Genomic DNA, 288,358 nt, shown 5'->3' with positions numbered 1-288,358 from the left:
GCCCCACTGATAGAATAAAGCAGATACTGATTTTATTTTGTAGGAGTTTCATTGTGCTGCTTTACCTAAAATTGGGGGGGGGGGGGCATTTTTTTTTGGCGGCTGGAGAAAAATTTCTAGTTACGCCACTTGCATGTTTGATTGGCTTTCAGCTCAAAGCCGCCCAGTGTGTATGCCTTGGCGATGTGTGGTGAGCGCTCATCGCCAGGAAAGCCATTCATCTGCTGGTATGAACAGCTTTGAGGATGGCTTTGTATAGCACTGCGCTATGCAAAGCCATCCGCCCCTCGATGTCAGCACCGGGTAGGGGGAAAGCCGCATAGTGAGTATGCACTGAGTGCCTTTCCCCCCAGCGATCATCTCTGTCCATACACGCTGGACCTGGCAAATCTATCTACCGTTGGTTGTTCACCATTATTGGCCTAGAATTCATGAAATGCCCTAATCTGCAAAAACTACCCAGAAGCACACTTTTTATTATGTCGCTAGTGTTGGTTATTTTTTAGGGCAATGGTGTTTTTTTTTATTAATTTTTATTAGTTTATAAAATTAAAATTACATATTACATATGCATTTGTATTTTACATGTTTTCCATACATATATATCACATCTTATATTACAAAATATTTGTTTACAATGTACACAGTTTGAAGTGTATATCCCATATCTGAATTTTATCTATTTTTATATATTACAATAAACCAAGTCATAGTAATAAGTCACTGATGTCTTGGTTTATAGATTCCTATATTAATCCTTCAACAAAACATACATTAGATCTCTCTGAGTCCGTCCCTCTCCTCCCCCCCCCCCCCCCTCTTGATCTTAAAGGTATGATATATTTTCTAAAATGGTGTAGTTCCTATAGCAAGTTGTCTTTCGTTATACCATGTGTTTTTTTCTACAATTTTGCGTATTTGATCTTTAGTTGTCATTTGTAGTGTTTTTATATATGATAGCCATATAGCGAAGAATTTACTAGATCTAGTTTCCACCTCTAAAATACACTCTGCCCAATCCATCTGATAGAGGAACTGGAGTCTAGATGTCATTAGGGTTATAGATTTTGGATCGCCATGTATCCATTGGGATAAAATCGCCTTCTTAGCCACTGCTTCTATTCGGCTAATAGTTGTTTTACATTTTGTGTTACATTTTTATTCTGGGGTGTGTAGTAATTCCAGAGTGCCCAATGTTTTGATACGGCAAATGGAATCCCTATTTCAGTGTTTATGTATTTCTGGACTTCCCCCCAAAATGTTTGTATTACCGAACATTCCCACATGCAATGTATAATATCTGCATCCTCAGCATTACATTTAAAACATCTTGAGTTATCTGATGCCCCAGTTAGATATCTCAGTTTAGGTGTGTAATATGCTTGATGGAGTATTTTGTCTTGCATTTCCGTATATGATGAGGATACTAATTGTTTTTTTAGTTTATTATTCCATTGGATAATCGTTTGTACATTTATGTTTTCAGATGTGTCTTGCCATTTGGCAAAACCTGTCTTAACTTTTTTAAGATCTATTTTTCTCCTAGTTAAATCATATATTAATGATGTGGAGTATGCACAATCTTGTTTAGTTCGTATCACTCTGTCCAATGGAAATTTGTTTTCTCTACCGTCCAATGGGATACTGGGCTTCACTACTATGGGGATTGAGACCTCCGCAGGAGAGACAGGCACATAAAAGAACTTTCGGTGTGGGTGCACTGGCTCCTCCCCTCAATCTCCCTCCACTAGTCAGTTTTGAAAAATGTGCCTCAGGAGAGGCAGTGCTTCTGGATGCTCCAGAGTTTTTCTACATTTATTTTCAAAGTTTGTTATTTTGGGGCGCTGTGGTGACCACACAGCTGTCCTGCTTCGTGGGTGTCAGGGGAAGGGTCAGTCCCCGACCTCTTCAGGTGCAGAGCTGACCCTGCTACAGGACAATTCGGTCCTGTGTGGGGCTTGTCACCGCACAGCATTGCGCTGTGGCAAGCAAGTCCCCTAGCCGCCGCACACCCCTGACAGGTCTGAAGACTTCAGTGGTGAGTACAGGCTGGGGGTCCCACAAGGGGACCCCGCAGCCATTTCTGGTGCGGCAAGACGACGGCTAGTAATGGCGGCTCTCCAGCAGGGACCGCGTGAACCCCGCGTCTGGTAACTGGCATAGGGGTGCTGCCGCTGGACCACCAGGGACACCCCTCAGGTTATAGGTATATAATATTGCACCTTTATTATATATTACACCTTTATTATATGTCAGTATAAATATATGGAAGCGCCAGCTCCGTGTACAGGGGGGCGGGGCTTCACTCAGAGCGGGACCAAGCTCTGCTGGGCGCGCGCTGTCACTTCCTGCTTCTTCACACGCTGCCAGACTCCATTAAAGAGGGCTCCTCACTGGCGTGGTGGATCCAGGTCCTTGCAGCACGGCAGAGACAGCAGGTTTTATAGCGATTTAGCACTGCTGCGCTATCTGGCTTATTTAGACACTGTGTTGTTTATGTCACTGTGTTTAGCGTTACCAGCTCACCCAGATCTGTGAGTTCAGGTTAAGGGTGCACTTGGTTCCCCAATTGCTCTGTTTTTCCCCCACTGATTAGTTACAGAACACACATAAAACAAGCACATAGTCTGTTTTAACATCCAGCGGTGTGGTGTGTGCACGTGTGTGACTGCGTGGGGGTTGAGTTGTACTGCTGTACACTGTAGTACTGTCTCATCATGGTGAAAAAGTTCACTTGTATGGTGTGTAGCACCAAGTTTGTGCCCAAATCACAGTCCCAAGTCACTTGTGAGGCTTGTATGTCACCACAGCCCAGTAGTGCTGACACTCAGATCAGTGGGGTGCCCCCACAGCTTGTGGGGCCATCTCAGGCTGACGAGCAGGAGCCTGTTTGGGCCTCCAACATAAAGACTTTGTTGGATTCTGTGGCTTCACAGCTTTCCACTAACACTCAGCAAACGCAGAGGGTTCAGAGGGAATTGTCCAGGTTAGCTGCCAGGGTGGATATTCTTCATACCCTTAATGTACCTCCTCCTCCCGCACAGCCTCAAAAAAGGCAGGCTACTGCGATGGCCCCTGATTCAGATGATGAGGACATACTGGAGGAGGGTGAGGAGCAGGTTCTGCAGGAACCAGTCCCTGAGGCAGCAGTGCATGGTCCTGAACCGCTTATCAGGGCCATCAGGGATGTTTTAGATCTCCTGGTGAAGGCATCCGCAGAAGGAGATCCTTTCTTCATGACTCAGAGGAAACAGCCAGTGTACTTCCCTGAGCAGGCGGAGTTAGAAACTGTTTTCAGGGCTGCATGGCAAAACCCTGATAAGAGGTTTACTCTTTCAAAGCGGTTCACAAATGCTTATCCTTTTGAACCTTTGGGCAGGAAGAAGTGGGAGGAGCCACCGGTAGTGGACTCCTCTGTCTCCCGCCTTTCTAAAAAGGTGTTGCTACCAGTCCCAGGTGTATCCACCCTTAAGGACGGGGCGGACAGGAGGCTGGAAGCTACCCTCAAGTCCATATATACGGCTAGTGGGGCATCCCAGCGCCCAGTTTTAGCCAGCTGCTGGATGGCTAAGGCCATTCATACCTGGTCAACCCAGATTCAGGAAAGGTTGTTGGGTGACATGACTGTGGCCCAGATAGGCGACAGCCTGCGTCACATTCAGGATACCGCTAAGATCCTGTGCGAGGCGCAAAAGGAATTGGGCGCAATAAACGCGCGCAATTCAGCCATGGCGGTTTCAGCCAGACGGGCCTTGTGGCTACGTCAGTGGTCTGCAGATGTAGATTCAAAGAAGAGTGTGGAGGGTATTCCCTTTACAGGAGAATGTCTTTTTGGGAGTGAATTAGACGGTTGGATTTCCAAGGCCACGGCAGGAAAATCTACCTTCCTTCCATCAGCTCCCACGGTTGCAAAGCGTACCTTCACAGGTACTTCCCAGCAGTCCTTTCGTGGGAACAGGTTTCGCCCCAAAGCTAGGGGCGCCTCCAATGCCAGCAGGGGCACGAGAGGCAAGTTTAGGAAGCCTAACACCTCCAACACCCAGGACCGTCCAAATGCCGCGGCTTCCTCTAAGCCTGCAGCATGACGGGGTTTTCCCGCCACGAGACTCTCTTGCGGTGGGAGCGCGATTGTTGCATTTCAACCATGTGTGGGACGCCTCGGGTCTGGATTCCTGGGCCAGGGGTCTCATTTCTCTAGGTTACAGGCTGGAATTCGACAAACCCCCTCCCAGAAGATACTTCAGGTCGGCCCTTCCAGCATCCCAGGAGGATCAGGTTCTCCTTCAGGGGGCCATTACCAGGCTGCTTTTGTCTCAGGTAATTGTACCGGTGCCAGACACGTAGCAGGGCCAGGGATATTATTCCAACTTATTCCTGGTACCGAAGCCGGACGGCTCAGTAAGACCCATCCTGAATCTAAAGTCACTGAACCCCTTCCTGCGTGTGTTCAAGTTCAGGATGGAGTCCTTGCGCTCTGTGATCGCCAGTCTAGAGAGAGGGGAGTTCTTGGCCTCTATAGACGTCAAGGACGCCTATCTACACATCCCTATCTGGCCCCCACACCAAATATATCTCAGGTTTGCCTTGGGGAACGACCATTACCAAGTCCGGGCGTTGCCTTTCGGCCTGTCAACAGCCCCGCGGGTTTTCACAAAGGTAATGGCGGAAATGATGTCACTACTCGGGCCTCGAAGGGTGAATGTGGTGCCATACCTGGACGACCTGCTAATAAAGGCAGGGTCGGCAGAGGCGTTAAGCAGTGCTCTCAATCTGTCCATACAGGTACTAAGAGACCACGGGTGGATCCTGAACATGCCCAAATCATCGCTGGTTCCGACCCAGAGGATGGTTTTCTTGGGCATGATCCTGGATACATCGGAACAAAAAGTCTTTCTGCCGATGGAAAAGGTCACTGCAATACAACAACTGGTCAGGGAGGTCCTACAGTCCCCTCTGGTACAGATCCATCTTTGCCTCCGGCTTCTAGGCAAGATGGTGGCTTCATTCGAAGCAATACAATTTGGCCGCTTCCATTCCAGGGTCTTTCAATTGGATATTCTGACATAATGGTCCGGCTCCCCCCTGCAGATGCGCAGAGGGATTGGCCTTGCAACAAGAACCAGGATCTCGCTACAGTGGTGGCTAGATTCATCCAATCTGTTGGCAGGCAGGCAGACGGTTCCAGATCCAGGACTGGATTCTGGTAACCACGGACGCCAGCCTAAGGGGCTGGGGAGCTGTCACACAGGGAGTCCGCCTCTAGGGTCGATGGTCTCCACTGGAGTCAGGCCTTCATATCAACAAGCTGGAGTTGAGGGCGGTCTACTATGCCCTGTTGCAGGCAGCTCCATTGTTACAGGGCAAGGCGATCCAGGTCCAGTCGGACAATGCCACCATTGTGGCCTATATAAACCGGCAGGGTGGTACCAAGAGCATGCCTTGCATGAGAGAAGCGTCAAAGATTCTGTCCTGGGCGGAACAGAATGTCCAGGCCCTGTCTGCCATTTTTATCCGGGGGGTCGACAATTGGGAGGCGGACTTCCTGAGTCGTCACGATCTTCACCCGGGAGAGTGGGGCCTTCACTCTCAAGTGTTCGATGCCATAGTGGATCTGTGGGGGCTCCCTCAGATCGACCTGATGGCTTCACGACTGAACCACAAGGTAGCGATGTACTGTGCACGGACCAGAGACCCAGGGGGGCGATAGCGGTGGACGCTCTCACCTGGACCTAGGATTTCCAATTGGTGTACCTGTTCCCACCTCTCCCATTGTTGGCTCGGGTGCTAAAGCGGCTCCGGCATCAGGGGACGGAGGCAATACTGGTGGCACCAGATTGGCCAAGAAGGGCCTGGTACGGGGACATTCAGGCCATGCTAGTGGAAGACCCGTGGCGCCTGCCCCTAAGAAAAGACCTGCTCCTCCAGGGCCCGTTCGTCTTTCAGGACTTACAGCGGCTACGTTTAACGGCCTGGAGGTTGAGCGTCAGATCTTAGTCCACAAGGGTCTCCATCCCTCTGTCGTCACTACAATGATCAAAGCCAGGAAGCCGGTGACAGCTTCTCATTATCATGTAATATGGCGAAGATATATTGCCTGGTGCGAGAAGAATGACTTGCCTCCGGCCAGTTTTCGTTTAAACAACCTGCTACGCTTCCTTCAGGCTGGTTTGGATAAGGGACTCAGATTGGGTTCCTTAAAGGTCCAAATCTCCGCGCTGTCTGTGTTTTTCCAGAGAAAGATTGCGGCCTTGCCGGAAGTGCAAACCTTCTTACAGGGGGTTCTGAGGATCCAGCCCCCCTTTGTGCCTCCCACTGCACCATGGGATTTGGAGGTGGTTCTTTCTTTCTTAAAATCAGCCCGGTTTGTTCCACTGGAGGAGTCTGAGCTACGACACCTCACTTGGAAGACAGTTGTTCTGCTGGCTCTAGCTTCGGCCAGGAGGGCGTCCGAGCTAGGGGCCTTATCATGTCGCAGCCCTTACCTTGTGTTCCACAACGATAGGGCGGAGCTCAGGACTAGACCACAATTCCTTCCAAAGGTGGTGTCAGGTTTTCACCTAAACCAACCTATCGTGGTCCCTTCTAGCGCGGCACACCCGGATATACCAGATTCTTTGGATGTGGTCCTCACCCTTAAGGGGTATGTCAAGCGCACAGCTAGGATCCGGAAAACGGACAGCCTTTTTGTGCTTTATGATGCGCAGAAGAAGGGTTTACCTGCTTCAACGCGTACCATTGCCAGGTGGATAAGATGTACTATCCAACAGGCTTATGCATCAGCTGGTTTATCGCTTCCCTTTTCAGTAAAGGCTCATTCAACCAGGTCTGTAGGTACCTCTTGGGCAGCGGCTCGAGGGGTGTCGGCAATGCAGCTCTGCAGGGCCGCAACTTGGTCAGGGCAACACACATTTGTGAAGTTCTACAAGTTTGACACCCTGGCCAGGGAGGATTCCCAGTTCGGGAATGCGGTTCTACAGCAGACTCCGCACGTTCCCACCCGTTCTGGTAGCTTTGGGACCTCCCCATAGTAGTGAAGCCCAGTATCCCATTGGACGGTAGAGAAAATAGGATTTTGGGTACCTACCGGTAAATCCTTTTCTCGTAGTCCATATGGGATACTGGGAGCCCGCCTCGGTGCGGCTTTTCTGCTGTCAGATCCTACTTCATTGTTAGGCTTACTGCCTTGTTCTCTTGTTAGGCTTATTGCCTTGTTCTCTATAGGATGGATATGTCTATAGTCTTTTTTCTAGTTACAGGTGTCCTCTGACGTTGTTAGGACTCACCTTTTATATGTTTTTGTTCGTTTGGGTGTGCTGGATGAATCTCACCACAATACATTATCACATACTCCTCACATGCTCTCCTTCGGCACAGTTTTTGCATTAACTGACTAGTGGAGGGAGATTGAGGGGAGGAGCCAGTGCACCCACACTGAAAGTTCTATTATGTGCCTGTCTCTCCTGCGGAGGTCTCAATCCCCATAGTAGTGAAGCCCAGTATCCCATATGGACTACGAGAAAAGGATTTACCGGTAGGTACCCAAAATCCTATTATCCATTACCCTTAGTTGAGGTAATATGTCTTGTATATAGCTTCGTGTTTGAAAATAAACGAAATATGGAAAATCCATATCTGGATATTTTTTTTTCAACTGGTCCAAGGTTAAAATATGTAAACCATTTTTGTCCATAAACTGATATACACAACATAAACCTTGTCGATGCCAACTATAAATAGTGGCATTATTTTCTCCAGCCGGAAATTGTGGATTATCTAGTAGTGATCTATACCCGGAAATTTGTATGGGTAGTCCCCTTCGCTTTCTCAAGGTTTGCCATGCCAAGCATGTGGTATATAGCAGTGGATTGTTTTTTATTTCCACATTTAACCCCTTCCCGACATTTGACGTACATTTACGTCATGGTCGGGAAGCACTTCCCGACACATGGCGTAAATGTACGTCATGGATTTAAACTGTCACCGCGTCTATAGACGCGGTGACAGTTTCAACATGTCTGCTGTCCCTGACAGCAGACATGTCCGTGCATGCCCAGGGGGGGCTGCGATGCCGCCCCCCCGTCGGCGATCGCTGTGATTGGCTGTTCAGTGTGAACAGCCAATTACAGCGTTTTCCTGTGTCACCGGCGAATAACGTTCGCCGGTGACACGGGATCGGAGGTGATTGGTGCTGTAAAGTACAGCACCAATCACCGCGGGGTGTAAGGGTGACACTGGTGTCACCCCACCTCACCCCGCCCGCCCCCAAAGGCCGTGATTGGTTCGTCGGACCGACGGACCAATCACAGCCAAGGAGGGGGATTTAAACTAACGGTGACTGCACTGCAGACGCCATTCCGGTCTGGAATAGCGTGCAGTGCGGTCACCGTACCCCCCTGCCGCCATACTGACCAGAACCTTGCTCCATACTTGCTCCATACTTACCTGATCGCTGCTTCATCACTGCTTCCTGGATCCTGTTGCTACTTGTGCCTTCCTGTGAAATTGTGCTGCTGCAGTGTACTAGCTAGATAGATAGAGAGATAGAGAGATAGAGAGATAGATAGAGAGATAGAGAGATAGAGAGAGATAGAGAGAGAGATAGTGTCAGAGAGTGCTGATCGCTGCTTCATCACTGCTTCCTGGATCCTGTTGCTACTTGTGCCTTCCTGTGAAATTGTGCTGCTGCAGTGTACTAGCTAGATAGAGAGATAGATAGAGAGATAGAGAGATAGAGAGAGATAGAGAGAGATAGAGAGAGAGATAGTGTCAGAGAGTGCTATATTTTGTGCTGCTGCAGTGTGATATAGTTATAGATAGAGAGAGAGAGATAGAGAGAGAGAGATAGATAGAGAGGCCTAGTGACAGAGTGCTATATTTTGTGCTGCTGCAGTGTGATAGTTATAGAGAGATAGAGAGAGAGAGATAGAGAGAGATAGTGACAGATTGTGCTATATATTTTTTATATAACTGACTGCTGCCCCCTCCTTTTGTGCTGATCAGTATAAATTAACTGATCAGCAACTTTTTGGGGGCGCAGTTTTTTTTTTATATATAGATATACCTGTCAGTGCTGCTGCTGCAGTGTCATAGAGTGATAGATAGTGAGAGATAGAGAGATAGAGAGAGATAGTGACAGAGAGTGATAGAGAGTGCTAAATTTTGTGTCTGCTGCCCCCGCCTTTTGTGCTGATCACTATATCTGAGGTGATCAGCAACTTTTTTGGGGGTACAGAGGTTTTTTTTTTTTTATATATACCTGTCAGTTGCACCAAAGGTTGTGCACCTGCTGCACCTCACTGGTAATCAGTGTCGCATCACTGATCACCTTTTTTTTTTGTGTGTGTGCTGTGGGGTCTTTTTTTAATTTTTTTTTTACACACACTGTGATTTTGTGGGTGTCCTGTGGCCGCTGTGCGCTGATCAGTGACGTACATCACTGATCATCTTTTTCGGCACAGGGTTGATCTATTTTTTTTTTTTTTTTATCAAATTCCTGTTGCCTTTGAGCGCTGTTCAGTGACAGACGTTACTGACCAACATCTGTGCTCAATTTTTGGCGCAGGACCTTTTTTTTTTTTGTTTTTTTAACCCCTTCAATTTTTTATTTTTAACCCCTTCATTATTTTTTTTTTTTTATTGGTATAAAGTATTTTTTTTTTCTGCACCACATACACACTACACACTACATACCCCCCGGATTGAAATAAAGTTTGTACCCCCCCCCCCCTACACTATACACGTGTTGAAACATTTCACTACCAGTAACACAAAAATAAAAATGGCATCCCAAATGTCCTCCCAAATGTCCTCCCAGTCATCCAGGAGAATGTATTCAGTGGAGGAGGCATATGCCATGCTTGCTTCTGACTCTGACACAGCCAGTGATGCAAGCGGGGAATTTGAAGGATTCGCCTTAAGCTCCTCTTCCTCCTCTGCTGATGAGGGACCCCCTCAAAGACGCCCCCGTAGAGCAGCTGAGACCCCCCCCCCAATAATTGATCTCGTATGGACCCCACCACCAGACAATTTTGAGCCCCAGGTTCCTGAGTTTTTGGCCATGCCAGGAATCCAATTTGATTCCACAGGTCTCAGAGAAATTGACTTTTTCAAATTATTTTTCTCTGATGATTTTATAAATTTAATGGTGGACCAAACTAATTTATATGCCCAGCAGTTTATTGCTCAAAACCCCACGTCATCATTTGCTAGGTGGACCCCTGTAGATGCAGTAGAGATGATGACGTTTTGGGGTCTGGTGTTTCATATGGGCATAGTAAAAAAGCCAGAAATTAGGCAATATTGGAGTACAGATGTTCTGTACAGTACTCCATTTTACCGTATGGCCATGACCCGGACTCGATTTGAGACAATTCTTAAATTTATACATTACACCGATAATGCACAGTGCCCACCCAGAGATGATCCCACCTTTGACCGGCTATTCAAAGTCAGGCCGGTCATTGATCATTTCAGTGCCAAATTTGAAGAGGTGTACATCCCTGAAAAATTTATTTGTATCGACGAGTCCCTTATACATTTTAAAGGAAGGGTTAAATTCCGCCAGTACCTTCCCAGTAAGAGGGCAAGGTATGGCATAAAAATGTATAAACTGTGTGAAAGCACCTCAGGGTACACCCACAGGTTTAGGGTTTATGAAGGGAAGGATTCAAGAATTGAACCGCCAGAATGCCCCCCCTCCCTCGTAGGTGTTAGTGGGAAAATTGTCTGGGATTTAGTGCACCCCTTCCTGGATAAAGGTTATCACCTCTATGTGGATAACTTTTACACCAGCATCCCCCTGTTTAAGGCCCTTGGTTCAAGAGGTACAGCAGCTTGCGGTACTGTGCGCAAGAACCAAAGAGGCCTCCCAAAAACGCACATTGCCCAAGTAATGAGAAGGGGTGAAAGCAGGGGAATATGCAACGAAAATATGTTGTTGGTCAAATATAAGGACAAGAGGGATGTCCTTATACTGACAACAATTCACGGAGACAGTACCACCTCCGTCCCTGCACGAGGTACCAGTACCCACACCTCAAAACCTAATTGTATCCTGGATTACAATAGGTACATGGGCGGAGTGGATCTTTCAGATCAGGTACTGAAGCCGTACAGTGCCCTGCGGAAAACAAAAATCTGGTACAAGAAGGTGGCCGTGTATATCATCCAGATGGCACTGTATAACGCTTACGTGCTATTCCGTTCTACCGGCCAGAGGGGGACATTTATGCACTTTCAAGAGGAAGTCATAAAGGGCCTAATATTTGGGAACCAGCAGGCAGAGGGCCCCAGTACTTCTAGTACTGGCCCCCGTATTGTACCAGGGCAGCATTTTCCTGATGAAATCCCCTCCACTGGAAAAAAGGGCAGGACACAAAAAAGGTGCAAAGTTTGCTATAAAAAGGGAATAAGAAAGCAAACTATTTTCCAGTGTGACACTTGCCCCGACAAACCCGGCCTATGTATAAAGGAGTGTTTTAAATTATACCACACATCTATGGAATATTAGGTTCATAATTTCACCGTGCTTCGGGGGTCTTGCTAATGCCACATAGCACCCACCATTCATTCCACCAGAATCTGAGCCGCAAAATCCAAAAATCACTCCTTCCCTTCTGAGTCCTGCCATGCACCCAACTGGTATTTTTTGGTCACATGTGAGGCATTGCCGTACTCGGGAGAAATTGGGGCACAGATTTTGGGGTGCTTTGTCTCCTTCATTCCTTGTGAAAATGAAAAATTTTGAGCCAGAACTGCATTTTTGTGTAAAAAAATGTAATTTTTCATGTTCACTGCCCACTTGTATCAAAATTGGTGAAACCCCTGGGGGTTTGAAATGTACACTATACCCCTAGATGAATTCCCTGAGGGGTGTAGTTTGCAAAATGGGGTCACTTGTGGGGAGGTTCCACTGTATTGGTGCTTTGGGGGTCTTGCTAATGCGACATAGCACCCACCATCATTCCACCAGAATTTGTGCTGCAAAATCCAAATATCACTCCTTCCCTTCTGAGTCCTGCCACTTTTTGGTCACACATGAGGCATTGCCGTACTCGGGAGAAATTGGGGCACAGATTTTGGGGTGCTTTGTCTCCTTCATTCCTTCTGAAAATGAAAAATTTTGAGCCAGAACTGCATTTTTGTGTAAAAAAATGTAATTTTTCATTTTCACTGCCCACTTGTATCAAAATTGGTGAAACCCCTGGGGGTTTGAAATGTACACTATACCCCTAGATGAATTCCCTGAGGGGTGTACTTTGCAAAATGGGGTGACTTGTGGGGGGGTTCCACTGTATTGGTGCAACATAGCACCCACCATTCATTCCACCAGAATCTGTGCTGCAAAATCCCAAAATCACTCCTTCCCTTCTGAGTCCTGCCATGCACCCAACTGGTATTTTTTGGTCACATGTGAGGCATTGCCGTACTCGGGAGAAATTGGGGCACAGATTTTGGGGTGCTTTTTCTCCTTCATACCTTCTGAAAATGAAAAATTTTGAGCCAGAACTGCATTTTTGTGTAAAAAATGTAATTTTTCTTTTTCACTGCCCACTTGTATCAAAATTGGTGAAACCCCTGGGGGTTTTAAATGTACACTATACCCCTAGATGAATTCCCTGAGGGGTGTAGTTTGCAAAATGGGGTCACTTGTGGGGGGGTTCTACTGTATTGGTGCTTGGGGGGTCTTGCTAATGCGACATAGCACCCACCAAAATTCCACCAGAATCTGAGCTGCAAAATCCAAAAATCACTCCTTCCCTTTTGAGTCCTGCCATGCACCCAACTGGTATTTTTTGGTCACATGTGAGGCATTGCCGTACTCGGGAGAAATTGGGGCACAGATTTTGGGGTGCTTTTTCTCCTTCATACCTTCTGAAAATGAAAAATTTCGAGCCAGAACTGCATTTTTGTGTAAAAAATGTAATTTTTCATGTTCACTGCCCACTTGTATCAAAATTGGTGAAACCCCTGGGGGTTTGAAATGTACACTATACCCCTAGATGAATTCCCTGAGGGGTGTAGTTTGCAAAATGGGGTCACTTGTGGGGGGGTTCCACTGTATTGGTGCTTGGGGGGTCTTGCTAATGCAACATAGCACCCACCAAAATTCCACCAGAATCTGAGCTGCAAAATCCAAAAATCACTCCTTCCCTTCTGAGTCCTGCCATGCACCCAACTGGTATTTTTTGGTCACATGTGAGGCATTGCCGTACTCGGGAGAAATTGGGGCACAGATTTTGGGGTGCTTTGTCTCCTTCATACCTTCTGAAAATGAAAAATTTTGAGCCAGAACTGCATTTTTGTGTAAAAAAATGTAATTTTTCATTTTCACTGCCCACTTGTATCAAAATTGGTGAAACCCCTGGGGGTTTGAAATGTACACTATACCCCTAGATGAATTCCCTGAGGGGTGTACTTTGCAAAATGGGGTGACTTGTGGGGGGGTTCCACTGTATTGGTGCAACATAACACCCACCATTCATTCCACCAAAATCTGTGCTGCAAAATCCAAAAATCACTCCTTCCGTTCTGAGTCCTGCCATGCACCCAACTGGTATTTTTTGGTCACATGTGAGGCATTGCCGTACTCGGGAGAAATTGGGGCACAGATTTTGGGGTGCTTTTTCTCCTTCATACCTTCTGAAAATGAAAAATTTTGAGCCAGAACTGCATTTTTGTGTAAAAAAATGTAATTTTTCATTTTCACTGCCCACTTGTATCAAAATTGGTGAAACCCCTGGGGGTTTGAAATGTACACTATACCCCTAGATGAATTCCCTGAGGGGTGTAGTTTTCAAAATGGGGTGACTTGTGGGGGGGTTCCACTGTATTGGTGCTTGGGGGGTCTTGCTAATGCGACATAGCACCCACCAAAATTCCACCAGAATCTGAGCTGCAAAATCCAAAAATCACTCCTTCCGTTCTGAGTCCTGCCATGCACCCAACTGGTATTTTTTGGTCACATGTGAGGCATTGCCGTACTCGGGAGAAATTGGGGCACAGATTTTGGGGTGCTTTTTCTCCTTCATACCTTCTGAAAATGAAAAATTTCGAGCCAGAACTGCATTTTTGTGTAAAAAATGTAATTTTTCATTTTCACTGCCCACTTGTATCAAAATTGGTGAAACCCCTGGGGGTTTGAAATGTACACTATACCCCTAGATGAATTCCCTGAGGGGTGTAGTTTTCAAAATGGGGTGACTTGTGGGGGGGTTCCACTGTATTGGTGCTTGGGGGGTCTTGCTAATGCGACATAGCACCCACCAAAATTCCACCAGAATCTGAGCCGCAAAATCCAAAAATCACTCCTTCCGTTCTGAGTCCTGCCATGCACCCAACTGGTATTTTTTGGTCACATGTGAGGCATTTCCGTACTCGGGAGAAATTGGGGCACATATTTTGGGGTGCTTTTTCTCCTTCATACCTTCTGAAAATGAAAAATTTTGAGCCAGAACTGCATTTTTGTGTAAAAAAATGTAATTTTTCATTTTCACTGCCCACTTGTATCAAAATTGGTGAAACCCCTGGGGGTTTGAAATGTACACTATACCCCTAGATGAATTCCCTGAGGGGTGTACTTTGCAAAATGGGGTGACTTGTGGGGGGGTTCCACTGTATTGGTGCAACATAGCACCCACCATTCATTCCACCAGAATCTGTGCTGCAAAATCCCAAAATCACTCCTTCCCTTCTGAGTCCTGCCATGCACCCAACTGGTATTTTTTGGTCACATGTGAGGCATTGCCGTACTCGGGAGAAATTGGGGCACAGATTTTGGGGTGCTTTTTCTCCTTCATACCTTCTAAAAATGAAAAATTTTGAGCCAGAACTGCATTTTTGTGTAAAAAAATGTAATTTTTCATTTTCACTGCCCACTTGTATCAAAATTGGTGAAACCCCTGGGGGTTTGAAATGTACACTATACCCCTAGATGAATTCCCTGAGGGGTGTAGTTTGCAAAATGGGGTGACTTGTGGGGGGGTTCCACTGTATTGGTGCTTGGGGGGTCTTGCTAATGCGACATAGCACCCACCAAAATTCCACCAGAATCTGAGCTGCAAAATCCAAAAATCACTCCTTCCCTTCTGAGTCCTGCCATGCACCCAACTGGTATTTTTTGGTCACATGTGAGGCATTGCCGTACTCGGGAGAAATTGGGGCACAGATTTTGGGGTGCTTTGTCTCCTTCATACCTTCTGAAAATGACAAATTTGGAGCCAGAACTGCATTTTTGTGTAAAAAAAATAATTTTTCATTTTCACTGCCCAGTTGTACCACAATTGGTGAAACCCCTGGGGGTTTGAAATGTACACTATACCCCTAGATGAATTCCCTGAGGGGTGTAGTTTGCAAAATGGGGTCACTTGTGGGGGGGTTCCTAACTTTTAGCATCTTATGGTGCCTTGAAACCTACATGGTGCCTAAAAAATAATCTCATAAAAAGGAGGCTCCAAAATCAAGTAGGTGCTCCTTCTATTATGAAGCCTGTGGTTTGGTCACCGTGCACACTAGGGCCACATATAGGATATTTATGAAAACAAAAGAATTGGGGGAATCAATTTTTAGTCACATTTCTCTAGTAAAATGTACTGTGTTCCTTATAAAAATGTATTAAAATTGCAAATCTGCAAAAAAAAAGAAATTTTGAAATTTCACCTACACTTTGTTTTAATTCCTGTGAAACACCTAAAGGGTTAACAAACTTCCAAAATGCTGTTTTGAATACTGTGAGGGGTGCAGTTTTTGAAATGGCATCATTTATGGGGGTGTCTCACATACAAGTCCCTCAAAGTCACATCAGAACTGAACTGGTCCCTAAAAAAATCAGTGTTTGAAATTTTCTTGAAAATTTGAGAATTTGCTATTCATATTGTAAGCCTCCTAGTGTCCCAAAAAATTAAAATGAAGTTGAAATAATGATGTCAACATAAAGTAGACATATGGTCTATGTTAGTTATTCACTATTTTGAGTGGTAAGATTATTTGTCTCACAAGCAGAAAATTTAACATTTTGCAAATCGCTAAATTTTCCATTTTTTCACGATATTTTGGTATTTTTCACAAAAAAACACAGACTGTATCGACCCAAATTTACCACTAATTTGAAGTACAATGTGTCACGAAAAAACAATCTCAAAACCACTGGGATAAGTAAAAGCAAAAAAAAGTTATCCCCACTTAAGTGAGACATGTCAGATTTGAAAAAAAGGGCTCTGTCAGGAACGCAAAAACTGGCTCTGTCAGGAAGGGGTTAAAAAGTTGAGTGGAGTGTGTAAAATAGCACTTAAATCAGTTTGTGGTATCATGGATTGTTCTAAGTTTAGATTTACATAATTATTTATGCCTCTTACCCAATCAAGTGCGTATCTATAGTTAGCTGCCATTGCATAATCTTCTACAGATGGCAGATTCACCCCTCCTAATGTTATTGGTTGTTGTAATTCGAATAATGAAATTCTCGGTCGTTTATTTGCCCATATACATTTTGTTAATGCTTGATTTATAGTATGTATGTCGCGTTTAGCAACCAGGAAAGGCATCATCTGTAATATGTATAAGAGGCGTGGGAATGATACCTTTTTATATAAATGGCATCTTCCATAGTATGAAAGGGGTAAATATTGCCACTTCGTAAAGTCTTTTAACATTTGATTAATGCCGAGTAATATTATAATTATACATATCTGTTATTTTTTGTGGGATACGTAGACCTAAATAGCGCAGGCAATCTTTCGCCCAAATAAAAGGGAATCTCTGCTCCCATTGATTCATAGCGTCTGGGCCTATTGCTAATGCTTCCGACTTATGGTGGTTAATTAAAAAAACAGATATCAGATGAAATATTTGGAGGATATTCATTAGTCTAGAAATACAAAGTTTTGGTTCTTTGATGTACAATAACAAATCATCGGCAAATGCTGATACTTTGATGTTGTGAGCCCCTATCTTTATTCCTTCCCAAGATGTTTCCAATTCACATGTACGAATTAATGAATCTAGTGCAATATTAAAGAGTAATGGTGACAAAGGGCACCCTTGTCGTGTACCTCTGTGCAATTGGAACCTAGGGGAGTTAAGACCATTTATCGTTAGATACGCCATTGGTCGGTTATACAACATACGAAATATTTCTATGAATTGGGATCCAAATTGTTGTATTTGCAATGTTCGTTGAATATGGGTCCACAATTGGTTGCGGGAAGATGGTGGCTCTGAGCTTTGGCGAAGAGGACCCACCGATCCCTATTTTCCCCTCTTGGGCTTTTTGGCTGAGAGGAGTCAGAGGAGTAATGGGCCCTTTCTCCTTTGGGAGAGGATCCATACATACGTACGTCCCCTATGCACAATTTAGGTCACTGCACTGGGTGTTTGGAGCACTACATCGGGGTTAAATAAAAAAAAGGTACTTATGTATTATCTGGACTCCCATGTTAAATGCACCCCATTTTTTCATACCCCTACTATCCAACTACGCATGGAGTTGATTTTATATAGTGTGGCGAGCGCAGCGAGCCACCGTGCCCGAAGCGTGTTAAACGCAGCGAGCCCCGCGAGGGGACGCGGTCTCATAAGAAAAACGGGAGTCCAGATATTACATAAGTACCAAAAAAAGGGATTTTTGTAAGAACTTACCGTTCGAATCCCTTTCTCTGATATGGTCCTGGTGACACAGCTCAACACTGGGATGTAGGAGGGTCCGAAGGAGCCAGGCACCTATCCTAAAGCTTTAGAGGGTAGGCTCCTCCCCTACTGCATCCCGGACTCTTCAGTTCAATCTTTCAAAGCCACTGGAATACATTAACTCAGTACAAACGCCTGCACATATTATATGCACATTTTATAACAGCAACTGTTAACTTTTACCATTTTAACATGAACATCATGAAACTTCTGGCATACTTACTGAGCGTAAGGGAGGGATCGCTGTGTCACCAGGACCATATCAGAGAAAGGGATTTGAACGGTAAGTTCTTACAAAAATCCCTTTTTCTCTTTCAATGGTCCTGGTGACACAGCTCAACACTGGGACGTTCCAGAGCCGGTCCTTTGGGTGGGTACGCTCAGGTCTGCAGCTCTCAGCACTGCTCGCCCGAATGATGCGTCCTCCGACGCGAACTCATGGAATCTATAGAATTTGGCAAATGTGTGAACAGATGACCAAGTGGCAGCTCTGCAAACCTGCTCAGCTGCGGCCCCATGTCGAACCGCCCAAGAGGTGGCAACTGACCTGGTGGTATGCGCATTAATTCTGGCCGGTACAGGCCTACCCACTTTGGTGTATGCAAAGGCTATCACAGATCGCAACCACCTAGCAATAGTCTGCTTAGATGCAGGCCAACCAATTTTGTGTACGTCATACAGTACCAATAATGTGTCAGTCTTTATGACACTCTTCACTCTGTCCACATATATGCGTAAAGCACGCACAACATCCAAAGTCTTCAACTTGTCCCTTTTCTTAGAACCCTCTGGGGGTTGAAACACAGGTAGAACTATCTCCTGATTTAAATGGAAGGCAGAGACTACCTTCGGTAAAAACTGAGGCACTGTTCTCAGAACAGCCCTGTCATCATGAAAAATTAAGAAGGGAGATTTGCATGACAAGGCTCCCAACTCTGACACTCTTTTAGCAGATGCTACTGCCAACAAAAACACTAGCTTCCACGTGAGAAACTTAAAGTCAGCCGACCTTAAAGGTTCAAATGGTGCCTTCTGAAGGCAATCCAAAACCAGTGACAGATCCCAAGGCGCTACTGGTTGCTTGTAAGGGGGTTTCAATCTGTGGGGGGGTTCCACTGTATTGGTGCTTTGGGGGTCTTGCTAATGCGACATAGCACCCACCATCATTCCACCAGAATTTGTGCTGCAAAATCCAAATATCACTCCTTCCCTTCTGAGTCCTGCCACTTTTTGGTCACACATGAGGCATTGCCGTACTCGGGAGAAATTGGGGCACAGATTTTGGGGTGCTTTGTCTCCTTCATTCCTTCTGAAAATGAAAAATTTTGAGCCAGAACTGCATTTTTGTGTAAAAAAATGTAATTTTTCATTTTCACTGCCCACTTGTATCAAAATTGGTGAAACCCCTGGGGGTTTGAAATGTACACTATACCCCTAGATGAATTCCCTGAGGGGTGTACTTTGCAAAATGGGGTGACTTGTGGGGGGGTTCCACTGTATTGGTGCAACATAGCACCCACCATTCATTCCACCAGAATCTGTGCTGCAAAATCCCAAAATCACTCCTTCCCTTCTGAGTCCTGCCATGCACCCAACTGGTATTTTTTGGTCACATGTGAGGCATTGCCGTACTCGGGAGAAATTGGGGCACAGATTTTGGGGTGCTTTTTCTCCTTCATACCTTCTGAAAATGAAAAATTTTGAGCCAGAACTGCATTTTTGTGTAAAAAATGTAATTTTTCTTTTTCACTGCCCACTTGTATCAAAATTGGTGAAACCCCTGGGGGTTTGAAATGTACACTATACCCCTAGATGAATTCCCTGAGGGGTGTAGTTTGCAAAATGGGGTCACTTGTGGGGGGGTTCTACTGTATTGGTGCTTGGGGGGTCTTGCTAATGCGACATAGCACCCACCAAAATTCCACCAGAATCTGAGCTGCAAAATCCAAAAATCACTCCTTCCCTTTTGAGTCCTGCCATGCACCCAACTGGTATTTTTTGGTCACATGTGAGGCATTGCCGTACTCGGGAGAAATTGGGGCACAGATTTTGGGGTGCTTTTTCTCCTTCATACCTTCTGAAAATGAAAAATTTCGAGCCAGAACTGCATTTTTGTGTAAAAAATGTAATTTTTCATGTTCACTGCCCACTTGTATCAAAATTGGTGAAACCCCTGGGGGTTTGAAATGTACACTATACCCCTAGATGAATTCCCTGAGGGGTGTAGTTTGCAAAATGGGGTCACTTGTGGGGGGGTTCCACTGTATTGGTGCTTGGGGGGTCTTGCTAATGCAACATAGCACCCACCAAAATTCCACCAGAATCTGAGCTGCAAAATCCAAAAATCACTCCTTCCCTTCTGAGTCCTGCCATGCACCCAACTGGTATTTTTTGGTCACATGTGAGGCATTGCCGTACTCGGGAGAAATTGGGGCACAGATTTTGGGGTGCTTTGTCTCCTTCATACCTTCTGAAAATGAAAAATTTTGAGCCAGAACTGCATTTTTGTGTAAAAAAATGTAATTTTTCATTTTCACTGCCCACTTGTATCAAAATTGGTGAAACCCCTGGGGGTTTGAAATGTACACTATACCCCTAGATGAATTCCCTGAGGGGTGTACTTTGCAAAATGGGGTGACTTGTGGGGGGGTTCCACTGTATTGGTGCAACATAACACCCACCATTCATTCCACCAAAATCTGTGCTGCAAAATCCAAAAATCACTCCTTCCGTTCTGAGTCCTGCCATGCACCCAACTGGTATTTTTTGGTCACATGTGAGGCATTGCCGTACTCGGGAGAAATTGGGGCACAGATTTTGGGGTGCTTTTTCTCCTTCATACCTTCTGAAAATGAAAAATTTTGAGCCAGAACTGCATTTTTGTGTAAAAAAATGTAATTTTTCATTTTCACTGCCCACTTGTATCAAAATTGGTGAAACCCCTGGGGGTTTGAAATGTACACTATACCCCTAGATGAATTCCCTGAGGGGTGTAGTTTTCAAAATGGGGTGACTTGTGGGGGGGTTCCACTGTATTGGTGCTTGGGGGGTCTTGCTAATGCGACATAGCACCCACCAAAATTCCACCAGAATCTGAGCTGCAAAATCCAAAAATCACTCCTTCCGTTCTGAGTCCTGCCATGCACCCAACTGGTATTTTTTGGTCACATGTGAGGCATTGCCGTACTCGGGAGAAATTGGGGCACAGATTTTGGGGTGCTTTTTCTCCTTCATACCTTCTGAAAATGAAAAATTTCGAGCCAGAACTGCATTTTTGTGTAAAAAATGTAATTTTTCATTTTCACTGCCCACTTGTATCAAAATTGGTGAAACCCCTGGGGGTTTGAAATGTACACTATACCCCTAGATGAATTCCCTGAGGGGTGTAGTTTTCAAAATGGGGTGACTTGTGGGGGGGTTCCACTGTATTGGTGCTTGGGGGGTCTTGCTAATGCGACATAGCACCCACCAAAATTCCACCAGAATCTGAGCCGCAAAATCCAAAAATCACTCCTTCCGTTCTGAGTCCTGCCATGCACCCAACTGGTATTTTTTGGTCACATGTGAGGCATTTCCGTACTCGGGAGAAATTGGGGCACATATTTTGGGGTGCTTTTTCTCCTTCATACCTTCTGAAAATGAAAAATTTTGAGCCAGAACTGCATTTTTGTGTAAAAAAATGTAATTTTTCATTTTCACTGCCCACTTGTATCAAAATTGGTGAAACCCCTGGGGGTTTGAAATGTACACTATACCCCTAGATGAATTCCCTGAGGGGTGTACTTTGCAAAATGGGGTGACTTGTGGGGGGGTTCCACTGTATTGGTGCAACATAGCACCCACCATTCATTCCACCAGAATCTGTGCTGCAAAATCCCCAAATCACTCCTTCCCTTCTGAGTCCTGCCATGCACCCAACTGGTATTTTTTGGTCACATGTGAGGCATTGCCGTACTCGGGAGAAATTGGGGCACAGATTTTGGGGTGCTTTTTCTCCTTCATACCTTCTGAAAATGAAAAATTTTGAGCCAGAACTGCATTTTTGTGTAAAAAAATGTAATTTTTCATTTTCACTGCCCACTTGTATCAAAATTGGTGAAACCCCTGGGGGTTTGAAATGTACACTATACCCCTAGATGAATTCCCTGAGGGGTGTAGTTTGCAAAATGGGGTGACTTGTGGGGGGGTTCCACTGTATTGGTGCTTGGGGGGTCTTGCTAATGCGACATAGCACCCACCAAAATTCCACCAGAATCTGAGCTGCAAAATCCAAAAATCACTCCTTCCCTTCTGAGTCCTGCCATGCACCCAACTGGTATTTTTTGGTCACATGTGAGGCATTGCCGTACTCGGGAGAAATTGGGGCACAGATTTTGGGGTGCTTTGTCTCCTTCATACCTTCTGAAAATGACAAATTTGGAGCCAGAACTGCATTTTTGTGTAAAAAAAATAATTTTTCATTTTCACTGCCCAGTTGTACCACAATTGGTGAAACCCCTGGGGGTTTGAAATGTACACTATACCCCTAGATGAATTCCCTGAGGGGTGTAGTTTGCAAAATGGGGTCACTTGTGGGGGGGTTCCTAACTTTTAGCATCTTATGGTGCCTTGAAACCTACATGGTGCCTAAAAAATAATCTCATAAAAAGGAGGCTCCAAAATCAAGTAGGTGCTCCTTCTATTATGAAGCCTGTGGTTTGGTCACCGTGCACACTAGGGCCACATATAGGATATTTATGAAAACAAAAGAATTGGGGGAATCAATTTTTAGTCACATTTCTCTAGTAAAATGTACTGTGTTCCTTATAAAAATGTATTAAAATTGCAAATCTGCAAAAAAAAAGAAATTTTGAAATTTCACCTACACTTTGTTTTAATTCCTGTGAAACACCTAAGGGGTTAACAAACTTCCAAAATGCTGTTTTGAATACTGTGAGGGGTGCAGTTTTTGAAATGGCATCATTTATGGGGGTGTCTCACATACAAGTCCCTCAAAGTCACATCAGAACTGAACTGGTCCCTAAAAAAATCAGTGTTTGAAATTTTCTTGAAAATTTGAGAATTTGCTATTCATATTGTAAGCCTCCTAGTGTCCCAAAAAATTAAAATGAAGTTGAAATAATGATGTCAACATAAAGTAGACATATGGTCTATGTTAGTTATTCACTATTTTGAGTGGTAAGATTATTTGTCTCACAAGCAGAAAATTTAACATTTTGCAAATCGCTAAATTTTCCATTTTTTCACGATATTTTGGTATTTTTCACAAAAAAACACAGACTGTATCGACCCAAATTTACCACTAATTTGAAGTACAATGTGTCACGAAAAAACAATCTCAAAACCACTGGGATAAGTAAAAGCAAAAAAAAGTTATCCCCACTTAAGTGAGACATGTCAGATTTGAAAAAAAAGGGCTCTGTCAGGAACGCAAAAACTGGCTCTGTCAGGAAGGGGTTAAAAAGTTGAGTGGAGTGTGTAAAATAGCACTTAAATCAGTTTGTAGTATCATGGATTGTTCTAAGTTTAGATTTACATAATTATTTATGCCTCTTACCCAATCAAGTGCGTATCTATAGTTAGCTGCCATTGCATAATCTTCTACAGATGGCAGATTCACCCCTCCTAATGTTATTGGTTGTTGTAATTCGAATAATGAAATTCTCGGTCGTTTATTTGCCCATATACATTTTGTTAATGCTTGATTTATAGTATGTATGTCGCGTTTAGCAACCAGGAAAGGCATCATCTGTAATATGTATAAGAGGCGTGGGAATGATACCTTTTTATATAAATGGCATCTTCCATAGTATGAAAGGGGTAAATATTGCCACTTCGTAAAGTCTTTTAACATTTGATTAATGCCGAGTAATATTATAATTATACATATCTGTTATTTTTTGTGGGATACGTAGACCTAAATAGCGCAGGCAATCTTTCGCCCAAATAAAAGGGAATCTCTGCTCCCATTGATTCATAGCGTCTGGGCCTATTGCTAATGCTTCCGACTTATGGTGGTTAATTAAAAAAACAGATATCAGATGAAATATTTGGAGGATATTCATTAGTCTAGAAATACAAAGTTTTGGTTCTTTGATGTACAATAACAAATCATCGGCAAATGCCGATACTTTGATGTTGTGAGCCCCTATCTTTATTCCTTCCCAAGATGTTTCCAATTCACATGTACGAATTAATGAATCTAGTGCAATATTAAAGAGTAATGGTGACAAAGGGCACCCTTGTCGTGTACCTCTGTGCAATTGGAACCTAGGGGAGTTAAGACCATTTATCGTTAGATACGCCATTGGTCGGTTATACAACATACGAAATATTTCTATGAATTGGGATCCAAATTGTTGTATTTGCAATGTTCGTTGAATATGGGTCCACGATTGGTTGCGGGAAGATGGTGGCTCTGAGCTTTGGCGAAGAGGACCCACCGATCCCTATTTTCCCCTCTTGGGCTTTTTGGCTGAGAGGAGTCAGAGGAGTAATGGGCCCTTTCTCCTTTGGGAGAGGATCCATACATACGTACGTCCCCTATGCACAATTTAGGTCACTGCACTGGGTGTTTGGAGCACTACATCGGGGTTAAATAAAAAAAAGGTACTTATGTATTATCTGGACTCCCATGTTAAATGCACCCCATTTTTTCATACCCCTACTATCCAACTACGCATGGAGTTGATTTTATATAGTGTGGCGAGCGCAGCGAGCCACCGTGCCCGAAGCGTGTTAAACGCAGCGAGCCCCGCGAGGGGACGCGGTCTCATAAGAAAAACGGGAGTCCAGATATTACATAAGTACCAAAAAAAGGGATTTTTGTAAGAACTTACCGTTCGAATCCCTTTCTCTGATATGGTCCTGGTGACACAGCTCAACACTGGGATGTAGGAGGGTCCGAAGGAGCCAGGCACCTATCCTAAAGCTTTAGAGGGTAGGCTCCTCCCCTACTGCATCCCGGACTCTTCAGTTCAATCTTTCAAAGCCACTGGAATACATTAACTCAGTACAAACGCCTGCACATATTATATGCACATTTTATAACAGCAACTGTTAACTTTTACCATTTTAACATGAACATCATGAAACTTCTGGCATACTTACTGAGCGTAAGGGAGGGATCGCTGTGTCACCAGGACCATATCAGAGAAAGGGATTTGAACGGTAAGTTCTTACAAAAATCCCTTTTTCTCTTTCAATGGTCCTGGTGACACAGCTCAACACTGGGACGTTCCAGAGCCGGTCCTTTGGGTGGGTACGCTCAGGTCTGCAGCTCTCAGCACTGCTCGCCCGAATGATGCGTCCTCCGACGCGAACTCATGGAATCTATAGAATTTGGCAAATGTGTGAACAGATGACCAAGTGGCAGCTCTGCAAACCTGCTCAGCTGCGGCCCCATGTCGAACCGCCCAAGAGGTGGCAACTGACCTGGTGGTATGCGCATTAATTCTGGCCGGTACAGGCCTACCCACTTTGGTGTATGCAAAGGCTATCACAGATCGCAACCACCTAGCAATAGTCTGCTTAGATGCAGGCCAACCAATTTTGTGTACGTCATACAGTACCAATAATGTGTCAGTCTTTATGACACTCTTCACTCTGTCCACATATATGCGTAAAGCACGCACAACATCCAAAGTCTTCAACTTGTCCCTTTTCTTAGAACCCTCTGGGGGTTGAAACACAGGTAGAACTATCTCCTGATTTAAATGGAAGGCAGAGACTACCTTCGGTAAAAACTGAGGCACTGTTCTCAGAACAGCCCTGTCATCATGAAAAATTAAGAAGGGAGATTTGCATGACAAGGCTCCCAACTCTGACACTCTTTTAGCAGATGCTACTGCTAACAAAAACACTAGCTTCCACGTGAGAAACTTAAAGTCAGCCGACCTTAAAGGTTCAAATGGTGCCTTCTGAAGGCAATCCAAAACCAGTGACAGATCCCAAGGCGCTACTGGTTGCTTGTAAGGGGGTTTCAATCTGGATACCCCTTGTAAAAAGGTTTGAATCTCCGGCAAAATAGCTATCCTTTTTTGGAAATAGATGGACAAGGCCGAAATCTGCACCTTCAATGATTGAAGGCTTAGGCCCGATGAAAACCCATCCTGTAAGAATTCTAACATTCTTGATAGCTTGAAGTGAGATGTGTGAGCCTTTCGTCTCTCACACCATCTGATGTACGTCTTCCAGACTCTATAATAATTTGCCGAGGATACAGCTTTCCTGGCTTTTATCATAGTCTGTACTACTGCCTCAGAAAATCCTTTTCTTTTCAAAATGGCGGCTTCAATAGCCAGGCCGTCAAAATCAATCGATCGAAATCCAGGTGATTGAATGGTCCTTGTCTTAGCAGATCTGATCTCGGAGGCAGACGCCATGAGTCCACAGACAACCTCTGAAGTCTCGAGTACCAGGACCTCCTTGGCCAATCTGGGGCCACAAGGATCACCGGAACCTTCTGTTCCTGTATTCTTTTCAAAAGTCTCGCTAACATTGGTACTGGAGGGAATGCATAAAGAAGATCTCCCTGCCATTGAGTAGTCATGGCATCCACTGCCTCCGCTAGTGGATCCCTCGTTCTGGAATAGAACCTGGGCACTTGATGATTGAACCTGGATGCCATCAGGTCCACATCCGGAGTTCCCCACTTCCAAGTGATCTGTTGAAACACCTGAGGATGTAGGCTCCATTCCCCTTCCTTGAGCTCCTCCCTGCTCAGGAAGTCTGCTTCTATATTCTCTACTCCTGGAATGAATATAGCCGATACAGCTGGAACATTCTGTTCCGCCCATAGGAAGATTCTGGACACCTCCCACATGGCCAATTTGCTGCGCGTACCTCCCTGGTGATTCAGATACGCCACAGCTGTGGCATTGTCTGTCTGAATCCTCAAAGGGAGGTTCCGTAACCTGTCTCCCGCCAAGGAAATCACTTTCCAGACAGCTCTCAACTCCAAGATGTTTATTGGCAATACAGACTCCTCTGGCGTCCACAGCCCCTGCAGCCTGAGATCCCGGACTACTGCCCCCAGCCCCTTAGGCTGGTGTCGGTAGTTACTACCAACCAGTCCCAGGTCTGTAATGACCGGCCCCACTGAAGGGAATCCACTTCTGTCCACCATTTCAAGGAGTCTAGAGTGTCCGAAGACAGCACTATCATCTCCGACTTCATTGTCAGAGTGTTCCCTGACCATGCTGACCAAATGTTCCATTGGAACACCCGAGAATGGAACCTGGCATAATGAAGCGTCTCGAATGACGCCACCATTTTTCCTAGTAGCTTGAGACACCTCCACACTGAGATGCTCGGAGCCCTGAGGATCTCCTGGACTAAGGTGACCAGGTCCCTGGCCTTTACCTCCGGGAGAAATACCCGGTGGAGATGGGTATCTAGAATGACCCCCAAGAATTGGAGCCTCTGTGATGGTACCAACTGAGATTTTTGCAAATTTAAAATCCAGCCGTGAACTTGTAAAAAACTGATGGCCTCTGCCAAGTGACCCTGAAGCATGGCTGCTGACTCTGCTTTGAACAGGAGATCGTCCAAATAGGGTATTACTGTGATTCCCCTGAGCCTCAACACCGCCGCCATCACTGACATTATTTTGGTGAATACCCTTGGTGCGGTTGCCAGCCCAAAGGGTAACGCCCGGAATTGTAAATGCAGGTCTCCTATAGCAAACCTCAACAGGGTCTGATGTTCCGGGTGAATGGGGACGTGCAGATATGCGTCCTGGACATCCATGGACGCCAAAAATTCTCCCTGGTCCAGACTCAGGAGTACTGACCTTAAAGACTCCATTTTGAAATGGTCTACCCATAGATGGACATTTAAGGCTTTCAAGTTTAGTATTGGTCTGAAAGACCCGTCTGGTTTGGGCACCAGGAACAGCGTGGAGTAAAAGCCTTTCTTCCACTCTGCCCTGGGAACCGGAATAACCACCCCTTTTTCCAAAAGGGAATGAGCCGCTCTCATAAGAGCTGTGCGAAGGAGCGCCTGTTTCGGCAAGGAAGTGGGGATGAACCTCTTCGGAGGCAACCCTCTGAAAGGGATTTTGTAACCCTGGGTTATAACATCTAAAACCCAGGCATCCTGGCTAGAGAAGCCCATGCGTCCCTGAAGTGTGTGAGACGCCCCCCCACCTTTATCACTGTCGGGCCCATCCCCTGACAGTCATGCGGAGGGTTTGTCTTCTCCTTTGGAGGCAGGCTTCTTATGGAAGGAGCCAAACTTGGACCTTTGAGTTTTGCCCCTAGAGGACTGAAACTTTCCCCTGAAAGACTGTCCTCGAAAGGACGCACCACCTCTAGGGGAGGGCCGAAAGGACGGCCTAAAAGCAGCGAATCTGGATGTCTGCTTTGCTGAGGGAGCCGGCAGAAATGTACTCTTGCCGCCCGTGGCTTGTTTTATAATCTCCTCTAGTTCAGAACCAAAAAGTAACTTTCCCTTGAAAGCTAACATTTCTAGGGCCTTCTTGGACTCATTGTCCGCTTCCCAGGCCTTAAGCCAGAGCACTCTCCTGGCATTAATAGAGACTGTGGACACTCTGGTAGCCATTTTAAGAGCTTCCTCCTCTGCTTCCACCGCATATTCTGCAGCGGCCTTAATCTTTTCTGCTATAAGCAAAGCACCAGGGTCAGCCTGCAGCATGGTGCATAATTCACCAGCCCACTCTATCATGGCCTTAGAGACCCAGGCTGAAGCAATAAGGGGACGTAGGGTAAACCCCACCCCTTCAAAAATAGCCTTGAGGTTTCCCTCCAGCTTTTTATCCACAGAATCTTTAAAAGCTGCACCGCCCTGTACAGGCAATACCGTAGCTTTGGATAAACGTGCCACTGAAGCATCCACCACAGGCACCTTTTCCCAGAGCTCAGCATGAGACTCTGGCATGGGGTACAGACTAAGGAATCTCTTAGGCATCTGAAGCCTCTTATCCGGGGTTTTCCAAGCCCCTTCCAATAATTCCTGCAACCCCTCATCTGAAGGAAAAGTAACAGCCTCCTTCCGCTGTCGCTTAAAAACACCCTTAACAGGAGTCTTATCCTCCACAGACAGTTTTAAAGCCTGTTTCACAGCTACAATAAGATCCTCTATACCAGCCGCAGAGGTCTCTTCAAAATCATCACCCTGATCCCAGGGGATGTCAGTATACGCCCCCTCCTCCTCATCTACCACAGTAGGCATAGCATAAGACCTTTTAGGGGTCCCTGCAACATCATCCATTTTGTCCAGTATTTCACTGAACCTGTTGATCCCCTTAGCAGTATCCTGCATCACCTGAATAAGCGCAGGATCTGCCTGGGTAAGAGGCAAGGAGCCAGAAGACTGCTGAGATGATGGCATAGGTCTCTGTGATTCTACCAACACATCACTCTGCCTGTCCAGAAGCTGCACCAAAGCGTTTACTGACCTGCCTAGGGCACTGGCCCACGCAGGTTCACTCTGCTCTGCCCTATGGGGTTCACTGCCCATGGGTCTCACATCAGCGCAAGTAATACATAAGCCCCCCTTGGCCATCTGCTCAGGGACAAACTTTTGTGTGCAAACATTGCACGCGCTCAGTGCACTAAGGGCTCCCTCCCCCAAAACCACAGCCTGATGCTCAGACATGATGCAAGTGACAAATATCGATATACACAGTGCCAACAATGTACAAGCGTTTATACAGAGTCAATGCACCCAATCACTTATCTGTCTGTTGGTTTCAACTGCGGGAAAGCGATGCCCAGGAAATCCAAGTCACTCTGCCAGGATCAGTAAGCCAGCTCAGCTCCGCTGCAAGCATTCTGAAAGGCGCCAAAGTCAGAGTGAAGGAAGAGACCAAAAGTCCCTGCTGCTGCGGGGTCCGTGACTTTTGGCGCCAACCACCCCCAGCCAGCCGCTCCTTAGGTAGGATTTCCTAGTTCCAGTGTCTCCCCCTCGACTGGGGACCACTTGGAACATGCCTGTCACAACGCTGCTGTCCTCTCATATAGGAGCTCAGCGTGTAAGCTCCGCATAAAATGGCCGCCGCCATCACGGAGCGCCTGTCCCCCATGATCCCCACATAAACGTGGAGCCGGTTTCAGGATACTCCGGAGCCCAGGCAGCCTCTTAATAGAGGCTGAAAGCGCTGCACAGGGAGGCCCAGACAGCGTCTCCCCTGTGCACAGTGAACTGACAGGACGCGATTCTGTCAGCTCCTGCTGCGCTAGCAGTGTGAGGATTCACTATGAGAATCCTCACACTGTGCCTACCTAGCTAGGGTGAAAGTTAATAAAACAATAAAAATTCCCTAACTACTCTATTTCTTCGGCTGCTCCCGCAGCCCTTTAGAATAGCACCCACTCCAGTGGGCACCTAACACGAACTGAAGAGTCCGGGATGCAGTAGGGGAGGAGCCTACCCTCTAAAGCTTTAGGATAGGTGCCTGGCTCCTTCGGACCCTCCTACATCCCAGTGTTGAGCTGTGTCACCAGGACCATTGAAAGAGAAAAAATTATTGCTTGTTCACTCTCATTGCATAAACCTCACCCAGCAGAGAAATATCTGTTGTATTAATCCGATGGATCAATCAGAAGTTGGGGGCTGGGATCTCTGTCTCAGCACCAAATGGAATCAAATTGATGTTTACTGTATCATCAGTTCTCCACTCTCAATGACAAATCCATCTACCATTGGTTGTTAACTATCAACAGCAGGCCAATCCCCATATACCTCACAAATCCCACCTCCTTATCCCTATATACCTCACACATCCCACCTCCTTATCCCTGTATACTCCTCATATACTTCACATGTCCCACCTCCTTATCCCTGTATACCTCCATATACCTCACACATCCCGCCTCCTTATCCCTGTATACTCAATTATATACTTCACACATCCCGCCTCCTTATCCCTGTATGCCCCCATATACCTCACACATCCCGCCTCCTTATCCCTGTATACTCCCCATATACCTCGCGCATCCTGCCTCCTTATCCCTGTATACCCCCATATACCTCACACATCCCGCCTCCTTATTCCTGTATACTTCCCATATACCTCACACATCCTGCCTCATTATCCCTGTATACCCCCCATATACCTTACACATCCCACATCATATCCATGTATACTCCCCATATACCTCACACATCCCACCTCCTTATCCCTGTATACTTCCCATATACCTCACACCTCCCGCTTCATTATCCCTGTATACCCCCCATATACCTTACACATCCCACCTCTTATCCATGTATACTCCCCATATACCTCACACATCCCGCCTCCTTATCCCTGTATACCCCATATACTTCACACATTCCGCCTCCTATGTTCCACAGCAGTTTTTGCTTCTCTTCTACTCCGCGATTGTTGAGTCTGTCCTGTGCTCCTCAATACTAGTCTGGTATAGATCTGCCAGCGAGAGCATTAAATGCAGCCTTCGAAATGTGGTGAGGTCAGGAGGAAAGATCATTGCGGCTGACATTTTACCCCTGTCCAGGACAAAGACGTGGGTCATGAAGATAGTAAAGAACTACATCCTGGCCATCAGGCAGGCAGTATACTGTAGGGCCATACCTGTCAGGTCTATCGGAGGCCTCAAAAGTTACTTCCCCCATGCTGTCCACCTGATGAACAAATGACTGACCGGCCAAACTAACCTTATCCCTGTATACTCCCCATATACCTTGCGCATCCCGCCTCCTTATCCTCTATACCCCCATATACCTCACACATCCAACCTCCTTATCCCAGTATACCCCCCCATATACCTCAAAAATCCAGCTTCCTTATCCCTGTATACCCCCACATCCCACCTCCTTATCCTTGTATACCCCCCTATACCTCACACATCCCACCTCCTCATCCCCCCATATACCTCACACATCCCACCTCCTTATCTCTGTATACCCCCATATACCTCACACATTCTGCCTCCTTATTCATGTATACCACCCATATACCTCACACATCCTGCCTCCTTATCCTTGTAAACCCTCATATACCACACAAATCCCGCCACCTTATCCATGTATACTCCCCCATAGGGATGCAGTTATTATCTCAGCGGTCAAAATCCCGACGCCAGCATCCCGGCACTTTGTCCCTCTATGGGTGTCCACAACACCCATAAAGGCAGAATAAATTAGTGTGCCGAGCATAGCGAGGCACCAGGCCCACTGCATGGCGAGCGCAGCAAGCCCTCAAGGGGGGGGGGGGGGGAACCGATCCACGCCCCCCCTTGTCCCGACCACCAGGATTTCAAACCAATACCTCCCCATATACCTCACACATCCCACCTCCTTATTCCTGTATATTCCCATATACCTCACACATCCCACCTCCTTTTCCCCCTGTATACTCCCCATAGACCTCACACATCCCGCCTCCTTATCCCTGTATGCCCCCATAGACCTCACACATCCTGCCTTCTTATCCCTGTATGCCACCATATACCTCACACATCCTGCCTCCTTTTTCCCCTGTATACTCCCCATAGACCTCACACATCCCTCCTCTTTTTCCCTGTATACTCCCCATAGACCTCACACATCCTGCCTCCTTATCCCTGAATGTCCCCATATACCTTACACATCCCGCCTCCTTATCCATGTATACGTCCCATATACCTCACACATCCCGCCTCCTTATCCCTGTATACTCCCCATAGACCTCACATATCCCGCCTCATTATCCATGTATACTTCCCATATACCTCACACATCCCGCCTGCTTATCCCTGAATGCCCCCCCATATACCTCTCACCTCCTGCCTCATTATCCCTGTATACTCCCCATATACCTCACACCTCCTGCCTCATTATCCCTGTATACCCCATATACCTCACACATTCTGCCTCCTATGTTCCACAGCAGTTTTTGCTTCTCTTCTACTCCGCGTTTGTTGAGTCTGTCCTGTGCTCCTCAATACTAGTCTGGTATAGATCTGCCAGCGAGAGCATTAATGCAGCCTTCAAAAGGTGGTGAGGTCAGGAGGAAAGATCATTGCGGCTGACATTTTACCCCTGTCCAGGACAAAGACGTGGGTCGTGAAGGTAGTAAAGAACTACATCCTGGCCATCAGGCAGGCAATATACTGTAGGGCCATACCTGTCAGGTCTATCGGAGGCCTCAAAAGTTACTTCCCCCATGCTGTCCACCTGATGAACAAATGACTGACCGACCAAATTAACCCCACTGCAAAGCACTGTGGGGATTATTCTGATTCACTCGGAAAGGCACAATCACTCTCTAATGGACAAAACCATATGCACTGCAGGTGGGGCTGATGTAACGTGCAGAGAGAGTGAGATTTGTGTGTTTTATTGTTTCTGTGCAGGGTAAATACTGTCTGCTTTATTTTTTACACTGCAATATAAATATACGTTTGAAGTACAAACCCCAACAAAATGGTTTTGTCCATCTGAGAGTGATTATGCCTTTGCAAGTGAACCAGAATAACTCCCTGTGTCCCATGTGATATCTAGTGTACATCTGGATATATCCCCTTTCCTATTACCTACCAGGCTAGTATGGCCATCGATGAGTCTTAATCGTCTATGGTTTATAGCCGATGTAGAATAATTTGGCCATCGATGGGGAAGAATCATCTGCTGGTAGTGTCTCATTATCACACGTTTGCATGTGACATAGGTTTGTATGTTCTCTCCTGTTTGTGTCTGTACTTGGGCATGGACAACGCAGAGCAGATAAAGAACCTATAGGGCCGTTTCCTACGCTCTGATGATGCTGCATGTAGAACAGAGACATGCTAGCAACCCCCAGCACGAGGCGGGACTATCCAATAGACATATAAAATGGGAGCAATCCCTACTTGACTGTCATAAGGATGGGGCAGCAGAAAGGTAGACCTCTGGAAGAATATCTAAAAATACCAAGGTTACGCTACAGTCCTGATGGTGTTCTCAGAGAATCCTGACTAAACCGAGCTTTCAGCCATCGAGAAGTATCGTCCTGCCCCGGCCGATTGCTGGACAGTTGAGCTGCTGACAGGTTGCAGTGACTATCTCCACACTAGAATCAGGTATCCTTTATTGTAGTCCAGTGGGGACTATCAATATCGATATTTATATGACCAAAGAACAATAAGTGAAAAGTGCAGGTTACATACTTTTTCCGTAACTTGCGTACCCTTTATTCCTAGCTACGTGCGAACGTAGCGCAGCGTAGCTTTACTGTGTATTGTACACGCTTGAATCAATGCAGTAATAGGAGATCCCTTCGCAGTACTTAGTCTCTAATCTGCGAATACACTTTAAGGACAAGGTCCGTAATACACCTTATCGCTAGATGCGAATAATAGACGAGACCACGATATAACAAGTGAGGAGGTAGATTCTCCAAAAGTAGTATATTTAGTCCCTAGCGGACAAAAGGGGATTACAGAAAGAAGAAAATACAGGATAACAAGTGATACAATTTCCTTAACAATACTAATACAATTCAAACACTACTAGGGGAAAGAAAACCGGCACAGAATACAATCAGCCAACAATACAATAAAAGAAAGCACAGGGAATGCAACCGTTTACCGTCTCAAATATGCGCAGCGCAGTCCGGTCGGAGCTCTCTATATTCAGATTGAACTATAGCCCGGTCAATGGTGAGGGATAGGAGCAGTGCCGAAGTGGCCGAGGCAGCCCAGGGTTAGCTATCTTATAGGGTCAAAGGCCATTCCTATTGGTCAGGGTTCGAATGTCCAGTCCTCCGTGATTGGGGCAAAGTATTACACCTGGTTTGGATTGGTGCAGGGGGAGTGAACTTTGGTGTCCTTTGTGTGTTGGCATCGTCGTCGGGGGTCGTAAACAGCAACAAGAACCGGTTATATCTAGATTCCTTTGTCTCACACAGTTTAGCAGAAATAGTCCTTGAAATATGGATTTTGTCCGTAATTATCGGACCATAACAACCCTGTTTCAGCCATAACTTTACCCAATTTGTTCTTAATAGTACCATTCATTCTCTCAACTTTGGCGCTCGCTTGGAGTCGATATGGAGTATGAAGTTTACTATTAATTCCCAGGAGTTTACACATGATTTGGAAGACTTCTCCTGTGAAATGAGTGCCTCTGTCACTCTCGATGACCTTTGGGATACCATATCTACAGACAAACTCTTGACATATTTTCTTAGCTGTAAAAGTAGCTGTCAGGCGCCGCTGCAGGGTCCGGGCAGCTCCGAGCGCATCGCCATAGCAGGCAGCGCCGGAGCCGCGGGACGGAGCGGGCGCCGCCATCTTCATTGAAGAAAGCGTCGGGCGTTGCCTAGCAACGTCCCGAGCTTCCTCCTGCTTGCGGCCGGCGTCGGGAGGTTGCTAGGCGACCACCCGAACATCCGGCTAAGTGCGGCGTCAGCGTCCCTGACGTCAGCGCAACCCTGGGCGGCACCTTTTGAATAAATAGCCGGCGTCTGCTGGGAACAGACGCCGGTTATAGCTTTGGTTTGCCCCGCAGCCTTGGTGTTCCTGGTTCCAGCAGCTTTATTACAGTGCCCCGTGCCGTGATCCTCGCTGTTGTTCGGATAAGTCTGTGCATTAATTATATTGTTGTATTCCATCCTGTCAGCATTGTTGCTAGTACCTTTTATTGTTATATTCCATCTTGTCAGCATTGTTGCTAGTACCTTTTATTGTTATATTCCATCTATTGGGCATTGTTGCCGTTATTTCCACTGTATACAGTTATTCCACCTTTACGTATTGTTACGTCTAGTATACCCCTTGGATCTGTCTTGTTTCTTGCGGGGTTACCCCGTGGGTATCCGGGGCCTCCTTGCCTTCCGTGGGTTTAGGTAGTTGTACCCTTGCTCTCTATTAGCCTTGGCGGCCGTGTTGTCCCCACGTAAGACCAGGTGGCATCGAGGTGGGAGCCTGACTAACGGGCTCTCACGAACGCGGCTATTATTGGTGAAGCCTAGCTCTCCGCACACGTCCGCCAATCCTGGTTCGAGGCAACGGAGGTAGGGGTGGCAAGAGAGTTCCCGGATCCTAACATTATAACCGGCCAAAAGAAAAGATACACACCATAGCATCATACCATATAGTGGTTGTGTGTTTCCCTGATCAAACATGGACCCTAATGCGGGGGTTCCGGTCCAGGTTTTTGCCGACCAGATACACCATCTCACACAGCAGTTGCAAGACCTCACCATTAGGGTGGAGTCTCAGGAGGAGGTTCGTAGAGCAGCTCCAGCCATGCCTATGCCGGTTAAAGAACCTAAGATGAATCTCCCCGATCGGTTCTCTGGTGACCGGCATCAGTTTTTTAATTTTAAAGAGAGCTGTAAACTCTACTTTCGTCTACGACCTCTCTCCTCTGGGTCCGAGTTACAGAGAGTAGGATTGGTGATATCACTACTCCAGGGGGATCCACAGACGTGGGCCTTTGGTCTGAAGGCAGACAGTCCGGCCCTTCGTTCTGTGGACGCCTTCTTCCAGGCTATGGGGATCCTATATGATGACCCAGACAAGGCAGCTGCAGCCGAGGCTCATCTCAGGTCCCTTAGACAGGGTCGCAGAGTGGCAGAGGCATATTGCTCCGAATTCAGGCGATATGCCAATGATTCGGGGTGGAATGATCCAGCCTTACGCTCCCAATTTAGAATTGGGCTGTCCGATCAAATTAAAGATTCTTTGGTCCAATATCCTACTCCAACTTCCTTGGACGACCTCATGCAGCTGGTCATCAGGGTTGATCGCCGGCTCCGTGAGAGACGTTCCGAACGAGGGGCAGGGTTTGCGCCATTGCCCAGTGTCCCCGAGGATTCTTCAGTCGATCTTGGGGAGCCTATGCAGTTAGGTGTGACTCGTCTATCCCCACAGGAGAGAGCGAGACGCCGATCCCAGGGGCTCTGTCTGTACTGCGGAGTCCGGGGACACTTGGTGAATTCCTGTCCTGAGCGCCCGGGAAATGCCAAGGCCTGAGGATGCAGGGAGACATCTTGTCAGGCCTATCTCTTATTTCTCCCAATAATGCTCTTCTAATTCCCATATGTATTTCATCGGGGGTACATAGGTGGGAGGGACAGGCGTTCATTGATAGCGGGGCGGCAGGTAATTTCATTGACTCACAAATAGCTCAGGAGCAGGGGATTTCACTCATTCCTGTGTCCCCAGAGATTTCTGTTTACGGCCTAGATGGTAACCGTCTGCCCTGGGGTGTTATTACCCATCGTACCGTCCCTTTACTGGTTCAAGTTGGGGTTACCCATTCCGAACTGTTGTCTTTTTTTGTTTTTCGTAGTCCTGTTACACCCATAGTGTTGGGGTTACCCTGGCTTAAATTACATAACCCACGGTTTGATTGGTTGTCAGGGGAACTTTTAAGTTGGGGGGAACACTGTACCTCGAATTGTCTGGCTCTTCCAGTCCGTATGGTGACTCCTTCTATTGCAGGGTTACCTGAACCATACATTTCTTTTTACGATGTATTTTCCAAGAAAGAGGCGGATGTATTGCCTCCCCATCGACCTTATGATTGCGCCATAAAACTCATATCTGATGCCAAATTACCCAAGGGGCGATTATACTCCTTGTCTCTTCCCGAGGAAAAGGCGATGGAGGAGTACATTGTTGAGAATTTAAAAAAAGGGTTCATCAGGCCCTCTAAGTCGCCCGTCGGGGCGGGGTTCTTTTTCGTAGGGAAAAAGGACGGTTCCCTCCGCCCTTGCATTGATTTCAGACAACTCAATGCCATCACTGTTAAAAATTCATATCCTCTTCCTCTGATCTCGGTCCTCTTCGATCAGCTACGTAAGGCATCTATTTTTTCTAAAATTGATTTGAGGGGGGCGTACAATTTAATCCGCATAAAAGCGGGTGATGAATGGAAAACAGCGTTTAATACGCACACCGGACATTATGAGTATCTGGTAATGCCGTTTGGTCTCGCTAATGCACCTTCTGTGTTCCAGGATTTTATTAATGACGTGCTTAGGGAATTTTTGGGAGTCTTTGTCGTAGTGTACCTGGATGATATCCTAATTTTCTCGTCATCTCTGGAACAACACCGCTCGCATGTGTGCGCAGTTCTCCAAAAACTGAGGGAGAACAACTTATATGCCAAGCTTGAGAAGTGTGAATTTGAGGTGGAGAGTATTTCTTTTCTGGGATATATTATTTCTCCTCAGGGGTTCCGAATGGATCCAGCAAAGCTTCAGGCTATCAAGGATTGGGTTCAACCATCAAGCCTCAAATCCACTCAAAGGTTTTTGGGGTTTGCCAACTATTATAGGAGATTTATTCCATTCTTCTCTGATATTGTGGCTCCCATAGTTGCGTTAACTAAGAAAGGCGCCAATCCTTCGGTCTGGCCTGATACCGCCGTTGATGCGTTTAAAAGGTTGAAGGCAGCTTTTACCTCTGCTGGGGTCTTGCGGCATCCTAATCCTGAGTTGCCCTTTATCGTGGAGGTGGATGCCTCAGAGATAGGGATTGGAGCAGTCCTGTCACAGGTGGATAGGCTGGACGGTTTTTTACATCCTTGTGCTTTTTTCTCCCGAAAGTTTTCCACAGCCGAAGGTAATTATGATGTCGGTAATCGGGAACTTCTCGCTATAAAAACAGCCTTGGAGGAGTGGCGGCATTGGCTGGAGGGGGCTAGGTTCCAAGTTACTATTTTTACTGACCATAAGAATCTTGCCTATCTTCAATCAGCTAAAAGAGTTAATGCCAGGCAGGCAAGGTGGACGTTATTCTTTGCTCGATTCAATTTCATTATCACATACAGACCCGGATCTAAGAATGTCCTTGCTGATGCTCTTTCAAGGAGTTTTTCTGCTGTTCAAGACTCTCACTTACAGTTGGAACCTATTCTTCCTGCCTCTTGTATCATTGCTGGCGTTGCTCACAGTATTCTTGATCAAGTCATTGGGGCACAAGCCTCCGCTCCCAAAGCCGTCCCAGAGGGTAGACTTTTTGTTCCGGTTGAGCTCCGGAGAAAATTTTTTTCAGAGTTTCACCACTGTAAGTCGGCGGGTCATCCCGGTATTGAGAAAACTTTATCTTTACTGTCAAGGTCGGTCTGGTGGGCCACCATGAAGAGTGATGTCAAAGAATGGGTGTCGGCTTGTGACGTCTGTGCTAGAAACAAATCTCCTCGTTGTCCTCCTATAGGGCAGTTAATTCCTTTGTCGATACCCAGGAGGCCATGGTCTCATATCTCCATGGACTTCATAACCGATCTACCGCAATCTTCAGGTTTTGATTCTATCTGGGTAGTGGTAGATAGGTTTAGTAAAATGGCACATTTTGTCCCCTTGAAAGGGTTACCTTCCGCAGAGAGGTTAGCCTCCTTGTTTGTGTGTCACATTTTTCGCCTGCACGGCCTTCCTGCAGATATTGTTTCGGATAGGGGTGTTCAATTTGTGGCCAAGTTTTGGAGGTCTGTCTGCTCCGCATTGCAGATTAAGCTCAGTCCATCTTCTGCTTATCACCCGCAATCTAATGGACAGACGGAACGTGTTAACCAGACACTTGAGCAGTTCCTGCGGTGTTATGTATCTAAATCCCAACAGGATTGGGTGGAGAACCTACCATTTGCAGAGTTCGCCTATAATAATGGCTGGCATTCCGCCACCAAGATGTCTCCTTTCTTCTGTAACTATGGTTTTCATCCTCGGGCAAATTCCTTTTTTCCTGTTCCCGCCAGAACAGGTAATCCCAGGTGGGTGACCAGTAGGAGGGGCACCTGGGCTATGGTCCGTAGGGCTCTCCTCTCTGCGACCACGGCCGCAAGGCGCTTCTCCGACCGTCACAGGAGACCTTGTTCCTTTAAAGTCGGAGACTGGGTGTGGTTATCCACCAGGAATATCAATATCCATCAGGCATCTAAGAAGTTGGGCCCTCGTTTCATTGGTCCGTACAAGATCGTTAGGAGGATCAATCCGGTGGCCTTCCGTCTCCAGATTCCACGTTCCCTGAAGGTCAATCCATCATTCCATGCCTCATTACTTAAACCTGCCCGCCGGCCGTGTGCTCACAGACCAGCACCAGTCATTCGTCAGGACCGCAGGGAGTTTGTAGTGGAGAGTGTTCTAGACTCTAAGATTTCCCGAGGTCGTTTGTTCTTTCTTGTTCACTGGAGAGGGTACGGTCCGGAGGAAAGATCCTGGGTTGTGGATAAGGATATTCATGCCCCGTCCTTGAAAAAGTTATTTTTTAGTCAAAACCCATTTAAGCCGGGAGCTGGAGGTCGGTTGACCTCTCCTCAAGGGGGGGGGTACTGTCAGGCGCCGCTGCAGGGTCCGGGCAGCTCTGAGCGCATCGCCATAGCAGGCAGCGTCGGAGCCGCGGGACGGAGCGGGCGCCGCCATCTTCATTGAAGAAAGCGTCGGGCGTTGCCTAGCAACGTCCCGAGCTTCCTCCTGCTTGCGGCCGGCGTCGGGAGGTTGCTAGGCGACCACCCGAACATCCGGCTAAGTGCGGCGTCAGCGTCCCTGACGTCAGCGCAACCCTGGGCGGCACCTTTTGAATAAATAGCCGGCGTCTGCTGGGAACAGACGCCGGTTATAGCTTTGGTTTGCCCCGCAGCCTTGGTGTTCCTGGTTCCAGCAGCTTTATTACAGTGCCCCGTGCCGTGATCCTCGCTGTTGTTCGGATAAGTCTGTGCATTAATTATATTGTTGTATTCCATCCTGTCAGCATTGTTGCTAGTACCTTTTATTGTTATATTCCATCTTGTCAGCATTGTTGCTAGTACCTTTTATTGTTATATTCCATCTATTGGGCATTGTTGCCGTTATTTCAGTTATTCCACCTTTACGTATTGTTACGTCTAGTATACCCCTTGGATCTGTCTTGTTTCTTGCGGGGTTACCCCGTGGGTATCCGGGGCCTCCTTGCCTTCCGTGGGTTTAGGTAGTTGTACCCTTGCTCTCTATTAGCATTGGCGGCCGTGTTGTCCCCACGTAAGACCAGGTGGCATCGAGGTGGGAGCCTGACTAACGGGCTCTCACGAACGCGGCTATTATTGGTGAAGCCTAGCTCTCCGCACACGTCCGCCAATCCTGGTTCGAGGCAACGGAGGTAGGGGTGGCAAGAGAGTTCCCGGATCCTAACAGTAGCAGTGTTGGAGGCAGCGGGGAAAGCCTCCAACCAGCTGGAAAACATGTCAACACATACTTCAAATTTCTACAGAGTGGTAACTGTATGAAGTCGATTTGTATTACCTGGAAAGGGCCTTCTGTAGGAGGGATGTGGGATGGCTCTGTTGGGATGGCTTTTCCAATGTTCTTCCTCAAACAGGTGAGGCATGACATTGCCACTCTACCTGCTTGAGAAGCGAACCCTGGTGCACACCAGTAGGCCTTTACCAGCTTGCACATACCTTCCTTCCCAAGATGTGTCAACCCATGGGCCGCCTCGGCTAGACTAGGAAGGTATGCCCTGGGGGCCACTGGTTTCCCGTGTCCATCTCTCCAAAGTCCGGTGGACTCTTGGCCACATCCCTTCGACTTCCATACTGCTCTCTCCTGTGGGGAACACAAATTCTGCATGTCTATCAGTTTTGATGTGGATACCATGTTAAGTATACAGAGGTTTGTAGGAGGGGTAGAAATATTTACAAGGCATGCGGCCCTTTTCGCTGCCTCATCAGCGCGGCTGTTACCAAGGGACACCGGGTCCTTCTCTGATGTGTGAGCTTTGCACTTAATAACAGCCACTCTGTCTGGAAGCTGGATAGCTCCCAGAAGTTTTCTGATATATGTCGCATGCGCCACTGGTGTGCCAGCCACCGTCATGAAATTTCTGAGGCGCCATAGGGCCCCAAAATCATGCACTACTCCGAAAGCATATCTGGAGTCGGTATATATGTTAACTGATTTTCCTTTGGCCAGTTCACATGCTCTGGTCAGTGCCACCAGTTCCGCTACTTGTGCTGAGTGAGGTGGTCCTAGGCGTTCAGCTTCCACAATACCTTCTCCATCTACTACCGTGTAGCCTGTGCACAGCTCTCCCGTCTCCGTTTGTCTATGACAGCTACCATCAGTGAATAAGGTTATGTCTACCTCACTTAATGAGCTGTCGCTTATGTCAGGACGTGCTGTAAAGGTCTGATTCAGGTAGGTCATGCAATCATGTTTGTCCTCACCTTCACTAAACTCTGCCTTACCATTTTCAGCAACATTCCCATCAACCCCCACCCTTTGTGCCTTGGAGGGCACATGAGGTAGGAATGTGGCTGGGTTCAGTGTGTTGCATCTTTTTATGGTAATATTTACTGGGGCCATCAGCGCCAGTTCCCACTTGGTGAACCGTGCTGAGGACACATGTCGTGTTTGGGCAGAGTTTAGGAGGGCAGAGACAGCATGGGGAGTATGAACAGTTAAATTGTGTCCTAACACCACATCCTCACTCTTGCTTACTAGTTGACTATTGCAGCTACGCTTCGTAAGCAAGTTGGGAGTGAGCGTGCTACTGTGTCCAATTGGCCACTGTAGTACGCGACTGGTCGGTTGGCATCACCATGTTTTTGGACAAGTACTCCTGCCGCACACCCAGCTGATTCTGTTCCGTACAGTTCAAAGGGTTTCCCGTAATCTGGCATTCCCAGTGCTGGGGCCTTTGTTAGGCTCACCTTTAGTTCCTCGAAAGCCAGCTCAGATTCCTCAGTATGAGAGACCCGGTCTGGCTTAGTTGAGGAAACCATTTCTTGTAGTGGTAATGCCAGAACAGAGAATCCTGGGATCCAATTGCGACAGTATCCACACATGCCTAGGAATGTACGGATCTGGTGTTGGGTCTGCGGCAGTATCATGTTTTGAATCGCTTGGATTCGGTCGTCAGTGAGGTGTCTCAGCCCTTGGGTAAGACAGTGGCCCAGATACTTAACCCTGGTCTGACATAATTGTAATTTATCCTTTGATACTTTATGTCCTGTCTCTGAGAGATGCATCAGCAGCTGTCGGGTGTCATCTACTGATGACTCCAGTGACTCAGAACACAACAATAAGTCATCAACATATTGTATTAGTAGCGAACCATTCAAAGGTTGAAAGGATTGTAAACAATCATGTAAGGCCTGGGAGAAGATGCTAGGGCAGTCTATGAATCCCTGAGGGAGTCGGGTCCAGGTATACTGTACTCCTCTGTATGTAAAGGCGAACAGGTACTGGCTGTCAGGATGTAAAGGGACAGAGAAGAAAGCAGAACAAAAATCAATGACTGTAAAATGAGTACAGTGAGGTGGAATTTGCATCAGGATGACAGCTGGGTTTGGCACTATGGGGAATTGGCTCTCAACTATTTTGTTTACCCCTCTTAGATCCTGCACTAGTCTGTAGCCCTTCCCTCCACTTTTCTTTACAGGAAAGATGGGACTATTGGCCGTGCTGGAGGTTCGAACTAGGATTTCTTGCTGGAGCAAGCGTTGGATAACAGGGTACACACCTAGCTCGACTTCTGGTTTTAATGGGTATTGCGGTATTTTTGGGGCTATCCTGCCTTATTTTAAACAAATCTTTACTGGAGCTACGTTTGCCATCAACCCAGCATCCTGTCCATTTTTAGTCCAAAGGGAACTTGGTATTTGTGCTGTAATTTCAGCTACCCTAGATGGATTTGAATCTACAACGGTTGAATACAACATTAGCCTCTGAGGAGTGTCCAGAGGAGTGTACTTCCTGTGCAAGATTTCTAGGAGTGTCCAGAAATACCCCATCAGGGGTGCAATAGATGACACATCCCATCTTACATAGTAAGTCTCTACCCAGGAGGTTAGTCGGAGCCGCTGCAGCCAACAGGAAAGAATGTTTGGTATGCAGAGGCCCGATTGTAACGTCTGCTGGTTTCGTCAGTGGGTAATGTTGTACTTTTCCTGTTACCCCAATTGCTGCTACTGATTGATCAGTGAAACCCAAATGAAGGGGAGTGTTGAGAACAGATCTGGCCGCCCCTGTATCAACCAAAAAGGTTTGTCTTACCCCAGCTATATCAACCTTTACCTGAGGTTCTTCTCTAAGGTGTTGTGTCAATCTAACTGGCTGTAGGATACAGGTATGACCTGTTTCCTATTGTCGCACCTGTGTTGCCCTTAGCACTGAGTCAGCCATCAGATGGGGAGGAGGCATGTTGCGTGACCTGTCTGTCTCCTCCCATTGTCTAGGGGTTGGGTATCTCCGCGTCTCACCCTGGTGAGATTCCCATTCTCGCCTATGTGTTCTGTTTCTCCTGGGGTTTCCTGACCTGCATTGATCTGCAAAATGTCCCTCTCTGTTGCAGTTGTAGCATACCATGGGTTTTCTCCCTGTGTCTCTGGTGTTTGGTTGGTATGCAGTTTTATTTGGGACATTTGCAAAAGCTTGGATGCTAACCGCCATTTATTTTTCAGTTTGCATCTCTCTGTTTCTCAGTATGTTTTTGTCATGGGTGTAGAGAGGATGTAGGTCACAAATGCGACCTAGGAGTGCGCCTGGGAGGAGTTGTTGAGCCTGAGCAGCAGTCTCCAAATTGGGGTGTCAAACCCAAGCAATGAACAAGAAAAAAAGGGAAGGGGTGGAGACCGCGCTAAATCCAAAACATGCAACAGGTATATGTGATGATATGTAAAAATTTATTAGTACACATTAAAATATTATTTAAAAGGTTAAGGATGGCATATCCTAAAAAAACATAAGATACCACAAGCGTGATGTATAGGAGGTATAGTCACCCACAATATATTGCACAGTCCCGAGTCCGTTCCTAGGATGCCTTTGTACTTTTCCCGATTTGTGAGCCTTTGGGAGAATGTTTATCTCCAATCCAGGGAGCTCCTTGCTGTTGTATAGGTGCTCTACCTGGAGTATGTGGAAAGCCAGGGAGCGTCCGTTGTTTTTTGAAGTGCTCTACCTGGAATGCGGTCGCTGAAGGCCAGGGAGCATCAGATGTTTGAAGGTGCGCTACCTGGAGCCAGGGAGCGTCAGATGTTTTGAAGGTGCTCTACCTGGTATATGATGGTAAAGTCCTGAGGAAGGCTTGTGGGAAGAATATTTGAAAAGGCTGGTCCGGTCACCGGGATAATTGGTGGTTGTGGATTCAATAGTGGGTGTCTTGAGCCCCTCTCACCGACGCGTTTCGCTAAAGGAAGCTTTATCAAGGTGATGCTGCTGGTATCATGAGATGGTGTTTTTATACCTTCTCTAATGAAGGCAATAATTGCCACCTGTTGCATGGTTAATTGATAAGGGTTACTCTCATGTGAAAATATGGTTCAAATGATATTTATAATGAATAGGAGACAAAACTATTACACAGAGTGACCTGAAAATTACAAAACGAGCGTTTTAAAAGGTAGAAAATACAGTTTCTTTATTCATACATAATAGACCCGTTTCCGGATATCCGGATATGTCACTTCCGGGTCTGAATGAGCCGCATATGCGTTCCACGGCAGTAGTACAGGGATGGTGGTATTACATTAATGATTTGTGTAGCGAGGACCCGTTTCCGGATATCCGGATGTTTAGCTACTAAGTCAGGTGGGACGCTTATGCGTTATATCGATATTCTATGTTTAGACTAGGCGCTTGGATAAATGCGCCCTTAACCAATATGGCGGAAGCTGTGCTTCCGGATTCTGCAGATACGAGGTGTGTTTATTCCCAGCTTCCTGCCCAAATAGGTGCACGGAGTTGCTGGTTTATATTTCCTCCTCATTTCGAGACAACAATAGGGAGATTCTTTAGTTCCCTTCTGATGGGTATATGGCTTATTGCTCGAAGAGCGCATGTGCAGCTCATATATACATAAATTCATAGTTTTTAATGCATATATCACAGTATATTTATAGTTGTATTCAGGAGTATAGGTTGAACATATGGTTCTGAGATTATTGTTCAAAGCACAAATGGAGAGAGATATGTAGACATATATGATGACAATAGTAATGGCAATATTAAAATCAATAAAAATAACGTATGTTGGGAAAATATACATATATGAAATTTCTTCTATTAAGTGTACCATCAAATATTCAATATAGTCACAAATAATTTTTTCAACATTTGAAAATAATTTTTGGTACACAGAAAAAAATATATATATCTGTGTATATATACCCCAGTTCATGTTTCTAAACAAAAAATCAAAAACACAAAAAAACATAAGACAGAAGATGAAGGATAAAAAACATGGAGCCCTGGGATGAGGGGGCTGGTTTTCTGGTCATATTGAGATATGGGGGGGGGAGGGGGGGGGGGGAGGAGGGAGAAAAAAGTGGGGAACAGGTGATGGTACATTCCCATGAATATATAGATGTATAGATATATAGGACTGGGTGTGTATTGATGTACAGGATGTTTATATGACAGTATTGAGCTCCACAGCTTCATTCAATCCTCCAGGATATATGGAGTCCATCCTGTACATCCAATACACCTCCTGTCTGCACAAGGTCTTATATCGGTCTCCCCCTCGTGGGGTCCTCTTGACATGTTCCAGGCCTACCAATCGGAGGCTCTTTGGGTCTCCCCCGTGGTATTCATGGAAATGCCGGGACACACTATGTGTGAGAACATGCTTCATGATGTTACGTCTATGCTCTAGGAACCTAACCTTAACCTTTCTGGTAGTGCGTCCTATATAGTGGAGTTTGCACTCACAACTTAACATGTAGATAACGTAACTAGTATTACAGTTTATGAAACTGCCAATTTTCGCACTAGTGCCCTCTTTATCCCTTACATCATGACAATTTCTTTGTTCAATGTATTCGCAGGTGGTGCACCTCGATGTGCCACACCTAAAGAAGCCCTTTGGTTGGTTTCCTAGCCACATATTTGTGCCTTCTGTGTCTATTGTTGATGCGATCGGTTTAAGAAAGCTTGGGGCCAGAGAGCTTTTTATGGATTTATTCTTTTTGAATACAAATAGCGGTTTTGGAGGGATTACATCTACCAGTAAACGGTCCTGCTTTAATATTTTGTAATTTCTTCCTATTATTTTTCTAATTTCGTCCGAGTGGCTATTGTAAGTGGATATATAGGTTATTTGTTGGTTCTTTTCTACTGATTTTTTTGGTTTAGTTTGGAGGAGTGTTGCTCTATCCAGAGTCAACACTTCGTCAAGAGCTTTTTTCGTTAATTTTTCGGGGTATCCCCTTAGTGTAAAGGAGGTTACCATTTCTTTTGCTTGTTTTTGGAACGTTTCTTTAATAGTACAGTTGCGGTATATCCGCATCAGTTGGCCCTTAGGGATTCCCTTCTTCCAAGGAGGATAATGGGCGCTATTAAAATGAAGATAGGCATTCGTGCCCACTTCTTTGGTGAAGTTAGAGGTGATTATATTAGAACCCTGAGTTTCGACAGTCACGTCCAGGAAGGTAGTCCGCTTCCTGTCCAAGTGGTGTGTGAACTGTAAATTATAGGGGTTGGAATTTATGTGCTCAGGACACGTTTTATCTACAGGTGATGGGGACGGCCATGGGGACCAGGTTTGCCCCGAGCTACGCAAACCTTTATATGGGGGAGGTAGAGCATAGATACATCTGGGATAGCGAGTTCGGGGCGAACCTGGTCTTCTATGGCCGTTATATAGACGACCTTTTTATTATTTGGGATGGGGACCACACCTCGGCACTTTCTTTTGTTGAGCACAAAAATTCCAACCCCTATAATTTACAGTTCACACACCACTTGGACAGGAAGCGGACTACCTTCCTGGACGTGACTGTCGAAACTCAGGGTTCTAATATAATCACCTCTAACTTCACCAAAGAAGTGGGCACGAATGCCTATCTTCATTTTAATAGCGCCCATTATCCTCCTTGGAAGAAGGGAATCCCTAAGGGCCAACTGATGCGGATATACCGCAACTGTACTATTAAAGAAACGTTCCAAAAACAAGCAAAAGAAATGGTAACCTCCTTTACACTAAGGGGATACCCCGAAAAATTAACGAAAAAAGCTCTTGACGAAGTGTTGACTCTGGATAGAGCAACACTCCTCCAAACTAAACCAAAAAAATCAGTAGAAAAGAACCAACAAATAACCTATATATCCACTTACAATAGCCACTCGGACGAAATTAGAAAAATAATAGGAAGAAATTACAAAATATTAAAGCAGGACCGTTTACTGGTAGATGTAATCCCTCCAAAACCGCTATTTGTATTCAAAAAGAATAAATCCATAAAAAGCTCTCTGGCCCCAAGCTTTCTTAAACCGATCGCATCAACAATAGACACAGAAGGCACAAATATGTGGCTAGGAAACCAACCAAAGGGCTTCTTTAGGTGTGGCACATCGAGGTGCACCACCTGCGAATACATTGAACAAAGAAATTGTCATGATGTAAGGGATAAAGAGGGCACTAGTGCGAAAATTGGCAGTTTCATAAACTGTAATACTAGTTACGTTATCTACATGTTAAGTTGTGAGTGCAAACTCCACTATATAGGACGCACTACCAGAAAGGTTAAGGTTAGGTTCCTAGAGCATAGACGTAACATCATGAAGCATGTTCTCACACATAGTGTGTCCCGGCATTTCCATGAATACCACGGGGGAGACCCAAAGAGCCTCCGATTGGTAGGCCTGGAACATGTCAAGAGGACCCCACGAGGGGGAGACCGATATAAGACCTTGTGCAGACAGGAGGTGTATTGGATGTACAGGATGGACTCCATATATCCTGGAGGATTGAATGAAGCTGTGGAGCTCAATACTGTCATATAAACATCCTGTACATCAATACACACCCAGTCCTATATATCTATACATCTATATATTCATGGGAATGTACCATCACCTGTTCCCCACTTTTTTCTCCCTCCTCCCCCCCCCATATCTCAATATGACCAGAAAACCAGCCCCCTCATCCCAGGGCTCCATGTTTTTTATCCTTCATCTTCTGTCTTATGTTTTTTTGTGTTTTTGATTTTTTGTTTAGAAACATGAACTGGGGTATATATACACAGATATATATATTTTTTTCTGTGTACCAAAAATTATTTTCAAATGTTGAAAAAATTATTTGTGACTATATTGAATATTTGATGGTACACTTAATAGAAGAAATTTCATATATGTATATTTTCCCAACATACGTTATTTTTATTGATTTTAATATTGCCATTACTATTGTCATCATATATGTCTACATATCTCTCTCCATTTGTGCTTTGAACAATAATCTCAGAACCATATGTTCAACCTATACTCCTGAATACAACTATAAATATACTGTGATATATGCATTAAAAACTATGAATTTATGTATATATGAGCTGCACATGCGCTCTTCGAGCAATAAGCCATATACCCATCAGAAGGGAACTAAAGAATCTCCCTATTGTTGTCTCGAAATGAGGAGGAAATATAAACCAGCAACTCCGTGCACCTATTTGGGCAGGAAGCTGGGAATAAACACACCTCGTATCTGCAGAATCCGGAAGCACAGCTTCCGCCATATTGGTTAAGGGCGCATTTATCCAAGCGCCTAGTCTAAACATAGAATATCGATATAACGCATAAGCGTCCCACCTGACTTAGTAGCTAAACATCCGGATATCCGGAAACGGGTCCTCGCTACACAAATCATTAATGTAATACCACCATCCCTGTACTACTGCCGTGGAACGCATATGCGGCTCATTCAGACCCGGAAGTGACATATCCGGATATCCGGAAACGGGTCTATTATGTATGAATAAAGAAACTGTATTTTCTACCTTTTAAAACGCTCGTTTTGTAATTTTCAGGTCACTCTGTGTAATAGTTTTGTCTCCTATTCATTATAAATATCATTTGAACCATATTTTCACATGAGAGTAACCCTTATCAATTAACCATGCAACAGGTGGCAATTATTGCCTTCATTAGAGAAGGTATAAAAACACCATCTCATGATACCAGCAGCATCACCTTGATAAAGCTTCCTTTAGCGAAACGCGTCGGTGAGAGGGGCTCAAGACACCCACTATTGAATCCACAACCACCAATTATCCCGGTGACCGGACCAGCCTTTTCAAATATTCTTCCCACAAGCCTTCCTCAGGACTTCACCATCATATACCAGGTAGAGCACCTTCAAAACATCTGACGCTCCCTGGCTCCAGGTAGCGCACCTTCAAACATCTGATGCTCCCTGGCCTTCAGCGACCGCATTCCAGGTAGAGCACTTCAAAAAACAACGGACGCTCCCTGGCTTTCCACATACTCCAGGTAGAGCACCTATACAACAGCAAGGAGCTCCCTGGATTGGAGATAAACATTCTCCCAAAGGCTCACAAATCGGGAAAAGTACAAAGGCATCCTAGGAACGGACTCGGGACTGTGCAATATATTGTGGGTGACTATACCTCCTATACATCACGCTTGTGGTATCTTATGTTTTTTTAGGATATGCCATCCTTAACCTTTTAAATAATATTTTAATGTGTACTAATACATTTTTACATATCATCACATATACCTGTTGCATGTTTTGGATTTAGCGCGGTCTCCACCCCTTCCCTTTTTTTCATGTTTTTGTCATGGTCGACAGCAGATTCCCGTAGGGCATCTACTGTCATTCCTCGCCAATTCGGGAAAGATGTCTGAACCCTGTCCTCAATTTCTCTCTCAGCCCCTCCACTAGCACAGAGACAACCATCTCCCTCAGGTGTGGGTTATCCTTAGGATCGGCGACACCAGTGTGTTTGGATACCGTCATCAAACCCCGGTTGAAATATTCGCTAGCTGATTCACCATCCTTTTGTTTGATGGTGAATATCTTGCTATATTCCACTGCCGCAGGAAAATATACTCCCAATTGCAAGTTGATTAGGCGTATATTTTCTTGGTTGATCTCATCATTTATTTCCTTGTCTCCTCTCAACCCGCTATCCTGAATGAATTTCAAGATATCGATGTGAGTAGGGAGGCAGGCCCTCAACATGATTTTCCAATCCTTGTTGGTGGGTTCTTCAGAGTTTCCCAGATCCCTTACAAATTTCTGGCACGATGCCAGATCTTTCCTAGGATCAGGGAAATCTGAAATGATGGACCGCAGTTCTAGTCGTGTCCATGGATTTAACATGGTTATCTTCCTGGTAGGTATCACACCCTCTCTGTCTGCCTTACCATAGGGAACCTCCAGTGTACCTACTGGGTATGTTTGCACCACATCCGCATTACTGGGTCCTGGTATGGGGTAGCCTGTGTCTGTGCTGTGTGGTGCTTTCTTACCTGGGTCCACAACTACGCTGTTGGCATCAGCCGTCTCCTCTTCCTGTGCTGGAGCCCCAGCAGCAGGTTTTGCTGGTTCAGCCTTTCCTTCAAGCATGTTAATTGCATGGGTGACGGCCGATGTCAACAGTAGATCGTTTTCCTCTCTGGTTTCCTTGTAAGGGGATAAAACAGGGTACAGGTTAGTAACGGTTACATCTTTACTCATGTTCTGTTTAGCAGTCATTAACCCCTCCGGCACATATGGAGGGGGGGGGGAGCGGCTGCATTCCTGCGGCTGATTGTATCTGTTATTGCTAGTCATCCAGTTCCCCTTTGTTCCTGCCCTTCCTTCTGCCACAAATTAAGAATTTCAATGTGCTTCACTCTCTTCTTACGTGAGGAAAGTAAACATACAGATGTGGCCAGGTACATCGTGGTTTACAACGTGCTTTTGAGGGCTCTGAGTCGCGAGATGTAGATTGCGTTATGTCCCACACCATGTAATACATAGTTTAACCACTGGGTGACAAATGTTCCACGTTAAGACTACGGTGCTGTATACAATGATGTTGGAGTTGACATTGATCTGTAAGAAGCTGGCCAATCAACATTCTTCACTTTATAAAACAAAAAAAAACTGTCTTCTACAAAATTAAATGTCAGGCTGCCACGCAACTTCCCACTACAGATTTTGTCCAACTTCCCACTTCAGATTTTGTCCTTACTTTAGGGAAAAAGTACTTACAGTACTTTAGAGAAAGAGTACTTGGATTAAATTAAAGCAGATCTGTTTGGTTATACATTTTGTTGGTACAGATTGCTATATGGAATTCATGCTAACCTCTACTAATGCTGGAAACTTTCACATAGTATATTATTTACATTACAGTAGGAGCAAGTTTCATCTTTGCTCCTTTGTCCATGGCTAGCCATGGCTATTCTATTGTTCTCAGCTGCAATACAATACGTATTGCAGCTGAGAACAATAGAATAGCCATGGCTAGCCATGGCCAAAGGAACAAAGATGAAACTTGCTCCTACTGTATGTACCATGTATATTATTTACATTATGCTGTACTGCACCATGAAAACAGCGCAATCTACTGGGCATGTCTCATACTTGACCGTACAGTATATTGTACACCAATGGAGCAACTGAAATCACAGGTTTCTGTGGCCTAGCGGTTAAAGACACAGTTACTGTATCCTGTTAGCAGCAATACTGGTTCGATCCACAGTGGGGTACAATTTTTTTTTTTTTTTAATGTACTATTTTTTTTTTTAATCAATAAAGTAATTTGGTGCTTTGCAAATTCCTTTTGCACAAAAAAATTAACAATGGCAGGCTGCAATGTACATGATACAGTTATTGTCGTTACATACTGTATTGTAAGTTACAAAGAACTTTTTCATTTTCGCAAGAGTAAATTTTCCACTTCAGGTAAAAATCCTTAATTTAGGGAAAAAGTACTTACTTTACAGAAAAAGTTCTTGGATTAAATTCGCAGGAGGAGATATGATCAGTTATACATGTCATTGGTACAGATTGCTACTGTATAAATATGGAATCCATGCTAACCTTTACTAATGCTGGAAACTTTCACATGGTATATTATTTACGGAGGTGTCTATCATTATGCTGTACTGCGCCATGAAAACAGCGCAATCTACTGGGCATGTCTCATACTTGACCGTACAGTATATTGTACACCAATGGAGCAACTGAAATCACAGGTTTCTGTGGCCTAGCAGTTAAAGACACAGTTACTGTATACTGTTAGCAGCAATACTGGTTCGATCCACAGTGGGGTACAATTTTTTTTTATTTATTTAATCAATAAAGTAATTTGGTGCTTTGCAAATTCCTTTTGCACAAAAAAAATAGGATTTTAATACCTACCGGTAAATCCTTTTCTCGAAGTTCTTATGGGATACAGGGAAGTCGTTCTTAACGATGGGGAAAAGAGCTTATCCGAAGGAGACAGGCACATTTAAAACTTTACACTGGGTGTACTGGCTCCTCCCCTCTGTTCCCCTCCCTCTAGTCAGTTAAGGGAACTGTGCCGAAGGAGAAGAACAATATGAGAGGAATATGTGTAATATTTACCGTGGTGAGATTCATCCAGCACACCCAACATACATTCAACGTACATAGACCACATTAGCGACCACAGAACCTGGGAAGTCTAAGGGCCTAAGAACATGTCAAACATGACAACTTTTTATAACTGTGTTCCAACTGGAACCATGTATAAGAATTATCACCTCAGTGACATCCACACTCGTGAACCTTTAAGGTACACTATGTAAAAGTAAGTTACCTTGGTAACCTACACACTTATGTCCGCAAGGAACAAAAAGGGTAACAGAAGGACCCAGTATTGGTCCACATCTCACAAGTGAGTAAGGCAAAACCTCCGCACAGAGGCGGGCGCCCTGTATCCCATAAGAACTTCGAGAAAAGGATTTACCGGTAGGTATTAAAATCCTATTTTCTCTATCATTCTTATGGGATACAGGGAAGTCGTTCTTAACGATGGGGATATACCAAAGATATCAGAACGGGCGTGAATTGTGCGGAACCTATTGCCGCAGCACCGCTTGCCCAAACTGAGTACCTTCTGTGGCCAGAGCGCCAAATTTGTAAAACTTGACAAAGGTGTGTTGGCCTGACCATGTGGCAGCTCTACACAATTGTAAGGCCGATACTCCTCGGGCAGCCGCCCAGGAAGTCCCCACTGAACGAGTTGAGTGGGCTTTCACCCCAGCAGGCATAGGAAGCTTTGCTACCACATAAGCCTGTTTAATGGCTTATCCTCTGGGCATCGTAGAGGACAAAAAGTCCATCAGTCTTGAGAATCCTTGCTGTTCTCCTGATGTAGACACGGAGAATCCTTACCACATCCAAAGATGTTGGCACCTCAGAATGAGGCCCACTAGCAGGAACCACAATTGGCTGGTTCACATGGAACGCAGACACCACTTTGGGCAGAAAACGCGGGTTAGTGCGTAATTCTGCCCTGTCTTCATAGAATATCAAATATGGGCTCTTGCAAGTTAATGCCCCTAGCTCCGAGACCCTCCTAGCCGAAGCTAGGGCTAGTAAGACCACCGTCTTCCATGTCAGATATTTCAGATCAATTTCCTCCAATGGCTCAAACCATGAGGATTTTAGGAACGTCAGAACGACATCCAAGTCCCATGGTGGAGTAGGGGCCACAAAAGGAGGCTGTATATGCAATACTCCTTGCAGAAATGTCTGCACTTCAGGTATATTAGCCAGCTTCTTTTGGAAAAAGACAGATAGTGCAGATACCTGCACCTTCAAGGAGCCTAAACGTAGGCCCAGGTCCAGACCTGCTTGAAGAAATCTAAGAAACCTTTCCAGTTTAAACTACGAAGGAGTAAACTTTTCCTGTTTACACCAACCCACATATCTTTTCCAGATATGGTGGTAATGTGTAGCCGTTACCGGTTTTCTTGCACTTGTCATAGTTCTGATGACCGAAGTGTGAAATCCCTTCTGTGTCAGGATCTGCCGCTCAACTTCCAGGCCGTCAAACAAAGCTGTTCCAAGGCCTGGAAGACGCACGTTCCTTGCATGAGCAGGTCTCTTTGCAGGGGTAGGCGCCACGAGTCCCTTTGTAGACTTAGAAGCTCTGGGTACCACGCTCTTCGTGGCCAGTTCGGAGCCACCAGAATCACCTCGGCTCCGTCTCTTCTTATCTTCCTTAGCACCCGAGCCACTAGGGGAATCGGTGGGAAGACATACACCAGGCTGTTGAACGTCCACGGTATGGAGAGGGCGTCCACTCCTTCTGCCTGAGGGTCTCTTGCCCTGGAGAAGTACCTGGATACTTTCCAATTGTTTCTTGATGCCATCAAGTCTACCAGTGGGGTCCCCCACCGAGCCACCAGAGAGTTGAATACCTGGTGGTGTAGACTCCATTACCCGGGATGGAGCTCGTGGCGACTGAGGAGGTCTCCTTCCCAGTTGTCCACCCCGGGTATGAATATGGCCGAGAGAGCCTGACAGTGACTCTCTGCCCAGGACAGGATCTTCGTTGCTTCCCTCATACAGGGGTTGCTTTTGGTCCCGCCCTGACTGTTCAGGAATGCCACAGTAGTGGCATTGTCTGATTGGACACGGACTGCCTGTCCGCTGAGGAGAGGCCGCCTTCAGAAGTGCGTAATACACAGCACGTAACTCCAGGTTGTTGATATGGAGGCGTGTCTCCCATAGGGACCATTTGCCCTGAAAGGACTGACCCATGGTCACTGCACCCCATCCAATGAGGCTCGCATCCGTGGTGACTAAGACCCAATCCTGGATGCCAATCTGACGCCCTGCTAGTAGGTTGGGCGTGTGGAGCCACCACTGTAGTGACAGTCTGGTCCGAGATGACAACACAATCCGCCGATGCATCTGGCGGTGTGAACCGGACCACTTGCTCAGGAGGTCGAGCTGGAAAATCCTGCTGTGAAACCTCCCGAATTGGAGAGCCTCGAAAGAGGCTACCATCTTTCCTAACAGGGCAATGCACTGGTGCACCGTCACCTGGGGGGGTTTCAACAAGTCTGTGACCAGCTGTTGAATGTCTACCACCTTGTCCTGTGGCAGGGACACTCTCTTGAGAACCGTGTCCAGCACCATCCCCATCCCCAGGAACTGGAGTCTCTGTGAAGGGATCAGAGAGGACTTTGTCAAGTTCAGGAGCCAACCATGACCCGACAGGGTCTGTATGGTAACCTGTAAGGCTGCCTGCAATTCCTCTGGCGACCGCGCCTTTATCAGCAGGTCGTCCAAGTATGGTATCACACAGATACCCTTTTTCCTTAAAACCACCATCATCTCCGCCATCACCTTGGTGAATATGCGCGGGGCTGAGGACAGGCCGAACGGCAGTGCGCGGAACTGATAGTGATCGTTCAATAGCGCAAACCTCAGGTATTTCTGATGAGGGGCCCATATTGGGATGTGAAGGTAGGCGTCCTTCACGTCCAAGGACGCCAAGAACTCCCCTTCCTCCAGTGCCGCTATCACGGCCCGCAAGGACTCCATCTTGAATTTGGTTACCTTCAAGAAGGGATTCAGGGATTTTAAATTCAGAATAGGGCGTACTGACCGGTCCGGTTTTGGGACGACAAATAAATTCGAGTAATAACCCTGCCCCCTCTCTAGGGGAGGGACCGGGGTTATCACCCTGGCCTGTACCAGCTTTTGGATTGCTTGCTGCAACACCACTTGGTCCTCTGGGGACGCTGGAAGGCCTGATTTGAAGAACCTCTGGGGTGGCTGTACTGCAAACTCCAGCTTGTAGCCGTGCGTAATAAGAGCCTGCACCCAATTATTGAGGCACGAGGCTTCCCAAACATGGCCGAAGAACGCCAGTCTGGCTCCCACCTCTGCCGGAGCTAATGGTGGAGCCCCACCGTCATGCTGCGGGATTACCTGCAGCTGCCCCGGATGGCCGCTCTGAGGTGGCCGAAGCAGCAGGCTTCCTGAATTTACCCCGGGAGCCTCTGGCAGCATTTGAACCACCCCTGGCTTTAGGGTGGAATTTACTTGACCGAAAGGACTGCTGGGAGTGAGATTGAAAAGGACGCTTTGGCGCCTGTGGGGTTGATGGCAGGAAAGTGGACTTCCCTGCCGTGGCTTTAGAGATTAACTCATCTAAATCACTCCCAAACAACCTGCCGCCTGTGAAGGGGAGGTTTTCTACACTCCGTTTGGAGTCCGCGTCAGCTACCCACTGTCGCAGCAAGAGGGATCTGCGCCCTTGCGCATCCCGCCTCCTTATCCTGTATACCCCCATATACCTCACACATCCTGACTCCTTATCCCTGTATGATCCCCATATACATCACACATCCCACCTCCTTATCCCAGTATACCCCCCCCATATACTTTAAAAAATCCAGCTTCCTTATCCCTGTATACCCCCATATACCCACACATCCCACCTCCTTATCCTTGTATACCCCCCTATACCTCACACATCCCACCTCCTCATCCCCCCATATACCTCACACATCCCACCTCCTTATCTCTGTATACCCCCATATACCTCACACATTCTGCCTCCTTATTCATGTATACCACCCATATACCTCACACATCCTGCCTCCTTATCCTTGTAAACCCTCATATACCACACAAATCCCGCCACCTTATCCATGTATACTCCCCCATAGGGATGCAGTTAGTATCTCAGTGGTCAAAATCCCGACGCCAGCATCCCGGCACTTTGTCCCTCTATGGGTGTCCACAACACCCATAAAGGCAGAATAAATTAGTGTGCCGAGCGTAGCGAGGCACCAGGCCCACTGCATGGCGAGCGCAGCAAGCCCTCAAGGGGGGGGGGAACCGATCCACGCCCCCCCCCCTTGTCCCGACCGCCAGGATTTCAAACCAATACCTCCCCATATACCTCACACATCCCACCTCCTTATTCCTGTATATTCCCATATACCTCACACATCCTGCCTCCTTATCCCTTTATGCCCCCATACACCTCACACATCCTGCCTTCTTATCCCTGTATGCCCCCATATACCTCACACATCCTGCCTCCTTTTTCCCCTGTATACTCCCCATAGACCTCACACATCCCACCTCCTTTTCCCTGTATACTCCCCATAGACCTCACACATCCCACCTCCTTATCCCTTTATGCCCCCATACACCTCACACATCCTGCCTTCTTATCCCTGTATGCCCCCATATACCTCACACATCCTGCCTCCTTTTTCCCTTGTATACTCCCCATAGACCTCACACATCCCTCCTCTTTTTCCCTGTATACTCCCCATAGACCTCACACATCCTGCCTCCTTATCCCTGAATGTCCCCATATACCTTACACATCCCGTCTCCTTATCCATGTATACGTCCCATATACCTCACACATCCCGCCTCCTTATCCCTGTATACTCCCCATAGACCTCACATATTCCGCCTCATTATCCATGTATACTTCCCATATACCTCACACATCCCGCCTGCTTATCCCTGAATGCCCCCCCATATACCTCTCACCTCCTGCCTCATTATCCCTGTATACTCCCCATATACCTCACACCTCCTGCCTCATTATCCCTGTATACCCCATATACCTCACACATTCTGCCTCCTAATGTTCCACAGCAGTTTTTGCTTCTCTTCTACTCCGCGTTTGTTGAGTCTGTCCTGTGCTCCTCAATACTAGTCTGGTATAGATCTGCCAGCGAGAGCATTAATGCAGCCTTCAAAAGGTGGTGAGGTCAGGAGGAAAGATCATTGCGGCTGACATTTTACCCCTGTCCAGGACAAAGACGTGGGTCGTGAAGGTAGTAAAGAACTACAACCTGGCCATCAGGCAGGCAATATACTGTAGGGCCATACCTGTCAGGTCTATCGGAGGCCTCAAAAGTTACTTCCCCCATGCTGTCCACCTGATGAACAAATGACTGACCGGCCAAATTAACCCCACTGCAAAGCACTGTGGGGATTATTCTGATTCACTCGGAAAGGCACAATCACTCTCTAATGGACAAAACCATATGCACTGCAGGTGGGGCTGATGTAACGTGCAGAGAGAGTGAGATTTGTGTGTTTTATTGTTTCTGTGCAGGGTAAATACTGTCTGCTTTATTTTTTACACTGCAATATAAATATACGTTTGAAGTACAAACCCCAACAAAATGGTTTTGTCCATCTGAGAGTGATTATGCCTTTGTAAGTGAACCAGAATAACTCCCTGTGTCCCATGTGATATCTAGTGTACATCTGGATATATCCCCTTTCCTATTACCTACCAGGCTAGTATGGCCATCGATGAGTCTTAATCGTCTATGGTTTATAGCCGATGTAGAATAATTTGGCCATCGATGGGGAAGAATCATCTGCTGGTAGTGTCTCATTATCACACGTTTGCATGTGACATAGGTTTGTATGTTCTCTCCTGTTTGTGTCTGTACTTGGGCATGGACAACGCAGAGCAGATAAAGAACCTATAGGGCCGTTTCCTACGCTCTGATGATGCTGCATGTAGAACAGAGACATGCTAGCAACCCCCAGCACGAGGCGGGACTATCCAATAGACATATAAAATGGGAGCAATCCCTACTTGACTGTCATAAGGATGGGGCAGCAGAAAGGTAGACCTCTGGAAGAATATCTAAAAATACCAAGGTTACGCTACAGTCCTGATGGTGTTCTCAGAGAATCCTGACTAAACCGAGCTTTCAGCCATCGAGAAGTATCGTCCTGCCCCAGCCGATTGCTGGACAGTTGAGCTGCTGACAGGTTGCAGTGACTATCTCCACACTAGAATCAGGTATCCTTTATTGTAGTCCAGTGGGGACTATCAATATCGATATTTATATGACCAAAGAACAATAAGTGAAAAGTGCAGGTTACATACTTTTTCCGTAACTTGCGTACCCTTTATTCCTAGCTACGTGCGAACGTAGCGCAGCGTAGCTTTACTGTGTATTGTACACGCTTGAATCAATGCAGTAATAGGAGATCCCTTCGCAGTACTTAGTCTCTAATCTGCGAATACACTTTAAGGACAAGGTCCGTAATACACCTTATCGCTAGATGCGAATAATAGACGAGACCACGATATAACAAGTGAGGAGGTAGATTCTCCAAAAGTAGTATATTTAGTCCCTAGCGGACAAAAGGGGATTACAGAAAGAAGAAAATACAGGATAACAAGTGATACAATTTCCTTAACAATACTAATACAATTCAAACACTACTAGGGGAAAGAAAACCGGCACAGAATACAATCAGCCAACAATACAATAAAAGAAAGCACAGGGAATGCAACCGTTTACCGTCTCAAATATGCGCAGCGCAGTCCGGTCGGAGCTCTCTATATTCAGATTGAACTATAGCCCGGTCAATGGTGAGGGATAGGAGCAGTGCCGAAGTGGCCGAGGCAGCCCAGGGTTAGCTATCTTATAGGGTCAAAGGCCATTCCTATTGGTCAGGGTTCGAATGTCCAGTCCTCCGTGATTGGGGCAAAGTATTACACCTGGTTTGGATTGGTGCAGGGGGAGTGAACTTTGGTGTCCTTTGTGTGTTGGCATCGTCGTCGGGGGTCGTAAACAGCAACAAGAACCGGTTATATCTAGATTCCTTTGTCTCACACAGTTTAGCAGAAATAGTCCTTGAAATATGGATTTTGTCCGTAATTATCGGACCATAACAACCCTGTTTCAGCCATAACTTTACCCAATTTGTTCTTAATAGTACCATTCATTCTCTCAACTTTGGCGCTCGCTTGGAGTCGATATGGAGTATGAAGTTTACTATTAATTCCCAGGAGTTTACACATGATTTGGAAGACTTCTCCTGTGAAATGAGTGCCTCTGTCACTCTCGATGACCTTTGGGATACCATATCTACAGACAAACTCTTGACATATTTTCTTAGCTGTAAAAGTAGCTGTCAGGCGCCGCTGCAGGGTCCGGGCAGCTCCGAGCGCATCGCCATAGCAGGCAGCGCCGGAGCCGCGGGACGGAGCGGGCGCCGCCATCTTCATTGAAGAAAGCGTCGGGCGTTGCCTAGCAACGTCCCGAGCTTCCTCCTGCTTGCGGCCGGCGTCGGGAGGTTGCTAGGCGACCACCCGAACATCCGGCTAAGTGCGGCGTCAGCGTCCCTGACGTCAGCGCAACCCTGGGCGGCACCTTTTGAATAAATAGCCGGCGTCTGCTGGGAACAGACGCCGGTTATAGCTTTGGTTTGCCCCGCAGCCTTGGTGTTCCTGGTTCCAGCAGCTTTATTACAGTGCCCCGTGCCGTGATCCTCGCTGTTGTTCGGATAAGTCTGTGCATTAATTATATTGTTGTATTCCATCCTGTCAGCATTGTTGCTAGTACCTTTTATTGTTATATTCCATCTTGTCAGCATTGTTGCTAGTACCTTTTATTGTTATATTCCATCTATTGGGCATTGTTGCCGTTATTTCCACTGTATACAGTTATTCCACCTTTACGTATTGTTACGTCTAGTATACCCCTTGGATCTGTCTTGTTTCTTGCGGGGTTACCCCGTGGGTATCCGGGGCCTCCTTGTCTTCCGTGGGTTTAGGTAGTTGTACCCTTGCTCTCTATTAGCCTTGGCGGCCGTGTTGTCCCCACGTAAGACCAGGTGGCATCGAGGTGGGAGCCTGACTAACGGGCTCTCACGAACGCGGCTATTATTGGTGAAGCCTAGCTCTCCGCACACGTCCGCCAATCCATGTTCGAGGCAACGGAGGTAGGGGTGGCAAGAGAGTTCCCGGATCCTAACATTATAACCGGCCAAAAGAAAAGATACACACCATAGCATCATACCATATAGTGGTTGTGTGTTTCCCTGATCAAACATGGACCCTAATGCGGGGGTTCCGGTCCAGGTTTTTGCCGACCAGATACACCATCTCACACAGCAGTTGCAAGACCTCACCATTAGGGTGGAGTCTCAGGAGGAGGTTCGTAGAGCAGCTCCAGCCATGCCTATGCCGGTTAAAGAACCTAAGATGAATCTCCCCGATCGGTTCTCTGGTGACCGGCATCAGTTTTTTAATTTTAAAGAGAGCTGTAAACTCTACTTTCGTCTACGACCTCTCTCCTCTGGGTCCGAGTTACAGAGAGTAGGATTGGTGATATCACTACTCCAGGGGGATCCACAGACGTGGGCCTTTGGTCTGAAGGCAGACAGTCCGGCCCTTCGTTCTGTGGACGCCTTCTTCCAGGCTATGGGGATCCTATATGATGACCCAGACAAGGCAGCTGCAGCCGAGGCTCATCTCAGGTCCCTTAGACAGGGTCGCAGAGTGGCAGAGGCATATTGCTCCGAATTCAGGCGATATGCCAATGATTCGGGGTGGAATGATCCAGCCTTACGCTCCCAATTTAGAATTGGGCTGTCCGATCAAATTAAAGATTCTTTGGTCCAATATCCTACTCCAACTTCCTTGGACGACCTCATGCAGCTGGTCATCAGGGTTGATCGCCGGCTCCGTGAGAGACGTTCCGAACGAGGGGCAGGGTTTGCGCCATTGCCCAGTGTCCCCGAGGATTCTTCAGTCGATCTTGGGGAGCCTATGCAGTTAGGTGTGACCCGTCTATCCCCACAGGAGAGAGCGAGACGCCGATCCCAGGGGCTCTGTCTGTACTGCGGAGTCCGGGGACACTTGGTGAATTCCTGTCCTGAGCGCCCGGGAAATGCCAAGGCCTGAGGATGCAGGGAGACATCTTGTCAGGCCTATCTTATTTCTCCCAATAATGCTCTTCTAATTCCCATATGTATTTCATCGGGGGTACATAGGTGGGAGGGACAGGCGTTCATTGATAGCGGGGCGGCAGTTAATTTCATTGACTCACAAATAGCTCAGGAGCAGGGGATTTCACTCATTCCTGTGTCCCCAGAAATTTCTGTTTACGGCCTAGATGGTAACCGTCTGCCCTGGGGTGTTATTACCCATCGTACCGTCCCTTTACTGGTTCAAGTTGGGGTTACCCATTCCGAACTGTTGTCTTTTTTTGTTTTTCGTAGTCCTGTTACACCCATAGTGTTGGGGTTACCCTGGCTTAAATTACATAACCCACGGTTTGATTGGTTGTCAGGGGAACTTTTAAGTTGGGGGGAACACTGTACCTCGAATTGTCTGGCTCTTCCAGTCCGTATGGTGACTCCTTCTATTGCAGGGTTACCTGAACCATACATTTCTTTTTACGATGTATTTTCCAAGAAAGAGGCGGATGTATTGCCTCCCCATCGACCTTATGATTGCGCCATAAAACTCATATCTGATGCCAAATTACCCAAGGGGCGATTATACTCCTTGTCTCTTCCCGAGGAAAAAGGCGATGGAGGAGTACATTGTTGAGAATTTAAAAAAAGGGTTCATCAGGCCCTCTAAGTCGCCCGTCGGGGCGGGGTTCTTTTTCGTAGGGAAAAAGGACGGTTCCCTCCGCCCTTGCATTGATTTCAGACAACTCAATGCCATCACTGTTAAAAATTCATATCCTCTTCCTCTGATCTCGGTCCTCTTCGATCAGCTACGTAAGGCATCTATTTTTTCTAAAATTGATTTGAGGGGGGCGTACAATTTAATCCGCATAAAAGCGGGTGATGAATGGAAAACAGCGTTTAATACGCACACCGGACATTATGAGTATCTGGTAATGCCGTTTGGTCTCGCTAATGCACCTGCTGTGTTCCAGGATTTTATTAATGACGTGCTTAGGGAATTTTTGGGAGTCTTTGTCGTAGTGTACCTGGATGATATCCTAATTTTCTCGTCATCTCTGGAACAACACCGCTCGCATGTGTGCTCAGTTCTCCAAAAACTGAGGGAGAACAACTTATATGCCAAGCTTGAGAAGTGTGAATTTGAGGTGGAGAGTATTTCTTTTCTGGGATATATTATTTCTCCTCAGGGGTTCCGAATGGATCCAGCAAAGCTTCAGGCTATCAAGGATTGGGTTCAACCATCAAGCCTCAAATCCACTCAAAGGTTTTTGGGGTTTGCCAACTATTATAGGAGATTTATTCCATTCTTCTCTGATATTGTGGCTCCCATAGTTGCGTTAACTAAGAAAGGCGCCAATCCTTCGGTCTGGCCTGATACCGCCGTTGATGCGTTTAAAAGGTTGAAGGCAGCTTTTACCTCTGCTGGGGTCTTGCGGCATCCTAATCCTGAGTTGCCCTTTATCGTGGAGGTGGATGCCTCAGAGATAGGGATTGGAGCAGTCCTGTCACAGGTGGATAGGCTGGACGTTTTTTTACATCCTTGTGCTTTTTTCTCCCGAAAGTTTTCCACAGCCGAAGGTAATTATGATGTCGGTAATCGGGAACTTCTCGCTATAAAAACAGCCTTGGAGGAGTGGCGGCATTGGCTGGAGGGGGCTAGGTTCCAAGTTACTATTTTTACTGACCATAAGAATCTTGCCTATCTTCAATCAGCTAAAAGAGTTAATGCCAGGCAGGCAAGGTGGACGTTATTCTTTGCTCGATTCAATTTCATTATCACATACAGACCCGGATCTAAGAATGTCCTTGCTGATGCTCTTTCAAGGAGTTTTTCTGCTGTTCAAGACTCTCACTTACAGTTGGAACCTATTCTTCCTGCCTCTTGTATCGTTGCTGGCGTTGCTCACAGTATTCTTGATCAAGTCATTGGGGCACAAGCCTCCGCTCCCAAAGCCGTCCCAGAGGGTAGACTTTTTGTTCCGGTTGAGCTCCGGAGAAAATTTTTTTCAGAGTTTCACCACTAAGTCGGCGGGTCATCCCGGTATTGAGAAAACTTTATCTTTACTGTCAAGGTCGGTCTGGTGGGCCACCATGAAGAGTGATGTCAAAGAATGGGTGTCGGCTTGTGACGTCTGTGCTAGAAACAAATCTCCTCGTTGTCCTCCTATAGGGCAGTTAATTCCTTTGTCGATACCCAGGAGGCCATGGTCTCATATCTCCATGGACTTCATAACCGATCTACCGCAATCTTCAGGTTTTGATTCTATCTGGGTAGTGGTAGATAGGTTTAGTAAAATGGCACATTTTGTCCCCTTGAAAGGGTTACCTTCCGCAGAGAGGTTAGCCTCCTTGTTTGTGTGTCACATTTTTCGCCTGCACGGCCTTCCTGCAGATATTGTTTCGGATAGGGGTGTTCAATTTGTGGCCAAGTTTTGGAGGTCTGTCTGCTCCGCATTGCAGATTAAGCTCAGTCCATCTTCTGCTTATCACCCGCAATCTAATGGACAGACGGAACGTGTTAACCAGACACTTGAGCAGTTCCTGCGGTGTTATGTATCTAAATCCCAACAGGATTGGGTGGAGAACCTACCATTTGCAGAGTTCGCCTATAATAATGGCTGGCATTCCGCCACCAAGATGTCTCCTTTCTTCTGTAACTATGGTTTTCATCCTCGGGCAAATTCCTTTTTTCCTGTTCCCGCCAGAACAGGTAATCCCAGGTGGGTGACCAGTAGGAGGGGCACCTGGGCTATGGTCCGTAGGGCTCTCCTCTCTGCGACCACGGCCGCAAGGCGCTTCTCCGACCGTCACAGGAGACCTTGTTCCTTTAAAGTCGGAGACTGGGTGTGGTTATCCACCAGGAATATCAATATCCATCAGGCATCTAAGAAGTTGGGCCCTCGTTTCATTGGTCCGTACAAGATCGTTAGGAGGATCAATCCGGTGGCCTTCCGTCTCCAGATTCCACGTTCCCTGAAGGTCAATCCCACATTCCATGCCTCATTACTTAAACCTGCCCGCCGGCCGTGTGCTCACAGACCAGCACCAGTCATTCGTCAGGACCGCAGGGAGTTTGTAGTGGAGAGTGTTCTAGACTCTAAGATTTCCCGAGGTCGTTTGTTCTTTCTTGTTCACTGGAGAGGGTACGGTCCGGAGGAAAGATCCTGGGTTGTGGATAAGGATCTTCATGCCCCGTCCTTGAAAAAGTTATTTTTTAGTCAAAACCCATTTAAGCCGGGAGCTGGAGGTCGGTTGACCTCTCCTCAAGGGGGGGGGGTACTGTCAGGCGCCGCTGCAGGGTCCGGGCAGCTCTGAGCGCATCGCCATAGCAGGCAGCGCCGGAGCCGCGGGACGGAGCGGGCGCCGCCATCTTCATTGAAGAAAGCGTCGGGCGTTGCCTAGCAACGTCCCGAGCTTCCTCCTGCTTGCGGCCGGCGTCGGGAGGTTGCTAGGCGACCACCCGAACATCCGGCTAAGTGCGGCGTCAGCGTCCCTGACGTCAGCGCAACCCTGGGCGGCACCTTTTGAATAAATAGCCGGCGTCTGCTGGGAACAGACGCCGGTTATAGCTTTGGTTTGCCCCGCAGCCTTGGTGTTCCTGGTTCCAGCAGCTTTATTACAGTGCCCCGTGCCGTGATCCTCGCTGTTGTTCGGATAAGTCTGTGCATTAATTATATTGTTGTATTCCATCCTGTCAGCATTGTTGCTAGTACCTTTTATTGTTATATTCCATCTTGTCAGCATTGTTGCTAGTACCTTTTATTGTTATATTCCATCTATTGGGCATTGTTGCCGTTATTTCCACTGTATACAGTTATTCCACCTTTACGTATTGTTACGTCTAGTATACCCCTTGGATCTGTCTTGTTTCTTGCGGGGTTACCCCGTGGGTATCCGGGGCCTCCTTGCCTTCCGTGGGTTTAGGTAGTTGTACCCTTGCTCTCTATTAGCCTTGGCGGCCGTGTTGTCCCCACGTAAGACCAGGTGGCATCGAGGTGGGAGCCTGACTAACGGGCTCTCACGAACGCGGCTATTATTGGTGAAGCCTAGCTCTCCGCACACGTCCGCCAATCCTGGTTCGAGGCAACGGAGGTAGGGGTGGCAAGAGAGTTCCCGGATCCTAACAGTAGCAGTGTTGGAGGCAGCGGGGAAAGCCTCCAACCAGCTGGAAAACATGTCAACACATACTAACACATACTTCAAATTTCTACAGAGTGGTAACTGTATGAAGTCGATTTGTATTACCTGGAAAGGGCCTTCTGTAGGAGGGATGTGGGATGGCTCTGTTGGGATGGCTTTTCCAATGTTCTTCCTCAAACAGGTGAGGCATGACATTGCCACTCTACCTGCTTGAGAAGCGAACCCTGGTGCACACCAGTAGGCCTTTACCAGCTTGCACATACCTTCCTTCCCAAGATGTGTCAACCCATGGGCCGCCTCGGCTAGACTAGGAAGGTATGCCCTGGGGGCCACTGGTTTCCCGTGTCCATCTCTCCAAAGTCCGGTGGACTCTTGGCCACATCCCTTCGACTTCCATACTGCTCTCTCCTGTGGGGAACACAAATTCTGCATGTCTATCAGTTTTGATGTGGATACCATGTTAAGTATACAGAGGTTTGTAGGAGGGGTAGAAATATTTACAAGGCATGCGGCCCTTTTCGCTGCCTCATCAGCGCGGCTGTTACCAAGGGACACCGGGTCCTTCTCTGATGTGTGAGCTTTGCACTTAATAACAGCCACTCTGTCTGGAAGCTGGATAGCTCCCAGAAGTTTTCTGATATATGTCGCATGCGCCACTGGTGTGCCAGCCACCGTCATGAAATTTCTGAGGCGCCATAGGGCCCCAAAATCATGCACTACTCCGAAAGCATATCTGGAGTCGGTATATATGTTAACTGATTTTCCTTTGGCCAGTTCACATGCTCTGGTCAGTGCCACCAGTTCCGCTACTTGTGCTGAGTGAGGTGGTCCTAGGCGTTCAGCTTCCACAATACCTTCTCCATCTACTACCGTGTAGCCTGTGCACAGCTCTCCCGTCTCCGTTTGTCTATGACAGCTACCATCAGTGAATAAGGTTATGTCTACCTCACTTAATAAGCTGTCGCTTATGTCAGGACGTGCTGTAAAGGTCTGATTCAGGTAGGTCATGCAATCATGTTTGTCCTCACCTTCACTAAACTCTGCCTTACCATTTTCAGCAACATTCCCATCAACCCCCACCCTTTGTGCCTTGGAGGGCACATGAGGTAGGAATGTGGCTGGGTTCAGTGTGTTGCATCTTTTTATGGTAATATTTACTGGGGCCATCAGCGCCAGTTCCCACTTGGTGAACCGTGCTGAGGACACATGTCGTGTTTGGGCAGAGTTTAGGAGGGCAGAGACAGCATGGGGAGTATGAACAGTTAAATTGTGTCCTAACACCACATCCTCACTCTTGCTTACTAGTTGACTATTGCAGCTACGCTTCGTAAGCAAGTTGGGAGTGAGCGTGCTACTGTGTCCAATTGGCCACTGTAGTACGCGACTGGTCGGTTGGCATCACCATGTTTTTGGACAAGTACTCCTGCCGCACACCCAGCTGATTCTGTTCCGTACAGTTCAAAGGGTTTCCCGTAATCTGGCATTCCCAGTGCTGGGGCCTTTGTTAGGCTCACCTTTAGTTCCTCGAAAGCCAGCTCAGATTCCTCAGTATGAGAGACCCGGTCTGGCTTAGTTGAGGAAACCATTTCTTGTAGTGGTAATGCCAGAACAGAGAATCCTGGGATCCAATTGCGACAGTATCCACACATGCCTAGGAATGTACGGATCTGGTGTTGGGTCTGCGGCAGTATCATGTTTTGAATCGCTTGGATTCGGTCGTCAGTGAGGTGTCTCAGCCCTTGGGTAAGACAGTGGCCCAGATACTTAACCCTGGTCTGACATAATTGTAATTTATCCTTTGATACTTTATGTCCTGTCTCTGAGAGATGCATCAGCAGCTGTCGGGTGTCATCTACTGATGACTCCAGTGACTCAGAACACAACAATAAGTCATCAACATATTGTATTAGTAGCGAACCATTCAAAGGTTGAAAGGATTGTAAACAATCATGTAAGGCCTGGGAGAAGATGCTAGGGCAGTCTATGAATCCCTTAGGGAGTCGGGTCCAGGTATACTGTACTCCTCTGTATGTAAAGGCGAACAGGTACTGGCTGTCAGGATGTAAAGGGACAGAGAAGAAAGCAGAACAAAAATCAATGACTGTAAAATGAGTACAGTGAGGTGGAATTTGCATCAGGATGACAGCTGGGTTTGGCACTATGGGGAATTGGCTCTCAACTATTTTGTTTACCCCTCTTAGATCCTGCACTAGTCTGTAGCCCTTCCCTCCACTTTTCTTTACAGGAAAGATGGGACTATTGGCCGTGCTGGAGGTTCGAACTAGGATTTCTTGCTGGAGCAAGCGTTGGATAACAGGGTACACACCTAGCTCGACTTCTGGTTTTAATGGGTATTGCGGTATTTTTGGGGCTATCCTGCCTTATTTTAAACAAATCCTGTCCATTTTTAGTCCAAAGGGAACTTGGTATTTGTGCTGTAATTTCAGCTACCCTAGATGGATTGGAATCTACAACGGTTGAATACAACATTAGCCTCTGAGGAGTGTCCAGAGGAGTGTACTTCCTGTGCAAGATTTCTAGGAGTGTCCAGAAATACCCCATCAGGGGTGCAATAGATGACACATCCCATCTTACATAGTAAGTCTCTACCCAGGAGGTTAGTCGGAGCCGCTGCAGCCAACAGGAAAGAATGTTTGGTATGCAGAGGCCCGATTGTAACGTCTGCTGGTTTCGTCAGTGGGTAATGTTGTACTTTTCCTGTTACCCCAATTGCTGCTACTGATTGATCAGTGAAATCCAAATGAAGGGGAGTGTTGAGAACAGATCTGGCCGCCCCTGTATCAACCAAAAAGGTTTGTCTTACCCCAGCTATATCAACCTTTACCTGAGGTTCTTCTCTAAGGTGTTGTGTCAATCTAACTGGCTGTAGGATACAGGTATGACCTGTTTCCTATTGTCGCACCTGTGTTGCCCTTAGCACTGAGTCAGCCATCAGATGGGGAGGAGGCATGTTGCGTGACCTGTCTGTCTCCTCCCATTGTCTAGGGGTTGGGTATCTCCGCGTCTCACCCTGGTGAGATTCCCATTCTCGCCTATGTGTTCTGTTTCTCCTGGGGTTTCCTGACCTGCATTGATCTGCAAAATGTCCCTCTCTGTTGCAGTTGTAGCATACCATGGGTTTTCTCCCTGTGTCTCTGGTGTTTGGTTGGTATGCAGTTTTATTTGGGACATTTGCAAAAGCTTGGATGCTAACCGCCATTTATTTTTCAGTTTGCATCTCTCTGTTTCTCAGTATGTTTTTGTCATGGTCGACAGCAGATTCCCGTAGGGCATCTACTGTCATTCCTCGCCAATTCGGGAAAGATGTCTGAACCCTGTCCTCAATTTCTCTCTCAGCCCCTCCACTAGCACAGAGACAACCATCTCCCTCAGGTGTGGGTTATCCTTAGGATCGGCGACACCAGTGTGTTTGGATACCGTCATCAAACCCCGGTTGAAATATTCGCTAGCTGATTCACCATCCTTTTGTTTGATGGTGAATATCTTGCTATATTCCACTGCCGCAGGAAAATATACTCCCAATTGCAAGTTGATTAGGCGTATATTTTCTTGGTTGATCTCATCATTTATTTCCTTGTCTCCTCTCAACCCGCTATCCTGAATGAATTTCAAGATATCGATGTGAGTAGGGAGGCAGGCCCTCAACATGATTTTCCAATCCTTGTTGGTGGGTTCTTCAGAGTTTCCCAGATCCCTTACAAATTTCTGGCACGATGCCAGATCTTTCCTAGGATCAGGGAAATCTGAAATGATGGACCGCAGTTCTAGTCGTGTCCATGGATTTAACATGGTTATCTTCCTGGTAGGTATCACACCCTCTCTGTCTGCCTTACCATAGGGAACCTCCAGTGTACCTACTGGGTATGTTTGCACCACATCCGCATTACTGGGTCCTGGTATGGGGTAGCCTGTGTCTGTGCTGTGTGGTGCTTTCTTACCTGGGTCCACAACTACGCTGTTGGCATCAGCCGTCTCCTCTTCCTGTGCTGGAGCCCCAGCAGCAGGTTTTGCTGGTTCAGCCTTTCCTTCAAGCATGTTAATTGCATGGGTGACGGCCGATGTCAACAGTAGATCGTTTTCCTCTCTGGTTTCCTTGTAAGGGGATAAAACAGGGTACAGGTTAGTAACGGTTACATCTTTACTCATGTTCTGTTTAGCAGTCATTAACCCCTCCGGCACATATGGAGGGGGGGGGGGAGCGGCTGCGGTTGCATTCCTGCGGCTGATTGTATCTGTTATTGCTAGTCATCCAGTTCCCCTTTGTTCCTGCCCTTCCTTCTGCCACAAATTAAGAATTTCAATGTGCTTCACTCTCTTCTTACGTGAGGAAAGTAAACATACAGATGTGGCCAGGTACATCGTGGTTTACAACGTGCTTTTGAGGGCTCTGAGTCGCGAGATGTAGATTGCGTTATGTCCCACACCATGTAATACATAGTTTAACCACTGGGTGACAAATGTTCCACGTTAAGACTACGGTGCTGTATACAATGATGTTGGAGTTGACATTGATCTGTAAGAAGCTGGCCAATCAACATTCTTCACTTTATAAAACAAAAAAAAACTGTCTTCTACAAAATTAAATGTCAGGCTGCCACGCAACTTCCCACTACAGATTTTGTCCAACTTCCCACTTCAGATTTTGTCCTTACTTTAGGGAAAAAGTACTTACAGTACTTTAGAGAAAGAGTACTTGGATTAAATTAAAGCAGATCTGTTTGGTTATACATTTTGTTGGTACAGATTGCTATATGGAATTCATGCTAACCTCTACTAATGCTGGAAACTTTCACATAGTATATTATTTACATTACAGTAGGAGCAAGTTTCATCTTTGCTCCTTTGTCCATGGCTAGCCATGGCTATTCTATTGTTCTCAGCTGCAATACAATACGTATTGCAGCTGAGAACAATAGAATAGCCATGGCTAGCCATGGCCAAAGGAACAAAGATGAAACTTGCTCCTACTGTATGTACCATGTATATTATTTACATTATGCTGTACTGCACCATGAAAACAGCGCAATCTACTGGGCATGTCTCATACTTGACCGTACAGTATATTGTACACCAATGGAGCAACTGAAATCACAGGTTTCTGTGGCCTAGCGGTTAAAGACACAGTTACTGTATCCTGTTAGCAGCAATACTGGTTCGATCCACAGTGGGGTACAATTTTTTTTTTTTTTTAATGTACTATTTTTTTTTTTAATCAATAAAGTAATTTGGTGCTTTGCAAATTCCTTTTGCACAAAAAAATTAACAATGGCAGGCTGCAATGTACATGATACAGTTATTGTCGTTACATACTGTATTGTAAGTTACAAAGAACTTTTTCATTTTCGCAAGAGTAAATTTTCCACTTCAGGTAAAAATCCTTAATTTAGGGAAAAAGTACTTACTTTACAGAAAAAGTTCTTGGATTAAATTCGCAGGAGGAGATATGATCAGTTATACATGTCATTGGTACAGATTGCTACTGTATAAATATGGAATCCATGCTAACCTTTACTAATGCTGGAAACTTTCACATGGTATATTATTTACGGAGGTGTCTATCATTATGCTGTACTGCGCCATGAAAACAGTGCAATCTACTGGGCATGTCTCATACTTGACCGTACAGTATATTGTACACCAATGGAGCAACTGAAATCACAGGTTTCTGTGGCCTAGCAGTTAAAGACACAGTTACTGTATACTGTTAGCAGCAATACTGGTTCGATCCACAGTGGGGTACAATTTTTTTTTATTTATTTAATCAATAAAGTAATTTGGTGCTTTGCAAATTCCTTTTGCACAAAAAAAATAGGATTTTAATACCTACCGGTAAATCCTTTTCTCGAAGTTCTTATGGGATACAGGGAAGTCGTTCTTAACGATGGGGAAAAGAGCTTATCCGAAGGAGACAGGCACATTTAAAACTTTACACTGGGTGTACTGGCTCCTCCCCTCTGTTCCCCTCCCTCTAGTCAGTTAAGGGAACTGTGCCGAAGGAGAAGAACAATATGAGAGGAATATGTGTAATATTTACCGTGGTGAGATTCATCCAGCACACCCAACATACATTCAACGTACATAGACCACATTAGCGACCACAGAACCTGGGAAGTCTAAGGGCCTAAGAACATGTCAAACATGACAACTTTTTATAACTGTGTTCCAACTGGAACCATGTATAAGAATTATCACCTCAGTGACATCCACACTCGTGAACCTTTAAGGTACACTATGTAAAAGTAAGTTACCTTGGTAACCTACACACTTATGTCCGCAAGGAACAAAAAGGGTAACAGAAGGACCCAGTATTGGTCCACATCTCACAAGTGAGTAAGGCAAAACCTCCGCACAGAGGCGGGCGCCCTGTATCCCATAAGAACTTCGAGAAAAGGATTTACCGGTAGGTATTAAAATCCTATTTTCTCTATCATTCTTATGGGATACAGGGAAGTCGTTCTTAACGATGGGGATATACCAAAGATATCAGAACGGGCGTGAATTGTGCGGAACCTATTGCCGCAGCACCGCTTGCCCAAACTGAGTACCTTCTGTGGCCAGAGCGTCAAATTTGTAAAACTTGACAAAGGTGTGTTGGCCTGACCATGTGGCAGCTCTACACAATTGTAAGGCCGATACTCCTCGGGCAGCCGCCCAGGAAGTCCCCACTGAACGAGTTGAGTGGGCTTTCACCCCAGCAGGCATAGGAAGCTTTGCTACCACATAAGCCTGTTTAATGGCTTATCCTCTGGGCATCGTAGAGGACAAAAAGTCCATCAGTCTTGAGAATCCTTGCTGTTCTCCTGATGTAGACACGGAGAATCCTTACCACATCCAAAGATGTTGGCACCTCAGAATGAGGCCCACTAGCAGGAACCACAATTGGCTGGTTCACATGGAACGCAGACACCACTTTGGGCAGAAAACGCGGGTTAGTGCGTAATTCTGCCCTGTCTTCATAGAATATCAAATATGGGCTCTTGCAAGTTAATGCCCCTAGCTCCGAGACCCTCCTAGCCGAAGCTAGGGCTAGTAAGACCACCGTCTTCCATGTCAGATATTTCAGATCAATTTCCTCCAATGGCTCAAACCATGAGGATTTTAGGAACGTCAGAACGACATCCAAGTCCCATGGTGGAGTAAGGGCCACAAAAGGAGGCTGTATATGCAATACTCCTTGCAGAAATGTCTGCACTTCAGGTATATTAGCCAGCTTCTTTTGGAAAAAGACAGATAGTGCAGATACCTGCACCTTCAAGGAGCCTAAACGTAGGCCCAGGTCCAGACCTGCTTGAAGAAATCTAAGAAACCTTTCCAGTTTAAACTACGAAGGAGTAAACTTTTCCTGTTTACACCAACCCACATATCTTTTCCAGATATGGTGGTAATGTGTAGCCGTTACCGGTTTTCTTGCACTTGTCATAGTTCTGATGACCGAAGTGTGAAATCCCTTCTGTGTCAGGATCTGCCGCTCAACTTCCAGGCCGTCAAACGAAGCTGTTCCAAGGCCTGGAAGACGCACGTTCCTTGCATGAGCAGGTCTCTTTGCAGGGGTAGGCGCCACGAGTCCCTTTGTAGACTTAGAAGCTCTGGGTACCACGCTCTTCGTGGCCAGTTCGGAGCCACCAGAATCACCTCGGCTCCGTCTCTTCTTATCTTCCTTAGCACCCGAGCCACTAGGGGAATCGGTGGGAAGACATACACCAGGCTGTTGAACGTCCACGGTACGGAGAGGGCGTCCACTCCTTCTGCCTGAGGGTCTCTTGCCCTGGAGAAGTACCTGGATACTTTCCAATTGTTTCTTGATGCCATCAAGTCTACCAGTGGGGTCCCCCACCGAGCCACCAGAGAGTTGAATACCTGGTGGTGTAGACTCCATTACCCGGGATGGAGCTCGTGGTGACTGAGGAGGTCTCCTTCCCAGTTGTCCACCCCGGGTATGAATATGGCCGAGAGAGCCTGACAGTGACTCTCTGCCCAGGACAGGATCTTCGTTGCTTCCCTCATACAGGGGTTGCTTTTGGTCCCGCCCTGACTGTTCAGGAATGCCACAGTAGTGGCATTGTCTGATTGGACACGGACTGCCTGTCCGCTGAGGAGAGGCCGCCTTCAGAAGTGCGTAATACACAGCACGTAACTCCAGGTTGTTGATATGGAGGCGTGTCTCCCATAGGGACCATTTGCCCTGAAAGGACTGACCCATGGTCACTGCACCCCATCCAATGAGGCTCGCATCCGTGGTGACTAAGACCCAATCCTGGATGCCAATCTGACGCCCTGCTAGTAGGTTGGGCGTGTGGAGCCACCACTGTAGTGACAGTCTGGTCCGAGATGACAACACAATCCGCCGATGCATCTGGCGGTGTGAACCGGACCACTTGCTCAGGAGGTCGAGCTGGAAAATCCTGCTGTGAAACCTCCCGAATTGGAGAGCCTCGAAAGAGGCTACCATCTTTCCTAACAGGGCAATGCACTGGTGCACCGTCACCTGGGGGGGTTTCAACAAGTCTGTGACCAGCTGTTGAATGTCTACCACCTTGTCCTGTGGCAGGGACACTCTCTTGAGAACCGTGTCCAGCACCATCCCCATCCCCAGGAACTGGAGTCTCTGTGAAGGGATCAGAGAGGACTTTGTCAAGTTCAGGAGCCAACCATGACCCGACAGGGTCTGTATGGTAACCTGTAAGGCTGCCTGCAATTCCTCTGGCGACCGCGCCTTTATCAGCAGGTCGTCCAAGTATGGTATCACACAGATACCCTTTTTCCTTAAAACCACCATCATCTCCGCCATCACCTTGGTGAATATGCGCGGGGCTGAGGACAGGCCGAACGGCAGTGCGCGGAACTGATAGTGATCGTTCAATAGCGCAAACCTCAGGTATTTCTGATGAGGGGCCCATATTGGGATGTGAAGGTAGGCTTCCTTCACGTCCAAGGACGCCAAGAACTCCCCTTCCTCCAGTGCCGCTATCACGGCCCGCAAGGACTCCATCTTGAATTTGGTTACCTTCAAGAAGGGATTCAGGGATTTTAAATTCAGAATAGGGCGTACTGACCGGTCCGGTTTTGGGACGACAAATAAATTCGAGTAATAACCCTGCCCCCTCTCTAGGGGAGGGACCGGGGTTATCACCCTGGCCTGTACCAGCTTTTGGATTGCTTGCTGCAACACCACTTGGTCCTCTGGGGACGCTGGAAGGCCTGATTTGAAGAACCTCTGGGGTGGCTGTACTGCAAACTCCAGCTTGTAGCCGTGCGTAATAAGAGCCTGCACCCAATTATTGAGGCACGAGGCTTCCCAAACATGGCCGAAGAACGCCAGTCTGGCTCCCACCTCTGCCGGAGCTAATGGTGGAGCCCCACCGTCATGCTGCAGGATTACCTGCAGCTGCCCCGGATGGCCGCTCTGAGGTGGCCGAAGCAGCAGGCTTCCTGAATTTACCCCGGGAGCCTCTGGCAGCATTTGAACCACCCCTGGCTTTAGGGTGGAATTTACTTGACCGAAAGGACTGCTGGGAGTGAGATTGAAAAGGACGCTTTGGCGCCTGTGGGGTTGATGGCAGGAAAGTGGACTTCCCTGCCGTGGCTTTAGAGATTAACTCATCTAAATCACTCCCAAACAACCTGCCGCCTGTGAAGGGGAGGTTTTCTACACTCCGTTTGGAGTCCGCGTCAGCTACCCACTGTCGCAGCAAGAGGGATCTGCGCCCTTGCGCATCCCGCCTCCTTATCCTGTATACCCCCATATACCTCACACATCCTGACTCCTTATCCCTGTATGATCCCCATATACATCACACATCCCACCTCCTTATCCCAGTATACCCCCCCATATACTTTAAAAAATCCAGCTTCCTTATCCCTGTATACCCCCATATACCCACACATCCCACCTCCTTATCCTTGTATACCCCCCTATACCTCACACATCCCACCTCCTCATCCCCCCATATACCTCACACATCCCACCTCCTTATCTCTGTATACCCCCATATACCTCACACATTCTGCCTCCTTATTCATGTATACCACCCATATACCTCACACATCCTGCCTCCTTATCCTTGTAAACCCTCATATACCACACAAATCCCGCCACCTTATCCATGTATACTCCCCCATAGGGATGCAGTTAGTATCTCAGTGGTCAAAATCCCGACGCCAGCATCCCGGCACTTTGTCCCTCTATGGGTGTCCACAACACCCATAAAGGCAGAATAAATTAGTGTGCCGAGCGTAGCGAGGCACCAGGCCCACTGCATGGCGAGCGCAGCAAGCCCTCAAGGGGGGGGGGAACCGATCCACGCCCCCCCCCCTTGTCCCGACCGCCAGGATTTCAAACCAATACCTCCCCATATACCTCACACATCCCACCTCCTTATTCCTGTATATTCCCATATACCTCACACATCCTGCCTCCTTATCCCTTTATGCCCCCATACACCTCACACATCCTGCCTTCTTATCCCTGTATGCCCCCATATACCTCACACATCCTGCCTCCTTTTTCCCCTGTATACTCCCCATAGACCTCACACATCCCACCTCCTTTTCCCTGTATACTCCCCATAGACCTCACACATCCCGCCTCCTTATCCCTTTATGCCCCCATACACCTCACACATCCTGCCTTCTTATCCCTGTATGCCCCCATATACCTCACACATCCTGCCTCCTTTTTCCCCCTGTATACTCCCCATAGACCTCACACATCCCTCCTCTTTTTCCCTGTATACTCCCCATAGACCTCACACATCCTGCCTCCTTATCCCTGAATGTCCCCATATACCTTACACATCCCGTCTCCTTATCCATGTATACGTCCCATATACCTCACATATTCCGCCTCATTATCCATGTATACTTTCCATATACCTCACACATCCCGCCTGCTTATCCCTGAATGCCCCCCCATATACCTCTCACCTCCTGCCTCATTATCCCTGTATACTCCCCATATACCTCACACCTCCTGCCTCATTATCCCTGTATACCCCATATACCTCACACATTCTGCCTCCTATGTTCCACAGCAGTTTTTGCTTCTCTTCTACTCCGCGTTTGTTGAGTCTGTCCTGTGCTCCTCAATACTAGTCTGGTATAGATCTGCCAGCGAGAGCATTAATGCAGCCTTCAAAAGGTGGTGAGGTCAGGAGGAAAGATCATTGCGGCTGACATTTTACCCCTGTCCAGGACAAAGACGTGGGTCGTGAAGGTAGTAAAGAACTACAACCTGGCCATCAGGCAGGCAATATACTGTAGGGCCATACCTGTCAGGTCTATCGGAGGCCTCAAAAGTTACTTCCCCCATGCTGTCCACCTGATGAACAAATGACTGACCGGCCAAATTAACCCCACTGCAAAGCACTGTGGGGATTATTCTGATTCACTCGGAAAGGCACAATCACTCTCTAATGGACAAAACCATATGCACTGCAGGTGGGGCTGATGTAACGTGCAGAGAGAGTGAGATTTGTGTGTTTTATTGTTTCTGTGCAGGGTAAATACTGTCTGCTTTATTTTTTACACTGCAATATAAATATACGTTTGAAGTACAAACCCCAACAAAATGGTTTTGTCCATCTGAGAGTGATTATGCCTTTGTAAGTGAACCAGAATAACTCCCTGTGTCCCATGTGATATCTAGTGTACATCTAGATATATCCCCTTTCCTATTACCTACCAGGCTAGTATGGCCATCGATGAGTCTTAATCGTCTATGGTTTATAGCCGATGTAGAATAATTTGGCCATCGATGGGGAAGAATCATCTGCTGGTAGTGTCTCATTATCACACGTTTGCATGTGACATAGGTTTGTATGTTCTCTCCTGTTTGTGTCTGTACTTGGGCATGGACAACGCAGAGCAGATAAAGAACCTATAGGGCCGTTTCCTACGCTCTGATGATGCTGCATGTAGAACAGAGACATGCTAGCAACCCCCAGCACGAGGCGGGACTATCCAATAGACATATAAAATGGGAGCAATCCCTACTTGACTGTCATAAGGATGGGGCAGCAGAAAGGTAGACCTCTGGAAGAATATCTAAAAATACCAAGGTTACGCTACAGTCCTGATGGTGTTCTCAGAGAATCCTGACTAAACCGAGCTTTCAGCCATCGAGAAGTATCGTCCTGCCCCGGCCGATTGCTGGACAGTTGAGCTGCTGACAGGTTGCAGTGACTATCTCCACACTAGAATCAGGTATCCTTTATGGTAGTCCAGTGGGGACTATCAATATCGATATTTATATGACCAAAGAACAATAAGTGAAAAGCGCAGGTTACGTACTTTTTCCGTAACTTGCGTACCCTTTATTCCTAGCTACGTGCGAACAAAGCGCAGCGTAGCGTACCTTTACCGTGTATTGTACACGCTTGAATCAATGCAGTAATAGGAGATCCCTTCGCAGTACTTAGTCTCTAATCTGCGAATACACTTTAAGGACAAGGTCCGTAATACACCTTATAGCTAGATGCGAATAATAGACGAGACCACGATATAACAAGTGAGGAGGTAGATTCTCCAAAAGTAGTATATTTAGTCCCTAGCGGACAAAAGGGGATTACAGAAAGAAGAAAATACAGGATAACAAGTGATACAATTTCCTTAACAATACTAATACAATTCAAACACTACTAGGGGAAAGAAAACCGGCACAGAATACAATCAGCATACAATACAATAAAAGAAAGCACAGGGAATGCGACCGTTTACCGTCTCAAAAATGCGCAGCGCAGTCCGGTCGGAGCTCGCTATATTCAGATTGAACTATAGCCCGGTCAATGGTGAGGGATAGGAGCAGTGCCGAAGTGGCCGAGGCAGCCCAGGGTTAGCTATCTTATAGGGTCAGAAGGGTGAGGTCAAAGGCCATTCCTATTGGTCAGGGTTCGAATGTCCAGTCCTCCGTGATTGGGGCAAAGTATTACACCTGGTTTGGATTGGTGCAGGGGGAGTGAACTTTGGTGTCCTTTGTGTGTTGGCATCGTCGTCGGGGGTCGTAAACAGCAACAAGAACCGGTTATATCTAGATTCCTTTGTCTCACACAGTTTAGCAGAAATAGTCCTTGAAATATGGATTTTGTCCGTAATTATTGAACCATGTGAGTTGCGAAAACTTCGCAACGACCGGAGTACTGCGCATAAGAAACGGAACGTAACGGTACCAAACATTATACAGACAGAAGTGTGTAATGCTGATTAAACTATGTGTAGTGCTCTAAACCTTTAATTAACTATATTTTATTTGGTGTAAGTATGGTATTATGAATTTATGTGTAATAGTATGGCTGCACTTCTGGTCCACTTTGTCACACAGACTCGGGTATGTATACTTTATTTGCGCAACTCTGTGAACCAAAATGGCGGCCATACTATCCTAAAATGTGTGCAACTCTACTTTAACAGGACACAAGTCATCCCATAAAGCTCAACCACACTCATCTCCAATCATTGCAGATTTATGATGGACAAAGCAGACACAGAGGAAATGTTCGGATTTTAGTGTTTTATTGAGTTTTCTGAATTTTTCCATTACGGTCATGGAGGATTTGTAATGATGGTTTAAATGCAACTAGAAGCATCCACCACCGCAATAGACAAGTATCCCTAAATATAACATATATGATTACAGAGTTACTGCGCACACAGACATGATCCATTAATTGTCAGGTAGTGGGGGAGCGCACACACCTAGATTTATTATGTATAGATTGGGGGAACACTCAGATGAGGAGAGATGGGGAAGGGGAGAGACATCAAGATGAGGGGGTGGAGGAGACAGGACACGGCGGTAAATTAGGGATTTTTTTTATCTACACGGATGAACCCCTCTGTTCTTGTGTAGCTCCTCTCATGCTGAAGCCACGGTTAGCACTGCTTACCACAACGCATGCCAGCAGTCCTCTCTCGCTGTGAAACCTGATAAATGCTGTATAACACTACTATCCAGCATGCAGGTGATCCACAAAGATCCCTTCTCTAGACCACCTCTGTAAGGCAAGTCCCCCTTCCGTATTATACATGTCAGACCACCATAGTAACACTTTATAACACAATCCTTGAGTGTATGTCTCTTATCCACACAACTTATACCATCATCAGGTCCACAGTATCTCTATTGCTGGTATTTGGCAGCTAGTAGGAGTTCTAATCATCTCTCTGCTCCACAGACCTTCAGATTAATGCAGAAGAAGTCACACATGTGTCCTGCTACAGCCACCATATACTAGCTCAGGTACCACCAAACGTCTATAGAGGAGAATGGCTGTACCATCCCTTACTCTGTACAGTCACCCCTGTGTCCTGCTACAGCCTCCAGCTCCGATATCACCACACGTCTGTAGAGGAGAATGGCCCTACCAACCCTTACCCTCTACAGTCAACCATGTGTCCTGCTACAGCCTCCAGCTCCGATACCACCACACGTCTATAGAGGAGAATGGCTGTACAAACCCTTTCTCTGTACAGCAACCCTTGTGTACTGCTACAGCCCCGATATCACCACATGTCTGTAGAGGAGAATGGCCCTACCAACCCTTACCCTCTACAGTCACCCCTGTGTCCTAATACAGCCTCCAGCTTAGATACCACCACATGTCTATAGAGGAGAATGGTTGTACCACCCCTTACTCTGTACAGACACCCCTGTGTCCTGCTACAGCCTCCAGCTCAGATACCACCACACGTCTATAGAGAATGGCCGTACCACCCCTTACTCTGTACAGACACCCCTGTGTCCTGCTACAGCCTCCAGCACAGATACCACCACACGTCTATAGAGGAGAATGGCTGTACCATCCCATTACTCTGTACAGTCATCCCTGTGTCCTGCTTCAGCCTCCAGCTCAAGTATCACCACACATCTATAGAGGAGAATGGCTGTACCATCCAGTTACGCTGTACAGTCACCCTTGTGTCCTAATACAGCCTCCAGCTCTCATACCACCACACTTTAGAGGAGAATGGCTATTTCATCCTGTTACTTTGTGCAGTCATCCCTGTGTCCTGCTACAACCTCCAGCTCCGATACCACCACACGTCTATAGAGGAGACCACCCCTTACTCTGTACAGTCACCCCGGATCCTGTTGGCCTCACATTAAGTTATAGTGGGCAGCAGGTGAGCACACACCTGATGCTAGATGAATACGGTCACTCTGGTTTTTGTTCCCCCAGAAATGCCAGACGCTGTTTAGAGGGGTTGGATGCAGGAAGAAAACCAGTAAAGAAGAGATGGGTAATGGATGGGGAAGAGGAGGGTAGAGTAGGGAGTACGGTGCTGGACCCCAGGCATTCAGCAAGACACTTCCATAGTGTGGTTGATCTGCCCGATGCCCTCGCTGCTTTCTGACTGAGTACAAGGCCGAGGTCGGCTTCCATCCACAGAACTAGCGCTGGTGAGAGATGCTGTGCGGGAACGGGCCAGCCGAGTCATACTAGCGGAGGGCACTGAGGGCACACAGAAGGGTGATATGTCATATACAGAGCACAGAGTCAGCGGCTGCACATAGAACACTCAGTCCAGCAGCATTCTCATAGTGATACAGGAATTCTCCAACGTGGACTATGTTGGTACATCAGATATGGGGGTACTAAGAGGGGGGAGGGGCAAGAGGCCAGCATGTGGGGTACTAAGGAGGGTAACAGGCCAGCATGTGGGGTACTAATGGGGGTAACGGGCCATCATGTGGGGTACTAATGGGGGTAACGGGCCAGCATGAAGGGTACTAAGGAGGGTAACAGGCCAGCATATGGTGAACTAATGGGGGTAACAGGCCAGCATGTGGGGTACTAAGGAGGGTAACCGGCCAGCATGTGGGGTACTAAGGAGGCTAACAGGCCAGAATGTGGTGTACTAATGGGGGTAACATGCCAGCATGTGGGGCACTAATGGGGGTAAGAGGCCAGCATGTGGAGCACTAATGGGGGTAAGAGGCCAGCATGTGGAGCACTAATGGGGGTAAGAGGCCAGCATGTGGAGCACTAATGGGGGTAAGAGGCCAGCATGTGGGGCACTAATGGGGGTAAGAGGCCAGCATGTGGGGCACTAATGGGGGTAAGAGGCCAGCATGTGAGGTACTAATGGGGGTAACGGGCCATCATGTGGGGTACTAATGGGGGTAACAGGCCAGCATGAAGGGTACTAAGGAGGGTAACAGGCCAGCATGTGGGGTACTAAAGGGGTAACAGGCAAGCATGTGGGGTACTAAGGAGGGTAACAGGCCAGCATGTGGGGTACTAAGGTGGGTAACAGGCCAGCATGTGGGGTACTAAGGTGGGTAACAGGCCAGCAAGTGGGGTACTAAGGAGGCTAACGGGCCAGCATGTGGTGTACTAATAGGGGTAACAGGCCAGCATGAGGGGTACTAAGGAAGGGTAACAGGCCAGCATATGGTGAACTAATGGGGGTAACAGGCCAGCATGTGGGGTACTAAGGAGGGTAAACCGACCAGCATGTGGGGTACTAAGGAGGCTAACAGGCCAGAATGTGGTGTACTAATGGGGGTAACATGCCAGCATGTGGGGCACTAATGGGGGTAAGAGGCCAGCATGTGGAGCACTAATGGGGGTAAGAGGCCAGCATGTGGAGCACTAATGGGGGTAAGAGGCCAGCATGTGGAGCACTAATGGGGGTAAGAGGCCAGCATGTGGGGCACTAATGGGGGTAAGAGGCCAGCATGTGGGGCACTAATGGGGGTAAGAGGCCAGCATGTGAGGTACTAATGGGGGTAACGGGCCATCATGTGGGGTACTAATGGGGGTAACAGGCCAGCATGTGGGGTACTAAAGGGGTAACAGGCAAGCATGTGGGGTACTAAGGAGGGTAACAGGCCAGCATGTGGGGTACTAAGGTGGGTAACAGGCCAGCATGTGGGGTACTAAGGTGGGTAACAGGCCAGCAAGTGGGGTACTAAGGAGGCTAACGGGCCAGCATGTTGGGTACTAATGAGGTTAACAGGCCAGCATGTTAGGGTATTAATGGGGGTAAAAGGCCAGCATGTTAGGGTACTATTGGGGGTAACAGGCCAGCTAATGGGGGTAACAGGACAGTAGGTGGGGTACTAATGGGGGTAATAGGCCAGCATGTGGGGTACTAATGGGGGTAACATGCCAGCATATGGGGCAGTAATGGGGGTAAAGGCCAGTATGTGGGGTAGTAATGGGGGTAACAGGCCAGCATGTCGGGTACTAATAGGGGTAACAGGCCAGCATGTTGGGAACTTGGAGGGTAGATGAAGCTCTGTGGACACAGAGAAGGTGTAGACCCCCCAGAATGAATGGTTTGGACTAGTAAGAGACCACCTCTTCTGTATCTGCCTTTTGAGAGCACTACGCCCTAGAGCGGAGAAGGGCCCATTGTCTGGATGTGACTGGGAGCATTGAGTTCCTGCGGGCAGAGGACTGGCAGCCCAAGGTAATATACAACAGGCAGGAGAGCATGCAACCACCAGACAGCACACAGAGGAGCCGGGGGAGGTGTGTGGGGGATACCTGCGCTGGCACTCTGTCTCCGATCCTTCAGGGAAGCAACTGGTGAAGAAATTGGAGGAGAGAGAAGGGAACACACAAAGGAGGGGACGGGGGGGACACACATGAATATCCGGTACAGGGTTGAGAGGAGAGGGATCAGGGAGAGACAGGAGACAAATGTAACATTGAGACAACAGATATACAGTAAGAATACAAAGAGATGATGATGTAGGACAATGGCTGGCAGCAGACACGGGACAGGGACACATGGATGTGCCACTTACAGGAGGCCGGGGGGCGTCTATTCTACTATACACACCACCTCACACACCGACACAACACAGTGACATCACACACTCCACATATACCAACTCACACAATGACACAACACAGTGACATCACACACTCCCCACATACCAACTCACACACTGACAACACAGTGACATCACACACTCCACACATAACTCACACAGCAAAAAGTGACATCACAGGCCCCAGACAGTCACCGCTCTTCAGGCACACACACCCCGTTGTTGTGTCTAGATTCACTTTTTTTTTTTTAAAGGATGTGATATCGGATGAGGGTGGAAGTTGTTAGATGCCCTCACAGCGTTATTTTATTTTATCTGTAATTTACATAGGTCGGTGTAGGTTATATTCTTTTATATCAGATATATATTCTCCCTCCAGGTATACATGAACCCAGTGCATGGTGGCAAAAGTAAACAAACAGAAGTGGTTCTAGCCACAACCCATGACCCAAGCACAGCCACCGCCCTGCAGGCACGTGCCCCAGGCACAGCCACCGCCCTGTAGGCACATGCCCCAGGCACAGCCAGCACCATGCAGGCACACGCCCCAGGCAAAGCCACCGCCCTGCAGGTACACGCCCCAGGCAAAGCCGCATATACCTTACACAGCGAGCGGACACCCTCATACAATGTTTATAGTATATGTGCACTTACTGTATCCCATTCCTTGGAGGAAATATTTGAAGGCTTCTGTCAATTTCCCTGGCTGTGACAGAGAAACATATACATGTAATACTGACATCATATCAATCACAGATGGCTCATATTAATGACAGACATATATAATGGTGCAATCTATTGCAGCGTGGGGAGTCTGGTCAGTATATTACACGCATGTTAGGTACAGACACGTATGGGTCACAGGGTAGGGGACCTAGTCGGCATAAGATGGCACAGATTGGGCAATCTCCTGCAGGGTCTGTTTAGTCCCACTGTAAAGGAACATTTACCTGGGTCACCTGGGGAAGTCCACCAGAGTCCGCCATCTGCAAGAGAGCAAGGGCAGCATTAATGTATGGACTGGGGTGATACTGGCGGTAGATGTAACATGGCCCTATGAATCCCGACCCCACGCTTCACCCAGTTCAGCTCATAAATGTCTACTATTAGTAGAGCTATGGAGGAGAGGTAGGGTATGCTGGGAGATCTGGGTATGGGGACGGAGGAGAGGTAGGGGATTCTGGGAGACTCAGGTATGGGGACGGAGTGGAGGTAGGGTATGGAGATGGAGAAGTATGGTATGCTGGGAAACCCGGGTATGGGGATGGAGGAGAGATAAGGGATGCTGGGAGACCCGGATATGGGGATGGAGGAGAGGTAGGGGATGCTGGGAGACCCAGTATGGGGATGGAGGAGAGGTAGGGGATGCTGGGAGACCCAGGTATGGGGATGTAGAAGTAGGGTATGCTGGGAGACCCGGGTATGGGGACGGAGGAGAGGTAGGGTATGCTGGGAGACCCGGGTATGGGGACGGAGGAGAGGTAGGGAATGCTGGGAGACCCAGGTATGGGGATGGAGGAGAGGTAGGGGATGCTGGGAGACCCAGGTATGGGGATGGAGGAGAGGTAGGGGATGCTGGGAGACCCAGGTATGGGGACGGAGGAGAGGTAAGGGATTCTGGGAGATCCGGGGATGGGGGAGAGGTAGGGTATGCTGGGAGACCCGGGTATGGAGATGGAGAAGTATGGTATGCTGGGAGACCCGGGTATGGGGATGGAGGACAGTTAGGGAATGCTGGGAGACCCTGGTATGGGGATGGAGAAGAGGTAGGGTATGCTGAGAGACCCAGGTATGGAGATGGAGAAGTATGGTATGCTGGGAGACACGGGTATGGGGACGGAGAAGTAGGGAATGCTGGAAGAGCTGGGTATGGGGATGGAGGAGAGATAGGGGACGCTGGGACACCCGGGTAGGGGGACTAGAGGAGGTAGGGTATGCTGGGAGTCTGTGTAGGCAGACTGGGTAAGTAGAGGGGTACGGTATGCTTGGAGACCCCGGTATAGAGGTGGAGGAGATGTTGGGTACGCTGGAAGACCTGGGTATGGAGATGGAGGAGAGTTAGGGGATTCTGGGAGACCCGGGTATGGGGACGGAGGAGAGGTAGGGGATTCTGGGAGACCCGGGTATGGGGACGGAGGAGAGGTAGGGTATGCTGGGAGACCTGGGTATGGGGACAGAGGAGAGGTAGGGGATTCTGGGAGACCCGGGTATGGGGACGGAGGAGAGGTAGGGTATGCTGGGAGATCCGGTATGGGGATGGAGGAGAGGTAAGGGATGCTGGGAGACCCAGGTATGGGGATGTAGGAGAAGTAGGGTATGCTGGGAGACCCGGGTAGGGGGACGGAGGGGAGGTAGGGTATGCTGTGAGTCTGTGTAGGCGGACTGGGTAAGTATAGGGGTACGGTATGCTTGGAGACCCCGGTATAGGGGTGGAGATGTTGGGTATGCTGGAAGACCTGGTTATGGAGATGGAGGAGAGTTAGGGGATTCTGGGAGACCCGGGTATGGGGACAGAGGACAGGTAGGGGATTCTGGGAGACCCGGGTATGGGGACGGAGGAGAGGTAGGGTATGCTGGGAGACCTGGGTATGGGGACGGAGGAGAGGTAGGGGATTCTGGGAGACCCGGGTATGGGGACGGAGGAGAGGTATGGTATTCTGGGAGATGGAGGAGAGGTAGGGGATGCTGGGAGACCCGGGTATGGAGGAGAGGTAGGGGATGCTGGGAGACCCGGGTAGGGGGACGAAGGAGAGGTAGGGGATGCTGGGAGACCCAGGTATTGGGACGGAGGAGATGTTGGGTATGTTGGGAGACCTTGCTAGGCGGACTGGGTAAGTGGAGATATTGGGTATGCTGGGAGACCTGGCTATGTGGATGGAGAAGTATAGTATGCTGGGAGACCCAGGTATGGGGATGGAGGAGATATTGGGTATGCTGGGAGACCCGGGTATGGTAACGGAGGAGAGGTAGGGGATGCTGAGAGACCCAGGTATGGAGGAGAGGTAGGGAATGCTGGAAGACCAGGGTAGGGGGACAGAGGAGAGTTAGGGGATGCTGGAAGACCTGGGTATGAAGATGGAGAAGTATGGTATGCTGGGAGACCCAGGTACGGGGATGGAGGAGATAGTGGGTATGCTGAGAGACCTGGGTATGGGGATGGAGGAGAGGTAGGGGATGCAGAGAAACCCGGGTATGGGGATGGAGGAGAGGTAGGGGATGCTGGGAGACCTGGGTATGGAGATGGAGGAGATGTATGGTATTCTGGGAGACCCGGGTATGGTAACGGAGGAGAGGTAGGGGATGCTGAGAGACCTGGGTATGAAGGAGATGTAAGGGATGCTGGGAGACCCGGTTATGGAGGTGAGGTAGTGGGTGCTGGGAGATCCGGGTAGGGGGACAAAGGAGAGGTAGAGGATGGTGGGAGACCCAGGTATGGGGACTGAGGAGAGGTAGGAGATGCTGGGAGACCCGGGTATGGGAATGGAGGAGGTGTTGGGTATGCTGGGAGACCTGGACCTGGCTATGGAGATGGAGAAGTATGGTATGTGGGGAGACCCGGGTGTCACGGATGGAGTCGTGTGAGTTACAGGGACCACATATAAATCAGTAGAAGTGGGGGTAAATTTAGCAGGTTTAATGAATGACTTTTTCATAAATGGAGAACAATGGAAAGCACTCAAATACTTCTTTGAAGTTTACGGGAGAACAAAATATGAGGCAAAAGTTCTTGCGTAGTAAATAATATGAAGCAATTGTTGCACGCCGCTGTCCGGGCTGCGATGCACCCGGACGGACGGCGGATGTTGTTCCCAATGACGCGGCCGGGGACATTGCCCGGCAGCGTCTCAAGCCTCCCTTTGAAGCGGAGCGTCGGGACGTTGCTAGGCAACGTCCTCGAGCTTCCGCCCGGCGGCAGATGACGCGCGCGCCTGACGTTAGTCAGGCGTCGCGAAATTCAAAATAAATAGCCGGCGTCTGCTGGGCACAGACGCCGGTTATAGCTTATGCTTACCCTAGCCATTGCTTTCCAGTCCCCGTGGCTTCCAGCCCACAAGTCCTGTGTCCAGCTCCTGGTGTCTTCAGTGTCTGCTTCTCCCAGCCTTCCCTGGTGTGTCCTGTCAGCTACCCGCTTCTACCAGAAGACCTGCTTCAGTCTGAGCCTGCGTTTGGCCCACTGTCTCCATCTTCTCGTGGGTCACGTAAGTGCTCCAGTGGAGCCTCGGTCTATCTTTCTTCCTCCAGTGGCCCGCCGTGGCCGTACCCCTCCATGGGTTCAGTTTTGTCTCTTTCCATACACCTCCCGTGGCCGTACCCCTCCGTGGGTTCAGTATTCTCCTTCCTATTACTTCTTGTAGCCCGCCGTGGCCGTGTCCTTCTGTGGGTTTATTCTTTGCTCTCTTTCTTGTACCCTTCTTGCCTTTCTTAGCATCTTTTCAGGTAGGAAGTATTCCCTGTTTGCCATCCTGGTTTTAAGGGGTCGCCGTTCCTGGTCGTAGCCTGCTGGGGACTCCTCTTCCTATTTCATTATGTCTGCGACTTGGTCGCATCCCGGTTTGGCCTGGTGCCGGCAGTCAGGGGTCTACTCCCAGCTAGGCCCTGTAGTTAGCAGTCCTCTTGGGTACCCTGTGGCGATCGTTTACCCCTTGTCCATACATAAGACCTGGCTGCATCGGGGTCGGAGCGGGCCTAACTCGCTCCTTTGGACGCGGTGGCCACAGGTGAAGCCTAGCTCTGCAGGGGTTTAACATCTGCCTCAGGGACTCAATAGAGTTAGAGTAGCTTCCGCTGTGGCCGTCCTAACCGGCGGTCCTGGCAACATAACAGCAATAAGTTCTTGCGTAGAAATAATATGAAGCAATAAGTTCTTGCGTAATAAATTCAGGGAGTTGATGACGGAATATGGAGAAGACAGTGACTGTGGAGGAGACCAATGGGAATGCTTGGTTGAACGGAGAAGAATGGAGTATGGAATGGACCTGGTATGAATCGGTCTGAGTGGACCAGCAAGAGAGGATAGGGTTGGACTGGAACGGCGGCCAGAGGTGCCAGGCTTCGGCCACGGAACAGTCAGGAGGTCTTCCAAAGGTGTAGCAAACACAGGAGACTCTTTGTTCTGACAAAGGTTAGCCTAGGCAGCCTCCCTTAAGTACCCAGGGAGTGGCTGCGATTGGCTGGAATGTCAGGGAATCAGGAAAACCTCCCAACCTGGCCAATAGCAGTTTGACCATACTTTTGCCCTCAACAAAGATGGTGGCGCTGGAATCCCGACACCGCGTGAGTATGCTCCGGCTCAGCACAGTGCTCGTGGCTCTCCCCGCTGCCGGACACCGTACTGGACCCCCGCTGCCTGCTGCCATCCCCAGGGGAACCTCTGCACACAGGACAGCCGCAGACAGGCACGGTCGAGTGAGTAGACCACCCGCTGTGTCCCATGGTGGCGTCCTGTGACAGTACCCTCCCCTTTTCGGGTGACCCTCGGGCACAGACACGCTTTTTGAGGATTTCTGCGGAGAAACTGCTTGATGAGACGGGGAGCGTGAAGATCAGTCGCTTCTAGTCATGAATTTTTCTCAGGACCATATCCAGACCACTCCACCAAAAACTGCAGATGAAAATTGCAATGATGACAGTCCAGGATCCTCTTCACTTCGAATTCAGCATCCTTTTCTGCTTTAACCACAGGAGGTTTAGGTACTTCTTTCTGAAAAGAGTTCAATCTCAATGGCTTATGGAGTGAAAAGAATTCGCAATCTTCATGGAAGCAGGAATAGACCCGGGTATGGTAACGGAGGTGAGGTAGGGGATGCTGGGAGACCTAAGTACGGGGATGGAGGAGAGGTAGGGGATGCTGGGAGACCCGGGTATGGAGGAGAGGTAAGGGATGCTGGGAGACCCGGGTATGGAGGAGAGGTAGGGTGTGCTGGGAGACCCAGGTAGGGGGACGAAGGAGAGGTAGGGGATGCTGGGAGACCCAGGTATGGGGACGGAGGAAAGGTAGGGGATGCTGGGAGACCCGGGGATGGAGGAGATGTTGGGTATGCTGGGAGACCTGGGTAGGCGGACTGGGTAAGTGGAGATGTTGGGAATGCTGGGAGACCAGGCTATGGGGATGGAGGAGATGTTGGGAGACCCGGGTATGGAGGAGAGGTAGGGGGTGCTGGGAGACCTGGGTATCGAGAGGGAGGAGAAGTATGGTATGCTGGGAGAACCGGGTATGGTAACGGAGGAGAGGTAGGGGATGCTGGGAGACCTAAGTACGGGGATGGAGGAGAGGTAGGGGATGCTGGGAGACCCGGGTATGGAGGAGAGGTAGGGGGTGCTGGGAGACCTGGGTATCGAGAGGGAGGAGAAGTATGGTATGCTGGGAGACCCGGGTATGGTAACGGAGGAGAGGTAGGGGATGCTGGGAGACCTAAGTACGGGGATGGAGGAGAGGTAGGGGATGCTGGGAGACCCGGGTATGGAGGAGAGGTAAGGGATGCTGGGAGACCCGGGTATGGAGGAGAGGTAGGGTGTGCTGGGAGACCCAGGTAGGGGGACGAAGGAGAGGTAGGGGATGCTGGGAGACCCAGGTATGGGGACGGAGGAAAGGTAGGGGATGCTGGGAGACCCGGGGATGGAGGAGATGTTGGGTATGCTGGGAGACATGGGTAGGCGGACTGGGTAAGTGGAGATGTTGGGAATGCTGGGAGACCAGGCTATGGGGATGGAGGAGATGTTGGGAGACCCGGGTATGGAGGAGAGGTAGGGGGTGCTAGGAGACCCGGGTAGGGGGACGAAGGAGAGGTAGGGTATGCTGGGAGACCCAGGTATGGGGACGGAGGAAAGGTAGGGGATGCTGGGAGACCCGGGGATGGAGGAGATGTTGGGTATGCTGGGAGACCTGGGTAGGCGGACTGGGTAAGTGGAGATGTTGGGAATGCTGGGAGACCAGGCTATGGGGATGGAGGAGATGTTGGGAGACCCGGGTATGGAGGAGAGGTAGGGGGTGCTAGGAGACCCGGGTAGGGGGACGAAGGAGAGGTAAGTGGAGAGCGCAGATGAACAAGGTGAGATACCTTCAAGAATGTTGTGTTCGTTGGATCAAGTTTGGAGTTACATTCCACCTGTTGGTTATATCAGCATATAAGTGACAGTATTCAGGCAACATACGTGTTACAACAACTTGTCACCCCGCTATACCACTCACCCTGCTATACTGCTCACCCTGGGGTTATTTGAGTTCACTCCTTCTGACAAATTCCTTCTTAAGGTGCCCACACACTAGAACGATTTTTGGGCCGATTGGCCGATTTCCGATAAATCGGCCAATATATCGTCCGATGTTTACCGATAATCGGGCGAAAATCGGACGATTTTGGTCCGATGCGCGCTCCCGTGGATCTTTAGCTGAATCTTCTGATCTTACGTGCTGCACAAAAGATCAGAAGATTTAACAAAAGATCCATAGGAACGCACACAGGATCTTAAGAAAAATCTTTGGTAAAGATGTGCGCTTGCCTGAAATCTTTTTTCCAGGACGGAAAAAAGATTTGAAGGCTAATTTATGCGCACATCTTACGATCGCAGATCTTTCTAGTGTGTGGGCACCTTTACAGTGTAGAAATAAAACAGTCAGTATTTTCCCTGCACAGAAACAAAATAACTCACCCAAATCTAATTCTCTCCACATTTTACATCGGCCATCGCTGCAGTGCACATGGTTTTGTCCATCTAAGAAGGAATTTGTCAGAAGGAGTGAACCAAAATACCCCCCTGTCACCCAGCTATACTGCTCACCCTGTCACCCAGTTATACCGCTCACCCTGTCACCCCGCTATACCGCTCACCCTGTTATACCGCTAACCCTGGCACCCAGTTATACCTCTCACCTTGTCACCCCGCTAAACTGCTCACCCTGTCACGCAGCTATACCGCTCACCCTGTCACACTCCTATACCGCTCACCCTGCTATACTGCTCACCCTGTCAATCCACTGTACCGCTCATCCTGTCACACTGCTATACCGCGCACCCCGCTATTGCTCTCACTCCGTTATTCCCCTCACCTTGTCATCCCGCTATACCGCTGACCCTGTCACCCCGCTATACCACTCACCCTGTCACCCAGTTATACCGCTCACCCTATCATCCCGCTAAACTGCTCACCCTGACACGCAGCTATACCGCTCACCCTGTCACCCCTCTATACCGCTCACCCAGTCACACTGCTATACCGCTCATCCTGTCAATCCGCTGTACCGCTCATCCTGTCAATCCGCTGTACCGCTCATCCTGTCACACTGCTATACCGCTCACCCTGTCACACCGCTCATCCTGTCACACTACTATACCGCTCACCCTGTCACCCAGTTATACCGCTCACCCTGTCACCCCGATATACCGCTCACCCTGTCACCTCAATATACCGCTCAATGTGGCCTGTAATTTAGCATATTTCCTGCAGAATGCTCTATGTATGGAGACCCCAAGCAATTCCCAGGATTACTGATGTGGAATCGCTCACTGACAAAGGGGCCTCAGCGCACTGTAGATGGCTGCAATCTTCCCTGGCCCAGTCAGTACAGGCCAGCACGCACATACACCCGCTGGTGGGACAGGACGGATAGATAGATATAGAGAGAGAGATAGACAGAGAGAGACAGAGATAGACATAGAGAGAAAGAGAGAGACAGAGAGATAGGTAGACAGAGAGATATAACAAGAGTTATGATAGACCTTCCTTTGGTTAACTCTCTTTCTTCAAGGTTCATGTGACCCACAGGGTGACATCGGGGTGGTAGGCGGAGCCAGAGAACCATGGCACCAATCAGCAAAGCTTTGAGACATCCCAGGATGCACGGCTCCTCTCCCCTATAACCCGCCTCCATGCTCAGCTCCTCCGGTTTGTTAACCAGCCAATAGCAGGAAGAAGACAGGTGATGAACATACTAGCACACTCATATATAGACAGAGTGAGGAAAGTAGTGACCAAGGTAATTTAAATAACATCTTGTATATCACAAGGAATACCTCAGGCTTATAAGGGTGGGTGCCCTGTGAGTCCCATGAACCTCAAAGAAAGAGAGTTAACTGAAGGCAAGTCTACCATAATTAATTTTCTTCTTCGGGTTTCATGGTCCCCACATAGTAACATCGGGGATGTCCAATAGCAATACTTAAGGGAGAGTACCCGCCTGAGGTGTCAGAAGGACCTGACGACCAAAGATAGCATCCTGGGAGGCGAACGTGTCAAATGCATAGACCCTAATGAATATATGAACAGATGACCACGGTGCAGCCTTGCACAGTTGTTCAGTGGACGTCCCTCGGCGTGCCGCCCATAAGGGACCTACTGACATGGTAGAGTGTGCATAAATAGATGGTGGTAATGGGAGATCAGCATGCTGGTAAACCTGCTGAGTGACCAATCGTATCCAGCGAGCCACAGTTTGTTTGTTCATTGGCCAGCCCCTTTTGTGGAAACCATAGAGCACAAATAATGCCTTCTGAATAGAAGCTGTACGGTCAACGTATGTAGTTAGAGCCGTAGCTACATCCAAAGGACGGAAATAATACCGTAAGGCGCTAAGTGTACACAAAGAAACCAATTTGATAAAAAAATGTATAGAAATTTATTCAAAACAGCATCATAGTTAATAAATGTATGCATTAAAAAGCATATAAACACACACAAAAAAAAATAATTTAAGCAGATACTACTAAAATAAAAAATAAATGAAAAATAAAAAAGAATAAATAAAGAACCTGAACATATTAGATAGTATTGTCCGGGAGTGGCTATGAGTCAATGGGGCTCAAGTTCTAATATATTGTTTCCAGATGAACATGTATTATTGGTCGTCCTCCCAATATATTAAGCATAATGTTGTTTTGTATAAGATGAGATGATTACTCACACATACACAGTCTTAATACTGGTAGTAGCAGGAGCCAGGGATACAAGTCCCAATGTCCTCTGCTCCTGGCTATTGCCAATGGCGAGGGTGGCCGGTTGTCAGACCACTAGCTTAGTGTGCCGTTAATCGCACAAGTGGCACAGCTCCAAATTCCAAATGCCGCCCCACACTCGTCCGGCGAGGGTCCGTCAGCACGACCTGCCCGGACATCAAGTAATGTCAGCTCAACACTGGAGAGACGGCTGCGACTGTGAATACTGTGTGCACTATATAGCTGAGCCAGGAATCAGAGGATGTCAGCCAGGTTGGTGAAAAGGCGGCTGCGGCTGTAAACACCATATGCACAAGAACCTGTTGTTGGTGAACATGATGTTGTCAATAATATCCCACCAAAGTGCCAGGTGTAGTGTGGATGCTCAAAAGACGAGTTTCGCCGCGCTCAGGGCGGCTTTATCAATTTGATTTCAGGACGCTCAGCCGGAGACAGATGAAGGCAGGGACAACAATTTCCTGGTTCATTCATGCTGCTGAAGAACAGCTAGTATTGTCTACAGGTGTTCGGACAGAACCTCCGGTGATTTGGCCAACAAACTTGTTTAGCGCCTTTAAGTTTAGAATGGGCCTGTAACACACCTAGAAACAGGGTAGAATAAAATCTGATCCCTCTTTGATGTTGTGGGACCGGTACAATCACTTGAGATTGTAACATGGAGTATAGTATTTCCCTTAGCTTTTCCGCTTTGTGCGGGTTGTATGGGAGGCCTGTGCAAAAAAACTTTTGTGGGGGGGGGGGGGATGCCTTTTGAATGATACAGAGTATCCCCGAGACACAACTTCTCTCACCCAAGCGTCCGCTGTGGTGGTGAGCCACTGCTGTGGAAGTCGGCAGAGGCCGGCCTCCCACTTTGGGGTCCCCCTGAGGGAGACCCTCCCCATCATGCTATAGGTTTGTCAGGCTTAGCTGGGGGCTGTCTAGTGGCCCAGGCCTGTTTGGGCTTAGGCTTGGCCAGCTTAGATGCACTGGAGGTGCGTGGGAAGCTTTGGCCCCTGGCCTTGCATTGGGGACGAAAGGAGTGAAAAGGAGCAACCTTAGGTCGATGCAGGAGAGCTGTTGGGAGACACGCGGTCTTGGCAGCTGCCAGAGAAGTTACAATTTTGTTAAGCTCCTACCCACACAATATGTCCCCTTTTAAAGGGTAACATTTCTAGGGCCTTCTTAGACTCTAAATCAGCCTCCCAGGGTCATAACCACAAGATACTGTACAACAGACCAGTACAGAAAGAATTGTCAGAGGCCTTTGTGGCCAATACACCAGCGTCGGACAAAGCCTCCATAATATACAATGCCGCCTGTCTGAAATGAGAGATACATAGTCTGGCATCCACTGATGGCAGCTCATCCTCCAGCACTTGCAGCCATGGCAGAATAGCTTTTGCAGCCAGGGCGGACTAAAGATGTCAAGGCTAATTTACGCACACATCTTAAGATCGCAGATCTTTGTAGTGTGTGGGCACCTTAAAAGAAATAAAGAGGACAGCAATATATATAATAGAGCTGACAGGAAAGAAAGTAGAAATAACAGACTAGCACATCAGTCACATACAATGCAGTACAATGCTGTAGTACAATGCTGGTGCAAATCCACCCCATTCATCTACTGTGCCTCTATGGAAGCCAGTAGGATGTGAGTGTCTGTAAAAGCGGGGAGAGTGAAAGCAGCTTAAGGGCGGTAAACCTGCGGGAGATTGGCGCCCAAAGCTGGGGGATGTACTGCAGGCTGGCACCGCCCTTCCTAAGCTGGACTTCCCCCCCAACGGCACAAGTGATATGTAAAATGGGTGAATACACCCAGCCTCCACTCCACCGCAAGCAGCAGTGCTCACGCCAGCCGCTGCGAGCCGTCTCCCTGACCCACAGCGCAACAGCAATTTATGCGGTCTCACAGAGAGCCTTACCTGCCCCTGTAATGCCGACCATGCTGTCCATGTATATTGGTGTTCGGCGGTGCTACAAACTGGGAGCACCTCTGCCACAAGTACTCCGCTTGACCCAGGTCATGGGGGAGCTTCAGTACCAGCAGGAGTGATGGGGCTGCTGCGTTGTAGTCGCTAGGACTGACAGTGCCCTTCTAGCTTTTGTCGCTAGTGAAAAAAGGAGATTTATATCTTACCTGTAAAATCTTTCTTCAAGGACGTCAGGTGCCACAGGCTAATGCTGGGTAGTTGGAGTGGGAGGAAGCTTCCATCACCTAAGAGGTTGAACTTCTTCTACCTCCCAGGCAGACCAGGCTCCTCCCCCATCTACCCCGCCTCCAGGATAGGCAGGTCAGATTTTTTTACCAAGAAAAGGCAGGAAACAAGATAGAAAGAAGAGAAGCACCATACAGAAACACATTCTGAACACGTTAGTTTGCACAACAACGGAACTATGGGGTAGATGTATGAAGCAGTGATAAGGCAGGAGAAGTGATAAAGTGTCTTGTCCTTTATCAGCCAATCAGCTCCTGACTGTTAAGTAACAGGCTGGGTTTGATAAAAGGACAGTTAAAAGCGGATTGGCCGGTGATAAAAGTACCAGGCCCTTTATCACTTCTCCTCCCTTATCACTGCTTCATACATCTACCCCAAAAACAGTAAGGTTAACTAAAACTTACCCTCACAGGAACCGGGAGAAAGGCGCCCAAGTACGCCTGCCTGATTACAGAGCGAATCCAGCAGGCAATCGTCTACTCAGTAGCAGGTCAACCTCTCTGAAAACCGTAGAGCACAAAGAGAGAGTCAAATTTCCGGAAGGACTTAGTGCGGCACACCTAGATGCATAAGACACATACAACATCCAATGAAGACGGGTCATGAAAAGCATCTGGCCCCGAAAGGCTGGGACCACAATCCCCTGGTTAACATGAAACCTAGCCACCACTTTAGGGAGGTGAGAAGGAAGAGTCCGAAGGACCGCCCGATCTGATTGGAAGATCAAAAACGGTGACCTACAAGACAGAGCTGACAGAGCAGACACTCACTTGGCCGAACCAAATGCCAACACAAAAATGGTTTTCCAGGTGAGCCAACAAAAGTCCACTGACCGCAAAGGCTCAAACGGCGGGTCCTGAAGGGCAGAAATGACCAGGTAAAGGTGCCACACCCTGCAGGAATGTGCAAACATACACAACAGAACTAACTTCCTATGGAAAAAGACAGAGAAAGGTGCCACACCCTGCAGGAATGTGCAAACATACACAACAGCACTAATCCAGTCTCCAGACCTTTATGCAAGAAGGACAGAATCCTGGCAAATCGATAAATCCTGGGATTGAATTGTCCAGCACGACACCAGGAAATGTAAGTCCGCCAGATGCGATGGTAAGCACCCGCTGAAGGTTTGTGTGCCCTGAGCATGGTCGAAATTACTCTGGAGTTTAATCCTCTGCCTCTCAACAGGAGGTCTCAACAGCCACCCAGTCAAGGCCAAATGCACGCCCCAAATTCAGGTGGAGACATGGGCCTAAGAGAGCAGGTCTGGATGTAGAGGGAGACGGATCAGAGGGGCCACCGACAGGGCCTGCAGATCCAAGAACCAGATCCGTCTGAGCCAACTGGGAGCCACCAGGATCATCGTGCCGCCGCCCGCCTTCAACTTTCGGATCACCCTCAGTAGGAGCTTAATTGGAGGGAAGGCAAACATCAGGGCAAATGGCTATGGGGCTGACAGGGCGTCCACCATGCAAGCCCCCGGGTCATGATCCCTAGACCCGTATAGGGGAACCTTGTTGTTGAGGCGCAACGCCATCAAGTCCACCTCAGGTCTGCCCGAGTGTTGTACCAGCACTCTGGAATACCTCCGGATGAAGGGCCCATTTGCTGGTGTCCAGAGTCTGACAGCTCAGGAAGTCCGCTTCCCAATTGAGTAGCCCCGGGATAAAGATCACTGAGAAAGCAGGGATCTTCTTGAAAGATGCGGGAGATCTTTGCTATGGCAGCCCGACTGTGAGTGCGAGCGCATTGTCCGACTGGACCTGCACTGGGCGACCTTGTTGCTAGGGTTCTGCTAGGCAAAGGGCCTGGAAGACTGCCCCAGCTCGAGATATTGATGGGAAGCTGGGTTTCCTGTGAGGCCCTGGAAGTATCGCTGGCAAGTCACTGACTCCCATCCGTGGAGGCTGGCATCTGTGGTGAGGAGAGTCCACTGTGGGATCCAAAATGGTCTCCCTGCTGTGAGGTTCTGGTCCAGAAACCACCAGGAGAGAGAGAGACTTGCTTCTGGGGACAATGTTATCAGCTGTGACTGGATTTTGGTGTAGAATCCCAACCATTTGGTGAGGATCTCTCGTTGTAGCGGACGGGAGTGGAACTGTGCATATTCCACCATGTCGAAGGTCGATAACATCGAACCGAAGACCCTCATGCAGGCATGAATCGAAGCCCATCTAAGTGAAGACCTCATCTGTGGGACTGCAGTGTCTGGTGACATTCTTCCAGCAGGGATATCCTCTGACAAACCATATTCAACTGGGCTGCCAGATGGATCATAGTCTGTGTGAGAACCATGGATGATTTGGGACAATTGATAATCCAGCCGTAACTTTGACAGATTGTCACCACTATGGGGTGAGAAACTCTGCAGACTGAGCCAGAATAAACAGGTCATCCAGATAGCGGAGGATTCGGACGCCTTGGTTGCGAAGCCTACTGCCCATCACTGCCATGACCTTCATAATTACGCGAGCAGCGGTAGAAAGTCCTAAAGACAGAGCCTGAAACTAAAAGTAACGGTCCTGCTGTGCAAACCGCAGGAACCGCTGATGTTCCGGTCTGAAAGGGATATGCAGATATGCATCCTGGATGCCATGTAGTCTCTGGGCTCTACGGTCAAGACTATGGATCGCAAGATCTTCATCTGGAACTTCAGATTGTAGGAGCTTCTGGATGGACTGCTCCAGAGCTGTGGATTTTCCTAAGTCCTTTGGAGAATTTGTGGAAAAAAAGGAGTTTGGTGGACGATGCCGAAAGGTTAGGGAGTAGCTTCGGGAGACGACATCCTGAACCAATGTGTCGTGGATGTCAACCAGACGTCTGAAAACTCCAACAGGTGGCCTCCCAACTTGGGATTTGTCCTCTGGCTTAGGGTTAGAGCGCCTTGGTGGACCTGGCAACTTGGGGTTGCTTTCTAGAAAAGGAATGTTCCCTACCTCTGCCCTGGAAGCGAAAGTACTGGAAGGTAACACGGGGACGTTGTGCTGGAGCAGAAGGTAGGAAAGCTGCATTGGAAGCTGCTACATAGCCACTATTTTATCAAGTTCGGACCCAACAGAAGAGAATACTCTAAGGCAGTGTTTTTCAACTAGTGTGCCTTGAGCTGATCTCAAGTGTGCCCCCACATCTAGAGATGCCCAAACCCATTTACAGTCACCACCAGTTCAAATGTTATTTACTGATCTCTTCTTTTCATGTAAAGGGTCAATGTATTTTATTTTTGTTATTTGTGGGGATCAGTGTGATTGTTTTTAATGTGGGGGCCAATAGGTTTGTTTTTTTCCTGTGGTGGCCAATGTGTTTTGCCCTGTGGGGATCTTAGGGTGTGCCTTGGCAATTTTAAAGTCCTATTTAGTGTGCCGCGAGGTAAAAAGGTTGAAAATCACTGCTCTAAGGTAATCGCCTCTAAGGCTTTCTTGGAGTCAGGAGCCACGACTGCTGAAGCCGACACTCGAGAGATTAGGGTGGCCACATAAATAGCTGCCTTGCCTAAATAGAGGGTAGCTTGATGTACCCTCTCAAGAGTAGGTAGAAGGTTCTCTGCTGGCATACCCACTGTATGTCAGCCACGAGAGAAGTAGCCCATTCCACCATGGCCTTTGCCACCCAGGCTGATGCCAGGGTAGGTCTATCTAAGGCCCCTGCAGTAGTGTAGACACGCTTGAGGACATTTTCCAACTTCCAATTGGTAGGGTCCTTGAGAGATGCAGTTGGGATGGGCAGCATAGAAGATCTCACTTGCTTAGCCACATGCGCGTCTACCTTAGGAGTTGTTTCCCACTGGACCCTATCCTCCTGAGGAAGGGGGTAAAAGGAGATGAACCTAGGTAGGGTAAACTTCCTATTGGGTTCCTCCCAGGCCTCCGAGAGGATATTCTCTAAGTTTTAGGAAACAAAGCAAGAGTCTGCATTTGAAGGTAGGGCCAGTGGATTTAGGCAGTAAAGCCTGGTCCTCTAGACTAAGGGTCTATTTGACCGCTGTAACTAATGCCTCCACATCAATGCGTGATGAGGCGTCCTCTTTGACAGAGGTGACCTCCACATCAGAGAATACGGATATAGCCTTTTCATCCTCCCAATCTGAGTGAATGAGATAGGGGCTGAGAGGAATAGCTTTCCCTGACTGGATCCCTGCGCTTATCAGGAGTTTTGCAAGCTTTGAACAGAGGTGGATAATGCATTTACCCATGGTGATGGAATTGATGTATGTTACTGCGCTAGCGATGTTTTTTTAGCAGCCTCAATATAATTGCAAGGTTAATTTTGGGAAGTTAAGGCGCTTGTGAAATAAATATATTAACAATGTGCTTGCCTGTGAAAAGAAGATTGGGTTAAAAATCTTTTTGCTTAAAATGCACATTGTTACACTTATATAAATATTCTGTTAATATATTTCTTTCCCAAGCGCCTTAACTTCCCAAAACTCAGCCATGGTGGTTCCAACGCCAGGGGGGAAGGGGGCGGTGTTATCGCTGGGATGCTCAGACGCAGAAAGCCCCACCTTACCTCCACTGTTTCCTGGGTCCAGCACGTGGCTGTAGTCTTTAGAGTGCCCCGGGGCGGCTGCGGTCACACACCGATGCGTGGTGATGGAGCAGCAGTGCTGGTGTCTGAGAGACTACCTGCGCTGCTGCTCTGTCACTGACTACAGTCAGGGAAAAAGTAAAGAAGTGAAGCTGCATATAGCAGCCCCCCTATGGTTCATGTGCCTGCTACCAGCACGGGAAAAAACTGACTTGCCTAGCCTGGAGGCGGGGTAGAGCAGGGGAGGAGCCTAGTCTGCCAGGGAGGCAGAAGTAGTTTAACCTCTTAGGTCAGGGACGGGGAAGCTTTGGCCCTCCAGCTGTTGTGGAACTACACATCCCAGCATGCCCTACAACAGTTGTTACAGTTTTATGATGTGGCCATGCTACAACTGTTGTAGGGCATGCTGGGATGTGTAGTTCAACAACAGCTGGAGGGCCAAAGGTTCCCCATCCCTGTCTTAGGTGCTGGAAGCTTTTTCCCCAATTACCCAGCGTTAGCCTGTGGCCTCTGACGGGTCCCGAAGGATAAATACATTTTCAGTCAAAAAGATAAAAAAGCTTGTGGGATTGCCCCAGGCAATCCCTGCTGACAAAAATGGTGCACCAGCTTCCTGCTGGCACCAAAAAAAACTGAGGAGCTGAGCATGGAGGCGGAGTTATAGGGGAGAGGAGTCGTGCATCCTGGGATATCTGAAAGCTTTGCTGATTGGTGTCACGGTCCTCTGGATATACCTACAACCCCAATGTCACCCTGTGGGGACCATGAAACCCGAAGAAGAAAGACAGACAGACAGACAGACAGACAGATAGACAGACAGACAGACAGAGAGAGATACAGAAAGAGAGATAGATAGGTAGATAGATAGAGAGAGAGAGACACACAAAGAGACAGATCAATAGAGAGAAGAGCCCAATATATTGATACATTTTGGATAATTGAATAATGGATTAATAGGAAATAGGTATAACCAGGGCTATTTTTCAGCAGGCTCCAGCAGGAACTGAGGCCCTTATTCTAGTTCACTCTTTCTTAGATGGACAAAACCATGTGCACTGCAGGTGAGGCAGGTGTTACTTGTGCAGAGATAATTAGATTTGGGTGGGGTTTTACACCTGCCTCACCTGCAGTACACATGGTTTTGTCCATCTAAAGGAGCCCATACACGCTCCGTTTTAAAGCTCCGTTCTGTACTTTTAAAGTACACATCGTATCGGATCGCATCCCTAGTGCATGCAGTGTGCATGCACTGCTATCCGATACGATGTGTACCTAGTACAAAAATCATAGTACAGAACGGAGCCGGCGAAAACGGAGCGTGTATGGGCTCCTTAAGAAATATTTTGTCAGAAAGAGTGAACTAGAATAAGGGCCTCAGTTCCTGCTGGAGCCTGCTTAAAAATTAGCCCTGGGTATAACATAGTTATATTAGGCAATTAAGAACAGTTTGCCAGTCTCACATTACATAACCATTTGTATTGTGTTATATATTGCTATGTACATTATATTATCCATTGTAAGCTTTTTTTGCTGATATTTAAATATTACATAAAGCTCGTTCGTGGCAAAAAAAAAAGGCAGATTTTCTTAGCATATGTGTCAATTAGTAAATGGTCACTGAAAATATGCCTCGGAGCGTAACACCAGGTGTATGCAGCATCTCAGAGGATAACACCAGGTGTATACAGCACCTCAGAGGATAACACCATGTGTATACAGCACCTCAGAGGATAACACCAGATGTATACAGCACCTCAGAGGATAACACAAGATGTTTACAGCACCTCAGAGGGTAACACCAGATGTTTACAGCACCTCAGAGGGTAACACCAGGTGTATACAGTGCCTCAGAGGGTAACAAGAGATGTATACAGCATTACACCATCTCATCTGTTACACATCATACACTATTCATCTATATAGGACTCACCACACTGTCTTCTGCTGGGGAATTGTCGCCAACTACCAGCATCACCGGAGACCTGGCAGGAGGAAACACCAGAGGAATAAGAACCTGGCTGCAATCAGGGAGCACAATAAGCACATCAAGGCAATAAGTGTGTGGGTACGGTTAAGTATGTGTGTATAGTGAGTTTGGGGGTAATACAAGTTCAATAATGAATGTGCAGATTAAGTTTAAATCGACAGGGAGTGTGCATGTCTGGGTTACTGCTGCCTTGCCCCTGTGTGCAGCGTATGGCTGCCTTGCCCCTGTGTGCATTGTATGGCTGCCTGGCCCCTGTGCGCAGCGTATGGCTGCCTGGCCCCTGAGCGCAGCGAATGGCTGCCTGGCCCCTGAGCGCAGCGAATGGCTGCCTGGCCCCTGAGCGCAACAAATGGCTGCATGGCCCCTGAGTGCAACAAATGGCTGCCTGGCCCCTGAGCGCAACAAATGGCTGCCTGGCCCCTGAGCGCAACAAATGGCTGCCTGGACCCTGAGTGCAACAAATGGCTGCCTGGCCCCTGTGCGCAGCGAATGGCTGCCTGGCCCCTGTGCGCAGCGAATGGCTGCCTGGCCCCTGTGCGCAGCGAATGGCTGCCTGGCCCCTGTGCGCAGCGAATGGCTGCCTGGCCCCTGTGCACAGTGAATGGCGTCCTGGCCCTTGTGCGCAGCGTATGGCTGCCTGGCCCTTGTGCGCAGCGTATGGCTGCCTGGACCCTGAGCGCAGCGTACGGATGCCTGTGTGTACATGTATCATGTAATGGGGCAGCACTCTGTACATTATCAGGATAAAATATTAAGTCTTACCTCAATGTCTTCGCATTAGGGACGGTCCCAGGACGATTCATCTCCAAGTCTCTCCGACTGTGAAGTAAAGAGAAATATTAGTCAAAGTAGCAGATCAGGATCCAATGACTGCAGGAATTGGAGGTTTACCAACCAACAAGATACAGGAGAGGAAAGGGTAGAAGGAAACTTACCCATTGTACATGTTCCAGAAGAGCTGTAGGTTGTTCTGATTCACACAACTACCGATCTGCTGGCGGTAATTTTGCACAAGCTCTGTGTTATTCATAAGTTCCTCCTAAAGTTATACATATTGTTACTACCAGAGGGCAGTAATGCACACAACCATATAACCACCAGAGGGCAGTATTGCACACAACAGTAATAACCACCAGAGGGCATTATTGTACACTACAGTATAACCACCAGAGGGCAGTATTGTACACAAAAGTAAAACCACCAGAGGGCAGTATTGTACATAAGAGTAAAACCACCAGAGGGCAGTAGTAAACACAACCGTATAACCACCAGAGGGCAGAATTGTACACAACAACAGTATACCCACCAGAGGGCAGTATTGTACACAACAGTATAACCACCAAAGGGCAGTATTCTACACAAAAGTAAAACCATCAGAAGACAGTATTGTACAGAAGAGTAAAACCACCAGAGGGCAGTAGGGTAGAAAACCGTATAACCACCAGAGGGCAGTACTGTATACAACAGTATACCCACCAGAGGGCAGTATTGTACACAAAAGTATAACCTCCAGTAGTACTACAGATATGACTTTAGGGCAGTACTGTTACTTGTAGAAGAAGTATTGGTACTTATGTAGTAACTGGGCTGCCGATTTTTAAATCGGGTCCATCGCATCGCATCGACCATATCGCATGCGATGTGATGCGATGGACCCGATTTTTCCATAGGAATCAATGTTAAAATGGACTGAGTCCATTTTAACATGGAATTCAATGGGAAAAGGGGTCCTTTTCATACCCCTACTATCCAAGTGGGCATGGAGTTGGATATAAACCTGTGGCGAGCGTAGCGAGCCACCGAGCCCGAAGCGTGGCGAGCGTAGCGAGCCCCGTGAGGGGACACAGAATACCGTCGGCTCGCCACGCTTCGGGCTCGGTGGCTCGCTACGCTCGCCACAGGTTTATATCCAACTCCATGCCCACTTGGATAGTAGGGGTATGAAAAGGACCCCTTTTCCCATTGAATTCCATGTTAAAATGGACTCAGTTCATTTTAACATTGAATCCTATGGAAAAATCAGGTCATCGCATCGCATCGCATGCGATATGGTCGTATGCGATGCGATATCGCATCGCATCGCATCTGATTGTATGCCTTAACTTAAGGCATACAATCAAAAAATCGGCAGCCCAGATACTACATAAGTACCGAAGTATTGATACGACTACACAGCAGTACTGTTACTAGTAAAAGCAGAACCTATACGACTACAAGGCAGTACCGTTACTAGTAGAAGTAGTACTGATATGAATACACAGCAGTACTGTTACTAATAGTAGTAGTAGTATTAAAATTATTACAGGGCAGTATTGTTACTAGTAGAAGTAGTATTCATATGACTACATGGCAGTACTGTTACTAGTTGAAGTAGTATTGATATGACTGCACAGCAGTCCTTTTATTAGTAGAAGTAGTATTGATATGACTACACAGCAGTCCTGTTGCTAGTAGTACTATTGATATGACTACACGGCAGTACTGTTACTAGCAGAAGTAGTATTTATATGACTTCACCGCAGTACTGTTACTGGTAGAAGTAGTATTTATATGACTACAGGGCAGTACTGTTACTAGTAGTAGTAGCATTGGTACATGGCAGTACTGTTACTAGTAGCACTATAGATATGACTACAGGGCAGTGCTTCTACTAGTAGAAGTAGTATAGATATGACTACACGGCAGTACTGTTACTAGCAGAAGTAGTATGTATAGGACTACAGGGCAGTACTGTTACTAGTAGAAGTAATATTGATATGACTACACTGCAGTACTGTTACTAGTAGTAGTATTATTGAGAAGACTACATGGAAGTACTGTTACTAACAGAAGTAGTATTTATGGGACTACAGGGTCGTACTGTTACTAGTAGTAGTATTATTGATAAGACTACATTGAAGTACTGTTACTAGTAGAAGTAGTATTTATGTGACTATAGGGTAGTACTGTTAATAGCAGAAGTAGTATTTATATGACTTCGCAGCAGTACTGTTATTAATCGAAGTAGTACTTATATGATTACACTGCAGTACTGCTACTAGCAGAAGTAGTATTGATAGGACTACATGGCAGTACTGTTACTAGTAGTAGTTCTATAGATATGACTACAGGGCAGTACTGTTAATAGTATAAGTAGTAAAATTGTAAGCTTGTGAGTAGGGCCCTCATACCTTTGACTGTCGGTAAATACCCAGTTTGTTGTATCAGTGTCTACTATTGTAAAGCACAATGGAATATGCTGTGCTATACAAGAAACTGTTAACAAATAAATAAATATGACTACATGGCAGCACTGTTACTAGTAGAAGTAGTATTGATATGACTACATGGCAGTACTTTTACTAGCAGAAGTAGTATTGGTATGACTACATGGCAGTACGGTTATTAGTAGTACCATAGATATGACTACAGGGCAGTACTTTTACTAGTAGAAGTAGTATAGATATGACTACAGGGCAGTACTGTTACTAGCAGAAGTCGTATTTATATGACTTCATAGCAGTACTGTTACTAGTAGAAGTAGTATTTATAGGACTACAGGGCAGTACTGTTACTAGTAGAAGTAGTATTAATATGACTACATGGCAGTACTTTTACTAGCAGAAGTAGTATTGGTATGACTACATGGCAGTACTGTTACTAGTAGTACTATAGATATGACTACAAGGCAGTACTTTTACTAGTAGAAGTAGTATAGATATGACTACATGGCAGTACTGTTACTAGCAGAAGTAATATTGATATGACTACACCGCAGTACTGTTACTAGCAGAAGTAGCATAGATGTGACTACATGGCAGTATTGTTACTAGCAGAAGTAGTATTGATATGACTACAGGGCAGTACTGTTACTAGTAGTAGTATTACTGATAAGACTACATGGAAGTATTGTTACTAGTAGAAGTAGTATTTATGTGACTATAGGGCAGTACTGTTACTAGTAGAAGTAGTATTGATATGACTACACAGCAGTATTGTTACTAGCAGTAGTAGTACAGATATGATTACTAGTAGTGGTATTATTGATATGACTACATGGCAGAACTGTTACTAGTAGAAGTATTATTGATATTACTACAAGGTAGTAGTTACTAGCAGTATACTTAACATTGCTATCACTGCTATCAAGTGTTGTTACTGTGGAAGACACATTATTACCCATACAATGTGTAACGATGAGGGCATGTAACAATACCTGACTGAAGAGATGAGACAACACGGTGTCAGGCAGGGCGCTGGTAAGTCCAGACAGCTGAATGCAAAGAACAGAAGTAGCACAGTGTTATATAAAGGACCAGGGCAGGTGTCAATGACTACAAACACCAGAAGATGGCGATGTTGCTGATTGCTGCCTTACCTTGGAAGCTGCCCAGTCAATCCAGCCCTTCCCATTGGGATCAATGTTTACCAGGACCAAACCTTCCACCAACTCTGGGAAAATAAGCTGTGGGCAGAGAAAGTTATATAACTATGGAGGACATTACAGTGTCTCTGCACTATATACACTATCACTATAGTAGTGCCAGGGAGAGCTATCTGCTTCCAGAAAATCAAATTGATACAGTAGAGCTATCTTCTTTCAGGATGTCACACCAGTACAGTGAGAGCTATCTGCTTCCTGGACATCACACTGGTGCAGTGAGAGCTATCGGTTTCCTGGTAGTCACACCGATGCAGTGAGAGCTATATGCTTCCTGGACATCACACCGATGCAGTGAGAGTTGTCTGCATCCTGTACGTCACACCGATGCAGTGAGAGCTATCTGCTTCCTGGAAGTCACACCAGTGCAGTGAGAGCCATCTGCTTCCTGGATGTCACACCAGTGCAGTGAGAGCCATCTGCTTCCGGGATGTCACACCAGTGCAGTGAGAGCCATCTGCTTCCGGGACGTCACATCAACACAGTAAGAGCTATCTGCTTCCGGGATGTCACACCTGTGCAGTGAGAGATATCTGCCTCCTGGACGTCACACCAGTGCAGTGAGAGCTATCTGCTTCCGGGATGGCACAGGTGCAGTGAGAGTTATCTACTTCTGGGACGTTACACCAGTGCAGTGATTGCTATCAGCTTCTGGGACATCATAGGTGCAGTGAGAGCAATCTGTTTTGGGGACATCACAGGTGCAGTGAGAGCTATCGGTTTCTGGGATGTCACGGCGATACAGTGAGAGCTATCTGCTTCCTGGACGTCACAGGTGCAGTGAGAGCCATCTGTTTCTGGGATGTCACACTGGTGTAGTGAGAGCCATCTGCTTCCAGGACATCACACTTGTGCAGTGAGAGCTATTTGCTTCTGGGACATCACAGGTACAGTGAGAGCTATCTGCTTCCGCGAAATCACATCAATACCATAAGAGCTATCTGCTTCTGGGACGTCACGCTGGTGTAGTGAGAGCCATCTGCTTCCTGGACATCACATCAGTGCAGTGAGAGCTATCTGCTTCCTGGACCTCACACCGCTGCAGTGAGAGCCATCAGCTTCCTGGATGTCACACAGGTGCAGTGAGAGCCATCTGCTTGCCGGTTGTCACACTGGTGCAGCGAGAGACATCTGCATCCCGGACGTCACACCTGTGCAGTGAGAGACATCTGCTTCTGGGACATCACAGGTACAGTGAGAGTTACCTGCTGCTGGGAAGTAACATCAGAACAGTAAGAGCTATATGATTGTGGGAGGTCACACCGGTGTAGTGAGAGCCATAGGCTTCAAGGACATCACACAAGTACAGTGAGAGCTATCTGCTTCCAGGATGTCACACCAGTGCAGTGAGAGCCATCTGCTTCTGGGACATCACATTGGTGCAGTGAGAGCTATCTGCTTAATAGACATCACACCGGTGCAGTGAGAGCTATCTGCTTCCGGAACGTCACACCAGTGCAGTGAGAGCCATCTGCTTCCTGGATGTCACACCAGTGCAGTGAAAGCCGTCTGCTTCCGGAACGGCACACCAGTGCCGTGAGAGCCATCTGCTTTCAGGACGTCACACCAGTGCATTGAGAGCCATCTGCTTCCTGGATGTCACACCAGTGCAGTGAGAGCCATCTGCTTCCTGGATGTCACACCAGTGCAGTGAGAGCCATCTTTCTGGGACGTCACACCAGTGCAGTGAGAGCTATCTGCTTCTGGGACATCACAGGTACAGTGAGAGCTATCTGCTTTAGGGAAGTCACATCAATACAGAGCCATCTGCTTCCTGGAAGCTACACCTGTGCAGTGAGAGCTATCCGCTTCTGGGATGTCACACCGATGCAGTGAGAGCCATCTGCTTCTGGAACTTCACACCTGTGCAGTGAGAGCTATCTGCTTCATGGACATCACAGGTACAGTGAGAGCTATCTGCTTCCGAGAAGTCACATCAATACAGTAAGAGCTATCTGCTTCTGGGATGTCCCACCGGAGTAGTGAGAGCCATCGGCTTCCAGGAAGTCACACAAGTACAGTGAGAGCTATCTGCTTCCAGGACGTCACACCAGTGCAGTAAAAGCCATCTGCTTCTGGGACATCACAGGTACAGTGAGAGCTATCTGCTTAATGGACATCACATTGGTGCAGTGAGAGATATCTGCTTCTGGGACATCACATTGGTGCAGTGAGCTCTATCTGCTTCTGGGATGTCACACCGGTGCAGTGAGAGCTATCTGCTTCCTGGACGTCACACCGGTGCAGTGAGAGCTATCTGCTTCCTGTACATCACACCAGTGCAGTGAGAGCCATCTGCTTCCTGGACATCACACCGTTGCAGTGAGCCTTCTGCTTCCTGGACATCACACCAGTGCAGTGAGAGCCATCTGCTTCCTGGATGTCACACAAGTGCAGTGAAAGCTATCTGCTTGAGGGATGTCACACCGGAGCAGTGAGAGCCCTCTGCTTCCTGGATGTCACACCAGTGCAGTGAAAGTTATCTGCTTCCGGGATGTTACACCAGTGCAGTGAGAGCTATCTGCTTCTGGGACATCACAGGTACAGTGAGAGCTATCTGCTTTAGGGAAGTCACATCAATACAGAGCCATCTGCTTCCTGGAAGTTACACCTGTGCATTGAGAGCTATCTGCTTCTGGGACATCACAGGTACAGTGAGAGCTATCTGCTTCTGAGAAGTCACATCAATACAGTAAGAGCTATCTGCTTCTGGGATGTCCCACCGGTGTAGTGAGAGCCATCGGCTTCCAGGAAGTCACACAAGTACAGTGAGAGCTATCTGCTTCCAGGACATCACACCAGTGCAGTAAAAGCCATCTGCTTCTGGGACATCACAGGTACAGTGAGAGCTATCTGCTTAATGGACATCACATTGGTGCAGTGAGACATATCTGCTTCTGGGACATCACAACTGTGCAGTGAGCTCTATCTGCTTCTGGGATGTCACACCGGTGCTGTGAGAGCTATCTGCTTCCTGGACGTCACACCGGTGCAGTGAGAGCCGTCTGCTTCCTGGACATCACACCAGTGCAGTAAGAGCCATTTGCTTCCTGGATGTCACACAAGTGCAGTGAAAGCTATCTGCTTGAGGGATGTCACACCGGAGCAGTGAGAGCCATCTGCTTCCTGGATGTCACACCAGTGCAGTGAAAGTTATCTGCTTCCGAATGTCACACCGGTGCAGTGAAAGCCATCTGCTTCCTGGATGTCACACCAGTGCAGTGAAAGCTATCTGCTTCCAGGACGTCACACCAGTGCAGTGAGAGCCATCTTTCTGGGACGTCACACCAGTGCAGTGAAAGCTATCTGCTTGAGGGATGTCACACCGGAGCAGTGAGAGCCATCTGCTTCCTGGATGTCACACCAGTGCAGTGAAAGCTATCTGCTTCCAGGACGTCACACCAGTGCAGTGAGAGCCATCTTTCTGGGACGTCACACCAGTGCAGTGAAAGCTATCTGCTTGAGGGATGTCACACCGGAGCAGTGAGAGCCATCTGCTTCCTGGATGTCACACCAGTGCAGTGAAAGTTATCTGCTTCCGAATGTCACACCGGTGCAGTGAAAGCCATCTGCTTCCTGGATGTCACACCTGTGCAGTGAGAGCCGTCTGCTTCCGGAACGGCACACCAGTGCAGTGAAAGCCATCTGCTTCCTGGATGTCACACCAGTGCAGTGAAAGCTATCTGCTTCCAGGACGTCACACCAGTGCAGTGAGAGCCATCTTTCTGGGACGTCACACCAGTGCAGTGAGAGCTATCTGCTTCTGGGACATCACAGGTACAGTGAGAGCTATCTGCTTTAGGGAAGTCACATCAATACAGAGCCATCTGCTTCCTGGAAGTTACACCTGTGCAGTGAGAGCTATCCGCTTCTGGGATGTCACACCGATGCAGTGAGAGCCATCTGCTTCTGGAACTTCACACCTGTACAGTGAGAGCTATCTGCTTCATGGACATCACAGGTACAGTGAGAGCTATCTGCTTCCGAGAAGTCACATCAATACAGTAAGAGCTATCTGCTTCTGGGATGTCCCACCGGAGTAGTGAGAGCCATCGGCTTCCAGGAAGTCACACAAGTACAGTGAGAGCTATCTGCTTCCAGGACGTCACACCAGTGCAGTAAAAGCCATCTGCTTCTGGGACATCACAGGTACAGTGAGAGCTATCTGCTTAATGGACATCACATTGGTGCAGTGAGAGATATCTGCTTCTGGGACATCACACCTGTGCAGTGAGCTCTATCTGCTTCTGGGATGTCACACCGGTGCAGTGAGAGCTATCTGCTTCCTGGACGTCACACCGGTGCAGTGAGAGCTATCTGCTTCCTGTACATCACACCAGTGCAGTGAGAGCCATCTGCTTCCTGGACATCACACCATTGCAGTGAGCCTTCTGCTTCCTGGACATCACACCAGTGCAGTGAGAGCCATCTGCTTCCTGGATGTCACACAAGTGCAGTGAAAGCTATCTGCTTGAGGGATGTCACACCGGAGCAGTGAGAGCCATCTGCTTCCGGGATGTCACACCAGTGCAGTGAGAGCCATCTGCTTCCTGGATGTCACACCAGTGCAGTGAGAGCTATCTGCTTTCGGGATGTCACACTGGTGCAGTGAGAGCCATCTGCTTCTGGGACTTCACACCTGTGCAGTGAAAGCTAACTTCTTCCTGGACATCACACTGTTGCAGTAAGAGCTATCTGCTTCCAGGACATCACACCGGTGCAGTGAAAGGGACTGCTTCTGGGACGTCACAGGTGCAGTGAGAGCTATCTTCTCCCTGGACATCACACTGGTGCAGTGAGAGCTATCTGCTTCCAGGACATCACACCGGTGCAGTGAAAGGGGTCTGCTTCTGGGACGTCATAGGTGCAGCGAGAGCTATCTACTTCTGGGACGTCACACTAATCAGCGAGAGACATCTGCTTCTGAGACGTCTTCAATACCGTAAGAGCTATCTGCTTCTGGGACGCCACACTGGTGTAGTGAGAGCCATCTGCTTCCGGGACGTCACACCTCTGCAGTGAGAGCTATCTGCTTCCAGGACGTCACAGCGGTGCAGTGAGAGCTATCTCCTTCCGGGATGTCACATGTGCAGTGAGAGCTATCTGCTTCCGGGACATCACACCGATACAGTGAGAGCCAAGGTGCAAGGGGAGCAGCTGCTATGGGGCCCAGAGCTGAAGGGGGCCCATCTTTGCTGTATTACATACATTTATCACCATCAGTTGCTAAATAGGGGGCCCTTACAAACTTTTGCTATGGGGCCTATGCATATGTAGGTACCCCTCTGGTGAGAGCTATCTGCTTCTGGGACGTCACACCAGTGCAGTGAGAGTTATCTTCTTCCTGGACATCACACAGGTGCAGTGAGAGCTCTTACATCCACATTTCTCATTTACTTACAGCAAACTTTGCAAGGACATAAGATCCAGCTCCAACTCCAATGCCAATGATGCTCTGGATACTGCACACAAGAGAGTAACACATTAGATCACTGTACTGTAATAGACATGATAACACAAAGTAATCACAACATGCAGATTATACACTTGTGCAGTTGTATGTCATTTTGGGGAAAATTTACTAAGAAAATTTGTATTCTTAATACAAATGAATAAGACTGGCATCGCCATCATATTGCATTTACGAATTCGTATTCCGGATGGAAATTTACTAATACCATAAGGCATGCGATGGGACGCGATATCGTACAATGCCATACAATGTTAAAATTGTATGACATTGTATATGGCATACAATGCCATACAATGCGATGCAACATTGTATAAGCACCCCAATGGGTGCTTACAATGTGAAATGCACCCCCACGCCACCCCCCCCCCCCCACTATAAACGTGAGCCACCGAGCCCCGCGTGGGGACCCGGATACCTGTGAAGCCCGCGAGGGTACTCCGATACATGTGAAGGTATCCGCGTCCCCTCGCTGCGCTCGCCACACTTTCTATTCTCAACTCCACACTGACGTGGATAGTGGGGGTATGAAAAGGTCGGAGGACGTGTACCGCCGCCCCTCGCGGGCTCGCTGCGCTCGCCACGCTTCGGGTTCTTGTTTATAGTGGGGGGGTGGCGTGGGGGTGCATTTAACATTGTAAGCATCCATTAGGGTGCTTTCATCGCATAGGGGGCAAAAATCGCGTTGCATCGCATGCCATCGGGTGCATGGCATGCGATGCGATTAAAACATTGCGCGATGGAGATCGGGGGCGCCGCCAAAATACATAAGTACCCAAATTCGTATTTTAAAATACAAATTCGTATTGGTAGCCTGCACGGATCAGTCAGATCTGTGCAGGCTGCAGTGTAAAAAGAATATAGCAAAATAAATGCAGGCATAACCAGCCCCAGGCTCAAAGAGCCGGTCCTGGTTTTAAAAAAAAATTGGGGAACAAACCAAGTAGGGGTTCCCCATATTTTTTTAAACCAGCACCAGGCCCTGATCCTGGTTCCCAAAATACGGGGGACAAAATGAGTAGGGGTCGCACGTTTTTTAAGAACCAGCACCAGGCCCAACCAGCCAGCAGGGTAATGCCACAGCCTGGGGGAAGTGTTTTATACAAGTCCACCCGGCCAAAGCATTTATACCCTGAACCAGGGGTTCCCAATCTTTTTCTAATCACGGCACCCTAGAGTATCAGAATTTTTCCATGGCACCCCTAGGCCCCAAAAAATATATATAAAATTAAATAGATTGTGTTCATATGTGCTTCTTAGGTTCAGTTATGTGGTAAAGGGCAGGATTTGGTTCTGATTGTACACAGTTTATGATTGGCAGCCACCAGCACTGGTTTTGTCCAGAAATAATTGATCATAAATAATTTGCATTGGTCCTGCACCCCAGGGAGCCTAGGCGCACAGTTTGGGAACCACTGACAATCAGCCTGGGCAGGGGTCCTGAGGGAGTGGGGACCTGGGCCAATGAAGGGGTACCCCCCTCCAGAATTTACCTATCCAGGCTGAAGCCTGGGGCTGTCCCTGGTGGCCCTGGAGCAGTGGTCACCAGGCTGATAAATGTGTAAAAGATAGATTAAAACCATTGGGTTCTGCTGTGGGTCTCAGATTCCAAGACTTGGAAAATCACAAGTCCCAGCATGTGGCCCATTAATGGGCTTTCTGGAACCCTTAGTTCCACAGCAGAACCAATAGTTAAATAAAACACACTGACACCTGAAAAATAAAATTTTATTACACACGGAGCCCAAGCATACTGATACTTACCTATCTTGACCCTGTAGGTAGGTCTCCAACCATCCGTCCGGTGGTCTGATGAAAGCCATAGGGTAGCTGTGGAAGAAAATTATACTTACAAGGCCCCTGGGCTGTGGGTACTGGGCTGATAAATGTGTAAAAGATAGAATAAACTATTGTATATTGCTGTGGAACTATGAGTACCAGCAAGTTTCCCCCGCATGCAGGGACTTGGAAAACCACAAGTCCCAGCATGAGGGGCATTAAAGGGCCTGCTGGAACTTGGAGTTACACAGCAATACAAATAATTAAATAAACACACTGGCACACTGAAATTAAGGGGAAGGGTCCTGGTGTAGTGGAGATCCCCCCAATGAAGTCACAGTATGCGTTCCAGGATTGCTGGGACTCATAGTTCCACAGCAAAACACATTTTCTTTCTATTTTTACACTTTAATCAGCCTGGTACCCACAGCCCAGGAGTACCGGGGACAGCACCAGGCTTCAGCCTGGGCAGGTAAGTTCTGGGGGGGAACCCCTTTATTGGGGGGGTCCCCACTCCCCCAGGACCCCTTTTCAGGCTTACTGGTCGGTAGGGATGAATGCTTTGGCCGGGGAGACTTTTATGAAAAGTCTCCCCCCGGCTGTGGCATTACCCTGCTGGCTGGTTGGGCCTGGGGCTGGTTCTCAAACTACGGGGCAACCCTACTCATTTTGTCTCCTGTATTTTGGGAACCAGGACCGGCCCTGGGGCCTGGTGCTGGTTTTAAAAAAATACAGGGAACCCCAACATGATTGTTTCCCTGATATTTATTCCTTTTTTTTTTTTTACACTGAAGCCTGCACGGATCTGACTGATCTGTGCAGGCTTCTGCCAAATTAAGTGTATTTTCCTGGCTTATTTGGCCAGCAAATAGTGGCCATATGCCGCTAATTTAAAATACAGACGCTTAGTAAATTAGGAATCACCATTCGTATTCTTCCAATGGTGTATACATTCCTATTTGTAAATGCAAATACGAATGTGCCATGAATACCAATACGCCTAAAAAAATAATCATATTTTGCAGTGCAAATACGATTTTTTTAGATGTATTTACCTTAGTAAATTTCCCCCTATGTGTTACTGTAAATCTGTGTAGGAGTGTGTGTCTCAGTGACATTGTGTGTTAGTGTGAGTCTGTGTCTCAGTGACATTGGGGCCTTATTTTGGTTCACTCTTTCTGACAAAATCCTTCTTAGATGGACAAAACCATGTGCACTGCAGGGGGGCAGATGTAAAATGTGCAGAGAGAATTAGATTTGGGTGAGTTATTTTGTTTCTGTGAAGGGAAAATACTGGCTGCTTTATTTTTACACTGCAATATAGCTACCACCCAAATCTAATTATATCTGCACAAGTTACATCTGCCCCACCTGCAGTGCACATGGTTTTGCCCATCTAAGAAGGATTTTGTCAGAAAGAGTGAACTAAAATAAGGCCCATTGTGTGTTAGTGTGAGTCTGTGTGTCAGTGACATTTTTAGATGGACAAAACCATGTGCACTGCAGGTGGGGCAGATGTTACTTGTGCAGAGAGTATTAGACTTGGGTGGGGTTTTACTGCAAAGTGAGATCTATATTGCATTGTAAATATAAAGCAGCCAGTATTTACCCTGCACAGAAACAAAATAATCCACCCAAATCTAATTCTCTCTGCACATTTTACATCTGCCCCCCTGCAGTGCACATGTTTTTTTCTATCTAAGAAGGAATTTATCAGAAAGAGTGATCTAGAATAAGGCCCATTGTGTGAGTCTGTGTGTGTGCCAGTGACATTGTGTGGGTTAGTGTGAGTAGATCGCAGAAAGCAAGCGACCCTCGCCGTTTAACCCCCGTGCCAGCCGTTCACCCACTCAATGCGTTCTGGAGTGGGAAAAGTAACTCCTGTGGCCCACTGGAAACGGTATCGGCTAGAACAGAAGGATATGCTGAAATCTAAATGGAAATGAAGGAGACAAGTTATCAGTCTGAACCAATGGTGACCATCAATGATGGAAGCAGTGCCTCAGGAAGCTCAGTAGGCAGGGCTGAGGTGAAGGAGCACCAGAGGAGACCACTGCTGGAATCCAATATTCACTGGTATTGATGGTAGGAAGAGATACCAGTGATGAACATTATGGGCAGTAGGTGCTGATGATGGAACACCGTTGAGAGCAGGCGCTGATGGTGGAACACCAATGCAGGTGCTGATGGTGGAACACCAGTGAAAGCAGGTACTGATGGTGGAACCCAGATGTGAGCAGGCACTGATGGTGGAACCCAGATGTGAGCAGGCACTGATGGTAGAACACTGATGAGAGCAGGCACAGATGGTGGAACACCAATGAGAGCAGGTACTTATGGTGGAACACCGAAGAGAGCAGGTACTTATGGTGGAACACCGAAGAGAGCAGGCGATGATGGTGGAACACCGAAGAGAGCAGGCGATGATGGTGGAACACCGAAGAGAGCAGGCGATGATGGTGGAACACCGAAGAGAGCAGGCGATAATGGTGGAACACCGAAGAGAGCAGGCGATGATGGTGGAACACCGAAGAGAGCAGCTGATGATGGTGGAACACCTAAGAGAGCAGGCGCTGATGGTGGAACACCAATGAGAGCAGGCACTGATGGTGGACACCGATGAGAGCAGGTTCTGATGGTGGAACACTGATGAGAGCAGGCACTGATGGTGGAACCCAGATGAGAGCAGGCACTGATGGTGGAACCCAGATGAGAGCAGGCACTGATAGTGGAACACAGATGAGAGCAGGTACTGATGGTGGAACACCGATGAGAGCAGGTACTGATGGGGAACACTGATGAGACCAGGTACTGATGGTGGAACATCAAGGAGAAAAGGTGCTGATGGTGGAACACTGATGAAAGCAGGTACTGATGGTGAGGTACTAATGGTGGAACACCGATGAGAAAAAGGCACTGATGGTGGATACTGATGGTGACTGGAATTAATGGTAGAACACTGATGATGATTGGTATCAATGATGGAATACCAATGATGGAATACCAATGGTGGTTCAGGAATCAATAGTGGAACACCGATAATAGTAATAAAACCAGCTGAAGCTGATGGAGAACAGGAATCGTATGGAACCAAAGTGGTCCAGGCCACGCAGCAGGATGAAAACTTACACCAGGATCTCAGAAGATTTCCACAAGAGCTCTGCACAGGATGCAGCCAGGCTGAGGACATCATTGCACTGGCAATTTGTGTGTGGTCTTTTGACTCTCTTTATAGGAACCAGTGCCAAACTATTGGCTGCTGTGGTCAGCTGACAATCAGGAAGTACAGGATTGGCTGTGGATTGATCATCATCCAAAATAATTGAGACCATGTGTGGCCGGAGACCCCAGCACATGTGGGTAATGGCTGCCACGGCACTGAAGGGGTTAACCCTCCATGCCGCTGCGTTATTTTGGACAGGGGCACTTCACATTAAACATGTCCAAAATGTGTTTTAAACTGTATGAGCAGCACTGAGCTGGGGCAGGTCCCCTGCTGCAGCGCTGCTGTGAGGTGAAGCCTGGTGCAGCACACAAGGCACAGAGCATGTATAAAATATATCAAATGTATTATTATATGATAAAAAAAGTTTATCACAGATGTATTTTGGAAAGTAAAATGCATTCACTTTGTAAATTTCTGGAGGAAGGAGTCCAGCAGCCTCTGTGAGGAGGAAATTAGATACTAATTGTCATTTCCTGTGAATGTCTGTGAGTGACCACTACACAGCAGGTAGCAGGCTTTGTGCCTGTAGTTCCTGTGTAAAGGTGTTAGTAGGGGGACTTGTGTATGAGATGTGTCAAGGAATCCATGCTTTTCTGTCCATTTGGTAAATAACCTAAGTAAAAAGGGATTTTTGTAAGAACTTACCATTCGAATCCCTTTCTCTGATATGGTCCTGGTGACACAGCTCAACACTGGGATGTAGGAGGGTCCGAAGGAGCCAGGCACCTATCCTAAAGTTTTAGAGGGTAGGCTCCTCCCCTACTGCATCCCTGGACTCTTCAGTTCATCTTTCAAAGCCACTGGAATACATTAACTCAGTACAAACGCCTGCACATATTATATGCACATTTTATAACAGCAAACTGTTAACTTTTAACCATTTTAACATGAACATCATGAAACTTCTGGCATACTTACTGAGCGTAAGGGAGGGATCGCTGTGTCACCAGGACCATATCAGAGAAAGGGATTCGAACGGTAAGTTCTTACAAAAATCCCTTTTTCTCTTTCAATGGTCCTGGTGACACAGCTCAACACTGGGACGTTCCAGAGCCGGTCCTTTGGGAGGGTACGCTCAGGTCTGCAGCTCTCAGCACTGCTCGCCCGAATGATGCGTCCTCCGACGCGAACTCATGGAATCTATAGAATTTGGCAAATGTGTGAACAGATGACCAAGTGGCAGCTCTGCAAACCTGCTCAGCTGTGGCCCCATGTCGAACCGCCCAAGAGGTGGCAACTGACCTGGTGGTATGCGCATTTATTTTGGCCGGTACTGGTCTACCCACTTTGGTGTATGCAAAGGCTATCACAGACCTCAACCACCTAGCAATAGTCTGCTTAGATGCAGGCCAACCAATCTTGTGTACGTCATACAATACCAACAATGTGTCAGTCTTCCTGACACTCTTCACTCTGTCCACATATATGCGTAAGGCACGCACAACATCCAAAGTTCTCAACTTGTCCCTTTTCTTAGAACCCTCTGGGGGTTGAAACACAGGTAGAACTATCTCCTGATTTAAATGGAAGGTAGACACCACCTTCGGTAAAAACTGAGGCACTGTTCTTAAAACAGCCCTGTCATCATGAAAAATTAAGAAAGGAGATTTACATGACAAAGCTCCCAATTCTGAAACTCTTTTAGCAGATGCTACTGCTAACAAAAACACTAGCTTCCACGTAAGAAACTTAAAGTCAGCCGACCTTAAAGGTTCAAAAGGTGCCTTTTGAAGGCATTCCAAAACCAGTGATAGATCCCAAGGTGCTACTGGTTGCTTGTATGGAGGTTTCAACCTGGATACTCCTTGTAAAAAGGTTTGAATTTCCGGCAAAATGGCTATCTTTTTCTGGAAATAGATGGACAAGGCCGAAATCTGCACCTTCAGTGACTGAAGGCTTAGGCCCGATGAAAAACCATCTTGTAAGAATTCCATCATTCTTGATAGCTTAAAATGAGATGTATGAGCCTTTCTTCTCTCACACCATCGAATGTAAGTCTTCCAGACTCTATAATAATTTGCCGAAGATACAGCTTTTCTGGCTTTTATCATAGTCTGTACTACTGCCTCAGAAAACCCTTTTCTTTTCAAAATGGTGGTTTCAATAGCCAGGCCGTCAAAATCAATCGATCTGAATCCAGGTGATTGAATGGGCCTTGTCTTAGAAGGTCTGGTCTCAGAGGTAGACGCCATGAGTCCACAGACAACCTCTGAAGCCTCGAGTACCAGGATCTCCTTGGCCAATCCGGGGCCACTAAGATCACTGGAACCTTCTGCCCCTGTATTTTCTTCAGAAGTCTCGGTAACATTGGTACTGGTGGGAATGCATAAAGGAGATCTCCCTGCCAGTGAATAGTCATGGCATCCACTGCCTCCGCTAGTGGATCCCTTGTTCTGGCATAGAACCTGGGCACTTGACGGTTGATCCTGGATGCCATCAGGTCCACATCCGGAGTTCCCCACATCGAAGTGATTTGGTGAAACACCTGAGGGTGTAAGCTCCATTCCCCTTCCTTGAGCTCCTCCCTGCTCAGGAAGTCGGCTTCTATATTCTCTATTCCTGGGATGAATATAGCCGATACAGCTGGAACATTCTGTTCCGCCCATAGGAAGATTCTGGACACCTCCCACATGGCCAATTTGCTGCGTGTACCTCCCTGGTGATTCAGATACGCCACAGCTGTGGCATTGTCGGTCTGAATCCTCAAAGGGAGGTTCTGTAACCTGTCTCCCGCCAAGGAAATGACTTTCCAGACAGCTCTCAGCTCCAAGATGTTGATTGGTAACGCTGATTCCTCTGCCGTCCACAGGCCCTGAAGCCTGAGATCCAGGACTATTGCCCCCCAGCCCCTGAGACTGGCGTCGGTAGTTACTATCAACCAGTCCCAGGTCTGTAATGACCGACCCCACTGAAGGGAATCTACTTCTGTCCACCATTTCAAGGATTCTCAGGTGTCCGAAGACAGCACTATCATCTCGGATTTCATGGTCAAAGTGTCTCCTGACCAAGCTGACAAAATGTTCCATTGGAACCTCCGAGAGTGGAACCTGGCAAATTGAAGCGTCTCGAATGACGCCACCATCTTCCCCAGGAGCTTGAGGCACCTCCATACTGAAATGCTCTGAGCCCTGAGAATCTCCTGGACTAGGGTGACCAGATCCCTGGCCTTTACCTCCGGGAGGAATACCCGATGAAGATGGGTGTCCAGTATGACTCCCAAGAATTGGAGCCTTTGTGACGGTACCAACTGAGATTTTTGCAAATTTAAAATCCAGCCGTGAGCCTGCAAAAAACTGATGGCCTCTGCCAAGTGACTCTGCAGCATGGCTGCTGACTCTGCTTTGAACAGGAGATCGTCCAAATAGGGTATTACTGTGATTCCCCTGAGCCTCAGCACCGCCGCCATTACTGACATTATCTTTGTGAATACCCTTGGCGCGGTTGCTAGCCCAAAGGGTAACGCCCGGAATTGTAAATGCAGGTCTCCTATGGCAAACCTCAACAAGGTCTGATGTTCCGGGTGTATAGGAACGTGCAAATATGCGTCCTGGACATCCATGGACGCCAAAAATTCTCCCTGGTCCAGACTCAGGAGTACTGACCGTAGAGACTCCATTTTGAAATGGTCTACCCATAAATGAACATTTAGAGACTTCAAATTTAGTATTGGTCTGAAAGACCCGTCTGGTTTGGGCACCAGGAACAGCGTGGAGTAAAAGCCTTTCTTCCACTCTGTCTTGGGGACTAGTGTCACCACCCCTTTTTCCAAAAGGGAGTGCGCTGCTCTCACAAGAGCTGCACGCAGCCGTGCCTCCTTTGGTAAGGATGTGGGAATGAACCTCTTCGGAGGTGGCCCTCTGAAAGGGATTTTGTAACCCTGTGTTATGATGTCTAGCACCCAGGCATCCTGGTCTAGAGAAGCCCAAGCGTCCCTGAAGAGCGTGAGACGCCCGCCCACTTTTGTCACTGTCGGGCAAAGCCCCTGACAGTCATGCAGAGGGTTTATCCTCTCCTTTATTGGCAGGCTTCTTGTGAAAAGAGCCAAATTTTGACTTTTGTGTCTTGCCTCTAGAGGGCTGAAACCTTCCCCTGAAAGACTGTCCTCGAAAGGACGCACCACCTCTAGGGGAGGGCCGAAAGGACGGCTTAAAAGCAGAAAATCTGGACGTCTGCTTTGCTGAGGAGGCCGGCAGGAATGTACTTTTGCCGCCTGTGGCCTGTTTTATAATCTCCTCTAATTCGGTACCAAAGAGTACCTTTCCTTTGAAGGCTAATGTTTCCAGAGCCTTCTTGGACTCATTGTCTGCTTCCCAGGCTTTTAGCCAAAGCACTCTCCTGGCATTAATGGAGACTGTGGACACTCTGGTTGCCATTTTAATAGCTTCCTCCTCTGCTTCAACTGCATATTCTGCTGCTGCCTTAATCTTTTCTGCCAGCAGTAATGCACCCGGGTCAGCCTGCAGCATGGTGCATAATTCACCAGCCCACTCTATCATGGCCTTAGAAACCCAGGCTGAAGCAATAAGGGGTCGTAAGGTAAACCCCACCCCTTCAAAGATAGCCTTGAGGTTTCCCTCCAGCTTCTTATCCACAGAATCTTTAAAAGCTGCACCGCCCTGTACTGGTAATACAGTAGCCTTGGACAAACGTGCCACTGAAGCGTCCACAACTGGGACCTTTTCCCAGAGCTCCGCATGAGACTCTGGCATGGGGTACAGACTAAGGAATCGCTTAGGCATCTGAAGCCTCTTATCAGGAGTTTTCCAAGCCCCTTCTAACAATTCCTGTAACCCCTCATCTGAAGGAAAAGTAACAGCCTCCTTCCGCTGTCGCTTAAAAACACCTTTAACAGGAGTCTTATCCTCCACAGTCAGCTTTAAAGCCTGCTTCACAGCTATAATGAGATCCTCTATACCAGCAGCAGAGTTCTCTTCCAAATCATCACCCTGATCCCAGGGGATGTCAGTATACTCTCCTTCCTCTTCATCTACCACAGTAGTTAAGGCATAAGACCTTCTAGGGGTCCCTGCCACATCATCCATTTTGTCCAGCATTTCACTGAACCTGTTAATCCCTTTTGCAGTATCCTGCATCACCTGGATAAGTGCAGGATCTGCCTGGGTAAGAGGCAAGGAGCCAGACGACTGCTGAGATGATGGCATAGGTCTCTGTGATTCTACCAGCCCATCACTCTGCCTGTCCAAAAGCTGCACCAAAGCGTTTACTGACCTGCCTAGGGCCCTGGCCCACGCAGGTTCCATATGCTCTGCCCTATGGGGATCACTGCCCATGGGTCTCACATCAGCGCAAGTAATACATAAGCCCCCCTTGGCCATCTGCTCAGGGACAAATTTTTGTGTGCAAACATTGCACGCGCTCAGTGCATTAAGGGCTCCCTCCCCCAAAACCACAGCCTGATGCTCAGACATGACGCAAGTGATAAATGTATATCTATCAGTATACACAGTACAAACAATGTACAAGCGTTTATACAGAGGCAATGCACCCAATCACTTATCTGTCTGTTGGTTTCAACTGCGGGGAAGCGATGCCCAGGAAATCCAAGTCACTCTGCCAGGATCAGTAAGCCAGCTCAGCTCCGCTGCAAGCGTTCTGAAAGGCGCCAAAGTCAGAGTGAAGGAAGAGACCACAGGTCCCTGCTGCTGCGGGGTCCGTGACCTTTTGGCGCCAACCACCCCCAGCAAGCCGCTCCTTAGGTAGGATTTCCTAGTTCCAGTGTCTCCCCCTCAAATGGGGATCACTTGGAACATGCCTGTCACAACGCTGCTGTCCTCTCATCTAGGAGCTCAGCGTGTAAGCTCCGCATAAAATGGCCGCCGCCATCACGGAGCGCCTGTCCCCCATGATCCCCACCTAAGCGTGGAGCCGGTTTCAGGGTACTCCGGAGCCCAGGCAGCCTTTTAGAAAAGGCTATAAGCGCTGCACAGGGGGACCAGACAGTGTCTCCCCTGTGCACAGTGAGCTGACAGGACGCGCTTCTGTCAGCTCCTGCTGCGCAAGCAGTGTGAGGATTCACTATGAGAATCCTCACACTGTGCCTACCTAGCTAGGGTAAAAGTTAATAAAATAATAAAAATCCCCTAACTACTCTAATTCTTCGGCTGCTCCTGCAGCCCTTTAGAATAGCACCCACTCCAGTGGGCACCTAACACGAACTGAAGAGTCCAGGGATGCAGTAGGGGAGGAGCCTACCCTCTAAAACTTTAGGATAGGTGCCTGGCTCCTTCGGACCCTCCTACATCCCAGTGTTGAGCTGTGTCACCAGGACCATTGAAAGAGAAATTGGATTGAACTCTTTGGCATGTGTCATGTCTCGGCCGCGGCAACTCACCCCGCCGGGCTCTACGGTCCTGCGCTGCAGGGGTGCTGGCAGAGAGGGTCTGGGGGTCAGGCTGCATAGCTCTGCAGCAGCCTCCAGTGTCCTAGTGTGGTACTACGCTTCGGTTCCAGCTCCATCTCCGTTATCCAGCTTCTGCTATTCCCTGTTCCTGTTTCCTGAGTTCTGTAGCCAAGTCGGCCATTTCCGTTATCATTATTACCTCCCAGAATCCCGCAAGCCAAGTCGGCCATTTCAGTTATCGTTATTACCTTCCAGAACCCCGCAAACAAGTCGGCCATCTAAGTTACCGTTATTACTGTCCAGAGCCCTTCAAACCAAGTAGGCCGTTTAAGTTACCCTTACACAGGTCTGCTACTCTCACACTTAGCCGGTCTACCTGTAGACGTCTGTTCCCAAGCTCCGTGAGTTCTCCGGGTGAGGGGTCGCGATCTGCTGTACAGCGTAACCCAAACTTCCTTGAGGGAGTCCCTGGAGAAGACCGCTGGGCAGCTAGACTCGGCGCCCTCACCACGGAGTCTTCGACAATACTCACAGCTCAGGATTGATGCGAAGGTCCTACATACAACCCGCTAAGTTTCGAGGACACCCTGCTCACCCTGAACCGTCACCTAAGGTGGGTCCTCAAACTCTGCCGGCCATGACAGCATGTAATCTGGATCTATTTATGACAGGAAAATGGGTACTTATGTAGTATCTGGGCGCTCGATTTTAAAATCGGGTCGGAAAAATCACATCGAATCGCATGCGATCTGATGCGATTTTCCATAGAATTCAATGTTAACATAGTCCTGTTCATTTCCCCACTATCCAAACTCCAAGTGGGCATAGAGTTGATTTTATAAAGCGTGGCGAGCCCGAAGCGTGTCGAGCGCAGCGAGCCCCGCGAGGGGCCGCGGATTATGTAAAAAATGTTCGCGTCCCCTCGCCACGCTTCGGGCACGCTTTATAAGATCAACTCTATGCCCACTTGGAGTTTAATGACAACAGGACCTTGTTAACATTGAATCCTATGCAAAATCGCATCGAATCGCATGCGATATCGGATGTGATTCGATGCGATTTTGCCGAAAATCGAGTCGAATCGCATCTGATTGTATGCCTTAAGGTAAGGCATACAATCAGAAAATCGGCAGCCCAGATACTACATAAGTACCGGAAAATGTTCCAATTCATCTATGAATGTAAATGTCCTAGGGCAGTATTCAATGAGAAAAGTTCTCCGTGTTTTGTGGAGAATTTGTGCTTTGTTCGCCTTGGACGGAGCATTTTGCTCTCCAAAAGCGAGCAACCCTATTCAATGTGAAATTCTCTCCGTCTTTCTAAGTGATTTTCTCCGTGTCTCTCCGTGTAGCAATTCTCCATCTTTTCATGGAGAGCTGGAATGTGAACTTTTAAACTAAAAGGTTTTTTTTTTTAATTTTGGTGTAAAAAAATCAGGTTTTTTTTTCTGTCAAGGGGCATGTTATTTTTATTCATGTGCTTATAGCACATGAATATATATTTAATAAAAAAAAAAAAATTATTATTATTTTTTTTTACACAGTACAGCCAGCAGGTGGCGCCGGAGCGCTCGAGCCGCTCATTAGATATTCATATATTCACTGCACCCGATCGTTAATATGCACGATCGGGTGCAGTGAATACTGGGTCCCCCGCTGGCTATAGGGGGGGGGGCAGCCTGTGCTGCCTGGGTCTCGGAGAGCCCCCCCTCATCTCCACATTCCTCTGGAGCAGCCAGGGAGACTATAATCTCTCTGGCTGCTTCCGTCCCCCGGCTCCCTGAAAGCTCCCTGCCGCGGACGCTCGTCCGCTGCAGGGGTTAAGAATCGCCGCGAGTGGCGGCGAGTCTTAACCACATTGAATAGAGGGAGCAGGAGTGGCAGCGAGCCCTCCGGAACACGGAGAGTGCATGGAGAGCGAAATAAAACGCTCTCCATGCACGGAGAACTTTGTCATTGAATACTGCCCAAAGTCATATACACCTCCTGTACTTATGCTGATTGGGTGAAGAGAGCAGGGTGGATTTACCCCCTGTGGTATACATGTTTGCCTGTAAAAACTGTACTACTACCTGGATCTAAATGCTGCAACATCTGTATGCTGACCCTCTTAGGTAGGAAAGGGTCCTTTTCAGGGCTTATATTTAAGCAATAAAACATCCTTTGCCTCAAGATGTCCGTTTTCATCTTGCGACTAACAGGAATATGCCAAACGTAATCCCGTTTTCCAGCTGTACAGGGTAAAGCATCTAGCAGCTCCAAGCTCTACTCTGCCAGATACCGAAGCAGAGGCCTGGTCCGTGACCAGTGGGGAACAAACCGACGCCAGTTAGGGGTATGTCAGCAGCGTGTCGACGCATACACCCTAGCAGGTAGTACTCAGTTGCCAGCGGTTGGGCCTGCGGAGGTATCATCGGTTGCAGACGCCATGTGGTAGGAGTCTGGTGGTGGCAGCGATATCCCCACCCACTGCGTAGTGGGTGGAGTCAGTAACGGCCCGTAACTGATGGTTACAGGGAATCCCCTATTGGCGAGGTCCCGCAAGACCAGAAACATCTGTGGACCCGGAGGATGTAGCCAGAGCCTAGAGTAGGCATCCGGTCACACCATGTTTGAATCCTAGAGGTAAATCTGGCATGGTGCTGCCAGGCCAGAAGCCTGTAATAACGGTGGAGGAGCGGAGTATCTTGGTGTCCGCTAAAGTCACAGAGGAGCACCATACCATGGCAGCGTGAACAGACAAGGCTAATTGCTTGGAAGACTGAGCTATGATCTCTGCACTCTGGGCCTAATTCAGACCTGATCGCTGATATTGGCACGGTTTGAAACACCTGGGCACGCCTGCATTATTTCAGACACTCCCAGAAAATGACCGGTTACCATCCCAAACGCCGGCTTCCTGTCAGTCAAGCTTCAGCCACTTTGAGTTTATAATCCTCACGCATGTGCCCTATGATCCGTAACACATGTACAGTAATTTTAAAATCGCTCTAATGGGTGATTTTGCTCATCAGCGATAAACTCTGAATCAGGACCCCTGTGCGACCAGCATAAGTGACCGCTGATCACAACCGCAGCGCAAGCATCTTAGTGTTAAATAGGAGTCTTTGATAACCCGGATCCTGACAGCGTGTGTATGAGTGTGTGTATGAGTGTGTGTGTGAGTCTGAGTGTGTCAGATTGTGTTAGCATAAGTCTGAATTTATCAGTTTGTGTGTGTTAGTGAGATTGTGTGTGACATGATAACACATATGTACCTCAGCAACAGCACCAAGAAACCATTGATAAATAGGACAAGTGTGACAGGCTAATAACATGGGCAGGACACAGCAATGGCGTCGGTATACACAGATGGGGATGATGGCCGCCTGCTTCTGGCGGATTGCGTACACAGTGCTGAGGCAGATTACTAATTATTCCCATACTGATCCCATATGGTTGTGTATCTGCTTTGGTCAGTGCTGCTGTATACATGATGGGAACGTGTGAATAACTCACATGGGTGTCAGGTTAACCTACTCTGCAGCCATCTTAGTATCACCTCACATCGTAATGGCTGGACCTTGTTACACACCAGTCTCTGACATGCGGGTATACATGAGTGGTACAGGGTGCATGCTGGGAAATGGTCGTAGAGCCATCATATCCTACCCAAAGTGCTGTAAGATGCTGGGTAACATGGCTGCCAGATTCTCCATGGTGGGATACTGGTAACTGAGAGGAGACACATGGTCAGAATCTTTAGTGCAACAGGTAACCTGAAGCAATACACATGGGGTAAATTACTTACCCCTGGGGGAACTGGGAGGCCCCCACCTGCTGCCCAGGGGCATCTACATGGCACACTACAAAGTGCTTGGCGATCTCCTGCATGTCCTCATAGTTGAAGAAGGTGCTGAAGCAAAGTTTATCTGGAAGATAAGAAGGTTTACTAGTCTTTACCCCCCTCCCCTCATATGTCTTTATCACTATGATTACAGGGCAGACATGGTGCCAGCATTTCTACTGCTGCCCCCCAGGTAATGCTCTCTGTTGTGTGTGTATGTACACATGTCTGCACCGGTTCCAATGGGCACAGCGTCACACTTACGGTTTAAGCCCACATCATGATAGGTGAGTATTGCCGGGCGGTTGCCTTTCGGAGTGCCGCGTATGACGACGTGTAACATGCCATAGGGCGTCTCGATGTCATGTTCCTGGAGGAGAGGAGACAGGTAAAACAGAGAAATCATAGATTACCCCTCTATAAGGCATGCAGTCACTGGGAGCTGATCCCTTCAGTCTGGGGCCACATTGCGCCCAGCACAGAGTGAGAGCTTCGCAGGCGAGTAACAGCAGCCACAGGAGTCCTACTGCATGAGAGACCAGACACACAGACCTCCGACACAGTGCTCTAGGAGAGCTGCAGTACTTCACCCAGAATGTAGGGGGAGCAGGTGTGAGGGGCAGGATGATGGTCAGAACAGGCAGATTTCAGAGCTGCAGTACCTCAGCCATCTTATACGGGGAGCAGGTGTGCAGGTCTGATGGTCAGAACAGGCAGATGTCAGAACTGCAGGACCTCAGCTGGAATGTAGGGGAAGCAGGGGTGAACGGCAAGCCTGATGGTCAGGGCAGGCAGATGTCAGAGCTGCAGTATCTCAGCCAGAATGTAGGAGGGGTAGGTGTGAGGGGCAGACCTGATGGTCAGGATAGGCAGATGTCAGAGCTGCAGGACCTCAGCCGGAATGTAGGGGAGCAGGTGTGAGGGTTACCACAAGACAACAAGATGTGGATCTCCACAGCGCTACCTCCGGAAGTGTTTCTTGATTCCTTATGTAAATATGGATCAAGACTCCAACAACATGGACAAGGAAAAAATATAACAATACAATTTAAGATTAGTGAAGGTCCATTAACTAGATCTCAACTTCTTCCAAATCTCGAAGTGACTCACCTAGTCTAGCTAGGAGATGTTCCCATAACGGTTTCTTTATAAGTAATGTAGGAAATGGAAACTCACCAGAGGGCAGTGCCCTATTTTCATCCAAAGGTATCTTTTATTTTCAATCCAAAGCGACAGGACAATATGTGTCATCCAAGTCACAATTTTATTCCTTAAAAACAGGACGTTCACCCTCCCACTGTACAAGGAAATCCCTCTCCCACCCGGAATGGAAGAGATAAAGTCCAGGTAGTGTAGATGGTAGCACACCAGTGGATAGGGGGTCAGTCCAGAGTTGAATAATCCTTTAAAACACCAACGCGTTTCGAACTCATACAGTTCTTCCTCAGGGTGAAGAGTATAAAAATAAAGTGTATCCGATGGGGTATTTATACCTAAAACAGTCCTGGTCTATAGTAAAACATGGATTCAACAATAAAAATCATTCAATATAAAAAACATATTTTTTCACTGCATTCCGTTTTTAAAATAAGCACTGTGCCTAAATACATATAATACATTTAACCAAACACATATACGAATTATTAAAACTTGTATAAACTGCCTCACACATTGTAGTTGTTAGTCCATTGCATATTTTCCTATTGCTGGCTGCTGTACGCTGTGTCCGGCCAGTTTACTCGTCACTTCCGGGTCCAGCTTCTAATAGCATGGAACGCAACTTGCGTTCCAAACGTCCGGACATCACTTCCGGTCTGACGCACTTCCGGGTTTTGAACCGCACGCAGTGTGTGGATTTGGCCAGCAGCGTTGATCTCAGGCACATAGCTGTGCACCTCATAGGGGGTATCAGCCAGTTTATTGTATTTTAGCAGGAATGCCCAATATTTCGATCCATGTGGACACACAAACATGAAAAGAAAAAGGAATAATTAGAAAATCAATTCCTCACTTGAATTACGTAAAGACATAAGAAATACTATGCCAACATTGACATCTAGTGGTCATATTTAATAATTACAGGAGTCTGAAAGATTAAATAGCAAAATTCATAGAAAACATTTGAGCTCGAATTCTACATTCAAACCCCTGGGAGTTAAAGTTTTAAGCTCATAAATAAGTTTCATTTCTGTCTGTGATAACCTGAGCTCTCTATCATTTATCCTCCAATTTGCTTGCACAACCCTAATACCACAAAAAGATCTTATGTGGCTGGGATCACTTCCATGTACATTTTTGAAATGAAGGGACACATTATGGGTCTCTACTCCCTTTCTGATGTTTCGGACATGCTCTGCTAGGCGAATTTTCAGGGCCCGGGTGGTTTTGCCCACATATTGTTTGTCACAAGAGCAGGTCAGTAAGTATACACAGAATTTCATGTCACATGTAATAAAATCCTTTATTTCAAACAAACAGACATTTGAAATAAAGGATTTTATTACATGTGACACGAAATTCTGTGTATACTTACTGACCTGCTCTTGTGACAAACAATATGTGGGCAAAACCACCCGGGCCCTGAAAATTCGCCTAGCAGAGCACGTCCGAAACATCAGAAAGGGAGTAGAGACCCATAATGTGTCCCTTCATTTCAAAAATGTACATGGAAGTGATCCCAGCCACATAAGATCTTTTTGTGGTATTAGGGTTGTGCAAGCAAATTGGAGGATAAATGATAGAGAGCTCAGGTTATCACAGACAGAAATGAAACTTATTTATGAGCTTAAAACTTTAACTCCCAGGGGTTTGAATGTAGAATTCGAGCTCAAATGTTTTCTATGAATTTTGCTATTTAATCTTTCAGACTCCTGTAATTATTAAATATGACCACTAGATGTCAATGTTGGCATAGTATTTCTTATGTCTTTACGTAATTCAAGTGAGGAATTGATTTTCTAATTATTCCTTTTTCTTTTCATGTTTGTGTGTCCACATGGATCGAAATATTGGGCATTCCTGCTAAAATACAATGAACTGGCTGATACCCCCTATGAGGTGCACAGCTATGTGCCTGAGATCAACGCTGCTGGCCAAATCCACACACTGCGTGCGGTTCAAAACCCGGAAGTGCGTCAGACCGGAAGTGATGTCCGGACGTTTGGAACGCAAGTTGCGTTCCATGCTATTAGAAGCTGGACCCGGAAGTGACGAGTAAACCGGCCGGACACAGCGTACAGCAGCCAGCAATAGGAAAATATGCAATGGACTAACAACTACAATGTGTGAGGCAGTTTATACAAGTTTTAATAATTCGTATATGTGTTTGGTTAAATGTATTATATGTATTTAGGCACAGTGCTTATTTTAAAAACGGAATGCAGTGAAAAAATATGTTTTTTATATTGAATGATTTTTATTGTTGAATCCATGTTTTACTATAGACCAGGACTGTTTTAGGTATAAATACCCCATCGGATACACTTTATTTTTATACTCTTCACCCTGAGGAAGAACTGTATGAGTTTGAAACGCGTTGGTGTTTTAAAGGATTATTCAACTCTGGACTGACCCCCTATCCACTGGTGTGCTACCATCTACACTACCTGGACTTTATCTCTTCCATTCCGGGTGGGAGAGGGATTTCCTTGTACAGTGGGAGGGTGAACGTCCTGTTTTTAAGGAATAAAATTGTGACTTTTGGATGACACATATTGTCCTGTCGCTTTGGATAGAAAATAAAAGATACCTTTGGATGAAAATAGGGCACTGCGCTCTGGTGAGTTTCCATTTCCTACATTACTTATAAAGAAACCGTTATGGGAACATCTCCTAGCTAGACTAGGTGAGTCACTTCGAGATTTGGAAGAAGTTGAGATCTAGTTTATGGACCTTCACTAATCTTAAATTGTATTGTTATATTTTTTCTCTGTCCATGTTGTTGGAGTCTTGATCCATATTTACATAAGGAATCAAGAAACACTTCCGGAGGAAGCGCTGTGGAGATCCACATCTTGTTGTCTTGTGGTAATTCTTTTTTGGGTTTGGTATCCCAATTCTGTGGTATTTCCAGCAGCAATCTCTGTTTGTGAGCGCGAGTAACTTGTGTCATTTCTTGTACCGAGCAGGTGTGAGGGACAGGCCTGGTGGTCAGGGCAGGCAGATGTCAGAGCTGCACTACCTCGGCCTTCATGTATGGGGAGCAGATGTGAGGGGCAGGCCTGATGGTCAGGGCAGGCAGATGTCAGAGCTGCAGTACCTCAGCTGTCCTGTAGGGAAAGCAGGTGTGAGGGGCAGGCTGATGGCCAGGGAAGGCATATGTCAGAGCTGCAGTACCTCAGCCATCATGTAGGGGGAGCAGATGGGATGGGCAGACCTGATGCTCAGGGCTGGCAGATGTCAGAGCTGCAGCACATCAGCCGTCATATAGGGGGAGCAGGTGTGAGGAGCAGGCCTAAAGGCCAAGGAAGGCAGTTATCAGAGCTGCAGTACTTTAGCCGGAATGTAGAGGGGGGGAGGGCAGCTGTAAGGGGCAGACCTGATGGTCAGCACAGGCAAATGTCAGAGCTGCAGGACCTCAGCCGGAATGTAGGGGAGCAGGTGTGAGGGACAGGCCTGGTGGTCAGGGCAGGCAGATGTCAGAGCTGCAGTACCTCAGCCAGAATGTAGAGGGAGCAGGTGTGAGGGACAGGCCTGATGGCTAGGGCAGGCAGATGTCAGAGCTGCAATACCTCAGTCATCATGTAGAGGGAGCAGGTTTGTGGGGCAGACCTGATAATCAGGGCTGGCAGATGTCACAGCTACAGCACCTCAGCTGTCATGTAGGGGGAGCAGTTGTGAGGAGGAGGCCTGATGACCAGGGAAGGCAGATGTCAGAGCTGTAGTACCCCAGCCGTCATGTAGGGGGAGCAGGTGGGAGGGGCAGAAATGATGCTCAGGGCTGGCAGATGTCACAGCTGCAGCACCACAGCCGTTATATAGGGGGAGCTGGTGTGAGGGGCAGGCCTGACGGTGAGGGCAGGCAGATGTCAGAGCTGCAGGACCTCAGCCGGAATGTAGAGGGAGGAAGTGTGCATAGCAGGCCTGATGGCCAGGACAGGCAGATGTCAGAGCTGCAGTGCCTCAGGTGGAATGTAGGTGGAGCAGGTGTGAGGGGCAGGCAGATTTCATAGCAGCAGTACCTCAGCCGTCATGTAGGGGGAGCAGGTGTGAGGGGCAGGCAGATGTCAGAGCTGAAGAACCTTAGCCATCACATAGGGGGAAAAGGTGTGAGGGGCAGGCCTGACAGAAAGGGCAGGCAGATGTCAGAGCTGCACTACATCGGCCTTCATGTAGGGGGAACCGGTGTGAGGGGCAGGCCTGATGGTCAGGGAATGCAGATGTCAGAGCTGCAGTACCTCAGCCAGAATGTAGGGGGAGCAGGTATGAGGGGCAAACCTGATGGTCAGGGCAAGCAGATGTCAGTGCTGCAATACCTCAGCCGTCATGTAGGGGGGAGCAGGTGTGAGGGGCAGGCCTGATGATCAATGCAGGCAGATGTCAGAACTGCAGTACCTAAGCTGGAATGTAGGGGAAGCAGGTGTGAATCCGGCAGATGTCAGAGCTGCAGTACCTCAGCCATCATATAAGGGGAGAAGGTGTGAGGGGCAGGCCTGATGATCAATGCAGGCAAATGTCAGAGCTGCAGTACCTCAGCCGTCATGTAGTGGGAGAAGGTGTGAATCAGGCAAACCTGATGGTCAGGGCAAGCAGATGTCAGAGCTGCAGTAAATCAGCCATCATGTAGGGGAGCAGGTGTGAGGAGCAGGCCTGATGGCCAGGGCAGGCAGATATCGGAGCTGCAGTACCTCAGTCGTCATATAGGGGGAGCAGATGTGAGGGGCAGGCCTAAAGGACAGGGAAGGCAGATGTCAGAGCTGCAGTAACTAAGCTGGAATGTAGGGGGGCAGGTGTCAGGGGAAGACCTGATGGTCAGGACAGGAATATGTCAGAGCTGAAGAACCTAAGCCAACACTTGGGGGAGCAGGTGTGAAGGGCAGGCCTGACAGACAAGGCAGGAAGAGGTCAGAGCTGCAGTACCTCAGCTGGAATGTAGGGGGAGCAGGTGTGAGGGGCAAACCTTATGGTCAGGGCAGGCAGATGTCAGAGCTGCAGTACCTCAGCTGTCATGTAGGGGGAGCAGGTGTGAGGGGCAGGCCTGATGGCCAGGGCAGGCATATGTCAGAGCTGCAGTACCTCAGCCGTCATGTAGAGGGAGCAGGTGTGAATGGCAGGCCTGATGGCCAGGGCAGGCAGGGGTCAGAGCTGCAGTACCTCAGCCATCATGTAGGGGGAGCAGGTGTGAGGGGCAGGCCTGATGATTAGTGCAGCCAGATGTCAGAATTGCAGTACCTCAGCCGGAATATAGGGGGAGCAGGTGTGAATGGCATGCCTGATGGCCAGGGCAGGCAGATGTCAGAGCTGCAGTACCTCAGCTATCATGTAGGGGGAGAAGGTGTGAGGGACAGGCCTGATAATCAGTGCAGGCAGATGTCAGAACTGCAGTACCTCAGCCGGAATGTAGAGGGAGGAAGTGTGCATAGCAGGCCTGATGGCCAGGGCAGGCAGATGTCAGAGCTGCAGTACCTCAGCCATCATGTATGGGGAGCAGGTGTGAAGGGCAGGCCTTATGGGCAAGGCAGGCAGATGTCAGAGCTGCAGTGCCTCAGCCAGAATGTAGGGGAGCAGGTGTGAGGGGCAGGCAGATGTCATAGCTGCAGTACCTCAGCCGTCATGTAGGGGGAGCAGGTGTGAGGGGCAGGCAGATGTCAGAGCTGAAGGACCTTAGCCATCACATAGGGGGAAAAGGTGTGAGGGGCAGGCCTGACAGAAAGGGCAGGCAGATGTCAGAGCTGTACTACATCGGCCTTCATGTAGGGGGAGCCGGTGTGAGGGGCAGGCCTGATGGTCAGGGAATGCAGATGTCAGAGCTGCAGTACCTCAGCCAGAATGTAGGGGGAGCCGGTGTGAGGGGCAAACCTGATGGTCAGGGCAAGCAGATGTCAGTGCTGCAATACCTCAGCCGTCATGTAGGGGGAGCAGGTGTGAGGGGCAGGCCTGACAAACATGGCAGGCGAATGTCAGAGCTGCAGTACCTCAGCCGTCATGTAGGGGGAGAAGGTGTGAGGGGCAGGCCTGATGATCAATGCAGGCAGATGTCAGAACTGCAGTACCTAAGCCAGAATGTAGGGGAAGCAGGTGTGAATCCGGCAGATGTCAGAGCTGCAGTACCTCAGCCATCATATAAGGGGAGAAGGTGTGAGGGGCAGGCCTGATGATCAATGCAGGCAAATGTCAGAGCTGCAGTACCTCAGCCGTCATGTAGTGGGAGAAGGTGTGAATCAGGCAAACCTGATGGTCAGGGCAAGCAGATGTCAGAGCTGCAGTAAATCAGCCATCATGTAGGGGAGCAGGTGTGAGGGGCAGGCCTGATGGCCAGGGCAGGCAGATATCGGAGCTGCAGTACCTCAGTCGTCATATAGGGGGAGCAGATGTGAGGGGCAGGCCTAAAGGACAGGGAAGGCAGATGTAAGAGCTGCAGTAAGCAAGCTGGAATGTAGGGGGGCAGGTGTCAGGGGAAGACCTGATGGTCAGGACAGGAATATGTCAGAGCTGAAGGACCTAAGCCATCACTTGGGGGAGCAGGTGTGAAGGGCAGGCCTGACAGACAAGGCAGGAAGAGGTCAGAGCTGCAGTACCTCAGCTGGAATGTAGGGGGAGCAGGTGTGAGTGACAGGCCTGATGGTCAGGGCAGGCAGATGTCAGAGCTGCAGTGCCTCAGCCGGAATGTAGGGGGGCAGGTGTGAGGGGCAGGCAGATGTCATAGCTGCAGTACCTCAACCGTCATGTAGGGGGAGCAGGTGTGAGGGGCAGGCAGATGTCAGAGCTGAAGGACCTTAGCCATCACATAGGGGGAAAAGGTGTGAGGGGCAGGCCTGACAGAAAGGGCAGGCAGATGTCAGAGCTGCACTACATCGGCCTTCATGTAGGAGGAGCCGGTGTGAGGGGCAGGCCTGATGGTCAGGGAATGCAGATGTCAGAGCTGCAGTACCTCAGCCAGAATGTAGGGGGAGCAGGTATGAGGGGCAAACCTGATGGTCAGGGCAAGCAGATCTCAGTGCTGCAATACCTCAGCCGTCATGTAGGGGGAGCAGGTGTGAGGGGCAGGCCTGACAAACATGGCAGGCGAATGTCAGAGCTGCAGTACCTCAGCCGTCATGTAGGGGGAGAAGGTGTGAGGGGCAGGCCTGATGATCAATGCAGGCAGATGTCAGAACTGCAGTACCTAAGCCAGAATGTAGGGGAAGCAGGTGTGAATCCGGCAGATGTCAGAGCTGCAGTACCTCAGCCATCATATAAGGGGAGAAGGTGTGAGGGGCAGGCCTGATGATCAATGCAGGCAAATGTCAGAGCTGCAGTACCTCAGCCGTCATGTAGTGGGAGAAGGTGTGAATCAGGCAAACCTGATGGTCAGGGCAAGCAGATGTCAGAGCTGCAGTAAATCAGCCATCATGTAGGGGAGCAGGTGTGAGGGGCAGGCCTGATGGCCAGGGCAGGCAGATATCGGAGCTGCAGTACCTCAGTCGTCATATAGGGGGAGCAGATGTGAGGGGCAGGCCTAAAGGACAGGGAAGGCAGATGTCAGAGCTGCAGTAACTAAGCTGGAATGTAGGGGGGCAGTTGTCAGGGGAAGACCTGATGGACAGGACAGGAATATGTCAGAGCTGAAGGACCTAAGCCATCACTTGGGGGAGCAGGTGTGAAGGGCAGGCCTGACAGACAAGGCAGGAAGAGGTCAGAGCTGCAGTACCTCAGCTGGAATGTAGGGGGAGCAGGTGTGAGTGACAGGCCTGATGGTCAGGGCAGGCAGATGTCAGAGCTGCAGTGCCTCAGCCGGAATGTAGGGGGAGCAGGTATGAGGGGCAAACCTTATGGTCAGGGCCGGCAGATGTCAGAGCTGCAGTACCTCAGCCGTCATGTAGAGGGAGCAGGTGTGAGCGGCAGGCCTGACATCCAGGGCAGGCAGATGTCAGAGCTGCAGCACCTCAGCCGTCATGTAGGCGGAGCAGGTGTGAGGGGCAGACCTGACAAACAGGGCAGGCAGATGTCAGAGCTGCACTACCTCGGCCTTCATGTATGGGGAGCAGATGTGAGGGGCAGGCCTGATGGTCAGGGCAGGCAGATGTCAGAGCTGCAGTACCTCAGCTGTCCTGTAGGGGAAGCAGGTGTGATGGGCAGGCTGATGGCCAGGGAAGGCAGATGTCAGAGCTGCAGTACCTCAGCCATCATGTAGGGGGAGCAGATGGGATGGGCAGACCTGATGCTCAGGGCTGGCAGATGTCAGAGCTGCAGCACATCAGCCGTCATATAGGGGGAGCAGGTGTGAGGAGCAGGCCTAAAGGCCAAGGAAGGCAGTTGTCAGAGCTGCAGTACTTTAGCCGGAATGTAGAGGGGGGAGGGCAGCTGTAAGGGGCAGACCTGATGGTCAGGACAGGCAAATGTCAGAGCTGCAGGACCTCAGCCGGAATGTAGGGAAGCAGGTGTGAGGGACAGGCCTGGTGGTCAGGGCAGGCAGATGTCAGAGCTGCAGTACCTCAGCCAGAATGTAGAGGGAGCAGGTGTGAGGGACAGGCCTGATGGCTAGGGCAGGCAGATGTCAGAGCTGCAATACCTCAGCCATCATGTAGAGGGAGCAGGTTTGTGGGGCAGACCTGATACTCAGGGCTGGCAGATGTCAGAGCTGTAGTACCCCAGCCGTCATGTAGATGGAGCAGGTGGGAGGGGCAGAAATGATGCTCAGGGCTGGCAGATGTCACAGCTGCAGCACCACAGCCGTTATATAGGGGGAGCTGGTGTGAGGGGCAGGCCTGACGGTGAGGGCAGGCAGATGTCAGAGCTGCAGGACCTCAGCCGGAATGTAGAGGGAGGAAGTGTGCATAGCAGGCCTGATGGCCAGGGCAGGCAGATGTCAGAGCTGCAGTGCCTCAGGTGGAATGTAGGTGGAGCAGGTGTGAGGGGCAGGCAGATTTCATAGCAGCAGTACCTCAGCCGTCATGTAGGGGGAGCAGGTGTGAGGGGCAGGCAGATGTCAGAGCTGAAGGACCTTAGCCATCACATAGGGGGAAAAGGTGTGAGGGGCAGGCCTGACAGAAAGGGCAGGCAGATGTCAGAGCTGCACTACATCGGCCTTCATGTAGGGGGAGCCGGTGTGAGGGGCAGGCCTGATGGTCAGGGAATGCAGATGTCAGAGCTGCAGTACCTCAGCCAGAATGTAGGGGGAGCAGGTATGAGGGGCAAACCTGATGGTCAGGGCAAGCAGATGTCAGTGCTGCAATACCTCAGCCGTCATGTAGGGGGGAGCAGGTGTGAGGGGCAGGCCTGATGATCAATGCAGGCAGATGTCAGAACTGCAGTACCTAAGCCGGAATGTAGGGGAAGCAGGTGTGAATCCGGCAGATGTCAGAGCTGCAGTACCTCAGCCATCATATAAGGGGAGAAGGTGTGAGGGGCAGGCCTGATGATCAATGCAGGCAAATGTCAGAGCTGCAGTACCTCAGCCGTCATGTAGTGGGAGAAGGTGTGAATCAGGCAAACCTGATGGTCAGGGCAAGCAGATGTCAGAGCTGCAGTAAATCAGCCATCATGTAGGGGAGCAGGTGTGAGGGGCAGGCCTGATGGCCAGGGCAGGCAGATATCGGAGCTGCAGTACCTCAGTCGTCATATAGGGGGAGCAGATGTGAGGGGCAGGCCTAAAGGACAGGGAAGGCAGATGTCAGAGCTGCAGTAACTAAGCTGGAATGTAGGGGGGCAGGTGTCAGGGGAAGACCTGATGGTCAGGACAGGAATATGTCAGAGCTGAAGGACCTAAGCCATCACTTGGGGGAGCAGGTGTGAAGGGCAGGCCTGATGGTCAGGGCAGGAAGAGGTCAGAGCTGCAGTACCTCAGCTGGAATGTAGGGGGAGCAGGTGTGAGTGACAGGCCTGATGGTCAGGGCAGGCAGATGTCAGAGCTGCAGTGCCTCAGCCGGAATGTAGGGGGAGCAGGTATGAGGGGCAAACCTTATGGTCAGGGCCGGCAGATGTCAGAGCTGCAGTACCTCAGCCGTCATGTAGAGGGAGCAGGTGTGAGCGGCAGGCCTGACATCCAGGGCAGGCAGATGTCAGAGCTGCAGCACCTCAGCCGTCATGTAGGCGGAGCAGGTGTGAGGGGCAGACCTGACAAACAGGGCAGGCAGATGTCAGAGCTGCACTACCTCGGCCTTCATGTATGGGGAGCAGATGTGAGGGGCAGGCCTGATGGTCAGGGCAGGCAGATGTCAGAGCTGCAGTACCTCAGCTGTCCTGTAGGGGAAGCAGGTGTGATGGGCAGGCTGATGGCCAGGGAAGGCAGATGTCAGAGCTGCAGTACCTCAGCCATCATGTAGGGGGAGCAGATGGGATGGGCAGACCTGATGCTCAGGGCTGGCAGATGTCAGAGCTGCAGCACATCAGCCGTCATATAGGGGGAGCAGGTGTGAGGAGCAGGCCTAAAGGCCAAGGAAGGCAGTTGTCAGAGCTGCAGTACTTTAGCCGGAATGTAGAGGGGGGGAGGGCAGCTGTAAGGGGCAGACCTGATGGTCAGGACAGGCAAATGTCAGAGCTGCAGGACCTCAGCCGGAATGTAGGGAAGCAGGTGTGAGGGACAGGCCTGGTGGTCAGGGCAGGCAGATGTCAGAGCTGCAGTACCTCAGCCAGAATGTAGAGGGAGCAGGTGTGAGGGACAGGCCTGATGGCTAGGGCAGGCAGATGTCAGAGCTGCAATACCTCAGCCATCATGTAGAGGGAGCAGGTTTGTGGGGCAGACCTGATACTCAGGGCTGGCAGATGTCAGAGCTGTAGTACCCCAGCCGTCATGTAGATGGAGCAGGTGGGAGGGGCAGAAATGATGCTCAGGGCTGGCAGATGTCACAGCTGCAGCACCACAGCCGTTATATAGGGGGAGCTGGTGTGAGGGGCAGGCCTGACGGTGAGGGCAGGCAGATGTCAGAGCTGCAGGACCTCAGCCGGAATGTAGAGGGAGGAAGTGTGCATAGCAGGCCTGATGGCCAGGGCAGGCAGATGTCAGAGCTGCAGTGCCTCAGGTGGAATGTAGGTGGAGCAGGTGTGAGGGGCAGGCAGATTTCATAGCAGCAGTACCTCAGCCGTCATGTAGGGGGAGCAGGTGTGAGGGGCAGGCAGATGTCAGAGCTGAAGGACCTTAGCCATCACATAGGGGGAAAAGGTGTGAGGGGCAGGCCTGACAGAAAGGGCAGGCAGATGTCAGAGCTGCACTACATCGGCCTTCATGTAGGGGGAGCCGGTGTGAGGGGCAGGCCTGATGGTCAGGGAATGCAGATGTCAGAGCTGCAGTACCTCAGCCAGAATGTAGGGGGAGCAGGTATGAGGGGCAAACCTGATGGTCAGGGCAAGCAGATGTCAGTGCTGCAATACCTCAGCCGTCATGTAGGGGGGAGCAGGTGTGAGGGGCAGGCCTGATGATCAATGCAGGCAGATGTCAGAACTGCAGTACCTAAGCCGGAATGTAGGGGGAAGCAGGTGTGAATCCGGCAGATGTCAGAGCTGCAGTACCTCAGCCATCATATAAGGGGAGAAGGTGTGAGGGGCAGGCCTGATGATCAATGCAGGCAAATGTCAGAGCTGCAGTACCTCAGCCGTCATGTAGTGGGAGAAGGTGTGAATCAGGCAAACCTGATGGTCAGGGCAAGCAGATGTCAGAGCTGCAGTAAATCAGCCATCATGTAGGGGAGCAGGTGTGAGGGGCAGGCCTGATGGCCAGGGCAGGCAGATATCGGAGCTGCAGTACCTCAGTCGTCATATAGGGGGAGCAGATGTGAGGGGCAGGCCTAAAGGACAGGGAAGGCAGATGTCAGAGCTGCAGTAACTAAGCTGGAATGTAGGGGGGCAGGTGTCAGGGGAAGACCTGATGGTCAGGACAGGAATATGTCAGAGCTGAAGGACCTAAGCCATCACTTGGGGGAGCAGGTGTGAAGGGCAGGCCTGATGGTCAGGGCAGGAAGAGGTCAGAGCTGCAGTACCTCAGCTGGAATGTAGGGGGAGCAGGTGTGAGGGGCAAACCTTATGGTCAGGGCAGGCAGATGTCAGAGCTGCAGTACCTCAGCTGTCATGTAGGGGGAGCAGGTGTGAGGGGCAGGCCTGATGGCCAGGGCAGGCATATGTCAGAGCTGCAGTACCTCAGCCGTCATGTAGAGGGAGCAGGTGTGAATGGCAGGCCTGATGGCCAGGGCAGGCAGGGGTCAGAGCTGCAGTACCTCAGCCATCATGTAGGGGGAGCAGGTGTGAGGGGCAGGCCTGATGATTAGTGCAGCCAGATGTCAGAATTACAGTACCTCAGCCGGAATGTAGGGGGAGCAGGTGTGAATGGCATGCCTGATGGCCAGGGCAGGCAGATGTCAGAGCTGCAGTACCTCAGCTATCATGTAGGGGGAGAAGGTGTGAGGGACAGGCCTGATAATCAGTGCAGGCAGATGTCAGAACTGCAGTACCTCAGCCGGAATGTAGAGGGAGGAAGTGTGCATAGCAGGCCTGATGGCCAGGGCAGGCAGATGTCAGAGCTGCAGTACCTCAGCCGTAATGTAGGCGGAGCAGGTGTGAGGGGCAGGCAGATGTCAAAGCTGCAGTACCTCAGCCATCATGTATGGGGAGCAGGTGTGAAGGGCAGGCCTTATGGGCAAGGCAGGCAGATGTCAGAGCTGCAGTGCCTTAGCCAGAATGTAGGGGAGCAGGTGTGAGGGGCAGGCAGATGTCATAGCTGCAGTACCTCAGCCGTCATGTAGGGGGAGCAGGTGTGAGGGGCAGGCAGATGTCAGAGCTGAAGGACCTTAGCCATCACATAGGGGGAAAAGGTGTGTGGGTCTCTGGGTGCACTCATTAACTCCTTTGGCTTCCAATATCACCTCTATGCAGATGACACCCAAATCTACCTCTCCTCTCCTGATCTGTCCCCCACTGTTTTCTCTCAAGTTTCCAACGGCCTCGCTGCCATCTCTACCTGGATGTCTGAGCGATTTCTGAAGCTGAATATGGACAAAACCGAACTTATTATCTTTCCCCCACCCACAGCTATGCCCCCTACTAATATCTCTATCACTGTTAACAACACCATCATCTCCCCTGTTCCCCAACTCCGCTGCCTGGGTGTCACTCTTGACTCCTCCCTCTCCTTTGCACCCCACATCCAAGCCCTGGCCCATTCTTGCCGGTTCCAGTTACGCAACATTGCTCGCATCAGGCCCTTTCTCTCACAGAGTGCAACTAAGCTGATCATCCACTCATTAGTCATCTCACGGCTTGACTACTGTAATGCTCTTCTCACTGGCCTCGCTCAATCCCAACTAGCTCCTCTCCAATCTGTCCTCAATGCTGCAGCCAGGCTTATCTTCCTCTCCCGCCGCTCTAACTCTGCTACTCCCCTTCAACAAAATCTGCACTGGCTTCCATTCCCCTACAGAATCCTCTTCAAACACCTCACACTCACATACAGGGCCATCTCTAATTCCATTGCTCCATATATCTCTAACCTCATCTCCATTCATACACCCTCCCGCCCTCTACGGTCAGCTGACGACTGTCGTCTCTCCTCCACCCTGATCACTGCTTCCCATGCTAGAGTACAGGACTTTGCCCGTGCTGCACCCCTTCAGTGGAACGCACTCCCTCGCTCCATTAGACTCTCCCCGACCTTGCAAAGCTTCAAAAGGGCACTGAAAACTCACCTATTCATCAAAGCGTACCCTTCCACTGCATAAACCAGCTGGTTCTCCGACCCATTGCCTGTTTACATCCTGCTATCTAACCACCATCCCCTCGCTTGCACCTCTTGTAATCTGTCTGTCTCCCCTTCCTACTAGATTGTAAGCTCCTCCGAGTAGGGCCCTCTTCCCTCCTGTTGTCAGAGCCCTCTTCTCTTCACATGTCACTCACAGCTCTCCTTTACTCCAACACTCAGTGACCATCTTCATACTCATCTCCATCATTGGCCTCAAGCCTCTAGTTGTATGTTGATTGGGTCCTCACTACTTACATTTAAGCTGTAATGTGTATTGTACTGTGGCGCTCTTTATTTGTACTGTATTTTTGTTATTTATTCAATGTTATGCCAAGTTTTGTCTCCCTGTATTGTTCCTTTGTACGGCGCTGCGAAACACTTGTGGCGCCTTATAAATAAAATTATAATAATAATAATAAGGGGCAGGCCTGACAGAAAGGGCAGGCAGATGTCAGAGCTGCACTACATCGGCCTTCATGTAGGGGGAGCCGGTGTGAGGGGCAGGCCTGATGGTCAGGGAATGCAGATGTCAGAGCTGCAGTACCTCAGCCAGAATGTAGGGGGAGCAGGTATGAGGGGCAAACCTGATGGTCAGGGCAAGCAGATGTCAGTGCTGCAATACCTCAGCCGTCATGTAGGGGGAGCAGGTGTGAGGGGCAGGCCTGACAAACATGGCAGGCGAATTTCAGAGCTGCAGTACCTCAGCCGTCACGTAGGGGGAGAAGGTGTGAGGGGCAGGCCTGATGATCAATGCAGGCAGATGTCAGAACTGCAGTACCTAAGCCGGATTGTAGGGGAAGCAGGTGTGAATCCGGCAGATGTCAGAGCTGCAGTACCTCAGCCATCATATAAGGGGAGAAGGTGTGAGGGGCAGGCCTGATGATCAATGCAGGCAAATGTCAGAGCTGCAGTACCTCAGCCGTCATGTAGTGGGAGAAGGTGTGAATCAGGCAAACCTGATGGTCAGGGCAAGCAGATGTCAGAGCTGCAGTAAATCAGTCATCATGTAGGGGAGCAGGTGTGAGGGGCAGGCCTGATGGCCAGGGCAGGCAGATATCGGAGCTGCAGTACCTCAGTCGTCATATAGGGGGAGCAGATGTGAGGGGCAGGCCTGAAGGACAGGGAAGGCAGATGTCAGAGCTGCAGTAACTAAGCTGGAATGTAGGGGGGCAGGTGTCAGGGGAAGACCTGATGGTCAGGACAGGAATATGTCAGAGCTGAAGGACCTAAGCCATCACTTGGGGGAGCAGGTGTGAAGGGCAGGCCTGACAGACAAGGCAGGAAGAGGTCAGAGCTGCAGTACCTCAGCTGGAATGTAGGGGGAGCAGGTGTGAGTGACAGGCCTGATGGTCAGGGCAGGCAGATGTAAGAGCTGCAGTGCCTGGGCCGGAATGTAGGGGGAGCAGGTATGAGGGGCAAATCTTATGGTCAGGGCAGGCAGATGTCAGAGCTGCAGTACCTCAGCTGTCATGTAGGGGGAGCAGGTGTGAGGGGCAGGCCTGATGGCAAGGGGAGGCATATGTCAGAGCTGCAGTACCTCAGCCGGATTGTAGGGGAAGCAGGTGTGAATCCGGCAGATGTCAGAGCTGCAGTACCTCAGCCATCATATAAGGGGAGAAGGTGTGAGGGGCAGGCCTGATGATCAATGCAGGCAAATGTCAGAGCTGCAGTACCTCAGCCGTCATGTAGTGGGAGAAGGTGTGAATCAGGCAAACCTGATGGTCAGGGCAAGCAGATGTCAGAGCTGCAGTAAATCAGTCATCATGTAGGGGAGCAGGTGTGAATGGCAGGCCTGATGGCCAAGGCAGGAAGGGGTCAGAGCTGCAGTACCTCACCCATCATGTAGGGGGAGCAGGTGTGAGGGGCAGGCCTAAAGGCCAGGAAAGGTAGATGTCAGAGCTGCAGTACCTCAGCCGGAATTTAGGGGGAGCATGTGTAAGGGACAGGCCTGATGGTCAGGGAAGGCAGATGTCAAAGCTGCAGGACCTTAGCCATCATGTACGGAGAGACGGTGTGAGGGGCAGGCCTGACAGACAGGGCAGGCAGATGTCAGAGCTGCACTACCTCGGCCTTCATGTAGGTGGAGTGAGAGGCAGACCTGATGGTCAGGTCAGGAAGATGTAAAAGCTGCAGTGCCTCAGCCAGAACGTATGGGGAGCAGGTGTGAAGGGAAGGCAGATGTCAGAGCTGCAGTTTCTCAGCCAGAATGTAGAGGGTGCAGGTATGAGTGTCAAACCTGATGGTCAGGGCCGGTAGATTTCAGAGCTGCAGGACCTCAGCCATCATGTAGGGGGAGCAGGTGTGAGCGGCAGGCCTGACATCCAGGGCAGGCAGATGTCAGAGCTGCAGCACCTCAGCCGTCATGTAGGCGGAGCAGGTGTGAGGGGCAGACCTGATGGTCAGGGCAGGCAGATGTCAGAGCTGCAGTATCTCAGCCATCATGTAGGGGGAGAAGGTGTGAGGGGCAGGCCTGATGATTAGTGCAGCCAGATGTCAGAATTGCAGTACCTCAGCCGGAATATAGGGGGAGCAGGTGTGAATGGCATGCCTGATGACCAGGGCAGGCAGATGTCAGAGCTGCAGTACCTCAGCTATCATGTAGGGGGAGGTGTGAGGGACAGGCCTGATAATCAGTGCAGGCAGATGTCAGAACTGCAGTACCTCAGCCGGAATGTAGAGGGAGGAAGTGTGCATAGCAGGCCTGATGGCCAGGGCAGGCAGATGTCAGAGCTGCAGTACCTCAGCCGTAATGTAGGCGGAGCAGGTGTGAGGGGCAGGCAGATGTCAAAGCTGCAGTACCTCAGCCATCATGTATGGGGAGCAGGTGTGAAGGGCAGGCCTTATGGGCAAGGCAGGCAGATGTCAGAGCTGCAGTGCCTCAGCCAGAATGTAGGGGAGCAGGTGTGAGGGGCAGGCAGATGTCATAGCTGCAGTACCTCAGCCGTCATGTAGGGGGAGCAGGTGTGAGGGGCAGGCAGATGTCAGAGCTGAAGGACCTTAGCCATCACATAGGGGGAAAAGGTGTGAGGGGCAGGCCTGACAGAAAGGGCAGGCAGATGTCAGAGCTGCACTACATCGACCTTCATGTAGGGGGAGCCGGTGTGAGGGGCAGGCCTGATGGTCAGGGAATGCAGATGTCAGAGCTGCAGTACCTCAGCCAGAATGTAGGGGGAGCAGGTATGAGGGGCAAACCTGATGGTCAGGGCAAGCAGATGTCAGTGCTGCAATACCTCAGCCGTCATGTAGGGGGAGCAGGTGTGAGGGGCAGGCCTGACAAACATGGCAGGCGAATGTCAGAGCTGCAGTACCTCAGCCGTCATGTAGGGAGAGAAGGTGTGAGGGGCAGGCCTGATGATCAATGCAGGCAGATGTCAGAACAGCAGTACCTAAGCCGGAATGTAGGGGAAGCAGGTGTGAATCCGGCAGATGTCAGAGCTGCAGTACCTCAGCCATCATATAAGGGGAGAAGGTGTGAGGGGCAGGCCTGATGATCAATGCAGGCAAATGTCAGAGCTGCAGTACCTCAGCCGTCATGTAGTGGGAGAAGGTGTGAATCAGGCAAACCTGATGGTCAGGGCAAGCAGATGTCAGAGCTGCAGTAAATCAGCCATCATGTAGGGGAGCAGGTGTGAGGGGCAGGCCTGATGGCCAGGGCAGGCAGATGTCAGAACTGCAGTACCTCAGCCGGAATGTAGAGGGAGGAAGTGTGCATAGCAGGCCTGATGGCCAGGGCAGGCAGATGTCAGAGCTGCAGTACCTCAGCCGTAATGTAGGCGGAGCAGGTGTGAGGGGCAGGCAGATGTCAAAGCTGTAGTACCTCAGCCATCATGTATGGGGAGCAGGTGTGAAGGGAAGGCAGATGTCAGAGCTGCAGGACCTTAGCCATCACATAGGGGGAACAGGTGTGAGGGGCAGTCCTGACAGACATGGCAGGCAGATGTAAGAGCTGCAGTACCTCAGCCGTCATATAGGGGGAGCAGGTGTGAGGGGCAGAACAGACAGGGCAGGCAGATGTAAGAGTTGCAGTACATCAGCCGTCATATAGGGGGAGCAAGTGTGAGGGGCAGGCCTAAAGGCCAGGAAAGGTAGATGTCAGAGCTGCAGTACCTCAGCCGGAATTTAGGGGGAGCATGTGTAAGGGACAGGCCTGATGGTCAGGGAAGGCAGATGTCAAAGCTGCAGGACCTTAGCCATCATGTACGGGGAGACGGTGTGAGGGGCAGGCCTGACAGACAGGGCAGGCAGATGTCAGAGCTGCACTACCTCGGCCTTCATGTAGGTGGAGTGAGGGGCAGACCTGATGGTCAGGTCAGGAAGATGTAAAAGCTGCAGTGCCTCAGCCAGAACGTATGGGGAGCAGGTGTGAAGGGAAGGCAGATGTCAGAGCTGCAGTTTCTCAGCCAGAATGTAGGGGGTGCAGGTATGAGTGTCAAACCTGATGGTCAGGGCCGGCAGATGTCAGAGCTGCAGGACCTCAGCCATCATGTAGGGGGAGCAGGTGTGAGCGGCAGGCCTGACATCCAGGGCAGGCAGATGTCAGAGCTGCAGCACCTCAGCCGTCATGTAGGCGGAGCAGGTGTGAGGGGCAGGCAGATGTCAAAGCTGCAGTACCTCAGCCATCATGTATGGGGAGCAGGTGTGAAGGGCAGGCCTTATGGTCAGGGCAAGCAGATGTCAGAGCTGCAGTAAATCAGCCATCATGTAGGGGGAGCAGGTGTGAGGGGCAGGCAGATATCGGAGCTGCAGTACCTCAGCTGTCATATAGGGGAAGCAGGTGTGAGGGGCAGGCATATAATCGGAGCTGCAGTACCTCAGCTGTCATATAGGGGAAGCCTGACTCCCTAAAGGCCAGGGAAGGCAGACGGCAGAGCTGCAGTACCTAAGCTGGAATGTAGGGGGGGCAGGAGTCAGGGGCAGACCTGTTGGTCAGGACAGGAAGATGTCAGAGCTGCTGTACCTCAGCCATCACGTAGGGGGAGCAGGTGTGATGGGCAGGCCTGATGGGCAGGCAGATGTCAGAGCTGCACTACCTCGACCTTCATGTAGGGGGAGCAGGTGTGAGGGGCAGGCCTGACGGTAAGGTCAAGCAGATATCAGAGCTGCAGTACCTCAGCCGGAATGTAGGGGGAGCAGGAGTGAGGGAAAGGCGGCTGGCCTGATGGTCAGGGCAGGCAGATGTCAGAGCTGCAGTACCTCAGCTGGAATGTAGGGGGAACAGGTATGAGGGGCAAACCTGATGGTCAGCGTAGGCACATGTCAGAGCTGCAGTACCTTAGCCGTCATATAGGGGGAGCAGGTGTGAGGGGCAGGCCTGATGGCCAGGACAGGAAGATGTCAGAGCTGCAGTACCGCAGCCGTCATGTAGGGGGAGCAGGTGTGAGCGGCAGGCCTAACATCCAGGGTAGACAGATGTCAGAGCTGCAGTACCTCAGCCGTCATGTAGGGGGAGCAGGTGTGAGGGGAAGGCAGATATCAAAGCTGCAGTACCTCAGCCGTCATGTAGGTGGAGCAGGTGTGAATGGCAGGCCTGATGGCCAGGGCAGGCAGAGGTCAGAGCTGCAGCACCTCAGCCGTCATGTAGGCGGAGCAGGTGTGAGGGGCAGGCAGATATCAAAGCTGCAGTACCTCAGCCGTCATGTAGGTGGAGCAGGTGTGAGGGGAAGGCAGAGGTCAGAGCTGCAGGACCTTAGCCATCACGTAGGGGGAACAAGTGTGAGGGGCAGTCCTAACAGACAGGGCAGGCAGATGTAAGAGCTGCAGTACCTCAGCCGTCTTATAGGGGGAGCAGGTGTGAGGAGCAGGCCTAAAGGCCAAGAAAGGCTGCAGTACCTCATCCGGAATGTAGGGGGAGCAGGTGTGAGGGGAAGGCCTGATGGTCAGGGTGGGCTTAATAGCACCAATACCCTTTCCCCTGCCCAACCAGAGACTGCTGCGGTCACCTGTGATTGGACATAGGTCCCATGTTAGGGATCTATGGTTCAAAGGGGTCCCTAAAAGATACCCTTAAGCCTTAGCCCCAAAGATACCCTTAAGCCTTAGCCCCAAGGCCACGCAGAGCGATACCCCGCTGGCCTATTCCTGTGAGCTAACCAGGACTGCACATATATATCGCACGTAGCATTTATAGTAGAATAAATTCTTTTTATACATATTTCTGTCTGATCTCTTCATTACAATCTCATCACCTCTCATTTACTACAACTAATAGGTGAGCGCTTTGTATTTCCATTTCTCAACAATACTAATCGCAAGGGGTATTTTGGACATACCCGATACCAAGCTCCCTTCACTTTTCTCTGGACTGTGTTCATACACAGTCACACACAGCACACGCTAACTGTAGTTCGAGCACTAATTGCCTTCTCTTTCTCCAGGGCGGAAGATGTCAGAGCTGCAGTACCTCAGCCGGAATGTAGGGGGAGCCGGTGTGAGGGGCAGGCAGATTTAATAGTTGCAGTACCTCAGCCGTCATGTAGGGGGAGCAAATGTGAGGGGCAGGCCTGATGGTCATGGCAGGCAGATGTCAGAGCTGCAGTACCTCTGCCGGAATGTAGGCGGAGCAGGTGTGAGGGGCAGGCAGATTCCATAGTTGCAGTACCTCAGCCGTCATGTAGGGGGAGCAAATGTAAGGGGCAAGCCTGATGGTCATGGCAGGCAGATGTCAGAGCTGCAGTACCTCAGCCGGAATGTAGGGGGAGCAGGTGTGAGGGGCAGGCCTGGTGGTCAGGGCAGGCAGATGTCAGAGCTGCAGGATCTCAGCAATCTTGTAGGGGAAGCAGGTGTGAGGGGCAGGCCTGATGGTTAGGACAGGCAGATGTCAGAGCTGCAGTACTTCTGCCAGAATGTAGGGGGAGCAGGTTTGATGGCCAGGGCATGCAGATGTCATAGTTGCAGTACCTCAGCCGTCATGTAGGGGGAGCAGGTGTGAGGGGAAGGCAGATATCAAAGCTGCAGTACCTCAGCCGTCATGTAGGTGGAGCAGGTGTGAATGGCAGGCCTGATGGCCAGGGCAGGCAGATGTCAGAGCTGCAGCACCTCAGCCGTCATGTAGGCGGAGCAGGTGTGAGGGGCAGGCAGATATCAAAGCTGCAGTACCTCAGCCGTCATGTAGGTGGAGCAGGTGTGAGGGGAAGGCAGAGGTCAGAGCTGCAGGACCTTAGCCATCACGTAGGGGGAACAAGTGTGAGGGGCAGTCCTAACAGACAGGGCAGGCAGATGTAAGAGCTGCAGTACCTCAGCCGTCTTATAGGGGGAGCAGGTGTGAGGAGCAGGCCTAAAGGCCAAGAAAGGCTGCAGTACCTCATCCGGAATGTAGGGGGAGCAGGTGTGAGGGGAAGGCCTGATGGTCAGGGTGGGCTTAATAGCACCAATACCCTTTCCCCTGCCCAACCAGAGACTGCTGCTGTCACCTGTGATTGGACATAGGTCCCATGTTAGGGATCTATGGTTCAAAGGGGTCCCTAAAAGATACCCTTAAGCCTTAGCCCCAAAGCTACCCTTAAGCCTTAGCCCCAAGGCCACGCAGAGCGATACCCCGCTGGCCTATTCCTGTGAGCTAACCAGGACTGCACATATATATCGCACGTAGCATTTATAGTAGAATAAATTCGTTTTATACATATTTCTGTCTGATCTCTTCATTACAATCTCATCACCTCTCATTTACTACAACTAATAGGTGAGCGCTTTGTATTTCCATTTCTCAACAATACTAATCGCAAGGGGTATTTTGGACATACCCGATACCAAGCTCCCTTCACTTATCTCTGGACTGTGTTCATACACAGTCACACACAGCACACGCTAACTGTAGTTCGAGCACTAATTGCCTTCTCTTTCTCCAGGGCGGAAGATGTCAGAGCTGCAGTACCTCAGCCGGAATGTAGGGGGAGCCGGTGTGAGGGGCAGGCAGATTTAATAGTTGCAGTACCTCAGCCGTCATGTAGGGGGAGCAAATGTGAGGGGCAGGCCTGATGGTCATGGCAGGCAGATGTCAGAGCTGCAGTACCTCAGCCGGAATGTAGGGGGAGCAGGTGTGAGGGGCAGGCAGATTCCATAGTTGCAGTACCTCAGCCGTCATGTAGGGGGAGCAAATGTAAGGGGCAAGCCTGATGGTCATGGCAGGCAGATGTCAGAGCTGCAGTACCTCAGCCGGAATGTAGGGGGAGCAGGTGTGAGGGGCAGGCAGATTTAATAGTTGCAGTACCTCAGCCGTCATGTAGGGGGAGCAAATGTGAGGGGCAGGCCTGATGGTCATGGCAGGCAGATGTCAGAGCTGCAGTACCTCAGCCGGAATGTAGGGGGAGCAGGTGTGAGGGGCAGGCAGATTCCATAGTTGCAGTACCTCAGCCGTCATGTAGGGGGAGCAAATGTGAGGGGCAAGCCTGATGGTCATGGCAGGCAGATGTCAGAGCTGCAGTACCTCAGCCGGAATGTAGGGGGAGCAGGTGTGAGGGGCAGGCCTGGTGGTCAGGGCAGGAAGATGACAGAGCTGCAGGACCTCAGACATTATGTAAAGGGAGCAGCTGTGAGGGGCAGGCCTGATGGGCAGGGCAGGCAGATGTCAGAGCTGCAGGATCTCAGCAATCTTGTAGGGGAAGCAGGTGTGAGGGGCAGGCCTGATGGTTAGGACAGGCAGATGTCAGAGCTGCAGTACTTCTGCCAGAATGTAGGGGGAGCAGGTTTGATGGCCAGGGCATGCAGATGTCATAGTTGCAGTACCTCAGCCGTCATGTAGGGGGAGTAGGTGTAAAAGGCAGGCCTGATGGTCAGGGCAGGCAGATGTCAGACCGGCAGTACCTCAGCCAGAATGTAGGGGGAGCAGGTGTGAGGGGCAGGCAGACGGCATAGTTGCAGTACCTCAGCCGTCATGTAGGGGGAGTAGGTGTGAGGGGCAGGCCTGATGGTTAGAGCAGGCAAATTTCAGAGCTTGCAGTACCTCAGCCGGAATATAGGGGGAGCAAGTGTGAGGGGCAGGCCTGATGGCCAGGGAAGGCAGATGTCAGAGCTGCAGGACCTCAGCCATCATGTAGGGGAAGCAGGTGTGAGGGGCAGGCAGATGTCATAGTTGCAGTACCTCAGCCGTCATGTAGGGGGAGTAGGTGTAAAAGGCAGGCCTGATGGTCAGGGCAGGCAGATGTCAGACCGGCAGTACCTCAGCCGGAATTTAGGGGGAGGAAAAGTGAGGGGCAGGGCAGGCAGATGACAGAGCTGCAGGACTTTAGCCATCATGTAGGGGAGCAGGTGTGAGGGGCAGGCCTGACAGTCCGGGCAGGCAGATGTCAGAGCTGCAGTACCACAGTCATCATGTAGGGGGAGCAGGTGTTAGGGGCAGGCCTGATGGTCAGGGCAGGCAGATGTCAGAGCTGCAGTACCTCAGCCAGAATGTAGGGGGAGCAGGTGTGAGGGGCAGGCAGACGGCATAGTTGCAGTACCTCAGCCGTCATGTAGGGGGAGCAGGTGTTAGGGGCAGGCCTGATGGTTAGAGCAGGCAAATTTCAGAGCTTGCAGTACCTCAGCCGGAATATAGGGGGAGCAAGTGTGAGGGGCAGGCCTGATGGCCAGGGAAGGCAGATGTCAGAGCTGCAGGACCTCAGCCATCATGTAGGGGAAGCAGGTGTGAGGGGCAGGCAGATGTCAGAGCTGCAGTACCTCAGCAGTCATGTAGGGAGAGTGCGGATTAGGATAGACCAGGGGAAAAGGTGTAAGGGACAGTCACACTTCAGAGGTTCAGTACCAGCTCTCTCCCATACACACCCAGCAAAGTACTCCACCAGCCCTCTCCCGTACACACCCAGCACAGTAGGAATCGGCACATCTGTCAGACCAGACTTAGGTCTACAGTCATTAGGTCGACCCCGGAAGGTCAACTGGCCCCAAGGTCGACAGGGTTAAATGTCGACATGTGTCAAGGTCGACATGACTTAAAGTCGACATGGGTTTGGTCGACATTGGGTTATGTCGACATGAGTTTTTCACAGTTTTTTACCCGAATGTCGACATGGACACAGATGGAGATGAACCGCAGTCCCTCGCGAAGCTTCGGGCACGGTGCCTTGCTACGCTCAGCACACTATTTTATTCTCCCACCACGCCCTAGTGGACGGTAGGGCATGAAATACCGCCTGTCGGCACATGTCGGCTCAAAATACAGTGAAAAACTCATGTCGACCTAATGACTGTCGAATTAAACCCATGTAGACCATGGCCCATGTCGACCTTAAGTCAAGTCGACATTGACCCATGTCGACCTTTAACCCTGTCGACCTTGGGGTCAGTCGACCTTACAGGGTCGACCTAATGACTGTTGACCTAAGTGTGGTCTGACAGATGATCGTTTCCCGCACAGTACCAGTCCCCTCCCGTATACACCTGGCACAGTACCAGCCCTCTCCAGTACACACCTGGTACAGTACCAGTCATCTCCCACACACAGAGCACAGTACCAGCCCTCTCACACACACACACCTAACACATCACCAGCCCTCTCCAGTACACAACCAGCACAGTACCAGCCCTCTCCTGTACACAACCGCCACAGTACCAGCCCTCTCCCATACACACCCAGCACAGTACCAACCCTCTCCCGTACACACCCGACACAGGGCCTCATTCTAGTTCACTCTTAGCGGCAAATTCCTTGTCAGATGGACAAAACCATGTGCACTGCAGGGGGCAGATGTAACTTGTGCAGAGAGAATTAGATTTGCGTGGGATTTTACTTCAAAGTGAGATCTATATTGCACTGTAAAATAATGCAGCCAGTATTTTCCCTGCACAGAAACAAAATATCTCACCCAAATCTAATTCTCTCTGCACATGTTATATCTGCCCCACTCGCAGTGCACTTGGTTTTTTCCATCTTATGCGGTGTACACACGGGGGCAATTTCAGCATATATTGCAGGCAATATGGTCGCTGAGCGACCATATTCCCAGCGATTGCAGTGCGCACCGGCCATAAATCGCCAGGTGCACGCTCCTGGTTTTAGCCCCCTTATGATCGCTGGTTGCAGGAGCTTGCTGATTCCCTCTGCAGCTCCCCCGGCAGAGGTTCCCTTTCATCAGCGACCATCTCTGGTCGCTGTTGAAAAGGAGACACTGAGCAATATATTGCTCAGCAATATATCGCTCCCGTGTGTACACAGCTTAAGAAGGATTTTGTCAGAAAGAGTGAACCAAAATAACCCCCACAGTATCAGCCGTCTCCCGTACACACCCGGCACATTATCAGTCTTCTCCCGTACACACCCGGCACAGTATCAGCCGTCTCCCGTACACACCCGGCACAGTATCAGCCGTCTCCCGTACACATCCGACATAGCACCAGTCCTCTCCTGTACACACCTGGTACAGTATCAGTCCTCTTCCATACACACCCGGCACAGTAACAGTCCTCTCTCCCACACACACACACACACACACACACACACACCCGGTACAAAACCAGCCCTCTCCCATACACAAAATGCACAGTATCAGCCTTCTCCTGTACACAACCGGTGCAGTACCAGCCCACTCCCGAACACACCCAGCACAGTATCAACCCTCTCCCGTACACACCCGACACAGTATCAGCCCTCTCCCATACACACCCGACACAGTATCAGTCTTCTCCCGTACACAACCGGCACAGTATCAGCCATCTCCCGTACACACCCGGCACAGTATCAGCCATCTCCCGTACACACCCGGCACAGTATCAGCCCTCTCCCGTACACACCCGGCACAGTATCAGCCCTCTCCCGTACACATCCAACATAGCACCTGTCCTCTCCTGTACACACCTGGTACAGTATCAGTCCTCTTCCGTACACACCCGGCACAGTAACAGTCCTCTCTCACACACACACCCGGTACAATACCAACCCTCTCCTATACACAAAAGGCACAGTATCAGCCTTCTCCTGTACACAACTGGCACAGTATCAGCCCTCTCCAGTACACAACACTCTCCTGTACACACCTGGCACAGTAAAAGCCCTATCCCGTACACAACTGGCACAGTACCAGCCCTCTCCCGTACACACCAGGCACCGTACCAGCCCTGTCCCGTACACATGCGGCACAGTACCAGTCCTCTCCTGTACACATGCGGCACAGTAACAGCCCTCTCCTGTACACACGCGGCACAGTACCAGCCCTCTCCTGTACACACGCGGCACAGTACCAGCCCTCTCCTGTACACACCAGGCACAGTACCAGCCCTCTCCTGTACACACCAGGCACAGTACCAGCCCTCTCCCGTACACACCAGGCACCGTACCAGCCCTGTCCCGTACACATGCGGCACAGTACCAGTCCTCTCCTGTACACATGCGGCACAGTACCAGCCCTCTCCTGTACACACGCGGCACAGTACCAGCCCTCTCCTGTACACACGCGGCACAGTACCAGCCCTCTCCTGTACACACCAGGCACAGTACCAGCCCTCTCCTGTACACACCAGGCACAGTACCAGCCCTCTCCTGTACACACCAGGCACAGTACCACTCCTCTCTCGTATACGCACAGTACAATCACAATAAGAACACGTAGAGCGCTGCCAGCATTTCCTATATAACTCCCATTACTGGCAAATATATATCTGTAATGCTGAGGGTTGTGTGTCGCAGGATGAGTGAGATCTGTTATATAACAATAGTCTCTGCTGATTCTGCTTATACACAACCCTGCAGAGCATAGCAGAACTATGCAGGTGATTGCTTAATAATTCAGAAATAAACCTATAATTTCTGTGCTGTGCAGTGAGTAATCTGCAGAGCAATGCGCTGCAGAGCTTTTCCTTCCTTAGTACACAGCACTGCAGAGCTATGTCACCCGATGACATTGAAAGCTGTGTGTGACATTGGTGATAGCATGGCTATGCTGAGGACCTGCAATGTGACATGTAGCACCCCATTACTGTGTGACTCACCCCATCCCAACACTCCGGCATGTCTGGCAGAGGGCAGTGTGCAGGAGACAGCCAGCTGTGCAGTGTAGTCAGCTATATAGAGCAATCACCACCTCCCTCCTTTTACTGCAGAGACAGCTGCTGAGTGATTGGGCAAGATGCAGGAGACCGCCACCCACACACACACACACACACACACTTGTCTTATCTGCATAACATGGACCCCCAGTTCAGCAATATATATACACCCGGTACACATGAAATTGAGCACACATTCCTTACACCAAATACTTTGCAAACACCCCTTACATCAAATAATGCGCCCACGCCCTTTACGCTGTATACTGCGCACACGTCCCTTATATCAGATACTGAGCATACGCCCCTTACACTGTATACTGCGTACAAACCCCATACACAGATACTGAGCACACACCCCTTACACCAGATACTGAGCACATGACCTTTACGCTGTATACTGCATACAAACCCCTTACACCAGATACTGAGCACACGCCCCTTACGCTGTATACTGCGTACGCACCCCTTTCACCTGAATCTGAGCACACGACCCGTACGCTGTATATTGCGTACAAACCCCTTACACCAGATACTGAGCACATGCCCATTACACTGTTTACTGCGTACAAACCCTTTACACCAGATACTGCACACATGCCCCTACACTGTTTACTGCATACAAACCCTTTACACCAGATACTGCGCACATGCCCCTTACACTGTTTACTGCGTACATTCATACCCTTTACACACGCCCCTTATGCTGTATACTACGTACAAACCCTTTACACCAGATACTGAGCACACGCCCCTTACATTGTATACTGCGTACAAACCCCTTACACCAGATACTGAGCACACGCCCCTTACGCTGTATAATGCGGACAAATCTCTTGCACCAGAAACTGAGCTCACGCCCCTTACGCTGTATAATGCGGACAAATCTCTTGCACCAGATATTGAGCTTATGCCCCTTACGCTGTATACTGCGTACACGCCCTTACACCAGATACTGAGCATACGCCCCTTACTCTGTATACTGCGTGCAAACCCCTTACACCAGATACTGAGCACATGCCCCTTACGCTGTATACTGCATACAAACCCCTTACATTAGATACTGAGAACATACCCCTTACGCTGTATACTGCATATACACCCCTTACACCAGATAATGAGCACACACTCCTTACACCGAATACTGTGCACATATCCCTTACACAAATTACTGTGCACATGCTTCTTAAGGTGCCCATACACGTTACAATTATTGCATACAATATTGTATACAATATTGCATCTCATCGCATCTTGGTTTTGCGATGAGATGAGATCTAGGACAAAAAGTATGTGCTGCACATACTTTTTGTACTAGATCTCATCTCATCGCAAAACCGAAAATTGATGAGATGCGATATTGTATACAATATTGTATGCAATAATTGTAACGTGTATGGGCACCTTTACGCTGCATACTGTGTACACACCCCTTACACCAGATACTGAGCACACGCCCCTTATGCTGTATACTGCACACTAACCCCTTACACCAGATACTGAGCACACACCCATTATGCTGTATACTGCATACACAGACCTTGCACCAGATACTGAGCACACGCCCCTTACGCTGTATACTGCGTAGGTACTTGTGTAGTTTCACGGTGGCAGTTACGTAGTCAGCGTAGTGTCCCTGTCAGAATCAGCATAGTGTTCCCACGGCCAGCGTAGTTAGCGTAGTCAGCGTCCCTGTCAGTATCAGAGTTGTGTTCCCACAGCAAACGTAGTTAGCATAGTCATTGTCCCTGACAGTATCAGCGTTGTGTTCCCGCAGCCAGCGTAGTCAGTACATTCGCGGCTAGAAGGAGCTTATGTAGTTAGTGTAGTCAGTCAGCATTACGCAGTTAGCGTAGACAGTCAGTGTTGTGTCAGTGCTTATTACATTGTGTGTGAACCTTTGACATTTTTTAAGCTGCCTGACATGACAGGTGTGAATGTGTTCCTGAAACACCCCCACTATCCACGTAAGCCCAAAGCATGGCGAGTGTCTGCGGTACGCATCCTCCCGACCTGTTAATACCCTTAATATCCACGTCGGCGTGGAGTAGGTTTTATAAAGTGTGACAAGCGTAGTTGATTTGATAAAGTGTGGTCAAGCCGAAACTTGGCGAGCGCAGGGAGCCCCGCAAGGGATTACTTAAGTGAATTCCGCTCGCCACGCTTCGGGCTCATTTTACGCGTACGTTTACCACGCTTCGGGCTCGGTGGTTCGCTGCGCTCAACACAATTTATAAAATCAGCTCCATGCCGACTTGGATAGTGGGGGTGTGAACATGTCGGGAGGATGCGTACCGCGTGCACTCACCACGCTTCGGGCTGACGTGGATAGTGGGGGTTTAAAATGGAGGCACACGACCCTTACGCTGTATACTGTGCTCACGCCCCTTATGTTGTATACTGCGCACACGCCCCTTACGCTGTATACCGCGCACACGCCCCTTACGCTGTATACCGCGCACACGCCCCTTACACCAGATACTGAGCACACAACACATACGCTGTTTACTGCGTTCAAACCACTTACACTGTATACTGCGCACACGCCCCTTACGCTGTATACTGTGCTCACGCCCCTTATGTTGTATACCGCGCACACGCCCCTTACGCTGTATACCGTGAACACGCCCCTTACGCTGTATACCGCGCACACGCCCCTTACGCTGTATACCGCGCACACGCCCCTTACGCTGTATACCGCGCACACGCCCCTTACGCTGTATACTGCGCACACGCCCCTTACGCTGTATACTGCGCACACGCCTCTTACGCTGTATACCGCGCACAAGCCCCTGACGCTGTATACTACGTACTAACCTCTTACACCAATACTGTGCACACGCCTCTAACACTGCATTCTAACCCCTTATGCTGTATACTGCGCACACTTCCCTTACACTGTATACTGCGTACAAACCCCTTACACCAGATACTGAGCACACAACCCATACGCTGTATACTGCGCAAACGCCGCTTATGCTGTATACTGTGCTCACGCCCCTTATGTTGTATACTGCGCAAACGCCCCTTACGCTGTATACCGCGCACACGCCCCTTACACCAGATACTGAGCACACAACCCATACGCTGTTTACTGCGTACAAACCACTTACACTGTATACTGCGCACACGCCCCTTACGCTGTATACTGTGCTCACGCCCCTTATGTTGTATATTGCGCACACGCCCCTTATGCTGTATACCGCGCACACGCCCCTTACGCTGTATACTGCGTACACGCCCCTTACACCAGATACTGAGCACACAACCCATACGCTGTTTACTGCGTACAAACCACTTACACTGTATACTGCGCACACGCCCCTTACGCTGTATACTGTGCTCTCGCCCCTTATGTTGTATACTGCACACACGCCCCTTACGCTGTATACCGCGCACACGCCCCTTACGCTGTATACCGCGCACACGCCCCTTATGCTGTATACCGCGTACACGCCCCTTACACCAGATACTGAGCACACAACCCATACGCTGATTACTGCGTACAAACCACTTACGCTGTATACTGTGCTCACGCCCCTTATGTTGTATATTGCGCACACGCCCCTTACGCTGTATACCGCGCACACGCCCCTTACGCTGTATACTGCGTACACGCCCCTTACACCAGATACTGAGCACACAACCCATACGCTGTTTACTGCGTACAAACCACTTACACTGTATACTGCGCACACGCCCCTTACGCTGTATACTGTGCTCTCGCCCCTTATGTTGTATACTGCGCACACGCCCCTTATGCTGTATACTGCGCACACGCCCCTTATGCTGTATACTGCGCACACGCCCCTTACGTTGTATACCGAGCACACGCCTCTTACGCTGTATACCGCGCACACGCCCCTTACGCTGTATACCGCGCACACGCCCCTTACACCAGATACTGAGCACACAACCCATACGCTGTTTACTGCGTACAAACCACTTACGCTGTATACTGCGCACACGCCCCATACGCTGTATACTGCGCACACGCCCCTTACGCTGTATACTGCGCACACGCCCCTTATGCTGTATACTGCGCACACGCCCCTTATGCTGTATACTGCGCACACGCCCCTTATGCTGTATACTGCGCACACGCCCCTTATGCTGTATACTGCGCACACGCCCCTTATGCTGTATACTGCGCACACGCCCCTTATGCTGTATACTGCGCACACGCCCCTTATGCTGTATACTGCGCACACGCCCCTTATGCTGTATACTGCGCACACGCCCCTTATGCTGTATACTGCGCACACGCCCCTTATGCTGTATACTGCGCACACGCCCCTTATGCTGTATACTGCGCACACGCCCCTTATGCTGTATACTGCGCACACGCCCCTTATGCTGTATACTGCGCACACGCCCCTTATGCTGTATACTGCGCACACGCCCCTTATGCTGTATACTGCGCACACGCCCCTTATGCTGTATACTGCGCACACGCCCCTTATGCTGTATACTGCGCACACGCCCCTTATGCTGTATACTGCGCACACGCCCCTTATGCTGTATACTGCGCACACGCCCCTTATGCTGTATACTGCGCACACGCCACTTATGCTGTATACTGCGCACACGCCACTTATGCTGTATACTGCGCACACGCCACTTATGCTGCATACTGCGCACACGCCACTTATGCTGCATACTGCGCACACGCCCCTTATGCTGCATACTGCGCACACGCCCCTTATGCTGCATACTGCGCACACGCCCCTTATGCTGCATACTGCGCACACGCCCCTTATGCTGCATACTGCGCACACGCCCCTTATGCTGCATACTGCGCAAATGCCCCTTATGCTGCATACTGCGCACACGCCCCTTATGCTGCATACTGCGCACACGCCCCTTATGCTGCATACTGCGCACACGCCCCTTACGCTGCATACTGCGCACACGCCCCTTACGTTGTATACTGCGCACACGCCACTTACGCTGTATACTGCGCACATGCCACTTACGCTGTATACTGCGCACACGCCCCTTACGCTGTATACTGTGCTCTCGCCCCTTATGTTGTATACTGCGCACACGCCCCTTATGCTGTATACTGCGCACACGCCCCTTATGCTGTATACTGCGCACACGCCCCTTACGTTGTATACCGAGCACACGCCCCTTACGCTGTATACCGCGCACACGCCCCTTACGCTGTATACCGCGCACACGCCCCTTACACCAGATACTGAGCACACAACCCATACGCTGTTTACTGCGTACAAACCACTTACGCTGTATACTGCGCACACGCCCCATACGCTGTATACTGCGCACACGCCCCTTACGCTGTATACTGCGCACACGCCCCTTATGCTGTATACTGCGCACACGCCCCTTATGCTGTATACTGCGCACACGCCCCTTATGCTGTATACTGCGCACACGCCCCTTATGCTGTATACTGCGCACACGCCCCTTATGCTGTATACTGCGCACACGCCCCTTATGCTGTATACTGCGCACACGCCCCTTATGCTGTATACTGCGCACACGCCCCTTATGCTGTATACTGCGCACACGCCCCTTATGCTGTATACTGCGCACACGCCCCTTATGCTGTATACTGCGCACACGCCCCTTATGCTGTATACTGCGCACACGCCCCTTATGCTGTATACTGCGCACACGCCCCTTATGCTGTATACTGCGCACACGCCCCTTATGCTGTATACTGCGCACACGCCCCTTATGCTGTATACTGCGCACACGCCCCTTATGCTGTATACTGCGCACACGCCCCTTATGCTGTATACTGCGCACACGCCCCTTATGCTGTATACTGCGCACACGCCCCTTATGCTGTATACTGCGCACACGCCCCTTATGCTGTATACTGCGCACACGCCCCTTATGCTGTATACTGCGCACACGCCCCTTATGCTGTATACTGCGCACACGCCCCTTATGCTGTATACTGCGCACACGCCCCTTATGCTGTATACTGCGCACACGCCCCTTATGCTGTATACTGCGCACACGCCCCTTATGCTGTATACTGCGCACACGCCCCTTATGCTGTATACTGCGCACACGCCCCTTATGCTGTATACTGCGCACACGCCCCTTATGCTGTATACTGCGCACACGCCCCTTATGCTGTATACTGCGCACACGCCCCTTATGCTGTATACTGCGCACACGCCCCTTATGCTGTATACTGCGCACACGCCCCTTATGCTGTATACTGCGCACACGCCCCTTATGCTGTATACTGCGCACACGCCCCTTATGCTGTATACTGCGCACACGCCCCTTATGCTGTATACTGCGCACACGCCCCTTATGCTGTATACTGCGCACACGCCCCTTATGCTGTATACTGCGCACACGCCACTTATGCTGTATACTGCGCACACGCCACTTATGCTGTATACTGCGCACACGCCACTTATGCTGCATACTGCGCACACGCCACTTATGCTGCATACTGCGCACACGCCCCTTATGCTGCATACTGCGCACACGCCCCTTATGCTGCATACTGCGCACACGCCCCTTATGCTGCATACTGCGCACACGCCCCTTATGCTGCATACTGCGCACACGCCCCTTATGCTGCATACTGCGCAAATGCCCCTTATGCTGCATACTGCGCACACGCCCCTTATGCTGCATACTGCGCACACGCCCCTTATGCTGCATACTGCGCACACGCCCCTTATGCTGCATACTGCGCACACGCCCCTTACGCTGCATACTGCGCACACGCCCCTTACGTTGTATACTGCGCACACGCCACTTACGCTGTATACTGCGCACATGCCACTTACGCTGTATACTGCGCACACGCCCCTTACGCTGTATGCTGCGCACACGCCCCTTACGCTGTATGCTGCGCACACGCCCCTTACGCTGTATGCTGCGCACACGCCCCTTACGCTGTATGCTGCGCACACGCCCCTTACGCTGTATGCTGCGCACACGCCCCTTACGCTGTATGCTGCGCACACGCCCCTTACGCTGTATACTGCGCACACGCCCCTTACGCTGTATACTGCGCACACGCCCCTTACGCTGTATACCGCGCACACGCCCCTTACGCTGTATACTGCGCACACGCCCCTTACGCTGTATACCGCGCACACGCCCCTCACGCTGTATACTACGTACTAACCTCTTACACCAATACTGTGCACACGCCTCTAACACTGCATTCTAACCCCTTACGCTGTATACTGCGCACACTTCCCTTACACTGTATACTGCGCACACTTCCCTTACACTGTATACTGCGTACAAACCCCTTACACCAGATACTGAGCACACAACCCATATGCTTTTTACTGCGTACAAACCCCTTACACCAAATACTGAGCACACGTCCCTTAAGCTGTACACTGCATACTAACCCCTTACACCAGGCCTGTCCAAACTATGGCCCTCCAGCTGTTGTGAAACTACAAGTCCCATCATGCCTTGACACAGTTTTGTTATTAGGGAATGCTAAAACTATGGCAAGGCATGCTGGGATGTGTAGTTTCACAACATTTGGACATGCCTGCCTTACACCAAATACTGTGCGCATGCCTCTTACGCTGTATACTACGTACTAACCCCTTTCACCAAATACTGCGCACACACCTCTTACGCTGTATACTGCATACTAACCCCTTACGCAAGATACTGAGCACACGTCCCTTACGCTGTATATTGAGCACACGCCCCTTATGCTGTATACTGCGCACACGCTCATTACGCTGTATACTGTGCACACACTCCTTATGCTGTATACTGCATACTAACCCCTTACACAAGATACTGAGCACACATCCCTTATACTGTATACTGAGCACATGCCCCTTATGCTGTATTCTGCGCACACGCTCCTTACGCTGTATACTGTGCACACGCACCTTATGCTGTATACTGTGCACACGCTCCTTATGCTGTATACTGTGCACACGCCCCTTACACCAGACACTGCTCACATTTCCCTTATACTGTATACTGCATGCAAACCCCTTACACTAGATACAGAGCACACGCCCCTTACACTGTATACTGCGTACACACCCTTTACACCAGATTATACGCACACGCCCCTTAGGCTGTATACTTCATAAAAACTCCTTACACCAAATACTGCGCACATGCCTCTTACGCTGTATACTGCATACTAACCCCTTACACAAGATACTGAGCACATGCCCCTTACGCTGTATACTGCGCAAACGCCCCCTTACACCTTATACTGCGCACATGCCCCTTACGCTGTATACTGCACACACGCCCCTTACGCTGTATACTGCGCACACGCCCCTTACGCTGTATACGGCGCACACGCCTCTTACGCTGTATACTACGTACTAACCCCTTACACCTATACTGTGCTCACACCTCTTACACTGCATACTAACCCCTTTCACAAGATACTAAGCATACGTCCCTTACGCTGTATGCTGCATACTAACCCCTTACAAAAGATAGTGAGCACACATCCCTTACGCTGTATACTGAGCACACACCCCTTACGCTGTATACTGCGCACACGCCCCTTATGCTGTATACTGCGCACACGCCCCTTATGCTGTATACTACGCACACGCCCCTTACGCTGTATACTGCGCACACACTCCTTACGCTATACACTGCTCACATACCCCTTAGGGCAGTTTCACACACTCCAGCAGCCGCCGGGCGGCAAAACCCTGTAGGGCCAAAAGCTGTGCCGTCCACTCAAACAATGCCCAGCAATCTGTCCTTTCATATGGGACAGTCACGGCTCGGCCGCCGGGCAGCAGCTGGATCTTACCACCGCAGAGGACGGCTGCCGGCCTGTGGCAGTCCCGTCCTACTAGGTCAGTGTGTGCTGAGGGCGAAGGGGGCCTTTCACACACACACACACACCGGTCGGTTGGTGTGCGGTTTTAGCTCTCCACCACCACCAAACTGACATCACTGTAGTTTCCTCCCTCAAATTTACACAGTGCATGTGAAAGGAACAACTGTCAGGCAAAAAGCTGGATAAAGTGTGTCCGTTTTTATTTTGTGTGTGAAACAGCCCTTACACGAGATACTGAGCACACGCCCCTTACACAGATACTGAGCACACACCCCTTACACCAGATACTGAGCACATGCCCCTTACGCTGTATACTGCGTACAAACCTCTTACACCAGATACTTACGCCCTTTACGCTGTATAATGCATACAAACCCCTTACACCAGATACTGAGCACAGGCCTCTTACACCAGGTACTGAGCACACGCCCCTTAAAAAGCGCGAGCATCGACTAGATGCGAGCAACAATAAACTTTTAGGATGTGCACCTCACCGGAAATTAGGCAAGCCTCAATGGAAAGGGCATAGAGATAATGGGGGAAATTTACTAAAGGAAATTTGTAAAAAAAATAGGTGTATTTGTATCCAGAAATACACTTATTTTTGACATTTACTATCCTGAAAATACGGTAATTCGTAGTCGTATTGATGTGCTATCAATACGAATACGAATTGCCGTATTTTCGGGATAGCAAATGTCAAAAATAAGTGTATTTCTGGATACAAATACACCTATTTTTTACAAATTTCCTTTAGTAAATTTCCCCCAATATCACAGGTTCAGTATAATGGGAAGGAGGAATATGGGGGAGGGAGTAAAGAGGAGAAGGTGAGGGCTGCCCCTCCCCAAGGCAGTACCCATTCTTAAGGAGATAGCAGGCAGGGGGGTAGGTCACAAAGAAACAGTCAGCAGAGCAAGAGGTTATCCAGCAAGAACATCCAGCAGCAACAGAAAAATTAACCAGGAAATATGCTAAGTATCTGGGGATATTTATTTACAAGTATTCCTTCTTATTCTTTTACTTAATCTCCTATTCGGCACCCTGCCATAGTCGGCTGTCACAAACTCCCAATGTATATTATGAATTCAATAGTTAATGCAGCATACAGAGGTTCTGGTTCTGCCTGGTCACAGTGGGCAGGCTTGCCTTTGCTGCTCTCTTATTATTTGCATCTGTCCTCTCTTAACAATACCACATACTGTTTGGGCAACTTTGCCCTAAGGCAGGCATGTCCAAAGTCAGGCCCGGGGGCCAATCGCATTTCAAGTGGCCCGCAGCCTCCAGCTGGAAGTGGGCAGAGCATCAGATGTGGGAAGCACAGCACAGGATACTAAAGGTGGGGCCCGGCGAGCGCGACTTTACCTTGCTGTCTGCTGCAGTGAGGAGGTGCCGGCCGCCACAGTCAGATGTGTTTGGCATCCTACACCTGCTGCTGCAATCGTAAATCACCCTACTCCACAATCACAGTGACAGCAGTGTTTGGGGAGGGGGGCAGCAAGGGGGAAGCTTGCTCCCGTAACATGCAGAGTGGAGGAGGGCAGCAGCGGGAGCCCAAGCATCTCCTGTCCTTGCAGTGCCTGCTTTGCCTCTCCTTCCTCTGGCTCACACAAGGGGCTGGGGAACATACAGAGAAGGGTGGGGGCAGAGTGGGGGACATACAGTGAAGGAGGGTTAGGCTGGGAGACATACAGTGAATGGAGACAGTGATGGAGGCAGTGATGGCCATTCAGAGAAGGGGGAGCAGGGGCAGGCTGGGGGTCATACAGTGAATGGGAGTCATACAGTGAAGGAGGGTCAGGCTTGGGGACATACAATGAATGGAGGCACTGATGGACATTAAGAGAAGGGGGGTGGGCTGGGGAACAGAGTGAATGGATGCAGAGTGGGGAACATACAGTGAATGGGGGACCAGGGCCGGATTATAATGGGGGCACAAGGGGTCTGTGCCCCTGGGCCCCCCTCTAGCTAGGGGCCCCCTGTGGTTGGCATGGCATTTTTTTTTTTAGCAAAAGGTTTTGTGCATGTGAATGGGGTAGTGATGCAGCTTCACCTATCTGCCAATGTGACAATGATTAATGGTGCTGAGCATCGGGAGCCAAGTGTGCAGTGCATTACTGGGAGTTGACTAAGTCCCGTGACACTTTGCACCAGAGGGCAGAGGCTGAGACGTTTGTGCTGAACCCTGATTGGTGGAGCTTATTACATGCTTCTCAGGCCCATGGATAACAGCAGCAGCAGCCTAGTCATGGGAGGGTTTTTAATCAGAGGCAGCACTGGGACTGTGAGGTCTCCTACAGAGTAAGGTGCAGAGGGACAAACACAGGCTTTTAATGTGGTATGTATGTATGAATGTATGTATGTATGTATATGCGAAAAAAAGGAGAAGCGCACCATAAGCAAAAGTGTCAACAGTTCATTTACTTGTTGTATATGCTTACATACATAGGGGTTAATGAATCACAGCTTGCCAAGCCTAAAAGCAGGTAGCAGGAACAGATGTATATAGAGAGACATGTATTAATTCTCTACCACTTCTTACTAACAGATCAGATATCTTGATTAGTAATGTATATGTATGTGATTGTTTAGATTTATGCAGTTTTTCGCACAATTATAGATATAAAAAGTTTTTTAATCGACATGTCCACTGTCGACTTTTTAATGAACTATATTTTTTACTGATTTGTGTCTTTTACACACATTAAAATTGTTGTATGTGAACTTATTGTGTATAGTAGTGAGCTACTTTTTGTATAGTTTAGTGTTTAGGTGGACAATTTTGTGTTGCACGCCGCCGTCCGGGCTGCGAGGCACCCGGATGGACAGCGGATGCGGCGCAGAGTGACGCGGCCAGGGACTTTGCTGGGCAGCGTCCCAAGCCTCACTCTGACAGTGAGCGTCGGGACGTTGCCAGGCAGCGTCCCAGAGCTTCCGCCTGGCGGCCGCAGACGCGCGCACCTGACGTCTGTCAGGTGGCGCGAAAATTAAATAAATAGCAGGCGTCTGCTGGGCACAGACGCCGGTTATAGCTTTTGGTCCTCAGAGTCTTAACTCTGTCCAGCCTGCTTCTCCGGTCCCCGAGGCTTCCTAGTTCTCGGTCCCAGGATCCTGCTGCAGCCAGTGTCCTTCTGCTGCAGCCAGTGTCCTTCTGCTGCAGCCAGTGTCCAGCTGCATCCTGTGTCCTGCTTCAGCCAGTGTCCAGCGTAGGCCAGGATCCTGCATCTGCCAAGCATTCTTCAACATCTTGAGCCCAGCGTCAGCACGTGCTTAAGCTCGGCCCACACCTTCCATCATTCGTGGGTCACGTAAGTGCTCCTGTGGAGCCTGGGTCTCTTTTCCTTATATTCTGTGGCCCGCCGTGGCCATGCCCCTCCGTGGGTTCAGTATTATCCGCACCAGCTGTTCTATCTTTCTTTCTCCTTTTCCACCTCCCATTAGTCTTCTATTATATCTTTCAGGCAGGGAGTGCCCCTTTGATTTTCAGTGTTTTGAGGAGTCGCCTCCCCTGTGTGGTATCCTGCTTGGGACTCCTCTTATGGTCCACTTGTGTCTGTGACTCGGTCGCATCCCGGTTTGGCCAGGTGCCGGCAGTCAGGGGTCTTCTTCCAGCTAGGCCCGGTAGCTAGTGGTCCTCTTGTGCACCCTGTGGCGATCGTCTACCCCTTGTCCTTTCCCTAAGACCTAGCTGCATCGGGGTCGGAGCGGGCCTAACTCGCTCCTTCGGACGTGGCGGCCACAGGTGAAGCCTAGCTCTGCAGGGGTTTACCATCTGCCTCAGGGGCTCAACAGAGTCAGAGTAGCATCCGCTGTGGCCGTCCTAACCGGCGGTCCCGGCTACGGGCTCACGCCTGACCCTCTGCTTCTACCAACCTGCAGTCTCTCCCAAAGTTCTAGGGGACAACATAACATTATAACCGGCCAGAAAAAACAGACTATCATTGGTCTTATTTCAGTTTTGTGTCGTGTTGAGTGGTTGGTGGCTTATCATGAGTACTACCCCCCAGACCTTCTCAGATCAGCTCCAGGGGCTAACCCAGATGGTACGGGAATTGTCGTTAAAAGTAACAGCCCAAGAGCAAAGGATGCGGCCCCCAGAGGCAGGGGGTTCAGACCCTAAGATGAACCTTCCAGATCGGTTTTCCGGGGATCGCAAAACCTTTTTTAACTTCTGTGAGAGCTGTAAGCTGTATTTCCGGCTTAAGCCACGCTCATTCACTTCCGAGGTCCAGCGCATAGGTCTTGTTATTTCTTTACTTCAAGGTGACCCCCAGACCTGGGCCTTCGGACTTCCGTCAGAAAGCCCAGCCTTGACCTCGCTGGACAGTTTCTTTAGCTCCCTGGGGTTATTGTATGATGATCCTAAACGAGAAGCCTCAGCTGAGACTCATCTTAGAGCCCTTAAGCAAGGGAGGGATCCAGCTGAGGCCTACTGTACTGAGTTCCGCCGTTGGGCAAACGATTGTGGCTGGAATGATCCAGCATTACGTAGCCAATTTCGTTGTGGTCTGTCTGACGAGATTAAGGATTGCCTTATCCAATACCCAGCACCTAAAACGCTGGATAAATTAATGGAGTTAGCCATTAAAATCGACCGCCGCCTCAGTGAGCAGAGGTCTGAACAGGGCTCTCTCACTCGGATAGTTCCTTATGTACCGATGACCTCTGAGGAAAGTGAGGAGCCTATGCAGCTTGGGGCAGCTCGCATTTCCCCAGAGGAAAGGGCTCGGGCCTTTGTTTATACTGCGGTTGTAAAGGTCACATTCTGAGAAATTGTCCCAATAGGCCAGTAAAAGGCCGGGCCAAGTGAACGGAGAGAGGGTTCACTTTGGCCTTCAGTTATTTTCCTCTCTAGATTCGTTATTAGTACCGGAAACTTCCTAGACATAGCCATCGCCCAGAGATTGGGGATTCCCCAACTCCCGCTTCCGGTTCCCATTTCCCTACGGGGTTTAGATGGTGGAGTGCTCTCCAATGGGGCTGTCTCATTTCAGACTCCTCCCGTACTATTAACTATTGGTCTGTTTCACCAGGAGGAGATTACCTTCCTTATAACATCATGTCCTTCAGTGCCCATCGTGTTGGGTTTTCCCTGGTTGAAGAAGCACAATCCTGTCATTGATTGGCATCTGTGGGAGATTGCCCATTGGAGTTCTCATTGTCAGCAACAGTGCTGCCATTCTTCACTCCCAATAAATGCCACCTCTTTAGCAGGGGTTCCCGTTCCTTACCAGGATTTTATAGACGTCTTTTCTAAGGGCAAGGCCGACAGTTTGCCTCCACACCGGCCATATGACTGTGCCATCCAATTAGTCCCCAATGCTCCATTTCCTAAGTGCAGGCTTTATGCTTTGTCCGGCCCGGAGACTAAGGCAATGGATGAATACATCCAAGAGAGTTTGGCAAAAGGTTTTATTCGACCTTCGAAATCTTCGCTCAGTACTGGACGCCTTTTGTTTTGGCCCACGATTTATTGGTTGGATTTTCCTGATGTATCATGATCCGAGAGCCAGAGTTGCCATTACCGGATATGTCTCTAAACCATTCCCTATGTCAAGAGGCACCCGTCAGGGTTGTCCCCTTTCGCCACTGCTCTTTGCAGTGGCTATGGAGCCAATAGCGTTTAAATTAAGGGCGTAATTGGGGATTGGTGGAACATTAGGATCTAGGAATGATAATATCCCTATACGCAGATGACTTGCTGGTCGGTATTTCTGAGTATGGAAGGGATCTACCGATTGTGGTTGAGACCCTTTGTGAGTTCGGGCGGTTCTCAGAATTGACGGTTAACTGGAGTAAATCCCATTTTTTAATAATGGATGGGGGTCGGGATGCAGAGATGATTATTAGTATTCTGCCATTAACCAACAAATTTAAATCTCTCGGAATAGTCATCTCCAAGGACTTTAAAATTTTTATTACAGATAATATAGCGCCCCTAATTGAAGAAATTAGGAACAAATGTAAATGCTGGATGAGGTATTGGGACATATTCATTTTGTTTGTTTTTTGTTTTTTTAACTATACTTTTTATTGAAGATATACATATAAAAAATACATACAAACATTTCATATATAAAAATTTCATCCTCTGGGGGGGGGGGCCAACAACAGTTACAAATCTTTTAATGGCTTATCCCCTTCCCGGAAAATTGCCATATTCTTCTATTCCCAGATTTCCATCTAATACTTCATATATTATCACTTTTTTTTTATATACTTTAATGACATTTAACATTTACTACACAAACCACACATAAACACACATCCGCCCAGTAGGAGTTAACCTATCTACCACTATCCTTCTATTTTGTTTCTTGCGCTTCACTTATATTGTTATGATGTTATACCCTGATGGAGTATCCGGTTTTTCATAGTTCTACTAGGGCCTATTCTTTATAACTGGCTCTCTTGCTCATCTCCTAAAGTTTTATAAGGGTCCTTACTCTGTATGTATAGATTGCCCTTACTGGCCAATTTTCTTCGCCTGGTACCTGGCTGGAGGTCTCTGGAGTTTCTATCGCTGTTGATTAAATCATTCATTTTCTGTGAGTCTTTTTCCTTTTTTTTCTTTTTCCCCTTTCTCCCTTCCCTCCCCCCTTTCTTTCTTTATTCTTGTGACTTAGCGTGTTTTCTAATAATAAAAGAGAAAAAAAGAAAAACATTTTTTTTATACTAATAAAAAAGAAGAAAAAGTGAAGGAAGAAGGAAGGATGATACCTCCCTATTACTCGTGCTATTATTACTATTCTCTTATCGTTCTATCCTCAGACTCCATATTTTTGTAAATTTATTCAGTGTATTTCTACAAATATATATACTTTTCTCGTGTTCAACCGTGTATTCCACCAGTGCTTTCCATCCCTCATAATCTGGACCAGAGTCCGCCAACCAGGTCCTCGCAATCATAACCTTGGCCAGGGCACAGACATTGTTCACAAAGTCCCTATCCTCCTTTTTTTGGACCCCTACATTACTTATACTCAGCAAACAGTTTCTATCTGTTAAATACATTCTGTTAATACCCACGTCTACCAGTGTTTGTATCACCTTCTCCCAAAAGACCTGAATTTCGGGGCAGTCCCAGATCAAATGATAGAATGAGCCGGATGAGATTTGACTTTTCGGGCATTTATCAGTTGATCTGGCCCTAAACTTCATTAATCTTGTAGTTGTTAAATATGCCCTGTGTAGCATGAAAAACTGCACTTGCTGAATTTGTGGCCCTTGGGACCGCCGCCATTGCTGTCAGGGTCTATTGGCCCTACATCCTTCTCCCATTTCTCCCGCTGGGCTCGCAGTTCTTGTGTCTCGCCCTGATCTACTGATAGTAGCTGATTGTAGATGACCAAAATTAGTTTATGTTTCTTGTCTGACTTGAGTACTTTTTTAAATATGGATGGTCCAAACCTCGGAGGCCTATCCTTAAGATATGCCCCCAGGGCATTTCTCAGTTGAAGATACCTGAAAAAATGCCTAGTAGGCACCAAGAACTCCTCCTGGATCTGGCTAAAGGATTTAAATATCTCCCCCTCATATACCTGACTCATAGCTATCAACCCCCACGGTTCCCACACTTTAGCCACTTGGAGGTATTTAATCCCTTTCAAAGCCAGCGGATCATTTAGAGGGTGTTCATCATCTATTTACGACATTCCCATCCACTTATTTGACTCTCGCCATATTTTAACCGCTTGCGCCACAATAGGGGCATCCTTCCTACTTACTTGGCCCCTTACCAATTTCTGCAGTGGCGAGATTCCTCTTTCGGTCTGGGAAATTAGCTTCACTATCCCCTCGTTCTGAACCTCCGGTTTAACCCAGTCTGCTAATAACGACATCTGACTTGACATATAGTACAGTTTGAAATTAGGTAGTGCTAACCCCCCTTTATCTCTTTTTTTTGTTAGATATTGTAGTCTTACTTTGGCACGGGAGTTGTTCCATATGAAGGCTGCAAGCATATTATTTATTTTTCTAAAAAACGCATTATATACATATTGGGGTGAGTGTTGCAATATGTAAATAAACTTCGGGAGAACAATCATTTTTATCAGGTTCGCTCTCCCCGAGACTGTCAACGGTAATTTTGCCCATACTTTAATTTTATTAGCTAGATAGGACACTAAGGGGTTAAGGTTTTGTTCCTTGTATTCCCCCGGGTCCCGGGAAACCCACACTCCCAAATATTTAAAGCTATGTACCCATTTCAATGGGGTGTCCACCAGGGGGGATCCGGAATCCTTTGCTCTAATTGAAAAGATATTTGATTTGTTCCAGTTTATATTAAATCCTGAGTGATCTCCAAATCTCTTTATCTCCTTCATTACCAGTGGTGCTGCTTTGCCCCCATTGGATAAAAAGATCAATAAGTCATCGGCATAGAGAGCCACGACATCCTCTCTATTACCCATCCTCAGCCCCTCTATCCCTGGGTGTTGTCGTAGAATGCATGCTAATGGCTCAATCGCCAAGGCGAATAAGCCCGGTGAAAGGGGACACCCCTGCCTAGTCCCTCTATAAAGGGGGAAGGCTTGTGAAACATGCCCATTAATTGCCATTCTGGCACTTGGGGCTGCATAGAGCAATTTTATCCACTTTATAAATCCTGGTCCTATTCCCATTTCTCGCATCACCTCCCAGAGGTAATGCCACTCGACTGAGTCAAAGGCCTTGACCGCGTTGAGCGACATCACCACCGGGAGGGGACTGGCCATATCCAGGACTTGCAGGTGCTCAAATAGCTTTCGTAAGTTCACCGTTGTTGACTTCCCCGGCATAAAGCCGGTTTGGTCACTATGCACTATTTTCCCTATATGTTTGTATAGTCTTGAGGAGAATACTTTTGCCAAGATTTTGGCTTCTGTGACTATCAAAGATATTGGCCTGTAGGATTCCAGTAGTACTGGATCCTTTTCTGCTTTCAACAAGACCGCTATTTTGGCCTTGGACATGGACTGCGGGAGCTTGTTTTCACTATAGCAAGCATTGAATACCTCCACTAGTAGGGGCGCCATTAGTTCCGCATATCCTTTATATATCTCGGCAGGTATACCGTCCAGTCCCGGAGATTTGCTACTAGGTAATGAGCTAATTGCATCTTTTATTTCAGCTAAATTAAGAGGGGCTTCTAGTACACTCATTACTTCTTGTGACAGCCTAGGCAAGCCTATATTACGTAGGAACTCGCCCGTCTCCACCTGAGTGGCCTTTGTTCTGGACTCGTATAGTTCCCTAAAATAGTCTCTGAAAGCGCTGAGTATTTCTTTAATTTCATCGGCCACTCCACCCTTTCTGACTACTATTTTTGTGATGGTATTTGAAGGGCTCTCTGCTCGGGCAATATTGGCTAGGAATTTACCAGATTTCTCAGCTGTTGCATATCTAATTTGTGAACTGTGCAACATCATTTTAGCATTCTCTTCCTTCAGCCCATTGATCCATTTATCTTGAGCAGCTACCCAGTTTCTTTTCAGTTCTTCATCATTATTAGCAATGTATTGTCTCTCTCTAGCTTCACTCTCTATTTCCAGCTCGGTTATTTTAGCTCTGCTTACTCTTTTTAATTACCCTATACCTTTTTTTTTTAGTCCTCCCCGCATGTATGCTTTGAAACAGTCCCAAACTATATCCATGGTGGCGGTACCTCTATTTATTTCCCAATATTCTTTCCACTGCTCCTCAAAGTTTGTTTCCTCTCCTAATTTCTCCAGCCATCTTGCATCAAATTTCCAGAAAAAATTCTCTCTTTGACGATCGTCTAACAACTCTATATACACCGGGGAGTGGTAAGATATCCCCCTGCTCCTATAATCTGTTTTTACAACATTAGGTAATAGATCTTTCGATATTAGTACCAAATCAGTTCTGAAAAATGATTGGAACGAGGCAGAGTAACAAGAGAATTGAACGGCATCTGGGTTCCTCTCCCTCCATGGGTCAACCCACCCCAAGTTCTTAATAAACTGATCAAATCCTCTATTATTTCTAAGGCCAGCCAATGGCGATCTACTCCACCTATCCTGTATGGATATTTAGAATGTTATTGAAGTCTCCGATACACATTATCGGGATGTCTGGGCTTGAGGCTGAAAATTCCACCGCTTTCTTCAATATTTCATATGCAAAGGGAGGGGGATGTAGATCGCCATTAGCAACATCTGATTTGAGCACATAGTGCAATCCAAAAAAATGTACCATCCATGTGGGTCTATTTCCCTACGATTACATACAAACGGAAGGGACTTTTTAACCAAGATAGAGATACCCCTAGAGGTTGTAGTAAAAGGGGCATGACATGACCAGCCTACCCATGGTTTTTTGAGACTTAACACTTTCTTGCCCATCAAGTGGGTCTCCACTAAACATGTTATGTCAGCATTATATTGTTTCACTTGTCTCAGTACCAATGCTCTTTTGACTTTATTGTTCATGCCCCTGACATTCCATGACAAAATTACCACCATTTACTCACATAGATCTTATGATTCCCTTCCCCCCATGTCATCCTCCCTCTTTCTAATTTCCTTTTTCCCCTTGGACTATATCTTGCATAAGTCTTTCTAGCCCCTGAATTCAAATGCCCTGAACGAGCGGGGGAAATAGACAAAGAGCATAGGTTGATGAGCACTCCTAACGCAAGCTGCATCTCCCAATTTCTTGGGTAACGCCTCCTGCCGCCTTGTCTATAGTCCCGGAATTCAGAGGTCCTAAAAACAAGGGGAGTAAGGAGAAAAAGCATAGGTTGGGGATCAGTTCTAAAGCAAGCTACGCCTCCAAATTTCTTGGATCCATCCACCTGCCAATTTTCTAGTGAGGCTTTGTATTCGCTGACTATAGATTCATCATTTTTCTTATGGAGTTTACACCCGTACATTCCCTTTGGACCAGTGAGAGAGAGAAAAAAAAAACGAAAAAAAAAAAATACATTCGCCTATTATGCATGACCGGACAATTATATGCAGCAAAATTACATACGGGCCATTCTGCCCACCTGGCCATCTGACCCTAATAACAAGTGCATTTTCAGTGGATACAAAATTATCACCCTCCCTGCGTTTCTGGTAAATATACCAATTCAGGGACTGTGAACTCGAAATTTTTCTTGTAGCATTTACAATCATAAAGCAAGCTAACCGAGTGTATTCCCCTGTTAGGCATAGTAAGACAGTTATATACAACCTAGTTGCCCGCTGAGTTGTTCCGCCCACCTGGCCATCTAGCCCTGATACGGGTATATTTTTAGTGGGTACCCACTCAAGCTCTTTTTTGCAGTATCTACAACCATGATTTCCCCTTAGACAAAACAGATGAATACATTCAACTACTGGATATAACAAGACAATTGCACACAACCTGTAATTTAGAAATTTTTCTTATGACGTTTACCATCATCATTCCCTCTTGAACCGGCTAACGGAGTACATTCACCTGTTGGGTATACTAATACAGTTGTATGCAACATAATTGCCCACTGAGTTGTTCCGCCCACCTGGCCCAGATATGGATACATTTTTAGTGAGCACAAACTCCAACTCTTTCTTGTAATATTTACAACCATAGTTTCCGTTTAAACAAAACAGATAAGTACGTTCAACTGCTGGGCATGACAAGACAATTACAGACAAGACAATTATACACAACACAATTACACACCCCTCCCTCCCTCCAACCCTGTGTACCTACCCCCCCCCCCCGGCATACTTATTACCCTACCCCTAACCACCTCTCCTGCCCGGAGGGCTCTTACTTTTCTGGCTCACTAAAAGGCGGTGAGACCCCTGGACATTTGTTAATATCTCATTACAATTTGTCTTTATGCAATACTGTTTTCCATTTGGTGAGAGCCTGGCATCCATTTATCCAACCAGGCTGCAGCCTAATTTGTTGTTTGAAAGAACACCGTTCCATTATCAGTCACCACTCTCAATTTTGCTGGGTAGATCATAGAATACTTGACCCCCTTCTCACGGAGCCTTTTCTTAATTTCCATGAATTTTGCCCGCTCTTTCTGGACCTCGATCGCGAAGTCGGGAAAGAGCGAGATTCTTACTTCATTATGCTCCAAGGGGCCTTTTAGCCTTGCTAAGCGTAGTAACATGTCATCTTGAAAATGCAGGAATTTGGGCACCAGGTGGCGGGGGCCGGAATGGCACCCTTTGTACCCTTTCAATGGTAAAATATTTGGAAAAGGAGTCTCTACCCAGTTTGTCTTTTATCCATTTCTCCACAAACGAAATGACTTCGGTCCCTTCTTCCTTTTCGGGGAGGCCGACTAGTCTCACATTGTTCCTTCTCAGTCTCCCTTCCATGTCAGAGATTTTAGCCTTAATGCCCCGCATTTGCTCTGATAACTCATTGACCTTTACCAGCAGAGTATTATTGCTGTCCTCCATATTCGAGACCCGTGTTTCGGCCTCTTTAATTCGTTCTTTTACCTCCTTTATATCATTTTTCATCAAACCAATGTCCTGCTGGATGGCATCGATCTTATCTGTGAGCCTTTGCTCACTACCATTTATGGCTTGCAACAATTGTTGTAAAGTAATGTCTGGGGCCTGTGGATTTGATCCCTTTGTGGGGGTACTCTGGGGGGTGGACTGAGGAGTGGTGGCTGGTGTTTGCCCACTATTATTAGCCTGTGTACGGGCATATCTTTCCAAACGGGCCGCTGCGGCTGTATTGCCAGTTTTCCTCATTGTTGCCGCTATACTTTAGTATACAATCTGTAAGGGAGTTAGAGGTACTCAGTCACTTTTTAATAGAAGTTTTTTATAGTCTTTTGCTCTGTGCACGGGTAGTTATCCTTCTTAAATCACCCTTTAATACTTGGTGTTGTTCTGGGGAGTCTGTTCATCAACAGTGGAGTGTTCCAATATTAAGCCTGGGCATCAGCGCTAGCCCCGGGCTCTCCCAGACACTAACCACCTTTATTTCCCCTCACTCCGGCTTTCCACAGCAGTGTCCCCCTGAGTACCCAGGTAGCTGCTCCCCCTCTCACCTCTCCACCTGTCGCAGCCCTCAAGACTCCTGCTGGGTCCTCTTCAGGCCTTTTTACACCTGCTCCTGGATGGGGCAATGGGCTCTATCCTTCTCGTGGTCTGTCCGTCTCTCCCGGTAACAGCCTGGGAGCTGTGGTAGCTGTGACTCGCTCCGGCTTCCCCCTGCGCCGCCGCGCACTCCTGTGACGCCGACTGTCCTCCCTCCAGCTGCCCACGTGCACTGGTTCCCAGCCGCGGCTTCGTCGCCCTCCTGTGACGCGTCTGCTATGTGTCAGACCACGTCACTCGCTCCGTCTCCGGCAAGGTTCTCCTATCTCAGTGCTCACTCGCACCGCCCCGGCACGGATCCCGGCTCAGCTCAGCAGACAGATCACAGCGTGTGGCACCACTCAACACAGCGGAGGCAGCCCTCAACCTCTGGAGCCCGCAGGTCAGGTGTTTTTTATTGCTTAGCTGGTATTTGCATTTCCAACGGATCTTTTGTCCCTCACTCCCGCCTCGCCGTGGCCACGCCTCGGGACGTATTAATTTAATAAAAATGGTAATCCCCTATATTTATAGGTGATGAAACTTTTAGGAAAATAAACAGTATTGATACTTCTTTCATCTAGGGAAATAAACGTCCTAGAATCAAGAGTGCTACTCTGACAAGAGAACGAGCGCATGGGGGTTTGGCGATGACAAACTTTAGGCTATATTATCTGGCAGCCCAGTTGGCACATATAAGTACATGGATCAGAGAGAATGAAATACCACCAGGATTGCTAGATCTTATTGAAGTTGCTGCTCCCGGGTACACTCCACTCCAAATAATAAGAACAGAGTGCAATCGGAGGTTACCGTTAATCTTTATACAAGCAATAAAAGTTTGGAAAAGAATAGGTAAAATGACAAACTATGAGGGAATGGATCCTGACACTTACCTGTTCTCTTTTAAACAGTTGAAAGAATTGAACACGGAACAAGGGGGTAAAATATGGAGACAATATGGAATTAGCTCTATTGGACAGCTCCATATTAATAATCTGTTTTAAAACCTTTTCACAATTACAAAGTGAGTTTGCCTTGCCCCAAAATATGTTTTATAGAAATTTACAACTAAGGAGTGCTATAGTCCAACTAGCCAGAGGTGAAAACCTATAAATTGTTGAAACTCCTGTAAAAAAAAGTTTATTAACAATCTTAGTAGTGGGAAGAGAGTGTTAAAAATGTATAAACATCTGCTGGGCATTAATCAAAGTAATTATCTCCCAGAACTAAGATCTAAATGGATAGTAGGTATCCCAGAAATAAGAGTTCAGCAGGTCAAAATAAACATCTTACCTAGGACCTATATGTCCCTGGTAAAAATGAGTACATTTACAACTAATAAACTGGACAATTCAGGGGCGTAACTAGAACCTTGCAGGCCCCATAGCAAAATCCTGAAAGGGCCCCCCCCCAGACTGCGGATGAAAAAGTGTCTGGTAGAGAGAGAAAAGAGAGGGGGGTGATCAGGAGAGAGTTCTTCATGCAAAAAGAGGGAATGGGTGAAAGAGAAGGGAGTGCATGGGAGAGAAACGGGTGGGGTAGAGAGAGAGAGGGGGGAGGCACAAGAGAAAGGGAGGGGTGCCAGCAAATGTGAAAGAATGTCAGGGAGAAAGAAATAAAGTAGAGATCCAGAGAGAGTGTCAGATAGAGAAAGGGTGTCTGGGAGAGAAAGGTGGAGAGACGGAGTGAGAGAAGGTGTCAGGGAGAGACAAGGAGATGGGGGTGTAAAGTAGAGAGCTAGAGAGTGGGTGTCTGCGAGAGAAAGGTGGAGAGACAGGGAGTGAGGGACAGTGCCAGGTAGAGAGAGATGTGAGGGAGAGGTAAGACAGAGAGGGGAAATATGGGGAAAGAGATGGGGTTCAGAGAGACAGAGGACGAAAAGAGGGGCAAAGAAAGATGACGAGAGAAGTGACAGAAATGGAGGTGGAGTGAGAGTGTTGACGGAAAAAGGGAGAGAGAAGGGCAGAGAGGGTGGGGTGAGGAAGCATGGGAAGGAAAAAAACAAAAGAAAGGAGAGAGCAGGTGAGCCAGGGGTGGGGAGAGCACAGGAGGGAGGAAAAAAAGCTAGAAAGGGCAAAAAAGCGCTGGGGACAGATAGCGGGGGTGGAGGAGCACATGAGGAAGAAAAAAAAGGAGAAAGCGCAGGGGACTACAGGAGAGACGGAAGGAGTAGGGGAGCACAGGAGCCAGGGGATAGCCTGCTGGGTCCACGGGCCCCCCAAACCAGCGGGCCCCATAGCAGTTGCACCCCCTGCACCCTCTATAGTTACGTCACTGGGACAATTGTCAAAATGCCGGGAGTTAGGATGTACGTTGTTTCATTTGCTGTGACAATGTAAACAGGTACAATCCTTCTGGCAAAATGTTAGGAAGAAATCGGTAGACCTTGGTGTGCGGGTGTGGTATAATTACCCGACAGTCTGGATTTCAACAGTCATTAGTCAGATGTCGGAATCTCGACTGCACAGCGTGGGGAGCGCAATGAAGCCCCTTGGCGGGCTCGCTGCGCTCGCCACTCTGCGGGCATGGTGGCGACTCGAGCTGCACTCGCCACCTATTTTATTTTCCCTCTATGGGGGTCGTGGACCCCCACGAGGGAGCAGTCGGGATTCCGACGTCGGAGTAATGACTGTCGGAATCCAGACTGTCGGGGAGCCGTCCGGCACCCTTGGTGTGCCAGACCATTATTTTCAGCCAAAAAGTTGCCTATTGGGTATATGGCCTAAAGAAAATATGACAACAGAGGGGAGACAAAACGCTATAAATATGTGTGCAATAGCGAAAGTTGTCATAGCTCGATCCTGAGGGCCCCGATATTTGGGAATGGATAGGATTGGTAAATAGAATAATTAAACACGAAAAATATATTTATATATCGAGAAGTTCTGTAAAGAAATTTTATAATATTTGGGGGGGTTGGTATCATATGGGGTTAGGATAAGGGGGGGTGTATTGGTTATATTCTGTGTTAAGAAATGTACATTAAGTAAAGGATGTTTAATTATAAATCACAAATGAACACAACTTTAAATATGGATTTGCTCATGTAAACAGTATAGCGAAAGAAAGTTTGATCACGTAAAGTAGAAAAAAAAGTCACGAAATACCGTACAATATAGAGGTATGCACTATAATAATATAAATAGGATAAATACAGGGTGTCTGAACTGTCCATTCCTTGATATAGGGGACAAAAGGATAAAAGGAGTATTAATATGGGGCCTGAGAATGTCAATAATTGAGGATATACCAGAAAGTTGCATTTTGAAATCCTCTGGCAGAATGAAGGGCGTATAAATTAGAGAGGTTTAAGAACATATTTAAACCTATAAGAATGGCAATGAGATTAGTTGATTAGAAGGCAAAACCAGAGGGATTATGAGCTACCTAAGAAAGTAGTAACGGGGAATATAGGAAAGGATGATACATTGGTAAATATTTACAAGCATTGTTATGTATGTATAATGTAATGTATTGTTTTATTGTATGTTGATGTCAGAATGTATAAAAAAAAAAAATAAAAAAAAATAAAAACACACAACAGCTTCTCCTCCACATGAACTCCAGCAGGTAAGCAAAAAGTAGTGTGTGTGCGTGGTGCGCAACCAATCAGCAGCTGACACGGGGTGCTCAAACCCCAAAAGGTTATGGAAATAAAAGTAGAAAGTGTCAGCGCTGGCTAGACCAAATGAATGGAGCAGACGGTTCTCAAAAATATAACAATTTAATAATACAATAATATACAATAATATAAAATAATGTAGAATATGAAAAAGGAGAATTAAAAGGTGAGAATCAATTAGACTAAAATTTGACATTTTATATGTATCCAAATGGTGGTCACAAAGCAGACAAGGGTTAACCTGATGCGTTTCGTTGCGCTCTGGCAACTTTCTCAAAGGTATGCCACTGTTAGCATGCTATGGGTTTATATACCTGATATCAGGAAGTGCATCATCATCATACAGGAAGCAGTTACCCAATTGATCATAAAAGATTAAATATACATATTACTGTGTATTTAATCTTTTATGATCAATTGGGTAACTGCTTCCTGTATGATGATGATGCCAGAGCGCAACGAAACGTGTCAGGTTAACCCTTGTCTGCTTTGTGACCACCATTTGGATACCCACCATCACCCCTTGAACCAGCTACCAGCCTATACCTACGGACCCAGCAATTCCACGCTGACACCCCCAACCTGGATGTACAAATTGGGAACTCTTACCTGCTAACTTCTGGAGCCTTTTTCATCCCTGCAGTGAGGTATTTACATCTTGCCCACCAGTGGAAACAGAGACCAAGGCCTCCAGCAGGACCAACTGGATCCCCACAAGTACAAGTCAATCCGGACTTCCACCCTCCCCCACCCCACCTTGGAGGTTATTCTGATCGGTGCGGCCAAACGTGCGTACGTTCACTATTAACGTACGCTAGCCGTACGCGGCCGTTGGGGTTAAGTCCACCCACAACTCAGCCGCATACGTACGGGCATAAACAACGTAGAAGGGGAGTGGCGTACAAATGAGCGTACGCCAACGTACACGGACGGGCCAGCCCTTACACTCCGACAACTGGCGTACAATTGAGCGTACACCACCGTTTACGGACGTCTCTCGGCCGTCTTCCCACCGACTTCTTGCGGCTATCTGAGCGTACGCCAGCTTGCACGGACGGGTCCCTATTGTTTTCAATAGAAAAGTCAGCTTATGTCACCGCTCGTGAGAGTGAGCGTACGTCCGTGTACGCTGACATACCCTTCATATATATGGACCTGCAAATCTTGCCTTTCAACTATAATTATGAAAATTAATTAATTGATTGAATTAATTAATGTGCAAAATAGTGGGCATGGGCTTAAAACATTGCTGAAACATCCTTTGTAGGTGTTAGATGTGGTTTATGTTATTGTATAATAAATACAAAACGTATGTTTGTATTACAGTGAACACGTTGACACATGTCGACTTGTGTAGATTGAGTGTGCTACTGTGTAAAGTCTATGAAAGCACGTAGTGAATGTGTCGAACTGTTTAACAAATACCTACCTTAGCATATATAAGCAGGTCTTACAAAGATTCTTACCTTAAATTAAACAAACCTTTAAATGTCGAGAAGTATAGAAAGATAACCTTCCAATGTGTTAGAGTGCTGTGTGTGGCTTGCAGGTAGTGAATTCATGGTTTTGACTTAATAGACTGCAGCATTGCTTATTACATTCAGGTGTATGTGTTTGAGTAGTAATCCGCGTAAATTAGCTAACCCAGGCGCACGCTGGCATGCGGTATCTGTAGGGGTGGTTTGAGATGGCGGTTGGCGGCCGCCTGTTTTGTGTCCGAAATGAACGGTGCTTCAGTCGATCGTGCGGTAGTAGCACCGCTCATTTTTGGTGCACACCCCCGTGTACGCCCATATTTACGCCCATTTTCCCTCATTATTTCGGCCGCTCCCCTCAACACGCCCCTATGCCGCCCCCAATACCCGTACACTCGCGTACAGGTTTTTTCGCACGTAGAGACCCGTCCGTAAGCGTTGGTGAGTGGTCGCGCCTGCGCATTAGCGAATGTACGCATGCGCAGATCATAAAAAATCCCGGGACGTACGCGTACGGCCCAGCCGCTCCAACCAGAATAAGGCCCCTTGCCCCATTTCATTTTGGGACCTCAAAAAAAACCAAATCAACAAGTAGCAGTATCTTGGAACAAGCGGGACTCACTTAAGTATCCAACATCTATTTCTTACATATTGACAAGTGGTTTACTGTATGCCTTATTTTACCAAAGCACAATTATCAGTCTTTTAGGTGTAAAATTAACGTGCATTGTATTGAATGTGTTTTATAATTTGTTGTGATAATTAAATGTATTTTTACTTTGTGATACCCAATTGATCAAATTTACTTCTTAAAAATTATTTAGTGTTTTAATTACACCTTGGCGCTCTACACATGCAAACACCTTACACCAGATACTAAGCACACGCCCCTTACACCAGATACTGAGCACACGCGCCTTACACTGTAAACTGTGTACACACCCCTTATACCAAATTCTAAGCACACGCCCCTTACCCTGTATACTGCGTACATACCCCTTAACCTAATACTGCGCACATGCCTCTTACGCTGTATACTGCATACAAACCCCTTACACCAGATACTGAGCACATGCCCCTTATGCGGTATACTGCATACACAACCCTTACACCAGATACTGAGCACATGTCCCTTACTCTGTATACTGCGCACACGCCCCTTACACCCCTATACTGCATAATAACCTCTTACACAAGATACTGAGCACACATCCATTACACTGTATACTGAGCACACGCCCCCATACGCTGTATACAGCGTAGTAACCCCCTTACCCAAATACTGCACACATGCTTCTTAAGCTGTATACAGCGTACTAACCTCCTTACACCAAATACTGCACACACGCCTCTTACGCTGTATACTGCATACTAACCCCTTACACAAGATACTTAGCATACGTCCGCTGTATACTGTGCACACGCCCCTTACGCTATACACAGTATACAAGGCAGTATCATACACTCCAGCAGTCGCCGGGCGACTCAAACAGTCGCCGGGCGACTCAAACAATGCCCAGCAATCTGTCCTTTCATACGGGACAGTCACGCCGCGGCCGCCAGGTAGCAGCCGTATCTTACCACTGTGGCAGTCCCGTCCTACCAGGTCACTGTGGGCTGAGGGCGAAGGGGGCCTTTCACACACACCGGTCGGTTGGTGTGTGGTTTTAGCTCTCCACCACCACCAAACTGACGTCACCGTAGTTTCCTCCCTCAAATTTACACAGTGCATGTGAAAGGAACAACTGTCAGGCAAAAAGCCGGATAAAGGGCCAGATTCTCTAAGCTTAAAAAGTGATAAAATGGAGCATGATAAACAGCCAGCCTATCAGCTCCTACCTGCCATGTCACAGACTGTGTTTGAAAAATGTCAGGCACGAGCTGATTGGCTGGCTGTTTATCATTCTCCATTTTATCACTTTTGAAGCTTAGAGAATCTGGCCCGAAGTGTGTCCGGCTTTTTGCCTTCTGGTTAAAACTGGTGTGTGTGTGAAACAGCCCTTACACCAGATACTGTGCACATGCCCCTTACGTTGCATACTTCGTAAAAACCCCTTACACCAGATACTGAGCACATGTCCCTTACTCTGTATACTGCGCACACGCCCCTTACACCCCTATACTGCATAATAACCCCTTACACAAGATACTGAGCACACATCCCTTACACTGTATATTGAGCAAACGCCCCCTTACGCTGTATACAGCGTACTAACCCCCTTACACCAAATACTGCACACATGCTTCTTACGCTGTATACTGCGTACTAACTCCTTACACAATACTGCGCACACGCCTCTTACTCTATATACTGCATACTAACCCCTTACACAAGAGACTGAGCATACGTGCGCTGTATACTGTGCACACGCCCCTTACGCTATACACTGTGCACACGCCCCTTAGGGCAGTATCACACACTCCAGCAGTCGCCGGGCGGCAAAACCCTGCATGGCCAAAAGCCGGGACGTCCACTCAAACAATGCCCAGCAATCTGTCCTTTCATACGGGACAGTCACGCCGCGGCCGCCAGGTAGCAGCCGTATCTTACCACTGCAAAGGATGGCTGCTGGCCTGTGGCAGTCCCGTCCTACCAGTTCAGTGTGTGCTGAGGGCGAAGGGGGCCTTTCACACACACCGGTCGGCTGGTGTGCGGTTTTAGCTCTCCACCACCACCACCAAACTGACGTCACCGTAGTTTCCTCCCTCAAATTTACACAGTGCATGTGAAAGGAACAACTGTCAGGCAAAAAGCCGGATAAAAGGGCCAGATTCTCTAAGCTTAAAAAGTGATAAAATGGAGCGTGATAAACAGCCAGCCTATCGGCTCCTACCTGCCATGTCACAGACTGAGTTTGAAAAATGTCAGGCACGAGCTGATTGGCCAGCTGTTTATCATTCTCCATTTTATCACTTTTGAAGCTTATAGAATCTGGCCCAAAGTGTGTCCGGCTTTTTGCCTTCCGGTTAAAACTGGTGTGTGTGTGTGAAACACCCCTTACGCCAGATACTGTGCACATGCCCCTTACGTTGCATACTGCGTACAAACCCCTTACACCAGATACTGAGCACAGGCCCCTTACACCATGTCGAAGTCCATTTTTCCCCAGCATATAATTTCCATAATTAGGATTTTAACCATGCCCACCAAATTAATATAGTCTGAGATAAATATAGTCTGAGATAAATATTATTTTATCTCATATGTCATGTTTGGTCTTAAACTGATTGGAATCATATTAGCCATCAGATGACAGTTATTAGAACTTCATATCATGTTGCACTCACAGTTTATACAAGTTATAAGTTTACAGTAGAGTTTTCAGAAATACAGTAACAAGGGGCGTGTCTGCAGGCTATTGATACCATGTGTACAAACTGGTTCTTGGAACAATTGGGCAAGGAGCTTCCCCCTCCCCCCAGAGAGCCACTTGAAATAGGGACAGACAAAGATAGCTCAGTGCTGGCCAACTGTTAGAAGAGCAACATACAAGATGGAATGCAGCACTCCTGGAGGGATGAACAACATGGATACATAAGTATATAAGTATATTCTGATTGAATTGTGTACCAGGACTTATGGTTATGGAACATGGATTATGTTAGAAAGTTAGGAGCAGTTAACTTCCAATCTCTTATCTTCTGATATCACGTGCTCAGGCCCTGAGGCCAAGATTATGGTTACATAAAGGAAGCTTGTGTCTGTGTTTAAGATTGACCTGTATGAATAATGTGTAGCTAAGTGAGATTGAGATAAGGCATTGTAATATATCATACAAAGGTTTGATGGTTAAATGTGCAGGGCGTAATGTCTGTGTTATAGCCTGTTATTATAAATCGTGAGCGAAGTATGTGTTGATCAGCAAGATCTTGGTGTGATGTGTTGATCCTGGAAGAATGGAAGTTTTACTGTGTTATGCTGCTTTCCCACTGCAGACCAGTTTAAAGTACTGGTAATCTTAAATGGTATTTAAAACGGTATTAGCATTCCCACTGCAGCAGATTACCTTTTTAAATACCATTTAAGTATGTTAAAGTCGAGTTGCACACACGCCATTTTAGGATAGTATGGCCGCCATTTTGGTTCGCAGAGTTGCGCAAATAAAGTATACTTACCCGAGTCTGTGTGACAAACAGGGACCAGAAGCGCAGCCATACTATTACACATAAATTCATAATACCATACACCAAATAAAATATAGTTAATTAAAGGTTTAGAGCACTACACATAGTTTAATCAGCATTACATACTTCTGTCTGTATAATGTTTGGTATCGTTACGTTCCGTTTCTCATGCGCAGTGCTCCGGTCATTGCGAATAATTCGCAATTCATACGGTCCGATAGTCACGGACAAAATCTATATTCCAAGGACTATTTCTGTTAAAATGTGTGTGACAAAAGAATCTTGATATAACCGGTTCTTGTAGCTATTTACGACCCCCCGACGACGATGCCAACACACAAAGGACTCCAAAGTTCACTCCCCCTGCACCTATGCAAACCAGGTGTAATACTTTGCCCCAATCACTGAGGACCGGACATTCGAACCCTGACCAATAGGAATGGCCTTTGACATCCCCCTTCTGACCCTATAAGATAGCTAACCCTGGGCGGGCTCGGTCACTTCGGCACTGCTTCTATCCCTTACCATTGACCGGGCTATAGTTCAATCTGAATATAGCGAGCTCCGATCGGACTGCGCTGCGCATATTTGAGACGGTAAACAGTTGCATTCCCTGTACTTTCTTTATTGTATTGTTGGCTGATTGTATCCAGTGCCTGTTTTCTTTCCCTAGTAGAGTTTGAATTGTATATCTATTGTTAGACAATTGTATCACGTGTTACCCTGTGTTTTCTTATTTCTGTAATCCCCTTTTGTCCATTAGGGACTAAATACACTATTTACGGAGAGTCTATCTCCTCACTTGTTATACCGTGGTCTCGTCTATTATTCGCATCTAGCGATAAGGTGTATTACGGACCTTGCCCTTAAAGTGTATTCGCAGATTAGAGACTAAGTACTGCGAAGGGATCTCCTATTACTGCATTGATTCAAGCGTGTACAAATACACGGTAAAGGTACGCTACGCTTTGTTCGCATGTAGCTAGGTATAAAGGGTACGTAAGTTACGGAAGAAATACGTAACCTACGCTTTTCACTTATTGTTCTTTGGTCATATAAATATCAGGTATTAATAAGTACCATTCCCATTGCAGTGAACCGTGTATAATGTAGAGTGCCTAACCCCCCCTTCCAGTGTAAAGAGTGCCTAATCCCCCCCCAGTGTAAATAGTGCCTAACTCCCCGTACCTGCCCTGTGCCCCCACCTCCCCTCCCCTTGTACTTACCTGTGGGCAGTGGGGAGGCAGCGGGGGTCATTGCAGGGTCCATGCAGGATACAGGCAGTCCCAGTGCCTGATGAGACCTAGTAATTCTCACTTTGCGCATATGTAATGAGTGTACGTGCATACTAATGAGCCGCTCATTACATATGCACATATGTAATGAGCGGCTCATTAGTATGCACGTGCACACATTACACATGCACAAAGTGCGAACTACTAGGTTTCATCAGGCACTGGGACTGCCTGGAGGCTAAATAACGTTTAAGAGGCATTCCCACTGCCTCTTAAACGTTATTTAGCCGTGTAGGACTCTGCTTTGAAAACGGGTTGAAATACCGTTTAACTTTAAACGGTATTTCAACTCTGACGCTTTCCCACTGCAGCCTTAAACGGTATTTTGCCCTCAAAAATCGGCAATATACCGTTTTAAGGCTGCAGTGGGAAAGGGGCATTAGAGAGAGATCCCTGTTATGAATGAAAGTGTGATGTTTTGATCTGTTAAGAGAGGATATGTTTTACTTGTTAAATTGAGATACAATCCTGTATCATACAAGATTGTTAGGCCATAAACTGAGGCCTACCTGCCTTATGCCATGTGCTTGGCCTAAGGCATAATCATGGATTGTAATTGTGGTTCACAATAGCTACACGCAGCAGCAGTTGGTAGATTATTGATCAACATGTAGTTAGGTATTTGGAATTATAAGGTGATGTGCTGTGTGTGTCTTTCACTATAGTCTGGATGGATTCTTTGTATCCACATGTGTGTTTAGGGCCCAGAAGCGAAGGGTGCTTGGATTGGCTTTTAACTGTTTCCACCTAAGAGTGTGAAAGCTTTGTGTAATATCCAGTGAGAATATCTAGATAAACTGGCGGATAAAACCTATTAGAATGTAATAGTGTCTTTTGCATGTGTTCACTTCTATCATATATACATAAGCACTGTTGAGGTGGTGAGTGTACGGCCATGTGATGGGATTTTGGTATAGCAAGGCCTTGGATTGTATAGTGCCATTTAGGTGCGCTATTTAGAGAATACATTGTAGCTTAATATTCAAATCATGTATGCTGTAGGTTTAGTGTGTTTGATGAATGTGCAAGTTATATTCAGGATTGTGAGTATCGCATGATGCCGGTTAGTGGTAATTTGGAGTAAGGTTGTGGATAGAAATTATGAATGTACAGTCAGTTTATGTTTGGTTGCCATGCGGCATCTTGAGGCCCAGTGTGTTATGGTTCCTTTGTGTTACATGTGGCTGTATCTAAAATGGTAGACACCATGGTTAGTTATCCTAAAATGGCTGCTGCTTCATAGCCACGCCTCCAGCACTGTACACACATATAACACTGAGTTTAACTGTATTAAGGATGCTGGTATTATAAACGTATTAATTTTAATATCTGTCTTATAATATTGTACAATCATTGATGCAGTTTCATTCGCTTGCATTCATAAATAATATTCATTGATCATATTTCTGGACATTCGCTTATTGATCACGTGCGGCATGAATAAATTAAGTATACTTTGCATATATAAATAAATGGATTTCCATAGATGCGTGCTCGTCGTGGGATATTATATCCTTAAAGATATGCAATATTATGCAGATTTGAGCCAATCAGCAAGGGAGGGATCATATATAGGAGTAAAAATAATTATTTTAAATTTTTTTGTTTTGTTTTGGTTTTTCTAATGTTGATGGTCCGGGCCTGCATTTGTATAATCTGTGAGATACTAATTTGAACTTTGGGACAACAGGAAAATCATTTATTTATATGTTAATACCAAGATGCTATTCTATAAGTATATATGTTATAATAATTTAGTTTTGTCTCATGCGATTTTATCTCCTTTTGATGTTTAGCTTTTAAATAATAGTCAGATATGACCGGCAAGGGCTGATTCAGGTTGAATTGTTTTAGTAAAATTTTAATTGTTTTATAAGCAGTGCAAATTTTAAATAAAATGCTAATTTTTTTTTTATAATTGCAGCAGAAGCGGATTATAAAGTATATATGTATAGCTATAAAATTGCAGGTATTTTACTGCAAGCCATTTCAACCCGAAAAAAAGCCGTTGTATGTTGCAAAGAACTCTGGGTAAAATGCCAGCTCAAACATTTATTTGCACAGTAGTAAACACTGTAAGCCAAAGTAGCGAGAGATAAAATACCAGTCAATGGAAAAATCAGGTAAATATACAAGTAAGCCATCAAATTCCAAGCAGTATGAAATTTGAATGTTACTCTAAAGTATTAAATCCGAAACTGAAACAGATTGTTACCAAATATGATAAATAACATTTTTCTTTTTTTTCATTCCAGGCTAAAAGACAGATTTCTCTTACCATATAAAAACACAGCAAAAAGATTCTTAACTTTAAAAGAACCAGCCACAGAGAGTATTTAGATGTAAATGAAGGTGTTGAGACAATAGATTTAACCTTGAAACTCAGACAAATAGGATTCTTTTATTATTGTTCAAATTCAAGCAATTCAGACAGTATTGATTAAATTCCCATTGATAGTCAAGGGAACACTTGTGTGACATCCAGTAGAAGAGCTGCCAACCATGGAAAATTTTCTGTATAGAAATATAGATAGTAAAGTTACCGTTTTTTGTGAAGAAGTGAATAGCACCCAGATGTGGAAATCCCTGGGTGAAAAGAGGACAACCCTTAGCGCTAAGGATTTGTGTGTTGAAATAGGACACATAGGGGGTACGCGACGACGTACCCATTTAACTGCCCCTTTCATAGGTCCGCCTATTTAGATCCATAGAAAGAGTATAGAAGCGAAATCGGAACCCAGAGTTCTGCTGAGCTCCTCCAGTTTTGAGGATACAGGAAAAGCAAGTTTTTTTGTGTACTGCAAAATTCGGCCGCACCCTGCGAGTCGTGTAGTGATGCGTCACTGACCGTAAGCGAGTGGTGATTGAGTAGAGCAACCTCGTAGATTGGGCTTCACGCTTAGGTGCGGAAGAGTGCCACACTATGGAGGAGTGTTTTGGGAGCGACTCACAGATAAACGACCCACCAGCCTCTGCTAGCTGTGAACCACTAATCCTCATAAACCTGTGGTTTATTGGGAAAACGGGGAACAATGACTCACACAGGGAAGCTGTGCTACTTAGGGAAGAATCGAGCGGACCCAAGAAGGACCGCCGGGTTCCAAGGTATATGTCAGGTAGACATACAGGTGAGTAATGCAGTGACTCACCACAAGATGAAGTATATAAAGAGTAGAGTAGTTCCGAACCAGATGAATTACACAATAAGAATTAAAAATATGTCTGCTGTCTATGTCAACGCGAGGTAAGAAAAAGACATAAGGATTGTTTAAAACTGTGGTATAGGAAAAGGCATAGGAAAAGTGATTGTGCAAGTGCAATTAGGCTGTTAAAACGAAATAGCAATACCACTCCATTCGTACATAATGGGATCGGTTATTCTAGTGTCTGAGAAAATTGTGAAATTGACTAACCTATACCCTGTGTCAACCCCTTGTTAAAGGATTAGTAAGTGTTGACGTAATGATCCAGACCGCTGTCGTCTCCGAGATGAGAGACTTCAAATGTAAGGCGGAGTCAAACAGCCAGAGAGGATGCTGTTTTTCTCAAGCGGTAAGAGACGGTACGGTTGATGCCAAATTGACGCAGTTGGAGAAGTAGGTATACTGATTTCACACTGACTCAGGTAATAATTCATAAGGTAACAAGATAAATTGAGAATCCCAAAAATGTATTTGACGTTAATTACATCCCCAGGTTAATAACTGCTGTAGGTATAGAGAAGCAGAGATATCACACAAATGAAGAACGGTAGCTAGCAAGACTCCTAACTTTCTTTCTCCCCTTTAGCAAGTAGATAAAAGGTTTTAGCGTAGAAATAAGATTACAACAAACACATGAAGGTTTAGACTATGGTAAAGAAATACAGGTATAGAACACTAGGAAAGATAGAGAACAAGATAACATGTTCTATCCAAAGGAGTACTGCATACGATCCGCCCTCGGTACCAGGGACGACGTATAGTGAAATTTGTTTTTGAAACATGTGCTTGTTCACTACATGACATATAGTTCCCATGACACATATGTATGTAAACACATAGATATAGGGAAGTGGTTAAAAGTTAATAGCCACTTAGTGGTGACTTGTATGTGATGTAATTGTCAGTCCAGGTTCTTAGGAATCAAGTAAGGAGAAATGGAATGTGTTCTTTATGTTCTCTCTTTTGTTTGTTTGATTGTTATTGTTTGTTTTGATGGTTCTCAGAATCAGACGTATATCATGTATGGTGTCTAAAGATTTGTTTTTCTTTTTGTTGTCTAGTAGGCCGGAAAGAGCTGTATTTGGACCTGGTAAATGTGACGTATTGACTTTGGAAACCTCTGTTGCTCCTAATTGCATGGAGAACATATAGACCTAACATTGAAAAGTTTCACCCCCTAGACAACGAGAGATATATTCCAGTGTTTTTAATGAGATTTAAAAGTCTCAAGGTATTGATAGTGTTAGGTCCAGATGTCAAGGAACTGATAGTCCCTAGTGAATGGACAGAGGAGAGAAAAATGAGAAATTGAATATCGAAACGGAAGCTGAATACCTCAGACTTCCTCCAGTCACATTTTCCAAAGAAGAACACTGTATAAGTAATATATGGAGTGGTATAAAGGTTAAATTGAAAGAAGTTTGGTAGTAAGGGGTAGAAAATATCCTTAAATAAACTAGAGCGCCACCACCTAGTGTCAAAAGACAGTAAGGCAAGGGTTAAACTGTAGCACTCAAGTGTAGAAGCTTCACAGATGTGGGAGGCGGGGTACTTTTAATGCTTGGGAAAGTTTTTCTGTTTATGTCTCTGCAGGGAAACAAGTCGACAACAGAACTATCGGAAGTCTACAAGTGGATCGGATGGAATACAAGACGCCAAGAATGGAAGGAAAAAGGTGGAAATCCAAAAATATTGATACTCCTTTTTCCTACAGATGCAATGGAGAAGGAAAGACAAGCCCAGCTGTAGACAGATGATGGTCCTCGAGATGACGACTTGGATACCGACAGATGACTGGACAGGAACCAAGCTAGAAAGCCCCAGGAGCCGACGAAAGACACAAGACGACCAAGAGAATGATGACCCCTAGACGACCCCACATTGTGATGCGTAGAAGACCCACCAGAGACTCTTTAGGCCCTAGTTTTTATTGTCGAGGGACATTAGGAATAACCCAAAATGCGTAGAAGGTTTTTGTCCTTGGAATTCTGTCAAGGTTTTTAATCCCCTACTGCACAAGAAGAAATGACTGTTCTCCACTTTTTCAGGAAATCTTTACATTACTCTGTTAAATTGTTTGTTATGTTGTTCATCAATGTTTTCCCAGCATCCTTTGTAGGACATATGAAGGTTGTTCACCCCTGTACATCCTGCGGTAGGTAACACACCACCTATGCAGGAACACTACACCCACATAGACATCTACACACACATTCCCCAAATGTATCATTAAGTCGTGTGTGTCTGGGCTGTGGCCCTGCAACCATTGCAGAGTCATGGTCTGGACATGCCGGCGTTAAGTAAATGCACTCCCCCATTTATTATTAATCTAGGATTAGCCATAGCGCAAAAATTATACATCCCCTCCTTTTACATATACACATATGTTCCACACTTCCAAAAAAATCTTTTTTTTTTTTATCAATGAAATTTTTTTTAATGAAAAATATTGACATTTTATGAAATTATGGAAATTAATGCGAAATTATGAATTATTAATTTTAATATGTGACAGTTTTGTGGACTGTCAAAGTCCATTTTTCCCCAGCATATAATTTCCATAATTAGGATTTTAACCATGCCCACCAAAATTAATATAGTCTGAGATAAATATTATTTTATCTCATATGTCATGTTTGGTCTTAAACTGATTGGAATCATATTAGCCATCAGATGACAGTTATTAGAACTTAATATCATGTTGCACTCACAGTTTATACAAGTTATAAGTTTACAGTAGAGTTTTCAGAAATACAGTAACAATGGGCGTGTCTGCAGGCTATTGATACCATGTGTACAAACTGTTTCTTGGAACAATTGGGCAAGGAGCTTCCCTCTCCCCCCAGAGAGCCACTTGAAATAGGGACAGACAAAGATAGCTCAGTGCTGGCCAACTGTTAGAAGAGCAACATACAAGATGGAATGCAGCACTCCAAGATGGAATGCAGAATTCAATTCTGATTGAATTGTGTACCAGGACTCATGGTTATGGAACACGGATTATGTTAGAAAGTTAGGAGCAGTTCTTCCAATCTCTGTAATCTTCTGATATGACATGCTCAGGCCCTGAGGCCAAGATCATGGTTACATAAAGGAAGCTTGTGTCTGTGTTTAAGATTGACCTGTATGAATAATGTGTAGTTAAGTGAGATTGAGATAAGTTAAAGGGTAATGTGTACTAGACACATAAATTGTGTTCCAGTAATCCTCCTGCGAGCTTCAAAGGATAAGGGTCAAAAACAACGTTCCTATCTTACAAGGAGCGTTCCTCTTCTCCACCTTAGGATGACTTTATGTGTGGTAACCACTGTGCATTCGTATCTTCTAAATCAAACTGGTGTTTGACCCTTAACCACACTCCAAAACAAGGAAAAGATACCATACATCCCTTGTAAGGGATTGGCGTCTCCTCTTCTCCGAGCGAAATGTGTTTCTCAAATTCACTGATTATTCAGACACTTTCTTTTTCCACAATATCCTCCGTGTGCCAGAAGACCACATAGGAACATAATAGAACCAAATATAGTGTAATACAGTATTTATTTGATCACAACAATTAAAAGATGGATCTGAATAACATGTATAAAAAATGATAAAATATATATAGAAATTGTTTCTATGTCAAAGATGGTTAGTGCGCTGTATAGGGGAATTCAACAATTACCGGATGAGGTGGAGAACTTGATGGAAAAAGTTCTCAAACGTGCATGATAAGTGAAGGTCCCGGAAACTTTCACCTCAGGCAAGAAGACACCAGAAGGTACCGGTAGGAGGTTCCCCAAGTCGGCGTCGCCAGGTAAGATCCAATGCGTTTCAACCGCCTGCTGCGGTCTTTATCAAGGATGTAAGGCTGTAGAATATCCCTCCCTATTTAAAAGAGTAGGTATGCAATCAGATAGAGGCACTGTTTTGCGCCAAAAAAACTTTCCGGCGTGTTCACCGGAAGTTGTCATCATTACTTCCGCCCCACTTCCGTCATCTCAGGCAGGGCGTCCGTGCCACACTTCCGGTACCGTCTCAGACGTAAATAGTAAAGAGCATATATCTGTTGCGCTCTCTCAAATAGATGTTCATCCAAATTAAAGTGCAGAGGGTGCAGATGCTTATGATTTACGATGTCCATTGCCATGATTTGCCATTGCCATGATTGTAATGGATGCGGATATATAAAGTGCGGAAAGTGCCGGTGTTTCTGGATATAGTTTCCTCCAACAAATACAGATGTAGAATAAAAAAAGGGAATATAAAAAGGGCATTATTAAAATCCAGGTACATTCAGAATAAATAAGTTACAACAATAAAAAACATGAAAAACTGCAGACATCAAGATATTGTAGAAAGGCTATAGGAACCATTTGATCTCAAAGTCTTTGTTGAGACCATGCGGATGTAGAGTATTAAGATTAAAAATACATTTCATTTCTTCTTTTGCCAGTTGAGATACTTTGTTCTTTTTTCTTGGGTCATCTTTAATTTCTTTGATGCCCAGGAATCTGACAATATGGTTCGAATTAGAATTATGTGCAGTTTTAAAATGCTGAGACAGGCTGTGAGTGTCAAGACCTTTTTTAATATTGTTTAGATGTTCCGTTATACGGGTCTTAAGAGGTCTTGACGTGCGCCCTATATAAAAAAGATTACATGAACATTAAATGGCGTAAACGACATTGGGAGTGTTACATGTAATAACATTTTCTATTGGGAAAGTGTTTTTATTGTTACTTCAGTAGTTTTTGAGTGGCCTCTGCTTTTGACCATCTGGCAGCCTCTGCACAGTCCACATCCGTGGAAACCCTTTGTGCGGATTCTACCACTGGGATTTGCTGTTTTAAATGCACTTCTTACTAATTTGTTTTTGATATTTGGTGCTTTTTTATAAATAAACTTTGGTACTTTTGGCAAATGAGTGCCTATAATCGGATCCTTCAAAGAATTTTCCAGTTTTTATGAATGATTTTTCAATGATTTTAAGTTGAGCGTTAAAACCAGTTATAAAAGCCCACTTAAAATCTTCATTCTCATGTGTTGTGTCTTGTGTTTGTTTAGGTCTTAGAAGGGTTTCCCTATCTATTTTTTCTTTCTCTTTCAGGGTTTGAGAGATAGTTTCAGTTGCATAGCCACTTTGGACAAATCTTTCTGCCATCTTATTTGCCTGTTGTATATAAGAAGTAGTATCTGAACAGTTGCGTCTAAGGCGTTTGAATTGGCCGCCTGGAAAGACATTAAGCCAGGTATTGTGGTGGCAACTGTTTCTCTGTATATAGGAAAGGCAGTCGGTGGGTTTTGTATAAGTTTTTTTTCAAGGTGTCCATTATTATCAAATATTGTGATGTCTAAAAAATCAATGCTAGATTGACTGATATTGAATGTTAGTTCAATATTTTCATTATTTTGATTCAAGTCACAGAAAGCTTTTAGATTGGGCTCACTCCCTCTCCATATAAAGACGATGTCGTCGATGTATCTGGACCAGGATACCAGGTCCGCCCCAAAGCCATGCCCACTCCACACATGTTCCTCTTCCCAGAGTCCCATGAAGATATTGGTATAGCTTGGAGCGAACCTGGTACCCATCGCGGTCCCTACCTTCTGGGTGTAGAAATTACCATCAAACATGAAGTAATTGTTATTTAGAATGAGGTCTACATTTTCGATAAGCAGATGTTGCAGGTGGGGGTCCAGGTCACTTTTCTCCAGGTATTTGGTGGTTGCTCTAAGTCCTTTATCATGCCGGATTATAGAATAGAGGGATTTGACATCTGCAGTCACTAGATAGTAGCCCGTCTCCCACTGGACCATGGGTAGAAGGTTCAGAAGGCTGCAGGTGTCTTTTAAATGGGAGCGGTTGGTTTGAACAAGGGGCTGTAGAATTCTGATAAATTGGCGGTAACTGAATTTATTCCGGACACTATAGGACGTCCGGGAGGGCAAGTGGGATTTTTATGGATTTTTGGTAATAAATATATGACTGGTATCATGGGTTCAGAGATGTTAAGGAATTTGAATTCTTTTTCATTAATAATGTCCATATTTTTGTATTTATTAAGTAATGTTACCATTTTTTCTTGTATTTTTATGGTGGGGTCTGATCTAATTTTTAGGTAGGTTTCCTGATCTCCCAAATGTTTAGTAACCTCATCAGTGTACCATTTTTTATCTAGGACCACAACACCACCGCCTTTATCGGCCGGCTTCACAATTATCTCCTTATTGTCACTAAGGTCTTTTAGGGCTTGTCTTTCCTTTTTGGTTAGATTATATTGTTTTTTTTTTGTGGAAACTTTTTTTTATATCTTCCACCACCAGTGCACTGAAGGTTTCAATAAAATTACCCTTAATATGGGATGGATAAAAGATTGACTTGGGTTTGAAGCGGCTGGATGTTGTTGGTTCTTCATTTTCTATTTCAGTATCTTTTTTGTTATTAATTTTTAAACATAATTTACGTACAAATTTATGCACGTCCACAAAGCTCTCAAATTTGTTAATATTGGCCGTGGGGGCATACTTCAGTCCCTTTTCAAGTACTGAGACTTCCACGGTTGAGAGAGTATGTTTACTCAGATTGAATATTTTTACTTTATTTGCATGGTTTTCTTCTAGAGCTATATCATTCGTGTCCCTATTGGTTTGTGGAGGATAGGGTGGCCAATCCCGGGATCGGCGGGATCCCGGGATTTGGCCTAAAAAAGTCCGGGATTGGATTATCCAATCCCGGGATTTACGGGATTAGACTGCGCATGCGCAGTCTAATGCCTAGCAGCGTCTGAGCACTAGCTCAGACGCTGCCCGGCTCCCGAATCCTGACCCCTGCATGCGGCGATGCGTAGCGTGACAGTAGAAGTCACGCTGCGCAGCCTTCTGCTGTGCACGCCCCCTTTCAGTCTCCTCCGCATGTCGCCCGCCTGCCTCTGCCCGCCCGCTTCCTTTCCGGCCTGGCTGCTAAGAAGGAGGTGCACGAGCCTGGAGGCACCGTGAACCCCTGAACCCACTCCCGGCCGGCCGCCCGCTAATGTAAGTAAATGTGCGGGTTGGCCGGTGTGGGGTTGGGTATGTGTGGAGCAGAACTGTATTAGGGATGCCAATCCCGGGAATCCCGGGATTGAGCATTTTTCAATCCCGGATCCCGGGATTGAAAAAATGCCCCGGGATTGGCATCCCTAGTGGAGGGTTATTATTGATTGTCTGCTTTTTCCTCTTAATCTTTTTCTTTTTTCTTCTTTTTTTAGGGTTACCACCCCTTTTTCCTCTCCGTGTTTTTTAGTGTTTATTTTATATGGCGTTGGTCGCTTCCTCTCTCTAAAAAACGTATCCTATTTGAGTCTCTTTGTAATGGGGAATATCTATTCTGAGTATATACAGGTGACTCTGGATGATCAGAGAAATTGATGCGTCTTCTAAATGGTCTCCTGGGATGGTCCCATTTTTGCTCATATATTTCATTAAGATCCCCTCCTCTATAGTTCCTATGTTGAGGGATTTTATATGGGCTTGTTCTATTTCCATTGGTGTATCTGTTACTACCAGCCTGTCTATGGTTTCCATATCTCCCTTCTTCTGTTCTATTGTGATTGTTCTTATGGAAGCGATTACCTTCAAATCTATTTTTGTGGTGTCTCCACCTTCTAGGACAGGGTTCGCCAACCCGTCGCTCGCGATCGACGGGTAGCTCGCCGGGTGTATTTAAGTAGCTCGGCGTGCTTCCAGTGACCTCCTGCCGCGTAGAGGTTCCTTGCTTGGCGGCAGGAGGTCAGAAAGTGATATACTGTAATGCAGCGTTTGTGGTCCTGACTTTGCGGCAGTGACCTCCTGCAGCGTAGCGGTTCCATCCTCGCTTGGCGGCAGGAGGTCTCAGAGTGACTTCGTGCCGCGTGACCTCCTGACGTCCCCAGCGTATGATTTTGCGCACTTTCCATCCGACGCCACAGCCTCTGCTCAAGCCAGTCCTGCGCCACGCCGCCACAGCCTCTGCTCAAGTCCTGCGCTCAAGTCCTGCATTAGGTATTGTAAAACTCTGTGTGCGCAAAGTACATGCGGGTGACTCCAGCCTGCATTCCTGCTTGAGGTATAATGGGCATCATGTGTGTGGCATTGAGTCATTAAACATATGCCACACAAATGATGCCCATTGCATATGTTTAATGGGCATCATTTGTGTGGCATATATTTAATGAGCATCAATGTGTGGGGCATATGTTTAATGGGCATCATTTGTGGGGCATATGTTTAATGGGCATCATTTGTGGGGCATATGTTTAATGGGCATCATTTGTGGGGCATATGTTTAATGGGCATCATTTGTGGGGCATATGTTTAATGTGCATCATTTGTGGGGCATATGTTTAATGGGCATCATTTGTGTGGCACATGTTTAATAAGCATCAATGTGTGGGGCATATGTATAAAGGAGCTTCACATTGTGGGTCATAGGCATAATCGGCATTACGGTGTGCGGCATATGTATAATGGAGTATCACGGTGTGTGGCATATGTATAATGGAGTATCACACTGTGGGGCATATGTATAATGGAGCTTAACATTGTGGGGCATATGTATAATGGAGCATCATGGTGTTTGGCATATGTATAATGGGCATCACGGTGTGTGGCATATGTATAATGGAGCATCACGGTGTGTGGCATATGTATAATGGAGCATCACAGTGTGTGTGGTATATGTATAATGGTGCATCACTGTGTGGCATATGTATAATGGAGTATCACGGTGTGTGGCATGTGTATAATGGAGTATCACGGTGTGTGGCATGTGTATAATGGAGTATCACGCTGTGGGGCATTTGTGTAACGGAGAATCACGTTGTTGGGCATATGTATAATGGGCATCGTGTGTGTGTGTGGCATATGTATAATGGAACATCACGGTGTGGCATATGTATAATGGAGCATCATGGTGTGTGGCATATGTATAATGGGCATCACGGTGTGTGGCATATGTATAATGGAGCATCACGGTGTGGGGCATATGTATAATGGAGCATCACGGTGTGTGGCATATGTATAATGGAGCATCATGGTGTGGCATATGTATAATGGTGGATCACGGTGTGGCATATGTATAATGGAGCATCACGGTGTGGCATATGTATAATGGAGCATCACGGTGTGGGGCATATGTATAATGGAGCATCACGGTGCGGGGCATATTTATAATGGGTATCACAGACTGCACTATTGGGGTCATGTGTACCTGGCACTGCACTATTGAGGTCATATGTGTATCACACCCCCATTTTCCATGGCCCCACCCCATGTGGCTACAGCTCTTAGAGAGCTGACCATGCCCCCATAGCGGGAAAAATGGGGGATGTAGCCTCGCAGGAGTTCCACGGTAGTAGCTGAACCCTCTAATTTTTGGATGTCTCTTCTCCTCTGCCTCCAGTGTTGGGAGGTATGTTTGTGACATATTGGACCTTGCAGTGTGTGGCATATTGTGTCTGGGGCATTGCAGTGTGTGGCCTAATGTGGGGCATATGTTCAATGGGCATCATTTGTGGGGCATATGTTTAATGGGCATCATTTGTGGGGCATATGTTTAATGGGCATCATTTGTGGGGCATATGTTTAATGGGCATCATTTGTGGGGCATATGTTTAATGGGCATCATTTGTGGGGCATATGTTTAATGGGCATCATTTGTGTGGCACATGTTTAATAAGCATCAATGTGTGGGGCATATGTATAAAGGAGCTTCACATTGTGGGTCATAGGCATAATCGGCATTACGGTGTGCGGCATATGTATAATGGAGTATCACGGTGTGGGGCATTTGTATAATGGAGCATCACTGTGTGGCATATGTTTAATGGAGTATCACGGTGTGTGGCATATGTATAATGGAGTATCACGCTGTGGGGCATTTGTGTAACGGAGAATCACGTTGTTGGGCATATGTATAATGGTCATCGTGTGTGTGGGGCATATGTATAAAGGGGCTTCACATTGTGGGTCATAGGCATAATCGGCATCACGGTGTGCGGCATATGTATAATGGAGTATCACGGTGTGTGGCATATGTATAATGGAGTATCACGGTGTGGGGCATTTGTATAATGGAGCATCACTGTGTGGCATATGTATATTGGAGCATCACGCTGTGTGGCATATGTATAATGGAGCATCACGCTGTGGGGCATATGTATAATGGAGCTTAACATTGTGGGGCATATGTATAATGGAGCATCATGGTGTGTGGCATATGTATAATGGGCATCACGGTGTGTGGCATATGTATAATGGAGCATCACGGTGTGTGGCATATGTATAATGGAGCATCACAGTGTGTGTGGTATATGTATAATGGTGCATCACTGTGTGGCATATGTATAATGGAGTATCACGGTGTGTGGCATGTGTATAATGGAGTATCACGCTGTGGGGCATTTGTGTAACGGAGAATCACGTTGTTGGGCATATGTATAATGGGCATCGTGTGTGTGTGGCATATGTATAATGGAGCATCACGGTGTGGCATATGTATAATGGAGCATCATGGTGTGTGGCATATGTATAATGGGCATCACGGTGTGTGGCATATGTATAATGGAGCATCACGGTGTGTGGCATATGTATAATGGAGCATCACGGTGTGTGGCATATGTATAATGGAGCATCATGGTGTGGCATATGTATAATGGTGGATCACGGTGTGGCATATGTATAATGGAGCATCACGGTGTGGCATATGTATAATGGAGCATCACGGTGTGGGGCATATGTATAATGGAGCATCACGGTGCGGGGCATATTTATAATGGGTATCACGGACTGCACTATTGGGGTCATGTGTACCTGGCACTGCACTATTGAGGGCATATGTGTATCACACCCCCATTTTCCATGGCCCCACCCCATGTGGCTACAGCTCTTAGAGAGCTGACCATGCCCCCATAGCGGGAAAAATGGGGGATGTAGCCTCGCAGGAGTTCCACGGTAGTAGCTGAACCCTCTAATTTTTGGATGTCTCTTCTCCTCTGCCTCCAGAGTTGGGAGGTATGTTTGTGACATATTGGACCTTGCAGTGTGTGGCATATTGTGTCTGGGGCATTGCAGTGTGTGGCCTAATGTGTCAGGGGCATTACGGTTTGTGGCATTATGTGTAAAGGGCATTTTTTTTTATATTATGCAGATTTTTTAACATTTTTTACTTTAGTAGCTCTTCGGGCTGTTTATTTTGTCGCGAGTAGCTCCCGACCCAAAAAAGGTTGGAGACCACTGTTCTAGGAGTATCGACTTCTGGGCGTGTGTCTCTATTAACATACATGTGGCCGTTATTATATGTATGTGGGTCTGAGTATATTTTGGGGTTTCTATTTTCCCTAAGATTTCTCTGATAGTTCTTTTTTGATCTGTGTTCGAGGTATATGTCACCTTCTGCGGGTTTGTGTGATTTACAATCACATGTTGGAATGGGATCTATTTTATCTATAGCTTTAATTTCCTTTTTGTCTCTAATGAATTTTCTTAACTTTCGATCTATCATCGGTTTAGATAGTCTTTTGATGTTTTCCTCAATCCTTTTTTCGTATTCAGTATATTCTGGTAAATCTGAGAAAGGATTTATGAGTTCTTTATATTTTTAAATTTCCTCATCTAAGAGTAATAATTGTTTTCTTCTTTCCTCTATGATGAGTGTTATAAGGCGTATGGAACAGCTATGAGTTATTTTATTCCAGTCATCTTTGAATTTCTCGGTGGCTATTTCAAAGGATGCCTGTTTATCAATAATCAAACCCTTGGGAATTATGTCGTGTAAATACTTTTCAAGTGTCACGACTTCCCACCAAATCTTATTTTCCTTGATCAGAACTTTCTCAAGTTTTTTCATAATACTCTCAAGGTTTTCATCTATCAGTTCTGAACTTTCAACTTCGTTACAGAAAATATGTCCTAATAACGTTACTCTTTTTTTCTCTGTATTTAAACATCTTAGCAGCTAGGATATAACAGTCCACCTGTGGGGTATAGTAACAAAGCAACAGAAATGGTGGGACGGTGAACTGGATCTAAGCACTGTGGGTCTGCAGGTGAATAAGGAACACATGTGGTAACCCCGTACCACAAAATAGGACTGTTAAAGGGTAATGTGTACTAGACACATAAATTGTGTTCCAGTAATCCTCCTGCGAGCTTCAAAGGATAAGGGTCAAAAACAACATTCCTATCTTACAAGGAGCGTTCCTCTTCTCCGCCTTAGGATGACTTTATGTGTGGTAACCACTGTGCATTCGTATCTTCTACATCAAACTGGTGTTTGACCCTTCACCACACTCCAAAACAAGGAAAAGATACCATACATCTCTGGTAAGGGATTGGCGTCTCCTCTTCTCCGAGCGAAATGTGTTTCTCAAATTCACTGAGATTGAGATAAGGCAGTGTAATACTTACCCTCCAACATCTGAAGGGCAGAAATCGGTACACATTCTGGAAGGGTGTGTGGTCACGTGTTAAAGTGGGCGTGGTCACGTGTTAAAGTGGGTGTGGTCACACACCCTTTCCGAATGTGTACTGTGCCTTTTTTTTTTTTTTTTAAGCGGACCCCCAGCAGTTGCCAGCCAGTCTCTGAGGGGACCCTTTTTGTTACATACAGTATAAATATCCAAAAACTTAATGCAGAGCCATAGGCTGTATCTTTCTTTGTAATACAAGACAAACAAAAGCTGCAGACTTCATGTATAACACAGCGCGCCATCACAGTGGAGTTTACACATATAGAACATGTAAACAATAACAACCCAGCCCCACTCATGCAGAGTACTACTGCTGCTGCCTATCTTATCTTCCCCCAGCAGTCCAGCACAGCCTCCGTCCCCGGCCTCCCGGCCATGTGCGGTAGTGGGAGGGCTGCTCATCTCTCGGCTTCATGTTGTCAAATTCCTGGCTCACAGCAAGAGGGAGCAGGGCTGGCATACCCTCGCTGTTGAGGCGGCGCCTGTCACTCCCGCCACCTCCGCGTGTGTGAGATGCGGAGAACCCCCGGTAGGTGACAGGGCCACAGTCATGTGAGCCGGGGGAGGCGGGCATGCTGAGACTGCTTCGTCCCCCCGCAGGGCACCTCGGGAGACGTGGTCTTGGCCATCCACTCCCCCTCCCCCCCTCACTGCTCATGCTGCCGTAAGAGCAGCCAGCATTGAAGCAAACTACAACTAGGAACTACAACTCCCAGAGTCGGAGGAGCCGGCTATCAAAATTCGGTACAGTTAGATTTAGCCGGTACAGACCATTAAAAAACGGTACTGTACCGGCTAAATCGGTACAGTTGGAGGGTATGGTAATATATCATACAAAGGTTTGATGGTTAAATGTGCAGGGCGTAATGTCTGTGTTATAGCCTGTTATTATGAATCGTGAGCGAAGTATGTGTTGATCAGCAAGATCTTGGTGTGATGTGTTGATCCTGGAAGAATGGAAGTTTTACTGTGTTAGAGAGAGATCCCTGTTATGATTGGAAGTGTGATGTTTTGATCTTTAAGAGAGGATATGTTTTACTTGTTAAATTGAGATACAATCCTGTATCATACAAGATTGTTAGGCCATAAACTGAGGCCTACCTGCCTTATGCCATGTGCTTGGCCTAAGGCATAATCATGGATTGTAATTGTGGTTCACAATAGCTACACACAGCAGCAGTTGGTAGATTATTGATCAACATGTAGTTAGGTATTTGGAATTATAAGGTGATGTGCTGTGTGTGTCTTTCACTATAGTCTGGATGGATTCTTTGTATCCACATGTGTGTTTAGGGCCCAGAAGCGAAGGGTGCTTGGATTGGCTTTTAACTGTTTCCACCTAAGAGTGTGAAAGCTTTGTGTAGTATCCAGTGAGAATATCTAGATAAACTGGCGGATAAAACCTATTAGAATGTAATAGTGTCTTTTGCATGTGTTCACTTCTATCATATATATATATATATATATATATATATATATATATATATATATATATATATATATATATATATATATAAGCACTGTTGAGGTGGTGAGTGTACGGCCATGTGATGGGATTTTGGTATAGCAAGGCCTTGGATTGTATAGTGCCATTTAGGTGCGCTATTTAGAGAATACATTGTAGCTTAATATTCAAATCGTGTATGCTGTAGGTTTAGTGTGTTTGATGAATGTGCAAGTTATATTCAGGATTGTGAGTATCGCATGATGCCGGTTAGTGGTGATTTGGAGTAAGGTTGTGTATATTATGTACAGTCAGTTTATGTTTGGTTGCCATGCGGCATCTTGAGGCCCAGTGTGTTATGGTTCCTTTGCGTTACATGTGGCTGTATCTAAAATGGTAGACACCATGGTTAGTTATCCTAAAAAGGCTGCTGCTTCATAGCCACGCCTCCAGCACTGTACACACATACACACATATAACACTGAGTTTAACTGTATTAAGGATGCTGGTATTATAAACGTATTAATTTTAATATCTGTCTTATCATATTGTACAATCATTGATGCAGTTTCATTCGCTTGCATTCATAAATAATATTCATTGATCATATTTCTGGACATTCGCTTGTTGATCACGTGCGGCATGAATAAATTAAGTATACTTTGCATATATAAATAAATGGGTTTCCATAACCAGATACTGAGCTCAGGCCCCTTACACCAGATACTGAGCTCAGGCTCCTTACACCAGATACTGAGCACACATCCCTTACGCTGTATACTGCGCACACACCCCTTATGCTGTATACTGCGCACACGCCCCTTACACCAGACACTGAGCCCCTTACGTTGTATACTGCATACAAAACTCTTACACCAGATACTGCGCACACACCCCTTATGCTGTATACTGCGCACACGCCCCTTATGCTGTATACTGCGCACACGCCCCTTATGCTGTATACTGCGCACACGCCCCTTATGCTGTATACTGCGCACACGCCCCTTATGCTGTATACTGCGCACACGCCCCTTATGCTGTATACTGCGCACACGCCCCTTATGCTGTATACTGCGCACACGCCCCTTATGCTGTTCACCGCGCACACGCCCCTTATGCTGTTCACCGCGTACACGCCCCTTATGCTGTTCACCGCGTACACGCCCCTTATGCTGTTTACCGCGTACACATTGCTTACGCCTAATACTGTGTAAGCAGCCCTTTTTTTCATATACTGCGCACATGTGCAGTATACTTGTTATGATGGCCACCAGCTGGTGCTGTTGAATGTAATGATTACGCATACCCAGCAGTCCTCTAGCCTCCTGCTAGCTAGAGCTTCAAAGGCAGAACTAAAGCTGTGTACACATGCTTCGATTTTTCCCTGTTTTCGATTCGATTTTGCTCATAGAAGCATAATTGAATCCAAATCAAATGGTTTTTAGGACACTTTCAATCTGCATTCGATTCAATGCGCGCTCCCGTTTTCTCAAAATCGAACAGAAAAATAGACTGTGCAGCCAAGGAAATATCGAATTTGATATCTAATGCAAAAGTACAGAGCTAATGCCAAATTGAATGGGAAGATCTAATGCCAGATCTAATAGAAAATTGAATCTAACATTGAATCTAAAGCAAACATAGTGTGTGCACATAGCTTTACACAAGTAAACTAAAAATAATAACAGCAAAGAAAGCCAGTTCTAAAAAGCAGCACTGTTACCTATCAGTGTCCCAGCACAAAGGTGCAGTATAAGCTGGGAAGGACACTTATAGGGCAGAGCACTAAACAGGTGCTGACTCCAATTAGTATGACTGTTACCTATCACCAGTGTCCCAGCACAGAGGTGCAGTATAAGCCGAGAAGGACATGGACAGAGCAGAGCAACAAACATGTGCTGACACTAATTAGTATGACTGTTACATATCAGTGTCCCAGCACAGAGGTGCAGTATAAGCCATGAAGGACACTGACAGTGCAGAGCACCAAACAGCTGCTGACACTAATTAGTATGGCTGTTACCGATCAGTGTCCCAGGACAGAGGTGCAGTATACCTTGGAAGGAAACTGGTAGAGCAGGGCAGCAAACAGGCGCTGACACTAATTAGTATGACTGTTACCTATCAGTGTCCCAGCACAAATGTGCAGTAGGAACTGGGAAGGACACTGATAGAGCAGAGCACCAAACAGATGCTGACACTAATTAATATAACTGTTACTTACCAGTATCCCAGAACAGAGTTGACTTATAAGCCGGGAAGAACACTGATAGAACAGAGCACCAAATAGGTGCTGACACTAAAGGGTGCAGTATAAACTGGGAGGGAAACTGGTAGAGCAGGGCACCATACAGGTGCTGACACTAATTAGTATGACTTACCTGTTAGTGTCCCAGCACAAATGTGCATTATGAGCTGGGATGGACACAGACAGAGCATACAGGTGCTGACAATAATTAGTATAACTGTTACTTTGCACAAAGTGTAACAAATCATATTAAAGCAGGGTTCAATGCAACAGAATCAGTACATCTGTCAGACCAGACTTAGGTCTACAGTCAATAGGTCGACCCCGGAATGGTCGACTGGCCCCAAGGTCGACAGGGTTAAAGCTCGACATGGGCCAAGGTCGACATGGGCCAAGGTCGACATGGGCCAAGGCCGACATGGGCCAAGGCCGACAGTCATTAGGTCGACATGAGTTTTTCACTGTTTTTTTACCCGAATGTCGACACAGTCGACATGGACACAGTTGGAGTTGAACTTTGGGCACACTATTTTATTCTCCCACCATGCCCTAGTGGATGGTAGGGCATGAAATACCGCCTGTCGGCACATGTCGGCTCAAAAAACAGAGAAAAACTCATGTCGGCCTAATGACTGTCGACCTAAACAAATGTCGACATTGGCCCATGTCGACCTTTAACCCTGTCAACAGTCGACCTTCCAGGGTCGACCTAAGTGTGGTCTGACAGATGACCGTTTCCCAATGCAACAATGCATAGGATGTTATTACAGCAGAATACAAATGCAAGGTTCAAGACTACAGCAAGACAAGCATTCAGATTGGATGAACAGACAGGGTTCCGGACTGCAGCAGGACAGGGTTTTATGCAGCCCACACAAGCACCGATTCCAGCATGCGTTGTGGGCTTAACTAGCACACACAGCATCGCATCGTATGCCTTGTGCATACGATGTGCATGCGATGCTGTGCTAGAAAAAGCTAGTACAAAAAGTATGTGCAGCACATACTTTTTGTACTGTGCGATGGGGTGCCGCGGGAGCGCGCACCCCATCGTACAGCATCGCACCGCCGGCATCAGTGCGTGTGTGGGCTGCATTAGACTGCAGCAGGACAGGGTTTTAGACAGGTCACACAGACAAGGTTCAGGACTGCAACAGGACAGGGTTTCATACTGAACACAAAGAAATGGTTCAGGATTGCAGCAGAACAGGAATTCATACAGGTATAACAGTCTGGACTTAATAGTCTGCAGAAGCCGAGAAGCTGGAACTGGGAGCTTGGAAGCTGGAGTAATCAACAGACTTGGGACTCAAGCAAGGAACAGAACAAGGTACAACAGGAACTAGACCCGCAAGGACAAGAACCTATAACCATCCTCAGGTAAAGGGCAGGCTGGAATATATAGGAAGCAAGTCCCAATCAGGATTAACTGTAGCTGCCCAGCTGAACACAGAGGTAATGGGCTAATTATGTAGCAGCGGAGACCGCACAAAGAACACATACAGGAGTCAGGCTGCACAGAACAGCCAGAGGTGGCTTGTAACAATACTGCGCACATACCCCTTACACCAGATACTGCGCATACGCCCCTTACACCAGATACTGGGCACACACCCCTACAGTATCACGCAAAGTGGGTGCATTGGAAATACAAACAATTATCAATCTGAGGATTGGACATTACCTCATTAGAGAGTGGGGTCATTGCTGCATAGTGCTGGCACCAGCTAGTAGGGGCACTGACTACTGCGTCCACTCTTTACCTTACCACTATTTACTGCTAGGTGAGCAGGTTGATAATATAGGATTGCAGGAGATGGAATCACTTACCTTCCAGTCAGTGTCCACTGCGGAGAGAAAGGTGTCTGCAGACTCCTAGGGTCAGAATAAGATGTATTACATCTATAGAATCTGCTCTTCTCTGCTATTCTACAACTGCAGAGTGTAGCCCCTTCCCTCCTGTACTACATCTGAAGTGTGTTGTCCATTCCCTCCTGTACTACATCTGCAGTGTGTTGTCCCTTCCCTCCTGTACTACATCTGAAGTGTGTTGTTCCTTCCCTCCTGTACTACATCTGCAGAGCGTAGCCCCTTCCCTCCTGTACTACAACTGCAGAGCGTCTCCCTTTCCCTCCTGTACTACAACTGCAGAGCGTCAACCTTTCTTTCCTGTATTACATCTTCAGAGCACCTCCCTTTCCCTCCTATATTACATCAGCAGAGCATCGCCCCTTGTCTTCTGTACTACATCTGTAGGTGAGGACAGCAGGAGTGTAGGTAATGAGGGTGTAGGAGAGTACAGCAGGAGTGTAGGGGATGTGGGTGTAGGTGAGGACAGCAGGAGTATAGGGGATGTGGGTGAGGACAGCAGGAGTATATAGGTGATGAGGGAGTAGGTGAGGACAGCAGAAGTGTAGGTGAGGTGGGAGTAGGTGAGGACAGCAGGAGTGTAGGTGAGGACAGCAGGAGTGTAGGTGATGTGGGTGTAGGTGAGGACAGCAGGAATGTAGGTGAGGTGGGTGTAGGTGAGGACAGCAGGAATGTAGGTGAGGTGGGTGTAGGTGAGGACAGTAGTAGTGTAGGTGAGGTAGGAGTAGGATGAGGACAGCAGGCGTGTAGGTGATGTGGGTGTAGGTGAGGACAGAAGGAGTGTAGGTGAAGTGGGTGTAGGTGAGGACAGAAGGAGTGTAGGTGATGTGGGTGTAGGTGAGGACAGAAGGAGTGTAGGTGATGTCGGTGTAGGTGAGGAATGCATGAGTGTAGGTAATGACAGCAGGAATGTCAGTTTTGTGGGTGTAGGTGAGGACAGCAGGAGTGTAGGTGATGTGGGTGTAGGTGAGGACAGCAGTAGTGTAGGTGAGGTGGGAGTAGGTGAGGACGGCGGGAGTGTAGGTGATGGGGTGTGGTATGTGACTCCAACAGTCGGGATCCCGACAGTCATTATCCCGACTGCCCAGAGTCAGACAGCATGGCAAGGGCAAAAAAGCCCCTTGCGGGCTCACTGCGCTTGCCGCACTGCGCCACACACTTGATCCCCCGTCCTATACCCCATAACATCGTCCGAGGCCGCACTTCCTGGATGACGGTCACGTGAGCGCCATCCAGTCATATGAGCCCTGTAGTCTCTAGACCAGGGGTCCTCAAACTATTTTGCTCTGGGACCCCATCAAACAATAATAATAATTCTAGGACCCCAGCAAGTTACTGCGGAAGGTCATCACATGTGAAGGCAGCAGACAGCACATACATGGCACTAGATGATGGGAGGAGTCTAAAATAACAGACAATTCAACAGATTGTTCAGATTCCTTGAATCACTGACTGAAATTAGAAAAGTCATTAGCTTGATGGTCAGCAGCATGGAGTCGCGACCCCATGCTGAGAAGGTCAGGACCCACTTTGAGAACCACTGCTCTAGACCATAGCAGGGTCACGTGACCTACCTATTAATTACACATCCGCCTCTTAATGACACCACCTTCATCCGGGCATTATGGGCCCTGTAGTCTCCAGCCCTTAACGTGGCCATGTGACCCGCTTTTTAATGATATTACATCTGACAGACAGGGCCGGTGCAAGGCATCTAGGCGCCCTAGGCAAACCTACAGGATACCGCCCCCCCCCCCCCCCCCCTTTTAAAAAAAAGCCCATACAAATGAATAGGAAGCCATTGCTTGGCTGAGACCACTCTCAGCCAATGCTGAGACCACTCTCAGCCAATCAGCGATTGGTTGAGAGAGGTCTCAGCCAATCAGTGGCTGCCCATTCATTTGTATGGGCTTTTTTGTATGGTGCTGATTGACATTGGTTGTATTGGTGCTGAATACATTATAGCTTGTCATTTTATGAAGTTACACACACATTTAAAAATGAATATATAATGAATAAATATTTAAAATGGAACACATTTAAAAATGAATACATATAAAAAATGGCATTGACCAAAAAAAGAGAAGGGGGGAGGTTTGGCAGATTTTTTTTTGGGGGGGGGGGGGGGGGGGGGGGGCAGAGGGCACCACCTGCGGATTACCGCGGGGGGTGGGTGCTATCCCAACTGAAGATGACTACCAGCAGGCGGGGGGTGAGGGTGGTCACTCACCTACTCCCTGCAGTGCTGGGATGAATAGCTGGGATACGCTTGGCAGCTGCTGCAGCTTTCTCCTGCTCTCCTTGGCTAGAGTTTTCCTCCTGCTGCTGCTCCTCGAGTGACGGGCGGCACTGGCTGCAGCTCAGTACCGCCCTCCAGTGGCTGGCGCCCTAGGCAAATGCCTAAAGCTGCCTAGTGGTGGCGCCGGCCCTGCTGACAGATAAGGTCATATGACCACTGCCACCAATGAAATCTATCCCAGGTTGTGCTCCCGGAAGTAAATACTGTGTGCACCTCATAAATCTGACTTTTGTTTTAATTTATAAATAAAATATTTAGTTAATATCTATCCTGCTTGTTTCCTACTTGTCTGAAGGTCTGCCTCCTTTATGCTATTGATTTTATGAAAACCTTGGTTGATTGGATGATCTATGTTTGATTGTTAGGCCATGTGACCTTATTAAATGAAGGGTATATATACTGAACCATGCCCCAGCAGCACTACACCTTTGATAAAGCTGCCTGTCAGTCAGTCAGTGCTAAGTTCACCTTCCACCACCTCTACCAGGATTGTAGTCCAGACGAGCCACACAGAATCAGCTCCCACCAGCGACCCTGTGCACCATCCAGGGGGTGCCCCAACTCTTTTCTTCATCTATCTCCACCCATACTGGCCATTTGGGACTTGCACAAATAGCTTCCTTGATCCCTTTGCAGTGGAGTGGTTATTTGTGCCACCGTGGGCCGACCACTTGGATTTATGGATTACACCATCTGCATATGGGTCTGATCTATCAGTAGTGGTAACTATCTTATATCAAACATTACTGTTTGTCAAAATAGGAACGGACTCTCCTTTATAATTGCTGCTAGTGTGGAAGTGGAACTACTTGTCATTATTAAATGACAGTTTTAATTTGCTATCTATGTTTTATGAACTATTACATTTATTGTAAAGATCATCCAATCTCATAAAGAATTTTTTAAAGGTACAGCTCTGCTTTTTTTCTGTTGTTTTTTATGTACCCACTTTACAAGAGTAACTAACCTGTTTTTCAGCAGCTGCTAGGAGATCACTCATCTCAAGCACTCCTATAGTCCCAACCATCCCAGGTTGGTTCAAGCTAACCCTTTTTCTTTAGGTGAGTTGGGAGTAGGTGAGGACAGCAGGAGTGTAGGTGATGTGGGTGTAGATGAGGACAGCAGGAGTGTAGGTGATGTGGGTGTAGGTGAGGACATCAGGAGTGTAGATGATGTGGGTGTAGGTGAGGACATCGGTAGTGTAGGTGAGGTGAGTGTAGGTGAGGAGGGAGTAGGTGAGGACAGCAGGAGTGTAGGTGATGTGGGTGTAGGTGAGGAGAGCAGGAGTGTAGGTGAGGACAGCAGGAGTGTAGGTGATGTGTGTGTAGGTGAGGACAGCAGGAGTGTATATGATGTGGGTGTAGGTGAGGACAGCAGGAGTGTGTGTGATGTGGGTCTAGGTGAGGACAGCAGGAGTATAGGCTATGTGGGTGTAGGTGAGGACTGCAGGAGTGTAGGTGATATGGGTGTAGTTGAGGACAGCAGGAGTGTAGGTGATGACATTAGGAATGTAAGTATTATGGGTGTAGGTGAGGACAGCAGGAGTGTAGGTGATGACATTAGGAATGTAAGTATTATGGGTGTAGGTGAGGATAGCAGTTGTGGGTGTAGGTGAGGACAGCAGGAGTGTGTGTGGTGAGGACAGCAGGAATGTATGCATTGTTGGTGCAGATGAGAAGGGCTGACGTAGACACATTGGGGGGTGACTGATACTCACCATCTCTGTGTCCTGTCCTCTAAGCAGAGGCTTCTCTTCAGGGAAACGCAGCTCACTCATCCCAGAAACACTGAACTCTGGCAGCATCAAACCTGGAGAATGGCAGGAGATAATGTCAGATAGTGTCACCCTTGTCAGATGCAGTGACACGAGCAGTGACATCACTTACAGGTCTGAGACATAGGCGAATCTAGGGGGTGGTCCAGGGGTGCACATGACCACCCATTTTGTAGCTGAGGGATGGGGCTTTCAAACGAGCCCAGCCCCGTGTCTCTAGCCCCTGGGAACCGGAGATACTGCCAGGCAAAGCTGGAACTTTTTCCTTATAGGATAACATGGGACCCGCTAATTCCGACCCCCACCCAGTTCAAAGGCTGCCAGTTCCCCCTTCGGCATCACTGAAGCTCGAGGTTGATCTCAGTCGAACCCAAATTGCTGGGCCTTCAATCTGATACCAGGCTGGATCCATATGAGTTAATTGGATCCAGGGATATTGAGATTAAACCATTTTTTTTTTCATTTCTTAAATGTAATTTCATGACTGTTTATGCTCTTTGAGGGCAGATCTGGAACCAAACAGCCCAGTTTCACGGGACCAAAATCATTCGAAGCCAACTCAAAAGTTCTTCAATATGATACTGATCTCATGTAAATGGGTCAGTGGGTTCCGAAGATACAGCTGGTTGGTTAAAGGGAGGTAGGGAGAGCGGAGTGGTTGTCTCTCCCCCTCACACCAGAAAATGCATCCTGGGACCATATTCTCGGGTAAATCCCTGCATTTTCTGTTGTGAAAGGGGTATTATTTCAAACAGCCATGACCTACAGTGCTCTGAATACAGCCGGGCAGCCCCCTGCTCTCTGCCCGGCTGTCACCCCTGCAGATTCCGCTCCAATTCTTCTCCCCGCTTTCACCTCAGCCGGCCCCTCCTTTAATCATGTGGTGCCGGCGCCCGGCATGCTCCCCCCGACGTCACGCACAACAACAGCGCGCACAATATTTCAAATGTCCACTCGGCTAGAGGGGACACCAGGAGGGGAGTGGGAGCTTGCTCTGCGCTGCGCTCTGTTCCTCTCCCCATAGAAGCAGCTGCACTGCTCTCCATCTCTCCCTGCAGAGAAGGCTCATATAAAAATTTACAGTAAGTGGCACTTTTGGGGGCATTGCTTAAGGGACGCTACAAGTTGCGGTATGTGGGGGCATTACGCATAATGTGTGGCTTAATGTATAAGGGGCATTACGGTGTGCAGCATCATGTGTAAGCGGCATTATGTGTGCAGCATCATGTGTAAGGGACATTATGTGTGCAGCATCATGTGTAATGGGTACTATGGTGCACGGCATCATGTGTAATGGGTACTATGGTGTGCGGCATCATGTGTAATGAGTACTATGGTGCCATCAAGCAAGAATCCCCTAGCAATGAGCACGTAGGTAAGCAGCACTTATGTGGCAAATATGTAATGGGCATTACGGTTTGTTATATACTGTAGTATGTAATGGGCATCATGATGTGTGGCACAATGTGTAATGGGCATTATGGTGTGTGGCCTTATGTGTAATTGGCATTACGGCGTGTGGCTTTATGTGTAATGGGTATTACGGAGTTTGCTAAAATGTGTAATGGGCATTACTGTGTATGGTCTAAAGTGTAATACCACACCCCTTTTTGTGATGCCAGCCTCCTTCCCATGAGGCCACACACCTTTTTGGCGCGCGGCTGTGCCGCGCAAAGGTCCCCCTGCTGTTATGTCTAGATCTGGGACCACCCATTACATAATTCTAGATTTGCCTATGGTCTGAGGAGGAGAGTTTATACTCTACCAGCCTTAGCACTGAGAACCGCATGGGAACCAGCCCAGGACTTACTCGGCAGCTGCGATAGAAACGGGCTTATCAGAGCCAGAGCTGTCATCACGCACCTTCCCCCAAAACCCCTACATTTTCCCTGACACTCCCAGAAAACCACTGGATACCACCTACACAGATTAGCTTCCTGTCAATCACCTTGTGAACAGTCAGCGATCAAAAAACTAGCGCAGAGCGGAAGAACTGAATTTTACTGTATCAGTTTGAAATCCAAATAGTTTACCCTGCCGATACATTTTCTAAGACCTTTTATGCGACCTATGGTCAACTTTATTGGCAAAGCCTTTTTTATAGACCTTCTGATTCCCTGTACAGGTCATTTTTTCCTTTGGTGAAACCTTTTAACATAAAACCACTATGAAGCTTTATATAAGTGTACACCTAACTCTGATACACCCCCCATGAAGTCCTATTGCGTTTTGAACAAAATCATCAGTTATATATATCTATCATTGTGGATAAGAAGAGCTTCTGGGAGGAAAGAACTCCATGCCAACTATTAATATATACACCTTTTAAGACACATTATACTAAACAATAAATCTTGTTTTTTAAGAAGTTTATCTTAATTATATTGGTGAGCTTGATATTGTATGCACTTCTGTATTCTCTGCAGACAGACTACAGGGCCGGTTTAACAATGGGCCGGATGGAGCTGCAGCTCCAGGCTTCCCATTAAAATAGACCCACAGGTTTGCAGTGTTGCTGCAAACAGGAAAACATTTTTTTTCCTGCTACAGGCTGCATCCTGCGGGTGGCTGACTGTCCCATCCATACACCCACCCCGTTCTGGCCAGGAACCGCCCCCCTCACGGTCATGGCTGCTGCCTGTAGATAGGCAAAGGCTGGTCCTGCTGCTTCTGTAGATGCAAGAGCTAACAAGAATGGCTGCCACCATTGGGCTACAAAAAGATGGCTGACTTCCCCCAATAAGAAGTCAAAGTTTCCTTTCATAGAAACACTAAAGTCGGGTAGAGAGAGGAAAATGGGGCGGGGCTTAACAGAGGAGTGCTCTGTGCTGTCTAGAGGAGCTGAAGAATTAAGTTTTGATGAACCCCAGGAGCCTGAGGCTGGGATAAGAGACACAGAGGTTAGGGGTGAAGATGCTCCAGGGAGCAGAAGACCCTGCCTCATGCCTACTTTACCTTTTCATTAATCAGGTAAGTGTCTTGGGGGAGGGGAGAGCTTATCTATCCATCTATGTATCCATCCAAGGGTGGAACTACCATAGAAGCAATGGTGCAGCTGCTATAGGGGCCAAAGCTTAAGGGGACCCATCTTTACTGTCTAAGTAATATGTTTTACATACATTTTTCACCATCAGTTGCTAAATAGGGGGCCCTTACAAACTTTTGCTATGGGGCCTACGACTATCTAGTTACGCCACTGTATCCATCTATCTATCTATCTATCTATCTCTTACACAATATATGTATCATTGTCACATATAAAAACTTGTGTGGGGTGTCATTTTGCTTAGAATATGTGTAGACTATGGGCGGAATTCAGGATACATACAGATGGCCAGCAGTTGGGATGCCGGCGGTCAGAATACCAACACCAGCATCCCAAAGGAGGAAATCCTGCCCCCCACAGCCTAGCCTCTGTACCTGCCGCCTAAACCTAACTCCCCACCCCCACCCTGCACCCTAAACCTAAGTGACCCATTCTATGTGTCTAGTCCTAACCCTCCCAAATACTGCCTAACCCCTGTGCCCCGCCACCTAAACCTAACTGCCTACAGGCAAGAGGTGGATCGGCTAGTCACCTGGTGCAGTGCTAATAACCTACAGCTGAAAGACTGTGGAGATGATCATAGACTTCAGGAAGAACATCCTTACACTCCCTCAACTAAGAGTAGAGGGTAGTTCAGTAGCAGTAGTGGAATCCTTCAAATCCCTAGGCTCCATGGTTGCCAAGGACCTGAAGTGGAGGGCCAACAACGACGGCATTGTGGGAAAAGCCCAGCAAAGACTGTTCTTCCTACGCCAACTCAGGAAGTTCAAACGGCCGCAAGAACTCCTGGTGCTCTTCTACTCTGCAATTATCCAATCCGCGATCTGTACCTCAATTAGTTTGGTATGGCTCGGCCTCAGCCTACAACAGGAATAGATTACAGCGAATTGTAAGAGCAGCGCAAAAAATTATTGGATCAGATCTCCTGGCGATTTAGGACATATATAGGTCAAGGGTTACAAAGTGAGCTGGAAGGATTACCAACGACTACTCTGCTCATGACTTGTTAAGAAGGCTGCAGTCTGGGAGGCGGTACGGCTCGCAACTGGTGAGGACAGCCAGACACAGAAACAGTTTTTCCCCCCAAGCAACTTCCCTAATAAACTCAAAGGATGGTTATTCCACCCTATTGGCAACCAAACTCGGCAGATGTACCTAGTAACGAGCATACTGCCCTCCCCATTTGCATGATATTGTTTTTTGTATGGGTCGGTTACAGTTGTGTTTACATACCCTAGTAGAATTTGTGATTTTCTGGCCATTTGTAAGAGAATATGAATGATAAATCTCAAACGTCTCTTTCACTCAAGGTTAGTGTTTGGGTGAAGCCATTTATTGTCAAACAACTGTGTTTAATCTTTTTAAATCATAATGACAACAGAAACTACCCAAATGACCCTAATGAAAAGTTTACATATCCTGGAGGTTTTGGCCTGATAACATGCACACATTTGACACAAACGGGTTTGAATGGCTACTAAAGGTAACCATCCTCACCTGTGATCTGTTTGCTTGTAATCAGTGTGTGTGTGTATAAAAGGTCATTGAGTTTCTGGTCTCCTGAAAGACCCTTGCATCTTTCATGGGGAAAGCAAATGAATTGTCAACGGATCTGCTGGAAAAGGTAATTGAACTGTATAAAACAAGGAAGGGATATAAAAAGATATCCAAGAAATTGAGAATGCCAATCAGCAGAGTTTAAACTCTAATTATGAAGTGGAAAATGAGGGATTCTGTGGAAACCAAATCACGTTTAGGTAGACCTACAAAAATTTCAGCCACAACGACCAGAAAAATTGTTTGGGATGCAAAGAAAAATCCACAAACAACTTCAGCTGAAATAGAAGACTCTCTAAAAAATTGTGGTGTGGTTGTTTTAAGATGCACTATAAAGGTGGCATTGGAAAAAAATGGGCTGCATGGTCGAATCGCCAGAAGAAAGCCATTACTACGCAAATGTGACAAAGCATCCCGTTTATCCAAACAGCACACAGAAAAGCCTCAATCCTTCTGAAACAAAGTCATTTGGAGTGATGAGACCAAATTTGAACTTTTTGGCCACAACCATAAACGTTACATTTGGAGAGAGGTCAACAAGGCCTATTCCTACTGTGAAACAAGGAGGTGGATTGCTGATGTTTTGCGGATGTGTGAGCTACAAAGGCACTAGAAGCTTGGTAAAAATTGATGACAAGATGTATGCAGCATGTTATCAGAAAATACTGGAGGAAAATTTGCACTCATTTTGGAACGTACTTGGACATTCCAACATGACAAAGATACAAACACAAGGGCAAGTCGACCTGTAATTGGCTACAGCAGAATAAAGTGAAGGTTCTGGAGTGGCCAACTCAGTCTTGTCGAGTTGCACACACGCCATTTTAGGATAGTATGGCCGTCATTTTGGTTCGCGGAGTTGCGCTAATAAAGTTTCCATACCCGAGTCTGTGTGACAAAGTGGACCAGAAGCGTAGCCATACTATTACACATAAATTCATAAGAACATACTGACACTAAATAAAATATAGTTAAAGGTTTAGAACGCCACACATCGCTTAGTTAGCATTTGCATACATCTGTCTGTATAGTGTTTAGTACCGTTCCGTTCCGTTTCTTATGCGCAGAATTCCGGTCATTGCGAATATTTCGCAATACACACGGCCCGATAGTTATGGACATAATCCATATTCCCAAGACCGTTTCTGTTGAAAAGTATATAACAAAGGAATCTACTAAAACCGGTTTTGACTGCTATTTACAACTCCTGACGACGATACCGACAAACAAAACCAACTCCTAAAGTTCACTCCCCAGCACCTATTCAAACCAGGTGCATCACCTAACCCCCCAATCACAGTGGACCTGACATACGATCTCTGACCAATAGGAATGGCCTTTGACCTCCCCCTTCTGACCCTATAAGATAGGTGACCCAGGGCGGCCTCGGTCACTTCGGCACATCTTCCTTTCCCTGACCATTGACCGGACTATGTTCAAACCTGAACATAGTGAGCTCCGACCGGACTGCGCTGCGCTATTTCCCCTGGAGGTAACATTTGTATTCCCCTTTTATGTGATGTGGCTGATTATGATTGTATCCTGTATCTGTTTTCTTCCCTTAGTAGAGCCTGATTATTATATTCATTGTTAGTCTATTGTATCACTTGTTATACCTGTATTTTCTATTCCTGTAACCCCCTTTTGTCCATTAGGGACTTAAATACATCTCTTTACGGAGTTCTTATCTCCTTACTTTAATACAGTGGTTGTGTCTGTTTATTCACACATAGCGATAAGGTATATTACGGACACTGTCCTTGAAGGTATATTCGCAGATTAGAGTCAGATTACTGCGAAAGGATCTCTTATTAAGGTATTAGTTCTTTGGTGTAAAATACACAATAAAGGTACGCTACACTGCACTACATTTTGTTCGCACGTAGCTAGGTATAAAGGGTACGCAGGTTACGGACATAATACGTAACCTGCGCTTTTCACTTATTGTTTCTTTGGTCATATTTAATCGCTATTAACAGTCTCCTGACCTCAATATCATTGAGCCACTCTGGGGAGATCTCAACGTGCAGTTCATGCAGGACAGCTCAAGAATTTACAGGAACTGGAGGCTTTTTGCCAAGAAGAATGGGCAGCTTTACTATCTGAGAAAATAAAGAGCCTCATCTACAACTTCCACAAAAGACTTCAAGCTGTCATTGATGTTAAAGGGGGCAATACAAGCAGTGGCGTTGCCGTCTATGGATAGATCAGGAGCCACAATCAATCGCACAATACAACAGGGGACAGGAATCAAATATGTCATAGAACAGTTACATCTAATTGATTGTTGGCGGGTACTTCACCCTACCGAACACGACTATACCTGTTTGTCGGCTGCTCATGGCACATTGTCGCGCATCGACTACTTGCTCCCTTCGAGCACCATGTTTCTGAACCTGGTGGAGGCTGGTATTAACCCAATGTGTATCTCGGACCATTCCCTGATATGGTGTTTGGTAGAAACCTCGGTAGACATGGGTTCTCATAGACAATGGAGGTTCCCATCCTATCTCTCCACTTCCACCAGGTTCAGACAAGCTTTAGAAGCTAAATGGGTTGACTATGAAAGTATCCACCAGGAACTGAACACAGATCCCCTGATCTATTGGCCAAGGCAGTGTTGAGGGGAGAGGTAATGGCCTTTGTAAGCAAATATAAAAAGGAAAGGTCTGCTGACATTTTGAAGGCGCAGGGGGAGTTAACAACCGCGTACGCGGACTATAAGTCTTCCCAGACCCATGATACCAAGGCGGCCTACATTAAGGCTAAAGCTCGCTTTGACACCATTATAGAAAATCAGACCACCAAACAGATCTCTGATACCTCATTCCAATTTTATAGATATGGTAACAAAAACGGTAGACTCCTCTCTAACTTAATTCGGGGTACAAGACCATCAGTGGACATCCTGAGTATTTTTGGAAAATTCTATGGGGAACTATATTCACAAGGCCCAATTGACCATGATAGGAAAAAGACCTTTTGGGAATCCATAGAGGTACCGCAGATAACAGAGGCAGCTAGGGAGGGACTTATGCGCCCAATTACGGTGGAGGAGGTCTCGCAGATAATCAAAAAACTGAAACAAAAAACTGAAACCTCTGAAGGCCCCAGGGCCCGACGGGTTTTCGGGAGAATTCTACAAAATATTGGTAGACAAAATCAGCAAACCCCTAACGGAGGTGTTTAATGCCATATTGAAGGGCGCACCACTCCCCTTATAATTTAATTCGGCAACGGTGAAAGTGCTACCAAAGCCGGGTCGTGACAAGGAGGATCCCGGTTCATACAGGCCCATATCGCTTCTTAATAGTGATTACAAATTATTAACTAAACTAATGGCAGAAAGGCTTAAATTTGTTCTACCAAAGGTGATATCAGCCGACCAAACAGGCTTTATTACGGGACGACACTCGGTGGTGAATGTGCGAAGGGTTTTGGCGGTGATTCAGCACTTGACTCGGATGGGTGGTTCCGGGGACCATGCAATAATGTCTATGGACGCGGAAAAAGCGTTTGATCGGGTCACCTGGGATCACCTGTTCGAGTCCCTGGTTCGCTTTGGATTTCCCAGAGAGTTTGAAACTCTTCTACGTACGTTGTACTATGCCCCACGCACGCAGGTTGCTTGTAATGGCTATATATCCCCACACTTTATAATTCAGAAGGGGACCAGACAGGGGTGCCCTTTGTCACCCCTGTTGTTCGCACTAGCATTGGAACCTTTGGCCATAGCAATACGTTCCCATCCATTATACAAGGGTATCACAGTGGGGAATACGGACCTGAAAATCAGTTTATTTGCCGATGATATGTTACTGTTTGTGTCAGACTTAGAGACATCTATCCCTATAGTCTTACAATTACTAAAAGATTTCGGGTCGTTTGCGGGTTACAAAATCAACTTACAGAAATCAGAAGTCCTCATGATGCCACCTACTTCTGGGATGAGATCCTCCTTGTCACTTCTCTCACAATTTAAAATCGCCAACAAGGCAATTAAGTATTTGGGCCAGCTCTCCCACTGTCATTAATGGGCAGAGCAGCGGTCCTACAATCCATCATGTTCCCCAGGCGTTCCTATTGTATCCAGATGATACCGGTCAAGTTAACTGTAGCAGACAGTAAGAGGATTACTAATGCGTTTTTTAAATTTTGTGGTTAGGGAAAAAACCACGGATATTCAGAAACAAGCTTTACTCTAGAAAGGCGGAGCCCCCCTCCACCTTTCTAGAGTAAAGCTTGTTTCTGAATATTCTGTTCTGGGTATTCCGCATTTAACAGCATTCACCCAAGCAGTGTTCATGAGCTATATTTTGGATTGGTTGCAAGGCACAGATTATTACACACATAGAACCTTGGATTCAGAGCTATTTCCCACCTTTTCTACAGCTGCACGGTTACATACCGCCAGGGCATCCCTTCCACAGTTCGCTATGCAGGACATAATGTTCAGGGACACCTACCTGATATGGTTAGCCATAAATAAGAAATTGGGTCGTAGACATAATGTTACAAAATATGCCACGTTCTGGGGCAACCCAAACTTTATCCCCGGCCTCTCTGAGTCTCCGTTTCTGGCGTGGAGGGATAGGGGGATATCAGCTATCAAAGATCCAGGAGGAGGCATACTTACATTTCAGGATCTGGTCTCCAAGTTCTCTATCACCAACAAGGAATTTTACATGTATTTGCAGGCCAGACATTATACCCAGTCGATGCTCCCACCCATGAAGGGAGATAATAAACCAGATCCTTTACAAGTTATCTTTGTACTCAGTGCATCCGGGCCTTATAGATTGTGCTATCTGTACCCGGGTCTCCTCCCAATGACCACTGAGGATATCTGGGCAAAGACAGCAGAAAAATGGCAGCTAGATGTCCCAACGGTTACTTCCCATGAGACCTTGTCTAAACACTTAGAAAAAACAATGAAAATTTTACAATCAGCTATGTTACAAGAAATGCATTTAAAGACTCTCCACCGAGCATACATCTCGCAGGCACAGCGCAAGCACTTTGTGCCTGGGGAGCTGGGACTATGCTTGAAATGTAAAAGTACTCAGGTGGAAAAGTGCGGAAATTCTGGGATAAAGTAATGGGTTTTATAAATGGAATAAGTAAACTACAATACGCTAAAAACCCAATGGCCATGTTAGCCAATTTTTCCACATGGGATTTAAAAGGCAGATAGAGGGAATTGATTCCATTTTTTTTTTTAATTGAGTAGTTTTTATTAGTTTTTCAGACAATAACAAAACAAATTAGCATGGAAGTCCCGACAGAGGCAAAATAGACATATATCATATGGGCACGAACCATAATTTGTAGATACAGTGAACATTAAAATAACGGCAGGTACATGAAAAGTGAAAGATATTCTCAGCTCCCTTCACCCATATAAGTGCAGCATAGTTGCCCGAAGGCGCCATTCAGACAACCACTATAGCAGGATATATAGGAGCACATTTGTGCAGTGATAAGTTGAAAAAAGTACTGCAACGTCATGGTTCCGGGTGGACTAGCAATAAATTACCTCCTTCCAGAACCTCCACGCCAGATCCCAGATAAACCTATCTAATTCTAACAAAATAAATTCCCCAGAAGAACCCCAAAGCAACCCTCCCTATAACCCCCCACCCTGTATAACCTACCCCCAACGCAGGCATACCTGGAGCCCATCCCACTAACCCATATCCCACTGGCTACACTAACTGAACCATCCCCCCCAACCCCCCCCCCCCTCAAACTCACCCTGTATAGCCTCACCCCCAAAACAAACCAACCCTTAATCATCCCAAAGCAAACCGCCACATAACCCCCACCCTGTATAACCTAACCCCAACCTAGGAAATACTTAGATCTCAGAAGTACCCTTACTCCCACTAAACTACACTATCTACATTGAACAATCCCCCCCACCCTCCCACCCATAATCAGACGGATAACAAATATATGGACTAATGGGGGCAGTGACCTATTGGCCGTCAAGTTAATACCCTCAGGCCAAAACCACAGTATTAAGGTAAAACCCACCCACTAATATATGAGTAACAGACATAGGGATAAAATGAAACCAAGTGACCATTTCTTATGCAGAACCAGGAGCTACCATTATAATGGGCATTTGTGGACTACGGAGTAAATAAAAAATTAGAAAAAGAATTATGACAAATATAGCATAATTATATCAGGATACAGAGATATACGCCACTATGAAAAGGGGCAAAAGATAAAGACAAACAAAAAAGTAATCTTAAGTTATAATAGCTCAGAAAAAAATAAAAAATAAAACCTAATCTGGCCAGCTGTCAATCTTTTGGTAGCGCAAAGTTAGTTCAGGAAAGTCATCCCCAGTCACACGAGGATAGACCGTAAGATATCCAGGATATATAACCAGATTCCAGGGACTGATCATGTCCATCAATAGTGTAGACGGGATCATTCGGTGGATCACATCAGCAAAGCGTTCAGTTATGGAACAGCAAATAGATTCAAATTTGGACTGGATCATAATAGAGCAAGTTTCCAGAGCGGGAGCCAGTATAGGACTAACAGGAGCCACAGATTCAACATGCATGGGCAGAGCACCCACATCAGCTTCAGCATGCCACTCATGGGTGCAGGTAGAAGACAGGATATCATCTTTTCTATCAGCGATCTTTTGAAGGAGCCTAGTAGTAGAGGCAGAGATTGCACATAGTATTTGTTGGACAGCAGATTCCATAGTTCAATATGAAACACGCTAAGTGGGATCTCCAGAGAAATAAACCATCTGTTATATAATGGCCAACACGGATGATGGTGGTGGCTAGCACACCGCGTAAGTGTATAGACGAAGTTGGCAGCTTCAGGATCACCAAGCAGCAATACCCTGTATTTATATATATTGTTCCAGGAGATACTTAACCTCAGAAGTCCAAGAATTAGACAACGCAGAAGGATCAGGGGATCAATGATCATCAGCAGCTTAACTGAGTATCCGTACGGATAATATGGCAGCGGCACTACAGGTTGGTCAGGGCCAGCATGTACCAAATCATACAACAGCGCTGGTTTAAGCCCACCTTGTAGGTTCAAGTAGGTGTATAGCAGAGATGTCCGCTGAGCCCAGCACAGGATCTATAGAGGCTTCGCAGCCTAAGGACAGGCAAGCAAGATGGCGCCAGCCCCTCCGTGCGGCCAGAGCGGCGTGTCTCAGTCGAGACAACTCCCACTCTCTCCCGCTATTCTCCGGAGAGCCACCGGACGTCCTCACCCACCTAGTCACCCGGCCAGCGGAGTCAGCACATTCGGGCACCGGGACCTCACACGCAGGGACCCCCACATTCAGACAAGGCCGCCGGAGGATCCAAGATGGCGCCCGCACCCGGAAGAAATACACAGGGCACTGCAGTCTCCGCCGATCCAGGACTCCACAGGCCGTCCAGGAGAGCCGCAGGCAGCGCAGGAGACACAGGAACGTCTCCAGTGACAGCAGGGGTAGGTATATACCGTCAGCGGGTCCCGGGGCAGGATGTATTAACAGGAAGTTCTCGGAGCTCGCACACCCCGCACCCGCTTTCAGTGCCGGCCAAGCCACGCCCCCCCGGAATTGATTCCATTTTTAACAATTGTAGTAACTGTGGCTAAGAAAGTCCTACTAAGAACATGGACCTCATCTTCCCTGCCATTCTTGACCTCGGTCAAGGCGGAAATAATGAAAATGCTTTATTTTGACAGAAGAGCAACGTTGCCGGATGTTGAAAGTGGAATCAAGAGGTTTTATAAGAAATGGGGAGTGTACATTGATTCCTTGGAAGAAGAGACAAGGGCACACGTTTTCAAAAATATTTGAGGGAACTACTTGGTATCTATTAAGATCAATAAATTAGGATGTAAATCAGAATTCTTGCTGGAAAAAGGGGGGGAGGGGGGGGGGAGGAAGGGGAGGGTGGGAGAAGGGGGAGGGGGGTTGTTTAATTGTTTGAATGTATAATTGAAATGTATGTAATGCTACCGGTATTAAATTGATAGAAAAGGCATAAGATATATTGAAATAATTTAAAAGGTTGCCTGCATAATGTTAAAAACGAAAATGGAAAAGTGGTGATGTGTGGGAAACAAATCTTTATTTCTTTCTTTGAGCTGGATTTGAAGATGTACCCCAGAACATGTTGTAATGGGGAACTCATTGTAACAATGCCTTATTTGTATGACCACGATTACCAAATAAAAATTGTTTAAAAAAAAAAAAAAGGGGGGGGGGCAATACACTGTATTAAGAACTGGGGCATGTAAATTTTTGATCAGGGTCATTTGGGTAGTTTCTATTGTCATTATGATTTAACCCCTTCATGACAGAGCCAGTTTGTGCCTTCATGACAGAGCCCTTTTTTTTCAAATCTGACATGTCTCACTTAAGTGGGGATAACTTTTTTTTGCTTTTACTTATCCCAGTGATTTTGAGATTGTTTTCTCGTGACACATTGTACTTCAAGTTAGTGGTAAATTTGGGTCGATACAGTCTGTTTTTTTGTGAAAAATACCAAAATATCGTGAAAAAATGGAAAATTTAGCAATATGCAAAATGTCACATTTTCTGCTTGTTAGACAAATAATCATACCACTCAAAATAGTTAATAACTAACAAAGACCATATGTCTACTTTATGTTGCAATCATTATTTCAACCTCCTTTTCATTTTTTTGGACACTAGGAGGCTTCAAATATGACTAGCAAATTCTCAAATTTTCAAGAAAATTTCAAACACTGATTTTTTTAGGGACCAGTTCAGTTCTGATGTGACTTTGAGGGACTTGTATGTGAGACACCCCCATAAATGATGCCATTTCAAAAACTGCACCCCTCACAGTATTCAAAACAGCATTTTGGAAGTTTGTTAACCCTTTAGGTGTTTCACAGGAATTAAAACAAAGTGTAGGTGAAATTTCAAAATTTCTTTTTTTTTGCAGAGTTTCAATTTTAATACATTTTTCTAACGAATACAGTAGATTTTACTAGAGAAATGTGACTAAAAATTGATTCCCCCAATTCTTTTGTTTTCAAAAATATCCTATATGTGGCCCTAGTGTGCACGTTGACCAAACCACAGGCTTCATAATAGAAGGAGCACCTACTTGATTTTGGAGCCTCCTTTTTATGAGATTTTTTTTTAGGCACCATGTAGGTTTCTAGGCACCATAAGTGCTAAAAGTTAGGAACCTCCCCCACAAGTCACCCCATTTTGCAATCTACGCCCCTCAGGGAATTCATCTAGGGGTATAGTGTACATTTCAAACCCCCAGGGGTTTCACCAATTTTGGTACAACTGGGATGTGAAAATGGAAAATTACATTTTTTTACACAAACATGCAGTTCTGGCTCAAAATTTTTCATTTTCACAAGGAATGAAGGAGACAAAGCACCCCAAAATCTGTGCCCCAATTTCTCCCGAGTACGGCAATGCCTCACATGTGACCAAAAAATACCAGTTGGGTGCATGGCAGGACTCAGAAGGGAAGGAGTGATTTTTGGATTTTGCAGCTCAGATTCTGGTGGAATGAATGGTGGGTGCTATGTTGCATTAGCAAGACTCCCAAAGCACCAATACAGTGGAACCCCCCCACAAGTCACCCCATTTTGCAAAGTACACCCCTCAGGGAATTCATCTAGGGGTATAGTGTACATTTCAAACCCCCAGGGGTTTCACCAATTTTGGTACAACTGGGCTGTGAAAATGAAAAATTACATTTTTTTACACAAACATGCACTTCTGGCTCAAGATTTTTCATTTTCACAAGGAATGAAGGAGACAAAGCACCCCAAAATCTGTGCCCCCATTTCTCCAGAGTACGGCAATGCCTCACATGTGACCAAAAAATACCAGTTGGGCGCATGGCAGGACTCAGAAGGGAAGGAGTGATTTTTGGATTTTGCAGCACAGATTTTGGTGGAATGAATGGTGGGTGCTATGTTGCATTAGCAAGACTCCCAAAGCACCAATACAGTGGAACCCCCCCACAAGTCACCCCATTTTGCAAAGTACACCCCTCAGGGAATTCATCTAGGGGTATAGTGTACATTTCAAACCCCCAGGGGTTTCACCAATTTTGGTACAACTGGGCTGTGAAAATGAAAAATTACATTTTTTTACACAAACATGCACTTCTGGCTCAAGATTTTTCATTTTCACAAGGAATGAAGGAGACAAAGCACCCCAAAATCTGTGCCCCCATTTCTCCAGAGTACGGAAATGCCTCACATGTGACCAAAAAATACCAGTTGGGTGCATGGCAGGACTTAGAAGGGAAGGAGTGATTTTTGGATTTTGGAGCACAGATTTTGGTGGAATGAATGGTGGGTGCTATGTTGCATTACCAATACAGTGGAACCCCCCCACAAGTGACCCCATTTTGCAAACTACACCCCTCAGGGAATTCATCTAGGGGTATAGTGTACATTTCAAACCCCCAGGGGTTTCACCAATTTTGGTACAACTGGGCTGTGAAAATGAAAAATTACATTTTTTTACACAAAAATGTACTTCTGGCTCAAAATTTTTCATTTTCACAAGGAATGAAGGAGACAAAGCACCCCAAAATCTGTGCCCCCATTTCTCCAGAGTACGGCAATGCCTCACATGTGACCAAAAAATACCAGTTGGGTGCATGGCAGGACTCAGAAGGGAAGGAGTGATTTTTGGATTTTGCAGCTCAGATTCTGGTGGAATGAATGGTGGGTGCTATGTGGCATTAGCAAGACCCCCGAAGCACGGTGAAATGATGAACCTAATAATCCATAGATGTGTGGTATATTTTGAAACACTCCTTTATACATAGGCCGGGTTTGTCGGGGCAAGTTTCACAGTGGAAAATAGTTTCCTTTCTTATTCCCTTTTTATAGCAAACTTTGCACCTTTTTTGTGTCCTGCCCTTTCTTGCAGTGGAGGGGATTTCGTTGGGAAAATGCTGCCCTGGTACAATACGGGGGCCAGAACTAGAAGTACTGGGGCCCTCTGCCTGCTGGTTCCCAAATATTAGGCCCTTTATGACTTCCTCTTGAAAGTGCATAAATGTCCCCCTCTGGCCGGTAGAACGGAATAGCACGTAAGCGTTATACAGTGCCATCTGGATGATATACACGGCCAGCTTCTTGTACCAGATATTTGTTTTCCGCAGGGCACTGTACGGCTTCAGTACCTGATCTGAAAGATCCACTCCGCCCATGTACTTATTGTAATCTAGGATACAATTTGGTTTTGAGGTGTGGGTACTGGTACCTCGTACAGGGATGGAGGTGGTACTGTCTCCATGAATTGTTGTCAGTATAAGGACATCCCTCTTGTCCTTATATTTGACCAACAACATATTTTCGGTGCATATTCCCCTGCTTTCACCCCTTCTTAGTACTTGGGCAATGTGCGTTTTGGGGAGGCCTCTTTGGTTCTTGCGCACAGTACCGCAAGCTGCTGTACCTCTTGAACCAAGGGCCTTAAACAGGGGGATGCTGGTGTAAAAGTTATCCACATAGAGGTGATAACCCTTATCCAGGAAGGGGTGCATTAAATCCCAGACAATTTTTCCACTAACACCTACGAGGGAGGGGGGGCATTCTGGCGGTTCAATTCTTGAATCCTTCCCTTCATATACCCTAAACTTGTGGGTGTACCCTGTGGTGCTTTCACACAGCTTATACATTTTTATGCCATACCTTGCCCTCTTACTGGGAAGGTACTGGCGGAATTTAACCCTTCCTTTAAAATGTATAAGGGACTCGTCGATACTAATACATTTATCAGGGATGTATAGCTCTGCAAATTTGGCACTGAAATGATCAATGACCGGCCTGACTTTGAATAGCCTGTCAAAGGTGGGATCATCTCTGGGTGGGCACTGTGCATTATCGGTGTAATGTATAAATTTATGGATTGCCTCAAAACGAGCCCGAGTCATGGCCATACGGTAAAATGGGGTGCTGTACAGAACATCTGTACTCCAATATTGCCTAATTTGTGGCTTTTTTACTATGCCCATATGAAACACCAGACCCCAAAACGTCATCATCTCTACTGCATCTACAGGGGTCCACCTAGCAAATGATGACGTGGGGTTTTGAGCAATAAACTGCTGGGCATATAAATTAGTTTGGTCCACCATTAAATTTATAAAATCATCAGAGAAAAATAATTTGAAAAAGTCAATTTCTCTGAGACCTGTGGAATCAAATTGGATTCCTGGCATGGCCAAAAACTCAGGAACCTGGGGCTCAAAATTGTCTGGTGGTGGGGTCCATACGAGATCAATTATTGGGGGGGGGGGTCTCAGCTGCTCTACGGGGGCGTCTTTGAGGGGGTCCCTCATCACCAGAGGAGGAAGAGGAGCTTAAGACGAATCCTTCAAATTCCCCGCTTGCCTCACTGGCTGTGTCAGAGTCAGAGGCAAGCATGGCATATGCCTCCTCCACTGAATACATTCTTCTGGATGACTGGGATGACATTTGGGATGACATTTGGGATGCCATTTTTATTTTTGTGTTACTGGTAGTGAAATGTTTCAACACGTGTATAGTGTAGGGGGGGGGTACAAACTTTATTTCAACCGGGGGGTATGTAGTGTGTAGTGTGTATGTAGTGCAGAAAAAAAAAATACAAAAAAAAAAAAAATTGAAGGGTTAAAAAACAAAAATTGAAGGGGTTAAAAAAAAAAAATTGAAGGGGTTAAAAAAACAAAAATTGAGCACAGATGTTGGTCAGTAACGTCCGTCACTGAACAGCGCTCAAAGGCAACAGGAATTTGATCAAAAAAAAAAAAAAAATAGATCAACCCTGTGCCGAAAAAGCTGATCAGTGATGTACGTCACTGATCAGCGCACAGTAGCCACAGGACACCCACAAAATCACAGTGTGTGTAAAAAAAAAATAAAAAAAAGACCCCACAGCACCCACAACCTTTGGTGCAACTGACAGTGCAACTGGCAGCAACTGACAGGTATATATAAAAAAAAAAAAACTCTGCACCCCCAAAAAGTTGCTGATCACCTCAGATATAGTGATCAGCACAAAAGACGGGGGCAGCAGACACAAAATTTAGCACTCTCTATCACTCTCTGTCACTATCTCTCTCTATCTCTCACTACAGGTATCTATCACTCTATGACACTGCAGCAGCAGCACTGACAGTTATATATATGAAAAATAACCCCTGCACCCCCAAAAAGTTGCTGGGGGTGCACAAAAGGGGGGCAGCAGACACAAAATATAGCAGTCTCTATCACTCTCTGTCACTATCTCTCTCTATCTCTCTATCTCTCACTATCTATCACTCTATGACACTGCAGCAGCAGCACTAACAGGTATATATATATATATATAAAAAAAACCTGCGCCCCCAAAAAGTTGCTGATCAGTTAATTTATACTGATCAGCACAAAAGGGGGGGCAGCAGTCAGTTATATAAAAAATATATAGCACAATCTGTCACTATCTCTCTATCTCTCTATCTCTATCTCTCTCTATCTCTCTCTATCTCTCTCTATCTCTCTATCTATAACTCTATTACACTGCAGCAGCACAAAATATAGCACTCTCTGTCACTAGGCCTCTCTATCTCTCTCTCTCTATCTCTCTCTCTCTAACTCGATGACACTGCAGCAGCACAACACAGCACAGGATGCCACAAGATGAAGCAAGGTCCCAAGCAGTGATCAGGTAAGTATTGAGCAAGGTTCTGGTCAGTATATGGCGGCAGCTGGGCACGGTGACCGCACTGCACGCTATTCCAGACCGGAATGGCGTCTGCAGTGCAGTCACCGTTAGTTTAAACCCCCCTCCATGGCTGTGATTGGTCCGTCGGTCCGACGAACCAATCACGGCCTTTGGGGGCGGGCGGGGTGAGGTGGGGTGACACCAGTGTCACCCTTACACCCCGCGGTGATTGGTGCTGTACTTTACAGCACCAATCACCTCCGATCCCGTGTCACCGGCGAACGTTATTCGCCGGTGACACAGAAAACGCTGTGAATGGCTGTTCACACTGAACAGCCAATCACAGCGATCGCCGACGGGGGGGCGGCATCGCAGCCCCCCCTGGGCATGCAGGGACATGTCTGCTGTCAGGGACAGCAGACATCGTCCCTCTGTCACTGCGTCTCTAGACGCAGTGACAGTTTGAAGTCATGACGTATATATACGTCATGTGTCGGGAAGTACTTCCCGGCCATGACGTATATATACGTCAAATGTCGTGAAGGGGTTAAAAAGAGTAAACACGGTTGTTTGTCAATAAATGGCTTCATCCAACCACTAACCATGAGTGAAAGAAAAGTTTGTGAGTTATCATTCATATTCTCTGACAAACAGCCAGAAAATCACAAATTCTGCTACAGTATGTAAACTTATGAGCACAACTGTATGTATGTATACTGTCTTGAAGCAGCGGTTATCGGAAAAAAAATCCTCATGTATTGTGCACTGATATACTTAGCAATAAAGTGATTCTGATAACCCTCCCTCCCTGCAGCCTATCTCAAAATTTCTCCCTAACCCTCACCTTCCCCACCCGCAGGCTAAACCTTAGTGGGGATGGACAGATAGGACACGCAGGCTGGGGAGGGACAGACAGGATACGCAGGCTGGGGACGGACACACAGAACACGCAGGCTGGGGACGGACACACAGAACACGCAGGCTGGGGACGGACACACAGAACACGCATGCTGGGGACGGACAGAAAGGACACGCAGGCTGGGGACGGACAGAAAAGACACGCAGGCTGGGGACGGACAGACAGGACATGTAGGACACGCAGGCTGGGGGCGGAAAGACAGGACACGCAGGCTGGGGCAGACAGACAGGACACGCTGGCTAGGGGCGGACAGACAGGACACGCATGTTGGGTGGCGGACAGACATGACATGAGGCTGGGGGCGGACAGACAGGACATGCAGGTTGGAGTTGGACAGGACACGCAGGCTGGGGATGGACAGGACACGCAGGCTGAGGACGGACAGACAGGAAATGTAGGCTGGGGATAGACAGACAGGACACACAGGCTGGGGATGGACAGACAGGACACCCAGACTGGGGATGGACAGACAGGAGACGCAGGCTGAGGACGGACAGACAGGAAGTGCAGGCTGGGGACAGACAGACAGGACACACAGGCTGGGGACAGACAGACAGGACACACAGGCTGGGGATATACAGACAGGACACACAAACTGGGGATAGACAGACAGGACACACAGGTTGGGGATAGACAGACAGGACACGCAGGCTGCGGATAGACAGATAGGACACACAGGCTGGGGATGGACAGACAGGACACGCAGGCTGGGGATGGACAGACAGGACACACAAGGCTGGGGATGGACAGACAGGACACGCAGGCTGGGGATGAACAGACAGAACACACAGGCTGGGGGTGGACAGACAGGACACGCAGGCTGCGGATGGACAGACAGGACACGCAGGCTGCGGATGGACAGACAGGACACGCAGGCTGCGAATGGACAGACAGGACACACAGGCTGCGGATGGACAGACAGCACACGCAGGCTGGGGATGGACAGACAGGACACGCAGGCTGGGGACGGACAGGACACATAGGCTGGGGACAGGAGGCACTGGGAGCCTGGCAGGCAGGGAGGTAGCTGGCTCTGTTTGCTGACTCATCCTCCATGTCACAATGAGAGGTGTGAGATACGCAGATTAGAAACTGTGAACTTCCAGACGGCTGATTTCTCATCCCTCCACATCACTGCCACCCCTAGCCTCCTCTCCTCCTTTTGTCCCCATCTATGTAATTCCTTACCATCACTTGCTAGCAGCACCCAGACTGCCCTAATGCCACCCTCCAGGACCACCACTGGGCACTCACCTCTCTCCTCCCCGTGCCACAGAGATAACAGGGAGGAAAACATCTTCCAGCATCCACATGAAGATACTTATGGCTCCTCCTTCCCAACTCATGGACCAAAACCCAGAGAGGATCCATCCACCCCTTCCTCCGCCCAGCTGGCACATACCTATCTATACTGGTGTCAATTGTACATTAACCCGCATATTCATATTACATGTAAGTACACATTCTGTAAAGCTCCTCTCCCATCCCTATATACCCCCAATTAGCTTCCCCAATATACCCACCCCTACCACTATATATTACCTACTGCTGTAATACCCCTCACATCAGCCATCCCTATATACCCCAATTACATTACCCACCCCTACCACCACATACCCCCTACTGCTGTAATACCCCTCAAATCAGCCATCCCTATATACCACCCAATTACCCCACCACCACGACTATATACCCCCCTACTGCTGTAATACCCCTCACATCACCCATTTCTATATACCCCCTATTACATACCACTACCACTACATACTGCTCTATTAAGCCTCACATCAGCCATCCCTATATACCCCCTACTGATGTAATACCCCTCACATTAGCCATCCCTATTACAATTACCCACCCATACCACTATATACCACCTACTGCTGTAATAACGCCTTAAATCAGCCATCCCTATATACCCCAATTACCCACCCCTACCACTATATACCACCTACTGCTGTAATACCCCACACATCAGCAATCCTTATATACCCCCTATTACATAACCCTACCGCTGTATACCCCTACTGCTGTAATACTCCTCACATTATCCATCCCTATATACCCCATACTGCTGTAATAAGCCTCACATCAGCCATTCCTTTATACCCCCAATTACCCACCCCCTACCACTATATACCCCCTATGTTCAATGTTAAAATGGTCTGAGTGCATTTTAACATAGAATTCAATGGGAAAAAGGGGTCCTTTTCCTTTCCCCACTATCCAAGTGGGCATGGAGTTGGATATAAACCTGTGGCGAGCGTAGCGAGCCACCGAGCCCAAAGCGTGGCGAGCGTAGCGAGCCCCGCGAGGGGACACAGAATACTTTTTAAGAAATATGCGTCCGCTCGCCACGCTTCGGGCTCGGTGGCTCGCTGCACTCGCCACGCTATATAAAATCAACTCTATGCCCACTTGGATAGTGGGGAAATGAACAGGACCTTCTTAACATTGAATCCTATCGCATCGAATCGCATCGCATCTGATTGTATGCCTTAAGGTACTACATAAGTACCCCCTACTTCTGTAATACCCCTCACATCAGCCATCCCTATATACCCCCAAATTACCTATCCCCACCACTATATACCCCCCTACTGCTGTAATACCCCTCACATCACCCATCCCTATATTTCCCCAAGTACCCACCCCTACCACTACATACCCCCTACTGCTGTAATACCCCACACATCAGCCATCCCTATATACCCCCAATTACCCATCCCTACCACTACATACCCCCTACTGCTGTAACCCCCCTCACATCAGCCATCCCTATATACCCCCAATTACCCACCTTTAGTACTATATACCCCCCTACTGCTGTAATATCCCTCACCCATCCCTATATACCCCATACTGCTATCATAACCCTCACATCCGCAATTCCTATATACCCCCAATTACCCACCCCTACCACTATATACCCCCTACTGCTGTAATACTCCTCACATCAGCCATCCCTATATACCCAAAATGATCTACCCTTATCACTATATACCCCCTGCTGATGTAATACCCCATCACATCAGCCATCCCTATATACCCCAATTACCCATCCATTCCACTATATCCCTGTAATACCCCCCTCACATCAGCCATTCCTTTATACCCCCAATTACCCCAACACCACTATATACCCCCTACTGCTGTAATACCCCTTACATCACCCATCCCTATATTTCCCCAAGTACCCACCCCTACCACTACATACCCCCTACTGCTGTAATACCCCTCACATCAGCCATCCCTATATACCTCCAATTACCCACCTCTACCTCTATATACCCCCTACTGCTGTAATACCCCTCACATCAGCCATCCCTATATACACCCAATTACCCACCTTTAGTACTATATACCCCCCTACTGCTGTAATACCCCTCACCCATCCCTATATACCCCATACTGCTATCATAACCCTCACATCCGCAATTCCTATATACCCCCAATTACCCACCCCTACCACTATATACCACATCAGCCATCCCTATATACCCAAAATGATCTACCCTTATCACTATATACCCCCTGCTGATGTAATACCCCATCACATCAGCCATCCCTATATACCCCAATTACCCATCCATTCCACTATATCCCTGTAATACCCCCCTCACATCAGCCATTCCTTTATACCCCCAATTACCCCAACACCACTATATACCCCCTACTGCTGGTATACCCCCTTAAATCACCCATCCCTATTTACCCTCTAAAGCTGTACTACCCCCTCACATCACCCATATCTATATACCCCCTACTGCTGTAATACCCCTACATCACCCATCCCTATATACCACCTATTACCCACCCATACCACTATATACCCCCTACTGCAGTAACACCCTCACATCAGCCATCCCTATTTACCCCCATTTACTTGCCCCAAGCACAATAAATCTCCTACTGCTGTAATACCCCTTGTCACCCATGTCTCTATACCCCCAATTACCCACCAGTACCACTATAAACCCCCTACTGATTTAATACCCCTTCAAATCACCCATCCCTATATACCCCCTAATTATCTACCCCTACTGATGGAATACCTCCTCAAATCAACCATCCCTTTATAAGACCTATTACCTACCGCTACTGCTGTAATACCCTTCATCAGCCACCCCTTCATACGCCCCCAAATTACCTACCCCTACCATTATATACCCCCTACTGCTGTAGTACACCTCACATTAGCCATCCCTATATACCCCCAATTACCTATCCCTACTGCTGTAATAACCCTCACAGGTACTTGTGTAGTTTCACGTCGCCGCCGCCGCCGCGCGCACACTCTGTGTATGAAACTTGGCAGCTTGCCAGACGCTCTGTTTAACTGTGCGCGTGCCACTCTATCTGTTCTCAGCGCAGCGCATTGCTGCTTTCCTTATGTAAGCTACATTATCACAGAGTGTGCGTGCGGTGGCGCCGTGAAACTACACAAGTACCCCCTCACATCAGCCACCCCTTTATACCCGCCCAATTACCTGCCCCTACCACTATATACCCCATACTGCTGTAATTTCCCTCACATCAGCCATCCCTATATACCCCCCAATTACCCACCTCTACCACTATATACACCCTACTGCAGTAATACCCCCTCACCCATCCCTATATACTCCCAATTACCCATCCCTAGCGCTACATACTAAAAATACCCCTCACATCAGCCATCCCTATATACCCCCAATTACCTACTCCTACCACTATATACCCCCTACTGCTGTAGTACCCCTCACATCAGCCATACCTATATAACACCCAATTACCCACCCCTACCACTGAAATAACACTCACATCAGCTATCCCTATATAACACCAATTGCCAACCCCTACCACTTTATACCCTGTACTGCAGTAATATCCCCTTACCCATCCCTATATACCCCCAATTACCCTACCGTACCACTATATACACCTACTACGGTAATAACCCTAACCCATCCCTATATACACCCAATTACCCACCTCTACAACTATATAACCTCTACTGCTGTAATAACCCCTCACCCATCCCTATATACCCCCAATTACTCACCCCTGGCACTACATACCCCCTACTGCTGTAATACCCCTCACATCAGCCATCCCTATATACCCCGCAGTTACCCACCCCTACCACTATATACCACCTACTGCTATAATACACCTCACATCAGCCATTCCTATATACTCCCCAATTACCCACCCATACTACTATATACACCCTACTGCTGTAATACCCTCTCACCCATCCCTATATACCCCCTACTGCTGTAATAACCCTCACATCAGCTATCCTTATATACCCCCAATTACCTGTCAGCCACCCCTTTGTACCCCCAATGACCCACCCATTCCTCTATATACCACTTTCTGCTGTAATACCCCCTCACATCAGCCATCCCTATATACTCCCCGAATTACCTGCCCCTACCACTATATACGCCCTATTGCTGTAATACCCCCTCACCCATTCCTATATACTCCATTATGCTGCAATAACCCCTCACATTACCCATTTCTATATACCCCCAATTACCTACCTCTACCACTGTATACCCCCTACTGCTGTGATACCCCTCACATCAGCCATTACTATATACCCCCAATTACCCTCCCCTACCACTATATACACCTACTGCGGTAATACCCCTCACATCAGTCATCCCTATATACCCCACCAATTACCTGCCCCTACCACTATATACCCCTTACTGCTGTAATACCCCTCACATCAGACATCCCTATATACCCCCCAATTACCTGCCCCTACCATTATATACCCCCTATTGCTGTAATACCCCCTCACCCATTCCTATATACTGCAATCCCTCTACCACTATATATCCCCTACTGCTGTTATACCCCCCACAACTATATACCCCCATATCAGCCATTACTATTTACCCCCAATTTCCCCCAAACCCCCTATTGCTGTAATAACCCCTCACATCACCCATCCCTATATACCCCTAATAATCTACCCCTACCACTATATACCCCTACTGCTGTAATACCACTCAAATCAGCAATCCCTATTACCAATCCCTCCCACTATATACCCCCTACTGCTGTAATACCTCGTCACATCACCCATTCCTATATACACACAATTACCCCCCCCACCACCACTATATACCCCCTACTGATGTAATACTCCCTCAAATCACCCATCCCTTTATACTTCATATTACCTACCCTTACTGTTGTAATACCCTTCACATCAGCCACCCCTTTATAACCGCCAATTAACCACCCCTACTTTATACCCCCTACTTCTGTAATACCTCATCACATTAGCCATCCATATATACCCCCAATTACCTAACCCTACCACTATATACTCTCTACTCCTGTACTACCCCTCACATCAGCCATTGTTATATACTCCCAACTACCTTGCCCAACCACAATATAGCCCCTCATCACCCATAACTATATGACCATTATCCACCCCAGCCAATATATACCCCTCTACTGCTGTAATACTCCCTCACATCAGCCATACCAATATACCCTACAATTTACTGCCCTACCACTATAAACCCCTACTGCTGTAATACCCCTCATATCACCCATCCCTATATACCCCCAATTACCTATCTCTACCGCTATATTCCCCATCTGCTGTAATCCCCCCCCAAAGTCATCCCTATATACAATTACTGTACTTACCACTCCCCTATTTACCCCCCTCACATACACCTCAATTGCTGTATCTAACCCTCCACTATAAACGTCTTATGTTGTAAAACACCCTCACATCAGCAATCCCCAAATACCTTTTCCTTGTATAATACACCCACATGCAGGATGCCCCACATACACCTAACTCCCATCTGCAATACTGCTGGATACCCTGTCAGTTGCCCCAGATACACCTACCTCCCCTCTACATACTTCTGGATACCGCGTCACATTAGCACATGCCCCAGATACACCTACATACTGATGGATACCCCTCACATCACCACAGACCAGATGCCCCAGATATACCTACCTCCCCTCTACATACTGATGGATACCCCTCACATCACCACAGACCAGATGCCCCAGATATACCTACCTCCCCTCTACATACTGCTGGATATCCCCTCACATTAGCACATGCCAGATGCCCCAAATACACCTACCTCCTCTCTACATACTAATATATACCCCCTCTCATAAGCACATGCAAGATGCCCCAGATACAACTACCTCCCCTCTACATACTGCTGGATACTCCTTCACATTAGCACATGCCAGATGCCACAGATACAACTACCTCCCCTCTACATACTGAAGGATACCCCCTTACATTAGCACATGCCAGATGCTCCAGATACACCTACCTCCCCTCTATATACTGCTGGATACCCATTCACATTAGCTCAGGCCAGATGCCGCAGATACACCTACTTACCCTCTACAGACTGCTGGATACCCCCTCACTTTAGCACATGCCAGATGCCCCAGATACACCTTCCTCTCCTCAACATACTGCTGATTAGCCCCTCACATTAGCAAATGCCAGATGCTGCAGATACACCTACTTCCCCTCTGTAAACTGCTGGATACCCTTTCACATTAGCACATGCCAGATGCCCATGATAACCTACCTCCCCTCTACACACAGCTGGATATCCCCTTACATTAGGACATGCCAGATGACACAGATACACCAACCTCCCCTCTACATACTGAAGGATGCCCCCTTACATTAGCACATACCAGATGCCCCAGATACACCTACCTCCCCTCTACATACTGCTGGTTACCCCCTCACATTAACAAATGCCAGATGCTCCAGATACACCTACTTCCCCTCTATAAACTGCTGGATACCCTTTCACATTAGCACATGACAAATACCCCAGATACACCTAACTACCCTCTGTAAACTGCTGGATACCCTCTCACATTAGCACATACCAGATATGCACCTACCTCATCTCTACATTCTGCTGAATACCCCCTCACATTAGCACATGCCCCAGATACACCAACCTCACATCTATATACTGCTGGATATCCCTTCACATTAGCACATGCCCGATGCCCCAGATACACCTACCTCCTCTCTACATACTAATATATACCCCCTCACATTAGCATATGCCCCAGGTACACCTACCTCCCATCTACATACTGCTGGATACCCTATCACCTTAGTACATGCCAGATACACCTTCTTCCCCTCTATATACTGCTGGATACTCCTTCACATTAGCACAGGCAAGATGCAGCAGATGCACCTACTTACCCTCTACATACTGCTGGATACCTATGCATATTCGCACAGACCAGATGCCCCAGATACACCTACCTCCCCTCTACATACTGCTGATTACCCCCTCACATTAACAAATGCCAGATGCTCCAGATACACCTACTTCCCCTCTATAAACTGCTGGATACCCCCTCACATTAGCACATGACAGATACCCCAGATACACCTACCTCCCCTCTGTAAACTGCTGGATACCCTCTCACATTAGCACATGCCAGATGCCCCAGATACACCTACCTCCCCTCTACATACTGCTGATTACCCCCTCACATTAACAAATGCCAGATGCTCCAGATACACCTACTTCCCCTCTATAAACTGCTGGATACCCCCTCACATTAGCACATGACAGATACCCCAAATACACCTACCTCCCCCTCTGTAAACTGCTGGATACCCTCTCACATTACCACATGCCAGATGCCCCAGATACACCTACCTCCCCTCTAAATACTGAAGGATACCCCCTCACATTAGCACAGAACAAATGCCCCAGATACACCTTCCTCCCCTCTATATACTGCTGGATAATCCTTCACATTAGCACATGCCATATGCCACAGATACACCAACCTCCCCTCTACATACTGAAGGGTACCCACTTACATTAGCACATGCCAGATGCCCCAGATACACCTACCTACCCTCTATATACTGCTGGATACCCCCTTCACATTAGTTCAGGCCAGATGCAGCAGAGACACATACTTACCCTCTACAGACTGCTGGATACCCCCTCTCATTAGCACATACCAGATGCCCCAGATACACCTACCTCTCCTCTACATACTGATGGATACCCCCTCACATTATCGCATGCCAGATGCCCCAAATACACCAACCTCCCCTCTACATACTGCTGGATACCCTCTCACATTAGCACATGCCAGATATGCACCTACCTCATCTCTACATTCTGCTGAATACCCCCTCACATTAGCACATGCCCCAGATACACCAACCTCACATCTATATACTGCTGGATATCCCTTCACATTAGCACATGCCAGATGCCCCAGATACACCTACCTCCTCTCTACATACTAATATATACCCTCTCACCTTAGTACATGCCAGATACACCTTCTTCACCTCTATATACTGCTGGATACTCCTTCACATTAGCACAGGCAAGATGCAGCAGATGCACCTACTTACCCTCTACATACTGCTGGATACCTATGCATATTCGCACAGACCAGATGCCCAAGATACACCTACCTCCCCTCTACATACTGCTGATTACCCCCTCACATTAACAAATGCCAGATGCTCCAGATACACCTACTTCCCCTCTATAAACTGCTGGATACCCCCTCACATTAGCACATGACAGATACCCCAGATACACCTACCTCCCCTCTGTAAACTGCTGGATACCCTCTCACATTAGCACATGCCAGATGCCCCATATACACCTACCTCCCCTCTACATACTGCTGATTACCCCCTCACATTAACAAATGCCAGATGCTCCAGATACACCTACTTCCCCTCTATAAACTGCTGGATACCCCCTCACATTAGCACATGACAGATACCCCAGATACACCTACCTCCCCCTCTGTAAACTGTGGAATACCCTCTCACATTAGCACATGCCAGATGCCCCAGATACACCTACCTCCCCTCTAAATACTGAAGGATACCCCCTCACATTAGCACAGAACAAATGCCCCAGATACACCTTCCTCCCCTCTATATACTGCTGGATAATCCTTCACATTAGCACATGCCATATGCCACAGATACACCAACCTCCCCTCTACATACTGAAGGGTACCCACTTACATTAGCACATGCCAGATGCCCCAGATACACCTACCTACCCTCTATATACTGCTGGATACCCCCTTCACATTAGTTCAGGCCAGATGCAGCAGAGACACATACTTACCCTCTACATACTGATGGATACCCCCTCACATTATCACATGCCAGATGCCCCAAATACACCAACCTCCCCTCTACATACTGATGGATACCCCCTCACATTAGCACATGCCAGATGCGCCACATACACATACCTCCAATCTACACACTGCTGAATACCCCCTCACATTAGCACATGCCCCAGATACACCTACCTCCAATCTATATACTGCTAGATACCCCTCACATTAGCACATACCAGATGCCCCAGATATACCTAACTCTCCTCTACATACTGCTGGATATCACCTCACATAGCACATGCCAGATGCCTCAGATACACCAACCTCCCCTCTAAATACTGATGGATACCCCCTCACATTAGCACCTGCCAGATTCCACAGATACACCTACGACCTACCTCCCCTCTACATACTGCTGGATACCTCCTCACATTAGCAAATGTCAGAGGCTACAGATACACCTACCTCCCCATTATAAACTGCTGAACACCCTCTCATATTAACACATGCCAGATGACCCAGATAAACCTAAATATCTTCTACATACTGCTAGATACCCCCTCACATTAGCACATGCTAGATGCACCAGATACACCTACCTCCGCTCTGTATACTGCTGGATACCCCCTAACATTAGTACATGACAGATGCACCAGATACACCTACCTCCCCTCTGTAAACTGCTGGATACCCTATCACATTAGTACAGTACAGATGCCCCAGCTACACCTACCTTCCCCTCAACATACTGCTGGTTACCCCCTCACAATAGACCAGAACAGATTCCCCAGATACACCTAACTCCAAATCTATATACTACTGGAAACCCCCTCACATTAGCACATGCCAGATGCCCCAGATACACCTACATCCTCTCTACATACTTCTGGATACCCTCTCATATTAACACATGCCAGATGCCCCAGAAACACCTACCTATCTTCTACATACTGCTGGATACCCCGTCACATTAGCACATGCCAGATGCACCAGACACACCTACCTCCGCTCTATATACTGCTGGATACCCCCTAACATTAGCACATGCAATATGCCCCAGATACACCTACCTCCCATCTACATACTGCTGGATACCCTGCCAGATGCCCCAGATACACCTTCCTCCCCTCTACATACTGCTGGATACCGCCTCACATTAGCACATGCCCCAGATACAACCTACCTCCCATCAACATACTGCTGGATACCCTCTCACATTAGCACAGTCCAGATGCCCCAGATACACATACCTCCCCTCTACATACTGCTGGATACCCACTCACATTAGCACACGCCCCAGATACACCTACCTCCCATACACATACTGCTGGATACCCTCTCACATTAGCACAGTCCAGGTGCCCCAGATACACATACCACCCCTCTACATACTGCTGGATACCCTCTCACATTAGCACATGCCAGATGCCCCAGATACACCTACCTCCGCTCTACATACTGCTGGATAATCCCTCACATTAGCACATCGCCAGATACACCTACCTCCAATCTACATACTGTTGGATACCCCCTCACATTAGCACATCCCCAGATACACCTACCTCCTATCTACATACTGTTGAATACCCCCTCACATTAGCAAATTGCAGATGCTTCAGGTACACCTACTTCCCCTCTATAAACTGCTGAATACCCCCTCACATCACCACATGACAGATACCCCAGATACACCTACCACCCCTCTGTAAACTGCTGGATACCCTCTCACATTAGCACATGCCAGATGCCCCAGATACACCTATCTCCCCTCTACATACTGCTGGATATCCCCTCACATTAGCACATGCCAGATGCCCCAGATACACCTACCTCCTCTCTACATACTAATATATGGATGCAGTCAAAATCCCGACTGTCAAAATCCCGAATGGGTCAAAATCCCAACAAGGACAAAATCTCGACAGGGTCAAAATCCCGACATTTAAAATCCCAACGTATAGAATGTACAAGTGAAACAGTCTACATGCCTTTCGGTCGACAGGTGCGAGGTCAACATGGGTTTTTTCACTGTTCTTTGAACCGACATGTGCCGACAGGCGGTATTTCATGCCCTACCATCCACTGCGGCGTGGTGGGAGAATAAAATAGTGTGCTGAGCGCAGCTCGGGCTGCGGTTTACTTGCAACTGTGTCCATGTCGACATTCGGGTAAAAAAACAGTGAAAAAACCCATGTCGACCTCGCACCTGTCGACCGAAAGGCACGTAGACTGTTTCACCTGTACATTCTATATGTCGGGATTTTGACCCTGTCGGGATTTCAAACCGAATCCCTAATATATACCCCCTCTCATTAGCACATGCAAGATGCCCCAGATACAACTAACTCCCCTCTACATACTGCTGGATACTCCTTCACATTAGCACATGCCAGATGCCACAGATACACCAACCTCCCCTCTATATACTGCTGGATACCCATTCACATTAGCTCAGGCCAGATGCCGCAGATACACCAACCTCCCCTCTACAGACTGCTGGATACCCCCTCACTTTAGCACAGACCAGATGCCCCAGATACACCTACCTCCCATCTATATACTGCAGGATACTCCTTCACATTAGCACAGGCCATAGGCCGCAGATGCACCTACTAACCCTCTACATACTGCTGGATACCTTCTCACATTAGCACATGCCAGATGCCCCAGATACACCTACCTCTCCTTTACATACTGCTGATTAGCCCCTCACATTAGCAAATGCCAGATGCTCCGGATACACCTACTTCCCCTCTATAAACTGCTGGATAACCCCTCACATTTAGCACATGACAGATACCCCAGATACACCTACCTCCACTCTGTAAACTGCTGGATACCCTCTCACATTAGCACATACCAGATGTCCCAGATACACCTACCTCCTCTCTACCCCCTCACATTAGCACATGCCCCAGATACAACTACCTCCCATCTACATACTGCTGAATACCCTCTCACATTAGCTCATGCCAGATGCCACAGATACACCTTCTTCCCCTCTATATACTGCTGGATACTCCTTCACATTAGCATAGGCAAGATGCAGCAGATGCACCTACTTACCCTCTACATACTGCTGGATAACCCCTCACATTAGAACAAACCAGATGCCCCAGATACACCTACCGCCCCTCTACATACTGCTGGTTACCAGCTCACATTAGCACATGCCAGATGCCCCAGATACACCTACCTTTTCTCTACATGCTGCTGACATTAGCACATGCCCCAGATACACCTACCTCCAATCTATATACTGCTGGATACCCCTCACATTAGCACAGACCAGATGCCCCAGATACACCTACCTCCCCTCTACATACTGATGGATACCCCTCACATTAGCACATGCCAGATGCCCCAGATACACCAACCTCCCCTCTACATACTGATGGATACCCCCTCACATTAGCACATGCCAGATGCCCCAGATACACAGACCTCTCCTCTACATACTGCTGGATATCACCTCAAATAGCACATGCCAGATGCCCCAAATACACCAACCTCCCCTCTACATACTGATGGATACCCCCTCACATTAGCACATGCCAGATGCCACAGATACACCTACCTCCCCTCTACATACTGCTTGATACCTCCTCACATTAGCACATGCCAGATGCTCCAGATACACCTACCTCCGCTCTATATACTGCTGAGTACCCTCTCACATTAGTACATGCCAAATGCCCCAGCTACACCTACCTCCCCCTCCACATACTGCTGGTTACCCCCTCACAATAGCAAAGACCAGATACCCCAGATACACCTAACTCACATCTATATACTGCTGGAAACACCCTCACATTAGAACATGCCAGATGCCCCAGATACACCTACATCCTCTCTACATACTTCTGTATACATACTCATATGAACACATGCCAGATGCCCCAGATACACCTACCACCCCTCTGTAAACTGCTGGATACCCTCTCACATTAGCACATGCCAGATGCCCCAGATACACCTATCTCCCCTCTACATACTGCTGGATATCCCCTCACATTAGCACATGCCAGATGCCCCAGATACACCTACCTCCTCTCTACATACTAATATATGGATGCAGTCAAAATCCCGACTGTCAAAATCCCGAATGGGTCAAAATCCCAACAAGGACAAAATCTCGACAGGGTCAAAATCCCGACATTTAAAATCCCAACGTATAGAATGTACAAGTGAAACAGTCTACATGCCTTTCGGTCGACAGGTGCGAGGTCAACATGGGTTTTTTCACTGTTCTTTGAACCGACATGTGCCGACAGGCGGTATTTCATGCCCTACCATCCACTGCGGCGTGGTGGGAGAATAAAATAGTGTGCCGAGCGCAGCGAGGCACCGTGCCTCGCTGCGCTCAGCTCGGGCTGCGGTTTACTTGCTACTGTGTCCATGTCGACATTCGGGTAAAAAAACAGTGAAAAAACTCATGTCGACCTCGCACCTGTCGACCGAAAGGCACGTAGACTGTTTCACCTGTACATTCTATATGTCGGGATTTTGACCCTGTCGGGATTTCAAACCGAATCCCTAATATATACCCCCTCTCATTAGCACATGCAAGATGCCCCAGATACAACTAACTCCCCTCTACATACTGCTGGATACTCCTTCACATTAGCACATGCCAGATGCCACAGATACACCAACCTCCCCTCTATATACTGCTGGATACCCATTCACATTAGCTCAGGCCAGATGCCGCAGATACACCAACCTCCCCTCTACAGACTGCTGGATACCCCCTCACTTTAGCACAGACCAGATGCCCCAGATACACCTACCTCCCATCTATATACTGCAGGATACTCCTTCACATTAGCACAGGCCATAGGCCGCAGATGCACCTACTAACCCTCTACATACTGCTGGATACCTTCTCACATTAGCACATGCCAGATGCCCCAGATACACCTACCTCTCCTTTACATACTGCTGATTAGCCCCTCACATTAGCAAATGCCAGATGCTCCGGATACACCTACTTCCCCTCTATAAACTGCTGGATAACCCCTCACATTTAGCACATGACAGATACCCCAGATACACCTACCTCCACTCTGTAAACTGCTGGATACCCTCTCACATTAGCACATACCAGATGTCCCAGATACACCTACCTCCTCTCTACATACTAATATATACCCCCTCACATTAGCACATGCCCCAGATACAACTACCTCCCATCTACATACTGCTGAATACCCTCTCACATTAGCTCATGCCAGATGCCACAGATACACCTTCTTCCCCTCTATATACTGCTGGATACTCCTTCACATTAGCATAGGCAAGATGCAGCAGATGCACCTACTTACCCTCTACATACTGCTGGATAACCCCTCACATTAGAACAAACCAGATGCCCCAGATACACCTACCGCCCCTCTACATACTGCTGGTTACCAGCTCACATTAGCACATGCCAGATGCCCCAGATACACCTACCTTTTCTCTACATGCTGCTGACATTAGCACATGCCCCAGATACACCTACCTCCAATCTATATACTGCTGGATACCCCTCACATTAGCACAGACCAGATGCCCCAGATACACCTACCTCCCCTCTACATACTGATGGATACCCCTCACATTAGCACATGCCAGATGCCCCAGATACACCAACCTCCCCTCTACATACTGATGGATACCCCCTCACATTAGCACATGCCAGATGCCCCAGATACACAGACCTCTCCTCTACATACTGCTGGATATCACCTCAAATAGCACATGCCAGATGCCCCAAATACACCAACCTCCCCTCTACATACTGATGGATACCCCCTCACATTAGCACATGCCAGATGCCACAGATACACCTACCTCCCCTCTACATACTGCTTGATACCTCCTCACATTAGCACATGCCAGATGCTCCAGATACACCTACCTCCGCTCTATATACTGCTGAGTACCCTCTCACATTAGTACATGCCAAATGCCCCAGCTACACCTACCTCCCCCTCCACATACTGCTGGTTACCCCCTCACAATAGCAAAGACCAGATACACCTAACTCACATCTATATACTGCTGGAAACACCCTCACATTAGAACATGCCAGATGCCCCAGATACACCTACATCCTCTCTACATACTTCTGTATACATACTCATATGAACACATGCCAGATGCCCCAGATACACCTACCTACCTTCTACATACTGCTGGATACCCCCTCACATTGGCACATGCCAGATGCACCTACCTCCGCTCTATATACTGCTGTAAACCCCCTAACTTTATCACATGCAAGATGCCCCAGATGTGCTGGTTACCCCCTCACATTAGCACATGCCAGATACCCCAGATACACCTACCTCCACTCTACATACTGCTGGATACCCCCCTCACATTAGCACATTCCCCAGATACAACCTACCTCCCATTACATACAGCTGGATACCCTCTCACATTAGCACAGTCCAGATGCCCCAGATACACATACCTCCCCTCTACATACTGCTGGATACTTCCACACATTAGCACATGCCAGATGTCCCAGATACACCTACCTCCGCTCTACATACTGCTGGATACCCCCTCACATTAGCACATCCCCAGATACACCTACCTTCCCTCTACATACTGCTGGATACCCCCTCACAATAGCACGTCAGATGCCCCAGATACACCTACCTCCCCTCCACATACTGCTGGTTACCCGCTCACATTAGCACATGCCAGATACCGTAGATACAACTATCTCCCCTCTACATACGGCTGGATATACCCTCACATTAGCACAGACCAGGTGCCCAGGTGCTACCTTCCATCTACATACTGCTGGATACCCCCTCACATTAGCACATGCCAGATGCCCCAGATACACCTACCTCCCATCTACATACTGCTGGATACCCCATCACATTAGCACGTCAGATACCCCAGATACAACTACCTCCCTCTACATACTGCTGGATACCCCCTCACATTAGCACATGCCAGATGCCCCAGATACACATACCTCCCATCTACATACTGATGGATACCCCCTCACATTAGCATATGCCCCAGATCCACCTACCATCCTTGTACCTACATCCAGAACTCAGCAGCCCATCACTTGTAATGAATGGACAGTCGCACATACTGTGATAGACAAGGTGATTCATCATACATGACACAGACATGTACCCAGCAGTCGGTTACCTGCCCACACTTCTATCTTGTGCCGCAGAAGCTTCATACTGTGTATGCTGTGAGAGGAGAGAGGATGCGAGGTGGCAGAGGATGGAGCGTAGGGAGGATGAGGGAGGGGGACAGCGAGGACTGCAGCTGCCTCCGCATCACACACAATGCACACAGACTGGGGCAACATCTGGGCACAGAGACAAAGGGGTATGGGTAAAATCCGGAATCGGATAAGACACCGGAATGCCGGACTGGACATCAAACTCTGCATTCCGGAGCTTGTAGTATCCGGTCCGGGGGTGTCCTGTCCGGGGGTGCTCCATCTGATGAGGCTGCTCTCGCACCTGTCACCTGGGAGAGGAGAGCGGGGAGAATACAGCCTCACCGCATGGTCCGGGGGTGTAATAAAAACTGGAACGGTCCAGACCACACGGGGAGGCTGTAATATCCCCTTCCCCATGTCCCTGGTGTGAGCAATCACAGGCATCCCCCCGGACAAGACACCACCTGCATGGGACACCCCTCGGACCAGACACTATAAGCTCCGGAATGCAGAGTTTGATGTCTGGTCCGGCGTTCCGGTGTCTTATCCGGGTCCGGTTTTTACTTAGTCCCGAGACAAAGGATGGAGATCTCAGAGAAGGGGGTGGGATGCAGGGACAACAGGAGAATGGCTGCCAGCAGGTTATTATCACATAGTAACAGGCTGTGCATCATGCAAGAAGAGATGTCGCTGCCATGTTGTATCCCACCCCATCTCACCCACAGGGCTGCCAGTGGCCTCCATAGGTACTTACAGTCACCTTTCCCCTAGACCGCAGCCGTCCACGTGTTGAGCGGTCTCTATTCTTCTGGCTGTCTGTTGGGTGGGAAGGGGAGGAGGGGCTCCTGTATTCAGAGCTCCCAGTCTCTGCCAGGAATACAGTGGGTGAAGCACTGCTGCGTCAGTGGGGAGGAGCTGTAGAGTGCAAGCTCTGCGCCTCTTCTATACATCAATGCAATAGGACAGGCATCCTGTAATACTCTATTACTGCAGGAGAGGTGCAATGGACTACTGGTGACCTAGCATCCCTGCAGTGACAGTACATATGGCATGTGAGAGCTGTCACCCTGACATGTCATTCCATAGTCTGCCCCAGAAACGTTCATCTGCTGGGAGAGTGATCGGAAAAGAAGTGTGCACATTATTGCACCACACAACAATGTCATATCCCATTCCATTGAGACGCAGATCGCTGTCCGATATCCCCAGGAATTAATATGTATATGTGACAGAGAGCTGGCAGGTAGCCCCGTGGTATAATATGTATATGTGACAGCGCTGGCCAGTAGCCCCGGGGTATAATATGTATATGGGTACTTGTATACTTTCACAGCTCCCATCGCATGCCATATGTAGTGGCATGCGATGCGATTTTTCCGGGTTTTTTATAAATTTGTTGTAAAAATCGCATGCCATGTGATTTTGATCACAAATGCATTTGAATTAGTAGCAAACATGTTAAATGCACCCCAAATGTCTTTTTTCACACTGTACCACCCCCAGTATCAACGCCAACCCGAAGCGTGGTGAGCGCAGCGAGCCCGCGAGGGGCGGCGGTACGCGTCCTACGACCTTTTCTTTTTTTTTTAATAACGTTTTTTATTAGGCAAAGGTGATGGTACAGAGATGATCACAGTCCAGCTGTTATACAAGATTATCTAGATATCGAGTATCACAATTTGCCAAATTTTATAATGTAGTCAGATTATAGAGAGGAAAGAACAAAGAACAATAAGAAGAGAACAGAGCATTGAGTGAAGAGAGAAAGAGAGAAGAAGCGGAAAGATTCTAGCAGAACGGGAGGTCTCCACGTCTCTATGTATTATTGCGTGGTATTCTTATGAAGGCCCCGCAGTAGCTTTTTATAGGAAGGGAGAATGTCCGTAAAAGAAGAAGAAAAGAAGGAGGAGAAGAAGGGAGAGTCTGGGGGGGGGGGGGGGGGCTGAGGTGGGGATAGGGAGGGTGGAGGGATGTGGGGTGGTCTCCATCATGGGGGGGTCGAATGGGGGTGTCGAGTTCTGTTGGGACAGCCAAGGGGACCAGACCTTGTGGAAAGATTTGAGTGAGTGACGTATGTTCGCTGTGATAAACTCCATCTTGTAGACGTACCATATCCGTGAGAGCATTGCCTGCAGGGGGGCCAAAGTGGGTTTCCTCCAATCGGCTGCGATTTGACAAGTTACAGCCGAGGAGATATGTCTTAATAACTTGTGTTGGTGTAAGTTAAGTACCGGGGGTTTTAGTGGGAGTAGGAAATACTTAGGGTTGGCTGGCACAGCAACCCCCAGCAGGGTTGTCAGTAGGTCCACCACTTCCCTCCACACTCCAGCAATCTTCGGTCAAGTCCACCAAATGTGGAGAAAATTACCTTCCGCAGGGCACCCTCGCCAACATCTGTCGGACACATCAGGGAACATCTTATGTAGTTTAGAAGGAACGTAATACCAGCGATATAAAAGTTTGTATGTGTTTTCTTTGATTTTAACACAGATCGAGCTAGAGGCCGCGTTGTCGCGTATTTCCTCCCAGTCTTCATCATCCAGGGATGAGCCAAGGTCTCTTTCCCAAGCTAGTTCATGTTGGGCCCTAGACGAGGACGTGTGAGTGTCCAACAAGGAGTAAATCGCAGAAATCAGTCCCCTAGATGTATTTCGTTTCCAACAGATGTATTCGAATGACGTCAGAGGTCTGGCTGTTAGGGTGGATAGGATTTTAGAGTGGAAGTGGCGGACCTGAAGGTAGCGAAAGAAATCTGTGTTAGGAATCGCCGAGCCCCCCCGAATATCAGAGAACTGAGGAAAAGTTGTGGTATCTGTTATATCGTTTAGGTAGAAGATGCCCTCTTTCAACCAGTTGGACAGGGTGGATCGACCCAAGCCGGGAGGGAAAACCGGGTTATGACAGAGTGGTATCAGTGGGGAGGGGAGCGGGGCTAAATTGTGCGTTTTGTTCACTCTATCCCAGACCATAAGGGCACGAGAAATTACCGGGTGTGAGACAACTGAGCGTGGGCGTTTCGGTCTAGGTAGCCAGAGAAGGGATGACATTGTGGACAGACCTATGTCCTCGGATTCAATGTTCACCCAGACCTTACATGTACCCCATGGATTGCACCACTGCACCGACTGGGACAGGCTTGAGGCGTAATAGTATCGCCTGAAATCTGGGATCCCCAGTCCACCCCGGCAGGAGGGTTTTTGCAGTAATTTTAGTCGTATGCGTGGGCGCTTTTTGTCCCATATAAATTGGGATGATTGATATTGTAATGTTTTGAATACGTAGGGGGGAATGTATATAGGGAGGGTCTGAAAGAGATAAAGCAGGCGCGGGAGAATGTTCATTTTAATTGAATTTATTCTGCCTATCCACGAAATGAAATAAGAGGACCAGGTAGAGAGGTCTGTTTTTATTGAGTCCAACAGTCTTGGGAAGTTAGCCTGAAAGAGTTGGTGATAATGGTGAGTTAGAAATATGCCTAGGTACTTGACCTTTTTTTTGTTCCAGTTGCATGGTAATAGGGTCATTAAGTCTGTTTTCAGGGGTCCAGGAACATGGAAGTCGAGAACCTCAGTTTTCTGTACATTTATTTTGTAACCTGAGTGATGGGAATATTGTTGTATTTCAGATAATAGGGAGGGGACAGAGTTCTTTGGGTCAGAGAGGGTCAAAAGTACGTCATCTGCATATAATGCTATTTTGTGCTCTGAGGAGCCAATTTTAATGCCGTGGATGGCTGGATTATTGCGTATCCTTGCAGCCAAAGGCTCCATGACAAGGGCGAAGATCAGTGGGGATAGGGGGCATCCCTGTCGGGTGCCATTGGTTATATTAAAGCGGTCGGAGCTTGTCCCGTTGACTACAACCCGGGCGGTTGGTGTGTGGTATAGGGCCTTGATTCCCTCTAGGAAGGGTCCCTTGATGCCCACCCTTTCCAGAACTGCAAAGGCAAACGACCACGATATGCGGTCGAATGCCTTTTCTGCGTCTAGGGACAACAGCAGGGCGGGATTTTTCTGTTTTTGGATGACATGGATGAGATCAATCGCCCGCCGCGTGTTATCCGATGCCTGGCGTCCGGGAATGAAGCCCACTTGGTCTGGATGGACGAGGGATGGGAGTAACATTGCCAGGCGCCCGGCTAGAACTTTTGCATAAAGTTTTAAGTCAACGTTTAGCAGCGAGATCGGTCTATAGTTCGCGCAGTTAGTTGGGTCTTTGCCCGCTTTGGGGATCACCACTATGTCCGCCAGGGTTGTCTCAAGGGGAAAGGACGCGCCCTCAAGTATGTTATTAAATAGAGTCGCGAGATGTGGGGACAGTTCTTTTGCGAAGCGTTTGTAATAAGTGGCCGTAAAGCCGTCCGGGCCCGGGGCTGCGTGAGATCGCATAGAGCGAATTGCAGAGACAACTTCTTCTTCCGTTATTTTTCCATTCAGGGATTCGAGTTGCTCCTCTGACAGGGACAGGAGGGGGGTGTCTATAAGATACGTGGGTAGCTCGTCTCGGTCAGGGGTGTGTGTAGAGGGGGGGGTCTTCAAATTGTAGAGGGAATCATAAAAAATTCGGAATTCCTTTGCTATTTCCTTGGGGTCATATGTATGAGTTCCTAGTGTTGTGGAATGTATCTTTTCAATCAGCCTGGCAGCCTGTTGACGCCTAAGTTTATTAGCTAATAGCGAGTCGATTTTATCCGCTTTATCATAAAAACGTTGCCTGAGTTTTACGAGGATATTAGCCGCTCGTTGGGACAGGAGTGCGTTTAGTTGGCCTCTAACGGCTTCAATCTGGGACAAAAGGTCGGTGGAAGGGGTGTTTTTATGTTGGTCCAGTAAAGTAGTCAGCTGTAGTTCTAACACTTGTATCTGTGAGGCCCATTTCTTCCGAATGGAAGACACCTTAGAGATTATCACGCCTCTGATCGTCGCTTTATGGGCCTCCCAGACAATGCCCACAGGGGTCTCTGGAGTGGAGTTTTCTTTAAAATAATTGGTGATGGCTAATTTGACCTCCTTCAGGGAGGAGGGGTGGGTTAATAAGGAATCGTCTAGTCTCCATCTATGTGCACCTGGGGGGCGGTCGTAAAGGGTAAGTTCGAAGTGGGTACCTGCATGATCTGTCCAAGAGAACGGTACTATACCTGCTTCTCTAGCCTGTGGTATAAGAGAGGAGGAAATGAGGAGCATGTCAATTCTGGAGTACTGTTGGTGGGGGGCTGAGAAGTGGGTGAAATCTTTAGTGTGTGGGTGTGATAGTCGCCAGGAGTCACGTAACCCATAGTGTTTCAGAGCGGCCGTGAGGGTGCGTGTGGACCTGGATACCTCAGCTGTTTGGGTGCGGGAGAAGGAGTGGGTTTTGTCTAGCAATGGGTCTATGACGGTATTGAAATCCCCTCCAATAATGATGTGGCCTTGGGCTACCTTGTTCAATCTTTTAAAGAAGGTATCAAAAAATTGGGATTGATCCTGATTGGGGGCATAGAGTGAGACCAAGGTCACCGTCAACGACCTAATGTTTCCTATGAGGATGAGAAACCTGCCTTCTGGGTCAGTAACTGTTTTAGTCAGGGTGAAGGGTACATCATTGCGTAAGAGGATGGCGACTCCACGTTTTTTGCAGTCCGCTGATGCAAAAAAGGTATTAGAGAAGGAACGACCCCGTAGCTGAGAGTGGTTACCTGTAAGGTGTGTTTCTTGCAGAAAAACAACAGATGCTTTCTCCCTTCTGCAAGCTCCCAGGAGAGTCGTTCGTTTTCTAGGGGAGTTCAATCCATTAACATTTATGGATAGAAATTTAAGGGCCATTGTTAAGTAGTTGGTTTTCTATAAAGATGAGCCCGTCAGAGGGTGGAGGCCACCCCAGGGGAAAGGGGAGGGCAGGGGGGGAAAGGCGGGAGGGGGGGAAAGACACAGAGAGAGTAAGCAAGAAAGCAAAAAGGAAAGTTCGAAAGAGAGGAAAATTAGAGAGCCCAAAGGGGCACAGTCCCTGAAAAGAAGGGTCCCAATTTGGGGCCGCTATATCAAAACACAATTCAATATACATAGTGAACTTTTATGTAAGGGAGTATGGGGGGTGGTGGAACAACACGAGAATGGCAGTCCTGGGCCTAGGACCACCTGGGCCAGTCATGTCCCGTTCTCGGGTAACTTATAAAGCTGAAGTCAGTCTTTGTATATAGATGAACGTCCGTAAAACTTATATCAATACTGAAGAAAAAAAAAAAGCCAACAACATATAGTATTGAATTAAACAACGGTAAGGGTAAATCTCACCCATGACGAGTCGGCTTCGTGAGCCTGAAAGCGGAGTTATCAGCGCAGTTGGTTCAGTTCGGTTCGCTGTTCTCTGCTCGTCTATGGGCAACTTTCGTCCATTCTGGTAGGGGAAGAGACTGTCGCTGGGATCTTGGGGGGGAGTTGCTCGCTTCAGCTTCTTCTAGCGGGTTCGGGGTGAGATTCAGTTTGGACAGGAGTTCTTGACCTTGAGCCAGGTTCTTGATATTGTGCGTTGAGTTGTTGGCTGATACCAGAAGCATGAAGGGGTAGCCCCATCTGTATCGGACATTGTGTTGACGGAGAATTCTCGTGATCGGTTGTAGGTCTCTCCGTTTCTGGATAGTTGATAGGGCCAGATCTTGAAAGAGTTGTAATTGCATCCCCTGGAATAGTATGGTAGGGGTGTCTCGGGTGGCAGCAAGAATTCTCTCTTTCGTCTGATAGTAATGGAAGCGAACGATGACATCTCTTGGGGGTTGGGAAGTAGGAGGTTTTGGCCGAAGGGCTCTGTGGGCCCGGTCTAGTAGGCAGTCTACATCTGTTAAGGATGGAAGGATTTTTTGGAACAGGTCTTTGAGAAGGGACGGTAGGGAGGGCCCCATGACGGATTCCGCAACGTTGCGGATGCGCAGGTTGTTACGTCGAGACCGATTTTCTTGGTCTTCCTGGCGTTCTTTGAGGGCCTCCAACTCATCATGGAGCCTGGTGAGTTCCTTATCCATACGCCCCTGGGAGCGGCACATGTCGTCCACCTTTGTCTCTAGGGTGTCAGTTCTGTTGCCCAGGGCAGTAAGATCTGAGCGGAACTCTGAAACGGCCTTGGCGAGTTCTTGTTTGAATGCATTTTGCACGCCCTCCAGTAGCCCCGTCATAACCGCTTGGATCTGTGGGTCTATGACAGCGTCCGTTGCGTCAGGGCGGGTGGGGGAGTCTGAAAGTTGCGACGTGCTTAGGGTGGGTTTGGATTTGGAGCCGAAGAAATTCCCTGCTGCTTGAGCGGCCTTCTTGCTTTTTTGAGACATCATCAACTGAAGGCTACAAGGTCAAGAGTTGTGGGTGACACGGCTATAGAGCGTTCATCTTGTGGAGATTAGCCAAGCGGAGACTGAAGACAGATCACTCTTGAGGGACAATCATGGCCCCGGCGGGTCCCCGGGAGTGCTCAGGCGGGCATGTAGATAGGCATCAAGGCCCTGATGTATGAGAGGTGTAGCTGACACAGCAACATATAGCGCCAGCTGCTTAGCCGGTATTCAAGATCAGGAAGCAGGGGTTGTTGGGAGTGTTTTGTCCAGGGGGTCTTGTGTGGAGCTCCCGTCTATATGAATAGGTGATGTATGCTGGTTTTAAGTCCCCTGGGAGCCTGCACCAAGGTGGCCGCCGCCGCCCAATCTGGGAGGGGGAGCTGGTATGTTGGTCGGGAAGCAGGGTCTGCTAGGGCACGTTTTGCCCAGGGAGTCTTGTGTAAGAGCAGTAAGAGCAGGTGGGATATGCTGATTTTGAGCCTCCTGGGTGCCTGCTCTGTAACATAGACTGCTGAGTTATAGCTGCCCCCTGCCCCTGATGAACAAAGCTAGGGGGACAACTGGGGGGGAGGTCACAGATAGGGATGCTGTGAGGGGGATCAGTGAGACGCAGGGCGGCTGTGTGTTTGAAATGCCCCGCAGCAGCCCTCAAGATGGCGCCGGCAGGTCAGTGGGGACTGATGCAGCCTTTAGTCTGAATATTGGGGGGGAGCTTTTATGTGGGCTCTTAGTGAGGGCTCACCAGCGGGCTGTCTTGTGGCTGGCGCGTTCTCCCGGCTGCGGCAGCTGTCACTCACCGCCTCCTCTTTCAGCTGTAGCTCCGGTCCCGGCAGCCGCTCGTGGTAGCGGTCGGCGGCAGGCTCTGGTAGGGCAGCGGGCTTGTGGGGGATCGCCGCTGCTGCGCTATCCCCGATCCCCCTCTCCTTCTCGGCGGGTGTCGCGAGTTCCGGGCACCCCGCCGATCGCAGCGTTGCCTCCCGCTGGTACTTGAGGTCCCGGCTCCGGCCTCCCGACTAGGCCGCAACCCGCGGGAGCGCTTAGAAGCACTCCCCGGCTCCGCGGTAGGGGTCGGAGGTCGTCCGGGCACAGGGGGGACTGGGTGGGAGGTAAGAGGCGATTTGGGATGGGGTGTAGAGCGGGTAGGAAGAGGTTATAAAGGCTGGTGCAGTAGGAGCTAAGCTAAAGCGTGGCTGGTCAGGACGCTCGCCAAGCCACGCCCCCCTCCTACGACCTTTTCATACCCCCACTATCCACGTCGGCGTGGAGTTGAGAATAGAAAGTGTGGCGAGCGCAGCGAGGGGACGCGGATACCTGTGAAGCCCGCGAGGGGACACGAATACCTGTGAAGGTATCCGCGTCCGCTCGCCACGCTTCGGGCTCGGTGGCTCGCCACACTTTCTATTCTCAAATCCACGCCGAAATGGAAAGTGGGGGTATGAAAAGGTCATAGGACGCGTACCGCTGCGCTCGCCACGCTTCAGGTTGGCGTTCATAGTGGGGGTGCTACAGTAACAAATGCCATTTGGGGTGCATTTAACATGATTTTAACACGTCAATGATTTCTGTGAAAAATGGCATTGCATCGCATCACATCGCATGCGATTTTTTCTTATACGATGCCCATCGTGGGAGCCGTGATACTACACAAGTACCTGTATATGTAACGCAGAGCTGTCCAGTAGCCCTGGGGTATAATAGGTATATGTGACAGAGCTGGCTGGTAGCCCCACGGTATAATATGTGTCACGGTTGAAGATTCAGATGGGGTTATGTGATGCTCAGGCAGCAGCAGTAGGGTTAAAACGAGCGGGTTTAATAAATGTCATACAGGGACTCAAATACTTCTTTGAGAAAAAGGCAGGCAAAATAATAATAAAGAATGTCCAGATAACAATGATGAGGAATGTCCAGATAAAGAAGTGGAAGGATGGCAACAACAAAGGATCCGGAGACTGAAAGAATTATGAGGAATGGCTGAGACCTGAGGATGCTGGAGACAGATTCTTGGAAGATCCAGGAGCGGGACCAGAGTTATGAAACCAGGAGGTAGCACCCAAGAGTACCAGAGAGGAGCTGGCGACCAGCGTGACCAGAAGGAAGTGATGGGGTCTATAGCCAATAGCAAGCTGACGGACACAGCGGAAATAGCAAGGGCATAATGAGTCAGGAGCCTTCCAGGAAGTGCACGGAACAGAAGACTGTTTGCACTGACACTGAGCTACCTAGGCAGATCCCCTATATGCATAGAGGGTGGCTGCCATTGGCTGTCACAGTGAAACAGGTGAGAATACCTGACCTGGCCCAATCCCCTGTTTGCCCTCAAGCAAGATGGCGGCGCTGGTCTCCCGGCGTCTATAGCCTTAGAACAGGACCACGCTGCAGATTCCCATGCTGCCCTCCAACACTGCAGGACCTCTACCTGCTGCCTCACCTGACATGGAGGCTGACACATGCCAGCCAGCGGCGGACACGGACGAGTGAGTACAGTACCCGCCGTGTACCACCGCGGCGGCGTGTGACAATATATATATATATGTGACAGCGCTGTCCGATAGCCCTGGGGTATAATATGTATACGTAACAAATATATGGTCACTGAAATTCAGTGACCAGATCGGGTGCGAATATATATCTGAAATTATAATAGATATGTTTGATTAATTTTACATGTACCGTATTTTCCGGCGTATAAGACGACTTTTTAGCCCATAAAAATTTGCCTTCTAGTGGGGGGTCGTCTTATACGCCGGGTGCACGGCGTGATGTCGCCTTATATGCCGGGTGCGGCATATATTCATTAAAGGGTACCTCTCCTCGGCCCCCCCCCCCTTCTTATGCAGGGCCCCGCCGAAAATACCTGAGCCTGCCGCCGACGTCACTGCATGGGTATTTTCGGCTATTTTCGGCGGGGCTCGGGAGCGCTCAGGCACACGAGTCCCCCCCGAAAACACCCGAGCCTGCCGCCGACATCAAATGCGCAATCGGACAGGCCGTTAGGCTGAAGAAAACGCTGCAGACAAATACCGTACTGCTATCTTTTGTTATTAAGGTACGGTACCGTATGCATATGAAGGGGGGGCGAGGAGAGGTACCCTTTAATGAATACCGGTATATGCTGGTATTTATGCCTGGGGGGAGGACAACGGCATCACTGCAGGGAAGCTGCAGGGAAGCTGCAGATGAGGGGGTATTAAAACTTTATGTGGTGGGTTTTGCTGGGGCAGGACAAACCTGCCCTGATAGGTTTGTCCTGCCCCAGCAAAACCCACCACTCAAGGGACCAGACAGCTGCTAGTGACAGGGAGGTGTGCAGAAGAGGGGGTAGTCTTATATGGCGAGTATATAACAAACTCTACATTTTGAGTGGAAATGTTGGGGGGTCGTCTTATACCCCCAGCCGTCTTATACGCCCGCAAATACGGTATATATAAGCAGCAGCTTTTCTATATGCTTAAGTGTCTGAGCATATAATTTGTGTCTGATCCGGAACCAGAAATCTGGATCTGGACTTTCCACAAAATAGAGCCAATAACCCAAATAGGTAGGAAATGCTGCACTAGTTTTAATATTTCTTTAAGAATAATTAAACCATGAGTGAATACACATGAACAATAACAAGATGGAGACTGTTTCAGAAAAATATATCCAAAATAATTTATTTATACATATATAAAATCTATCTTATTTTTACTAGGTGGCCACCTATAGAAATTTTTATCAATTACACAAACTATGTAAAAATAAAATTAATTACAATGCGCATATATTATGCATATATGCACATTGTAATTCATTTTATTTTGACATAGTTTGTGTAATTGATTAAAATTTCTATAGGTGGCCGCCTAGTAAAAATAAGATAGATTTGATATACAGATGGAGCCGGCCTGGTCTTTGCAGGGGATGGCGGCAGAATCGCCAGCCGCCATCCCCCGCCAGCCACCATCTGTATCTGCGAAAGGGGACGTGCGCGCTCGAGATGCGTGTGCGTCCCCTTCCGCCGGCGCTTCCCCCGGGTCCCCGCCGGCTTGTCGGCGGTCACCCGGGGTCCCCACCGCCTCCCCGCACCCCCCCCCCCCCCCCGACCCTGTCCGTCTCCCTGAAGCGGAGATGGACAGGTTCCCGTCGCCCCGCCGCCCGGAAACTGAAACGCACGCGCGTCTCAGTCAGATGGAGCGCCTCGCTGCTGGCGGATCGCCAGCGGAGACAGTCTGGCGATTCGCCAGCAAGAGGGAGCCCAGCTTCATCTGTATGTATAAATTATTTTGGATATATTTTTCTGAAACAGTCTCCATCTTGTTATTGTTCATGTGTATTCACTCATGGTGTAATTATTCTTAAAGGAATATTAAAATTAGCGCAGCATTTCCTACCTATTTGGGTTTTTAATAATATGTATACGTGACATCGATGGCAGGGAGCCCCGGGGTGTATTATGTATGTGTGACAGTGCTGGCCGTTAGCCCTGGGGTATAATATGTATATGTGACGCAGAGCTGGCCAGTAGCCCCGCGGTATAATATTTATATGTGACAGTGCTAGCCGGTAGCCTGGCGGTATAATATGTATATGTGACAGAGAGCTGGCCAGTAGCCCTGGGGTATAATATGTATATGTGATAGAGCCGCCCGGTAGCCCCAGTGCATTATATTTATATGTGACAGTGCTTGCCGGTAGTCTTGCAGTATAATATGTATATGTGACAGAGAGCTGTCCAGTAGCCCCGCGGTATAATATGTATATGTGACAGTGCTGGACGGTCACCCCGGGGTATAATATGTATGTGTGACAGCGCTGGCCGGTAGCCCCAGGCTATAATATGTATATGTTACAGTTTATACACAGAGAATTAGCAGCGTTCTTATTTAATGATGAGTGAATACCACTTAAAATTGATATATTTTAATGATAAAAGTTGATACTCATTGAATACTTAGATTGCACCTTAGTGCAAGATGACAAAATTTACATATAAAAAGTGCACAATGACATAAAAAACACAACAATAAAAAAGTTGTTGATTTTGGTATTTCAGGCGCTTATGTGGGAAGCGGAATTGGGGTTAAAACATAGAGCATAAAGTAAAACACTGTGCTTGCCTGTAAGTAAAGAATAAGGAATTAGTAATAAAATGTTTACAGCTCCTTTTAGGAGTGAGTTTTGAGTTTGCGGATGGTTTCCGGGGATCACGCCTAAGACTATGCACCTACACTGTCCCTACCAATACCTCTCCTCTAGCAGGTTCAGTGCGGTGTTCGTCCAGATGATGTGTGGCGTATCCGTCTCCCGGTCCTCCGTCCGGCTCGTTTGGGGTAGAACGAGCCTGACGTAGGACCGGGAGACGGATACGCCACACATCATCTGGACGAACACCGCACTGAACCTGCTAGAGGAGAGGTATTGGTAGGGACAGTGTAGGTGCATAGTCTTAGGCGTGATCCCCGGAAACCATCTGCAAACTCAAAAACAAAACTCACTCCTAAAAGGAGCTGTAAACATTGTATTACTAATCCCCCTTCTTTCCTTAAAGGCAATCACATTGTTTTACTTTATGCTCTATGTTTTAACCCCAATTCCACTTCCCACATAAGCGCCTAAATACCCAAATCAACTATCCAAATTCCATTAAGGCTGCTAATAAACGCGAGCGCAGTTACCTACCCCTATTCCAATAAAAAAAGTTGTACCAATAAATTGGCTTTATAGCCAGATCTCACATGGGGAGATGATCTAAATAAGGATTTCAAAGTAACCTGCACTGTCCAAACTATGATAGTCCCAGAAGGTGAACGGAGTCCAAATGGTGCGGCAATAAGTATTCCTGTGTACCAATCGAGGGAGTGGCTGATAAAGCTGGCATAGCCCAGTGAAACGCGTTGGTGGTACTGTGTTTCTACAGATCTGGGGAGACATCTGAATTCACACCTGCTTATTACTCTGACCACCGGGTCCCCAAAATTTGGAAGTCATCGGCTCATCTTCCTGTCCATTTGGATACAAACTTACCACGAGGTTGTAGGTTAGGCTTACAACAAACAGCCATTCCCTCGATTGGTACACAGGAGTACTTATTGCCGCACCATTTGGACTCCACTCACCTTCTGGGACTATCATAGTGTGGACAGTGCAGGTTACATTGAAATCCTTATTTGGACTCATCTCCTCACGGGAGATCTGGCTATAAAGCCAAATTATTGGTACAACTTTTTTATTGTTGTGTGTTTTATGTCATTGTGCACTTTTTATATGTAAATTTTGTCATCTTGCACTAAGGTGCAATCTAAGTATTCAGTGAGTATCAACTTTTATCATTAAAATATATCAATTTTAAGTGGTATTCTCTCATCATTAAATAGGAGCGCTGCTAATTCTCTGTGTATAAACTTAGTTCTTTGTTTGTGGGGACTGACCATCCTCACCCCAGCAGCTGCTCCATTAAGTAAAGCAACGCTAATTAAGCGCTCTAGAAGGGCAACACCTGGTGCTGACCCTTCAAATTTCTTTCCTTGTATATGTTACAGTGCTGGCCAGTAGTCTTGCGGTATAATATGTATGTGACAGTGCTGGCCGGTCGCCCCGGGTGTAATATGTATGTGTGACAGCGCTGGCCTGTAGCCCCAGGCTATAATATGTATATGTTACAGTGCTGGCCAGTAGCCTTGTGGTATAATATGTATGTGACAGTGCTGGCCGGTCACCCTGGGGTATAATATTTATTTGTGATAGCACTGGCCATTAGCCCCGGGGTATAATATGTATATGTGACAGGGCTGGCCGGTAGCCCTGGGATATAATATGTATATGTGACAGAGCTGGCCGGTAGCCCCGCGGTATAATATGTATATGTTATAGAGCTGTCCGGTAGCCCTGGGGTATAATTTGTATATTAGACAGCGCTGGCCGGTAGCCCCGGGGTATAATATGTACATGTGACAGTGATGGGTGGTAGCCCTGGGGTATAATATATACATGTGATAGCGCTGCCCAGTAGCCCCACGGTATAATATGTGACAGCGCTGGCCGGTAGCCCCGGGGGGGATGCAGTTAAAATCTCGGCGGTCGGGATCCCGGTGTTCAGAATCCCGACGGCCGAAATGCCGACACATTCTCCCTCCTGGGGTGTCCACGACACCCCTGGAGGGAGAATAAATGAGTGTGCCGAGCGTAGCGAGGCACCCGGCCCGCTGCGTGGCGAGCGCATCGAGCCCACAAGGGGGGGCGATCCACGTCCCCCCCTTGTCGGCATTTCGGCTGTCGGGATTCCGGCGTCGGGATTCTGAACGCCAGGATCCAATACTGAATCCCCCCAGGGTACTATATGTATATGTGACAAAAAGCTGGCCAGTAGCCCCGGGATATAATATGTATATGTGACAGAGAGCTGAAGTGTGCACATTATTGCACCACACAACAATGTCATATCCCATTCCATTGAGACGCAGAGCGCTGTCCGATAGCCCCGGGGTATAATATGTATATGTGACAGAGCTGGCCGGTAGTCCCGGGGTATCATATGTATATGTGATAGCGCTGGCTGGTAGCCCCAGGGTGTAATATGTGTATATGATGCAGATCTGGCTGGCAGCCCTGGGGTATAATATGTATATGTGACAGTGATGGCCGGTAGCCCTGGGGTATAATATGTATATGTGACAGTGATCAGTGGGCGGCTATGTAATATAAGGGTTATACACAGAGATCAGTGGCGGCTATGTAATATAAAGGTTATACACAGATCAGTGGGCGGCTATGTAATATAAGGGTTATACACAGAGATCAATGGGCAGCTATGTAATATAAGGGTTACACACGGAGATCAGTGGGCGGCTATGTAATATAAGGGTTACACCCAGAGATCAGTGGGTAGCTATGTAAGCCGAGGCAGAAAGCAATCGGTGGAACACGTTGGGAATCAGTGAGACTATGGAGGGTCACTGTACAATGCTGTGCTTGGCATCCCATACCTGTCTGCCTGTGCTTGAAGTAAAATGATAGCCACTTTGTGAAGATATAGCAGTCAGCTAATGGCTTTGGATGATTACATGGCTACAACTGCAATGTCAGTTATACTGAGCGCTACAGGACAATGACTGTGATTAGCAATATACAGGCATCAGTAACCACATTGCACCAATTAGAATACACAATAGAAGGATTACCATACAATCCCTATAAACCGGGATGCTAATTTATAACACAGGTTCTGTGGCTGGTGGAATGCAGGAATGTCAGCTAGCCGGGTGTGGTATGATTCACCGACGTCGGGATCCCGACTGCCTGGCCTCAGACAGCGTGGCCAGCGCAACAAAGCCCCTTGCGCCACCTATTTTATTCTCCCTCTATGGGGGTCGTGGACCCCCACGAGGGAAAATAGCCGACGGCCGTCGGGAACCCGACCGTCTGTGTTTTAACAGAATGTGGTGCTGTTAGGAGCTGCACGGGCAGCACCTGCACTTGGATATAGTTTCGGACAGGGGCTCTCAGTTTGTAGCCAGGTTCTGGAGAAGTTTTTGTTCTGGGTTGGGTATACAGGTCAGTCTTTCTTCTGGATATCACCCACAGTCCAACGGACAGACCGAAAGGGTCAATCAGGCCTTGGAGCAATATTTGCGCTGTTTTGTCTCCAAATGTCAGAGCAATTGGGCTGAGCTGGTACCTTTGGCCGAGTTTGCTTATAATAACTCCTACCACGTTCCTTCTTTCCTTAAAGGCAATCACATTGTTTTACTTTATGCTCTATGTTTTAACCCCAATTCCGCTTCCCACATAAGCGCCTAAATACCCAAATCAACTATCCAAATTCCATTAAGGCTGCTAATAAACGCGAGCGCAGTTACCTACCCCTATTCCAATAAAAAAAGTTGTACCAATAAATTGGCTTTATAGCCAGATCTCACATGGGGAGATGATCTAAATAAGGATTTCAAAGTAACCTGCACTGTCCAAACTATGATAGTCCCAGAAGGTGAACGGAGTCCAAATGGTGCGGCAATAAGTATTCCTGTGTACCAATCGAGGGAGTGGCTGATAAAGCTGGCATAGCCCAGTGAAACGCGTTGGTGGTACTGTGTTTCTACAGATCTGGGGAGACATCTGAATTCACACCTGCTTATTACTCTGACCACCGGGTCCCCAAAATTTGGAAGTCATCGGCTCATCTTCCTGTCCATTTGGATACAAACTTACCACGAGGTTGTAGGTTAGGCTTACAACAAACAGCCATTCCCTCGATTGGTACACAGGAGTACTTATTGCCGCACCATTTGGACTCCACTCACCTTCTGGGACTATCATAGTGTGGACAGTGCAGGTTACATTGAAATCCTTATTTGGACTCATCTCCTCACGGGAGATCTGGCTATAAAGCCAAATTATTGGTACAACTTTTTTATTGTTGTGTGTTTTATGTCATTGTGCACTTTTTATATGTAAATTTTGTCATCTTGCACTAAGGTGCAATCTAAGTATTCAGTGAGTATCAACTTTTATCATTAAAATATATCAATTTTAAGTGGTATTCTCTCATCATTAAATAAGAGCGCTGCTAATTCTCTGTGTATAAACTTAGTTCTTTGTTTGTGGGGACTGACCATCCTCACCCCAGCAGCTGCTCCATTAAGTAAAGCAACGCTAATTAAGCGCTCTAGAAGGGCAACACCTGGTGCTGACCCTTCAAATTTCTTTCCTTGTATATGTTACAGTGCTGGCCAGTAGTCTTGCGGTATAATATGTATGTGACAGTGCTGGCCGGTCGCCCCGGGTGTAATATGTATGTGTGACAGCGCTGGCCTGTAGCCCCAGGCTATAATATGTATATGTTACAGTGCTGGCCAGTAGCCTTGTGGTATAATATGTATGTGACAGTGCTGGCCGGTCACCCTGGGGTATAATATTTATTTGTGATAGCACTGGCCATTAGCCCCGGGGTATAATATGTATATGTGACAGGGCTGGCCGGTAGCCCTGGGATATAATATGTATATGTGACAGAGCTGGCCGGTAGCCCCGCGGTATAATATGTATATGTTATAGAGCTGTCCGGTAGCCCTGGGGTATAATTTGTATATTAGACAGCGCTGGCCGGTAGCCCCGGGGTATAATATGTACATGTGACAGTGATGGGTGGTAGCCCTGGGGTATAATATATACATGTGATAGCGCTGCCCAGTAGCCCCACGGTATAATATGTGACAGCGCTGGCCGGTAGCCCCGGGGGGGATGCAGTTAAAATCTCGGCGGTCGGGATCCCGGTGTTCAGAATCCCGACGGCCGAAATGCCGACACATTCTCCCTCCTGGGGTGTCCACGACACCCCTGGAGGGAGAATAAATGAGTGTGCCGAGCGTAGCGAGGCACCCGGCCCGCTGCGTGGCGAGCGCATCGAGCCCACAAGGGGGGGCGATCCACGTCCCCCCCTTGTCGGCATTTCGGCTGTCGGGATTCCGGCGTCGGGATTCTGAACGCCAGGATCCAATACTGAATCCCCCCAGGGTACTATATGTATATGTGACAAAAAGCTGGCCAGTAGCCCCGGGATATAATATGTATATGTGACAGAGAGCTGAAGTGTGCACATTATTGCACCACACAACAATGTCATATCCCATTCCATTGAGACGCAGAGCGCTGTCCGATAGCCCCGGGGTATAATATGTATATGTGACAGAGCTGGCCGGTAGTCCCGGGGTATCATATGTATATGTGATAGCGCTGGCTGGTAGCCCCAGGGTGTAATATGTGTATATGATGCAGATCTGGCTGGCAGCCCTGGGGTATAATATGTATATGTGACAGTGATGGCCGGTAGCCCTGGGGTATAATATGTATATGTGACAGTGATCAGTGGGCGGCTATGTAATATAAGGGTTATACACAGAGATCAGTGGCGGCTATGTAATATAAAGGTTATACACAGATCAGTGGGCGGCTATGTAATATAAGGGTTATACACAGAGATCAATGGGCAGCTATGTAATATAAGGGTTACACACGGAGATCAGTGGGCGGCTATGTAATATAAGGGTTACACCCAGAGATCAGTGGGTAGCTATGTAAGCCGAGGCAGAAAGCAATCGGTGGAACACGTTGGGAATCAGTGAGACTATGGAGGGTCACTGTACAATGCTGTGCTTGGCATCCCATACCTGTCTGCCTGTGCTTGAAGTAAAATGATAGCCACTTTGTGAAGATATAGCAGTCAGCTAATGGCTTTGGATGATTACATGGCTACAACTGCAATGTCAGTTATACTGAGCGCTACAGGACAATGACTGTGATTAGCAATATACAGGCATCAGTAACCACATTGCACCAATTAGAATACACAATAGAAGGATTACCATACAATCCCTATAAACCGGGATGCTAATTTATAACACAGGTTCTGTGGCTGGTGGAATGCAGGAATGTCAGCTAGCCGGGTGTGGTATGATTCACCGACAGTCGGGATCCCGACAGTCATTATCCCGACGTCGGGATCCCGACTGCCTGGCCTCAGACAGCGTGGCCAGCGCAACAAAGCCCCTTGCGCCACCTATTTTATTCTCCCTCTATGGGGGTCGTGGACCCCCACGAGGGAAAATAGCCGACGGCCGTCGGGAACCCGACCGTCTGTGTTTTAACAGAATGTGGTGCTGTTAGGAGCTGCACGGGCAGCACCTGCACTTGGATATAGTTTCGGACAGGGGCTCTCAGTTTGTAGCCAGGTTCTGGAGAAGTTTTTGTTCTGGGTTGGGTATACAGGTCAGTCTTTCTTCTGGATATCACCCACAGTCCAACGGACAGACCGAAAGGGTCAATCAGGCCTTGGAGCAATATTTGCGCTGTTTTGTCTCCAAATGTCAGAGCAATTGGGCTGAGCTGGTACCTTTGGCCGAGTTTGCTTATAATAACTCCTACCACGTGGCTTCCAAGAGTTCGCCGTTTTTGTGCAATTTCGGGTTCCATCCCAAGTGCAATTCCTTTTTTGTTTCCAGGGAGTCTTCTCGGTCGCCCCTCTCCACGGTATCCCTCCTTAGGAGGTCATGGCGCAAGGTGCACTTAGCTCTGAGACAGTCTTCTGCACGGTCTAAAGTTTTTTTTGACAGGCATAGGAGACCTTGTGTATTCCGAGTGGGGCAAAAAGTGTGGTTGTCAACCCGCCACATCAAGCTTCGCCAGAGATGCCCTAAATTGGGACCTAAGTTCATCGGTCCATTCCGGATCACTGCTCAGATTAACCCGGTGGCATTTAGGTTGCAGCTTCCCAGAGCGCTGCGAATCAATAATGTCTTTCACTGTTCTCTTCTCAAACCAGTCTCGATGTCTTCTCAATCAGGGCCCACTCAGAAGCGTAAACCAGTCCTCGTTCAAGGGCATAAGGAATTCATAGTGGAACAGATATTAGACTCCAAGGTCGTTCGGGGTCAACTCAAATTTTTGGTCCACTGGAAGGGTTTCGGAGAAGAGGAGAGGTCTTGGGTACCTGAGCGATTTTTACATGCACCCAGGCTCAAAGCAGAGTTTTTCAAAACTTTCCCGTTCAAACCCGGGTCTAAGGGTTCAGTGACCCCTCCTCAAGGGGGGGGGTACTGTTAGGAGCTGCACGGGCAGCACCTGCGCTCGCCCGGCAGCCTCCTCTGTAGTCCCGGCGGTTGCTGCGTTGCCAGGACGCCGTCGCGTCATCAGCCGGATACTTCCGGCAGACGGAGACGGGTGCCCGGCAACTAGGAGACAACCTCTTCCTCCCCTGCCGCAGCGGTTGCCTAGGTGACGGGGGATGCCTGGCGGCCGCAGGGAGGAAAGGGTGTACGTGACGCCGCACGCTACGTCAGGTTAGCGCTCTGGCGCGCTATTTAAACTGCTGCACCAGTACACTCAGATGCCGGCTATAGCTTTGGATTTTGTGTCTCTGAGTGTTTCCGGTTCCAGGTCCCTGCACAGCGTTATTCCTGTCCCCAGTGGCCTTGTCCTAGCTGCCTCCTGGATCATTGTTCCCTTCTGGTCGCAGATCCCTCCGTTCTCAGATAAGTTGGGAGTTTTTCCCACTCCCTGTCTCTCCTTGCTTATCATTTCATTATTGTACCATCGTACTGTGTATTGTTACACCTGTCAGCGTTTATAGTACTGTGTCATCATACTGTGTATTGTTACACCTGTCAGTATTTCTTATTGGGTCCATCCTGTGTATTGTTACACCTGTCAGTTTGGATTATTGGATCAGCTATTGTGTATTGTTACACCTCTAGACTACAGCAATTGCCTAGGGCAGGGGTGTCCAAACTTTTTGCGACGAGGGCCAGATTTGGTGAAGTGTAAATGTGTGGGGGCCGACCATTCAGCCTGACATTCTTTGAATCATTAATCACATCAGAATGGTCCCCCACTCTGCCCCCATTCACTTTATGTCCCCCAGCCTGCTCCATCACTGTATTTCCCCCAGCTAGCCCCCATTCACTGTATGTCTCCAAGCCTGCCCCTCCTTCACTGTATGTCCCCCATTCACTGTATGTTCCCCACTCTGCACCCATTCACTCTGTCCCCCAGCCTGCCGTCCTTCTCTTAATGTCCATCAGTGCCTCCATTCATTGTATGTTCCCCAGCCTGACCATCCTTCACTGTATGTCCCCCACTCTGCCCCCTCCCTTCTCTGTATGTTCCCCAGCCCCTTGTGTGAGCCAGAGGAAGGAGAGGCAAAGAAGGCACTGCAAGGACAGGAGATGCTTGGGCTCCCACTGCTGCCCTCATCCGCTCTGCATGTTATGGGAGCAAGCTTTCCCCTTGCTGCCGCCTCCCCAAACACTGCTGTCACTGTGATTGTGGAGTAGGGTGATATACGATTGCAGCAGCAGGGGTACGATGCCAAACATCTGACTGTGGTGGCTGGCACCTCCTCACTGCAGCAGACAGCAAGGCGCGCTCGCCGGGGCCCCAACTTTAGTGTCCTGTGCTGTGCTTCCTACATCTGATGATCTGCCCGCTTCCAGCTGGAGGCTGCGGGCCGCTTGAAATGACAGCACGGGCCGCAATTGGCCCCCGGGCCTGACTTTGGACTTGCCTGGCCTAGGGAGTTCCAGCTTAGAGGGTTATCCACTGACACCCTCCTCCATAGGGCAGGGGTAGTTCTCGCCTCTGGTTTCCTTAGATAGCTTTCCCCTTGTTTTCCTCTGGCCTTGGCGGCTGCGTTGTCACTAGTAAGACCAGGTGGCATCGGGGTGGGAGCCTGACTAACGGGCTCCCACGAACGCGGCTATTATTGGTGAAGGTTAGCTTAGCACGCATCCACCAACTCCAATAGGTGACAACGGAGTTAGGGTTGGCGAGATCTCCCGTGTCCCTAACATTATAGCCGGCCCATACTTCACCTCCACTTCCCTGGCTTTGGTTCTGCTGTCATGGATCCGGCCCAGCAGGCTGCTAGTCACGCTTTGGCAGGACAGATGCATACCCTGACACAAGAGCTCCAGAAATTGACCCTCCGGGTTAACTCACAAGAGGAACGGGTAGGGGTCTTATCCTCTTCCAGAAACCCTGAACCCAAGTTGAGTCTCCCAGACCGGTTTTCCGGGGAGCGTTCCCAGTTTTTTAATTTTAGAGAGTCATGTAAGCTTTACTTTAAACTCCACCCGGCCTCCTCTGGCTTAGAATCCCAGCGGGTGGGAATGGTTATCTCCCTATTACAGGGGGACCCACAGACCTGGGCTTTCGGCCTTCCCGCAAGCTCTGAGGCCCTTACCTCTGTGAATGCGTTCTTTTCGGCCATGGGGTTGCTGTATGATGACCCGGACCGTGCTGCCTCAGCTGAAGCCAACCTGAGGGCACTACGGCAGGGTCAGGGTAATGCAGAGGCTTATTGTACCCAGTTTAGGAGGTGGGCCATAGATTCAGGTTGGAATGACCCAGCACTCCGCAGCCAGTTTAGATTTGGTCTGTCAGAAACTCTCAAAGATGCATTGGTTCACTACCCTACCCCGACCTCCCTTGATGAAATTATGGAATTAGCCATCAAGGTAGATCGGAGGTTCCGGGAACGTCAGAGGGAGAGGGAGTCCGGGATATTTCCCTCATCCTCACTGGGGGAGACCTCGGAGGTTTCTGGTGAAGAACCTATGCAGATTGGGGCCACACGGTTGTCAGCCTCGGAAAAGAATCGCAGGAGACTGAAAGGTCTCTGTCTGTATTGTGGGGGTCAGGGTCACCGTGCGGTGGTCTGCCCGTTGAAGGCGGGAAAAGACAGGGCCTAAGTGTTTTTGGGGAAACTCACTTGGGCCTATCCTGTTTTTCTCCCCTAGACTCGATTTTCATTCAGGTTTCTCTCACCTGTAAAAACCGCACCGTCAGTACCACTGCCTTTGTTGATTGCGGCGCAGCCGGCAATTTTATTGACAGGGGTCTGGTTCATTCACTGGGGCTCGAGCCCATTCCCTTGGTCAATGCTTTGTCGGTTTGTGGCCTTGATGGGCAGTCACTCTCCAACGGCAGTGTTACTGCTTGCACTCCTTCTCTTCAGCTTTCGGTGGGGGCTCTTCATTCTGAAGAGATTTCCTTCTTTTTGTTCCACTGTCCACTCACACCACTCGTCCTGGGGTTACCATGGCTTAGAAAGCACAATCCCAGTATTGATTGGACCACTGGGGAAATCACACGGTGGGGCTCCTCCTGTTCAGATCATTGTCTCTCTCTTCCTCTTCATCCTGTCCTTCCCGTTTTTTCTTCCCTACCTTTACCCTACAGAGACTTTGCCGATGTGTTCTCCAAAAAAGAAGCTGATACGTTGCCCCCTCACCGCCCTTTTGATTGTGCCATAGACCTCGTCCCCGATGCTAGATTGCCCAAGGGACGTCTATATGCCCTTTCAGCACCTGAATCCCAGGCCATGGATTCATACATAAGTGAGAGTCTTGAAAAAGGGTTCATTCGTCCATCTAAGTCTCCCGTGGGCGCAGGGTTTTTTTTTGTAGAAAAGAAGGACGGATCGTTGCGTCCATGTATAGATTATCGGGCCTTGAACAAAATTACCATAAAAAATTCTTACCCGTTACCACTCATATCTGTTTTATTCGACCAAATCCGAGAGGCGAGAGTTTTTTCCAAGATCGACCTTAGAGGAGCATATAACCTCATTAGGATTAGGAAAGGAGATGAGTGGAAGACTGCCTTTAATACGCACTCGGGTCACTACGAGTATCTTGTAATGCCGTTTGGCTTGGCCAATGCTCCTGCGGTCTTTCAGGATTTTATCAATGAGGTCCTCCGTCCGTACTTGGGGTTATTTGCTGTGTACTTAGACGACATTTTGATTTTTTCCAAGTCACTTTCTGAGCATAGGCAACATGTCCGCATGATTCTTCAGAAGTTGCGTGAGAATCAACTATACGCCAAACTCGAAAAGTGCGAATTCGAAATTTCTCAAGTCTCTTTTCTGGGCTATGTCATTTCTCCCAAGGGCTTTTCTATGGACCTCAGTAAGGTTCAGGCCATCATGTCCTGGGCTCATCCTACCAACCTCAAGGCGATCCAAAGATTTTTAGGATTCTCTAATTATTATCGGAGATTCATCCGTTCTTTTTCTGACATTGTCGCCCCCATTATTGAGTTAACTCGCAAAGGAGCCAATCCGGAAGTGTGGTCCCCACAGGCCATCGAATCTTTTCATAGATTGAAAAAAGCCTTTTGTTCAGCTCCCGTCTTACATCACCCTGACCCCAGAATTCCTTTTCTTGTGGAGGTTGACGCCTCGGATGTAGGGGCCGGAGCTGTCCTTTCCCAGAAGGACATTCATGATCAGAAGATTCATCCTTGCGCCTTCTTCTCCCGTAAGTTCTCCACAGCCGAAAAGAACTATGATGTTGGGAATTGGGAATTGTTGGCCATTAAGTGGGCTTTCGAGGAATGGCGTCATTGGCTTGAAGGGGCCAAACACGTAATCACCGTGATCACCGACCACAAAAACTTAGCCTACATTGAGTCGGCCAAACGGCTAAATCCACGACAAGCTCGATGGGCATTGTTTTTTACCAGGTTCCAGTTTATCATTACATTCAGACCTGGGCCCAAGAATATCAAGGCTGATGCCCTATCTCGTAGTTTTCAGACTTGTCAGAGTGCTGAACTGGAAGATGCACCCATTGTCCCGTCCTCTGTCATTTTTGCAGGTCTCACTCAGGATTTGGCCTCCCGTGTTCTGGCTTCTCAGCCTTCAGCCCCGCAGGGGACTCCTCTTGATCGCTTGTTTGTCCCCAGACATCTTAGAGAGTTGGTCCTCAAGGACTTTCATTCCAGTAGGGTCACGGGACATACTGGCGTTACTAAGACCCTGGAACACTTGTCCAGAGCGGTTTGGTGGCCCACCATGAAACAAGACGTTTCTCTTTTTATCTCTTCTTGTCCTGTTTGTGCTCGGAATAAGTCTTCCAGATTATCGCCAGTGGGTACTCTCTTGCCATTATCCATTCCAGAAAGGCCATGGTCCCATATTTCTATGGACTTTATTGTCGACCTGCCTCCATCTTCCCGCTTCACCACCATTTGGGTCACCATTGACCGCTTTAGCAAGATGGCACATTTTATACCTTTGCGTAAACTTCCCACAGCCAAAGAATTGGCACAGCTCTTTATCACTCATGTTTTCAGACTTCACGGCCTTCCCTTGGATATAGTTTCGGACAGGGGCTCTCAGTTTGTAGCCAGGTTCTGGAGAAGTTTTTGTTCTGGGTTGGGTATACAGGTCAGTCTTTCTTCTGGATATCACCCACAGTCCAACGGACAGACTGAAAGGGTCAATCAGGCCTTGGAGCAATATTTGCGCTGTTTTGTCTCCAAATGTCAGAGCAATTGGGCTGAGCTGGTACCTTTGGCCGAGTTTGCTTATAATAACTCCTACCACGTGGCTTCCAAGAGTTCGCCGTTTTTGTGCAATTTCGGGTTCCATCCCAAGTGCAATTCCTTTTTTGTTTCCAGGGAGTCTTCTCGGTCGCCCCTCTCCACGGTATCCCTCCTTAGGAGGTCATGGCGCAAGGTGCACTTAGCTCTGAGACAGTCTTCTGCACTGTCTAAAGTTTTTTTTGACAGGCATAGGAGACCTTGTGTATTCCGAGTGGGGCAAAAAGTGTGGTTGTCAACCCGCCACATCAAGCTTCGCCAGAGATGCCCTAAATTGGGACCTAAGTTCATCGGTCCATTCCGGATCACTGCTCAGATTAACCCGGTGGCATTTAGGTTGCAGCTTCCCAGAGCGCTGCGAATCAATAATGTCTTTCACTGTTCTCTTCTCAAACCAGTCTCGATGTCTTCTCAATCAGGGCCCACTCAGAAGCGTAAACCAGTCCTCGTTCAAGGGCATAAGGAATTCATAGTGGAACAGATATTAGACTCCAAGGTCGTTCGGGGTCAACTCAAATTTTTGGTCCACTGGAAGGGTTTCGGAGAAGAGGAGAGGTCTTGGGTACCTGAGCGATTTTTACATGCACCCAGGCTCAAAGCAGAGTTTTTCAAAACTTTCCCGTTCAAACCCGGGTCTAAGGGTTCAGTGACCCCTCCTCAAGGGGGGGGGTACTGTTAGGAGCTGCACGGGCAGCACCTGCGCTCGCCCGGCAGCCTCCTCTGTAGTCCCGGCGGTTGCTGCGTTGCCAGGACGCCGTCGCGTCATCAGCCGGATACTTCCGGCAGACGGAGACGGGCGCCCGGCAACTAGGAGACAACCCCTTCCTCCCCTGCCGCAGCGGTTGCCTAGGCGACGGGGGACGCCTGGCGGCCGCAGGGAGGAAAGGGTGTACGTGACGCTGCACGCTACGTCAGGTTAGCGCTCTGGCGCGCTATTTAAACTGCTGCACCAGTACACTCAGATGCCGGCTATAGCTTTGGATTTCGTGTCTCTGAGTGTTTCCGGTTCCAGGTCCCTGCACAGCGTTATTCCTGTCCCCAGTGGCCTTGTCCTAGCTGCCTCCTGGATCCTTGTTCCCTTCTGGTCGCAGATCCCTCCGTTCTCAGATAAGTTGGGAGTTTTTCCCACTCCCTGTCTCTCCTTGCTTATCATTTCATTATTGTACCATCGTACTGTGTATTGTTACACCTGTCAGCGTTTATAGTACTGTGTCATCATACTGTGTATTGTTACACCTGTCAGTATTTCTTATTGGGTCCATCCTGTGTATTGTTACACCTGTCAGTTTGGATTATTGGATCAGCTATTGTGTATTGTTACACCTCTAGACTACAGCAATTGCCTAGGGAGTTCCAGCTTAGAGGGTTATCCACTGACACCCTCCTCCATAGGGCAGGGGTAGTTCTCGCCTCTGGTTTCCTTAGATAGCTTTCCCCTTGTTTTCCTCTGGCCTTGGCGGCTGCGTTGTCACTAGTAAGACCAGGTGGCATCGGGGTGGGAGCCTGACTAACGGGCTCCCACGAACGCGGCTATTATTGGTGAAGGTTAGCTTAGCACGCATCCGCCAACTCCAATAGGTGACAACGGAGTTAGGGTTGGCGAGATCTCCCGTGTCCCTAACAATGTGTAGCATGCTCGCTACACATTGCAGCTACCCGGGGAGCTGCAATGTGTAGCGAGCAGGGGGTCCGGGGACATCGAGGTGGCGGGCGGGGGATGCTGCAAGGCGGCTGGGGGGACGGACGCACGCTGCTAGTAGTGCGGACGCTGCGCGGGACACAGGCGGCAGTAACATAGAGCCGGGCGGGGGGAGCCGGGAGCTGTCAGTACTGAAAAAAAAAGAGCCCATACAATGAATGGGCAGCCTGTGATTGGCTGAGCGCTCTCTCAGCCAATTGCTGATAGGCTGAGAGAGTGCTCAGCCAATCACAGGCTGCCCATTCATTGTATGGGCTTTTTTTTTTCAGTGCTGAGAGCTCCCGGGCTCCCCCCGCCCGGCTCTATGTCACTGCCGCTTGTGTCCCCCGCAGCGTCCTCACTACTAGCGGTGTGTCCCCCCCCTACCCGGACGGAGCATGACAGCTCCCTGCTCCGGCTCCCCCTGCCGCCCCCTCCCTCGCCGGCATCCTCAGAGCCCCCACGGCTGCACATAAGATTTATCTTATGTGCAGCCGGTCCGACGTCCCGACCTGCGATTTGGTCCGATTTCACTGCCCGATCCATCTGGATTGGGTGAAATCGGGGCCAAATCGCATAGTGTATGGCGGCCTTTACTTTATCTCCCCGCGTCTATATAGAGCTTCTCCCACACAGATCCCACAGTGAGATCTCCACACAGATCCCGCCGAGAGAGCTCGCCACACTGATCCCGCCGTGAGAGCTCGCCACACTGATCTCGCCGTGAGAGCTCTCCACACTGATCCCGCCGTGAGAGCTCTCCACACTGATCCCGCCGTGAGAGCTCTCCACACTGATCCCGCCGTGAGAGCTCTCCACACTGATCCCGCCGTGAGAGCTCTCCACACTGACCCCGCCGTGAGAAATCCCACCGTAAGAGCTCTCCCCACAGATCCCGCCATTAGAGATCTCCCCACTGATCCCACTGTAAGCGATCTCCACACAGATCCCATCGTAAGAGATCTGATAGATCCATAGCAGAACATGTCCAGGTCTGTCACACAGCAGCCTGGATAGCGCTCTCTCTCAGCAGAAGGCAGTGGGATATTTCTGGCTGGCACACAGAATGAGAGGAGTTCTGGCTCCATGTAGGGGTATAACGGGGAACATGCCATTGTGTGACAGGGATACTGGTGATGTACCAAACCCATTACTGAGCAGCTATAGCGGCCTATCTCCTAATGCCACTCCCATCAGCTGTACGGTACCCATTCCATGCACACTCACCTTGTGAAGCCAACTCTGGCAAGGCTGCATATACCTCTATACCAGACCATAGCACCACCTAGTGCTCGCTCTAACTCCAGGCTCTGCTCGTACTCACTGCCCAGACCCAGGCAGCATCTTGTCATTTAGATGGCTAGTGCTCTCTCCTGGCATCTATATACAAATAGCACTGCTCATACTCACTGCCCAGTTCCAGGCAAGCATCACATCTTTTACCCACTGCCCAGACCCAGGCAGCATCATCATATAGATTCCCAACCTTTTGCCAGTGATGTCCCACACAAGGATATGACCATTAACCAAGATAACAACATAATTATGCCCTTCAAAACTCTATGGGCAGCAAGTGCAAACAGAATTCAGAAACCTAGAACAGTGATATTAATACATTTGGCCATGGTCAGGGACAGAAACGTTTTAAAGGTAAACTGCAAAATCATTGGATTATACATTAAACCCTTTGGACATTGGCTGAAGATTAACATTTTACCTCTTTTTACCCCTTAGTAGTTGATACCTTGTGTACCCAGCTTAATTTGCAGCCACCTGCTAAGCAGGGATACTACATCTATACAATCCCTGTTTTCTTGCGACCGTTCGACCGACCATAGAGGCGACCGACCGTCCAGAAACACCAGCCGATACGCGCGTACACACCTGTACAATTTTACTTGCGACGTCCGATGTACTCCCGTCCAAACAGTCACAAGTAAAAGATTGCACCACACTCTTAGATTTGGGCTATTGACACAATATAAATAAACAAAAATTATCATAATGGGCTGGGTTAAGGGCATACCAAAACAAAGAGGCATGAGTACAGAACCTAAACAAAAGTGATTTCCTTTTTTACATCAGTGCTGGCTGTGCAGAGAACCCGTACGTTCGTTCATTCGTTCCGTTCGTTTTCTACCACTTTCATCATGAGCTTGAGGAAAAGAAAAGTTTGTGCTTGCATTCTTGCTGCTATGGCCACAACATTGCAGCTCTATAAAAAAAAAGAGGAGCAAGAATCGAAGCTGCTGGACCAGAGACTGGCTTCTGAGGCGAGCCACCCTCTCCCATATGCCAGCGCTTGACAATTTTTTTTTTAAATCTAGGAGCCAGGACAAAAGTTTAGGAGCCAGACAAGTTTAAGGGTGTCCATACATGGTGCGATATGCAACATACATTTTTATTTAAAATCGCATCACATTTAGTTTTAAACGCATGCGATGTGCTACAACATCATGCGTTTTAAACTAGATGTGATACTTTTCGTACCATGCAATGCTCAGAGAGTGCATTCCCTCGCACGGTACAAAATGTATGGGCACTATATCTCACCCACTAAAAAAATTAGGGGGAAAACAGGGGTTGCCCACTACTGCCCACACTGTGTGTGTGTGTGTGTGTGTGTGTGTGTGTGTGTATATATATATATATATATATATATATATATATATTCTAGCCATGTATGTGTACCCTAACCTTCCCCCAACTTGTGCCTTAAACAAACCTGGCTGAAGTAATTTAAATGAAATTAATTCCATTGGTCCATAATTAAATGGTCCATCCCATTGGTGCTTTGCCAGATGCCGCCCTGTTCAAGGCTCCCTGTACGGTAGTTGCCCAGGCTGTATGCTTAATCACCGCCGCTGACAGTCTGCTGAGTGATGGGGGCAATGTGCTGGCCACAGCGCTGCTGTGTCCCGACGGGGTGGGAGGTGGACAGTGTGGTGTCGGCGGCTGCAGTGATGAAGAGGTGCAGTTGTGGCTTCTTCTCCTCAGCTGTTAGGAGGGGTGGGGGTCGGGGGCAACGCTGCTCAGCTCTGGGGGAGAGGGGGGAGAGGGCAAAGCTGCTCAGCTCTGGGGGAGAGGGCAACGCTGCCTGCCGCTGCTCACCTCTGTTAGTGGGGAGTTCGGGTAACGCTGCCCGCCGCTGCTCAGCTCTGGGGCAGAGGGGGGTTCGGGCAACTATGCCCGCCGCTGCTCAGCTCTGGGGGAGAGGGGGGTTCGGGCAACTATGCCCGCCGCTGCTCAGCTCTTTTAGAAGGGGGAGGGGGGTCGGGCAACGCTGCCCGCGCTGCCACTGCTCAGCTCTGTTAGGAGGGGGTTTAGGGCGGTCAGTCAACGCTGGCCCACGACTACCGGGATTTGTCGAGCCCTGCTATATGCCATTGGTACAGGAGATACGGGAGAAAAACCCAGATGACTACAGGAATTATCTTCGTATGGATGAGGGGTGAAGGCAGCTGTGACGCCACATCCAGTGTCGGTGAGCACTCCTCTTCCACAAATAGAGAGGGCTGTAAAACATAATGTAACAACAAAATCACTGATTTGTTTTTTTAAACCTCTTTACTTCTATATTTCAGTTCCCTACGACTACTGAGGAGTGGCAAGCTATTGCCCAAGATTTCAAGGATCTTTAGAATTTCCTTAATTGTGGTGGTGCCATCGATGGAAAGCATATCTGCATCATGCCCCCAGCTAATAGTGCAGGGCTGGGCAACACCGGCCCTCCAGATGTTGATGAACTACACATCCCAGCATGCCTTGTATCAGTTTCAACATGGCCACATAGCAAAACTAATGCAAAGCATCCTGGGATGTGTAGTTCACTAACATCTGGAGGGCCGGTGTTGCCCAGCCCTGTAATAGTGGCTCTTTTTTCTACAATTATAAGGGCTTCTTTAATGCCAAATATGAATTCATCTTTGTGGACATTGGCAAAAATGGCAGGGTGTCTGATGGTGGGGCTTTGGAAAAGACCAAGTTCTATGACAAACTTAAAAGCAATGGACTTCATTTACCAGAGCGGACACGGAATGTGCATGATTTAACCTTTGTTTTTGTGGCTGACGAGGCTTTTGCCTTGCACGCCAATGTTGTAAAACCTACCAACAAAGGCCGCTTAATAGAGAACGCAGAATTTTCAATTACCGCCTGTCATGAGCTAGGCGAGTGGTTGAAAATACATTTGGCATACTAAGCAATAAGTTTAGGATTTTTCATAGTGCCATAAATCTGGGGCTAGATAAAATAGACAAGGTAGTTATGGCCTGTTGTGTGCTGCACAACTATCTACGCAGAAAAACACAGTCTGCACACCCCAATGTTTCAAGCATGATGACAGTGAAACATTTGAGGAGCCAGTAGTATTAACATGCTTAGAGACCAATCTAAATACAAGAAATCCTACTATGCGTGCAAAATTCACCAGAGAGGAGTACTTGCAGTACTTTAATGGTGTAGGCGCAGTGGATTGGCAGGATGACATGATCTGCTAAATTGCTATGACATGCTACCCTTGTACTGTACTTTATTTGTACTTTTCAATAAATAATTCAAATGTGTGTAATCTGTGTACTTACTGTGCCAGCGAGGGTTTCCTCAGGAAGTTCAGGGGTGTGAGGTGTGGCACATGGGGCAGCCTGGGCCGCAGTCATATTACCAATGGAGTCCCTCGGCAGCTCTTGGTCCACTGTGAATGCCAGTAGATCATAGTACCAGAGCCTGGGCACATAAACTTGGTCTGTACCAGCCCCTGATTTCTTGGATGCCTCGATTTTGTTCAGCTCCTTTTTGAAGACTGTCCTCATGTTGGCAATCCTTGTCCGCACCCATTCAATGTTCGCCATGGGGTAATAAGGGAGGCTGACCTTCACCAACTCCTCCAGCGCTACAGCTCTCTTCTGCCTATTAGAGTAATCTCTGGATTTACTATTCCAGAGACGATTCTGGTCTCTGTAGCCCTCAATTAATTCCTTCATGAATTCCAAGTTTCTCTCTGTTCAAAAATAAAACGTAATGGACATTACTTTCATGATGCACACAACATACATCAAAAAAGCATTTGTCATAAACTGTGGTTGAGTACTCACCAAAGGAAAGAGTGTGTATTCTGCCGTTTACATCCACGTATTTCTCCAGAATGAAGATTCTTAGAAAACCTGTTGCGTGCATGCAGAGAAAACTGTTTGATTGGTTAATAGCGCTCAAATGTCCTGCCCATGCACGTGTTCAGTGGCACAAACAATAAGCCTACAAGGAGCCATGTACTGCTCTCAGATCACAAAACTGGCTTTTGACCCTGTATTTGAAAACCACTATATAAGACAGGGTACGCGACAGCCGGCAGGGTGGCTAGGGACAGATACAGCAAACTGGTATAAAGACGGGGTATGCAACTACAGTCAGCCGGTGATATATTGGGGCAGATGTATTAAGTTTTAACAAGAGATAAATGCAAGGGTAATAAGGAGAGATAAACACCCAGCCAATCAGTTTCTTACTGACATTCTTCAAACACAGCCTGTAACATGGCAGTTAGCAGGTGATTGGCTGGACGTTTTTCTCTCCTCATCACCCTTGGATTTATCTCTTGTTAAAGCTTAATACATCTGCCCCTTAATATATACTCCCTATTGAATGGGAATAAAGCCATACATATTTCAACGATTATTTATTTAAATATACATGGGGAGATCATGCAGCTATGGAACGCCCACATGGGCGTTCCAGCTTTGGCAGTATACTGTAGTTGCAAGATCGGCCAGCATATCGATAGAATGTGCGTAGACACTGCACTTTTGTTCTGATATGGGCCCGTCCTGTCGGATGAATATTAAACAGCACTGAACCTTCGACCGACAGAGTATGGATGGACAAGACCGTTTTTGGACGTTTATCGCTCATACAGAGGGAGTCGGGACAGCGTACACACCTATACAATCTGGACGGCCGTCCATCCAAGAACGGAAGAATGGCCCGACGATTGATGTGTACCCAGCTTTAGTAACCTGCCCTGTTGAATAGTGACGGAGCTTCTGGCTGGCTTCCTGTTGTCTCATGTCATGCTGTACAGGACCCAGTTCTAGCCCTGGGGGAGAACCATAATTAAAGACATGGACATATACAGCGCAATGCTTCATTCCTCGGGAACGTGCTGTGAATACTAGCCATGGTCTCATGTATACCTGCACGTCTTCTCTATGGAACAGAATACAGCAAAGAAACCGCTAAACCATATATATTAATAGGGATTCGGCATGAAAAGCCGGCGGTCGGGATCCCGGCGTTCAAAATCCCGACGCCGGAATCCCGAACGCCGAAATCCCGACAAGGGAAGGGGGGGGACGTGGATCGCCCCCCCCCCCCCTTTGCGGGCTCGCTGCGCTCGCCACGCAGCGGGCCCGGTGCCTCGCTACGCTGGGCACTCTAATTTATTCTCCCTCCGAGGGTGTCGTGGATACCCACAGGGGGCTAAAGTGTCGGGATTTCGGCGTTCGGGATTCCAGCGTTGGGATTCTGAACGCCGGATTCCAACCGCCGGGATTAAAACTGCATCCCATTAATAGCAGAATGGCAACTTCTATGAATGAAATATTCCATGATACCGCTGTCTGAACAGTGCATGTTATATACCAAATTAAAGGCATTGGTCCATAGATTTGCATAAAGTGCATCACCATAGTGCTCTGGAAAATGTACAAATTAGTAAAGTCTGCTTGTGTACCTTTTGGGTGGTCTGGACACTAAGCCTTGGAGAGTGGTAAAGTGCAGAGATAAAGGGGCAGATGTACTAATCTGCCTATAACGTTTTGAGGATAACGAGTCCCGCTTCTCCAGCATAACGTGGAGAAGCGGGCAAACGTTATAGGCAGATGTATTAACCCCCCCAAAGCCGATAAGGAGAGCCGTTATCCCCAGCGTTAACGGCTCTCCTTATCGGCTCCCTCGCCGCCCCGCACATGCGCAGTCGCCCCCCCTGCCCGGCTTACTGGGCATGCGCGAGATCTCGCTAAAACCGCGAGATCTACAGCGCAGCCCAAGCCAGACGCAGGGCTAGCGTTGTCCCCATAGTGGGGGATAGGACAACGCTAGCCCTGAGCTGGCGAAGCGGCCGGGGTGAATTAACGCCTTGAAGGCTGTTAATACATCACCCCGGCCGTTAATCCCTGGGGGGGATTGCAGGGACAGCCCCGCCGAGCGTAACTAGTGGCAGTTAGGGGCTGATTGGCTGCTACTTTATCTCTCTCTGATGCTTAGTACATCTGCCCCAAGGTGAGGGAATGCTGGAAGACATCCTAGCACAGTAGGACGGAGCACTGCTCCAACATAATAAGCCAAATCCAAGTGGGCTCACCTGAGCGGACAGGTATTCTCCCTCCTAGTGACAGCTGCACACAGGAAATGTCATATATGCTGTTGTCCTATTATACATCTAGTTAGCATTTCATTGTATTGGTGTTTGGCATGGAATTGGTGCATGTGTTGGAATGAGCAGCTGTAGAACATTCTGTCGCCTTATCTGCTGAGAGAAGGATAAGTGCACAGCGGCGTCACCAGGGCAGCTGACAAGCTGTCATCACAATGCTGTACACAAACACATCCATCTGTGAGTGGAAAGGGCTGAACGCAGGTCGATACACAGGGGAAGAACAGACGTTAGCATGCTGTAATCTGGTGCCTGGGAGGCAGGGCAGGGTTCCCACAGTGCACCAGAGGTGTCTGTTACTGGTCAACACGGCAATCGCCAACAAGTGTTCACATTTTTTTTCCAACTTTTGCTTGACCACATGGACTGTAATTGGAAATAGTAACCTGTTATGGGTGCAGCGGTAGTGGGGTGTGGGAAGCCAATTACATATCAGGTCCTTAGAAGCGCTGTTACAGATTTCCCCAGAAGTGCCAATTACAGATGTCCCAGTAGTGCCAGCTACACATCATGTCCTCAGTAGTGCCGTTACAGATATCCCCAGTAGTGCCAGATACATATCATGTCCCTAGTAGTGCTGTTACAGATGTCCCCAGTAGTGCCAGTTACATATAATGTCCTCAGTAGCGCCGTTACAAATGTCCCCAGTAACATATCATGTTCCCAGTAGGGACAGTTACATATCATGTCCCCAGTTGTGGATTTAGCAAAAAAAAAAAAAATTTTCACTTTCTGGAATGTATGGTTTTCAGAATAATTTGGATAACGGACATTTGGATAAGGGATATTCAACCTGTAGAAAGATGGTAGTGGGCAAAAGAAAAGGACTGGGCAGTTTTAGAAGGTCTCAGATGGCTTATAGGTGCTTTTGTTTTTCAATTTAAAGATTTGACAGATTGTGTAATCACAAAGGAATTAAACAAAAAATGCAAAAAAAAAATGCTTTTGAAGTCATTTGCAGACATTTGTTTTTTACAATCAACCAAGGCAATTATTTGTGGCTGATATAAACATTTCACTAAATCAAGGGTGAAAATCTAAGGAAAATAATGAATTTGGGGATAATTTGAGGTCATTCATCATTTTTTTTACATGGAGTTCATGGAAGACTTCCAAATTTTCTGTGACAACAGAAACTCGCGTCTAACTGAACTGAGAAATATCCCTGCTGTCTTATTGGTGTATTCCCCTCGGTGGAGCACCATTAGTTTGCCTGTGAGTTTCTGCCATGCCGATACCCATTGTATTTACACCATGTGAACTGTACATGATGCTGCACGGGGGAAGGGGCCATTGTTCTGCCCAAAACATAAATTCTTTTCTGTGATGCGTACCTGGATGTCTGGTTAGACAAGAGGTGGCGGCAGATACACCAGCAAACAATAGGTCAACAGAATATGGTTGACATTTTTTTTGGTGTATTTTTTTCAGCTCTGCTTAATTTAGTATACATGTCACCACCAATCACCTTTATTACCCCCAAATCATGGTGAACATACAAGATTCTATTAATTTGTGTCATGATTCAACATAGAAAATGACAAACCCCACCCCCACTATTGCAACTATTTTCATGTCAACCTTCTGTAGCCGGCGACCTGTTAAGCCATGCCCAGTAGCAAGTCACATGGGCCGTTCCGTGGTTGGTGCGCAGCCTTCTCCTGTATACAGCAGGCTGGATCACTGCAGAACGCTCCCAAATATACATCCCCATATACTGTGACCAGGATGCCAGGATCTTCTTATGGGAATACAGTCCACAAACAAATAAAACAATTACCCAAAATGTAGATGATGCCCCTTCCAGTAATATTACCACCCACAAACACCACTTTCCTCTAATACTATTATACGGATATCGATAATTTGTCATTTTGTTATGTATTTTGCTGAATTAGCCACAACTGGTTGTCACCTGTGCCACAGGTGGTTCTCAGACACCAGAGGGCACTATCAACAACAGGTCCTAGCCTTAGTACTTTATTAATAACTAGGTGATTCATCTCGCCCTATGGGCGCTCTTCACACCGGCGTAAGGGGCTGTGCCCCCTTAATTTGTGAACGTTTGTATTGTGAGAAATATGGTTAGAATTGTATGAAAGAAGGCCTGTATTGCAACTTGAGTTATAGTTGAAATGTGTTAAATAGAGAGCATGTGATTTGGAAGGGGTGTGCAATGTTTTGTTTAATTAAAAAGTGGTTAAAGAGTAAGATGTACATTGATAGTGTGGAGGGTACAGTGACATTTGTGGGTGTGTGTACATGTTGTTTAGGTGTGTTTGTGTATGCAATAGTATAGTAGGTTGTTTTTGAGTCAGCAGCTCCCCACTGGCGGAGGTCACGACACAGGAAAGCAGGAGGCTGGGTAGTGATCGGGGTGTGTGGGCATAAGGGGGAGTGAAGAGGAGGGTGGGGGACACTATGCAGCTTCTGTCAGTGGGTGAGGGCATGGCAGTGTCTCACAGCGTGGCAGTGTGTCCTCTTACTGGGTGGGAGTTAGGGTGCATGAGAGCAGGAGGCTGGGTGGTAAAGCATGATAGGGAAATGTGGGCAACACAGGGTGAGCGGGTCCCCACTGGCAGAAGTTACAGGGCAGGAGAACAGGAGGCAGGGCAGTGATAGGGTTGTGTGGGCATGAGGGGTAGTAAAGGTTTTTGGCTGTTGCAGAGTAGGGATGGCCATTGGTGCAGACGCCATCGATGGTTGGCATTGATGGTGATTTTGCACCCTGCCATCGATAGTAGTAAAATATTACTTGGATAACCAATCGATTGTTGTAGCTATCGATGGTCATCCATTATATCTGACTGAATAGGCCTAGGGTCAATCAGAACTCGGTGGCGGGACTTCCGGGTGTGGGGGGCTGAGCTATGCTCCGTGTCACGAAACCTTTAAAAAAATGTGAAACTTGATTGGTTCTCCTTTGCCATCGATGTAGGGAAACCATCTGGTCCTCCCACATCGATGGCAAAAGTATTCAACATCGGCCATAAACCATCGATGATTTGAAATCATTGATGGTCGATGGGCATCCCTAGAATTGGAGGAGGGTGGGGGACAGTATGCAGCTCCCGGCAGTGGGTGAGCGTCTCCTCCCACTGGGAGGGAGTGAGGGTGTATGAGAGCAGGAGGCTGTATAATAGTGGTATGTGGGCAAGACGTTGATAAAAGTTGTGGCGCTGGTGCAGAGGACCGTGAGGATACTTCTGGCTTCTGCCAGTGGGGGAACCTGCAGCGCGGCAGCCAGGGCCAGATTTCCCACCTAGGAGCGGCACCTTCTTGTGGCGGTACAGGATCCCCCATTCTCACGGGAAATGCAGGAGCGAGGTCGCGGGGGACCGCTAGGGCGGTGGGGAAATTGCGGGAAGGGGGCCAGGTGGGTCTGCAAATTGCAGGAGGGGAGGGCGTAGGGGCCCGAGAATCGCGTGCGGGGTGTGTGTGAATCCGCAAATTGCGCGGGGGGGTGTGTGTGAATTGCGGGAAGGGGGGGGTCCGCAAATTGCGGGAGGGGAGGTTGTGAGGGTCCGTGAATCGCGGGAAGGGCGGTGGTCGAGGGGGTCCGTGAAACGCGGGAGGGGGCGCGGGGGTGCAGTGAATTGCGGGAGGGTCGCGTGGGTGCCGTGAATCGCGGGAAGGGGGGGTTGTGGGGGTCCGTGAATCGCGGAAGGGGGGTGCCGTGAATCGCGTGAAGGGGGGGGTCGCTGGGGTCCGCGAATCGCGGGAGTGCCATGGGGGTCCGCGAATCGTGGGAGGGGGCGTGAATCACGGGGTTGTGTGTGTGCCGTGAATCGTGGGGGTGGTCACCTGGTGACTGCGGAGTAATGGTGGATGGTGGGCGTGTACTGTAGCCCTGGCTGGGCGGGGGGAGGTGATGTCAAGGGGGTGGTGGTGTGTATCATACTGTCCTTCCCCATGGGGGGGGGGCGGGTTTGTGTAGAACGCTGGGCGGGAACGTTACACACACAGGGGATGAGTGACAGATCTGGCTAAATATATAAGAAAAAAAATATGCACACTGGCATTGACAGACACGCAGGACGCATTTTGCCCTTAAAAATCCAGCAGGGCGCAGAGTTCTGCAAAAACAGCCTAGCATGAACACTAAGACTATGATCAACATCTAATGGATGGACCAATCTCTCACTGTGTGTATGTAACCATACAATGCCCTAGATCAGTGCTTCTCCACCTCAGTCCTCAAGTACCTTGAACAATACACGTTTTCCACAGACTCAAAAGTGAAATAATTAGCTCCACCTGTGTCAGTGGGAAACGAATGCACCTGCCAAGTGACCTGTAAAAACTGACCTGTTGGGGGAACTTTAGGACAGAGGTTGGG

At 47.9% G+C, this 288,358-nt stretch overlaps 1 protein-coding gene across 3 annotated transcripts; it reads right to left on the bottom strand.

Moving 5' to 3' along the window:
• Window positions 1-79,692: 79,692 nt before the first annotated feature.
• On the bottom strand, window positions 79,693-250,655 carry NDRG4 (NDRG family member 4). Of its 3 annotated transcripts, XM_083165479.1 has the most exons (17): window positions 249,732-249,887; window positions 213,150-213,241; window positions 209,095-209,139; window positions 127,987-128,092; window positions 127,687-127,807; window positions 127,548-127,610; window positions 112,463-112,523; window positions 106,999-107,085; window positions 106,837-106,893; window positions 103,577-103,680; window positions 103,404-103,460; window positions 102,585-102,636; window positions 91,041-91,088; window positions 84,933-84,968; window positions 84,637-84,688; window positions 83,693-83,731; window positions 79,693-81,649 (listed from the first exon to the last, which is right to left on the bottom strand). In XM_083165479.1, exons 1-17 carry the CDS (start codon window positions 249,766-249,768, stop codon window positions 81,495-81,497), a joined length of 1,212 nt encoding a protein of 403 aa, XP_083021605.1. In that variant the 5' UTR covers window positions 249,769-249,887; the 3' UTR covers window positions 79,693-81,494. The 3 variants fall into 3 exon arrangements, with proteins under 3 accessions (XP_083021605.1, XP_083021606.1, XP_083021607.1); XM_083165480.1 differs by lacking the exon at window positions 83,693-83,731; XM_083165481.1 differs by lacking the exons at window positions 209,095-209,139; window positions 213,150-213,241; window positions 249,732-249,887 and adding an exon at window positions 250,511-250,655.
• Between the last annotated feature and the right edge of the window lie 37,703 nt (window positions 250,656-288,358).

The sequence above is a fragment of the Crinia signifera genome, chromosome 11 (assembly GCF_055691185.1).
Source record: "Crinia signifera chromosome 11, ASM5569118v1, whole genome shotgun sequence".
Lineage (NCBI taxonomy): Eukaryota > Metazoa > Chordata > Amphibia > Anura > Myobatrachidae > Crinia > Crinia signifera.
This window is presented reverse-complemented; position numbering and strand designations above follow the sequence as displayed.

Excerpts from the sequence above, each read along its gene's own strand:
- NDRG4 (XM_083165479.1), bottom strand. The coding sequence starts at position 249,768 with ATGAAGCTTCTGCGGCACAAGATAGAAGTGTGGGCAG. Across the intron at positions 213,242-249,731 it reads CAAGATAGAAGTGTGGGCAG|GTTTGATGCTGCCAGAGTTC; the intron begins GTAACCGACTGC and ends GCCATTCTCCAG. Across the intron at positions 107,086-112,462 it reads ATGTCCTTGCAAAGTTTGCT|CTTATTTTCCCAGAGTTGGT; the intron begins GTAAGTAAATGA and ends CTCTGCCCACAG.